The sequence below is a fragment of the Emys orbicularis genome, chromosome 5 (assembly GCF_028017835.1).
Source record: "Emys orbicularis isolate rEmyOrb1 chromosome 5, rEmyOrb1.hap1, whole genome shotgun sequence".
NCBI lineage: Eukaryota > Metazoa > Chordata > Testudines > Emydidae > Emys > Emys orbicularis.
Window position 1 is genome coordinate 111,801,446 of NC_088687.1, and position 288,358 is coordinate 112,089,803.

The window sequence follows — 288,358 nt, forward strand, 5'->3', positions numbered from 1 at the left end:
ACCTTAGTTTCATGATTCTTTATTTTTGAGGTCAATAATTTTAAATAATAAAAGTGGGAGGATTTCCAAATTGTCAAACATAGATAACTTTGGGAGTAAAATGAGTGATGTCCCTCTACATGAAGGATATGAGAGGTATGCAGCTCTGCAATCTTTCGGATGCACAATCCTGGCATTCATAGGGATCTTTAAGGTCAACCTGACCCGCTTCTGTTGCAGATCCTTTGTCCCAGCAACCATTGAATTCTAGTATTGGAGCATCTGAGTTACTCAACCCACCACTCAGAAAAATACAATTAAAGTAAAGTAAGTTTATCTTCAGCCCAGTTCTATACCCCATTCACAACTGTTAAGATAATGGAATAATTCTTTAAGATTAACGGTCAATTTGGGCAGCGACTGCAGTGCCCTGGACTGTTTTGAGCAAATTCCAGGATGGGGTTCAAAAGCAGCAGGAGGACATCTTTGACAGACTGGAAGCCATTAGTCTGAAATGACCTGAATTTGATGACATTTAGGTCATATTCCAAAGCCCATCTATTTGGGCAGGCATCTGGGGTGGAGTCCATCTGAGTGTGTAGACATGCATTTGGTAAATTAGAGTTTTGTGATCTTTTAGGTGAGGAAACTTCAGTTTTGTGAACTGACTTTTTATTGGGCTGCAGAACATCATCTACAGTGTGTGTGTGTGTGTGTGGTGGGGGTGGGTGGGGTGGGAGACATAGTGCCATGCCACTACCTGCCCCACTGGCCTGACCCTCCTCTTCCTCTCTCAGGTGCCCCACCACAACCAGTAGCCTGATGCCCCTGGCCCATGAGCCCCTACTCCCACCCTCTCCCAGAAGCTTCAATGCTTGAGAGAGCCCCCATATCACCCCCCTCAGGTGCCACTCCCAGCCTGCTCCTTACCTTATCCCTCCCTGCTGGCGCATCTCACCCTCAGGTGATGGGTCCATCCCAGCCTGTCCCCCATGCTAGGAGAAGCTACCACAGTTTTGGCAGCCAGTGGATGAGGGGATTCTTTACTGAGAGGAACTTTTAAAAGTGTCATAAACAATGAGCACATGAAAACTAAGGCAAATTGCAGTGTCCCACCTAAAATTTTGACCTAGAATCCCCACTGGGAGGATGGGCTCTCTGCATGTATAAGAATCTTTTCTGCTGTAGCCCCATGCTCATGCTGATGGACATCTGGCTAACATGGAAATCTTCAGAACCCAGCTCCTCCACAAGAACTGTGCTTTGGGAGATTTTCAATTTTCATTTTATAACATTTCTATTTCCAATTCTTGCTTCAGAGAGTTTTTATTGATAAAACCAAAACCTGAGAATTCTAAGTATGTGACTGACATCACTTTCCTTTAAAAGATTTCCAAAATGTTTTCCTTAAGAAAACTCAAAATGTTTTACAAAACTGAATCACTAACCGCTGAGAATCCATTTTGCAGGACAAGGATAGTCTATGCACAATAGCCTCAGTTCTGCAGAACTGTTCTGTATAACACTTGTTTTATCTACCTGTATTTTGACACAGATACAGGTTGATAAAGAACCAGAAATTAGCTGAAACATTTTGTCTACAATATTTAATGTGGATTTACAACTGACAGTCTTAAAGAAATACTTCATCTAGTGATGCAGTTGGCATTCCAGGAGCTCTTTGCCTCTTGAGTGGGACAGATGTGGGACCAGGGAGAATGGCTCTGGGTCTAAGGTTGGCAGCTGTGTTGGTCCTAGGATATTACAGAGATAAGTGGTTGAGGTAATAACTTATTGGACTAACTTCTGTTGAATGCAAAGAAGAGCTCTGTATAGCTCAAAAACTTGTCTCTTTCATCAAGAGAAATTGGTTCAATAATAAAAGATATTACCTCACCCAATGTTGTCTCTCTGGGTCTAAGGAACAACTGCAGGATTTGAGGTGTCCACTGCTGAAAGGAGCCTGCATTTGGAAAAAAGCAGTTGCAAAGTTTGTGTCTGTTCCTTAGGTTGGACCATCTATAGAGTTGGGGGTAGAGTGCTGCAACCTATACTAATGTAAGAAGAAGCTTCAGGGTTTTGGTTGCTATATCTAAGTGACTTTTTCCTCTCCACTCCTATTCAGACATAGTGGTTGCCATTAAAAGATTAGGATGTGCCACCAGTTGCCAGTTATTTCCCTGAACTAATAACAAATAGCTTTAGTAGATTCATAGATTCTAGGACTGGAAGGGACCTCGAGAGGTCATCGAGTCCAGTCCCCTGCCCGCATGGCAGGACCAAATACTGTCTAGACCATCCCTGATAGACATTTATCTAACCAACTCTTAAATATCTCCAGAGATGGAGATTCCACAACCTCCCTAGGCAATTTATTCCAGTGTTTAACCACTCTGACAGTTAGGAACTTTTTCCTGATGTCCAACCTAGACCTCCCTTGCTGCAGTTTAAGCCCATTGCTTCTTGTTCTATCCTTAGAGGCTAAGGTGAACAAATTTTCTCCCTCCTCCTTATGACACCCTTTTAGATACCTGAAAACTGCTATCATGTCCCCTCTCAGTCTTCTCTTTTCCAAACTAAACAAACCCAATTCTTTCAGCCTTCCTTCATAGGTCATGTTCTCAATACCTTTAATCATTCTTGTTGCTCTTCTCTGGACCCTCTCCAATTTCTACACATCTTTCTTGAAATGCAGTGCCCAGAACTGGACACAATACTCCAGCTGAGGCCTAACCAGAGCAGAGTAGAGCGGAAGAATGACTTCTCGTGTCTTGCTCACAACACACCTGTTAATACATCCCAGAATCATGTTTGCTTTTTTTGCAACAGCATCACACTGTTGACTCATATTTAGCTTGTGGTCCACTATAACCCCTAGATCCCTTTCTGACATACTCCTTCCTAGACAGTCTCTTCCCATTCTGTATGTGTGAAACTGATTTTTCCTTCCTAAGTGGAGCACTTTGCATTTGTCTTTGTTAAACTTCATCCTGTTTACCTCAGACCATTTCTCCAATTTGTCCAGATCATTTTGAATTATGACCCTGACCTCCAAAGCAGTTGCAATCCCTCCCAGTTTGGTATCATCCGCAAACTTAATAAGCGTACTTTCTATGCCAATATCTAAGTCGTTAATGAAGATATTGAACAGAGCCGGTCCCAAAACAGACCCCTGCGGAACCCCACTTGTTATGCCTTTCCAGCAGCATTGGGAACCACTAATAACAACTCTCTGAGTACGGTTATCCAGCCAGTTATGCACCCACCTTATAGTAGCCCCATCTAAATTGTATTTGCCTAGTTTATCGATAAAAATATCATGCGAGACCGTATCAAATGCCTTACTAAAGTCTAGGTATACCACATCCACAGCTTCTCCCTTATCCACAAGACTCGTTATCCTATCAAAGAAAGCTATCAGATTGGTTTGACACGATTTGTTCTTTACAAATCCATGCTGGCTATTCCCTATCACCTTACCATCTTCCAAGTATTTGCAGATGATTTCCTTAATTACTTGTTCCATTATCTTCCCTGGCACAGAAGTTAAACTAACTGGTTTGTAGTTTCCTGGGTTGTTTTTATTTCCCTTTTTATAGATGGGCACGATATTTGCCCTTTTCTAGTCTTCTGGAATCTCTCCCATCTCCCATGATTTCCCAAAGATAATAGCTAGAGGCTCAGATACCTCCTCTATTAGCTCCTTGAGTATTCTAGGATGCATTTCATCAGGCCCTGGTGACCTGCACGCATCTAACTTTTCTAAGTGATTTTTAACTTGTTCTTTTTTTATTTTATCTGCTAAACCTACCCCCTTCCCATTAGCATTCACTATGTTAGGCATTCCTTCAGACTTCTCGGTGAAGACCGAAACAAAGAAGTCATTAAGCATCTCTGCCATTTCCAAGTTTCCTGTTACTGTTTCTCCCTCTTCACTGAGCAGTGGGCCTACCCGGTCTTTGGTCTTCCTCTTGCTTCTAATGTATTGATAAAAAGTCTTCTTGTTTCCCTTTATTCCTGTAGCTAGTTTGAGCTCATTTTGTGCCTTTGCCTTTCTAATCTTGCCCCTGCATTCCTGTGTTGTTTGCCTATATTCATCCTTTGTAATCTGTCCTAGTTTCCATTTTTTATATGACTCCTTTTTATTTTTTAGATCATGCAAGATCTCATGGTTAAGCCAAGGTGGTCTTTTGCCACATTTTCTATCTTTCCTAACCAGCGGAATAGCTTGCTTTTGGGCTCTTAATAGTGTCCCTTTGAAAAACTGCCAACTCTCCTCAGTTGTTTTTCCCCTCAGTCTTGATTCCCATGGGACCTTACCTATCAGCTCTCTGAGCTTACCAAAATCCGCCTTCCTGAAATCCATTGTCTCTATTTTGCTGTTCTCCCTTCTACCCTTCCTTAGAATTGCAAACTCTATGATTTCATGATCACTTTCAAATTCTCAACGAGTTTCTCCCTATTTGTTAAAATCAAGTCTAGAACAGCTTCCCCCCCAGTAGCTTTTTCAACCTTCTGAAATAAAAAGTTGTCTGCAATGCAGTCCAAGAATTTGTTGGATAGTCTGTGCCCCGCTGTGTTATTTTCCCAACATATATTTGGATAGTTGAAGTCCCCCATCACCACCAAATCTTGGGCTTTGGATGATTTTGTTAATATTGCAGACATTGCTGAGTTTTAACTATTGCTACATGCTTACTTTTTAACGGCAACTGCTGTAGTAAGCAGAAACATAGTGGGTGATGTTCCATTAACAGAGGGGATGGAATGCTGTAGATGGAAGATTTTATGGCAGTCAAGAGTAAAAGGGAGAAAAATTGAGGGTAGTGACAGCACAGGGATAGAGGAGAGAGCAGAGAACAATCATTAAAGAGAAGGGGACAGAAGCTCAGGAAAAATGTGCAGGGATGTGAGATCCTGAGCTCATGAAAGAAAAGGAGAGGAGTCAGCAAAGTAAAGAATCAGTGAGAATGCAAAACAGACAGAAATTACCAGTGAAGATAAGTGAGCACTTGTTTCTCTCTCTCTATGGTGAGGACATATGAAGGATGTGAAGTGCTGCCAGACCTCTCTTTTGTTTAAACACTGAAACTATTTATTTCAAATAGGGTCTGCTCCCCTCTTGATATCTTGGAGACAAGATTTTAGTAGTTAGTAGAGTTGGAAGAATGGTGCAAAAATAATTAAGAAAAATTGCCAATAGCCATTTAAAATAAGAGTGAAAAATGGACAAACTAGATACAATGGTCTGCAACCTAGAGAGAATAGGAGTCATGGATGACTCATTAGGTTAGATGCCTGAGTGACAATGATAATGATGATTTGTTAACAGTGACAAAGGAGGGGAGTGGGGATTATGTGGAAGGAAAAATAAGGAGTTCAGTTTGGGCCATATTAAGTTTACTATCAGACATACATACACACAGTTCAGGAAAGCACTTAAGCATATGCTTAACTTTAAGCTAGTACTTAAGTAACATTAACTTCCATGGGACTTAAACACGTGCTTAAGTGCTTTCCTAAATCAGTATCTGAGAGGGGAATGAAAAGGTAAATTTGCAAGGGACAGTAGTTGAACCCATTTGCATGAATAAGAGCATTCTAAGAAAGAGTATAGAACAAATAAGAAGAGTAGAAAGAGAAATTAAGAGTAACACAAAATATCTGATAGGTTCCACTTTTAACAGTAAGATACCATACTGTTAACTGAGGGGGAATGTAATAGCGTGCTTACATATATGTGTACACACCATAACTGAATAATTATAATCTTATTTGTCCCACCTTGCCCTAGTCCACATCTCCTAATGTTTGTTACTCTCATACACTGAGTCATATCTAAAATTAGTCTGCAAACTCTGTTTCCTTATTAATTCAAAGAAAGCTTTTACTAAAGAATCTTTTTGTTTTGTTTTACTTTAACTTTACATTCACCCAATAGAACACAAACCAGAGCTTGGTCCTGGCCACAGCTGGCAGCTCTTTTTGTTCTTGTCAGCATTCACAGCTCTGCATTGCTGTGTGCAACAGGAGATTTTGAACTCTCCAGCTGCACCCAGCACTCTTACATAAGAATAGCAGCTGCTCTATAAGACCTCTTGGTTAGGGACCATATCTTTGTATTTGTTATGTAAACACCTGTCACAGTGGGGGGAAGGGGGGGAGGTGTGCATAAATAAGTGCTGCCAACTATTATCATTTTTAAAAATGTCCCATTAGTTCAGGATTTTCTTAAAGCCCCAGCTGCTGAAGGAAAGTGATTAGGTGAAAATCTCAATTTTCATTTAGAATGAAAGTACATTTCTAGTTCTAATGGTTGCAGAGAAAAGTTTGAAAGCATAATCCGAGTACACCCAAAAGGCCCAGAAGCCAGAAGACATAACAAGAAACCAAAATGCACTTTTGAAAAGCCCACTGATTTTTTTTGAATTCCATTTTTATAATGCCTGGGGTTGGCAATATTGACTCTCTGTGCCTCGATTCCCCTATCTGTAAAATAGGGATAATAGTGCTTCTCTACCACACAAGGATGTTGTGAGCATAAATACATTGAAGCTTCTGAGGTAATCCGTTACTGTGGTAATAGAGGCCACATAAGTACCTAACATAGATAATACACTTTGTCTCTGTTGCCATTCAAACAACAAGCACAGTGTTGTGGATGATGCCCCTTCAACAAGAGAGGATGGAAGATCAGAACCAGCATGAGAGTGAGTGATTGAAATGTGGAAAGGCAGTGCGGTAAAAAAAAGGAAGCAGCTGAAAGAGTAGGTAAGAGGAAGAACAGGTCCTGATCACACCATGAGTAGGACTCCCTAGTGATTTCAATGAGGGGACCTGGTTAAAATGTGATTGCACAATATGGCCCAGTGACACAGATCAAGCTGAGCAGATGAAAGGTCTGGAACAAAAAGAAACCAACAGAATGACATACATAGCCCTGGTCTACACTACAAATATATGTTGGTATAACTGTGTTGATCTGGGGTATAGACCCCTGAGGCCAGGTCTACACCATAAACTTACATGGGTATAACCACATTGCTCAGGGGTGTGAAAAATCCACACACCTGAATGACGTAGTTATACAAACCTTAACCCTGGTGTAGACAGTGCTATGTTGATGGGAGGGCTTCTCCAGTTAACAAAGCTATGGCCTCTCACAGAGGTGGATTAACTACTCTCCCTGTCGGCATAGTAGTGTCTTCACTGTAGCGTTGCATCGGTGCAGCTTCACCTTTGTAGCATTTTAAGTGTAGACCTACCCTGAGTGATACAGCTATACCCACCAAACTGCAGATGTACACTGCGCTATGCTGACAGGAAGGTTTCTCCCATTGACATAGTTACCACCTCTCAGGGAGGTAGAGTACCTACACCGACAGGGATAGCGCCTTCACTAAGCGGTACAAACAATGGTGTAGCTGCACTGCTGGAAGCGTAGACAGGGCTGAGAATGAAAATGAATCTCTGCAATCCCCCCTGAAAAGATGAGTGAGCTGATTCTCTCTCACTGCCCTGAGCAGGTGGAAGGGTTTAATTAATGTTACTTTAGTACCCCAGAGACAGTTCATCTTAATCTTAAACAGTAAGGAGTTGACAGGTGCAGGGGGTGATGCCAGGACTGAAGCACCTGGGGAGGAAGCAACAGAGGGTCCTGTGGAAACCTTTAAGACTAACAGAAGTATTGGGAGCATAAGCTTTCGTGGGTAAGAACCTCACTTCTTCAGATGCAAGTAATGGAAATTTCCAGAGGCAGGTATAAATCAGTATGGAGATAACGAGGTTAGTTCAATCAGGGAGGGTGAGGTGCTCTGCTAGCAGTTGAGGTGTGAACACCAAGGGAAGAGAAACTGCTTCTGTAGTTGGATAGCCATTCACAGTCTTTGTTTAATCCTGATCTGATGGTGTCAAATTTGCAAATGAACTGGAGCTCAGCAGTTTCTCTTTGGAGTCTGGTCCTGAAGTTTTTTTGCTGTAAGATGGCTACCTTTACATCTGCTATTGTGTGGCCAGGGAGGTTGAAGTGTTCTCCTACAGGTTTTTGTATATTGCCATTCCTGATATCTGACTTGTGTCCATTTATCCTCTTGCGTAGTGACTGTCCAGTTTGGCCAATGTACATAGCAGAGGGGCATTGCTGGCACATGATGGCATATATAACATTGGTGGACATGCAGGTGAATGAGCCGGTGATGTTGTAGCTGACCTGGTTAGGTCCTGTGATGGTGTTGCTGGTGTAGATATGCCAACTCTGCCCACATATCTACACCAGCAACACCATTTAAGACAATATGCATGTCCACCAATGTTATATATGCCATCATGTGCCAGCAATGCCCCTCTGCTATGTACATTGGCCAAACTGGACAGTCACTACGCAAGAGGATAAATGGACACAAGTCAGATATCAGGAATGGCAATATACAAAAACCTGTAGGAGAACACTTCAACCTCCCTGGCCACACAATAGCAGATGTAAAGGTAGCCATCTTACAGCAAAAAAACTTCAGGACCAGACTCCAAAGAGAAACTGCTGAGCTCCAGTTCATTTGCAAATTTGACACCATCCGATCAGGATTAAACAAAGACTGTGAATGGCTATCCAACTACAGAAGCAGTTTCTCTTCCCTTGGTGTTCACACCTCAACTGCTAGCAGAGCACCTCACCCTCCCTGATTGAACTAACCTCGTTATCTCCATACTGATTTATACCTGCCTCTGGAAATTTCCATTACTTGCATCTGAAGAAGTGAGGTTCTTACCCACGAAAGTTTATGCTCCCAATACTTCTGTTAGTCTTAAAGGTTGCCACAGGACCCTCTGTTGCTTTTTACAGATTCAGACTAACACGGCTACCCCTCTGATACTGGGGAGGAAGTCTTTGCGTTGGAACACAGGATTGGGAATCACAACGTTGGGATCCCCCCCCTTAACTCTGCCCCGCACTGCCTGCAGCTGAGCTCGGGCGAGTCCCGCTCCCTTTGCTCCGAGGCAATGGTGCTCCCCTGCAGAGGGCTCTGAGGGGCTGCGCTGGTCAGCAAGGGCAGAGAGGCAGCATACACCGGGAAGGCGCTGGCACGATGGCCTGGGTGCCCCACTGGGGCCACCGCTCCGAACCACAAATCCGCCGGGTCAACGCCGGCGCCTCCAGCTGCCAGCGACCCCTCAGCTCCTGTCCTGGCCACTCGCTTCCCGTCGCCTCCGCTGGCGCTGCAGCGCCACTCCCCCCCGCCGCGGTTCCCAACGCAGGGAGCGCTCGCGGCTTCCAACCAGCAAGCGCGCCTGCGCGTTGGCCGCGAGAGAGGAACAGTGCTGCTGGACAGTTGGGCTGCAGCGGCGTCGGCTGAGGGCGGCGCTGTAACTCCCGCTCTGGCCCTGGCGCGGTGGGAGCTGCCCGAAGCCTGCCCCGCGCCCCGCAAAGCGAGGGAGGGAAGCGGCGGCCGCGGCTCCAGCTCGCCGCCTTTCAGCAGCACATGGCGGCGGCATTAGCAACACAAACGCCGCCTCCGGTCCCGCCCCCGGGGCGCTCACGGCCTCTCTAGGCCGCGGGGAACAGCGACTCCCGGCCCGGAGACTCCTCCTCCTCCTCCCGCGGCGCCTTCGGAGTCCCCGAACTGGCGCTGCGCTCCCCGCCATGCCGCGCCCGGGCCGCTGCCCCTTGTCCCGGCTGCTGCCCGCGCTGCTCTTCCTCGCCTTGCTCGGCGGCGCCGGTGCCTCGCTGCCGCCGGGATGCAAACAAGACGGCCGCCCCAGGAGCCCCGGCAGGTCCCCGGCCGAGGGGAAGATGGTCTGCAGCAGCCTGGAGCTCGTCCGAGTCCTGCCGCCCGACGCGCTGCCCAACAGGACGGTCACTCTGTAAGTACCGGGGGGGGGCGGGACGGGTCCCCTCCGGGTAGGCGCACCCCGCTCCAGGCAGCTCCTGCCTGCGGGACTTGGGCCCGCCTCCGTCTGCAGGGCTGCGCTGGGATGGGGCTGCCCTGCCTAGTACCGCGTTAGGCGCCTGCCATCGGCCTTAGTGCAACGTGTGCGGGGAGAAGTGGCCAAAGGCGAGTCTGCTCCTGCCCAGCCATTGCCCCCAGCCCCACCGAGCAAGTAGCGGACGGTGCCTGGGGCCAGGAAAACACGCCCACTTGGGAGGTGGTGCAGAGGGGCACCTTTTGTTTTGGGATCCCTCCAGGCTTTGTTGCCTATTTTATTTCTAATATTTATGCGCTTGTTTAGTTTCCTGGCGCTGGTGGTTGTTTTTAAGGAAAATAGAAACCTAGAGCTAATGTAGGTTATGGAGTTTACAAGAGTAGAACATCTCTCCTGGGATGTATCATCATGTCAGGAATAAATCAAAAGGAAAACAGGCTAATCTTACTCACCAGCTAGGAGGGAGTGTGGAGACAGTCTAGACTAGAGCAACTGGATGTGAACTAGCACTTAGGGGCTGGGCTGGAGTTGGGTGTCCTGCCCTCACAAATTTAAAGGGCCAGCTACTAACTAAACACATATGCTGGGAAGTCTTCCTGAAAGAGGGTGTACCCACACTTGGGTGCTTATTAATCCCCATTCCGGTTGTTCTAGTTGAGAACTTGTTTCTGTGGTGGAAGATGTGCAGAAGACTTCCTAATGTTTTCAGTGCTAGAGTTTAATACCAGGAACAAAATTCCTGTGTTTTATCTTTTTTGCTAGAACAAGAATTAGATATTTGCTTTGGGTGTTAGTTTAAAGATTACTGCTAGTACCTTGTATTAAGTCATTTAACATGTTTTTTTTTTAAGTTGTAGTGTGCATGCTAAATAAAACATGTTTAATACTATTAGTGTGTGTTCTTTTCATACTTGGCTTGATTTTTTAATTTAACCGAGATTTACAGCCAATGAAAAAGCATAGCCTAAAAAATGTCAGTTATTGTATTTGAGATTGTTGGAGAAAAAGCACGGAGTGCTAAGTATTTTATTCAACTTTGAACAAAAAACAAAACAAAACTTGAAGGCCCACAACTTCAGATTTATCCTAAATATAAACAAGTCTGCTAGAAGTTTCACAAGTAGATGGCACTACATGCTTACATTTTTTTAACAGTAGAATTTAAATGAAAATGGATCGCCTAATATTAAGCCAGTTTTAAAAAAACAACGAAAAAAAACAACCATTTTTATCACTCTGGTTTCCTTGAGGTCTTAATAAAATCCATCTATGCCAGGATACTGTTGCCTGGAAGCTCTGAATCTGCAGCTGTTGTAGCTTGGATAGGATAACATGGTTTTGGAATTATTAGAATGTAAGGCCCCGCATACACTTTCATGTGCTCTGTGCATGTGAAGTAGTCCCACTGATGTCAGGTGGACAACTCACATTTGTAAGTGTCTGTAGCATTAGGGCGTAGATCGTTCTTGTGTTTGAAGCATAGCCCTTGGAGAATAGGGGAAATGGTCTCATTCCAAGGCAAGTCGGATTTGCTGTAGCAAAAGGATGTGTGTCCCTGCAAGCCTCATGTTGCATTATGTGAGTAAGCTAAAAATGGATGTGATATCAAGAAGTCCATGAAAATATAGTTGGAAATTGATATACTGGTAGTTACATCTTCTGCTAGAACTTTGAAAAATCTACTCTCCAATGGCAAGTGGAAATCTTTCCTAGCAAACGTGGAGTCCTAAACCATCAGATTCTGCAGAATTTAACTTTTAATTTAAAAAAATGAATGTAATGTATTTTCCTCTGAGTGCGGATAGACCACTTCAGTACCAACACTCATAGCTTTGCCCAGTAGTAGGAGCATGAAACTAACAGGAATCTGGTCAGTTTCACCTCTGTTATTCAGAACAGGGTGGACAGCAGTGACATTTTTAAGTATGCTGTCAATGTCACACTGTTACTGCTTCTGGAAAGCTATCAGCAGCAGAGGCATGAACTACAACTATGGGAAAAGGGGGAAGGAAGGAAACAAACAAAAAAGTGGGAGGATGGGAAGGTGAAAAGTATTGGAAACCCCCAGGAAGCTCTGGCGTGGAAGGTAGAGAAGAAACAAAACAGTACTTCTCCTTTCCAGCAGCTAGAGGCTACTGGAGCTACACATTCATCCAGCACCTACTAAGCAGAGACAGATGTGAAAAATAGTTCCAAGCAGGACCCAGGTACAGCACCATGGCAGAGATCCTCAGATCCATCTGCTCGCATTGAGAAGGGGTCGGGCTTCTCGCCAAGTTACTACTCCAGGACTTGAGGGTGGACATATTTCTCTCTTTCATATCTACCTCTGGCAAATAGATGTCAGGTAAATTTTCAAGTACTGTTTACTACTATCACAGTTTTAGGACCTTAAGTAGTTCAGAAGAGAGAAAAACAGAGGAGCATGAAAACATAATCGTCGAACTGATGGACTACACACACACAGTTCAGAAGAATTACTTGATTCATTTTATGGTGCAGAATTTCTTCATTAGTCAATGTATATAAATAGAAAAGTTTGTAAATTGCTTTTGTTTTTAACTGGATTGAGGTTTATAATTCCTGTTGAAAGTTGCTTTTCCTCTCTCATTATATTTTCCCTCTATTTCATGTATACCCTAGTCTTTGTACATTGCATTTTTTAATCACATGATCTTTAAATAGATAAAGTGTAAGGAAAAAAATGGCTTTCCATAACTTGTCTATTTCTAAAATGAGGATAATATCTACTACACAAATATGTTGTGAGGACTAATGTGTAATAGTGCTCTGAAGCTGGAAAAGATAAATATTTAAAAATCTTAGACTTGTTTTTAAATTCAACACATTTTCTATAAGACAGTTGCCACCATATTCTGTTATGGAATATACTTCTTGAAAGATATAGATCATTGTGTTTGTCATTTATGACCCACCATATCTTTTGAGAGGTCTGTTCCTTTATTGAGTTTACCAATTGTGAACATGAAGAATGTTTTAGATAATAAAGGTACTGAAGGCTTCTGAAGTACATTGTTAAGCACCATGGATGCTGGAAATTGTGCCATAGAACCCTCACCTGCAACATTATCACGTTTGATTAGTAATTGCTTAGGACTTGAACATATTTTGCTGGCAAATAGCATATTTTGAAGCTAACATACCACTTAATGGTTCATTGGGTGGATAGGGGAAAACTTAATGGAAGGTTCCTCCTTGTGATTTGGGACAAAACTGTTCATTGATTCTCTTACTGAAAAAATCCCACAGGAATCTAGATGCAAGAGAACTTGTATTATTCTGTAAACTTTAATTCTACTGAAAAGTGACTTGCAAAAAGGGGGTAGGAAGATTTTTCACTTCTTTATTATGTATAGGCTTGGCAGAAATCAGTTTTTATTTTTTTATGATTTTGATGGATAATATCAATGTTAATTTAAGTTGATACAAATAAAAGTTTAAAATATTCACAGTTGCAGGAAATTATGGGATTGTCAGACTAATTATTTAATGACCGCATCTAATTTCTCATGGAACCTTTTTTTTTTACTTTGCCTATCTGTAAATTTTTATTATCGATGGAAATATTTTTTCATCAGATTGGGTGCATATGACGAAACTGGTGTTTACCAACATTTACTGATAAAATCTAACACTTCCAAGCCTAATCATGTTTAATATAAGGCCTGAAAAGAGCTTTACATTTTTTATTAGAAATTGAAGTCTAGTCTGTCAAGTCTTCCAGGAAAAGCAGGATTATGACATCAGATGCACCAAGCCAGTGAGAGAGGAAGCAATATTTTAGGAACATAGGATTTGCCAGACTGGATTAGATCAGTGGTCCGTCTAGTTCAGTATTCTGTTTTAGCCACTACCAGATACTGTCAGAGGAAAGTACACAAGTCGAGAGTTATGGAGTAACCTACCCACAAAGAGAGTTTCTTCCCAACCCCACTAGTTAGGAGCTGGTTTATGTCTTGAAGCATGTGGATTTATCTCTTCCAGACTCTTGATTTTTTAATTTTGCTTGTTTTTTTAATCTTTGCTATTCTATCTCTGTTCTTATCTGTATAGCCAATCCTTCTTTGAATCATGCTAAGCTCTTTGCCTCCGTGATATATGGCATTCCACAGGCTAAGCGTGTGCTGTATAGAAAAAGTACTTCCTTTCTATGTGTGTTAAACTTGCTGCTTTTCAGTTTCTTTGAATTTCCCCTTACTCCTATTATGGGAAAGATCAAATATTTATAGTAATTCTACCTTCTCTATACTATTCATTATTTATTATATACCACATCCTTAAAAATCTTTGAGTTCTCCAGCAAAACCAGAAAATATAACTTGACATTCCTGTTACCTTCAAAATAAAATACAGCAGAAAAAAAATCTTTCTTTGTAGAAACATGACGGCCAAAAATAAGAGAAAAAGTGGGGTGCACACCATATCTTTTTCTTTGTTATGGTTGGGTAGAACTATAAGCTCAGCTGTTGTACCCTGATGATTATAGTGTCTGAGAATCAGTAAACAATTAAAAAAAAAAATCTGGAAACAGGCACTGCTTTGGTATGCATAGCTCTTGTTTTATTTGTTTCCCACTCTCTTACTTATGTTCAGAATTTACTGGGTTTATAATTCTTATCTTCAGTTATCAAGCAACAGGGCTAAGGCATCACGTCCAAATGGGCTTAGAATAAGGAGCATGTCAACTCAGCAGAACCTGTGAAAGTGTGTTTGCATGTGTTATATAATTTAACTTTTTGTCATAAAAAGCAATGGTAAATTAGAGAAAATAACCTCTTCCTTGCTGTTTTCAAGATTAACTTAGAGGGAAAAAATAGTACATTTTAAAATAATAGTTCCCTTTGAAACTTTATACTTGTTGTGAAGAAAAGTAAGATCACTAACAGATTGGAGATTTTTTTTTTGTTCTTTTCAGTTTCTGTGCTTTGTGCATTTGAGAACTGTTTGTGTCTTGTTAGTCGTTTCACTGTTTTCTCAGTATAGTCAATTGCTTTTTCTTCCTGTTTGTGTGGGTCTTTCACATAGCAAGAGAGCATGAAGGATTTTTAAAAAAAAGTTAAATGTTTTTAAAACCACAAAAACTGGCTTGGGGGTTTAAGGGCAGGTGTAGGGCCCCCTGAGGACCCGCAAGCAGGTTTCAGGGGCTCTGCCAAAATAAACCAGAGAGCAGGGGCGGCTTGCTGGGGCCCAGGGAAGATAGCTGAAGCCTGACCCCTGCCACCCAGGGTTGAAATCAAAGCCTGAGCAATTTAGCTTCGCAGAGCCTGTGGTGTCAGGCCCGAGATTGCCCTGCTTGCTATCCCCTAATGCCAGACCTGGCTTTTAATCTACTGAATGTGGAGAAAAACAGTAGATGTGGTACAGGTGGGCCAGGGAATTTTTGTAGCATGGAGGGTGGCGGGGGGGCTCAAAAAGAAAAAGGTTGAAACCCCCTGGATTAGGGGATTGCCAGAGAGATAAGTGATTTGAAAATTGGTCACTGTCATGTAGATGGGCTTCATTTTAACTGGATGAAAAAAGCTGCATAGTAGCTTTTAATTTACTCTAAACTCTTTTTACTGTATGAACTTTACAATCACTGATTGATATGAAAGTAGTATACTTGGTTTATACTGAGAGCTTAATATTCTTGATAACTCCCAGTTTTGACAACAGAATGAGAAGTAATCCTCATAATAGGACATTTGTATGCAGTTCTCAACATATTCAGAGAAGTTAGTCCTGAATTAGAGTAGTGAACTATACAAAAGCATAGTGTGTAACTTGTCACAATTCAATTAATAAACTTTTCTCTTGAAACCATTTACTACAGTTGACTTGGGGACAAGGCAGGCAAAAAAGGGAGGGGAGATTGAAGGAAGGAAAACTCCAAGAACTTTTAGATGAAGTCTATTTGTGGCTATTGATCAGACTCTTTAATATTTCTTCCTTCTCCTTAGACTGGTGGTAGCTGTTGCAGATGTTGGCAGGGTTGGCAAATTCATTCAACTAATCAGTTGCACTGACATCCATTCTTTCTCTTGTGACAATTCCAAAGGGTAGTAAACAATGGTACAGTCTTTCTTAGTTCATAATGGGTTTTTTTCAGGAATATTTAAGTTTAAATTTTTAGTTGGAGTCTAGAAAGACAACTGCCTAGCTAGATGTTTTAAACTGATGGCTATAAAACAAATCTGGTTTCTCTTTTTTCAATTTTGCACTTCCCTCTTAAAAAGATAATCTGGAGAGCAGAAAAAAGTCCAGGAGAGAAGAAAGGGTATGTCTAAACTAGTTTATGGCCTTATTGTAACTTGAGTTGAGTGTCTGGATTAGCATTTAGAAAGGTGCTGGTTAACTCCAGTTGGTTAACTCAAATTACAGTAAAGCCACAAACTGTAATCTAGATCAGTGATTTTCAAACTTTTTTTCTGGGGACCCAGTTGAAGAAAATTGTTGATGCCAGTGATCCAGCGGAGCTGGGGATGAGGGGTTTGGGGTGTGGGAGGGGCTCAGGGCTGGGGCAGAGGGTTAGGGTGCGGGGTGGAGCGGGGAATAAGCGGTTCAGGGTGTGGGAGGGGCTCTGGGCTGGGGCAGGGGGTTGGAGTGTGGGAGGGGATCAGGGCTCTGGGCTGGGGGTATAGGCTCTGGGCCGGGGATGAGGGGTTTGGGGTGCAGGAACGGGGTTGGGGGCGGACTTACCTCCAGCGGCTGCCTGTCAGCGGAGCCCCGGGCCCGACTGCCTAGAAGCCGGACCCACTGGTTGGGGTGCAGCACCCCCCGATCCCTTATCTTTTTATAATGTAGCCCCAGGAATGGCAGAGGGTGCCTGTTAGCAAGGGCCAGAGAGCGGAGCGGGGACCAAGCAGCTGCCCTGCAGGGAGGGGAAGCAGGAGAGCTCCTAGCTGGTGGAGGGATGACCCCCCAACATCTTGGCGGCTGGGAGCCGCCTCCCTCTTGGCTCCATGCTCTGGGCTAGCTTCACTCAGCAGCGAGGAGGAGCCATAGCCATGAGAGGAACAGGAATAGGGAGCGCACTCAACCAGGCAGTAATGACACTTCTGGCCACTGTGCTGTCTGCCTGCAGTGCTGGTCGTCTGGGAGCAGAAACTCTGGGATAAATCTGAAGGACTTCTGGGACCTGAGTCAGCCTGGGGCCGCATGCACACAGGAAAGCAATAGGGCTCAGACCCTAGGTCCCAGATTAACATGGGCTCGGACCTTGCAGGGTCCTGGGACCTTGCAGGGTCCTGGGACCTTGCAGGGTCCTGGGTCTCTGCATCTGAGCCCTAGGTTAGCACATTTTCTATGTGAAAGCAAAGGGTGTTTGGCTTGAGCCTGGGCTCAGACTGTGGCTTAAATTGCTTTGTAGGCATACCCTGTGTGTACTACACACGAGAGAGGGATTAGGCATGCTTTGCCAGTGGGTTTCATGGCTGGTCTTACTGACACAGTAGAGGAATGTTGAGACTCAGGAATAGTGGGTTCATTTCCAGCTTCTGGAGAGGGTTCAGCTTGAGTGGTTATAAACTCTCCTGCTCCTGACCCTCCCTTCTATTCCCACTTCCCTACCAGTTCCTGCTCATGTCTGCTCTTCTGCCTCTTATCTCCCTCTTCATCCATGCTGCCTGGGCACCAGCATTTGGGGAGGCAGAAAATGCATTAGGAGCACAGGAGAGGCAGTCTCTGGGCTCTCATTTCTGGTGCCCCATGCCACAGTGGCTGTTGAGAGGAACAGTTACAGGGAAGAAACATGGATAATGCTTCTAGCCTCTCACAAACCTACTGAACATGTGAGACCTCTGATTTTCAGAGGCTTATAGCTTGGTCCAATCTGGATGATTTTTTAACTGGGATGGTAAAAGGTACATCCTTGAAACTAGGTTAATTCCCACCCCCAACCTCCTGACCCTCTGTCAGATATCAAGTCAAGCTCAAGCATGGGGGCCTTACAGCTTCTCAGCGAAATGTTTATAAGACTTTAACAAAGGCAAAAGAATGGGTTTTCTTCAGAATGTTCTCAGAAACTGCTGCACAATTTTACCTTAAACCTTACATTAAAAAACCAGCCTGAGGTAGTCACCTGGCATAGAAAATTTCAGTCTGACCAGTTAGTTTGGAAGTTATAAGTAACTAAATATGTGGTCTTATGATGGAAAGTGGTAGTTTTTCCCATAGTTAAGGAAGTCTGCTCCACCTATAATAAAGAAGTAGTGTTTGAGTTAGGCCCTGATCCCATAATTGACTTCTTGGACACAAAGCCCCATTGAAGTCCCACATTATAATCAGAAAAAGGGTTGGGGCTTAGTCTGTAAGATATGAGGGGGGGCATGGACCATTACTTTTATGTTTAAATAGTAGTCAGTACACTGGAGCTCAGTTACATATCTGAAGACTGATCCTATGATTGGCTTGGTTTGTATGTTTTAGAGCTCCTTAAATTCAAAACTCAAAATGAGCATGCTTAGTTTGTGGGATATTAACATATATCTGGTTAACAGGGAATTAATTTCACAGCCTAATTAAGATGAGTCTGTGAAACTCCCATGGTGTATTGTTTGTCCAGCTGCAGACTAGAGTTCATTGGTTTTACATTAGTAAGTTTACCAGAAAGAATCTAAACAAAGAGAGGTGCATGTAATTCCTTTAAAAAAAGAACCATATTTTCAAAAAGTTTCTTCACTGGTCTGCTCGCAACTTTCTATATTTAAATACTTGGGTGTGAACTTTTGAGTACTAATATGTGCATGTGCAAATGTTAGAGCTTGAAGCACAGAACTCTTGTTTGAATTTTCACATAAAGTTACACATGCACAAATGGAGACTTCATTGAGTTTAATATCACAAGTGTAATTTTGTCTAACTCCTAAATATAATCATACTCAACTATATCTAATCCATTAAACAGCTGGCAGGCACTTATCTAATCTATCCACCTGGACATTTGAATGGCCCTTCCATCTCTGTGGTATGAGTTCCTCCTGTTTCCAAAGTAAAAGGTCATTTTTATCATAAGATAAATCATTTGCAGGAAAAGGGCTCTTGAGCTTTATAAATAGAGCAAATGGTTATAATTCCTTCTCCCCTTGGGGCATCATCTGATTGCTTGCTAAGCCTGAAGTCCTGAAGGAGCTGGGACATGTCACTTGCTGACCCGAAGCTTTGTTCTTGAGTAATATGCTGCCATCTAGTGAAGCTCCACCCACTTTGAGTTAGCAAGTAGCATGTCCCCCTCCCTTCAGAACAGTCTGATGGTCACAGGGATTTGTCACTTGAGGTGACCCAAGACTTATTTTTTCACATACCGCCAGTCAAAACCCATTTCCTTATTCATATTCTATGTACCATGTGGAAGGGGGTAGGGATGTGACATTTTGCAGCATTTTGCTCAAGAACAAACCTTCAGGTGGCAAAGTGGCATGTTCTGTTTCCTTCAGAACAGTCGGATGCTCATGGGGTCATAACCGTTGTGGTGACCCGAGACACATTTTATCACATACAGTCAGTCAAAACCCAGCTCCTTATTCAAACTCGATATACAAAGTGTGAGTGGCATATGGCAGCATATTATGTAGGAACAAAGCTTTGAGTCATGAGTGGCATATTCCAGCTCCTTAAAAACAGGCTAACGGTTGTGGGGATGTGTCAGTTTGGGTGACCCTAGAGTTATTTCATCATGTGAAGTGAGTCCACCCCCAGTTCCTTACTTGATTTAATTAATAAATAAAAATCTAAATTTTTAATTACTTTTCACATACATTTGATGACATTTCTACAAATTTAATCTTGCATTGAAATTTTTTAAAATAATGTTGGCCTTTGAGTAAGGAATTGCGAACTACATATAAGGAGTGGGTACTACAATATGGTACGCTATTCCATACTAAAATAAGGAACTGAGAACAAGGAACAAACTTCACCCTTGTCAAAAGCCTTCCCTCTTATGCAAGAGGAGGTGCGACAAAGTTCCTCCATTTGCAGCTGTTTATGCATTAATTTCCACCTATAACAATTAACTGCCGAAAGTTACCTGAAATACAGTTTTTTTTCCAAACTATGCATTTTGCAAGATCTACTCAGGAGATATTCTTTGACATTTTGTTCAGATACACAATTTTGTTGAAGAACATAGAACATAAGAACGGCCGTACCGGGTCAGACCAAAGGTCCATCAAGCCCAGTATCCTTTCTACTGACAGTGGCCAATGCCAGGTGCCCCAGAGGGAGTGGACCTAACAGGCAATGATCAAGTGATCTCTCTCCTGCCATCCATCTCCATCCTCTGACAAACAGAGGCTAGGGACACCATTCCTTACCCATCCTGGCTAATAGCCATTAATGGACTTAACCACCAAGAATTTATCCAGTTCTCTTTTTAAATGCTGTCATAGTCCTAGCCTTCACAACCTCCTCAGGTAAGGAGTTCCACAAGTTGACTGTGCGCTGCGTGAAGAAGAACTTCCTTGTATTTGTTTTAAACCTGCTGCCTATTAATTTCATTTGGTGACCCCTAGTTCTTATATTATGGGAATAAGTAAATAACTTTTCCTTATCCACTTTCTCCACATCACTCATGATTTTATATACCTCTATCATATCCCCCCTTAGTCTCCTCTTTTCCAAGCTGAAGAGTCCTAGCCGCTTTAATCTCTCCTCATATGGGACCCGTTCCAAACCCCTAATCATTTTAGTTGCCCTTTTATGAACCTTTTCTAGTGCCAGTATATCTTTTTTGAGATGAATATCAACAATGGATGGTTGGACTGCCAAGGAAAAAATTTAAACAAATTAAATTTCAGAACTTTCCTAGGGAAAATGTATTGGGGGGGAAAAAATACCAAAACTTGATAAAAATTCAAAGGGCCTAAGAACTATTCACCATTGTTGCTTTCTAAAGTGAAGTTTTGGCATTTTGATTAGATGGGCTCATCTGTGTGACTACCCATGGTTCTGAAGACACTGTATCATAATGCATATACACAAGGGGCCAAAATTAAGTTTGCACAGGCAGTCTTAATTCTGGCATTTCTTAACCTTTGAGTGCTTGACTTTGCAAACTTAGTATTCTTTTAACATAGTTTTTGTGTGTGTTTGCTCTCTCTGTCTCTCAAAAAAAAATTGCAGTTAAATCAATACATACAGTATTGACTTCCTTCAACTTCTTAGCTATCTATGTAAATGATGGCTGAATTCTTGTGGCTATTATAACCTTTAAAAAATTTATTTTCAGTAAAACTTTAAAGTTTTCTTTGTAATAAATAGTGAAATTACTTGAACACATGCTTTGTACTTCATAGACACAACTACATACTCTATTATATATAGGGCAAGGATTTTAAACAAACCAGCCATGTTGATTTCAGGTTAATTAAAAATTGAGGAGTGGAATCAATGCTGAATTTCCCCCCCCCCACTTACAACAAAAATGTCAAATTTTTATATTGTAGAGGGTCATATTCAATTTCTAATTGTTGTCTGAAACAGAGTATTTAGGTATACATACTGCCTTTGTTCCACTACGGAACCTGTGTCCAAGGGGCACTTGGTGCCAACTGTTAGAGGGCATAGGGAGTGCATAGGGTTTTCACAAAGATCCCCTGCGTCAGATATATGCCTAATCGTTCATTGAAGGCTGTCATGTGAAGTCTTTACCAAGAACCAGTAGCCCACTGGATGTTATAAATATTGCAAAATGTGTGTATGGATGATATTTAAGGAGTTATGTATCTATACTGAAAATTAGGTTCTTAAGGTCTTGGAGTTAAGACAGGTAACCAGGAGATGACATACCTCAGAAATATTTCTTTCAGTCAGGATGTAACAGATGCTTATCTCCCTGTCTGGTAATTTGTGTGTTGTGTATCCTATGCCTTGCAATGTCTCCCTATTTGTATCGAGAGCTAGAGCAGAATGAAAGATTGTGAAATCTGCACAAGAGGAAACTTACAGGGTGAAACAAACAGCCTGTGTGTGTGTGTGTGTGTGTGTCCTCTTCTATGAATAGAGACAAAGATTGTTATGGTATATCTTGGGGTGCAAAGAAACTCATGGGATCCTTCACCAAGAGGCAAACGGATAGTGTGCTTGTCTCATGAAATGAAGGTCACAGGCAACCTGGCTCTAAAGTGTTGCAAGGATTTTGGATGAGTGATACACTAGAAGACATGAGAGTATTTTGTTAATTAAGTCTAAGGTCTAGAATGCGTGTTATGATTTTATTTTCTGTGTAATTGTTTCGAATACTTGTACTTGTTACTACTCGAATTTCTGTGCTTTGTTAAATAACAAAGCTTTGCTTCTCATTCATTGTCCTGTCTGTTTTCCCTATAGTAATTCCCAATTTGTACTACGCCTCCATTCCATCCATTAAAATGAGCAATTAAATAGTTAAAGCCAACATTTTAAAAAGTGTAACTAGATTTCATGCCCCAGTAATAAAGAACAGAGAAGTTCATACCTCTCTTTTCAGGCTGTCTGCCCTTTGTTCACATTTGAAAGGTTATCTTTGCAGTCATGAGGGCTAGACTCTTTTAATATAATGGAAGCTTAGATTCTGTAAGATCTAAATTTGTCAGATGGGCCACTCAAATGCATCAAATGGGCTAGATCAAATTTGTTGCTTTGTTTTCGCTGCGCCAAAAAAGGGGTGTGTGTGTGTGTGTGTGTGTGTGTGTGTGTGTGTGTGTATGAGTGCTATTTTTACCACAGGATGACTAAAGTACTGTATATTAGCTATCCCATTGTAAAATCCTAATGATATCAAACCACCTGTAGCTTTTACTGTGAGCTAGTTAAGCAAGGTCAATGCTATATGTGCCCCCTCCCCCCCGGTTGACCTCACCTAGCTAATTTCCATAAAAACTACAGTGCTTGTCTCTGATAGGACTTTACAGTGGGATAGCTAATGCACATTAGTTATCCGGTGCTTAAAAAAAAAACACTTTTTTTTTTTTTTTCTTCACTGAAGACATGACCTGAGTTAATCTTTTTCCAGTAGCTTAACATTTAAAGAATATTGCAAACAATGAAAAGAAGAACTTGATTGTTGTTGTTTTTTAATGGATTAGGTACTTGCATGAAGAAAGCAGTGAAACTAGGTGTGGATTAAAAAGTTGCAGCGCATATCAATATACTACTACTTCAAGGCATAAGTAGGATCCTAGGCAACTGAGATCAGAGAGGAGCATTTTCTACCCTACACATGATATTTAACAGCAAGCAGGGTGCTTTTTTTTCCTGAAAAAATGGGGATAGGGTCATTGCCAAAGACAGGATACTGAACTAGGTAGACCAGTGGTCTGTTTTTGGCATAGGAATTTTGTTTCACAAACTACTGAAGAAATAAATATTTCACTTCAAACTTAAAATCAGCATAACGCTGTTTTGCTGATTAAGGTATGCAAACATTAAGATCCTGCAAACCTTTACACACTTGAATATTCCTTAATCAGGATTAATTTAGTTCCACTGAAGTCAAGGGTTCTACCTGGATGAGTGAGGATTTGCAGGATCAGACCCTTAGTTTGTTAAGAGGTGATTTAATAATAATATTAACCACAGGAAAGGCTTTTTCATATTTACTTTGGTCATCTGACTAAATAATTTGATGTAATAGTCTCCTGAACTCCAAGCTCTAGTTTTAAGGAGTGATAAAAACAAAAAAAATAAATTAGCTCGCTCATCTCCACTGTTCTTACTTCACACATTTGTAGCATGTCTGTAGTCTGTACTTTCCTTGTGGGATTTTGAGATCATACTGTAAATTAATTCATTCTTCAGAGAATGGTTTGAATAGTGTGCAGTAAATAAGGCATGTGGACACATACTGAACAGCGAAGAGAAAACAAAAATATAGAATAGTTGGTCATTAAGTGTCAATCCTGTACACTGACTGAATCAGGCGGCCGGTGGAAAAAGATATGTGATCGTGTAATTAAAGATTATCATAATACATATGCACAAGGGGACTAATTAAGGTTGCACAGGAAACCTTGATTCTGGTATTTCTTAACTTCTGGATACTTGACTTTGCAACATTAATAATGTTCTTTTAAGGTAGTTTTTTTTGTATGTATTATTGATTTTGTTTAATTCAAGCTAAATCAGTATCAGCAAGGTTTTGGGCTGCTTAAATTTGTCTACATTAAGAGTTTGGACTTTTTCTGACTAGATGGATTTTAAAATCAATTCAGTTTATCTGCTGCAAACTTCCAGTATAGAAAAGGCCAGTGTCTCTCATTTTCCCCATTTGTAAAAAAGATAGAAAAAAATATCGCCTACCTTTGGAGGGTTGTTGCAAAGATTCAGTAATAACAGCTCTTATGGTGGTTTTCTCTCATATGAAAAAAAGGTCCACAGGTAACCCAGTACTGTAAATGTTCTGCACAGTAACTAATTTACTCTCTTTTGCCTTTGACAGTAATTCATTACAAGACAAAATGCTAGTAGTCTGAAAATATTGGGTTTATATCCTTGTGTAAATCACAGCTTTTCCAAAATAAGCTTTAGAAAGAGTATTTATCTTTTTGCATGTTTACTGTTTTCAGCAGAAAACATTTTTCTTGGTTGTACAGATCAAATAGTAATTTTACTGTTTGTTTTTTGTTTTTTTGTTTTTTTGCTGGTGGCAGACTTCCTAGCCCCCAGAGTATATAGCTTCATCATGAAATGATCTCATTTAATCTCCTTTTCCTTTCCAGCTTTCCACCATTTGGATCTCTTGAGTTGTGTTTTAGTGGATCATTCATTACTGAGCCCAAAGTCTCATCACCTCAATTATTTGCATGTTTATTAAATGAACATGTTCAGAAACTTTTTGCAGCAGTATTGAGGTGTGTATTTTTATGTAGGCTTTTAAGCTACTTGTATATCTCACTTGTACTATAAGAGTTATAATAGCAGAGTTAAAATTTAATTTTAAATTCCTATTTTTGTTACAAGTATGTTTTAATATAATTAAATTATTAAGTATGGCTAAGAGTAGTTGTACAGTATGAATAACATTTTTTTCCCTGGTGCCAGACATTTTATTGTCATCTCCTAAAGTGAAAAATAGTTAAATTTCTATTGCTTTGTCATGAAACAAATTATAGTTGTACTACTTTTACCTTGCATTGTGGAAACAGCCTGTTCTACTCTTGCCTAGTACTACCAAGTCAGCACAAGTATGGGAGAATGAGCCGGATTCTATTCTTGCTAATTCTGTTGAAAATGTATTGTTAGCCAAGTTATAATTGCAGGCCCAGTGGAGTTACCCAGTTATAAGTGTGGGCAGATACTTTATTATTTGTGACAAGTCACATTAAAAGGAAAGAACAAAGCCTGGCTGAGTTTGCAAGCCTGGCGCTTATGGTTTTTTTTCTTTTTCTTTTCCTATTTGTAAATTGAGTAAATGTGTTATGGAAATCCTTGACATCCACATGCAATACAAAATGTTGATTTTTATGGAGTCACTTTTTAGAATAGAACTGTGCTTAAAAGAAGCAAAAATGAGATTTGGTGGGTAAAGAGAGCTGATTACCTGTTTTACCAATATTTCTAAAAATATTTTAATTTTGTATTTGGTGAGTTAGCATATTTTAAACATTACTTTTCTTCTAAAAGCATTAATATTTTAACTTAATAATTTAGCAGAATTATTGATCACAAAGTGATACATTTCATTGTGCATTTATAGTTCATAGATTCTAGGACTGGAAGGGACCTCGAGAGGTCATCGAGTCCAGTCCCCTGCCCGCATGGCAGGACCAAATACTGTCTAGACCATCCCTGATAGACATTTATCTAACCAACTCTTAAATATCTCCAGAGATGGAGATTCCACAACCTCCCTAAGCAATTTATTCCAGTGTTTAACCACCCTGACAGTTAGGAACTTTTTCCTCATGTCCAACCTAAACCTCCCTTGCTGCAGTTTAAGCCATTGCTTCTTGTTCTATCCTTAGAGGCTAAGGTGAACAAGTTTTCTCCCTCCTCCTTATGACACCCTTTTAGATACCTGAAAACTGCTATTATGTCCCCTCTCAGTCTTCTCTTTTCCAAACTAAACAAACCCAATTTTTTCAGCCTTCCTTCATAGGTCATGTTCTCAAGACCTTTAATCATTCTTGTTGCTCTTCTCTGGACCCTCTCCAATTTCTCCACATCTTTCTTGAAATGCGGTGCCCAGAACTGGACACAATACTCCAGTTGAGGCCTAACCAGCGCAGAGTAGAGCGGAAGAATGACTTCTCGTGTCTTGCTCACAACACACCTGTTAATGCATCCCAGAATCACGTTTGCTTTTTTTGCAACAGCATCACACTGTTGACTCATATTTAGCTTGTGGTCAACTATAACCCCTAGATCCCTTTCTGACATACTCCTTCCTAGACAGTCTCTTCCCATTCTGTACGTGTGAAACTGATTTTTCCTTCCTAAGTGGAACACTTTGCATTTGTCTTTGTTAAACTTCATCCTGTTTACCTCAGACCATTTCTCCAATTTGTCCAGATCATTTTGAATTATGACCCTGTCCTCCAAAGCAGTTGCAATCCTTCCCAGTTTGGTATCATCTGCAAACTTAATAAGCGTACTTTCTATGCCAATATCTAAGTCGTTAATGAAGATATTGAACAGAGCCGGTCCCAAAACAGACCCCTGCGGAACCCCACTTGTTATGCCTTTCCAGCAGGATTGGGAACCATTAATAACAACTCTCTGAGTACGGTTATCCAGCCAGTTATGCACCCACTTTATAGTAGCCCCATCTAAATTGTATTTGCCTAGTTTATTGATAAGAATATCATGTGAGACCGTATCAAATGCCTTACTAAAGTCTAGGTATACCACATCCACAGCTTCTCCCTTATCCACAAGGCTCGTTATCCTTATGACTTCTATGAATTCTAAAAGCAAATATAATTTCTGTTTACTTTGAACTGAAGTGTTTATGGTATTCTGTCATCTTATGCCACATCTCTAAATGCTTCAAATAATGTATGGACTGAATATATTAATACCAAGTTGTAAACTGAATTTTTTAAGATTACATTTTTAAGTCTGATGAAGTGCCATCGTTTTCTGATTGTACTAAAACCTTTATGGTTGAGCAACTAACAGACCCTGCAGAGAAAATACTAAATCAGATTGATTGTAATTCATTCATCACACTCCAGAGAGACACTTACCCTGTAACAGGTATTCAGATGCTTTTACATTTGGGCTCTTATTTCATAGGTAATGTCAGCAAACAAAAGGATTTGTAATTTTTATTTAGATTAATTCAAACTCTAGAAAGTAGTTTCATGGTGTCTTCTGCTCTATGTTGAGTGGCTCGTCTTTCTGGAAGAGAGACAAATTAATTCACTAAGGTTTAAGATGATAATCTGAAAGTTACAAATCATGTACAAATGGTTTTTTTTCACCTTTGAGACAAATCATAATATATTTTTTTGCTAGTGTTGACTTGAATATTTTTCCGATTGTTTACTTTTGATTAAAAACCTGTTTGGTTGGCTTTTTTTGTTGGTGCTTGTCTGTCTTCCAGCTGTGTTAGCTATTAACTCATCTAATTAAAGTTGATGAATTTTCCACCCCCAAACCCTTCATTGTCCTGATTTGTGCACATTCTAGTCAAGACAGAATTAAAGTACCAGAGGGTACCTGCTGTGAATATTTTGGGATAGGCAAGATGAAACCCTGGGCCACCACTTTTGTAAATGCAATGAAAGGCTCTCAGTACGTACGTTGGAACCTCTTGTAAACGTAACACTGCTTCATACATGACATTTTGAGGACCTACTAAATTTAAGGCCCAAATTCAATAGTTTTCTGAAGTTGTAAGTACTTGTTAGATGGACTGATTTTTTTGTAACTTTGTTAGCAGGGGTGGGCAAACTTTTTGGCCCGAGGGCCACATCTGGGTATGGAAATTGTATGGCGGGCCATGAATGCTCACAAAATTGGTGGTTAGAGTGCAGCGGGGGGGAGGGGGGGTGTTTGAGGGCTGGGGGTGCGGGCTCTGGGGTGGGACCAGAAATGAGGAGTTCAGGGTGTGGGATGGGGCTCCAGGCTGTACTAGTATTTCCAACTTGCCCAGTCATCGAAAACTAACAGAAAAATAGGCCAGAAGATTTTTTTCCCCCTGTAAAAACAAATTCTTTTGGTTATTTTTTTTTTTTTTTTTTTTTGCGCGGTTTAGGTAGGCTTGGATCTTTCTGTGCACAGTGTACAGTTAAAATCCCTAAGTGGGCTTTAGCCTTGCTTCTGGCAGCACCAAAATTTAGCTTAATCTCAAAGATCTCGATAAAAAACATGCTTAAGTGGTAGTTTTCTTACCCTTCCATGTTCCTGGAGTCATATACACACTTGCTGTTTGATATGCATAAGCAAAACCCAATTTCAGGATTGGTGTTTGGTGCATCTCTCTTTGCTTCTCCACCTCAAATCCTCTCTCCCAGCTATTGGACAGATAACATTCCTTCACTCTGCTTCAACCTGCCAAATTGCAAGGGATGAGGTTTTCTGCTATTCTACCTTTCAGTCATCTTGGCTGCTGCGATGTGCTTGGGAGCGCTTCAGTCACTCTCTTTCAGCTTTCTAGCTGCTGCAGTAGAAGTTTTATGCTACTTGACTCCTCCCTAGCCTGCATTTTTGGATCCTCTTCCCAGTGAATAGGTCCAGATCTTGCCTCCAGTGTCATTCAGATCTGTCCCAACCAGCATCAAAGTGAAACTGATCTGATTTTTATTTTTTTCCCAGTTTCGCTACACACCCAGTGTTCTAAAGAGCAGCAGTGAAACTACAAGACTGGTCAGTTTTCACTCTGCTTCAGTTGGGATAGTTTTGAGAAGCACTATTGAAGCTCTGCAGACTTTGGAAGACAGACCTGCATTACTTTACATTTTGTTCACCTTTGGAAAGTTATCTTTGCCACCAGGGGTGAAAGTGAGCCAGTACGGGCGGGTACTCCGTACCGGTAAGAACCCGCACCGGCCCATACCCAGCCCACAGCGCTTTAATGTCCCTGTCCCTTTTGTCTCCCCTGTCGGCAGCCCTGCCGGTAGGGTCCCTACCGGCAGAGCTGACAACAGGGGAGGCAAAAGGGGCAGGGACATTAAAGCACTGCTGCAGCAGCGCTTTAAGGATGGTCCTTTGCCGCGGCAGTGCTTTAATGCTCCTGCGCCCTGCCCCTCCCCCCCCCAGTCGGTGGGGGGCGCAACAACGTTAAAGAGCTGCCACGGCAAAGGGCCCTGCAGCGCTGACCCCCCAGCCCCACCCTTTCCGTCCGAGGCTCCGCCCCTTCCGGGGGTTGGAGGGCCCCCCCCGGCCCGTACCGGTAAGTGGCCTAACTTTCACCCCGTTTGCAACCACACGAGGTAGAAATTATTTAACTAAAGCTTAGATTCTTTTGAAGGACAAGTTGGCACTCATCCACTTGCTGTGGTTGAGTGGATTTTTCAATCTCTGTATTGATGAGGCTTCTATTTTGGCCTGGCAGGAATATTTACCAACATTATTTAAGCTTGCTTTATGTCAAAGTTTGTGGAAATAACTTAACTTTTAAAAGTAAATATTATAGTAGTTAAAGATAAACACTTTTAAAATTAAACCAGGTAAAGAAAATATACATATCAGGCATAATCATGGTTCTGATAAATTACAGATACTCTACTTAAGAGCTGCAAGAACTGTTTTGAAAACCATTTATTTGGAAAAACAAGAATTTTGTTACAGAACTACAAATTAAGTTAAAATGACTTCCTAACACTTGTAGTTCTATAGCTAATACTATGATTGGCTTTTCACACTGACAAGCAAGATGTTTCCACCCATATAGGCATGCTGTAAATGATTACTTGTTAAGATATTTCTAAATCTACATATATAAAACATTATATAACATATCAAATCTGTCTTTACATAATATAAAATAAAATTGTTAATACAGATGTAGGAAAGTGCCCTTTTTAGTCTCAGTATAAAATACCTTCATGAAGTAAAACCTTTGCAGGTGCATGCAGCAATATACTTTAAAAGGCACTTCCTTGACCCTCCTTCTCAATATGTTGGTTTCAATGCTTTTCCCTACTGGGTGTAATGTCATTAGCACAGTGTCTTCTGGAGTATAGTACAATATAGTTACTTCTGGTGAAACATGAAAAATGCAGCATAAATGGTTTACAGTACAGTATATTTTAAGATTGTGTATTTTTCTTAATGTCATGTTCAGATATTTAACGTTTAGCACAGGTTTAGAGGTTTATTAGTTAAGTTGCTAATTCATCAGGATCCAAACCTTTTATCCATTCCTTCCCTCCTCTTTCTCCCCCATCCAAAAAACCCCCCAACCCTCCAAACCAAACAAACAAAAAACAGGAGCATATCCGTTTGAAACAGTAATACATATTTCTCCAGACATCATCTCATCCTAAAACATCACTTGTCCATTTAACAACTTTTCAGACGTGCTATATTAGGACTTTTAGGTTCTGGAGGAGAACATTTTTTCTATAGTCTTAGATGTTCAGAAACATAAATGTGGAACAGAACAGGTAAAAATTATGGACTAAAAAAGATACCACAGCATAGCTTTAAACACTAAAACTACTGGGGAAAATAATTCAGACAAAGTTTGTTAATTATTCCTTTTGAGGAAAGAGATTCTTGAATTACAGGGAATGCTTTACGTGGAATATTTAAAATGTGTTTTCCCCATAGTATAATGAAACACTTGTCCAACTTCAGATATTGAACAAATGTAAAAATATTATTCTAAATTTCCTTCTGAAAAGTAAGCACAATAGTTCATTGTCTAAAATCTTATTGTACTATAACATGAGGGGGACATGGAGTAGAAATGTAACCATCTAGAAAATCTCTGTTTTGGTGTATGAGTAATAGACGGCAATGGTGGGACCAGTTTCCCCCCCCCCCCCTTATTTCTGTCAGGTGTGTATTGTATCAACACTTACTAATGTGGTATGTAAGCCCTGACTGCATTTATATAGCCACATGAAAAATGTTGGTTAGCTAACAATTAAGGTTCCGAGGTACTAGCCCAAGGAACATATATCAATACATACATCTTTTAAAAAGAAATAACTAGTAAAGTTTACTATATAGTTCTGACACCAGTTTGTGGGTGTGCGTTAAGATTGGAATTTTCTGTCTTAGCAATACTCAAAGGACCGTATCTTTGTCCTATAGCGATACCCTGACAAACTAAGCTCTGTAAAAACCTTATCCATCCACAAGAAACCGTTTAGTCTCATTAGGGACCACAGACACTGAAATATCTTACTATTAATCATACATTTGTTGAGCAAATGCTCCCCTATTTCATAGCCATATACAGTTCACAGAAATAAAGTACCCGGTATGTCTAAATTCTTAGTCGTACAACCTGCTATCAGAAGGGCTTAACGTCCATGTTTACAATCTTTGAATAGTGTGCTCTTCCCCAATACTTCATATTTCACTCTTCTTAACTTGTAAGCGTTTCAGGGCACCTAGCACAGGGGGGACCCCCACTGTTTCTTGGGGCTTATTATAATATAGTTAATAATTATTGTAAAGGTATTATACAGTAAGTTTTTCTTTCTGTATCTTGATAAAAGGACAATCTTTTTAAAAGAAATAATTATTTTCATAGTACTTAGAATAAAATTCAGCAAATGTCGTCAGGGTTGTTCTTCTGACATCTTTTGTTTTTGATTCTATATGCAGGATTCTGAGCAACAATAAAATATCAGAGTTGAAGAATGGTTCCTTTGCTGGATTAAGTCTTCTTGAAAGATTGTAAGTACTTATTTAAAAAATAATTGTAATTCACCACTAAATCTTTTGTTTGTATATTTTAAGTATCACATAAATGTACAAAACATCTCCTTTTAAATAGGATCTTCTGTAGTGGGAAGTATGTAGCCATGTCTGCTTCAGCATAAGAATTATTTGATAGCTGAGTGATCAATGTACTTAATAGTCTTTTTCTCTATGAAGGTTAAACTACAGTAACAGTTATTACAGAGGGAGTTCGGCAAAAGCCATTTTCTGAGACTTAGTTGGGGGAGGGGGAACAATAAGAAAGTGCAGAAAATGATCTCTACAGTACCATAGACATGCCTGGCACTTTAGAGAGAATGACTACATAGCTATAATTTCATTCTGAGGTGGTGCTGGGGCAAACTCCGTGGGAAGTTATTTAGATTACAGTGATGTGACATTGAGATTGCCTTACCTTTCCTCTTGCTGGCAATCCTCATCTGAAAGGGCAAAAAGGCAAGTGTGGCTAACGGCAGGCTAAGAATAATGTGTGTGTGTACTTGTTTGGGTACAGGTGTGGCACTTCAGAACATAAAAGGGGAGGAAAAATCAAGTTCTTTTTGAAGGGGTGGCAAGTCTGAATGGGAGTGTACACTTCTCTGCAGCCTGAAATTTCCCTCTCCCCTATAGGTTTAGTAGTAGCATGTACTTTGGGGGGGTTTATTGCCTTACAAATTCCATATATGTCAACTTGATGGAAAGAAAATCAGGATGATCTGTAGCACCAAAAGTGGTGGTGCCTCCTTTTCTTCCTCTTCCTGCTCTCCTTTGGGTTCCCTCTTCTCCGATTCCCATTGCCTCTCTTCCTTCTAGATCAGTGGTGGGCAGCCTGCGCCCCATCAGGGTAATCTGCTGGCAGGCCACTAGACAGTTTGTTTACATTGACCATCCGCAGGTACGGCTGCCCGCAGCTCCCAGTGGCCACGGTTTGCCGTTCCCAGCCAATGGGAGCTGTGGGAAGCAGCGGCCAGCATGTCCCTGCGGCCCGTGCCGCTTCCCGCAGCTTCCATTGGCCGGGAACGGCAAACCGTGGCCACTGGGAGCTGCGGGCGGCCGTACCTGCGGATGGTCAATGTAAACAAACTGTCTTGCGGCCTTCCAGCGGATTTCCCTGATGGGCTGCAGGTTGCCCACCACTGATCTAGATGTTGCTGTGTCACCTACAGGTTAAGAGGAAGCACTTCAGCTCCTATTTCAGGACGGTGTTTTCTTTTTCTTTTATGGATGATGCTGATGCTGATGAATTCAAGATAGGAAGTGTAGGTGGTGGATGTTCAGGGTTGGCAGAGTATTTTTTATGAGGAAGAGCAACAGAAGAAATGTTGGAAGTGTATGGATCTCTAAGCTGTGCTGACTGATTAGGAAAGTAGCCAGTCCCACCTCCTTATCCTAGCATCAAAGTTCTTTTGGTTTCAAGTCAACTTTAAAATATCCAATTCATCCTCCAAACCTTAAAAATACAGACAATGAAAATATTAGCGAGTGAGCAGATGGAAAATTGAATTTGTGCTATTGCTCACAATAAGCATGTGAGTTGAACATTCTTTATAGCTTGCTAGGTGATGGGATATGAGTAAGCATGACCAGAAGCCAAGAATGATGGGAAGTGTAGTTTATCAAAAATGGTGTATTGAGTTGCCTAAAGTCTTGTGTAAGCAAGAGAAATCTTTCAAAAGAAAAAAAAAAAAAATTCCAGCCATGCTAACTCTGGTTCAGCTCCAAAGGCGTTAGCAATATTGGGAGCTCTGATGTACATAGGCCAATGGCTGCTGACAGTGTTGTAAGCTGTATGTCCTATAACTCTGCTCACTGTTTGATTAACAGTGTTTAAAACATTGAAAGCTGGTGACTTACCTACATTAGGACTCCCTATGTTTTTAATACCAGAGGACTGTGGACGGTTTTGCAAAATGTCCCTAGATTACACTTTAGAAATGTACCAGAGAAGCTGTTCTATTAACCAGACAGTAAGTGGTAGCTCATCAATACCCCTCCCCCTCCCCACCCCCACCCCCCCCCCCCCAAAAAAAGCATGGAGTTGAAAATGTATTGACAGCTGATAGATATAACTTAGCTGTAGACCAGAAAATCCAAATAGAGACTCATAGTGTTGTCTTTGGGGAGCAGAGAACAAAAGAATATCTGGAAAAGTGAAGGTTTACTTCAAAGGACAAAGCATCTGTAACTGCCTAACTGTAATGAAACAGAACAAGTATTTGGCTAAAAGATCCGGAAACAAGGTGAAAGCTTGGTTCCACTGAAGTCAGTGGCAGAACTCCAATTGATTTCAATTGGGCCGGGATTTCACCCCAAAATGTTTTGTCTGCCAGAAACCTGGTGCCGATGCCTGTCAGCTTAAATGAAGAGTGTTGTATTAAATTGAATTAAAAAAATACATATGTGTGCAAAATAGAAATAGGCAGTGGTTATAAAAAATACAGAAACAGGAAAAGCATTAAACTAGAAATAGGCAGTAAGTTATTAAATATTTTTGAAAGATTTGAAATAACCAAGTATGAATTTTGGTAAATTATGTAAATTTGTAATCATATTACTGTTAGCTCATACGCCTCACGTCCCTCCTATTATTTATCACAGTCACTTATTAAATATTTTCTTAGTCCCTGCCTTCAAGAGCCTGCAGGCAAGTTTGTCTTCCCCATGGGATTTGTACAATACTTGGTAGTACAGCTCCGGTCCTGATTGAAGCCTTTGAGTGTTACCCTAACATACATTATAATAATGATGAAGTGGTGGGTACAGAAACAAAATTGCTGTTATGGCAACTTGTCATTTTGTAGAAAGGGGAAAAAAGATCACATTTCTGCTTTATGTAGGTTCTTATACCACACTCATCACTGTAGTATCTTAGTGCCTTCCACTCATGAATTAAGTGTCATGATTAACATCTATCATGTGTAGTTTGTTCTTTCTCTTATCCTCTTCCTGGGGCTGGTAATTGTGTGTGTAGTGGAGTGTGTTTGTGTTGGTAGGATTTTTTTTGGTGGTGGAATTTTGTTTTGTTTTCATCTTTTGGAAATGTTGCTTTGTGTTTGTTAGATAATCATTTATTCATGTATCAGTTTATCAAGACTTAATCTTTCCTTTACAATAAATCTCACTAATATATTATATAATTTTCATTAATAGCTATATGAATCCAGAGTAACCTCTGGAAATATTTCTATCTACAAATTCTTATTATTATTTTTTTGGATCATCGCACCAGAAACCTGTTAGGTTTGTATATTCCTGCAATCTGTGATGCTAACTCAATACGGAAGTTACAGCCATATAAATGAAATGAAATCAGTTTTGTTTAGCAAGTTTAAATTTGTACTTTGCAACTTTGTACTTAAAGCTGCTCTCTGTCTCTCTGGAGATGGTAATAGGAGCTGGCACTATAACAGTACCTTACCCCTGCCTAACCAAACCTGACATTTTCTCTGTTTTTCTGTTCATCATTGTTGATCTGGGAAGTACTTGCTCATGATTGACGGAGGCTGAGAAAAGGGTGAAGTACTACAATCTCCCTGAAAGGGAGCAGGGATGAAACAGGGCAGAGTAAGTTTGTGTGGGAAGTTACACCTTAACTCTGAATTTCTTGTTTTTAGAGGTTTGTTTAGTCATCTTCCATGTTTTGGAATGGTGTAAAACATTACTATGCAAGCTTAACTCTGCATTAACAAAGTTTTTTTTTTTTGGGGGGGGGCAGTAAAATATTTCTGTGAAATAGAATATTTCTGTTTCCATGGAACATTCTAGCTCTGACTCTACATCATTCTGTGATTGTAGTGTATTGTTCCACTATTAAAGTTTAGGGCAAGGCAATTATTTATCTGGCTCATATTCATATATTGTATAGCACTGTGTGTTCATACATTCCTATAGAAATAATGTGTTTGAGGAGAAGCTGCTGTGGATGTTTTCCCTTCTATCGTCTACACACATACACTTTATTTTCATGATTTGATCTTCAATTTGCTTGTGAATTTTTCTTCCACATTTCGGATTAGAGACCCCTGTCCTCCTTTAGCCATGGATCTGAAAAACTGTAACAGTAGCATTTCACCATTACCTTTTATATTGACTCCTTATCATGGTACTTCTAAGACAATTAGCTCTTTTTCACCTCCTGGATAAGAAAGGGTATGTGCTATTTTGATATATTGCTGTGCTTGCTAGTACCACGATAGTAAAGGATGGGTCAGTAGTTCTACTATAAACTGTGCAAATTATGTTTTGGAGGCTTGTAATTTGGCTATAACAATTTTATCTGGGTTGAAACGTGGAGCTACCACTTACTGCCTGGTTAATACAACAGCTTCTCTGGTACATTTCTAAAGTTTAATCACAATTTGCATTTTGCACACCAGCCTGTCTTACCCACAGGTAGAGGAACTTCATTAAAATATTCCCAAACCGGGTCTCTTTTATGGCCTGCGGGCATTATATGTTTTCCTTTCTAGTGAGAGAATGGTATGGTAGATCTCAAATCAATGAAGGCTACACTTAGAAAGACATCAAGACTTCTGGAATATGCTGCTCAAATTGTTTCAGGGAAGGGGTTGGAAAGGGGGCAGGGAAGAGGCGGGGCAGGGGCGGGGCCTCATGGAAGGGGTGGAGTGGGGGCGGGGCCAAGGGCGGCAGGGGGAAGGTGTCAGTAAATGCGGCCCTCGGGCCAATGTACTAGTCCTCATGTGGCCCTCGTGGTCATTTTGAGTTTGAGACCCCTGTGTTAGTGGGACTTTGAGTGTTGTGATTATTAGTGAGCTATAACGATGGGCAGGGTCTTTGTATTTTTTATATTAGGAAGGGGAAAGTGGCCTCATGGAATGTAAGTGGACAGTTATTCGTGGGCATTCTTTTCCCCTATCTTTCTGCATACACATTAACTCACCCTTTTGTAAGGGACAAATGTTCTTTTAATATTTTAGTTCCTCTTGCTGGAGGAGCATTGGAGGTGGTGCGGGGGGAGATAAATTGTGAATGGGCTAATTGTGAGGTACCATCGTGGGGGGAATTTTTTTTTTTTATTTGAGGATATTTTTAGAGTTGGTTGGAAATGGGGTGCCTTAAGGTTTTCTACTTCTGTTTCTTGCCTAAATGCATTTTTTGGGTAGAGGAGCTACTGTTTAAATATTAATAACGTATGTGTCCTGCCCTACTGGCTCATAATTCTGCATCCAATTGCAGAAGCTGTACTCCTTCCGTAGCCAAGGTCAAGGCCAGTGGTCAGGGTTTTGTAGTCACTTTTCTCTAAGGGTATGCCTACACTCCTGGTAGTGCATGTAGAGTATGTGTCGCTACACACCGCAGTGAAAAGCAGGCTGCATCCACACTGGTGTGTAGCTACACATGGCAGAGAGAGGCTCCAGCAGCAGGCAGCTGCTGGAGACTTTCCCCGCTGCTTCCGAGCTGTCGGAATTTTTCCCTGCAGTGTAGACAGGAGAGACTCTGCTTAGGCATGTATAGGGCTGTGTAGGGTATCTATCCTAATGTTTCAGGCGTGTTTTTACTCTTCTCGCCTAAGCTGTACCTCACTGTGTTTATACCTGTTTTAGGGGGGCACATAATGTATGTACTCTACACGATGTCGTAAGGAGTGTGAAGTATAGACATACCCTCAGATTATTTGACTCTTGAGTCTGACCTTTTTCAGGGAGAATGCAGTACATCAATGGGTTAATAGTTAATACATCAGAACCCCGTTTATCTGATCTAATTGGGACTGGGGCCAGACTGGATAATTGAAAATCTGGATAAACCGGAGAATGCTGCAGCACCATCTAGTGGCCACCAGAGAGATTGCCCACTTCTGGACCTGTGTGGGCTGGTTGGCTGGCTCTCCGTGTTAATGGAGAGTCAAATAAATGGGGTTCTACTGTATTCGTCTGTTGTTGATATGGTGACTCCTAAATAACCGCTCTGTTTCCACTATACTTATAGGTCACTTTAATATGTAGATTGCCTGTGATAGATGAACCATAAATGGAGACTAGCCTGTAGTGTGCTGGCAGACAACATGCTCTGAACATTAATAGTTTTGACCATAAAAAAAACTTCTTGAAATCATATACTGTGACTGAAAGAAGCAAAGAGGCTTTTCTCTTCCTTTATCATGGTTTCTCTGAAGTGTTCTATGTGATTCAGTCTGAACCTGGATTACCTACCTTTAAATATTCTTGTTGTTTCTTGGATTAGATTTTTCAAGATGCTTTGATTGCAGTCTCACCCGGGGAATAACTTGATTCACTAATGAACTTTGTCAGATGAAGTATAGGGGTAAGGAGTAGGAGACCAGAAAGCAAGTGACCTAAGTCATACTTGATTGCTTCAGGCACAAGGAGTTCAAGAAAGCCTATACAGTGGCATTGTGAAAGGCCAAGAGAGCCATTTTGGCTTAGCATTGCTAAATCTCTCTGCAGAGCTGACCAGGGTTGCGAGCTGACTAATCGTACCTGGCTGTTTGCCCAGGTGCTGTCTGCTGCAAAGACTTCTCCTTCTGTTCTGTTCTGCTGACAACGTCACTAGAGTCAGTGATGGCTTCAGTTATTGTTTTTAAATAGCTAAATTACTTGGTTTTTCAAAATTCTAGATTTTTCTGTCCATTAATTGTAGGGTATGCTAGAGATACTGAGGTTACTGTGTCTATATCTTAGGGAAAACTGAAGGCTGACCACTGTAAAGTAATTTTTTTATTTGACCCTAGCTTTAGCCTCTCATGAGATAACCACTCTATTTCCTTGAAGCATGTCATAGTCTGTATTCAAGGAACTGCTGTTAGATGCTGCCAGTCTTGCTAAGTACTGTCCTCCCTCCAATTTTCTATTTCTGGATGAGGTTTCTTTGACCATGTCTACACTACCACTCATGTCAGCAAAACTTACATTGCTCAGAGGAGTGAAAAAAACACTCCCCCGAGCAACATGACTTTTGCCGACATAACTGTCAGTGTGCACAGTGCTATGTCAATGGGAGAGCGCTCTCCCATCGGCATAGAGCAGCTACATAAAAGATCTTACAGCAATGCAGCTGCATCAGTACAGCTGTGCCGCTATAAGCTCTCTAGTGTAGACATAGCTTTAAGGTGGTGGTGGACCAACTTCCACAGCACTTGATCTCCACCAGCTTCCCTGACTAATACCAGCACTTCATACCACTGTATGATTCAGGAACTGATGTTTTCTAGTGTGATCATCTCAAGTCCATTGACAATAGACAGACATCCATTGGAATTCTATCAGTTCTTTGTAGGTCACATTTAAAATGTTTTTTCCTTGATAACATTGTTTCTTCAAGTATTGACCCTATGAGTGCTCTATTGTAGGTGTGTCTGCGTCCCTGCATTGCTGATATGAGAACTTTAGTAGCAGTCCATCCCACCTGCACATGCGCTGCTCCTTACTTGCCAGGAGGAGCAGCCAGTGTGTGCAGGCAATCCTCCTCAGTTCCTTCTCAACCGCCCCTGGCTAGAGACTGAGCTAAAGATGTCCGTTCACAGATCAACAACTCCCTTTAGATTTGCTAATTTTAGCTTCCCTTGAAGCCATTTTCTTTCATTACCTGGTTTACATTTTATTTGGCAGTGCCTTAAAAAAGAAAAGAAACTAAAAATGAAAAAAAAAAAGTGTTTTCCTCCCGCCAGCCTTCGTGTAGGGGACCCCTTTGCACAAGGGTATGCCCGGTTCCCCAGGGTTCAAAAAGTGCCTCAATTGCAAGGACTCTAACCCAGCAATTGACGGATACTTGCAGTGTGTTTGCTGCTGGGGGAAAAGCACATTCCACAAAAGTGTGGCTTATGCCAACAATTGAAGCCCAGGTCCAGGAAAGACAGAGTTAAGGCTCAAAATCCTGCCCAGGGAGTCAGCCCTTCAACCCCCAGAATCCTGGTGGGAACTGTCACTGCAACGTTTTACGTCTTAGGGAGGTGAGCCCAGAGAGACGAGCCACTCTCACAAGACCGCTGTGAGAGAGTCTGTGAGCCGAAAACAACCTCCTTGTTGTGACAGGGAGAGCAGATAAGTTGATGGACCAAAGCTGAGGTATTGGCAACATTGCTTTATCATATGAACTGTTTTTAATAGATTGCTACAGGAGTGTTTGACTGTATTTATTTCAAAATGTACTTAGATTAGTAAACAGTTTATATAAACATAATTTCATCATGCTGGCTGAACTTTATTCAAGAGAAGTATTTTTAAAGTGGTGGTAAGTTGCCTCGTTTGTTGTTGCTAAGATTGTAAATGCATGTATCAACAGAATGGCTAGTGGGGGGGGGGGGGGGGAAAGCAACACCTTCTGACAAGACTCTTTATCCTCAGAATGGTTCTAATGTGATTTCTCCATTTGCTCACCACTGTTACATCTTTATTTAGAACCTGCTCTTGAACCTGGAGGCTGTGACAGTTTCACCAACTGTGGGTACATTCAGTATCTTTCAAGAATGCTGAAGAGCTGCCAGAGATAACTTCTGTATGTCTCACTTTTCAAGAGCACAAAATTAACTCAGTACTGACAGCCAATTTATTAGTAATTTTTTTTAGTGAGACATAATTAACTGCTGTGTTGATGCATAAGAGGTTTTAAATTGTTTATTTTAAGACACTCATGTAGTTTAAATCCAAACTTAAGGTTTTGCTTTTTTTAAGTACATACCTAATCAACAGAATTCTAGTCAATATGCATGAATTTAAAAATCTGAAAGGTGTTCTGTTTTTTCAGGGGAATTTAAGCATTCCTCTGCAGTGTTTGCAGCCTAAACGTTGCAGCATTGTAATTGCATCAGAATCACAAAGTAAAGCTGACTATAAACTAAAGTTAGACTAGTCTGTTGCCTAAACTGCGTGTAATGCTAAACCAATTAGCATAAATATGAAAAATAAGTAAAGTAATTTTTTAAATTATTTCAGCGCTAGTAATTATAGCTATTTTTAGTCACTAAGTCAATGGCGTTTAAGCAAATATTTAAAGTTAAGCATGTTCTTAAGTGCAGACTTGAGCAAATGCTTAAATGCTTTCCTGAGTCTAAGCGTGAATGTTTTGTATAGTTTCTGTGAAAGGTCTGGCAAGTGTTAGATTTTCAAGAGCTTTTGGCACTCTTTTTCTTTGAGAAGATAGTTTTAAGTTTGGCACATTATGGTTATTTATAAGTAAAACCAGCTCATTTTCTCTTCCAGCCCCAAATCCCATATCCACTGGCTTCCAGAATTTTTAAACTTAAGTTCTTGTTCCTTGCCACCAGCATGTATGTATAAGTTTTAAGTGATAAAATTCTAAATATCTACCTCTCTCTTTTCATATGGATCTGTGGCAGTTGAGATCTGGTGAGGTTCTTGAACTAGCAGTTCTTCTTCAAGTAGTGTCCCTATGGCCACTCCACTTTAGGTGTGCTTGCGTCCCTGCATCTAGGATTGGAGATCTTTGGTAGTAGTGCCTGTTGGGCTGCATGTGCGCTCTGCCCCATCTTGCCCCGTGAGTGGCAGCAATATAGTGCTGTGAAGTCCAACTGCCCTCTGTTCGTTCTCAACAGCCCTTAGTCCAGGACAGAATTTATAGCACAGCCCTTTATAGAAAAGTCTTTAATGCCTTTAGTAGTGTTAGTGTTCTGTTGAGAGTATATAGTTGATAGTCGCTTCTATTTCTTTATTTTCTTCCCTTCCCTCCTGAGGGGAAAAAAAACTTTTTTTTTTCTTTCCTCCCCGTTACTCCTTAGGTTAGATTAGTATTTTTTTTTCAACATTCTTCCTGTGCAGGGAAAACTTCCCTGTAGAGGGTATGCCTGGATCCCCCGGGTTTAAGAGGTGCCTCTTCATAAGTGACGGGCACTAATGGCACATTCATTGTGTGGGGGAGGGGCACATACCACAGAAATGCACTGATTGCCCAACTTAAAAGTGTGGACCCCATAGAACCATGACCTGAAGTTAAAACTTTTAATGATGGAGAGTGCCTCTCCAGGGCAGCGGTCACTTTCGTCACCATCATCTGCCACCCTGCACTCACACACTGAAAAGAGAAAAGCTAGACTCTCATAAAGATGGCAAGAAACAGACCCTGAGCTTGCCTATCAAGGAGCCATTCCAGAGAAAAGAGTCCCCCACAAAGTTGGTAGCCTCGACATCTTCCGCAACTAGTCTTAGTTCCATTGCCTGCCCAGGGACCTCCAGTACTGCCACTACTAATAAGTCCAAGGACCCTAAGACGGCAGGACCACGTAAGATGGTAACGTCACACAATACTGGCAAAGAGAGGACCAAAGCCTCCAACTAACCATATGGCACCAAGTGCTTCGGCACTGATGAAGCCTTTGGCACCATCTACTGCCATTCAGGAGAATGCAGAGTGAACTCGGCACCGTTGGACCAACAACATCTGCACCAGTGCCTAGACCTTTCATGAAACTGACGCAAGTGCAGCTCACAGTACTGATGTTGATGCTGATGCCACAGGAGTTCAGAAAGATCTGCTTGTCTCTGAAGCCCTGAAGTCGCCCCTCGTCTGTACCGACCTCCCAGCGAGTACACACCTTCCCCCAGAGACGCAACTGATACCCACTGCCCCCCATCGCCATCTAGAACTGCTCCCCTTTTCTAGTGAGGAGAATGAAGAGCCTTGTGCAGTTACACTGTGCACCATCCCCTCATATCTGGGGGCTGCACAACGCGAACAATACACAAGCCCTCGGTACCAGGAGACCAGAACTGATCCAGGACCTTGATACAGGCATCCATGGATGCCACCTCATATGTCTTGCCCACACACTGACCGTATTGGGATCCTTGAGCTGCGTGCAGGCAACAGTTTCCCAAACTGCCCATTACTCAGAGGGATCAACACGGACAGTCTGCATCCTTCTCTGTATTCAGTCTTCCCAAAACTGAGGTAGAATCTTTCGAGGAGCATGAGGAAGGACTGGAGGAGCAAGTCACACCATCAGCCAACATCTCCTCGTCCTTACCGGATGAGGCGATTGTGTCACAACTCCCCACATCTGCTGATAACTTTAAACAATTTCAAGACATGTTTTGAAGGATAGCAGACTTTCTTCAGATCCTGTTGGAGGAAGTGTGAGAACCACAACACAAGCTGCTGGACATAGTGCAGACCTCCATATAAGCTCCCAGTCCACACTCCCAGTCAATGAGGCCTTATTAGTAAGGCTAAGATTTAGTCATGGTTTATTTTTAGTAAAAGTCACGGACAGGTCATAGGCAAAAACCAAAAATTCACGGCCCATGACCTGTCCATGACTTTTGCTATAAATTCTAATGACTAAATCTCTGCTCCTGGGGCCCCGCTGCTCTGGAGGCCCCCGGGGACTGCTCTCATGACAGCCTCCAGCGCTGCTGCTCCAGCCGTCCGTGGGACCGCCCCAGTGACCTATGATTGGGTGCTCCTCAGGGTTGCTGCTCCAGCCTCCCCTGGAACTGCTGCTGCTCGGGCGGTCCCACGACCGCCCCCGGGACCACTGTTGCTCAGGCCACCTCCAGAGTCAGCCGCACCAGACACTCCTTGGGGCTCTCCAGGGCCAGCTGTACCGGCCACTGCTCGGGCGCTTCCTGGGGCCAGCTGCCTGGGCCGCCTGAGCAGTGATTGGTGTGACTGGCACCGGGGCCGCTCCAGCAGTGACTGGTGCGATGGCCCCGGGGCCATCTGCAGGACTGCTGCTGGGGCGCTCCCCAGGACCAGCTGCTGCTGGGGCGCTCCCCAAGCAGCGGCCGGTGTGGCTGGCCCTGGGGCCACTGAAGCTGCGGAAGTCACGAAGATCGTGGAAAGTCACAGAATCTGTAACTTCTGCGACCTCCGTGACAGAATTGCAGCTTTACTTATTGGACCGAGCCAAGGTAGTCTGGAAGCCTGGATACCTTCTACATGTAAGCGGGCTGACAAGAAATACTATGCCGCTGTAAAAGATATGGACTTTTTATTCTCACACCTTACTTCAAATTCCCTTGTGGTTATGCAGTATATGAGAAGGGAAGACCGCATCACTCCAGGACAATATAAGTATTGGAAGAGGCTAGATCTCTTTGGACGTAAGACGTACTTGTCAGCTAACCTCCATTTTAGAAATGCCAACTACGAGGCACTTTTGTCAAAGTACAACGACATAAACTATTCCAAACAAAATGGATTTATTGAACACATCCTGGAAGACAAAGAACAATTCCAGGCACTTGTAGCTGAAGGCCAATTACTGGCACAAACAGCATTGCAAGCCTCTGTAGATGCTGCTGACATAGCAGCCCGGTCCATAGCAACATTGATTGTCATAGAATCATAGGACTGGAAGGGACTAAATATTATCTAGACCATTCCTGACTGGTGTTTGTCTAACCTGCTCTTAAAAATCTCCAATGATGGAGATTCCTCAACCTCCCTATGCAATTTATTCCAGTGCTTAACCAACCTGACAGGAAGTTTTTCCTAATGTCCAGCCTAAACCTCCCTTGTCCTATCCTCAGAGGTTAAGAACAATATTTTTTCTCCCTCCTCCTTGTAACAACCTTTCATGTACTTGAAAACTGTTATCCTGTCCCCTCTGTCTTTTTTTCAGACTAAACAAACCCAGTTTTTTCAATCTTCCCTCATATGTCATGTTTTCTAGACCTTTAATCATTTTTGTTGCTCTTCTCTGGACTTTCTCCAATTTGTCCAAATCTTTCCTGAAATGTGGCACCCAGAACTGGACACAGTACTTCAGTTGAGGCCTAATCAGCGCGGAGTAGAGTGGAAAAATTACTTCTCGTGTCTTGCTTACAACAGTCCTGCTAATACATCCCAGAATGATGTTTGCTTTTTTTTTTTTTTTTTTTGGCAACAGTGTTACACTGTTGACTCATATTTAGCTTATTGTCCACTATCATCCCCAGATTCCCTTCCTCAATACTACTTCCTAGGCAGTCATTTCCCATTTTGTATGTGTGCAACTGATTGTTCCTTCCTAAATGGAGTACTTTGCATTTGTCCTTACTGAATTTCAGCCTATTTACTTCAGACCATTTCTCCAGTTTGTCCAGATAATTTTGAATTTTAATCCTAGCCTCCGAAGCACTTGCAACCCCTCCCAGCTTGGTATCTTCCGCAAACTTTATAAGTGTACTCTGTATGCCATTATCTAAATCATTGATGAAGATATTGAACAGAACCGGACCCAGAACTAATCCCTGCAGGACCCCACTCATTATACCCTTCCAGCATGACTCTGAACCCCTGATAACTACTCTCTGGGAGCAGTTTTCCAACCAGTTTTGCACCCACCTTATAGTAGCTCCATCTAGGTTGCATTTCCCTAGTTTGTTTATGAGAAGATCATTGAAGACAGTATCAAAAGCTTTACCAAAATGCAGATATACCACGTCAACCGCTTCCCCCCTATCCACAAGGCTGTCAAAGAAAGCTATCATAGAATATTAGGGTTGGAAGAGACCTCAGGAGGTCATCTAGTCCAATCCCCTGCTCAAAGCAGGACCAACTCCAACTAAATCATCCCAGCCAGGGCTTTGTCAAGCTGGGCCTTAAAAACCTCTAAGGATGGAGATTCCACCCGCTCCCTAGGTAACCCATTCCAGTGCTTCACCACCCTCCTAGTGAAATAGTGCTTCTTAATATCCAAACTAGACCTCCCCCACTGCAACTTGAGACCATTGCTTCTTGTTCTGTCATCTGCCACCACTGAGAACAGCCTAGCTCCATCCTCTTTGGAACCCCCCCTTCCGGTAGTTGAAGGCTGCTATCAAATCCCCCCCTCACTCTTCTCTTCTGCAGACTAAATAACCCAGTTCCCTCAGCTTCTCCTCATAAGTCATGTGCCCCAGCCACCTAATCATTTTTGTTGCCCTCCGCTGGACTCTCTCCAATTTGTTCACGTCCCTTCTGTAGTGGGGGGACCAAAACTGGACGCAATACTCCAGGTGTGGCCTCACCAGTGCCGAATAGGGGGGAATAATCACTTCCCTCAATGTGCTGGCAATGCTCCTACTAATACACCCCAATATGCCATTGGCCTTCTTGGCAACAAAGGCACACTGCTAACTCATATCCAGCTTCTCGTCCACTGTAATACCCAGGTCCTTTACTGCAGAACTGCTGCTTAGCCAGCCAGTCAGTCCCCAGCCTTTAGCGGTGCATAGGATTCTTCCTTCCTAAGTGCAGGACTCTGCACTTGTCCTTGTTGAACCTCGTCAGATTTCTTTTGGCCCAATCCTCCAATTTGTCTAGGTCACTCTGGACGCTATCCCTATCCTCCAGCTTATCTACCTCTCCCTCCAGCTTAGTGTCATCTGCAAACTTGCTGAGTGTGCAATTCATCCCATCGTCCAGATCATTAATAAAGATGTTGAACAAAACCGGCCCCAAGACGGACACCTAGGGCGCTCCGCTTGATAACGGCTGCCAAGTAGACATCGAGCTGTTGAGCACTACTCGTTGAGCCTGACAATCTAGCCAGCTTTCTATCCACCTTATAGTCCATTCATCCAATCCATACTACTTTAACTTGCTGGCAAGAATACTGTGGGAGACCGTATCAAAACCTTTGCTAAAGTCAAGCTATATCACATCTACCGCTTTCCCCATATCTACAGAGCCAGTTATCTATCATAGAAGGCAATCAGGTTGGTCAGGCATGACTTGCCCTTGGTGAATCCATGTTGACTGTTCCTGATCACCTTCCTCTCCTCCAAGCGCTTCAAAATGGATTCCTTGAGGACCTGCTCCATGATTTTGCCAGGGACTGAAGTGAGGCTGACTGGTCTGTAGTTCCCCGGGTTCTCTTTCTTCCCTTTTTTAAACATGGGCACTATATTTTCCTTTTTCCAGTCGTCCAGGACCTCCCCTGATCACCATGAATTTTCAAAGATAATGGCCAATGGCTCTGCAATCACATCAGCCAATTCCCTCAGCACTCTCAGAAGCATTGCATCCGGCCCCATGGACTTGTGCATGTCCAGCTTTTCTAAATAGTCCTTAACCTGTTCTTTCACCATTGAGGGCTTCTCACCTCCTCCCCATACTGTGCTGCCCAGGGTAGCAGTCTGGGAGCTAATCTTGTCTGTAAAGACTGAGACAAAAAAAGCATTGAGTACTTCAGCTTTTTCCACATCATCTGTCACTAGGTTGCCTCCCCCCCTTCAGTAAGGGTCCCACGCTTTCCCTGACCACCTTCCTGTTGCTAACATACCTGTAGAAACCCTTCCTGTTACCCTTCACATCCCTTGCTAGCTGCAACTCCAATTGTGCCTTGGCCTTCCTGTTTACACCCCTGCATGCTCGAGCAATATTTTTATACTCCTCCCTAGTTATCTGTCCAAATTTCCACTTCTTGTAAGCTTTCTTTTTGAGTTTAAGCTTACCGAAGATTTCACTGTTAAGCCAAGCTGGTCGCCTGCCATATTTGCTATTCTTTCTGCACATCAGGATGGTTTGTTCCTGCACTCTCAATAAGGCTTCTTTAAAATATAGCCAGCTCTCCTGGAATCCTTTCCCCCTCATATTAGCCTATCAGGGGATCCTGCCCATCAGTTCCCTAAGGGAGTCAAAGTCTGCTTTTATGAAGTCCAGAGTCCGTATTTTGCTACTCTCCTTTTTTCCTTTTGTGAGGATCCTGAACTCAACCATCTCATGGTCACTGCAGCCTAGGTTGCCACCCACTTCTCCTTCCTCTACCAATTCTTCCCTGTTTGTAACAGCAGGTCAGGTTGGTTTGACACGATTTGTTCTTGAGGCTGGCTTCTTGGCTACACCTCTTGGGATTCCTGAAAGAAGTCCAGCCTACCGTGGAAGATCTTCCATTTGAAGGCTCCAAACTATTTTCTGAGCAAACTGATGAATCCCTCCATTCATTAAAGGATTCAGGAGGGACATTACATCACACTCGGCATCTATACGCCAACACTGAAGAGAAGACGGGGTAGGTACCAACCTACCCCGAGATCTCGACCTCTATCTTTCCTCCCACAATGACACTACAAAATACAATGCAGCGCAGACAACAGAGGCCTTCCCCCCCCCCCTCCGCCAGCATAGCCAGACCTCAACACAGTTGTGTGTGCCCCACCCACCTACCTCAAAACAAGTTTTGAGAATTTGGTTGAAACCTCGAGATGCCTCCCCTGGGCCATGTGGTGCAGCCATCAAAAATACTGCTTCAGTTTGGCAACCATTTGATCACGTTCCACCCAATGTGATGGAAGATCACCTCCGACAAGTGGGTACTGGGAATCACCAGCAATGAGGTACTTGATTCCATTTCTCTCCCTCCTGCCTACATGCACCCTCTGCCCGTCCCTCTTCAGGGATCCTTCTCATGAGCATCTTCTGCAAGATAAAAGAAATCACCTCCTACGATTGGGTGCCTTAGAACCAGTCCCATTCCAACACACAGGGAAAGGATTTTATTCCAACTACTTCATAATCCAAAAGAAAAACGGTGGGTGGAGGCTGATCCTAGATTTGAGAAACCTCAACAAGTTTGTGAAACTACAACGGTTCAAGATGGTCATGTTATCAACAATAATCTCAGCACTGGAACAGCGGGGGCTGGTTCACTGCCCTCGATCTCCAAGATGCATATTTCCACATCACCATACGCTCTTCTCATGGGAAATTCCTCAGATTTGTCTTGGGGTTGGAGCATTATCCTTACAACGTATTACCCTTTCCACAGCATCCATACCTAGATGATTGTCTGATCAAAGCTCCTTCTTGAGCCGATGCACTTGTAGCCATATGAAAGATGATGGACCTCTTCTCAAAACTAGGCCTCAAAATAAACACGCTAAAATCAACATAGACAATGGTACAACAACTGGAATTTATCGGAGCCCAATTCGATGCAGTAGAGACCAAAGCCTTCCAACCAACCCACAGATTTGCCACGATAGTCAGTCTAATTACCCGCGTTCGAATCAGTCCACAGGTCTTGGTCAGAATTTGTTTACAGTTGCTCCATCATATGGCAGTGGCTGCATTCATGGTAAAACATGCCAGATTACATATATGCTGCCTCCAGGGCTGGCTCCAAACAGTTTGTGCCACACAGACACAGCCTCTACAAATCTTTGTAGATACCACTGAAAGTCAGGGACTCAGACTGATGGACGAAACCCCACAATGTTTGTACTAGAATTCCCTTCCTGCAACTATCACCATCCCTGATACTGACAGCCGACGTCTCCCTACTCAGTGGTGGAGCACCCCTACAGAACCACACAGTACAGGGCAAGCAGTCCCCATCAGAGTCAATGTGCAGTTCACAATGCATGCCAACACTTCTACCAGTACTCAAGAACAAAAATATAAGGGTAACGATGGACAACATCGCCTGCATGTTTTATATCAACAGACGAAGGAGAGAAGTGTCAATTCCTGTGCACTGAAGTGCTAAAAATTGTGGAACTGGTGCATTCAGCATGGCATCAGTATCTTGGCCACATGCATACAGAGTCACCAAAACACCCCAATGGACTCTTGTTAAGCAGGAAAGTCTCACAAGAGAATGAATGGAAGATAGATACAACAACCCTACTAGCAATCTTCAACTGGTGGCGATTCCTGAAAATAGATCTATTCGCTACATCAGGAAACATAAAATGCCCACTATTAGTTCAAGGATGAGCTTGGGTCACCAATCTCTGGGAGATGCCTTCCTTATCAAATGGAATGCACCTCTGCTCTATGCCTTTCCAGCTTTTCCCTTACTATTCAAGGTGCTACACAAGGTAAAAGTAGAAGAGGCCAGAGTAATCCTAATAGCCTCAACATGGCCCTGAAAATGTGATATCCTTACCTATTGAGCATGGTGGTTTGTCCACTGATATCCCTTCAACTGGCTCCACATCTCCTCTCTTAGAACGCACACCAAATTCACCATCTGAATCTGGAGCTTCTCCGTCTGAAGGCATGGTTCTAGGCTCATGAAGTGACCTGTTCTGAAGGGGTAAAGGAGACCCTTTTAAATAGCAGATGCTTCATCACATGCTATATTTACCTTCGCAAATGGCAAAAGTTCCAGACTTGGTGCGACAACAAACATGTCACAGCGCTGAGCTCTCTTTTACCACATGTACTGGATTACATCCTAGAGCTCAAAAAGTCAGGACTATTCACAAACTCCATTAGAGTAGATCTCGCTGCCATTATAGCATTCCATCATATGACTGATGATCATTTGTTATTTACCCATTTGATGATACAAAGATTCCTCAAGGGCCTTCAAAACCTATGCCCAGAAGTCTGAGATCCCATCCCACCTTGGGATCTCAACCTAGTCTTCTACTGCCTCACCAGCTCCCCGTTTGAATCCATGGCGACCTGTTACTACATACATCTATCCATGAAGACAGCCTTTCTCATAGCCATCACATATGCTCGATGGATAGGGGAAATAGGGGCCGTCATGGCATACCCCCGTACACAGTTTTCTTCCAGGATAAGGTCACATTGGGTTGCAACTTTGGGTGTGCTCATAAAGTATCGTCATTGTTTCATCTGAACGAACATAGTCACCGTCAATACTTCTTCCCCAAACCACATGGAAAAACAGCAAGAAGCCACATCACACACCTTAGATATTAGAAGGGCGCTGGCCTTTTTTTCTTGAAAGAACTAAACTGTTCAGAAAATCACCATGATTATGCCTGTCTTTTGCAGAAAGATCAAGAGGGTCTGCCATATCCAAACAAACGCTCTCAATATGGATTTCAGAATGCATTCATCTTTGCTACCAGCAACATAATCTACAACCACCACTAGGAACTCAAACCTATTTTACTCAATTGCTTTCCACTTCGATAACCTTCCTGAAAAGTGTGCAAGTTATGGACATTTGTAAAGCAGCTACCTGGATGTCAACGGATGCATTCATACAATATTACACGATCACCCAGGACTTGGCATCAGATACTGTACTAGGACAGACTGTCCTATCCTCTTAAATCCAACTCCAAAGCCCCAGCCTACTAACTAAGGGCACTGCTCTACAGTCACCTAAATTGGAGCACTCACAGGGGAGACTACTTGAAGAAGAAGGGAAGGTTATTCACCCTGTGTAGCAACTGAGGTTCTTCAAGATGTCCCCCTGTGGGTGCTCCACTACCAGCCCTCTTCCCCCGTCCTTAGGAGTTGAAGCATTGACTCTGCGGTAGAGAAGGAACTGCATGCGGGTGGTTGAACTGCTAAGTGCTATATACCTGCTGCTCATGAGGCGAGATGGGGAGGAGCGCATATGCGGTCCAACAGGCACTGCTACCGAGCTTCAATCCTAGACACAGACGCAAGCGCACCTAAGGTGGAGCACCCAGAGGGGAACACATCTCAAAGAACCTCAGTTACTGCACAGGATGAGTAACTCTCACTTCCCAGGTTTAAACAAGAAAGGGCTGCAGGAAGTATCTTAGGAGTCCTTGATTCTGGAATTCACTCCCCCCACGATGGTCTGTAATAACCCGGATTAATAGACTGTCAGGCATGTTGCCAAGATTTGTTCTCACAGGTTTTTCCATGGGGGAGAGTTTCAATTTAGGTGGATATAGGACAGTGAAGAAAAGGTAATATGGGCCATATCTGCAGTTTTATTTATTTGTATTTTGTGCATCTGTGAATGTACCTAAAGCAAGGTAGAGGTGGTTTTAAAATAATACTAAGAAATAATCCAAAGAATAAATGCCTCCTGTTCTCCATGCGCAAGATATGGGAGATGGGAAGATAGTGTGTAGTCTTCTCATATCTATCATAGCATCAGTAGCTAATTCAGCAGCACCCTTGAGGGAAGCTGGCTGTATAGTCCTCCAGACTCCTGGGTTATTGTATCTTCCCACTGTTGTTCAGAGAGAAAGTGGGCTCCTAGTCATTGCACTGGGAAAGATAGTCCAAATAAGTGAGATGAGAAGGAACACTCCATAGAGTTATACTTCCATGAGACCTTAGATTCAAAGCACCAAGCTACAAAGCTCTCCTTGCCCAAAAAGGTCCCCTCCAGATACCGGAGAATCGTTTAGTAGTGAAATTTACACTTGATGTAAGCATACATGTGTGACAGTAGAGACTTTATCCCCTTGTTTGAGTGATGTGCGCTTTTATCTGGTGGCAGAGTATTCATCAATGTAGTAGATTTAGGAGATACTTCTATTCTCCCCCTCCCCACCTTTAACTAACTGGGGATTTTAGATTTCCCCCTCTCCCCAGCTTTATAATTTTTTGGATTGCAGCAGCAGTTTGGTAGCCCTAATGTGATGAGCAAACATTTAGAAATAAATGCATCAAATCCATGACTAATCAAAATAAATACAAATATGTATTTAGACTTCAAGGATGAAATCCTGGCCCCACCGGAGTCAATGAGAAAACTCCCGATTGATGTCAGTGGGGCCAGAATTTTACCTCAGAGAAATAACATAAGAGAAGTTTGAGATTAAATTGGTAAGCAACCAAGAGTTTGAATAAGGAGTTGGGAACATTTTTTAGAGTTCTTCTGCTATGGCTGTTTGTTCTAAAACTATGTAAATACTGGCCAGACAAATAATTTCTCTGTCTCAAATTAAACTGTAATGTGTATTAAAGATAAGAACCAAAAGCACAAATCAAACTTAGAGTTCATAAAATAACGAGGAGTCCGGTGGCACCTAAAAGACTAACAGATTTATTTGGGCATAAGCTTTCGTGGGTAAAAAACCCATTTCTTCAGATGCATGGAGTGAAAATTACAGATGCAGGCATAAATATACTGGCACATGAAGAGAAGGGAGTTATCTTACAAGTGGAGAACCAGTGTTGACCAGGCCAATTCAGTCAGGGTGGATGTGGTCCACTCCCAATAATTGATGACGTGTCAATACCAAGAGAGGGAAAATTGCTTTTGTAGCGAGCCAGCCACTCCCAGTCCCCTAATCAAGCCCAAATTAATGGTGTTAAGTTTGCAAATGTATTGTAGCTCTGAAGTTTCTCTTTGAAGTCTGTTTTTGAAGGTTTTGTTGTTGTTGAAGGACGGTTACCTTTAAATCAGTTGTTGAATGTCCAGGGAGATTGAAGTGTTCTCCTACTGGCTTTTGTATGTTACCATTCCTGATGCCTTATTTGTGTCCATTTATTCTTTTACGTAGAGTCTGTCCTGTTTAGCCAATGTACATGGCAGAGGGGCATTGCTGGCACATGATGGCATATATCACATTAGTAGATATGCAAGTGAATGAGCCCCTAATGGTGTGCCTGATGTGGTTGGGTCCTCTGATGGTGTCGCTAGAGTAGATATGGGGACAGAGTAGGCAACGGGGTTTGTTACAGGGATTGGTTCCTGGGTTAGAGTTTCTGTGGCGTGGTGTGTAGTTGCTGGTGAATATTTGCTTCAGGTTGGGGAGCTGTCTGTAAGCTTGGACTGGCCTGCCTCCCAAGGTCTGTGAGGGTGAGGGATCGCTTTCCAGGATAGGTTGTAGATCGTTGATGATGTGCTGGAGAGGTTTTAGTTGGGGGCTGTACATGATGGCCAGTAGTATTCTGTTATTTTCCTTGTTGCGCCTGTCCTGTAGTAGGTGACTTCTGGGTACCCGTCTCGCTCTGTCAATCTGTTTCCTCACTTCCCCAGGTGTGTATTGTAATTTTAAAAATGCTTGATAAAGATCTTGTAGGTATTTGTCTCTGTCTGAGGAATTGGAGCAAATACGGTTGTATCTTAGGGCTTGGCTGTAGACAATGGATCGTGTGATGTGTCCTGGATGGAAGTTGGAGGCATTTAGGTAAGTATAGCGGGCAGTAGGTTTCTGGTATAGGGTAGTGTTTATGTGACCATCACTTATTTTCACTGTAGTGTTCAGGAAGTGGATCTCTTGTGTGGACTGGTCCAGGCTGATGTTGATGGTGGGGTGGAAATTGTTGAAATCCAGGTGGAATTCTTCAAGGGCCTCCTTCCCGTGGGTCGATACGATAAAGATGTCATCAATGTAGCGCAAGTAGAGAAGGGGCGCTAGGGGACAAGAGCTGAGGAAGCGTCTTTCTAAGTCAGCCATAAAAATGTGGACATACTGTGGGGCCATGTGGATACCCATAGCAGTGCCGCTTACTTGAAGGTATAAGTTGTCCCCAAATCAGGACACATCACACGATCCATTGTCTACAGCCACCCTAACTCCATCTGGTGTTCTGATCCAAGGCCCTAATCCTACACCATTGAAGTCAGTGGGAGCTTAGACATTGAATTCAATGGGCACAGAGTGTTGACTCACTTTCTTTGCTCCACAGTTCGTCAACACAGAGCAGTAAAACTCAGGTAGCAGAAAAGAAAAATCACATTACATATTGCTCAATGCAGGTTAATATGCACTCTAATGATCATGATGTAAGGGTGGGAATCTGTCAAAGATATATTACAATATGGTAAGAGATACAATTGATGGCATATTTAAATGAAAAGAAGAAATGTTTATATCCCTTATTGTGGAAAAATATCAAAGATAATGAGTAAAATTTGAAAAATGTTAGAAAAGTAAGTATGTATTCTGTGCTTTCTGACAAAGAAGTCAGAAGGAAGCTCATTTGCAATTTAAAGGTGTTCAGTTCTTTATAAAAAGTCAGTTTCTCTGCCATAAATTTTAATATTTGACCTTTCTCTTTTACACATTTTTTTAACAGGGACCTAAAGAACAATCTGATTAGTATTATAGACCCAGGTGCTTTTATGGGGCTTCCATCTCTAAAAAGACTGTAAGTATCTTATTTAGTTACATGATTTTTTTTTTTTTTTTTCAGATTCCAGATTAAGTTTGAGGGGTTGGCAGTTTAAAAGCAAACAAAATCACCATCTCCTGTAATTGAGCACATTTAATATAGAAATCATTGAAAGACCACACACAAAACTTTGTTACCATTTTCAGAGCTGCTTTTCTGAGTCAAACCATGCTTTGGAGAGCTACATGTGGCTTGCCAACCTTTCATAACCAGTTTATTGGATATTTTCTGTCAGTAATTGCGCTATCACTCTCCCTGTGTATTATGTCTTGAGCCACAAGTGGCTTCATATTCATCTAAAGCTTTGATGTCATCAGGAATAACCCTCTGAAGTACAGAGAACTACTTCATGGTGGCTTCCTTAAAAAGGTCATAGAAGAATACCAAGTCCCTAGTTATTAATATCTTAGTGAAAGTTACAGTGCTGTTAATGCCACATTATTAAGGTTGTGCCAACTCTCCTATTATACATATTTCTTGGATTTATGTCTAGGCTGTAAAAACTTGCCCCAGGCTGAAACTTGGAAAACAAGATCCCAGCAGGAGAACCATCCTTTTTTATTCCTTTCTCTGAAAGATTTTCAAAAATCTGTGGGGCAGCTTTTAAGTTATAGAATTTTTAGTGATGTTTAGTATCCATGTACTGTGGTGACCAATGCTCTAGAAATATCTTGGTAGCTCCTAATTAGCTAATGTTATAGGCACTAAATAAATCGGTCAGTCAGGTCTCAGCTCAGGAAAGTACTTAAGCATGTGCTTAAAATTTAAGCATTTTTTAAAAATTAAATGCTTACCTGGCTCATCTAACAGCTTGTTTCTTTGGTACCTCTAACCTGCTCATGTGAAATAGTGGGAGTAGTCAGCACAACACTACAGTGGCTCCAATCATCCATCTCCAACAGAACTCTGAGAGTGGTGACTGGTAACTGCTCCTCTTCCCTAAAGGTCCTCACCCGTGGAGTGCTGTGAAGAGTTATAAAACTGTCAACAGTATGGTGATGATTCAGTTGTATGTCTTGTTCTCCATTGATGCAACCACCACCACTAAGGGCTAGTCTACACTGGCAATGATAAAGCGCTGCCGCGGCAGTGCTTTAACGTGTCTTGTGTAGTTGCAGTAGAGCGCTGGGAGAGAGCTCTCCCAGCACTCTAAAAGAACCACCTCCACGAGGGGCGTAGCTACCAGCACTGGGAGCACGGCTCCCAGCGCTGGTGCACTGTCTTCACTGGTGTTTTACAGCGCTGAAACTTGCTGCGCTCGGGGGGGTGTTTTTTCACACATCTGAGCGAGAAAGTTGCAGTGCTGTAAAGTGCCAGTATAGACAAGCCCTAAGTTGTCCAAATACTGTCAAGACATCAGGTCTGGGATGAAAAGCAGCTGGCTGAAATTCAGCTCAGGCAAGACTGAAATAATGCTGGCTGGAAGGGAGAAATGTTTGGAAGAGCTTGTTGGAAGTGGTGTGAAGCCTCTGGGTCCTGTTTGACTCCTCATAAGGCTTGGATGTTCATATAACATATAAAAATACCATTTTTACCTCCATTGTGTGATGAGCACCTTCCCACAGTGTTCTGTGTATTTATCTTCTCCAGATTGGATTAGTGGGAGATGCTGTATTTGAAGCTTAATTTGAAAACAATACCCAGGCTGCTGCTGATTGAAAACCTCTATGGTTTGGGCTGCTGTGAACTCATCAAGCCCATCAGCTCTTGCCAGTTTAAGAGCTTGGTACTGTCTTCAAAACAACTAATGGACCAAGCCACAGCTATATTAAATCTATTAACTACTGAGACAGTTGTGCGTCTTTGGGGCAGTGCAAATTGCAAAGACCATAATGAAGCACCTGAGAGCTAGAGACCAAGCATTTTTGTTTGCGGGGTTCTGACTATGGAATGAATTTCCAGAGGAGTTTAGGCAAATCTAGAGATCACCTTTAGGAAATGATGTAAAACCTTCTTCTTTGGCAAAGTGTTTCCACCATTTAAAAAAGAATACCCACAGTACTAAAACGCCATCTGCCTGCCCTGCTTCCTATGTAAAAATGCAAACAAATCAATCAGCCAATCAAAAATGTAACATTTTATACTCCAAAATAGGGAAGAGCCAGAGAATCCATATGAGGTTCATTAGGGACTTGATGTTGCTAATTGATTTTATATAGAAGGTGTTGTGATACTTCAGTGATGGGTGCCAGCATAAAACCTTACGATAGATAGATAACACCCTAGGAGCCAAAAGTCCAGCTCCATAAAATTTGGAGGATCTTAAAGAAACTGGTTGATAGTAGTAATTAATTTTTGAACTCCTCAAAACTGTAGTGATTGTAAAATGCATGTGCCTTTCTACGACTTTCGATGGTGAAAGTCCTCACATGGATTCTAGCAGTTTATCTGTCATTGAAAAAAAAAATGTCTAAAGGGAAATTAAATTAGGTAGTCATCTTTTGAAGACTTAAAAAATAAGCAGTTGAGGGACCAAATCTGTGTTCCTTACATTAAGTAGTATTTACATGTACAAATATTCCGATGCAAATTTGGGCCTAGAGGGCTGAATTTTCTTTACTGGGGCCATTTTGCAATTTGAATAAGGTCAGATCTACACTAGAAACTTGCTGGTATAATAGTGTTAGTTAGGGGTGTGATATTTTTGACATTTCTGTACTGGCAAAAGCCTTAGTGTGGACAAAATTTTATAACAGCATAACACATTTATAACACATTTTGACAGTGTCACATATTTTGCTCTGGGAATTTGTATAAACTATATTGGCAAAAGCACTTCTTATTGGTATAAACTGTGTCTATGCTACGAGTGTATGCTGGTATAGTTATGACCGCAAGCCTTTTCTGGTGTTGACCTGGCCTAAATAACAAAAGCCTTTTGAAAGAGTTCAGCACATAGTCAACTAGCCCAACATCTTCTGTTTTCTGTTCATGAAGACTATGTTTAGCATGACCCATTATTCAGTTAAAGTACCTTTTTTGTAGTATATATATTGTATGATGAAATGAAGCTATTAATATTTGTTTTGCTTTCTCCTTGTAGAGACTTAAGTAACAACAAAATAGGCTGCCTGAATGCAGATATATTTAGAGGACTCATAAATCTTGTTAGATTGTAAGTATAATTCTGTTGTACCTGTTTGAGAGAGAATTTATAATTCTCATTTAATTCAACCTTTCTTTTTTATTTCAGTGGGACTACTAATGCTTAAAGTTGAGCACAAGCTTAAATGCTTCACTAGATCAAGGCCATAGTGGTTACTTTGCATTGCCTACAGTCACCCAGTCGGCTAGTCAATGGGAGAATAAAGAATAGAACCAGTCCCATGCCTTGTCTGCTGCTGCCTCCCCTAGTTTTGAATTCTTGGCAAATATAGGAAAGAAGAAAAAGGGGTACTTGTCTATAATACATATTTTCCCTAGAAGACTATTTCAGCATTACATTATCTCTTAACTTTTGTCCTTTATGACAGAGCATCAAGGTGACTATCCTCCTTGCGGAGGACTTGATGAGATGTCCTTTGGACATATTGAAGGTTTGGGGGTTTTTTTTTAGTTGGCAAAAGAGGTTGTATTCCACAGACACAGAACACTCCCTTTGCCCCATGTGTTCCTTGATGTCTCTGCAGCACTTCCAGATGAGCCGCCTATGAGAAAATCTATGATATGAAACCTTTTTTTTTTTTTTTTTTTTTTAATGGTATATCTAAGCAGGTTGTTTTCTTGCACTACCTTTCTGGTAACACTGATTATTTGGCAACTTTGAAATAAAATTTAAATATGCTTTTTTTCTGGTGTATATTTCAACATAATGCTCATTTTAAACAAAAATGAAATATTTGAGTTGAATAATTGATTCTCAAACTCATAATACTTTCAAATAAAAGAGAAGAATGGGGGAACATTTGGCTGTTACGGTTCTCTAGGTGGGCCGTCAGGCTTACATTGTGATGTCTAATGTTTTAAAGACTGCTCCCATGTCCTTTTTCGATGATTGTCATTTCATAAGTTACTTTTAAAAAATAAAAAAACACATTTTGAAAGAGGAAATGTGTTTAATTACATAACTTAGTGTCAAATGCATTTCTTAAGTATAAAACAATTTAATTATTGCCATTTTATGTCCTAGAAATCTTTCAGGGAATTTGTTTTCTGCACTAACGCAAGGAACCCTTGATCATCTTAACTCGCTAAAGTCTTTGTAAGTAAATATTAATTTTAGTTTTAATTTGTATCATTCTTAGATAAGTATTTCAGCAATTTTAAAAACCAGTTTAAAAGGGCAAACATGGTGAGCTTCAGTAGACTTTTTTGAGTGCAAAGCAACTAAATTAAAGCAAACAATATTTTTGATTTTGACAGATGTACACATTCAATGCTATCCCAATTAGACATTGGCAATTTAGATTTTGTTTTGTTTGTTAAACATATTACAACTGTATATTTCTGAGTAGGCTTGGATTGATATAGGTGCAGAATTTTGCATGAGGAAATGGTACAAGGGTTAGACATAGTTTGAAGATGAAAAGTACTCTGGATGTAATTTTCAAAAGTACTCAATCTTTGCCTAGCTCTTCTCAGTGGGATCAGAGTTAGGCCATCATTGAGAACTTTTGAAAATCCCACCCTATATATGCCAATTATTATTTTGTATTAAAGAAAATTTTGGCCTTTTTGTCTTATTTTACAAATGAACAAAGATACTCTCCAAAAGTTTATAGTTCTCCAAGAACAAAAAGTGTGACTGTGGAATATAAAAAGGCATGTATCTCAATCTCATTCTGTTTTTCTCTTCACTCCTTTAGCAGTCCGTAGTTCCTTATTGTGATACTGTGTATGTAGAAAGTGGATGAATTACTTCATCACAACCTGACTGTTACAAGTTTGTATATTCTATGACAGCTATATAGGTTGGGCTGCCATATCAGTAGTCTTGCAGATTCTCAAGGTGCTGGCACTGGTCATGAAGTCAACGCTCTCCTTATTCCAAGGCAGATAGTACCTCCTCCCAAGTCTGATTATTATTCATAGTTTATTTCTTGAGCTCTAACAATACTCTCAGCACTGTACTATTAAAAATGGTCCCTGTACTGAAGAGCATGAGTCTGTTTAAGAACTTAATGAGCCTGCTACAACATCTTGGATATCAATATTAGTATTTAAAATGTGTCTTTAGGAATTCCTGTTAATAAAGACCAAAAGGCTTGTATCAGAACTCCCCAGTTAGGAATATATATTGTTTCAATGTTAAGTGTTTGTGCCTTGGTTTGCATAATCTTTTGGGCACTGTTTGCTGTTACTGGTGAAATAATAAAATACACATGAAGTAGAAATTTTTAACAAAGATGAAAAACAAATCAGTTCAGACTGAGGGGCCCTTTTTTGAGACTGTATTTAGATATATAAATTATTGTTTCCTGCCTGTAGCAGACTTTTTAATGGGGATTTGGATGTCTTTGTACCAGGAAGTGTTATGTTATACATACAATGAGAGGATTTTATGAATCAATTAAAATCAGAAATTATGTGGAAAAGGCCTATTTTAATCATAGCGAAGTTACTGGGGTTTCTTTTAATGGAGGAAAAAAAAAACCCATGGTTGCACGAGTAGTGAGTAGTAGCCTGTAATGAGAGAAACAGGCAACACATTTGAGTGACCACTGCATAGAATTTGTTTTTAATGTGTATCTTAACCTTATACCATTATAGATTTTTTTTTTTTTTTTACTCTTGCTTCTCTACTAAATAAATAAATAAACCTCAGTCAAGTGGATAGTATTATTCAAATAAACTGTTATTGTGGCCATGAATTTGCTCATGTAAGCGCCAGAGTTACTGTACTCCCTCTGCCAAAGAAGTTATTACAAATTCTTTTTTTGTCTACAAGGTCCATATATCTGTTAAACCTGGCTCTGGCTTTGGCTCAAGCAGTGTGCAGCTACTTAGGCAGAACCAGACCCGTCAGTCCCTGATAGGAGAGGGCATGGTCAGCTATACCTGACAGTTGTTCATTGCCTTCATACCTTCAGGAAAGTTTGTGAGACCTTTTTGTGTGTGTGTGTGTGTGTGTGTGTACACAGTACTACATACTTACATCCCCAGGACCAGAAACACAGCTACAGAATGTAAATATATGGCCAAAATAATTCATTTATTTTATATCTATATATAAATAAAAATATTTTGGATATAAATTTGCATTCTGTAGCTGTTTCTGGTCCTGGGGATGTAAGTGTGTAAGAAGGGGAAAACACAGACATGTTGTTTTCTCTACCCCACTTGTGGAATGCCTGGATGGGGATTGCTGTGTCTTCTGTGAGTTAGGAGCCATGCACATCTCAGCGAAGCCAACTCGGGCATGGTCCTTCATGGAATCCCTCTCCCAAGCCAGGAGTGGTATATCTATAGGGGGGAGAGATAGCTCAGTGGTTTGAGCATTGGTCTGCTAAACCCAGGGTTGTGAGTTCAATCCTTGAGGGGGCCGCTTAGGGATCTGGGGCAAAATCAGTACTTGGTCCTGCTAGTGAAGGCAGGGGGCTGGACTCGGTGACCTTTCAGGGTCCCTTCCAGTTCTATGAGATAGGTGTATATATATATATACCAGATCCCTGTGCTTCTACTGGTCTGGGTCTAGACCCAGACCAGTAGAAGCACAGGACCCCGGTACATCTTTCAGTCTATCCTTGGGCAGTGGTATGCAGGAGCACAGCTGCAACCATTGTCCATGCTGATCATTCATTGCCCTTCCTCAATAGTGCCTGAGGCAGAAAAGTACTCAGGTGAGCTCAGGAGAAGAACTTAAGGGGGCAGGCAGCACAGAACTCCCTCCTCCCTTCTTCTTTTTAGGGATTTCCCCAGCAGATTGCTGTGAGCTCAGCTCCAGGGTATTCCTTGCCCTTCTAGGGCAGGAGTGTGATTCCTCCAGCAGATTTTGAGTTACTGCCAGCCCTCAGTAGAGCACTGAGGTCAGATGAGGGCCAAATCCTGAGATTTACCAGATGACCCAGATCTGGCATAGTAATTTTTCTCCAGGGTTGGCCACCTCTGTATAGATTCAGTCAAAGCTTCCCTCTCCGGAGATGCAGGAAAAGCATTCAATTCTGGGCATAAGAAAGATCAGGTACAGGGAATCAGATTGTTGCCCCTCAGTTAGCAGATCCCCATCTGTTCTCCCAGCAAGAATTGTCCCATTAACCCATCAGAATCTGATGGTGAGCATTCATTCAGGCAAACAAGAAATGGAAAATGGGAAGGACGTACAGAAACTAGTCTCCATGGTCATTGGGCACCTTCTCTTCTCCAAGTCCTCACAGAATTAAAAAGGGCATCCCTAAAAAAGGCTGTGGTATGCCACAAAACTAAACTTGGGTGAAGACACAGGAATCCTTCCTCTTGGCTCTTCAGATTCTCCTGATGCCAGTTCTCTAGGGAGGGGCAGATTTAAGAGAAGGAAATACAAAGTGTCCTCCTTAGATTCAGAACAGGAACCACAGGAGGAAGAAAAGCAGGAAAACTCTTCTAGTTAAAAGTTTGTGCCCAGGCAGTATTGGCATGGATCCAATTCATGTCATGAAACCCTCACATTTGGTGAGTTACAGCACAAATAAGTGACTTTAGTTTAAATCACTGCTGAATAATAATCTAGAAACTGTTTTTTAAACACACAGTACAATATAGTGCAATATTCTTAACTTTTGCTTTTATTGACACTTTTTGACTTCCATGGTCTAGGCATACTTAATCCTGCCTCAGCATGGAGGAGGGTGTATTAGATGACTACTTGAAGTCCCTTCTAGTTCTACATTTCTATGATTTTATAGGAAATTTGTAGCAAATTGTGATAGGCATTCTAAAACTAATAGGAGGGTAAACACAAAAAACTGAATATTACATTTATTCTTGTCATTATCTGTCTTTTGCACGTTCCAGAGAATTTCAAACTGATTATCTTCTATGTGACTGTAACATTTTGTGGCTGCATCAGTGGTTAAAGGAAAGAAATATAACAGTGCGTGAAACTAAATGTGCTTACCCCAAGTCATTGCAAGCACAACTAGTAACATCAGTTAAGCAGGAGCTTCTAACATGTGGTAAGAATTCTGGCTAAATGACACTTAATTATTAATGCATACTGGGTTTGTTTAGTGTGAGTAGCTAATCCTTTATTTTTTCTGCTTTCCTTCAATTTGGCACTTCTATATAGTGTTTATAGTGATTCCTTCTACTAAGCTGGTCCACAGATTGACAGTAGTCTTAAGACTGCCTTGCTGCTTCTGGTATCAGAGAGAGAGAGAGTTGTTGTCTAGGCCCCTGATCTTACCCTTGGAGGAGCAATCCTCTCAAAAACAGCAGTTAAACTTGACTTCTTACATGAAAAATAGAGAACTGGTGGGTTTGTCCTCCCTTTCCCAGGTTTTTCTGTCAGACTGCTTAGATCTGAGTTATGCAAAACCCTCCAAGTCTAAAGCCCTAATAGTTAAAAGGAGAGAGAGATTCTCCTATTCACCTCCCTCCTTATCTTTCTTGGAGACCAGTCAATCCATAAAAGAGCCAAATAAGAAATCTGAGATGTCCTGAAATGAAACAGTAAAATCCAAGAGAAGAAAATCAGAAGAAACCTGCTGCTTTGCTGGGCCAGTTGTCTGGTTCAGTACTAGATGCACAGAGAAGGAAACTCAGGAGAAACTTTCTTTAGCAGTTTTTTCAAAGAATATTGAGGAGTTTGTTAGCATTCCTAGGTCTTCCCCCAAATTATCCTTAAAGAGGAAGAACAAGAAGAATCAAGTTGATGGGTCACTGAAACCCCTAGAAGTATTTCCCATCAGGCTCAGAAAAGACCCTTGCATTCCCCTAACATAGCTATGCAGTCACACTCAAAGCTGAGTTGAGTGGGACTGTGCAGCTGAGGTTGATCATGGCCAGCTAAGACACTTTAAAGGTATTTGATTGTGTCTACAATAGGTGTAAAGTCAAGACAGTATTACATTTAGGTAGCATGTTTTTCAACACTACCTATTTTCCTAATCTAGATAGTTCCAGTGGTTATGTGAGACTTGAGAGGGCTACATAAAGAGAGCATAAAGAAGATGATTTAAGTATTAAAATTGTGGTAAATCCCACCTGTTTTTATACAGTTCACTACTCTAATTCAGGACTAACTTCTCTGAATGATATGTTGAGAACTGCATACAAATTACTATTATGAAGATTACTTCTCATTCTGTTGTGTAAACTGGGAGTTATCAAGAATATTAAGCTCTTAGTATAAACCAAGTATACTACTTTCCTATCAATCAGTGATTGTAAAGTTCATGCAGCATGGGACTGGGAGTGAGGGCCTGTGGGTCTCTGTTTGTAGCTGTGATACCAGTTCACTCTGGGATCTTGAGAAAATTCCCTAAATTTACCAATCTGTAAATCTTAAACATATTAACATATATCACTTGTAATTTTGAAGGTTGCTTAATATTTGTAAAACAAATATATAAATACACAGAATTGTTTTATTTGTATTGCCCCCCCCCCCCCCCCCCCCGGAACTAGGCTGGCAAACAGCTTCTGTAATTAATTAAACTGACTGAATACAGTTTTTGAAATATACAGTTAGCCCATTGGAGGTCAATTGAAGATGTGAGTCGTTATGAAATACAGTTTATTTAAATCCTTCCCAGCTCTTTTTTTTAAAAAGCCAGCTAAGAGAGAGATCTGATTATATCAAACTATATTCCAAAGAAAAAAACATTTCTTCTTTTCATGAATATTAAAATTAAGAGGGTTTTTTGTTAGAGTGGGTCTATAAAGCATAGTATCTAACTATATTTTTAAATTTGAAGTTTTGTTGATTTTTTTTTTTTTTTTTTTGGTCTCTCTTGGTTTCTAGAACCTCCTCTTGAATTACCATCTTTCTACATGACTCCATCTCATCGTCAGGTTGTCTTTGAAGGAGACAGTCTGCCTTTCCAATGCATGGCTTCATATATTGATCAAGACATGCAAGTGTTGTGGTACCAGGATGGGAAGATTGTTGAAACTGATGAATCTCAGGGTATTTTTGTTGAAAAGAACATAATTCATAATTGCTCATTGATTGCAAGGTAAATTCCTTGTGAAAAACATCTGTGTAGTGTAGACACCCCCCCCCCCCACACACACACACACACGTGTCTTGGTTCATATTGCTTAGTAAAGTAGTTGGTGGCAAATAGCCTCTTCTCAGTTTGTATTGATGTGAATATATAAACTGCAACAGTGAAGATTTGGAAGAAATGCCCCCGTCAGACAGTATTACATAATGGCAATTCATAGTCATTATGACAGTGAATAATCATTGGGCCAGAGAGAGTGTGAATGACCCTATATAACCTGGTGGTTAGGGCACTGAGTTCAAGTCTCTGCTCCAGTGACCATTTAATTATTTATACAAATTGGAACAGCTTGAACAGGCGAGATTGAGACCCACACCAGAATTTCCCATATACCAGTGTCTATGGCACGCTCTTCTGTAGTAAAGGAAATGCAAGTTCAAATCCCTTCTACACTCGTGGGACGGGGGGAATTGAGCCTGCGTCTCCCACGTCTTAGGCGAGTGCCCTAAACACTGGGCTAAATGTGGGTTTTTTTGTTTTTTTTGTTTTCCCCTCTTTGAGTGGTTGCAGATGTATATTCCACTCAGATATGCTCATACCCAGGGCATCAAAGCCAGAGAACTCTGCCTAGCAGTATTCCTCAGAGCAGTGCTCATGCTCTGTGCCTCCAGCTCCTCCCCAGGCTATTTAAGGGCTGAGAGAACACCCATGGAACCACTTATTAACAATGGACAAGATAAGTTAGGAGTGATGAACTAAATAGTAGGTTGAGCGTAAACAATGCATGCACAGGGCATGCTGCACAGGGATTGGTTCCTTCAAAGTAACCAAACCAATCCCAAAATGTCTGATGCAATGTAATGTGTAGATGTACATAAAGGAAGAGGTTTTCTGTGTAACTTTGGGTGTGTGGTATGCCCCAAACCCACCCCATATACTGGAGTCTGATCAACTAAACATAGCGTTGCTGTATGCCAAATAAAGGAATCTGAGTGACAAAATCTGGAGTTGAATTGTAATTTTTGGATCCCAGAGAACTGGATGAAGTGTTCTCCCAGAACTGGACAAGGTGTTCTGGTTAAGCAGAGTGGAAAAGGTCTCAGAGGAACTCCCAGTAAACTTCCTGTGTTACATCAGCATATGGAGTAGCTCAGATCGTGCCTCCACAGAGACTGCGGGCGCATTCGATGAGGGCCCAAGCAATTTTGATAGCATGCCTCAGTGACATTTCAGTTTTGGACACTTGCAGGGCTGCTACCTGGTCTCTATGCATACTTTTTTTTTTTTTTTTTTTTACCACTCACTATGGAATTTCTGCTGTGTCTAGGTCAGTCATTTTTAAGTAGACTTTGATTCCCAGCTCTTGAGTGCTGCTTGTGAGTCACCTGTGTGGAAATATATTTCTGCAAATCCTCGAAGAAAAGACACTTACCTGCCTGTATTGTAAGTGGTGGTCTTCAAGATGTGACTACAGATGTGTATTCCATGACCCACCTTCCGTCCTCTGCATCGGAGTCTCTATTCTTGACATTCGATACAAAGGAACCGGGGGGAGGACGCGGCAGTCAGGATAGCTCTGCCCTTAAATAGTGAGCACTACCCCATAAGTAACATTAGGCAAAGTTCTCTGGCTTTGGTGCACTGAGTGAACACATATCTGAGTGGAAAACACATCTGCACCCACACCTTGAGGGACAACAGTTACAATACAGGTAAGTAACCATCTTTTATGAGACTACCACCTCCCCTCCTCCTCAGTCAGTTTGTTAGACCCAAAACAGATATTTTCAACTCACTACATTTTTTTTGCAATTTTTGTATTCAGATCGACTCAAACCAAAATTTTCGTTTTGAATTTTTGTATGGCTTCCAACTAACTTAAAAATCAGTTTTGCCTGTCTGTAACTATAGCAAACAGTTCTGCTTTCGTAGGGAGATGGATTACATGACTTATTAGCAGGGCCAGCTCCAGGGTTTTTGCCGCCCCAAGCAGCAAAAAAAAAAAAAAAAAAAAAGCTGCGATCGCGATCTGCTCTACCGCAGCCGCTTCAGTCTTCGGCGGCTGGTCCTTCGCTCCGAGAGGGAGTGAGGGACCTGCCGCCGAATTGCACCAAAGAGCCGGATGTGCTGCCCCTCTCCGTTGGCCGCCCCAAGCACCTACTTACTGGGCTGGTGCCTGGAGCCGGCCCTGCTTATTAGATCTTTGCCACAGTTAATTACTAGTTCTTGGGTTCCTGGGTAGTTGGTCCCCAGTTTTTGTAAGGCCATTCACAGACACATTACTGAGCTGCTGCTTCTTTGGTCTTTCTGAGCACTATTCATCTTTTAATAAATGCTTTTCATACATTTTGCTGAAGTTCAATAATACATTTTTTTGTCTTCATAGCGCCTTGACTATCTCAAATATTCAAGCTGGATCCACTGGCAACTGGGGTTGTCATGTGCAAACCAGACGTGGGAATAATACAAGAACTGTAGACATTGTGGTGTTAGAGAGCTCTGCACAGTATTGCCTTCCAGAGCGGGTTGTCAACAATAAAGGAGATTTCAGGTTGGTGACAGCAAATTTGTTTCATGAAGAAGTGTTGTTTGTTTGATTCTGCTTTTCAATTAGGAGGTTATGCTGAAAGGCACCTTACTGGTGTGTGCTCCTGCATAAGATGTAGTGAGTTCTCACATTTCTAATTATACTAAATTAGAATATGGCCGAAAGAAATGCAAGCAATGATATTGTGAAATATTGGTGCATTTTAACCCATATTGCACAAATCCTTTAGAAAACAAATTGACAGTAAAATATGATATTCTAAATATGTAAATATAGCTGAACAGAGTTTTTGATGTGGCTTGTAACTTAAACTTGGAACACAGGCTAGTACAGGGTTTTTCTTCAATATTAGTATTTTACTTCCAAGTTTTTCATTGTCTCCCATATATGAAATCACTACAACAGTACTATGAAATATCTGGTCCTTTTAAATAGTACAATAATTGTAATGAGTGCCATCTCCTTTTTATAATTGTTTGTACTGCCAGTGGCTGCTCTAGTTTTCCATTGTGTTGGGTATTGTTTTTATTCTTTACTTATTTATTTTTTCACCTGTTTTCCCTTTTCTGATCTCTTTGCTGCTGGTCACTCTAACAACACATTACTTCTGGAGGTGCCAGCTATCACAATTAGATTCCCTATATGTAAGGTAATTTTTCTAACTTCTCTTTTGCGCCTTACTGCAGTAATTCCCAGTGAGAAACAAAATGTTGTTAGCATGTCTCTCTTCTATTGGTGCTAGTTTTCTTACGTTTATAGCCGTTTTTCTTATGAAAAAGAGTGATCACTCTTATGATTCATTTACTTGTGCTGGCTTAGAAGGTACTTCCTGGTATTGTTTTTTTTTTTGGTAAACCTCTTTCCTATTATCCCACCCCCCATCGCTAAGTTGGAGCTCTTTGTAGCTCGTATCTAACTTCTTTATAGGCAATTGATTCAAACAGAGCCATTCAGTTATACAGTTCTGTAAATTTTCAGTGAGATACTGCTTACTTGCATCACACTGTTGTTACTAGAGTAATAGTGCTTTTTGGAGCAGAGCAATTCCATCCTGGGTTGGATGCTTGAGACAGCTATTGATCCCCTTCTATCTTCAATTAAATGTGCACACCACATTGTAGCCAACTGATTAGCGTATAGATGGCAATGACTTTGTATAATGCTATGCAAGCGTAACAGAAATCCATCAAAATGCATGGCGCCATCTAGAGTCAAATGCACCATGCCGTCTGAGGACCTGATATGTCTGGAGGAATCCGCTTTGCTACTTATCCGTTGGTGTGGGTAAAATGTGCACAGTAAGGTTTTGGGTTTTTTTCCTTTTTCCCCTTTCCCCCTAAAGCTTCTCCCCCCCCCCCTTTTCTCTCATTGTTGGTGATGCACTTTCCAAACTTTCTAGGAAAACTCTTTTTATTCTTGTACATAGTTAGGATTTTACTGATTTTGTAGTAATTTTAGTGTTCATGGTCATTTTTATAGGATTAAGGACTTTGTGGTGCTGTTTCGGCAGTTTCCTGCCAACCCTCCCTCCCCCAGCACCCGTGTCTGGGGATGGGAAGGTTGCCGCAACAACTGCAGGATCAACCAGGTTGGCCAGATTGGAGTTGAGGCCCTAATATTCGCCTTCAGAACCATCTCACTCAACCTGGAAGGAATCCTCTGTCTCACTGCCCCATCCTTTGTTGAGTAGATGTCCGGAACCGGGGCTGGATGATACGCCAGTCAGCCCGGCTCCTACAGTACCAGTGGATCTGGAGAGGTTCCCCTCGTTGTCCCCAGACGCAGCTGTGTCATCAATTCCCTCCTCTCCCCCAGATGACTACCGTCAATTTCAGGAGAATAACTAATGTTCTGCAGATCCCATTGGAGGGAGGTGCAGGACAGTCAGCAACAACTACTAGACAACTTGCATGCATCAGTTTCGGCCAGAGTGACCCTTTCGATCAATTATGCCATTCTCCAACTGACATGCACCGTGTAGCCTGGTCACGTTCGCCCCACCCCAAAGGGGGCCGAAAAGAGGTACTATGTACACCCTCCTCCCCCCTCCCCCCGCCACCAAGGAGGTCTGAGTTTCTGTTCTTCTATTCTCTGCCTAATTTCCTGGTGATCTAGCCTGATACAGAGCAGTCCAAACAGCTTCCACGCTCCACCCCCTCTGACAAAGGAGGGCAAGAGGTTAGATCTTTTTGGGTAGAAAGGTCTTTACCTTGGCCAGCCTCCAGTTCCGTATCTCAAACTACCTAGCGCTAATGGCCAAATATGACTTTTTGAGCTTTGGGCAGATGGCAGATTTTTGCAGATAAACTACCTCAGCAGGATTGTGCCTGCTTCCAGGCTATTTTGGAGGAGAGCAAGTTCGTCTCTAGGACCATACTTCAGGCTGCAATTGATTCCGCAGACATGTCCTCATGTACAGTGATGACTGGAATCCTCATGAGGAGGGAATCCTGGTTACATTCCTCAGGCTTGTCTAGAGAGGCACAGAGCACAGTTGAGGATCTCCCTTTTGATGATTCGCACCTCTTCATCCAGAAGACAGATGATTCCTTACACTCACTGAAAGGTTCTAGAGCCACCCTACAATCCCTAGGCATTTATATACCAGCACCTAAATGAAAATTTTACGGCCCGCTGCCTGTGCAGTGCTATAAAACTCCCCAGATCTACCACCAACAGGCGTATTAGCCTCTACAGAAGCGCCTGAAGATCTACAGATCTCATCTGCCTGGTCCGCCAGTGCAATCCTCTGCACAGCACACCCAATTTTTGGGTAAGTGATATTTCTAAGTGCATCTAGAGAGCCTTCAATTTTGTACTCCTACGCTCTTGCCAAACACCCGTTTCGAAGGCCATCTCAAACTCTTTCTACCAGCATGGAGTGTGATAACAATCGACAAATTGGTTTCTGGATGTCATTCGACACAGCTATATGATAAAGTTTGACACCACCTCCTTCATATCCCCCGTTCTGATCCTGTTTCAGGGATCACTCTCACGACAGTATTCTTATCCTAGAGGTGGTCTGTGACGGGTTGGATCACAGACACCCCCTTTGGGACTGCCACCTGATGTGTTGAGACTACCCCTGAGCCTGTTTTCCCTGGCAGCTTGGGACTTCAGCATCTTGCCTGGTTGTGCCAGACACGCTAGCCTGCTACAAACACAGACCCAGGTCTGAACAACGTCCCCCAAAAGCTGCAGGCTTAACTGAAAACAGCTTAAAAAGTGTTCTTGCCTCCAACATTCAAGTACCCAACTCCCAATGGGGTTCAAACCCCAAATAAATCCGTTTTACCCTGTATAAAGCTTATACAGGGTAAATTCCATAAATTGTTCGCCCTCTATATCACTGATAGAGAGAGATGCACAGCTGTTCTCCCCCTAGGTATTAATACATACTCTGGGTTAATTAATAAGTAAAAAGTGATTTTATTAAATACAAAAGTAGGATTTAAGTGGTTCCAAGTAATAACAGACAGAACAAAGTGAATTACCAAGCAAAATAAAATAAAACACGCAAGTCTAAGCCGAATACAGTAAGAAAACTGAATACAGATAAAATCTCACCCTCAGAGTTGTTCCAATAAGCCTCTTTTACACCCCTGTAGTTGCTGTCCTTTGTTCCAGTTTCTTTCAGGTATCCTTTGGGGTGGAGAGGCTCTCTCTTGAGCCAGTTGAAGACAAAGTGGAGGGGGTTCCCAGGGGTTTAAATAGACTTTCTCTTGTGGGTGGTGTCACCTCCCTCCCCCCGTGTAGAATCCCAGCTACAAGATGGAGTTTTGGAGTCACATGGGCAAGTCACGTGTCCATGCATGACTCAGAACTTTACAGGTGGCAGCCATTGTTCACATGCTACCTTGAACATCCCCAAGTAGACTTCTTATGTGGATTGGAGTTTTCCAAGGTCCATTGTTTAAGTGTTTCTTGATTGGGCACTTAACTTGCAAATTCCTTCTTAAGAAGCTGACCAAATGCCTTACTAAAGCTATTAAAAACACTGGTCTACAATTTTTGAGAAGTCATCTGCTTCAGAGATAAAATGTGCTATTTATTATGTATTTTGATGTGCTGAATTCAAATATGACAATTAAAACAACTGATTGGCTACTGTTTCTAAGATATTTAAGATTTTACATTTTATGTCTATGTATATTGTGTAGATAGTAGAGTTTTAATCATAAATTGTAAACCTAGGTCTTTTCATGTGTTTATGGTTGCTTTACATGATAATAGTTCACCTGTCCTGTTTATGTAACACTTTAAAAATCAGCAAAAGGGTTATATAAATAAAATGTATTATAAAACAAAAGGCAAAGGCTTACAAGGCTTGTCTCTTGTATTCATTAAATGGAGCATCTCTTGTCACTGTCCAGCAATAGTCTGCAAGCATTGATGGGCTCCATTTGCCCTGATAGCGTTTCTCCATTGTTGCAATGTCCTGGTGAAATCGCTCGCCGTGCTCGTCGCTCACTGCTCCGCAGTTTGGTGGAAAAAAATCTAGATGAGAGTGCAAAAAATGTATCTTTAGTGACATGTTGCAACCAAGGCTTTTGTATGCCTTGAGGAGGTTTTCCACCAACAACCTGTAGTTGTCTGCCTTGTTGTTTCCGAGAAAATTTATTGCCACTAACTGGAAGGCTTTCCATGCCGTCTTTTCCTTGCCACGCAGTGCATGGTCAAATGCATCATCTCGAAGAAGTTCACGAATCTGAGGACCAACAAAGACACCTTCCTTTATCTTAGCTTCACTTAACCTTGGAAATTTTCCACGGAGGTACTTGAAAGCTGCTTGTGTTTTTTCAATGGCCTTGACAAAGTTCTTCATCAGACCAGCTTGATGTGTAAGGGTGGTAACAAAATCTTCCTTGATTCAACAAGTGGTGGATGCTGAACACTTTTCCTCCCAGGCTCCAATGACTGTCGGAGTGGCCAATCTTTCTTGATGTAGTGGGAATCTCTTGCACGACTATCCCATTCGCAGAGAAAACAGCAGTACTTTGTGTATCCAGTCTGCAGACCAAGCAAGAGAGCAACAACCTTCAAATCGCCACAAAGCTGCCACTGATGTTGGTCATAGTTTATGCACCTCAAAAGTTGTTTCATGTTGTCATAGGTTTCCTTCATATGGACTGCATGACCAACTGGAATTGATGGCAAAACATTGCCATTATGCAGTAAAACAGCTTTAAGACTGGTCTTCGATGAATCAATGAAGAGTCTCCACTCATCTGGATCGTGAACGATGTTGAGGGCTGCCATCACACCATCGATGTTGTTGCAGGCTATAAGATCACCTTCCATGAAGAAGAATGGGACAAGATCCTTTTGACGGTCACGGAACATGGAAACCCTAACATCACCTGCCAGGAGATTCCACTGCTGTAGTCTGGAGCCCAACAGCTCTGCCTTACTCTTGGGTAGTTCCAAATCCCTGACAAGGTCATTCAGTTCACCTTGTGTTATGAGGTGTGGTTCAGAGGAGGAGGATGGGAGAAAATGTGGGTCCTGTGTCATTGATGGTTCAGGACCAGAAGTTTCATCCTCTTCCTCTTCCTCGTCTGACTCAAGTGAGAATGATTCTGGTGCATCAGGAACCGGCAGTCCTTCTCCGTGGGGTACTGGGCGTATAGCTGATGGAATGTTTGGATAATGCACAGTCCACTTTTTCTTCTTTGACACACCTTTCCCAACTGGAGGCACCATGCAGAAGTAACAATTGCTGGTATGATCTGTTGGCTCTCTCCAAAGCATTGGCACTGCAAAAGGCATAGATTTCCTTTTCCTGGTCAATCACTGGCGAAGATTTGTTGCACAAGTGTTGCAGCGTATGTGTGGGGCCCACCTCTTGTCCTGATCTCCAATTTTGCAGCCAAAATAAAGGTGATAGGCTTTCTTAACCATAGTGGTTATACTGCGCTTTTGTGATGCAAAAGTCACTTCACCACAAACATAGCAGAAGTTATCTGCACTGTTCACACAAGTACGAGGCATCTCTGCTCACTTTGGCTAAACAGAAATGTGTCCCTTTGCAAAATCAAACACTGACAAATAAGAGAGCACGACACTGTATGATTTCTAGAGCTGATATAGGGCAATTTGTTCAGCAGAGTGATGTAAGCTTAGTTATGATTGCATCATCCATGACTTCTAGGAATAACATGATGCAATTCATATCATGTATGACGCAATATCAGCTTCAGATTGCATCATTCATTGTTTTGCCTAAAAAGCAAGTACTGTCCAAACCCAGTCATAGATTTATTCGTAGATCCAGTCAAAGATGTATTTTAGTCATTTCTGGTTTAAATTGAGATCCCTTCCCTTTATAACTCACTTATCCTCCGCCATTCCCAAGTCAAGGGTCGTATATAGTGACCCAATAGCATATCTTGAAAACTAGAGCCAATCAACAATTTTAAGCATCATTTTCGTTCTCAGTGACCCAGAATTAGTAAAGTTTAACTACATTTATTTCAGAAGCATTTTGGCTGTAGAGCAGTGAAATCAAACTAGTACACAGCCAATATTCAAAGCTTCGAATACAAAAATGATACACACATACAAATAGGATGAATATATTCAGTAGACCATAACCTTTGCAGAGATATGTTACATGGCATATGTAGCATAAAACATATTCCAGTTATGTCATATATACATTCATAAGCATATTTCCATAAAGCATTATGGGGTGCAATGTCACATGGTCTCCCTCCTGCAGAGAGGAGCAGTGGAACCAGCCCCTGCAGGCTTTCAGGGCACAGGGTTCTATTCCAAATATTTCCTGGTGCTTGAGAAGCAAGGGAGGTGGAGACCAATCTTGGAATTCCGATGCCTTAACCATTCGGTTCTCAAGCCGAAATTCTGTGTGGTCACAGTTATGGTCATCATTCCCTAGCTAGAAAAAGGCATGTGGTTTACGGCTTTCGATTATGCAGGATGCCCACTTCTATGTTGATATCCACTCACCCCACAGACAGTTCCTGAGGTTCACAGTGGTCTGTGAGACTTCTAATACAGGGTCCTCCCATTGAGACATACCACTGTTCCACGAGTCTTCACAAAAGTTTTCTCTGTGATAGCGGCTTGCCTCCGATGGGAAGGAATCCTTATTTTTCCTTGCGGTGCGATCCAGAAAGGAAGTTAATGTATTGACATCCCAGCTCCTTCTACTCCTCTCCTACCTAGGGGTAAGGGTGAATGTTGAGAAATCGACTTTGCACCCTACACGGGTCACTGGAGTTCAGTGGAGCACTCATCGATGCAACCTCTGCATGTACTTATCTGCCAAAAGTCAGGTTCTAGACCTTACTGGACCCGATCCCTTCAGTGACATCCAACCCTCGGTCTCAGCCAGAATTTGCTTTTCCCTTCTCGGCCACATGGCAGCGTGCACGTATGTCACGACCTTTGCTCACCTGTGCTTCTGCTGTCTACAAATATAGCTGTATGGTGTCTACTCCCCCATGCACCAATCCATGGACACCGTTCTCACCATCCCAGAAGATGACCACCAGAAGTCATCTCCTTCCTCTGATTGTGGACAGTCCTGCTCCAAGTTTGATGCAGTCAGCCCTTCCTCCAGTCCTCCCTGAGTGTGACAGTCATAACAGATGCATTGCTCGACAGCTGGGGAGCCCACATGGGCGATCACATGATACAAAGAACTTAGACCACTCAAGGAAGGAAGGATGCATATTAAGATCCTGGAACTTTGGGTGGTACGCAAGGCATGCCGCATATTTTTACCATCCATCCATTCTCATCATGTTCTCGTCATGTCTGACAACTACGATTTACTATATAAATGAGCAAGAAGGCACAAGGTTCCAGTGGTGTGCTTGGAAGCATTGTGCCTCTGGAAATGGTGCATTGCCCACAATATCCTCTTGGTGGCTGGCCTACCTACCAGAGACCCAGAACATGATTGTTGATGGTCTCCACAGGAACTTTGCAATTCACCACGAATGTGAATTGTACAGCATGGTAATGGTGGACATTTTTGGTCAATGGGGAGCTCCTGTCAGGGACCTCTTTGTATCTCAGACCAACACCAAGTGCATTCAGTACTGCTCAAGGGGGGGACTCCAATGCCCACTTGCAGAGCGACACCCTGGTCATTGATTGGTTGGACCGGATCAACTATGCCTTCCCTCCCCTACCACTTTTGCCAGGCGTCCGTCACAAACTCTAGGCGATGGTTATCCTGATCGCTGCATTCTGGCCTCACCAGTTCTGGTTTCCTCTGCTTCTCTGCATGTTGAAACATCCGCTCCCGACATTTCCGGAACTGCTCACACAACACAATGGTAGACTCAGACACCCAGCTCCAGGGACACTTTATCTGACAGCTTGGTTTTTGGATGGACGCTTCCGCTAGCATGAGAATGTTCGTTGGCAGTACAAAATATCCTCTCCAGTAGCAGGAAGGACTCCACGAGGTGATCCTACTAAATGGGTGCATTTCACAGAATGGTCTTGCACCCAAGCTGTTGGCATCCCGATGCTCTTAGACTATTTCCTGTATCTGAAGGCCTCAGGACTCTCTGTCAACTCCATCAAGGTTCATGCAGCAGCTTTTAGCATTTTCCACCCTCTGGTGGAGGGACATTTGGTTTTTACTCGCCTTTTGAATACCTGATTCTGGAAGGGCCTTGTACGTAAATACCCACCCATTCAGCCTATCACGCCTCAGTGGGACCTCAACCTCGTCCTTACGTCATTAATGAACTCTCCCTTTGAACCTCTGGCCTCCTGCCCCCTCTCTCTTTTTTCCATTAATGTTGCTTTCCTGGTTTCTTTCACCTCTGCAAGAAGGATTGGCAAACTGGGAGCCATGATGGCAAACCCCCTTTTCACCATGTTTCATAAGGACAAAGTTTCACTGTTCTTGCATCCCAAATTTCTACCAAACGTGGTTTCCCACTTCCACCTCAACCAACCCATACATTTGCCAACCTTCTTTCCCAAAGCACATGCCTCAAATGAGGAACAGTGGCTTCACACCCTTGATGTCCATAGGGCTCTGGCCTTTTACCTACAAAGCCTTTCTGGAAGTCTCCTAGAATATTTGTTGTCATAGCGGAGAGAATTAAAGGGCAGGCCATCTCCACCCAGAGAATCTCAAAGCGGGCCTTAGGGTGCATTACGCTCTGCTATCAATTATCGAGATGGTCCCATTCCACGAAAGCGCGAGCATCAACTGCCGCCGCACTCCACAACATGCCCCTTGCAGGCATATCTAAGGCGGCCATGTGGAGTTCAATACACACCTTTTCTTCTCATTATGATCTAGTGCATGATTCTTCATGGATGCCTCGTTTGGTGCAGCAGTCCTCTGTTCCATGGTTCCGTCCTCTTCTTCACCCCTCTTCCTAACTAGGATACTGCTTGTTAATCACACTCAATGGAATACAAGAGGGACCACCACTCAAAGAAAAAGGGGAGGTTACTTACCTGTAACTGGAGGTTCTTCAAGATGTGTGGTCCCTATCTGTATTCCAATCCCACTCTCCTTCCCCTCTGCTGGTAGATCTATGGTGGAGAAGAAACCGAAGATGATGTCAATCTGTCCCGCCCTTTATCGCCTTGGGCGAAACCATGAGGCAGTGCAAGAGCGAATGCACACACTGATGGACGCTACTACTTTGAAAAGCTCCAGGTGCATGCTCATAACCCTCTTTGGAATGCACATAGGGACTACACATCTCAAAGAACCTCCAGTTACAAGTAAGTGACCTCCCCTTTCTCACATTTTTTGCAGTATTGTTTGGGTGCATCTCACCCTTTTTGTTGAGTGTTGCTCTGCCATTAGCTCACTTTCGCCTGTCATACTTTTTCCCTTGTCTTCATCCTTCTTGATGAAATACATAATGAAATTTGAGATCTGGGAGCTTTAACTTTTATATTTGGGGGAAGGGACTGTTACCTTACTTTAATATTCCTTGGCCTCTCTTCTTCCCCACTACTCCCTTCAGTTGAGTCACTGTCTTACTTTGCTTCCCTGTTCTGTGCTGAAGTCCTGCAGGGATAGCTCAGTGCTTTGAGCATTGGCCTGCTAAACCCAGGGTTGTGAGTTCAATCCTTGAGGGGGCCGCTTAGGGATCTGAGGCAAAATCAGTACTTGGTCCTGCTAGTGAAGGCAGGGGGCTGGACTTGATGACCTTTCAAGGTCCTTTCCAGTTCTAGGAGATAGGATATCTCCATATATTATTATAAGACTCAGTCAATAAGCCTGTTTATTTCATTGTTAATATTTGCTAGTTAAGGGTTTACACTGACTCCCAAAATAGCTACAGTCATGCAAGCATATAGGAAACTCTTTTGTTGTATTTGTCAATTTAAAAAAAGTAGAGATACATATGAAGGACTAAGTGGCAGACAATTTAAAAAAAAAAATCTTAAAACTAGCTTATGGTTTGACTAGGGGAAAAAGGGATTTATTTGTATTTCTCAAACTAAAACGTCTAATGCATTTTCATAATGTCTAAAAGTACTTTCACTGAGCTAAAATTCATAGTTTGAGACATAAGTATTGGTCTAAAGGATACTTTGTATGATCAAGCTCCATAATGGAATTACTGATAAATTCAATAATAACGGTGTAATGTGAAAATAAAGGAGCACAGTAAAAATCTTCCTCTTACAGTGATTTCTGTTTGTTAGGGAAAATGTATTGTATTGGGGAATAGGAGTTTACTTCCTGTCTTGAGTCTGAAAGGTGAAGAAAATTGAACAGATGCAAGCTGTATTCATTAAAGAACATACACAGTCATTTAAATCACTTATGGTTTTTTTTATGATACAATTGTGAATTTTTCTTTTCTGATTTGCCATTAGAGGTAGAAACAGATGGTAAAGGCTTATTTTAAAGTGTATTCCATTAAATTAACCTGTGCTGCTCAGTGATTGTTCACTGTAATAGGATTTTGCCCCTCTGGAATTCACTGGAAGGAAATAGGGTTTCAGAAAATTCTCATTCTATCGGGGTTCACTATAGCTGGGCTTACTATAGCAGACTTCCATTTGTAGTACTGAAACAGTAATAATAGAGGAATTTTTCACCTTTGAGACTATATGGAAATCAGGCTTTGACTCAAAGAGGAAATTATTCTGAGCAGATGGCTGTAAATGTTCCTAGGTGAATTTACTTTTATAATTTTTAGTTTAGTCAGATAGGATATAGTTGGAAGTGGCTGGTTGTTTCTGCTTAGAATTTGTTTCAACAGTGAAGTAGGCGACCTGAAATGCAGCTCTTGCCCAGTCAAAAAATAGCATATGCAGGATAGGGTAGAGGAATATTTATATTTGGTATATTTGGTTCATTTAGCGGTAGTTTGGTTGACTTGTGAATTTATGAAGACCAGTTCAACATTGTCTTCATAAATACAACTTTTCCATGAGTAGGTGTTGTTTAATATGTCTTATTAAAAAAAAAACCCTTGAATTAAGTTATTACTCATGACTATTAAATGTAAATCATATGTATATCAAAATATATACCAGATTTTCTGTTTCAATAAATCCTTCAGCTATTCATATATCTTGAATATAAAAGATAACTTGGTTTGAAAATTGCCAAAAATAATAAATCTGAAGACTGACTGGCCCACTGGATTTATAAGATGCTAACCTAAATATAACTTTTTTAAAAAGTACCTAAATGTTAGATCATTAAATCAGAATTTATTATTATAAACAAATTTTGAGAGTTGTTTACATTCGGTTTTGTGTGAGGATTGTAGTTTTCAATTGTGAATATTTTAATTTCATTTTGGGGAAAGAAGACACACAAGCTCATAAAATAGAATCCACTTTTCCTATTTTAAATTCTGTTTTGTGACAGTTCATTTTTTAAAAAAATTGTAATTTCGACCTTTAAGCTGTGATCTTTTTAGCAATAAATGACTTTTTTAGGAATCTTATTAAACACAAACAGTGTGCTTGTTAGCTATTGGATAAGTAGAGAAAGATACGCCTACTCCAGGGTCACTAGAAAATTAAAGGTGCAATAAAACCTTCATTTCCACTTACTGGCCTTGCTGGCTTTGCTGCAGTGAGCCCTCCATGACTAGTAGCACATTTTCCACAAAAGAGGCTCAGATCAGAGGGCCTGCATGTCCTGCTTTGGTTTCATCAGAGAGAGAATCAGAAGCTCAGTCTGTTGGCTCTCCTATAACTCAAATTGCAAGTGTAGATGTAAGATGGCTGGGATATCCTATTCTCCCTCTTGTGAGGCTTCCAGTTCTCACACACAATTGGACCATTTTTCTGTTACCCAAGGTTCTCAGAACCCAAAGCAGTGGTAACTTAACTGTTTCTCTCAAGAAGATGTCAGGAATAAATCAATGGGGACACAGCTCTTCTGTCTGATAAATGATTGGTACAAACAAGAGTGCTTTTATTTAAAACTACTTTTTTATTAAGTCTCAAGCACACACATACATATATGCTTTCACAATAGGTTCAGAGCATTCCAGACATTTATATTTACCCAAAGTCTGAGATAGCTTCGAGGAATCAGCAACCAGCCTTCCGTGAACCCTCCTTCCATTCAGCTGCTGGGGAGTTTAGGTGCCAGATCCTTGCCCAATGAAAAGCTTCCTCAGACAGCTCCAAAGTGTATCCTTTTGCCTAATCTTTTATAACTGACAGAACACACAACTCATAGTGACTCCTAGTGGGTCACCATAGTAACCTGGTGGGTCACCAATTCTCCTAATTTCAGCAAACTACTCATTATCTCTTATCATTCAAGCATTTCTATTCATAACAATAAAACGTATATGTTAGGGGCACTTAACCAAGGTTGACTATCCAAACATTCCTTCCATTCTTATGGTCCGTTAACTCTGTCCCATCCTCCCATTCTGATTAGCAGAACTGCAAACATGCAGCTGTTTAACCTTGCCTTTCTGGGCCTAAGATTATTCCTAGTTATGTGGTATTTGATTTTCAGCTAGCAGTGGCTGGACTGCAGTAATGTTAAGTTCTGGGGTTACGCTCCCAGTAAAGGTTTGCTCTGCTAAAAGATTTTAGAGGAGTTCCCCTTTCTCCTTACCTAGTGTGATACAGACAGTAGACTCTGAAATAGAGAGCATAAGGCGGATCTTAGTGCTTGGCTAAGGAACTCCTGGAGTTCCTAGCCTTCTTGCCCATTAGGACCACCTGATGGAAGAAGTATAGGTGTCCCAGATGGGAATCCCCCCTGTCTAAAGAAAGATGTTTGTCTCCTTGTTGGCTTCCACTCCTCTACAGAAGGAAAGGAGAAATAATATGCACTTCTTGCATAAAATATCTTTTTTGGAATGTCATAACATGTTCTGGAATGTTAAAACTATGCTGGGAAAGATCCTTTACCCACTACTCAATCCCTTTAAAGCAGTGTTGCTCCAACTTTTCCAGTCCTGCCCCCCTTACTAGTAGCAGAATCTGCCCATACCTCACACACTCACTCACTCACTCACTCTCTATTACTGCATAGCCAAGGCTTCCTTAGAAGTGGAGCTTGGGTTGAAGGCAGAGCTGGGGGCAGAAGCTGGGGGTCAGAGCTGGGGCTAGAGGTGAAGCTGGTCTGGGGGCGGAGAGGGAATGAGGGTAGAGCGGGGTTGGAGACGGAGCTGGGAGGGGGGCAGAGCGGGACTGGAAGTGTGGTACTTCCTCCCTGCCCCCATTGGGGGCTGTCCCTGCTGCACGCCCCCGTGAATATTCCTCCTTGCCTCTTAAGGAGGCTCACGCCACATTTGGAGAACCACTGCTTTTAAAGTGATTTGTTTTGACATCAATACATGTTTTCCATCCTGATTAAGTCTAAATGATGGCATTTATAGAAATGGAGGTGGGAATGATAAACAACTCTAAACAGCTCCACACATTGCATGAATGTTGATGGACGCCCACGTTTGTGTGGGTGGTTACAGGCCTGCTGTTGGGGAAATGAATTTCTTTAAGATAAATTTCTTCTCTTGTCCCTATGGGCTCTCGGCTACTGTAGCAATGGCCACAATATACAAATATAGTCTTGTTCTCTTTCCCACACTGCATCATGTCACCATAAAATGATGCAGCACTTCATTACCACATAATGTTGAGACCTCTGACTGCCACTGAAATTGAAGAGCCTCCCTCTCCTATTTTGATGTACTCTAACAACTGACACAGTTTTCCCCTTTGGACTTCTTACTTGCTTTGAGGTTCTTTTATGATATCACGGCCAATGGTGGCCCTGTGATACCAACTATCAAGTCTCCATCCATTTATGGGTTGCTCCAGTCAGAGGTCTCCACCTAAACCTGCTATATCTTCTTCAAAATGTGTGAGGGTAGACACTTGCTTTTCAGCTCTTAAATCTGCTTGCCCACCACTGAAAAGCCTGGAAGGTGACCTTTGAAGACAAGTAGGAATTTGATGATACAGAAGACCTTCAATGTGCGACAGAAGCTAATGTTACTCTTCTGTGTTACCAGTGAAAATGAAGACTACAGCTGTAATGATCCTCAAATTCCACCTCCTCTTTTTGTGGAACCCCCTCTAGTGTCTGCATTCTGTTCCTTCTTCAGACACAGAAATGTACCTTTCAAATTTAGACATATTTTGAGATTATTTTAAACTAGATATAGTTGTAATTAAATATGTAATCATTTACTGAACAAAAAGTTCAGGTTTAAAATATTACTTTTTTTACCTGCTTTAGGGGAAAATGGCTGGGTTTCAAACTGTTTGAAAACCAAAACAGTCCCTGTTTATCAGTCTGCTAATTCCTAATTCTGTTCAAGGAAAACTTGCTTTAGTCCTATTTGCTTACTAGGTAGAAAAGTGGAGGTGGCAAGAGAAACTTCAATTGCTCATTCTCAAGAAGGGGACCACGTTTTAATTAAGTTTGTGTTGGGTTGATGGCCTTGAAGTATTTGACATGCCAGATATTTTTCATGGTTTTTAAATCTTCCATTGTTCGTATTGATGGAAATATGCTAATTAGCCTGGCTGCTTAACTGTGTATTTTAATATATCATTTGGACTCCTTTATGACATGCTGAGTGACTAATCAGTGCAATGAAATGTTGCCATTTCATTTTTTCTGTATTATCCTATTTGTTTTATGCTTTAAAAAAGAAAGTAAAGGTTAGAGATAGAGAATTTTGTTTGGGGGGTGCATGGTCACAAACCAAATGTGGGTGTAGAACATCTGTTTCCTTCCAAGGAAACCTTTTTCCCCCACCTTTTCCTTGTCAATGTAGATGAGAGGTTGTTCTCACATGAAAATTAATTTCTATTCACTGTGACAGCAGAAAATGGTGTGATAAGAGAATATCAAAATTGTGTTGTAGATATATGATGCTGCTCCAGTTGCTTTCAGCTCACTTTGAACTGTCTCCTGTTGATATCTGCAGCTGAGAATCAGCAGACAGATGGAGTAAATCTGAGTTACACTGACACATGTGAGCAGAACAAGTAGAAAAGCTGCAGAACATCTCATAGTGTATGTAACATCCAATTATAGAACACTTAATCTGGAAATCTTGCCACAAAAATTGAGTAAATTCCCATTTGAAGCAAAACTGCAATCTTTTCTAATGAGTTTTTATATAACTTTTCTTTCTCTCCAGTGTGCAGACTGATGAAATAATAGAAACAATAGAAGACTGACATTAGAACTCATTTTTGTTAATAAATTCAGATACAAATTGCCTGAAAATGCTGAAGGCTAGCCAATGTGGCCTTTTAAATAGTTTGCAGATATTTCGTTCTGAAGTGTCTTTTATATGGTGTCATAGTGCTTAATTCTTTTATTTACTCAATTTTTTACACTTGTCATGTAAATTTGTTTAATCTTTTGCCTTCAACTCTGTAGGTGGCCTAGAACATTGGCAGGCATTACTGCATACCTACTGTGTACTCGTTACTCTGCTGGCAGTGGGATATATCCTGGCAACTCTCAGGATGAGAGAAGAGCTTGGCGCAGATGTGACAGAGGAGGATTCTGGGCAGAAGAGGACTATTCTCGGTGCCAATATGCAAATGATGTTACTCGAGTCCTGTATATGTTTAATCAGGTAATTTGCACTTCTCTATCTTTTGTGAAACTGTTTTAAAATAACTTCAATCAAGATCTTATTTTCATTGAAGATTTACAAAAATCTGCCTCCCCACTGCAATAGGGCTACAACTTTGTCACAGAAGTCACAGAATCTGTGTCTTGAGCCTCCGGCACCTGGGAGCTGTAGGGTCCCTGCCACACCTGGTGGCTGGGAACTGCAGGAGCCCGAGCTCCCAGCCACAGAGGGCAGCAGGGCTGCCCCGTGGTTGCCGCACACCTCCCAGCCCCGGAGCGCAGGGGTGCCCCGGAGCATGGAGCCAGAGCTGCCGCGACCGGTGGGGGTGCCCCAAGATTGGAGCCACTGGTGGGGGGTGGGAACCTGCAGCTCTGAGCCCTCCACCCCTGGGTGAGATGGGGAGCCTGCAGCTCCCCATTTTGTCATGCATATTTTTAGTAAAAGTTACGGATAGGTCATGGGCTTCCGTGAATTTTTCTTTATTGCCCGTGACCTGTCATAGAATCATAGAGTATCAGGGTTGGAAGGGACCTCCAGGAGGTCATCTAGTCCAACCCCCTGCTCAAAGCAGGACCAATCCCCAGACAGATTTTTACCCCAGTTCCCTAAATGGCCCCCTCAAGGATTGAATTCACAATCCTGGGTTTAGCAGGCCAATGCTCAAACCACTGAGCTATCCTCCCCCAGGTGACCTTTACTAAAAATATGCATGATGAAGTCTTAGCCTTAGTTAAAGTATCTAGTATTCACAGGATCAATGTATACACCATTTGTTATCTGAACATGTCTCTTTATTAGCACTTCACAGCTCAGAGCCTAACATTGGAACCTGCGGGATTACACAAAAATTTGGCTTAGCTTTCCTTTCAGAGGCCATCAGATTTTTTTAGTGAATTGGAGAATTCTGATAACCTCTGTAATGGGGTGCACTCACCTCTCGTGAGCGCCCCCTGGTCATCGAGTATGTGCATTCTGCAGTTTTTTCTCAATTTCCTCCACTAGTTGCCCCCTGTCGGCCACTGCACTCCTCAGGTGGGTCTTCGGTGACTCAGCCCTCCGTCTGAGTCATGCACAGTCCATATGCAAAATTAAACAAACTCCGGGGTACACAATCCAAAATGTCTCCGATGTCCTGCACCCCTCTCTGGGCTCAGTCTTTACCCAGTCCAACAGCGCCTATCACGATACCCTAGTTTGGTCTGGCTAGGTTGCAAGGCTCCTACTCCAGACTTGAGCAGCACTCCGAGGGCATTTTCCCTGGGGACTCATTACCTCTCCTAAAGTCCTCAGTGACCCCAGCTTTCCTGCTGAGCTCGCAGTTCGCTGACCACAGCTCCCCACTGAGTCAGTCTCAGTGCAGCCCCTTTCTTTGGGGTGCCACAGTTCTAATTCTCTTCCTTAAGGCATAGCTACTTCCTCCCAGTGGCTAGTGGGGGGGGAACTGGTCCCACCCCCTGCTCTGTGTCCCTTTACTAATTGCTGCTCTATGTTTCCCTGGCCCACTTCCCATAGCCCATCTTAGTTGAGTCCCAGCAGCAAGCCAGAAGCTCTTTCCTCGCCCCCCCCGGTCCCTGCCGATAACTACTTGTTTAGTCCCAACAGCCAGCCAGGAGCTATTCTTGGGCTCCCCCAGTCCCTGCAACTGATCTGTCCATCCCTTTCAGCCCCTGCAGCCAGCCAAGGAGCACCTCTTGCTTCCCCAGTACCTACCAGCAGACTGAACTCACTCTGGCCCTGCAGCTCCTTTTATATGGGCCTGCTGAGTCCTGATTGGCTGCAGCCACTCTAGCCCGCTTGGAGGACTCTCTACTGCTCCTTTCCTGGGATGGGTGTTAAAGGAACCTGAGGCCTCTGGGCCTAGTCCACCACATCTCAACCTCAAACACCCTCCCCAAAATGTAAAAGGTTACTCTAGCTGTCTAATCTAGTATAGCGCTGGGTCAGACTTATTGAATTCTGAGCTGCTCTTGTCTCCAATTTAATCACACAGACTCTTGGAACATCACTTTGTTGTAGACAGTTTATTGATTCTGTAAATCATTAATATTTATTTACAAATGCAGATACACTTTAAAAATAGAGATGTTAATCATAATTAAAAATATACCGTACATTTTTTACCCTATAGTTTTTTGTGTTGAGACACTTTCAGGCCCTGTCTAGATTGTAGTGTTTTGTTCTTTGATATTTGAGTTGATTTGACAATAACTTTGAGTTAACTAACACCATTGTAAATGTAATTGTAGGCACTCTGCATGACGAACCATAAACGTTTGTGAAGTGTCACTCATGTTAGTTAAATGACAATCATTCACCCAAAAATTGGGGCTCTGGGTTTGAAAAACAGTGCTGAGTAACAGCAGCAATCAGGAATTTGTAACCTCTAATCAGGGCCTAATATGGTTCTCTTTATGCCCACTCTCACTCACTCACCAATGTTTTGTAAGAATGTTGTAACAGATTATGCCTAATACTTGAAAAGAAATATTAAAATTTCAAAATATCACTGCACAGAAAATTGAAATGGACTAATACTGCTTTTTGTGAATTATGAACATTTACAGATGGAAAAACTGGAAATCTGACATAAGTACAGACTACAAGTTTCTGTAGTCCTTCCACTGGAAATTAAATTTTAAGTAATATGAAAATGATCCAGGATGTGGTCAGCCTTAAATCTTACTTTTCACTTAATCCAGTTTATTCTTTGTCCCAGAAATATTCCATTAAAGAAAATGAACAAAAAGTGAAAAAGAAAAAAGAAAAAGCCTTCCTAAAAATATAGAAGGAAACTTTAATTTTTAATTTTGAAACAACTTGCAAATTAATGCTGGATAAAAGAATTACACACACATAACACTGGATCTTCTCAAGTCTAAGTGTGCATTTACTTTTAACAAGTAAATAAACCTGCGAGGTTCCAAATTCCTGGTGCAATTTCTTTGCATGTTTTTCAAACCCAGAATCACTCATAACTGAAACCTCGTCCAAATAAATTATTGAATTTACCCGGGAGTTGCAGTCAGCCATGGGTCTCTTATGTGGGTGTTTATAAATGAAACACTTACCTGAAAATTCTGAATAAATTTCCATTAACTATTAAAAGCAAACAGCAAGGAGAGAGAGCCTTAATTATAATCTTCTACAAATATTACTATGTGATACACATGCAGAATCAGTAACTATGGTTCATTGGTGTTACCAATACGACATGGTATTAGAAAACTAGCACCAAAACACCATCTGGAATTCAGGATATCTAGGTTCAAGTCCTTGCTCTACCTCAGACTTTCTGTGTGTAACTTTGGAAAAAAATCACTTAATAGCTGTGTGCCTTCATTCCTCATCTGTAACATGGGGATGATGATACTCCTTTCTCTCACTCTTTGTGTTATTTGTGATTAGGGAGCCTGGCTTATATTCTACCCTACTACTACTGCTCTTTGGTGAGCAATATTTTTTTCAGGGTTAGGGAGAGTTCTGCAAGTCTCACGTTAGGAAACTGAAACCCAGGGTGAAAATCCTGTCAGGGGTATCTTAAGAGAAGCAGGATTACTGGTCTGATTTTTCCATGTTTAAATGTATAATTATTTCTCTGCTCTGTCAAAATTGTAAGGAATGTTCAAGAATGTTATCTTAATGCTGAGCTCTGTGATTTAATTATTCCTTTAGAAGAAGTAATCTAAGCATTATCGTCTTTTTCTGTGTAACAAAATTTTAGGTAGGTCAGCAAAATTGTTAGTTGGTTTTTTTTGCACAGAAAATATTTGGATCTCCCAAGACGGTTAAGTTTAATAATTAAAACCCAAGTGAAATCTAGAGAAGATTTTCAGTACTAGATTGAATAGTTTTGGGGCCTTGTGCACTATGGAAATTGGGCCTTCCCCACACCTGCACTCAAATTTGGCCCAGCTGCCCCCACCATGACAGAAGAGAGAATGGGGCACACCTGAGCGTCACTGTGACCCTAGTCTAATTCTTCTGCAACTGTTGACCGCCCTGCACAACATGGGCCACTTAGCAAAGCACCCTCTCTCCAGATGTTCACTAGACACAGAAACAAATGCCTCTCACCCCACATATATCCCAGCAATCCTTCACCAGCTCCCACTTACTCTGAGAGTCCCCACACATATCCCAGGAGCCCTGAAATATATCTCACTCACCACAGCCCCGAGTGCCTCCCAACATTCTGGCCACTCACCAGCATCTTCACTCCACTCCCACCCCTGTGGTAGGGCAGCTCGTCCTGCAACCCAAAATGCCAGGTTGCAAAACCACTCACTCAACTTTGGCCCCATCATCATTCCTCCCTTACCCCCTGCCATCATGACAGAGGGACAGCCAAACCAAACCTGAGTGGAATTGCAGGGACTCAGGTTTGGCCCTTCCCCATGCCATCCACGGGGGGCCCCCGACAGGGTAAATCCAGGCCCAAAGATTTGTTTTGCTGGACTGTTTTTGTCTTTATTTAGAGACTAGATATATTATCTTTTTAACATTTGGTAGTTTAAATCAAATATTGGTCTGGCTCCGAAATGGAGGGAAACCCTTACTGAATAAAATGGAACATTCAGATGTGACTGCTACAATTAATTTTGTGTTAAAGGGAATTCTTCATTACCTTAAGAAAAAATTATGGAAATATTGCTTAATCCAGGCAGATGGATATACATTGTACTGTGACTTGCATATCATAGAATATCAGGGTTGGAAGGGACCTCAGGAGGTCATCTAGTCCAATCCCCTGCTCAAAGCAGGACCAATCCCCAACTATTTTTTTGCCCCAGATCCCTAAATGGCCATCTCAAGGATTGAACTCGCAACCCTGGGTTTAGTAGGCCAATGCTCAAACCCCTGAGCTAGCCGTCCCCCATGAATGTGACCTTTTAATGAAAAATGAATTCATTGGTTTAAAAAAAGAAAAGCCCAGAGAGATTATATGAAGTATTTGAACTCTGGAACTTGATTTTTTGAATGATGCATTATCGCTGCTGAACTATTGTACACTAGGGATATCTATCATTGTTTTCTAAAACCATGCTTCCAAATCTACTGGTTCAGGCACTGATGCTGCAAAGAGAACCATGCAGGTGAGACCCTGTGCAGTGCCACAGGAAGTCCATAGGACTCTGGGAGGATGCAGGAGTCTGCCTGCCTGGTTCTTGTTGCAGGAGTCCGACCTTGAACTTTTCTTATATTTTAGGGAGAGCCTCTCATTAATTTCAAGTACATTTTCTATTATTTTAAATATGTCAATAGATATTGTGGCTGTGGTGTGTGTAGCTTTCTCTTAACTTGCCTAGCTATAAAACATATTTTTCATGCTCTAGGAATTTTGGAAAACAATTTTGTCCTATATACACAGGAAATAGATGTGCAAAGGAAGAGAAATGTATTAATTGTACTTTATTTAAAAAATTAAGGTTTTGTTTTTGTTTTACAATAGTCTCAAATTTGAAACCGGCATTCTCCTAAATTGTATTTAGATTTAAATTTTCCTTTTTCAGTGCTCATATTTGTTCTTTATATAGATGCCACTCAACCTTACTAATGCAGTTGCAACAGCAAGACAGCTTTTGGCTTACACTGTTGAAGCAGCAAATTTTTCTGATAAGATGGATGTTATTTTTGTGGCTGAAATGATAGAAAAATTTGGAAGATTTGCTGAAAAGTACAAAGAGGTACCTTTAACGTTTGATACCATTTTCAAGATAAGCGGATGAAATATTTGCCTTATTAAAAATACCTGTTTTAAATAATAAAACCTTCTAAACCTTAGGTTGAGGAGCTTAAATTTCAGGTTCTATTCCATTTTTTTCTTTGTTTAGTAGGTTCCTGAAGTTGCTGACCTAGGGTCAAAGACTTTGTACTCATGCTGAGATCCTCCAGCATTGGAGGACCTGGACCTGTAATGTCTCTGGTCAGCACTGGAGCAGGGAGATAGGTACAGTAAGTCTGGTTTTATTTAGTATAGAGTGGGTCACCCAGGTTTTCATTAGAATGATTTTATATAAAAAGATGAATAATGAAAACCTCAGAAATCCTCTCAGTAATGAATAAAACAAGACTTATCTTCCCCCCCCTCCCAAGATAGCTGGACTTTATTCAATATTGAGCTGTATCTCAGAGGCTAGGTCTACGCTACGGGGGGGGGGGGGGGGAGAGGAAGAGGAGGTCGACCTAAGTTACGCAACTTCACATAGCTGAAGTTGCGTATTTTAAGTCGACTTACCTGGCTGTGAGGACGGCGGCGACTCCGCTCTGCCGTCAACTCCGGAAATCCACCGCGGCAAGAGGCAAAAGCGATCAGGGATCGATTTTATCGCGTCTTCACTAGACGCGATAAGTCGATCCCTGATGGATCGATTGCTACCCGCCGATCCATCAGGGATCCGGCGGGTAGTGAAGACGTGCCCTAAGGTTTTTCAGTCCTCTTATATCTTAAGACAGTAAAATAATATCTTAGAGAGTGCTTATTGTTGAGGGGAAGTGGGTAGAAACTCTGTTTCACTGCTGAACAGTGGTCTGTATCTCACTATTCAGTGCATGTTGGAAAGTTGGAGATCACAGTGCAATAATTTGGAACTTGGCCAAAAAACACCCCCAACCCATGCACGTACTGAACAAATAATGTAGTCTAAAAATTCACAGTAAAACTCTTTGGAGGATTTTCACATTGCAGTTCCCTTTTAAATACATAGCTCCGTTAATTTGTCCTAAATTTAATTTTTCTATATGTTTGTGAAATAATTAAAGTAATTTATTAAATGACTGTTTTTCGTACCTAACCTAAAATATGGATTGTTGCATGATTTATTATATTATAAGGGTATTGTTTTCTCAGCAATGATTTGTCAATCTGGTGTCACTCTGCCACTACTTGAAAGCAATAAAAGCGATAAAACCATCAACGTTAAATTCATAGGTAGTGTTTTTAATAGTAGCTGAAGTTCCTCTGTTAGATGATGTATTGTTCTTTTTTGTTTTTTTAACCATATTTAGTGAAACCTGTTTGATTTGTTGGTATGTTGGAAAGTTGCAAGTGTTAGCCCATTCTCTAGCATGAATAGCCAATACATTTAATAATCTTCCTTTAGTCTAAATAAAAATAAAGTTTTAAATTAATCACTACACATTGCTTACCTGGAATTAATTAAAATGTAGAGCTGAAAATATATGAAATACGTTTTCAAATGGTTCTTCATTGTGCGGTTTGAATAGTCTGAAAGATGTAGAATACATGAATTGTAATCTTAATAGCCTCCTCAGTGTCAGGTGTCCACTAGAAAAAACAAACATTCGGGGGTGGGGGTGTCTGTGTTTGACTATTCCACGTTAGAAAATGAAAAAAAAAAAAAAAAAAATGTCATCAAGGCTTAGAAACATTTTAAGAAAACTCTTGACGATATTGACGAAAGAGTGGGCGAGTGTGACTTTATAATAAGTTCATGATTTATGCAGAGAGAATCGATGAAGTTTGATTCCTATAATTTTAGGAATTTCTTGTTGACTTTTACAATAAATTATCAGTTTAACCAACAGACTTAAAGAAGTGGTATGTTTTATAACGAAATTAATAAGCATTTTATCCATTTGATTTAGTTTTGATTGATTTCAGAAATATTTATTAAATAAGGGCCTGATCCTGCAAAGTATTGAGTGCCGCCCTCTCTCTGTTGACTTCACTGGCAGTTGAGGGTGCTCAGCACCTTGCAGCATCAGTCCCAAGCAGAGCAGTGGAAAAGATGTGGCAAATCTTCACTTTCAGGTATGGACTTTCTTGTTTGAAAAGCTTAAAAACTCACTGCTGTCTTCTTACCTGCCATTGTTAAAAAGTAACACCCCAGATTACAGTAACTGAAAGAGGTCAGGTTTTTGTTTGTTTGTTTGTTTTTTGGTTCATCTGACAGCATTCGTGTATAGTCTGTGTGGCTGTTTCCTCTGTATGAGGCACTGATCCTGTAAAATCTTACAGGTGTCCTTCACTTCACAGAGCTGTTGGCAGTGCTCAAAGTTAAGAATGTCCATATATGTTTGCAGGTTTGGGGTCTAAATTAGTAAATTTCCAGGGCCAGGGGGAAGAGGAGGGCGGGAGGTTGTGGCAAAAGAGAGGGGGAAAAAAGAAAAACTCAAAACTACCAGAATTGACAGTGTCTGGGTATTAGGAGTACCACCGAAAACTACTTTTAATTATTGAATAGATTAAAGTTAAAGTTGATGGTAGCCCTCTTAAATGTCTCGTGCAGTTTTGCTTTTGGAGTATAGTATTGCATTTAACTGACAGAAGGGGAAAACAAAATATATTGTCTTAAAAGTAATGCTACAGTGAGGTAAATATCTGACTCTTAAAAGCCACTCCAGTAACTCATACCTGACAAATAATGGTTGATGTGGGAACAACTGTTTTTTGTTTTTTTTAAGATGCTGACAGTAGTATTGGGTTTCCAATAATTCTGGCTTTAAAAGGATCTTATGCTTCTTATTGATGTGCCAAAAGATGAATTACCAAAGCTGACAGATTTCTTATTTGGTGTTTTCTTATTTGTGTCCCGCACTAGCTTGGTGATGTGATGGTGGACATTGCAAGTAACATTATGCTAGCTGATGAACGTGTTTTGTGGATGTCACAGAGAGAGGCCAAAGCTTGCACTAGAATTGTACAATGTTTACAGAGAATTGCTATGTATCGACTAGCAAATGGGGCTCAAGTTTACTCAACAGTAAGCATAAAGTTCCTTAATTTAAAGTAAACATTTCTGATTTATTTTGAAATGTGGTTTTTTTTCATACTTAATAGATTTTGACATTTGTCTGATTTGTGCTTTGAGGTCTAGAATATTTGGAATTCCTAAAAGGAAAAAAAAAATATTCCGACCAAAGTAACCTGACAGTTATACAGAATGCTTTTCTGGTCTTTGTATAAAATTAATGTGCAGAATCCTTTGAAGATTGTTTTTATGTGGTATAAAGTTATTTAATGTCTATATGATTTTTCTTGTCACAGTACTCTCCAAATATTGCTCTGGAGGCTTATGTAATAAAGGCAACTGGCTTCACTGGGATGACATGCACTGTATTTCAGAAAGTGGCTGCATCAGACCGTACAGGACTTTCTGACTATGGGAGAAGAGATCCAGATGGAAACCTAGATAAGCAATTAAGCTTTAAGTGCAATGTTTCAAATACACTGTCAAGTTTGGCATTAAAGGTCTGACGCTCATTGTTTCTATATTGACTTATAAGACTTAATTAGAGATTAATTGCTTGGAAAGCGGGCTTAAATTAAGTTTCCAATGTTAAAATATTCTTACTGCATTGTAATACAGAACAGTTATTTAAGAACCAGGGCAGAGAAGCTACGAGAGGAATAAAGAAGTTGGTTTTGTGTTGCTTTTGGCTTAATTACTCAAAACAATTCTTAACGGACTGGTGTCTACATTTAAAAAAAAGTATCTCTGCCACCATACTCTCAGGCTATATCTACACTATAGAGTTTTGTCGACAAAAGTTATGCCTCTGTTGTATGTCCAAATTATGTTCTTTGTGTCGGCAGAGTACATCTACACTGGAAGCTCTTGTATCAACATAGAGAGCAGTGCACTGTGGGTATCTATCCCAATGTGCAACTGGCTGCAGGGTGCTTTGGGAAGAGTTTGCAATGCCTCATGTCTCTTTTGCTGACAGAACTGTGTAGTGTAGACAAGGCATTAGACACTACAGTATTTCAGCAGCATGGAAATTGAATTACCTCCTGACCTCTCTTTAATTTTCAGTACATTTATTTTGTTATGCTATCTGCATGTTACACTTAACTTTCAAGTTAAAATAAGTATCAGAGGGGTAGCCGTGTTAGTCTGGATCTGTAAAAAGCAACAAAGAGTCCTGTGGCACCTTATAGACTAACAGACGTATTGGAACATAAGCTTTCGTGGGTGAATACTTCTGCTCCAATACGTCTGTTAGTCTATAAGGTGCCACAGGACTCTTTGTTGCAAGTTACCTTTTAAGATACATTGACTTAACTCAAATTTTTTACTTTGACACACAGTCTAAACAAGTGTGTCTCATATGGTGATTGAGGACATATACATATCTAGATAAATACTGACAGTGTGAAGGAGTACAAACTAGAAAACAACTCTGACAGATTCATTTGTCTATATATAGGGGAAAGTACTTAACTCTGACTCCATGGAAAATCCATTTGTGATTAAATGCCAGTGTAGCTTATCAATTTGCCATTACTGCTTAATATATTGGACCTTTACTGCAGATATGTACTGTACCAATAACTTGTGTACAAAATTGTAGATAATGCCCAGTGCTTGAATTATGAGGGGAAAAAAGTAGGACCCCCCCCTACGAGCAGTCCTGCAGGCAACATGGAACGAGGTGCCAGGGTATCCTCTGGCTGACTCTTATGCTGCTATTCTCTGCTCTGCCAGGGAAGAAATAAGGGAGCCAAACATGTCCCCCGGTGCCTTTGAATAAGAACGGTGTAGCTCCTAAAAGTAGTAAGGGGGCCCGGCCCCCTTAAGTCCCTCTTGTAATTCAAGCACTGATAATACCGCTCCAAATGAAACAATTACAGCATTTACCTTTACATCTGCCTGTGTGCATGTCTGGCATTTGGCCTTACCTGTCATGTCTAGCTCCCAAGAGATCTCCCAAAACATTAGGCATAGGCGCTGACTGGCATAGCCCTGGAGCACCCAAAGAAAAAATTAGTGGGTGCTTAGCACCCACCGGCAGCCAAGCTTCCCACCCCTCCCCTCAGTGCCTCGTCCGCCAGTGGCCCCGCTGATCAATTCCTCCCAGCGCCTCCCACTAGCCGCATTTCAGGTTTGCAGGAGGTGCTGGGAGAGGGGTGGGGGCAGAACAGGATGGGGAAGAGGCAGGGGTTTGGGGGAAGGGGTGGAATGGGGGTGGGGCCTGGGTCGGAGTGGGAGGGGGTCAAGCACCCCTACCCTCCTCCCCCCCCACCCCCCATATAGAGAGGAAGTCGGCGCCTTCAACTGTAGGAACTTTTTATTAACAATTTGAGCTTTACTGGCTACCAGAAAGGTAACTATGTACAAAATCTCCCACCATCTTAAGAATATAAGAACGGCCATACTGAGTCAGACCAAAGGTTCATCTAGCCCAGTATCCTGTCTTCCGACAGTGGCCAACATCAGGTGCCCCAGAAGGAATGAACAGAACAGGTAATCCTCAAGTGATCCATTCCCTGTCACTCATTCCCAGCTTCTGGCAATGATTAACAAATAATTCCATATTAAAGGTATGTTAAGGTTTTTAGTTAAAGCATGTTTTGGTGGATTATTTGAAGCACTTCTCCGTCCAAAAAATAATTAGAGTTTACAGTCCTGAGCTCTGTATAAACTTTGTTTCCTTCAGACACTGTTGCGAGGAAGGAAGTCCAACACTGATGAATTGGAGGAGCTGCTAAATAAGACCAAAAAATCCCTTTTTTGTTCAGAGATTAATACTTCTTAAAATCTGTTTGGTTATAGAACACTATTGTAGAGGCTTCTATTCAACTGCCACCCTCCCTTTTTACACAAAAGCGGAAAAGAGAAATTAGGCCAGCAAATGAGTCCATCTACAAGCTTCAACTTATTGCATTTCGCAATGGAAAACTTTTCCCAGCAACAGGAAATTCAACAAATCTGGCAGATGATGGGAAACGACGTACCGTAGTAACACCAGTTATTCTCACCAAGATAGGTTTGTTTTTGGTTATTACTACATTTGTATGACCTTAGAAAAATACCAAAGCTTTAGAAGCCTTGACATTGATCCTTGACATTTATATTCAAGAGGTGTGCTAATGTTGTTTCAATTAGTGCACCTCTAAGAATCCGATATTATCCAACATTAATATTTACAGTGTGTGTTGAAAATTAAACATTTAAACATTTTTATATAAAATCAATTCCATAATTTTTTATTTTTTTTTTCAAACAGATGGTTTAAGCCTCGCCAGTCACCACATTGCTATTAACGTGACACTGCGACGTATTGCTCATGGCGCAGATGCTGTTGCGGCACAATGGGACTTTGATTTGCTCAATGGACAGGGAGGATGGAAGTCTGATGGATGTCACATTATCTCTTCAGATGAAAACATTACCACCATTCAGTGCTACTCCCTCAGTAACTATGCAGTCTTGATGGTATGGTATTTATTAAGGTTTTTTAATTTAATCAGAAATAAAAAAATGTTCAGGAAAAATAGAGAAGTAAATGTTTTGCGTTTAGTATAATAAAATACCGTGGAAGTGGGGGGTATCCTCACACAAACGAACTTCAGAACAATTTTCACGTGTTGTTTGTATTGGTTTAGATGTTGGCATAAAGTTTGGCTGAAAATGGTAGACTGTCAACACTAAATTTTACTGCAGAATATTTTAAAGACACAATAGGTTTTTCTTATGAAACTTTTCAGTATGGTACTATGGTATATAAATCTATTCTAATGAACTAATAATTGCCAGTCTGCTTTTGTGAACTTTAGATTCCAGGTCTAACAATGACAGCCTCAAATGAAGAATAGTAGGCAGGAGAAAAAATAATAGGAAATAACTTCTAGGCAACAATAGAACTTGTCAGCTTAGTTTTAGTGTCTATGGATATGAGGTTTTTGTCAGTTTCTACACCCTGGCTTAGAGCCACTGAATGAAGATTGGTATAAAATGCCTATTCATCCGGTATTCATGATAATAATTCCTGGAAAAGTGAATGAATATATGAATATAAGAAAAAAGATTATGGTGTTTAGTTACTGCACAAGTCAAAGTACAGTATTTGTTAAAGACATTCCTACAAATATTTTGATTTGAATGTCTCCCATGTATTGAGCTCAGTAAAATGATTACACCAATTCTGAAATACAGTGGCAGGAATGAAATAGTGAATTGAGGGAAGTGCCTTCCTCATAGTAGATTATCTTTTTGTGACTGCTTGTTCCCAGAAGGCCCCTTCTCCCTAACTTAGCAAACAGTTGCTATTCTTCCTAAATGTACGTCTCCCAAGATATCACCTTATGGGGGGAAAGGCAAGGTGGAACAGTACATTTTGTTTCTGACAGGTAAAGCAACAGGGACTCTGCTTGTCTGCTTCCTTGTGCTGCTCTGATGGTTCCTATCACAGAGTTATAAGAGCAGACCTCTAACAATCGAAAGTATAGATTGGGATACAAAATTGAGAACATCAGTATAAGAGGAAATCAGGTGAAATACTAATAATAAATAACATTTAGAAGTTACATTTGCAAAATTAAATTGCATAGTGGTATCATTATCAGTATTTATTACATTTGAGATGCTACATATGGTCTTAAAAATAAGTCAAACATTCTCTCCAAATCATGTTTTGAAGGAAAAATAATAATTTGGGATAAGTAATGCATGAAAAATGTGGTGGCTTTTTATTACTATTTAGCAGAACAAACAGTTAAACTTTAAAAAAAAATTTAATAATAGAGAAGATTAAATGGTAGAATACCAAAAAGCAGTTGTTTTTTTTTAAGGGGGGGGACTTTGTAAGATTTGGCATGATGCCATAGTATATGGAGCCTTTTAAATGGGAGACAGCTTAAATGAAAAGTTGCTATTTTTGAATGGTTGAAGGTACTTTCATCATTACAATCCTAGAATTGGATACTCCTATTATTTTATCTTACTTTTTTACATTTAATCCTCTAAAATGTAATAGACTTTTTAAAACCTGAAATATGTTACCTACGCTTGTTCAACTTACGTTCAAGGAGGGATTTTACTTCAAGTTAAATATAATTCTGCCACCTGGAGGAAAGAACATTTAAGGAGATACACAATCTATATGTTTGCATAGACCATTAATCTGATTAGATTTCTATATTCACACATAAAGATTATATGGAACATTGTTGCTATGAGTGCATACGCAACATTAAGTTTCCACAGGAAAAAAAATATTTTGAAAAGGTTTAAGGTGACAAAGCTACAAAATGACACTTAAGGATTTGAGCCTCAGTGCCTGAACACAACTTAATGAAGACAAATTACAAGTGGGCTTTGTTGTCATTCTGTATTTTGACAGCGGAGCTGGGAGAAAGTGGTGTTTCTCAATAATGAACGTGCTTGTTCAGAGACTTCTCCTGCAACTCTAACTTTCCCTTATAGGAAGGGTGATTGCGTGATTTTTCTTCTCTTAAATTAATTGTTTATTATAGTGCCATTATTTAAGGCTTTGATGTTGATGGACAAATATCAAAAGATTTGATTTAGATAAGCATCAGAATTTATGGTAGTTTTTCAGAACTGCCACACTATTTGAGCAATTACCTTCTCCAAGCAGGCATTGATCTCGCTTTACCTTTTGATACAGTTGCTCCATTTTACAACCTTTAGAGATTGTAGACAGTTTACCTTCTGTTTTTCGATTAATGGTTTTTGTTTAACTGCTTTCTAGTTGTGAAGACTGTAAGACACGCAAGTAATATTTGTGCCGATATCTGAATCCCAGTACTTTGCATTTGTACATGCAAGATTATGATATGTGGTGAGACCACTGTGCTAGAGATGTATAGGGAAATATTATCTCTTATTTTCTCCTGTAGTCTACCTCTCTGTATGCATTTCAGAACATTACACTACATCTTCTCTATATCTACACTAATAATGAGGAGACACATAGTGCATACCCAATTCTAGCTGTTTAATAAACTGGAGCATAAGTATGATTTTTATATAAGTAATGTGTATAACAAATGTTCAGTTAATTCATTAATCTGAACTAATAGTACAGGAAGCTTCATGTGGCTTGGTGAGTTCTGTGGGCTATGAAGTGCTTGCAGTGGGAGGAGCCCATAACCACTGGCAGGTTACAAGTGCCCTTCAGTTTCATCTAGTTAATTCTAGTTGTACATGTCCAGAAACACCCAGACACAAGAAGAGTCTCACAGATTTGCCAATAGAAACAAAACTGCTGAGAACCACGATCTGCTGAACTTAAGACAAGATAGTACTGGCCAAGCAATAAATCCTGCCAATGCTGTAATGCTGGAGAATCAAAGTTGCAATGAAGTTCTTCATCTGAAATGAGGTAGTTTTACAGCCAAGGTTAAGACAAGAATTGGATTCTGGGCTATTAGAATACTTTGGAGCACAGGGAGGCTGATAAAGATTATCACAGAAATGTAAATCTTTGATGTAAGTATACTTGGACTGAGTGAGATGAGATGGACTAGATGAGGCAAATTATAAAACCATCATATCTTCCTATGATAATCTGGAAGAGAAGATGACACACCAGGAAGGCACAGTCTTCTTACAAATCAAGGAAGCTGCTAAAGCACTGAAGAATGGGAACCTGTAACTCTAGAATATTGACTGCATGCTTTGTGATGAACCATGCAAAAAGTCAGAGAGGTTGTGTTATGCGCCAACAAATTATACCGATGAACAGATCAGGCTGTTTCTATGTAAGCTTGCAGAGCATCCTTGACAAGATCAATACTTACGACATTGTTAACCTCATGGGAGAGCTAAATCCACAGGTTGGTGGCATTAATATTGGATATGAGCGCATTATGGACAGACATGGCATCCCAGGGCAGATTGACAATGGAGAACATTTTGTCTAGCTCTGCAGCGTAAACAGTCTTTGTACTGGGGATACACTGTTTCCATGTGAGGAAAGAGACAAACTGACATGGACATCAAATTATGGCTTCACCCAGAAACAGCTTGATCATATTGCCATCAATATGCTCTGGAGATCAATATTGGATGCCAGGGTATACACGAGTGCTGAGTTCTTGTTATTGGAACAATCAAAACTAAAGCAGGTAACACCGTGTGAGGTAGAGGATATGTACGATACTAGAAAGTTAGTGGATCCAGAAGTGAAGACACATTTAAGCTGCAGCTTAGCAATAGATCTGAATAGCTAAAGACATGGGTGGTCATAGAAGAACAGTGACAGTTTTTCAAAGAAGTAATTATGAATGCTACCAGGATCACAGTAGAGGTAAGAAGATCTAAGAAAAGAATGGCTCCAACCAAATAAACACAGAGGCTTGTTGTAGAGAGGAAAGAATTAAGAGAATTCAGTAAGAATGAGACCGCAGCAAAAGAGCTATTCTGCAACAAGAGTATGCGGACAAAAACAGGGAAGCTAAAAAATCAGCCAGAAGAGGTGAGAGAATGGATGGAAAGTAAAGTAATAGAAGCCAAGGAGCCATACAAGAGAAGAGATTCTTAAAAGCTTTTTCTAGTCTCCAGACAACTGTCATCACAACGCTTAAACTGTTGTGGCATTGTGAAGGCTCAAGATGGTACAATTTTAACCACAGAGGAAGGACCGAAAGCCCATTGGATGGAACGTTCTAGCTGGTTGAGTACAGCCTGGTAATCTTTAACACGTTGAGGGATCCAAAGAAATAGCAGACTTACCTATATCAGTAGAAGTAATAGCATTTGAGGAAGTAACTGAAGAGTGGTAAAGGGTAAGACAGGATATCTCCATTCATTTTTTTTTAATATTTGTCTCCTAGAACTGGAAGGGACCTTGAAAGGTCATCGAGTCCAGCCCCCTGCCTTCACTAGCAGGACCAAGTACTGATTTTGCCCCAGATCCCTAAGTGGCCCCCTCAAGGATTGAACTCACAACCCTGGGTTTAGCAGGCCAATGCTCAAACCACTGAGTTATCCCTCCTCCAGCGTATGATAAGATAGATGCTGAAATGTTAAAAGCTGGAGAAGCAGTGATGGTGAATTATTATGTGCAGGTTGTACAGAATGTTTGGGGAAAAGAGAGCTGCCCTAAAGACTGGAGAAGTTGTCATCTGTAGAAATCCCTAAAAAGGGTGACCAGCTAATTTGTGTTAACGGGACCTGTTTGTACCTGGAAAGTGTTTTGCATTATTATTTTGAGTAGGATGAAAATAGCTGGTAAGTACTCTGGGAAGAACAGACTAGATTTTGATCTTGTTGTAGGTAGTGTTCAGACCAGATTTACACCTTGAGAAGACTTACAGAAAAAGGTTTTAAATACCAGCAGAAGATGTTTTTTAACGTCCTTGATTTTACAAAAGCATTTGATAGTGGCCCCAGAGAAGCCGTCTGGAAGATCCTGAGATGCTATGGAATTCCAGCAAAGATTCTTTCTTAAGGTCTGATCCAAACCTCATTGAAGTCAATGGAAATCTTTACATTGACTTCAGTGGGTTTTGGATCATGATTGTATCCTGTTGCAATATGCATATTTAGAATATTTCCTCAGAAGACAGTTCTTGCTGCCTCTAATAAATGTTATTCTCTTCTGAGTTCCCCTAACATGTCACTGTCTTTCTTATAATGTGTTCATTCCAGAGGCTAAATTGCTGGGGCTCTTGGGTCTTTTTTGTTTTTTGATGCCTTATTGCACTGTAAATTCCTGTCTGATTTTTTTCTGGCAAGGCTCTTAGTGTTATTGCTTGCCAGATTTGTACCTCCCATTTGGGTCAGATTATTTTCTTCAGATATATTAGCTTGAGTTGTTCCAAGTGGTCTCATTCCATCTGATGGAATTTTTACTATTTTTTTTATTAAAGTATTTTATATGTAATGCTGTATTAAAATAACATTTTGGTTGCAAATTCAAGCAATTCAAAATTAGAAAATACCAGAATTAATATTGCTCATACAACCTTAATTATGTCCCTGTGCATGTATGCAGTATGATAGTCTTTAATTACATGATCATAAACTATTTATACTATAGGATCCCTGCCTCAATTATTAGACAGGATTGACAGCGAAAGAGGCAGAGGATTACAAGAGGGGAGAGAATATCTCCTGTGACTAGGATGTTGGATTCAATCCCAGGAGAGTCTAATCCTATTCATGGCTCTGCCACAAACTTTCTATTTAATGGCTGGAAAGACTGTCATAGTGCATATGCACAGAAGGACCAAATTAAGGTTGCATAATGCATGAACCAGAGGTTCCATTTAGAGGGACTGGATCAGGTTCCTAGGCAGGTCAGCTGATACCCACCAGACATTCCCAGTGGTTATGTCCCAAGTTACTTATTGAAAAACATGTGATGCATTATCCATTTTATAAATGTATTAAAGTTGTTAAAGATAAATTCAAGAAAGCATATTGCTAAAACAAAGCTACTACAAATGCCACTAAACTGTTAAATAATATTATCATCATATTAAAGTCAGGTCAATGAGTTAACAGTGATAATGGATTGAATCAATGAGTCAGATCATCAGATTAATAGAACAAAAGCCAATCCTTGTAAATCCCAAAACAGGAATCTAAGGAGGTAGCTGTGTGTTTAGTTGTAAACCCCAGTTGAAGAACTCAAGGCAGTGAAATCAACAGAGCTGGTTAAATGTTTTAGTATTAGTTTTACTATTTAAAACAAAACTGTTTACATCAAAGTCATGTCTCTGAGCCAACTGAGGTTTCCTCCTTAGATTTCACTATTTTTTTTCGAGTGCTGGTTCCTATGTGTATTCCCTGTGGGTACGCGTGCATTCCATGTGCTTGGAGCCAGAGAATTTTGAAAGCAGTGTTCATTGGTTCACACATGTGACCTTGCTCACCTTGTGCCTCCGACTGAGGAGATAAAGGACGGGGCATACAGACCACCTCTCCAGTTGCTTCTCACCGCCACATGGCCTGGGTCGGAACCTCCAGTGTCTGAAGCTTCAGCTTTCTCCTTTATCTGTGAATATATTTAGATATATGTAAATAATTTTTACAGTTCAAGTTTTAAAGTTTTTGTCTGATAGTTTGTATTTTAGAGTGAGTCTCTGTTCCATACCCCTACAAGATCCATCTCCGGAGCAAGGGAGTCTGCCCCCATAGTTTCCCTCAATGGGGCCTTGTCAGGAGAGCAGGGAGCATTCTCATAAGCATGAGGCTGCATCTTCCTCCAGATCCACTTTGAAGACGTCCGATTCAGACCTGCCTAAACTGATCAAGTCTATAGGCTCAGCCTAAGAGAACTTAGTATGTTCTAAGACTCAGAGACATGATAAGAATACCCACAAGTCTAGGGCTCCATCGGCACCGGATTGCGATCCGGCAGCACCAGTACCCCAGGTCAGTTGCACTGTAGATTTTACACCAAAGACACAACACTTGTAGACAATTCTATAATTAACTAAAGATTTCTTAACTATGAAAAAGAAATGAGTTATTTACAAGTTTAAATCAGATAAACATACACACACAAATGAGTTACAGTCTTAAGTTTCAAAAGGTAATATACAGCTTTCTTATTATAGAAGTTTCTATGACCTTTGGGGCTAACCCAGGCCAAGCATTGGGTATCTTTTGCTTATGCTTAGTAATCCTTGCCCTTCTTAGTCCATAAAGATATAGTTTTTTCTTGTCAGGGATTTTTATTCCCTTTCCCCAGAATTCAAGCTGATGGGATGAGTCCATATGCACATCTCCTCATGGATGTGGCAGGAAGCACTCAACAAAGTCTGTCTTTTGTTCTCTGATATTTCACAATGGTTTGTCTCTGTATGGGCCTTCCTTTGCTGGGCAAGAGATAACACCTCCTGTGTCAAACTAGTATTTCATATTTGGTAGTGCTTCTCTCCTGAATAATGGTTTACAGTTTCAGAGCAAATACTTTTAGGTACAGAACAAACACTTAAATATTACCTTATAACATGGGATGCAGCTATCATAAGTGAGATTAATGCACACAGCAACTTACAAGCATTTCATAAAGTCTAAACATATTCTTATAAACCGAACACCTATTTTAATAATTCTAACACAGACCTGAGAGAGACTGTTTTCCAGCTATGAATTTGTCAATGCTCAGTTGAGGCCTAAGGGGCTTGACATGAGCTGGAACCTAGTCTGCCAGAGTCACAGGTGTCTACTTGAGATTTCCATCCACACATTTGCGAGACTCTATGCCTTGGTACAGGACTCCTCAGCTAATGCATTTTTTTGAATGTCAGTCCTTCATTCGGCTCTTGCATGTACAGTCTCTCGCCCTCCTCTTTGAGTACTGCGTATCAGTCACCCACAGTGGAGTAGACATAGGAACCAGCACTCAAAGAAGAGTTACTTACCTTATAGTAATTGGAAGCTCTTTGAGATGTGGGGTCCTTATCTGTATTCCACTACCCACTCTCCTTCCCCTCTGCTTTGGATCTTCTCTGATTTGAGATAAAAAAGGAACTGGAGAGGTGGTTGGTCCACCCAGCCTTTTATCTCCTCAGTCAGAGGCATGAGGTGAGCCATTGTCCGGCTCTGGGCACATGGCATGAGTGTATACCAACACTGGAATACAGATAGGGGACCATGCATCTCAAATCTCCAGGTACTATAAGGTAAGTAACTTTCTCTCATTTATAATGGCTAATGTATTCTCCCCACCCCAAAAACAAAACCCACAAATACAGACTTTAACAAAATACTCTGAAAAGTGGATGTTTAGCAGCTCTCACTTAAACTGTAGCGGACAGCTTGCCTTCTCTGGACATTTTCACATAACACCATATTCAAAGATTTTACAACACAGCATTTTAGGGCTATTTAAATTTGGGGACTGTTCTTTCTGGTGCTTCCTCATGAGATCTTTACATGCAGTAATACATACATGCACTCAGCCACACATTCACACCCTAAAATAATAAAAAGACTGGGCCATCTCCCAGCTACTAAATACAAGAGAAAAAAGTAAAAAGAGGAAAAAAAGAGAAAAAGGAATTAGAACCCTTCAGCTCTCATGGCTGTGAAACTCATACGATATAGGAGTTGTAAATGCAGTCAAGGAATCAGGCAATGAAGTAGCTGTCATGGTACTTCATGCTTCCAGGGTCTTTGGGTACTGGGAGACTGATCAGGCTGGAATAGCCCATGGTTTTGACTTCCAGGGAGCTAAGAATGTCAGTCTCTGATCAGGTGTCTTGCTGGTCTGAAAGACTACAAGTCCTTTTGCATTTACCTTGCTGTATATCATTGTGGTTCTAGCTTGCTGACCCTTACAGTACCTCCCACGAGGTCTCTGGGCCTTGGGTGTGAAATGGGCCTTGAAGCCCTAAAACCTGGTCCCTTCACATCGAAGTGGCAAGTTTTGGTCAAATGTGAGTCTAAGAAAGTCACACTTGAGACAGCAGTTTCCTTAAAATATCCATTGTTGTGACCATATGCAGTGTGAATCCCGAAATATCAAAAATGAAGCCAGCTTTGAGGGAGTTGCCCTAGTTCAGTCCTCCAGGTAAACAGTTCAGTTACACATGGTAACAGCATCCAAAAGAAGGCCTCAAAAAGGTCCATTTAAAAATTGCCTAACGGAAACAACCATTTCATCATGCATTCCTCAGCATTTCTTTATTGTAAATTTAGATGCGCCTTGACAGCTGTCACATCTTTTCCTTTGCAACAAGAGAATTGGGGACTTGACCATTGAGCTTTAACTGGGTAAAAGTGCACAACTACCCTTTAGTGCAGTGGCTCTCAAAGCCGGTCCGCCGCTTGTTCATGGAAAGCCCCTGGTGGGCTGGTTTGTTTATCTGCTGCGTCCGCAGGTTCGGCTGATCGCGGCTCCCACTGGCCAACGTTCAACGTCCCAGGCCAATGGGGGCTGCAGGAAGGGCGGCCAGCACATCCCTCGGCCCGCGCCGCTTCCCGCAGCCCCCATTGGCCTGGAGCAGCGAACCGCGGCCAGTGGGAGCTGCGATCGGCCGAACCTGCGGACGCAGCAAATAAACAAACCGGCCCGGCCCGCCAGGGGCTTTCCGTGAATAAGTGGCGGACTGGCTTTGAGAACCACTGCTTTAGTGTAGTTTCCCTTTAAGTTTATACTTGCTCTGTATTCTCATATACACTATTTCTCACAATAAGCAACTTTAATTCTAACAGTTCCTGAAAAGTTTTGAATACTTAACTGTGCAACCTCAACATCCTTTTAATGTAACTTTTATTATTTATTAATATACATACACAAACTCATCTACCCATTTTGTCACGATCAGTACTAAAAAAGGACATACATACAGCAATTTAGTGGGGTTTTGGAATATTATCATACTTAAATTTCAGGTCTCCATATCTGTACCCTAAAGAGTTGTTTTTTAGTAATCTTAACCATTTTACAAAAAAGTGTATATTATTAATGTCAGTTACTGAAATCTAATAGTAATTCAAATGACTTTTTTACTGCTTGTACAAACCAAACACACAAAAGTACTATGTGTGTTGAATGTATTTTAACTATAAAGTGGGTGAATTCCTAATAGCTCCATTGTAAATTGCTTACTTAATTAAACTTGAATACATGAAGTTAAAATGTTGTGTTAAAGCTTTTATGATTCAGTCGCACTGAATTGCAGTGACTTGCAGACTTTACTATATGTTTACTATATGACTTGAAATATATTCCCAGTATGTTCTTTTGGATTTTAAAATGAAAGTCCCAGTTACTTATTTTGCCCATCACCAAAGTGGGAGAAAAAAGCTGACTAATGCCACTTTTTTTTTCTGTCAGGATTTGGCAGGAGGTGAATTGTATACCCAGCCAGCTGCTCTCTTGCATCCAGTTATTTATGCTACTTCTGTAGTTCTGCTAATGTGCCTCTTGATGATCATAGTCAGCTATATATACCACCATCGGTAAGAAATAAAAATAATGGAGATTTATGTAATGCAGACCTCAAGTTACACTTACTTAGACTTATTGGATGAAATCAAGCAAACATTAATATAAAGAGGCTTGGAAGGATTCTTTTTTTTTTACCCCTAGTAAATGTCAGTTTTATCGCACACGTACAAACGAACAAAAAATATTTCCATTAATGATGATCAAATTTTACAGATAGGCAAAGTAAGAAAAATACTGCTTGAGACGTTCAGAATTTTATTTAAGGCTGTCTTTAAATAGTTACTTTGTATATTTTGACATGTACTGTTGACAATTTGTTTTAATGGTTATAAAGCTTTAACTAATTGAATCTGTGTCTCTTGTCACTGAATAGTCTGACAACCACCATAATTTCCCCAAATGTGAACATGAAAATGGAAGAAAATTGAAAAAATGCTTAAAAATAAACATAAATATAAAAAACAATTGAATTCTGTGAAGCCTAAATGTACATCAGTGTTAAGAATTACTAGCCCAGGCATATATGGTATTGAGCCGTGTCAAAATCTAAGTTTTAAAAGTCCAGCTTCAGACTTGTACACAGTTCAGAATGTTGTCACGTATTATTCTTTAAATTATGAAATCCTACAGAAAAGTTGTCTCATACATGCCTCTCATACATACCTTATCACAAATAGTGTTTTATATACTAAAGCCCAAATCTTCAGCCAAACCTCCTTTTTGACTGGCACATTTTGTTCCACAGAATTGTATCTGAATATTTTGCTCCTGCAAACAAATGGTTGGTGCAAATATCAGTGATTAAATGGAAATGGATTTGACAACTAAGCCTTAATACTATATATGCCTACATTTCTTTCCTCCTTGTACCTGAAGTAAGAAACCCCTCTTTAGAATTAAGGACCAGTTTTTAAAGGTATTGCTGAGCACAGCAATGCCTAAGTCTCATGTTCAAAAAGGATTAGGTACTTAGAAGCCAAGACTGTGTTTCTGAAAGATAAGCATGCAATGATATGTTATATAGACTAAAATATTTTTCTTTAACAGTGTGATCAGGATCAGCGTTAAAAGCTGGCATATGTTAGTTAACCTGAGCTTCCATATTTTCCTGACATGTGTGATGTTTATTGGAGGTATAACTCAGACCAAAAGCACCAGCGTCTGCCAAGCAGTAAGTAAACATAGAAGTAAGATTAGAAATGTAAGAAATTGTAATCAAATATAAATACATGATTCATGGCTATTTAAAAAATAATGAATTACGGTCATGTTTAAGCAAATATTCGCTCAATTATTTTACCCTGATTTCTGCTGAGAAAGCTAAGGCAAAGCCAAAATTTGCTGAGCAACAGTATATGGAAATTATTTAAATTTAGTATGTAACCAGAGCATGGATTTTTTTACAATCATACCTGATTCTATTTGAGGAAAGAAGTTACCAGCTTCATCACTCCTCTATATGATTTGCAGAACAACAGTAACTTTTGGCTTCAGATGGAGGTTTCATATATCTTCATCCACTCATGAGGGAAAGAATTGGAGCCAATCTGAAAACTGGAAGATTAATAGGACTGGGTGGTGGGAAAGGGAATACATGTTTGTTTTTCTAAAGTTTTGGAGGTACTATCTCAAGTTCCTTTATGTAGTAGTTTTATTTCTAAAGGCTATCAATTCTAAAATCAATTGTTTCAAGAACTATACATGGTTTTGTATGCCATATGAAAAGAAAGTAGTAGAATATTTACTTTTTCCTACTACATGATCTCTTCAGGTTCCTTCCAGCCCTACAGTTCTATTATTCTACTTAGAATGAGAAAGTGACTTCTCATTCCTTCCCTTTTTAGGATTTGTTTCCGCTCCAAAGACCAGTGGTTTTTATAAATAAAAGCCACCAGTTTTATCTGTTCTGTGATTTTCTGTAATTTCAGAGTGTTCATTTTATATAGAGTTTGAGTGTTCGTAGCTCTACTGAGACTGATGTTTGACCTCAGAAGGTCATATCTAAGCCAGTTTCAGGGTTTCAGCTGTAATAGCAGGTGCAATCTTGTATCAATGTCAATGAAATGTTTCTGGAATTTTTTTATGATTTCTGTTTCTTACATCCATTTTAAAACTCACTCTGAATATTAGGACACCCCCTGATGACTCCTGGAGTGGCTAAAGAAAATACTTACTTTTCATGACACATTCATTTTCCTTTTAATTCCTGTATATAAGGCTAACAGTTCAATAGGGCAGCATAGGTTCAATAAAAAAATGCTCAGCCTTTTCCTGCTGCTGCTCCACTGCCGGAGCCTTGCCCCGCTGCTGGAGTCTCTCTCTCTGGAAGGGGAAGGCCTCTAGCATCAGAAAACTGCTGAAGCCTTTCCCCACTGCCTCCCATCTACTGGAGCCTTTCCCTACTTCCAGAGTCTTTTCCTGTGGTAGGGAAAGGCTCCAGCAGTAGGGAGGCAGTGTGACACTTTTTTTTAAACAGTAAAGCAGTGTAGGAGGAGGAGGTACATCTTAGACAAATAGAGAGCCATGTAGGGTATATACTCAGGTACATACCCACACCCTTTATGTGTGTCTTTACTCGGCTAAGCCATGCCTCATTGTCTGCACTGCTATTTATACCTGTGCTAGGGGAACTACATGTGTATGTACACAAAAAAAGGGTGCAGTGTAGGTGCATGCACACTCTCGCACTCCAGTTCTCTGGCAAACGATGCATATCATTTCTGCCTTTTTTGTTGCTGTCACTAAAGTGATGTGTGAACTCTGCTCCCCTGCACTCTGTTCATTTCAATAAAAGTGTGAAATTCAAAGTTTCAGTGGGCACAGGCAGTTTTTTCTTTTTCTTAAACACTACCCAAGAAATTTGAATTTTAGAAAACCAAATGGTCAATGCACCTTTAATGTTACATATGTAAGCACAAAAAGTCTGAATTCAGCTACTGTTTTCCTAATAATAATTCATACTCATTCTATGAATATATTAATTTGAATTACTAAGACCATTAAATTTGTATCCAAATATATGTAGTGTGGCTCCTGGTTGCCTTACATTAAAGTCAGTGGTTTACCACTTTCTGGCCCACTACATGCAGTGTCTACAAGATAGTTACCATGAGAACCTTACTTTTACTGTTCCATCACTTCTTGGTATTTAAATGTCTAGCCGTAACATTATATTGACATTTTAAAAAACGTGTGTATTTCATAAGATATAAATATATTTGGTTTATAACAAATGTTATTACATTTGTGAATGATCTACCTGTTTTTCGGTTTATTTTTAAATGCCTAATTCATTCATGTAAGAAACAGTAATTTTAGGTGGTTTGTCATTTAAAACTAAGCCAAAATAAAACAAAAATATTCTGTAGAAGAGCTGAACTTTTAAAAAATTAAAGTGCATTAGGTCAGTGGTTCTCAAAGCCGGTCCGCTGTTTGTTCAGGGAAAGCCCCTGGTGGGCCGGGCCGGTTTGTTTAGCTGCTGCATCTGCAGATTTGGCTGATCGCAGCTCCCACTGGCCGCGGTTCGCTGCTCCAGGCCAATGGGGGCTGTGGGAAGAGGTGCGGGCCAAGGGATGTGCTGGCCGCCTTTCCCGCAGCCCCCATTGGCCTGGGACGTCGAACCACGGCCAGTGGGAGCCACGATCGGCTGAACCTGCAGACACGGCAGGTAAACAAACAGGCCCGGCCCGCCAGGTGCTTTCCCTGAACAAGCGGCGGACCGGCTTTGAGAACCCCACTGCATTAGATGCTGTATAAATAATTATAAAAAGATTCTTTTGTCGGAACTAGTAAAACTTGTGTTTTTAACATTTATTTTCAAGGTTGGGATAATTCTGCATTATTCTACTCTTGCCACAGTACTGTGGCTGGGAGTGACATCTCGTAACATCTACAAACAAGTTACTAAAAAAGCGAAGAGGTGTCAAGATCCTGATGAGCCGCCTCCTCCACCTAGACCAATGCTCAGGTGAGAGCACTGTTTTGTTTAATGTCTGCTTTATCGTTTGTCTTTCAGTTAGAATTTCTGAAGTAGACTAAACATAATTTTGGATGCTTTGAATGAAATGGGAAATATCATGGGAAACATCCGGTAACACAGTGCTATAATATTTGGCATTCTTACAAATACTTTGTTGCAAGGCTTTCAAAGCTGTTTCCAAATTATTAATATAGGCCCCAAAACAATCATGAAGTTGAAAAAGAGGATCATTCTTATTAGGGGAGGGTGGTATTCCTATTTCACAGATTAAGAAACTGAGGCACAGAGTCATGAAATTATTTACCCAAGATACTACATGATAGCAGTAGCAGAGTTTGGATTGGGATTTTGGGGTGGAATTATCAAAAGTGCTCAGCTTTGGCCTCACACTGTTCCCATTTAATTTGAAAATCTCACCATACATCTCCTGACTCCTAGTCCTGTGTTTTAAACACTGGAATTAAAAAAAAAAAAAAAAAATTACTTCAGTTCAAGACGAGCAAGCAAATTATCTGATTAGAGAAAGAAAATTAGAGAAAAGATTAGAGAAGAAAAATGTGTTAGACATGCTACTAGTACTTGGTAAATAGGAAAATTACAGGAATGCATTTCAGTTAAGATTTTCTTCATGCCTTCTAAAATTACTGAAATATAATTATTTTTTCTTCAAGTAAATTGTAGTGTCTTGTTTACTTGAAAATACGATTTTAATCTAGCATTAAAAGTTTTTATTCCAGAGCTATGCTGAACTCATATCAATATCAATTAAACCTTGCTAACCCAGAATTCTCCACAAGGTGGCAGAAGTTGATTGGCTTTTGTTTCCATTTAAAGCCAAATGGAACACTTTTATTTCAGAAATTTGATAAGTCAATAGCTAATATCCAAGTGCTTTTCTTATTGAATTATATTATGTTTAACAATTATAATATATAGAGATATACCTATCTTGTAGAACTGGAAGGGACCCTGAAAGGTCATCAAGTCCAGCCCCCTGCCTTCACTAGCAGGACCACGTACTGATTTTGCTCCAGATCCCTAAGTGGCCCCCTCAAGGATTGAACCCACAACCCTGGGTTTAGCAGGCCAATGCTCAAACCACTGAGCTATCCCTCCCCCCTATTTCTCCCCTGAGAGCAGAAATACCTAGTTTATACATTTAGTCAGAGAAAGTAGGAGGTAATTACTAAATAACTAATGCAAGAGTTAGCAAGTGTTCGTTTTGCTTTCCTTGAGTAACTTTTAAGCAAATTTCCTTTAAATAAATAAATCTATTCTAAATAGGTTCCTGTACCATACTCATCACTATAGTATGTGAGCACCTTCCAGTACATCATTAAGCAACGTGACTAACATCTGTCATGTTTCTTCGCTCATCCTCTCACCAAGGGAAGAAGTGTGTGCAGTAGAGTATCTCTTTTTGGAAGGTTTTTAAATATATATACTGCTGCTCACAAACAGGGAAGAATTGGTAGGGGAAGTAGAAGTGGGTGGCAACCTGGGCAGCAGTGACTATGAGATGGTTGTGTTCAGGATCCTCACAAAAGGAAGAAAGGAGAGCAGCAGAATACAGACCCTGGACTTCAGAAAAACAGACTGTGATTCCCTTAGGGAACTGATGGGCAGGATCCCCTGGGAGGCTGATATGAGGGGGAAAGGCGTCCAGGAGAGCTGGCTGTATTTTAAAGAAGCCTTATTGAGGGAGCAGGAACAAGCCATCTTGATGTACAGAAAGAATAGCAAATATGGCAGGCGCCTAGCTTGGCTTACCAGAGAAATCTTTGGTGATCTTAAACACAAAAAAGAAGCTTACAAGAAGTGGAAACTTGGACAGATGACTAGGGAGGAGTATAAAAATATTGCTCAAGCATGCAGGGGTGTAATCGGGAAGGCCAAAGCACAATTGGAGTTGCAGCCAGCAAGGGTTTCTACAGGTATATTAGCAACAAGAAGAAGTAAAGTGTAGGACCCTTACTGAATGGGGGAGGCAACCAAGTGACAGATGATGTGGAAAAAGCTGAAGTACTCAATGCCTTTTTTTGCCTGGGTCTTCACAGACAAGGTCAGCTCCCAGAATGCTGCACTGGGCAGCACAGTATGGGGAGGAGGTGAGCAGCGCTCAGTGGTGAAAGAACAGGTTATGGACTATTTAGAAAAGCTGGACATGCACAAGTCCATGGGGCCAGATGCAGTGCATCTGACTGTGCTGAGGGAGTTGGCTGATGTGATTACAGAGCCATTGGCCATTATCTTTTAAAACTTGTGATTGGGGGATGTCCCGGATGATTGGAAAAAGGCAAATAATAGTGCCCATCTTTAAAAAAGGGAAGAAGGAGAATCCAGGGAACTACAGACTGGTCAGCCTCACCTCAGTCCCTGGAAAAATCATGGAGCAGGTCCTCAAGGAATCCATTTTGAAGCACTTGGCAGAGAGGAAGGTGATCAGGAACTGTAAACATGCATTCACCAAGGGCAAGTCGTGCCTGACCAACCTGATTACCTTCTATGATGAGATAACTGGCTCTGTGGATATGGGGAAAGCGGTGGACGTGATATACCTTGACTTTAACAAAGCTTTTGATACGGTCTCCCACAGTATTCTTGCCAGCAAGTTAAAGTAGTATGGATTGGATGAATGGACTATAAGGTGGATAGAAAGCTGGCTAGATAGTCGGGCTCAACGGGTAGTGTTCAATGGCTCGATGTCTAGTTGGCAGCCAGTATCAAGCGGAGGTGCCCCAGGGGTCAGTCCTGGGGCCGGTTTTTCAACATCTTCATTAATGATCTGAATGATGGGGTGGATTGAACCCTCAGCAAGTTCACGGATGACACTAAGCTTGGGGGAGAGGTAAGTACGCTGGAGGGTAAGGGATAGGGTCCAAAGTGACCTAGACAAATTGGAGGATTGGGCCAAAAGAAATCTGATGAGGTTCAACAAGGACAAGTGCAGAGTCCTGCACTTAGGACGGAAGAATCCCATGCACTGCTACAGGCTGGGGACCAACTTGCTAAGCTGCAGTTCTGCAGAAAAGGACCTGGGGATTACAGTGGACGAGAAGCTGGATAGAAGACAACAGTGTGCCCTTGTTGCCAAGAAGGCTAACAGCATATTGGGCTGCATTAGTAGGAGCATTGCCAGCAGATTGAGGGAAGTGATTATTCCCCTCTATTCAGCACTGGTGAGCCACATCTGGAGTATTGCATCCAGTTTTGGGACCCCCATACAGAAAGGATGAGGACCAACTGGAGAGAGTCCAGCGGAGGACAACGAAAATGATCAGGGGGCTGGGACACATGACTTCTGAGGAGAGGCTGAGGGAACTGGTCTTATTTAGTCTGCAGAAGAGAAGAGTGAGGGTGGATTTGATAGCAGCCTTCAACTACCTGAAGGGGGGTTCCAAAGCTAGGCTGTTCTCAGTGGTGGCAGATGACAGAACAAGAAGCAATGGTCTCAAGTTGCAGTGGGGGAGGTCTAGATTGGTTATTAGGAAAAAACTATTTCACTAGGAGGGTGGTGAAGCACTGGAATGGGTTACCTAGGGACGGGGTGGAATCTCCATCCTTAGAGGTTTTTAAGGCCCAGCTTGACAAAGCCCTGGCTGGGATGATTTAGTTGGGGTTGGTCCTGCTTTGAGCAGGGGGTGGACTAGATGACCTCCTGAGGTCTCTTCCAACCCTAATCTTCTATGATTCTGTGTTTAAGAAGGCAAGGCCAAAAAAATGCATGTTGAATGTAGAGCGGAAAGTGGAGGTTTGTGATGGTCCTTAATTCCTGGGGGATTTCATTCCACAGTCTCGGGCTGGCCTCTGAGAAAGCTTTGTCTCCCACACAGGCAAACTTTTACTCTTATTGTGGAGAGTTTGATTGTACCTCAGGATCAAAATTGTCAACCATGCTTTCCGTTCTGGAGCTTTAGGTGATGTTTTAGATATCCCGGCCCAGGCCATTGAACACTTTGAAGATAAGGACTGAGATCCTGAACTTGATTTGAAGTTCTGTGGAAAGCCAGTGTAGAAAGTGGAGGGCAGGTTTGATATAGTCATGGCAGCCTATGTTGTTGAGGAGATGTGCTTCAGAGTTCTGTATCAGTTGGAGTTTCCTAAGGGCTGAAGGCTTCATGTGCATATATACTGCATTACTGTGATCTAGCCAAGAGGTGACAAAGGCATGCATAACTGAGTCCAGGTCACCATCCATCAGGATGAGACAGAGTCTCCTTGTCAACCAGAAATGGTAGAAAGCATTACTCTTAGGTGCTGCTAGGTGAGAGCATAGTGTCAGTGAAGAATTCAGGTTCAAATCTAAACAATGGACTGACAGGAGATCATCCGTCAGTGCCACTAAAGTTCTTTCCATCCCATGCACTGGCCTAAATCCAGATAGCGCCAGATCTAGGATATTCACTTCAGTTAGTTGAGCTTGTGGTTGGCCTTTGGGCTAACTTCTCTGAGATTGCTCAGGAATAGATAATTTGACACAGGGTTCTAGTTGGCTAGAGCCAATGTATCCAGGGTGGGTGGATTTTTTTCAGTGTTGATCAGACTGTTGCATATTTGAAGGAGGAAGGAAAGATTCCTTCCCTGAATGAGTTGTTAGCTACTTTGGTCAGGAGTGATACCAGTTCATGACTCTTTCAGAAGCCAGGAAAAGCAAGAGTTGGATTCACAGGGCTTGAGTCATGATTTCTTTAGGGTGTCCAGAACATCTTGATGAGTGAATGTACTGAACTTTGGGAGACAGTCTATTGGTTGGTGGGTGCAGGCAGGTTGTATGTAGCTTGCTTGGGAAGACTTTCCAAATGTGTGTACTCATCAGCAGAGTAGGATGATAGTTCTTCGCGTGATTGTTCATGTGTATTCCACAGTAGGTGTGTGAGCTCGCCACATGCACCGGTGCTGGAAGTTTTTCCCCTAGCAGTACCCGTAGGGGAGCACCCCAACGACCCCTGGAGTGGCACCTCAGTGGCGCGGTATAAGGGGCTCTGCACGCTCCCCCCACCCTCAGTTCCTTCTTGCCGCCAGTGAAGGGTGCTTCGGAACTGCTCTGCTCCAGCTTTGCTGTAGCTCGTCCCCAAAACTGCTTGTTCGTTCAGTGTATGGTACCTGTAGTTAGTTGTTTAGATAGCTTAGTTTAGCTAGAGCGCCCGGGCAGGGGAATGCCCCGTGCCCCGGGTTTTAAGTCGTGTGACACTTGTAGGTGATCTGTGCCACTGAGTGATTTGCACATGGACTGTCTACGCTGTTTGAGGGAAACCCATCTCAGCGATTGTTGCAAGATTTGCAAGTTGTTTAAGCCTCGGACAAAGAGAAAGGGACATTAGGCCCCAGGCTATCCTGATGGAGTCGGCGCTGACCCCAGCTCCGGTGCGCCGCTCGGAGTCGGCACCGCTGTGTCGGTGCGCAGCGACCCTCTGGCGCCATCAACTAGTCGGCACTGTTCCCCGTCCATGGAGCACGCCAAGAAGGCTAGGAAGAGGCCTTCTTCGCCATGGCACCGGAGTAAACCCGGGACAGAGGCTAGACCCACATCGGGTGGTTCTTGATCCCCACCGGCCTCGAGGCCTCCGACTCAAATCGAGCGGCGTAGCCCGGCCCATTCGGAGCAGGCCTCCCTGGAAGTCCGGATGCCCGCCACACCGGAAGCCCTGCAGGCAGCCCAGGACGTTATGTCCATGCCAGTACCAGGAGCACCGCTGATGACCCCGCACTCCAGAGGCAAGCTGCCACTGGGATCTCCGCAGTTGCCCTGGCTCGGTACCGGTCTTGGTTGAGGGAATGTTCCTGACGCCGTTCGCTGCCCAGCGACCGTTCAGGGCAAAGTCTACATGGATCAGCCTCGACGCTCACCAGGCTGTCTGGTTGGGTTCCGTCTGACCGAGACTCTTGGCACTGCTCCACCTCGAGGAGCGAACGCTGACAGGACCAAGGCAGACGTCGCCAAAGGTCCTCGTCTCGAAGGGGCTATTGCATCCGATCATGGCACGAACTTTGACGTCGTTCCCGTTCAGTGTCCCACTCAAAACCCCACCACTGCATGCATCCGATGAAGTGGGTTTTAGCCCACGAAAGCTTATGCTCAAATAAATTTGTTAGTCTCTAAGGTGCCACAAGTACTACTCGTTCTTTTTGCTGATACAGACTAACACGGCTACCACTCTGATTCCTCCAACAGAAAGCGTAGCTTATATTTTTATGATTATTACAGTGGAAAGTAAAGAAGGTCTCATGGTTAAGCATTGGTTATGAGAAGGACTTGGTTGTGATCCTAAAGTTTAAGGGAATTTGGGTGAAAGTGATCATGAATAGATAGATTGATCATGATAGACTTCATGATCCTTAGGAAAGGAAGGAAATGAGTGAGAGTAGCAAAATGACAATGGACTTCAAAAAAAGCAAACTTAAACAGATTCAGAGAACTGGTAGGTCAAGCCCCATGAGAAGAAAATATAAGGGAAAAGGGAGAGCTGGTAGTTTCTCAGAGACATTATTAAAGGCACAACAGCATACTATCCTGGTGTGAAGGAATAGTAAGAGGCCAATATGGCTCCATCAGGAACTCTTTAATTACCTGAAAATCAAAACTATAAAAAGTGGAAACATGAACAAATTGCTAAAGATGAGTACAAAAGAATAGCACAAGCTTGTAGGAATAAAATCAGAAAGGCTAAGGCATAGAATGAGTCACACCTAGCAAGGGACATAAAAGTTAGGAAAAAGAGGTTATAGAAATACATTAGGAGCAAAAGAAAGACAAAGGAAAGTATAGGTCCTCTACTTAGTGGGGAGTGGGAGAAGGAGAGCTCATAGTGGATGACATCAAGAAGACTGAGGTGTTTAATGCCTGTTTTGCTTCAGTCTTCACTAAAAAGGTTAATTTTGACCAGATAACTAACACAATTAATTAAGGTCAGGCTGGGATGATTTAGTTGGGGATTGGTCCTGCTTTGAGCAGGGGGTCAGACTAGATGACCTCCTGAGGTCCCTTCCAACCCTGATATTCTATGACCGTTAATATTAACAACAAAGAAGAAGGAACATGAACCAGAATACAGAAAGAGCAAGTTAAATAATATTTACATAAGTTAGATGTATTCAAGTCAGCAAGGCCTGATTAAATTAATCTTAGGATAGTTAAGGAACTAGCTGAAGCACTCTCAGAATCATTAGTGATTATCTTTGAGAACTCATGGAGGATGGGTGAGGACTCATACAACTGGAGAAGGGCAAGCTTACTACCTATATTTCTTAATAAAAAGGGGGGGAGGGGACAAAGATGACACAGGGAATTAGTCTAGTCAGACTAACTTCAGTTACCGGAAAGATACTGGAACAAATTATCAAATAATCAATTTGTAAGCACCTAGAGGATAGTAGGGTAATAAGTAATAGCTAACATGTCAAGAACAAATCATGCCAAACCAACCTAATTTCCTTCTTTGACAGATTTATTGGCCTAATGGATAGCAGGGAAGCAGTAGATGTGATATGTCTTGATTTTTAGTAAGGTTTTTGATGTCGTCTCACCAGACATACTCATAAGTAAACTAGGGAAATGTGGTCTAGGTTAAATTACTATAAAGTGGGTTCAACTATGGTCATCAATGGTTCATTGTCGAACTGGAAGGACATATTTATTGGAGTCCTGGAGAGGTCAGTCCTGGGTTTGGTACTATTCTGCATTTTTGTTAATTCTTTGAGTGGAGAGTATGCTTATAAAATTTGTGGGTCGCATCAAGGTAGAAGGGGTTGCAGCATTTTGAAGATTAGGTTTAAAATTCAAAACAAACAAATTGGAGAATTGGTCTGAAATCAACAAGATGAAATTCAATAAGGACAAATGTGAAGTAATATACTTAGGAAGGAAAAATCAAATGCACAAGTACAAAATGCAGAATACCTGGCTAGGCAGTACTACTGCTGAAAAGGATCTTGGGGTTCTAGTGGATCACAGCTTAAACGTGAGTCAGCAGTTGGTGACGTTGGGAAGAAAAGCTAATATTCTGGGGTATATTAACACGAGAGCAGTATGCAAGACACAGGAACTAATTGCCTAATGAGGCCTCCTCTGGAGTACTGTGTTAAGTTCTGGGCACCACACTTTAAGAAAGATGAGGAGAAATTGGAGAGGGTCCAGAGGAAAGCTACACAAGTGATTAAAGGTTTAGAAAATATGATATATGTGGAAAGGTTTAAAAATGGGGCATGTTACGTCGTGAGAAAGAAGATTGGGGGGGGGGCATGTTAAATGCTGTTATAAAGAGGACCGTGGTCAGTTGTTCTCCATGTCCACAAAGGTAGGACAAGAAGTAATCAGTTTGATCTTCAGCAAGAGAGCTTTAGGTTAGCTATTAGGGAAAACTTTCTAACTATAAGGATAGATAAGCACTGGAATAGGCTTCCAAGGGAGGTTGTGGAATCCCCATCATTGGAGGTTTTTAAGAACAGGTTAGACAAACACCTGTCAGGGATGGTCTAGATTTACTTGGTCCTGCCTCAGCTCAGGAAGGCTGGACTAGATGATCTCTTGAGTTTTCTTTCAACCCTACATTTATGTGATACTATATGTACCAATAACCATCTGGCCCCCCTACTTGTTGTTTGTTCCTTTTCCATATCACTCCATCTTTCTGCTTTAGATTGCAGGCTCTTCAGGTTAGGAACTATGCCTTCTTTTCTATGCCTTCTTTTCTGATTTTTTTTTTTTTTTTTTTTTTTAACATATTTAGGGTGCAACTAGTGTGGCATGGGACTGGGAGTCGGTCCTAAATATAATCCTCTCTCTGCTGCTGGCTTAGTATGACGTGAGGTGACTTAACCTCTCTGTCCATACCACCAAGAGTCCTCATCACTTAAAGACTAGTGATTGGATATCTGAAGTTAGGTACTTAAATCCATACTTAGGCAACTAAATAAGTGGCCCGATTTTTAGAAATGCTGAGCACCCAAAACTTCTGTTGACTTCAGTCAGAGCTATAGGCATTCAACACCTTTGAAAATCAGGTTGCTAATTTACATCCTGAAAAATAAACTTAAGGAGCTAATTTTGAAAATTTTAGCCATAATGTCTTTTCAGTTTCCCTGTCTATAAATTGGGAATAATACCTAATTCCCAGGAATGTTGTGAGGAACAATTAGCTAATGTTTGTGAAGCCTCTAGCATCATAATATCTAAAAGCTGTGCTTATCAACTCACTTAGCACTCAGAATATCCCCATTTGATCTAATTGGTCTCCTGGTTCAGGAATTTTCATGCTTTTTCCCTTTTATCACCTCTTCCTCTCCTTTCTATCTTTTTTTTATTATGCCTCTGATGACTCCTTCTTCATCTTACTCTGTATCCCTGTGAGATTCTTACTATCGTGGTGTTTTGGGGTGTGTTGGAAGAGGTGGGTCTCACTTCTTGAGCTTAATATACTCAGAGTTGGGTTCGTTCTGATGTCCCCTTGCAAGCTATTCGATGACCCACTGTTACGGACACTCTGTTCCCAGCAAGTCAGTCAGTAAGACCCTTTTGTCGTGCATCTGCCTTAGAGGCTACAGGTGGTGAGGCAGTCACTGAAATAACAAGGAACACCAACCCATTTACGGTCATGTAAGATAGAAACAGGACTTTGCTTTGGGCCGAATTCAAACAGGGAGCCAGTGGATTATGCTTAGCAGTAGAGTTGCCCTTTGTTGCTTAAGAGTTGGTGTTAATATAGGCTATGAGCCCTTGTCTGAGCCTGTTCCCTTGTCAGCTGCCCTAGTTCCCCCCCATCCTCTGTTCCGTCCTGCTTCTTTGAGACCCTCCAACTCCTTTCTCCTTCCAGAGAGCTCCTCCAAGTCCCCCCTGCACACACAATACACGCATGCTGTCCCCGGAGGTAGCTGAACACTTTCTAAAAATTTTGTTTTGTGAAAGAAGCTGCTCCTGTGTCTGAGATCCTCCTCCTTTTCTGAAGAACAAGACTTTTCCAAAACTGCAAACGCTTGACAATTCATACACAATAATATCTCTTTCCTTGTCAGATATGGGTGATCTGCCAGTAACAAACTTAACACAGCACCAAAGCAAAAGGATGAAAGATTAACAACCTTCCCCAGGTTGATAGCTTAGAATAATAGAATCATAGAATTCTGCCTTGGCTCTCTGCACTGTGCTGCTGGCTTCTGTGACAACTCCTTCTGGGCCTGACTCACTGAAGTGACTTACCCTTTCTCTTCCCAGTCTGAGGGAGAAGCCATCAATTGTTAGCAGGTGAAGGCCGGTTATATCATGAGGGAAACCTCAAGATTGAGGGGAATGATTTTACCAAAGCCCCATCCTGCCAGCCAGTTACCTGTGACTGACCGTGCTTTTCTCAATAAAGCACTGTCTAAAGTCTCCAAAATCCTGGGAATGTATCTGATTTTCAGGTGGATGATACCTGGATATTAGCCTTTTCTTAGGGGCCTTTTAGCTCATGTGGCTAAATAAAGTCTCTAAACTGTTGGAAGAACCATTAACAACTTTGCCCTATTTTTAGATTCTACCTTATTGGCGGAGGAATCCCTATCATAGTTTGTGGGATAACAGCAGCAGCTAACATCAGGAACTACGGCAGCAGGCCTAATGCCCCATAGTGAGTATTGGATATTGACAGCTTTGTAATAAATTGTTATATGATTTTTGGTTGGCATTTGGGCAAACAAAATATAGATTCTGATTCTTTTGGAAGATATGCGACATAGCCAAGACTTATTTCAACAATTCAAAATGGTGCTTAAAAATTGTGACTTCTGAGAGGGCATCTGTCTTGATGTGCTATCTTTTTTTGTTGTTTTTTTCCAGTTGCTGGATGACGTGGGAACCTAGCTTAGGAGCCTTTTATGGACCAGCTAGCTTCATAATTTTCATAAACTGCATGTATTTTCTCAGCATCTTTATACAATTGAAACGACACCCTGAACGCAAATTTGAACTTAAAGAGCCAGCTGAGGAACAGCAGCGTTTAGCAACCAGTGAACATGGGGACCTGAATCATCAGGATTCAGTGTCAGTCTCACTGGTTTCCACATCAGCTTTGGAGAATGAGCACAGTTTTCAAGCTCAGCTTCTGGGAGCAAGCCTCACTTTGTTTTTGTACGTTGCTTTGTGGATTTTCGGGGCCTTGGCAGTTTCTCTGTATTATCCCATGGACTTGATTCTTAGTTGCTTTTTTGGGGTCACATGTTTAAGCCTTAGTGCCTTTCTTATGACGCATCATTGTGTTAATAGGGAAGATGTCAGGCATGCTTGGATAACAGCCTGCTGTCCTGGAAGGAGCACATACTCAGTGCAAGTTAATGTTCAGCCCTCCAATTCTAGTGGGACTAATGGAGAGACTCCTAAGTGTACCAACAGCAGTGCGGAATCTTCGTGCACTAATAAAAGTGCATCGAGCCTAAAAAATTCTTCTCAAGGTTGTAAACTAACCAACATACAGGCTGCAGCAGCTCAATGCCATCCTAATTCTTTACCACTGAACACAGGTCCTCAGCTTGATAACAGTCTGACTGAGCATTCAGTAGACAATGACATCAAAATGCACGTGGCTCCATTAGAGATTCAGTTTCGGACAAATGGACATCAAAGCCGGCACCATAAAAACAGAAGTAAGGGACATCGCGCAAGCAGGCTTACAGTGTTGAGGGAGTATGCATACGATGTCCCCACCAGCGTGGAAGGAAGTGTACAAAATGGCTTATCTAAAAATCGACAAAGCAACAGTGAAGGACATTCAAGGAGTCGAAGAGCCTATTTAGCATACAGAGAACGCCAGTATAACCAGTCCCAACAAGATAGTAGCGATGCTTGCAGTACACTTCCAAAAAGCAATAAAAATAGTGAAAAACCCATTGCTACAAACAACAAAAAGGATGTTCTGAGGAAACCAATAGTAGTTGAACTTGAAAGCCAGCAAAAATCATATGGCTTAAATTTAGCCATTCAGAATGGACAACTTAAAGGCAGTGGACAGGATGGACCCTTGCTCACTGCAGACAGCACTGGCAATATTAGGACTGGGTTATGGAAACATGAAACTACTGTGTAGCAATATTGTACTTCATCATGGGAGAAACTCATGTGAACTGTGATTCACACATTCCTTTAAGCTATTAACGCTTTTAAAAACTGTTTACAAACAATTGGTACTTCATTAGATAGGAGGAGAAGAGAATCTGCCATGCAAAATATTTTATACATTTTGGGAGTATCTTGGGTGTTTTTTACAAAGAAACTTCTTCTCTTCTGTGAATTTTTTTTTTTTTTTTTTTTTTTTTTTTTTTTTTTTTTTTTTAAAGCATCAGGTCCGGTTTTGAGATGCAGACCAGAACTTTTAAAAAAATTCTTACAGATCGCCCCCCACATGTGTCCACAACACATTTCAAGTTTGTATTAAAATGTGTATTAAAGAGTATTTTCCCAGCAAGCATTATGTAATGTGCAAGTTTGTCAAGATTATTAGCTGTAGTATGTCTTTTTGGATTTACTACTTAATTTCAATGTCTGGGAATTTTACCACAGCTTTTAGTTGCTTAAAAAAAACCTGTTTCTAAATGTGCCGATATTTCACATGTAATGCAGCTGGTTTGGTTGCATTAATCCTGAAGTTTGAATGAAACAGAGAAACGACATTTTTAAAAATAAAAGGTTTGTGACTTAAAGACAACTCTGTTGAAATTCCAAGCTCAATTTTGTAAGTGATACATAAATTAGTCATGTTTTCATGTAGTAAAAGTGAAATATGTAGTAAATGCATAATTATGTTTCCTTAATGTTTCTGGCTGATATTGGCCAGCTGACATCGGTACATAACACAGTCCCTAATTCATTGGCCTTCCATCTCCTCAAGCTATTTTCTTCATTTGTAAATTGCAGTAATTCTAGATGTTATTTCTATAATCTGAACCAGAAGTGCTCATCACCCACGACTGGGGCTAGATTTCAAAAGAGCTCAGCATCTCCTGTTGAAAACACATTCTATTGCCATCTTGTGAAAGAGTGATAGCAATATCTTAGTAAAGAGTTACCATTTAGATGCTCCAATTTTGATTTTTACACCAGTGGGAGAGCAGAATCGGGGCCTTTGAGTTCACCTGTCCCTCAAATGTCGACTACTAGTCACCTGCAATTCAGTTGATGTCACTGAAATATCCAGTCACTAGTTTCCCTTCAGAGCATTTTAATTTAATCTTAAGCAGCAGCTGTGTAAGAAAATAGTTGCTTCTTTATTTGACATTACTCACTTACATGAAAGTTAGTAAACCAGGAAGTGCCCTTTATAGTGTCATCAAATTGACAGGAACTAAGAACAAAGTGGGGATGAAAATGCCATTTTTAATTCAATTATACTAATCTGGGCAGCAATTTCAAAAATATTTGAATCAGCACAATGATGCACAATTAATTTTAAAAAGTTAAACTGCGTATTTTTAAGAATATGGTGCAAAGTGGAATATGAAAGAAAGGCCAGATAGTGTTAATCGGTATTTATTTAGTTTCCTGTATTTCACTTTGTTTATATTGATTATATCTCAACAATCATTCTACATTTTGGTAGTTTGTGGGGACTAGAAGACAGTATAATGTTTCAGTCTGTGAAGCTTATTCTTTTGCTGCTTTGAGGATTTTGTAGCTGTATATGCAAAGTGTCATTTGTGATTTATTACTTGTTGGTTGATGTTCCTGTATCTAAAACTATTCGTATTCATATGTTAGCAGATTATTATTTTTTTTTTTTTTTGCTGTTGTATAGTACTAGCATATAATTGGGGAAGACACTCATCTCTTGAGCACCTTCTGCTGCTGCATGTGGTACTGCAGGCCTCCTCCTGCTTTTGGTGCCATCTGAAGGTTGTCAGCCTCGCTGGGTGGGTCTCCAGCGCTCTGGCCAAGTCACTAAGTCCAAAAGAACCCCTTCCAAGGTAGTAAAGAGGCCAATAAAGTGTCTCTGCCCTCACTAGGTCTTTGGTCCTGCTGTGGGCCATTTAAATTCAACCCTTCACTCAGGCTTCCAAACAAGCCTGTCCCTTTTTTGGGATTTACACCATTTCACCTTTGACCAGTGGTGGAGCCCAGGCCTGCCCGCTATTGTGCGTTCCAACCCAGGTACCCTATAAATAGCAGCCATTCACTTCAATTCGTTGCTGTTACTTCCCTGGGCCTCTTCCCACCTCACCTATTTATCTTCATCCCTTACCTTAAGGTTAAAGTTCTCATGTTCTCACTCTCCCAACCAAACTCTGGTTGCCCCTTGAGCTCCTTTGGCCAGAGAGGAGCACCCTTCCTTGCTCCTCTAGTCCAGTCCAGGAACTGACTTGCTAAGTCCTTGAAGCATCTCCTTTTATCTAAGCCTGCTTGGTTGCTTCTGTACAGCCTCTCTCGGCAGGCTTGGAGGACCCACCTTCACAGCTCTTTTCCGGGGGCAGGGTGTAGCAGGACCATGGGGCCTCCAGCAGGGGGTCACAAAGGGCCTGGTACACCTAAGTCACATCACATCATAACTACTCCTTTCAAGTTGCAATGTAAATATGCTCTCTGACTGGTGAACTGCAATTCATAACCTGTCAGAATCCCTTTCTTTATTTAATTTTAACATTTCAAAGTTGTCCCTGGAGGAGTGACAAATTAATTGGTGTGAAATTTCTAAGGTATTATACATGCTTCTCCATTAATATCCTATATGCTTCTCCATTAATCCTGAGACAATAGCAATATTAAAATGGAATTATAGTTGAGAATATATGTTGAGAATATATATAGTAATTTAGTGTAAAATATATTTTGGAAATATTAACATTATCCCAAAAGCAAGCATTTTAAACCCAGGAAATTCAGAGTTGGGGTTAATCTTAAAAGAACTCTAAACCTGTTACATATAGAAGTGCGTGGCTAGTGCTGCCAAACCATATTAATTCTACACTGTAGTGACACCATATAATAACCCATTATTATAATTATGAACCGTGATTTTAGTAATTGTGGTCCCAGATTAGGTTAATCTGTTTTATTTTTTACCCTACTACACTATCACTACAAGGCAGCGTTAAAATTATGTGGGCTCCCTAACTGTGCATTCCCAAACTTCAGTGTGTTAGGATTTCTTTTAAGTAACTTAAACTCTGAATTTGGTGGGTTATAACACTTGACTTGGCCATAATAATAACATTTTTCTAATGTATTTTACTCTAAATTGCTGATGTGTACTTCAGCCTTAACTCATTCTTAATGTAGTTTTTGTCTGAGAATTCCTGTAGGGTTTTTTTTTTAATTACAAAATGGATACATGAACACTAAATAAGAAATGGAGAAAAAATGTTACCATGTGATATTTAATATTTTTGAATTATTAGAAATATCAACCTTTTTTTTTTTAATTTAAACTTTTTATAGCCAGATTCACTGGTATACTCTAACTGCCACCTGACTCCTGATCAGCATACACCATCCAAAGCATAATGGTCAATTCAGCTAGATTTACAGCTGCTTTGTTTCACCAGAGCAATGCAAAGCAGCTAGAGTGTAAACTCCTGCTTTTTGCACCCCCTACATTCCTTTGCACACAACCTTCCCTGCTCCTGGGGGAATTCTGCACCAAAAAATCCAAAATTCTGCATATTTTATTTGTCAAAATAATGCAATATAATCACACCAGTTTCACTTATTTTGGTAATTTATTTAAACTACCATACAGAAAAAATATCACAATAACTGTTCAGCATTTCCTAAACACATGAAAGTTAAGTTACAAATACTTGGTAACCAATACCCTGCATTCCAGTTATAATCCTGGATTTTCATTTAAATTACAGGACTTTTATTTTGGTGTTCTGTAAAGTAGAATGTTGCTTTAAATGGCTCAGACTTTCACACATAAAAGTCGTACAGTTTTGCTAATCATTGTCCTGCATTTTTTGTAATGGGTAAATAAAATAGATCCTGAGTTGTAATCTAACCCAATTATGCCTCTCTGTCACAGGGAAAAAAGCAAGAAAGCACATAGACCTTCCTAGCTAAGGATTCCGTTACTGTCATTTAGGCCTTGGCTACACTTGCGAGTTACAGCGCTGTAAAGCCTCCCCCAGCGCTGTAACTCACTCCCCGTCCACACTGGCAGGGCACTTACAGCGCTGTATCTCCCTGGGTACACCGCTGCAGGTACTCCACCTCCCCGAGAAGCATAAGAGATACAGCGAAGTGGCTGTGACTCACGGGTGTGAGTGTAAACGCTTGCAGCGCTGTACTAATCACCTTGTCAAGTGGCCAATCCTCTCCATCGTTGTGACCAGCTGCAGGAATGCGGAAGTGCCGGTTTCAAAGCTCGTACCACAGAGAAAAGGCAAACAGTTTGCTATTTGCTTTGAGTGAGTGAATGAATGAGCAGGGGGCCGGGAGTTCGGAACTTGCAAAATAGAGTGCCGACACGCTCCAAAAAGCACTCTCTCTCCCCCCACACTCCCTGTCACACTCCACTCCACCCCACCCCGTTTTGAAAAGCACGTTGCAGCCACATGAATGCTGGGATAGCTGCCCATAATGCACCGCTCCCAACACAGCTGCAAATGTTGCAAGTGTGGCCACGCCACTGCGCTGGTGTGGACAGTGTGGACAGACTGCAGCGCTTTTCCCTACTCAGCTGTACGAAGACAGGTTTACCTCACAGTGCTGTACAGCTGCAAGTGTAGCCAAGACCTCACAAGAAGGATCCTTTACACCAGTGGTTCTCAAAGCCGGTCCACCACTTGTTCAGGGAAAGCCCCTGGCGGGCCAGGCCGGTTTGTTTATCTGCTACGTCCGCAGGTTCGGCCGATCGCAGCTCCCACTGGCCGCGGTTTGCCGCTCCAGGCCAATGGGGCTGCAGGAAGCGGCACAGGCCAAGGGATGTGCTGGCCGCCCTTCCTGCAGCCCCCATTGGCCTGGAGCAGCGAACCGCGGCCAGTGGGAGCCGCGATCGGCCGAACCTGCGGACGCGGCAGGTAGACAAACCGGCCCAGCCCTCCAGGGTTTTCCCTGAACAAGCGGCGGACCTGCTTTGAGAACCACTGCTTTACACCACTCTGGCAAGGTAAAGGAGCTTTAATTGACTAAGAATGGGAATAATTAAGTAACAATGAGAACATTAGCAGCCTGCCTACTTAGTTGTTACATTTCTGCTCTGCCTCAGGGACACAGCCTGCTTCACACACCCCTATGCCTCCAAGGCTGGGATGCAGCAACAGTGACTGAGAGGGACAGAGTGAGTCGTTCTCATGCAGGCAGGCATCCAGCCCCACCCCCTTAACGTCCCTCCACGCACGCCCAGCCTCCCTCCTGCCCCCCCACGGTGATACGCTCTCTGCTGGCGGCTGCTCCCAGCAGACACGCCCGAGCTGCTGGGAAAGAGGTGTGTGTTCCCCACAGATTTCTTGCTCCCCCATATTTCTGTAGGGGAGCAAGAAATCTGCGGAAGGTATTACCCCGGGAGTAATTCCCTTGTGCACACACCCAACTTCCTCCCCTCTGTATCTATTGCACCCTGAATGACCTTGCACTCCTTCCCTCCCACAAGGGTATAAAATGCAGAGCAGCCCCAGTTGCCAAGCAGTTCCTTCTTACGGTCTGTGGCAGCAAGATGGAGTTACACAGTGTACTTCTGCATCCCCATAGCTACTTAGATGAGGGTTTTTGTAGTTAGTTTTCTTATTTCTTAGTTAGGTGTCTCTTTAAGCCCACTGGGGGGGAAAAAGAAATAGGTATATAGACGTGGAAACAAAAAAAGGTTATCTTGGTACTGGGGTGTAAGTCTGATGGACTTTAAAACCTTGCCCTGCCTGTGAGACAGCTATGCGTGTAAATAAGGGGCATACTAAATATCTCTTGTATAGAGGAATCTCATCCCAGTCAAATATTCAATGTGTATATCCTTTTTCTAAGTACATGCAAAAACCTTGTGACATCCATTGGAAAATGTTTTTTTTTTATGGAAAGATCAATGAAAAAGCATCTCTGACTCCTCCAAAACAATCTACTGCTGCCGCCTCAAAGCCTATCTCCTTTCAGTACTCTAGCTATAAGAGATGCTACTCTGGGAGCTCAGTGGTCTTGTGACACCAAGACATGCATCTGAGAAATGTTCTAAGCCTTCACTTCAGATCTCTTTGGGTTAGTAATTGACCCTTATTGTGCAAGCTTGGAAGCAGCAGAGACCTTTAGATGGAGCTCAGAATTGGTCACCGTCCTCAGTATCAGCCAAGAAGTCTACTCTTCTGACTTGTCCAAGCCTGTTCCTCTGAAACCTGACTAGCATGAAGAGTCTTCAGATGCTGCAGTCACATTCCCCTGCTACAGTACCGCATGGTTACTCCGTGGCCATTGGTGATTACATCGCTACCAATTACATTGATACTGCCTCACAATCTTCAGTACCACATCTTGATAGGAAGGTTTTATCTGCTGAGAAATCTGCATCAGTATCATCATGCACAGGATTGTCTTTGTCAGTACCACTGTTGTATGAATTTAGATGGAATGTATGGGTTCAAGGTATTAACGTAACTTAGTCATTGTCCAATATTCAGCAGTGTTAAACAAGGTCTGGGCCTGGTATAGAGAGACCTTAACCTGTATAGTAGCATGGCAAACACAGTATAAAATTAATGCAAAGGTTAGAAATGTGTTGATTGAAACACACAAAAGGAAAAGAATCAAAATGAGATAAAGAGCATTGAAACTGAAATTGGTTGTTTATGCAAAAGTCCCTTTAGATACCACGATGCTTACTACCATGTGTCAATCCATCCAGGTTACAGGAAGCACCTGAGTTTTTTTGTCAATGCCTTCAACTCCGTCCTACCATTTGGTGTGTCTATGGCGTCACAAGTATTTACCAAATGCTTATTTGTGGTAACAGCGAACCTGAGGATACAAGGCCTTCACACATATACTTCACTTTTGGTTGATTCAAGGTCACTCATCATTAGGGATTAGGGGGCGGAGCTTGACTGATTAGGGGGCCTATAAAAGAGGCCTCCCAGCCAAGCAGCGAGCAGCTAGCAGCGAGCAGCGGTCGGCAAACAGGGGAGTTTAAGTGGGAGTTTACAGGGGGAGGTGGAAGGGGAGGCAGGAGGGCGCGGTGGGCGGTGTGCTCTGTTTCCCCAGAGGCTGAAGGCAGAGACCATAGCAGCCATGAGCCAGGCAGCAGGGGACACAATGCAGATGAAAGCATGTAGCAGCTGCGGTATGTATATAGTCCTAGCAGGTGCACCTGATCAGAGGTATGTCTGTATGAAATGCCGCCTACTTGCCCTGTTAGAGGAAAAGGTTCGGGGGTTCGAGATGCAGGTAGAGACCCTGGTAGAGTTTAGAAGGGGGTTCGAGCAGCTGATGGAGCAAAGGCAAGGGGTGACTGAAGGGGAATGCTCGGGGGTGCAGGTGGAAGCTGGGGCTATGGTCTGTGAGGGGGGAATGTCGGGGGGAGAACAAGAGCAGTGGAAGCATGTGACCGTGAGAAGCAGGCCAAGGAAAAGGAGGGCTAGTGAGGGGGAAATAGAACTCAGGAACAGGTTTGGGTGTTTGGCTAACGAGGAGGGGACGCAGCAGGTGGTAACTGATGGTGGGAGGCAGAGGAAGAAAAGAAGGGCAGCTAGTCCAATAGACAGGGGGGAGGAGTTGATGGAGACAGCATCAATACTCAGCCCCGGGAGGATACAGGATGGCAATAGGGGGACTATAAGGGAAAATGGAGACAGACAGGAGTTACGGCCGCAGGGAACAGGGGATAGATTGGTAGATTGCGGTGCCCCTAGGCAAAGGCAGGTTTATGTGATTGGGGACTCCTTACTGAGGAGGTTAGACAGGCCTGTGACCAGGGCGGACCCAGAAAACAGAAGGGTGTGCTGTCTGCCGGGCGCTAAGATACGGGATGTGGACCTGCGGTTGAAAAGGATCCTAAAAGGAGCAGGTAAGAACCCCTTGATCGTCCTTCACGTAGGAACAAATGACATGGCTAGGTTCTCGCTAGAGAGAATCAAGGGAGATTATGCCAGGCTGGGGAAGACGCTTAAGGAAGTTGAGGCTCAGATTATCTTCAGTGGGATTCTGCCTGTTCCTAGAGAAGGACAGCAAAGGGCAGACAGAATTGTGAGGATAAATAGCTGGCTGAGGGAGTGGTGCTATAAGGAGGGCTTTGGGATGTATGGCCACTGGGAGGCTTTCGGGGACAGACAGCTGTTCTCGCGGGATGGACTTCACCTGAGTAGGGAAGGGAATAGACTTCTGGGAGGGAGGCTTGCTCATCTCATCAAAAGGGCTTTAAACTAGGAACTTGGGGGAGACGGTTGGGAGATGTCCAGTTAATCTCCACGCCAGATTCCAACACTGAAAAAGAGGGCAAAGAGATAAGCACAGATATAGATAGGGGTAGGGAATTGGACATTAGAAGGAGGGGGCGGATGGACGCTACAGGGTCCGTACCAAAGTGCATAACTAATGGGAGAAAGGATAGACAGCATACGGTAAGATGTTTATACACCAATGCGAGAAGCCTAGGTAACAAAATGGAGGAATTGGAGCTCCTGGTCCAAGAAATGAAACCTGATATCATAGGAATAACCGAAACGTGGTGGAACTGTAGTCATGACTGGAGTACAGGTATCGAAGGGTATGTGCTGTTTAGGAATGACCGGAAAAAAGGTAAAGGTGGGGGTGTGGCACTGTATGTGAATAATGAGCTAAAATGTAAAGAAATAATAAGTGATGGAATGGATAAGACGGAGTCTGTCTGGGCAATGATTACACTGGGTAAAAGAACTACTAGAGCCTCCCCTGAGATACTGCTTGGGGTGTGCTATAGACCGCCGGGATCTAGCCTGGATGCGGACAGGGAACTATTTAATGTTTTTAAGGAAGTAAAAACTAATAAGAGCTGTGTAATCATGGGGGACTTTAACTTCCCGGACATAGATTGGGGAACAAATGCTAGTAACAATAATAGGGCTCAGATGTTCCTAGACGTGCTAGCAGATGAATTCCTTCATCAAGTAGTAGCTGAACCGACGAGGGGGGATGCCATTTTAGATTTGGTGCTGGTGAGTAGTGAGGACCTAGTTGAGGAAATGGTAGTAGGGGACAACCTTGGCTCGAGGGACCATGAGCTAATTCGGTTTAAACTAAATGGAAGGATTAACAGAAATGAAACTGTGACTAAGGTTTACGATTTCAAAAAGGCCAACTTTAATAAATTAAGGCAACTACTTAGGGAAGTGGATTGGGCTAACATACTTAGAGAGCTAAAGGCAGATGAGGCCTGGGATTATTTCAAGCTGAAGTTGCACGAGCTGTCCGAGGCCTGTATCCCGAGAAAGGGGAAACGGTTAGTAGGCAGGAGAATTAGACCTAGCTGGATGAGCGGGCGTCTCAAAGGGGCGATTAAGAAAAAACAGAAAGCGTACAAAGAATGGAAGAGGGGACAGATCGGCAAGGAAACCTACCTTATTGAGGTCAGAGCATGTAGGGATGCGGTGAGAAAGGCCAAAAGCCGTGTAGAGTTGGACCTCGCGAGGGGAATTAAATCCAATAGTAAGAGGTTTTATAGCCATATAAATAGGAAGAGAACAAAGAAAGAGGAAGTGGGACCGCTGAAGCATGTAAATGGAGTGGAGATTAAGGATAATCTAGGCATGGCACAATATCTAAATGAATATTTTGCGTCGGTGTTTAATAAGGCTAATGAAGGGCTTAGGAATAGAGGGAGCGGGACAGAGGGAAATAAAGGAGGGGCGATTGCAATTACAGTATCAGAGGTGGAAGCCAAACTTGACCAGCTAAATGGGACTAAATCGGGCGGACCGGATGATCTCCATCCTAGAATATTGAAGGAGCTGGCGCGAGAAATTGCAAGCCCCTTGGCGATAATTTTTAATAAATCTGTAAACTCGGGGGTGGTACCGATGGACTGGAAAATAGCTAATGTGGTTCCTATTTTTAAGAAGGGGAAAAAAAGTGACCCGGGTAACTACAGGCCTGTTAGTTTAACTTCTGTAGTATGCAAGGTCTTGGAAAAAATTTTGAAGGAAAAAGTAGTTAAGGACCTTGAGGTGAATGGCAATTGGGACAAATTACAACATGGGTTTACGAAAGGCAGATCGTGCCAAACCAACTTGATCTCCTTCTTTGAGAAAGGAACAGACCTTCTAGATAAAGGAAATGCGGTGGATCTAATTTACCTCGATTTTAGTAAAGCGTTTGATACTGTGCCACACGAGGAATTATTGGTTAAATTGGAAAAGATGGGGATCGATATGAAATTCCAGAGGTGGATAAAGAACTGGTTAAAAGGGAGACTGCAGCGGGTAGTACTGAAAGGTGAACTGTCGGGTTGGACGGAGGTCACCAGTGGGGTTCCTCAAGGTTTGGTTTTGGGTCCGATTTTATTCAATCTATTCGTTGCTGACCTCGGAACCGAATGTAGGAGTGGGCTGATAAAGTTTGCGGATGACACAAAGTTGGGAGGTATTGCCAATTCGGAGAAGGATCGGGATATTCTGCAGGGAGACTTGGATGACCTTGTAAATTGGAGTAACAATAATAGGATGAGATTTAATAGTGAGAAGTGTAAGGTGATGCATTTAGGGATGACTAATAAGAATTTTAGTTATAAGTTAGGGACGCATAGGTTGGAAGTGACGGAGGAGGAGAAGGACCTCGGAGTCCTGGTTGATCGCAGGATGACTATGAGTCGGCAATGTGATGTGGCTGTGAAAAAAGCTAATGCGATTTTGGGATGCGTTAGGCGAGGTATTTCTAGTAGGGACAGGGAGGTGCTGCTTCCGTTATACAAGGCGCTGGTGAGACCTCATTTGGAGTACTGTGTGCAGTTCTGGTCTCCTATGTTTATAAAGGAAGAACTCAAACTGGAACGGGTACAGAGAAGGGCCACTAGGATGATCCGAGGAATGGAAAACCTTTCCTATGAAAGGAGACTCGAGGAGCTCGGTTTGTTTAGCCTAACCAAAAGAAGGCTGAGGGGGGATATGATTGCTCTCTTTAAATATATTAAAGGGATTAATACCAAGGAGGGAGAGGAATTATTTCAGCTCAGTAGTAATGTGGACACGAGAACGAATGGATATAAACTGGCCGTGGGGAAGTTTAGGCTTGAAATTAGAAGAAGGTTTCTAACCGTCAGAGGGGTGAAATTTTGGAACAGCCTTCCGAGGGAAACGGTGGGGGCGAAAGACCTTTCTGGCTTCAAGATTAGGCTTGATAAGTTTATGGAGGGAATGGTTTGAAGGGATAACGTGATTTTAGTCAATTATGCATTAACGTGCCATCGCGGGTAAAATGAGGGTCCGGCTGTAGAATCTTGCCTGTATGCTCGGGGTTCTGCTGATCGCCATATTTGGGGTCGGGAAGGAATTTTCCTCCAGGGTAGATTGGCAGAGGCCCTGGAGGTTTTTCGCCTTCCTCCGCAGCATAGGGCAGGGGTCGCAGGCTGGAAGATTCTGTTGTGGGTGGGTCAGCTTTTGTGGCCTGCATCATGCGGGAGGTCAGACTAGATGACCATATTGGTCCCTTCTGACCTTAAAGTCTATGAGTCTATGAGTCTATCATGGCAGGTCTTAAAAGATGTTCACATAATTCTCCAGCAGTTTTCCTGGCTAAGCCTCAGAATCAGTCACAACAAATACACTTTCACCTCTATTTTACTGATAGAGTTTATAGGAGTGATGTTGGAGACTCGGTCAGCAAGAGCGTACCTTCCTCAAGGAATCATCACATTTGAGATCTTTCAGAATGAAGAACCTCTGTGAAAATCTGCCTCAGCTTGCTGGGTCACACGACAGGTTGCACTCATATGACTTTGTCCTATTCAGGAATAGTTGAGATCAGTTTACACAGCATGTACCTGCCTGTAGAAGTTCCTTTCAAAGTACTGCCTTCCCTGGTTTGGTGTACACACCCTTGAAATATCTGCCAAGGTATTGTTTCACTCGCCACTCTTTTCAAAGACTTTTGTGGCAGATGCATCCAAACCAAGCTGGGGTGTACATTTAGACAATCTTCACATTCAGGACCTGTGATCCTAGGCAGAATCTGGTGCGTGTCACACCTCCAGGTTGTTTCTTCTCATCGTGGGCATTTCCACCCACTCCTACAGCAGTGCTATACCACAGACAATACTACAGCAATGCACTATATAAAGAGATGAGGGAGAGAGATCTTTCCCTTTATGTCAGGAAGCAATATATCTATAGGACAGGTGCTTCCTTTATCAAATCAATCTCCTAGCCTTTCACTTACTGGGTTCCTAGAATATCTTGGCAGATCAGCTTATCGGGAAGGGCTTCACCCATGAAGAACTCAGAGACTAGATCAGATATTTCTAAAATAAGGGGTCTTTGCCATGGACCTGTTTGCTGCCAATGTAAACACTGTCCTATGGTTTGCTCCAGAGGAGAAGTGAGGCCACACTGTCTTACAGATGTTTTTCTGATCTGGTGGGGAAAGGATCTGCTATATGCTTCCCCCCTGCCCATTCCACTAATTCCCAGAGTCCTTAGAAAGATGTGTCAGAACAAGGCCCAGAAGATGATGCTGATGGTACCAGCCTGGACATGTCAATTTTGGTATTCCAACCTCATGCACACATTAGCCTGACCACCTCTTTCACTTCCAGACATTTTTCAGAACAAGGCTTAATATTGCATCCAGACCTGATGTATTTACATCCACTGATGTGAAGGCTAGTTAGTTATGTTGACAGGAGCTGTTTGGTAGCAGTACAAGAGGTTTTCATTCGAAGTACAACAGCTTCTACAAGACTGGCATATAAAGTCAAATCGAAGCAATTTTTTTGTGATCCATTCAAAGGCACCTTTAGCCATTGGAATCTTCTGTTCCAATTATCTTGGACTATTTATTGCCTTTGAACACTCAGGACTTCCAATCAGTTCTAGACAGTATCTCTGCATATTGTCAGTTGAAGATCATGCCCTCACCCATCCCATTTTATCTAGATTTCTGAAAACTGGCTCATGCATATCCACTGGCTAAGGAGCCCTTTCCTACCTGGGACTTGAATGTGGTAGTTTTCTCTTTGGTGGATCCTCCTTTTAAATCTATGAAGTCATATTTAATCGATCACCTCTCTGTTAAAAAAGCATTTCCTTGGATTGTAGAGTGAGTGATATTCAGACCTTGATAGCCCAGCCCTCACGCACTAGTCCACAAGGACAGTTACTCTCGGACCACACCTAAAATTTTTACTGAAAGTGGTTTTGGATTTTGACATAAATCAATTTTATATATTTACCAGTATTTTTTCCCAGGCCTCATGACTCTCCAAGGGAGACTAAACTTCATTCACTTGTTCTTAGAGCTGTGTCCTTTTATCTTTCTAGAATGAAGCCATTTCATAAATCACCCAAGGTTTTTTTGGTTTAGGGTTTTCGTTTTATTTTGCAGCGATGTTGTTGTTCTTGGGGTTTTGTGGCTTTTGGTGATAAATCTTAGGGACAGGCTTCAAAAAGATTATGAAAGTGGGTTTCAAACTGTATTACGGTCTCCTATGCATCAAACTACCTCTTCTGTCTCAGATAAAGGTGCATTCTACAACTGCTCAGGAAACATCTGTAGCTTGTCTTAAAGAGACTCCTTTTTTGGGGGGGGGTAATTTGTAGGGCAGCTACTTTGGAGTTCAGTTCATATGTTTATCAGTCACTACTCCATTGTGGCAGCCTTGAGGTCAGATATTCAGTTTGACAGGACTATCCTACATTCATTATTATCTAGGTGAGAGTCTGCCTCAGCTTTGAGTCGCATGACAGTTGTACATATGAGAATCCACATGCAAGACTGCATCTTCATCCTCATGTTACCCCGAAAACATAATTTGGGTACCCCCAGAATATCTAACCTGTTTGGTTATAACAAGTAATCTGTTCTCATTAGGTATGGATGTCCAGAATGGTTAAGGAAATACTTGTAGGGCACGGATACAGCCTTCCGATAAATGATTGACACAAGCAGTGTTTCAAAACAAGGCACCTTTTATTGAACAATTTCTTGACACAACAACAATCTGAACACAAATCCCTTATAACATGTTAAAGAGTATCTCAAGCCACATTGCCTTATAGTTTGAAATTGTACTAAGTGGATGCTCCCTGTTTCAGATGTCCAGTCTGTCACAGGTAGCTGACAGCAATTTTTAGATGTTCATTAGGTTTTACAAATATAAATCCCTTTCACAATCTTTATTAACCCCCATATGCACATATATATGAACACTATACTATGGTATGCTATAACTATGATCATGGGTGGATTTTGGCAGTCTTAGTGTGCAATATAAGGAGTTCTGCAGAGGAGACAGGAGGTTGCTCCCAGCTTGGGCCCCTGAGGCGTGGAGTCAGAATTTTATATATAAACAAAGTGATTAACAAGCGACAAAGAGTCCTGTGGCACCTTATAGACTAACAGACGTATTGGAGCATAGCTTTCGTGGGTGAATACTGTGACAAAGTACCTCCTCTATCTTGGTGGGTCCTGCGCTTATTGGCGGATTTTCTTGCCTCAGAGATTCACCATGTGGGTTGGGGAACAGCCCAGAGACCTTTCCCTCTGGAAGAATCCACAGTCCAGGTCAATTGGGAGGTTTGGGGGGAACCCGGGCCCGCCCTCTACTCCGGGTTCCAGCCCAGGGCCCTGTGGACTGCAGCTGTCTATAGTGCCTCCTGTAACAGCTGCATGACAGCTACAACTCCCTGGGCTACTTCCCCATGGCCTCCTCCAAACACTTTCCTTATTCTCACCACAGGACCTTCCTTCTGGTGTCTGATAACGCTTGTGCTCCTCAGTCCTCCAGCAGCACACCCTCTCACTCTCAGCTCCGTGCGCCTCTTGCTCCCAGCTCCTCACACTCGCACCACAAACTGAAGTGAGCTCCTTTTTAAAACCCAGGTGTCCTAATTAGCCTGCCTGCCTTAACTGGTTCTAGCAGGTTCCTGATTACTCTAGTGCAGCCCCTGCTTTGGTCACTCAGGGAACAGAAAACTACTCATCCAGTGACCAGTATATTTGCCCTCTACCAGACTCCTGTACCCCACTGGTCTGGGTCTGTCACAATACCCACTTCGTCAGATGCATGTAGTGAAAATTTCCAGAGGCAGGTATAAATATGCAGGCAAGAATCAGTCTAGAGATAACGAGGTTAGTTCAATCAGGGAGGATGAGGCCCTCTTCTAGCAGTTGAGGTGTGAACACTAAGGGAGGAGAAACAGCTTGCACCCCACCATCAACCTCAGCCTGGACCAATCTACACAGGAGGTCCACTTCCTAGACACCACGGTACAAATAAGTGACGGTCATGTCAACACTACCCTATACCGAAAACTCACCAACCTCTATGCCTACCTTCATGCCTCCAGCTTCCATCCCAGACCCACCACACAAAAGCAGTTTCTCCTCCCTTGGTGTTCACACCTCTCCTGCTTGGCTGTCCGTAGTCTTCTCTAGTCTTCTCCAGTCTTCTCCTTCTCTCTTCTCCTCCTCCCACCACACACTCCAGCTTGCCAGCTGTCTCCTTATATTCCATTTTCTGACCTTTTCTGATTGGTTGACCTTTCAAGCTGCCTGCTCCCTGTGTGGGTGACAACTCATTCAGCCAATCAGCTTTGCCCTTACATCATAGCTACTCCTCCTCCTGTCCCCTCCGTGCAGGTGTTTTGAGTCATTCTCCTGAACTTTGTTCAACCCTTCCTATTGGTTAATTTAGTCTATATCCTCCATCTTGGGAATTCCTAATAGAAAATAATAGCAGCAGCCATATTGTATTTTTAACTACAAACTGTCATTAATTATAACTTCCCTAAAGCATCTAGCCTGAAACTACCTACTGTTCCCTGCAAACTAAAGCATTCTAATGCTAACACTAGACCAATACTAATGCTAATTGGGAGAGGTGTATTGTTACAATGTTTCTCACTCTTCCCCCCCGCCCCATCCCAGCTATCAGTATCTCTCTCCAGGGTGCTGCAATCTACACAGAGGCCAAGCAAGTGAAAAGAAAAGAAAACCTCTGGTAACAATTCCCTTATATGACTGATGGACAGATTTTTGTTTTCCAATTGTTTTTAGTCCCTTATGGTGGGCCTGGGGATGTTAAGCCCGGGACTTTGATTGAGGAATATAGTTTTATGATTGAGCCTTGGGGCACTGTCAGATAATTAATACATATGAATAATATGGAAATAATGTATGTATTTGTAATGTATATGGGTATAGATGTATAGTATATATGTGTACATATGACACCACCTTATATGCAAGCATAACAATATTTTTCCAGTATAGTATTGTAGTCTGGCCCTTTTACTTTGGTGCCGCAGATAGCAACACACTCCTATTAGGGCAATTACAGTTATCACATGTATCATTATTGGTAGTAGGCTGAGTGTTTTGAAATACTGGGATAGGCACTGCTATAGTGTGTCCCACTGTGCTGAGTATATGAGAATTAAAACAGAAATTTGGAGTAGTGACATTACAAATAGGGTGACCAGATGTCCCTATTTTATAGGGACAGTCCCGATATTTGGGGCTTTTTCTTCTATAGGCGCCTATTACCCCCCACCCCCATCCTGATTTTTCACACTTGCTGTCTGGTCACCCTAATTACAAATGAGGTCTTCATATATAATTTTTTTTGTGTTTAGTTAGCACACAGTACTGTCCATCCATGTTATAGATTACCCTTACTGCTGGTTGTCACCCTTGGGTAAGCTTTGCTGGGCAGGAAACAGGAACTGCTAGCTTTTCTGTTCCATTTGTTGCATTGCTCTGTGATACACCAGTAGCTGATGTAGATCCATTTATTTTTTATGGATGCTGTCTTCCAGATAACCTACTGAATGGACAGTAACCAATTTATCCAATATTGGTATCCAGACACTGAACAAGATTGTTTTGCATAACATGTGCCTTGCTTAGGATGCAGTGACACAGACCCCAAAGTGTGACTGGTACTACCAGGGAATTTGTTTACCCAATCTGTAGTTACTATGTAACTTAATTTTTTTTGACCAATTTGTTTTTTCTTGCCTTCATGTTGTTTGCTGCCATTCGCCTGTTGATTTTTACCTGTGTGTTGGTTAAACAGTTCAGCAATGTTATGCACATTGTAAATGATGTACAGCAATAATATAACAATACAGCAATAATACAGTAATACAGCAATAATACAGTTGCTTTTACATCGTAGCTAAGTTTAAATTAACTGACATGGTTTTTAACTGATTGCCAGCTTAGTTATCCATATATGGTAGATTGAGGTATATTTGACCAGTCTCTTATTTATAAAGCACATCATTTTTCTTTTCTTGATGCTTGGGGATTCCTTCACTGTATACTGATATCTTCTGATGTTTTTGTGGTGTGATATCTTCTGGTGTATTTGGTCTGTGGGATGCAACCTTAAACAGCTAGTTAGTTAACATCATAAAGTTTTTTTTGTTTTACATTTTTTTGTTTTCAGTAACCCAAATTTAATACATAGATTAACTTAATGTGTTTACGATATAATAGGGACCAAGTCTTTTATAACACAAGTTGCAATTATTGTATAGACATTTATTTTTACCTGAAATGCATTACTAATGTTTTATACTAAATATAATATTTAATTGCTAAAATAGATGCTCACAATCTTCTGAGAATTTGTATTGCTTTCCCTTGCTGAACACCCTGTTTTAGCAAAAGAGTAACATAATTGTTACCAAGCTTTTTAGAGTTAATTTGCTTGTGATACCAATTCCACTTTTAACTGTTTAGAAGCCCACATGTTAACAACACGGCTTCCGTTTAACATAACAAAAGAAAAGTGTATAAAATTAAACCCAGATGAATTTTAAATGCAAGTTTATGCAAACACTTTGAGGATATTAACGTTTTATAATACTTTGTCATGTTTAGGAGCCAAAGGTGGAAACCTGTTGAAATTGTTTGGTTATATTTATGCACAAGTTGTTATTTTTAAACATTTTGCTATGATATTCTTATAACTATATTTAAAAGTGCAAACAAGTGTATAAAACCCCCAACAAGAAATTGACATTTTGTTAATGTTACCTTTACATTAATGTTGAGGATTCCCCTTAAATGTTTTTCTTTGAATAAAATATTTTTTAAAATGTAGAAAAAAACTCTGATTAATAAGAGAATTTTTTTTGTGGTCACAGGGGTTACTCCCCTGACCCCCATCTTCTCCCCCTCCCCCAAAAAAACATTTCCCCACCAGTTGCTGTTCTGGCCCGTCAGGGTAAGCAGCTGGCGTGCTGGGACACTTTGTTTACTTACGTTTACCTGCGTGCCTGTGGACACTTGAGGTAAACAAACCATCTCGGCCCACCAGCGGCTTATCCTGATGGCCCGGGAGCCAAAGTTTGCTGACCCCTGAATTATAGGGTTGGCTTATGAATGGGTCATAAAAATTTTCCATTTTTACTTCTCCATCTTGGGGGCGGGGTAGTCGGCTTACAAACGACCCAGCTTATGATCGAGTACGGTCAAACCTCGCAATAACGCGCCCCGCCATAACGTGAAATCGCATACAGGTCTGTCGCATCTTACGCGCATTTAACATGCGTGATTTCAACTTTATGTGGTTGGCCAAAAAAAAAAAAAAGAGAGAGAGAGAGAGAGAGAGAGAGAAAAACAACAATTTTAATAATATACCTGTAGTGCGGGTGATTTCGCCCACCATTGAACTCAATGGGGTTTTGGCTATACGCGGTTTTCGCTTTACGCGCTAACCGCGGAACGGAACCCCCACGTAAGATGAAACAGACCTGTATAACGTGATCATAAGTTGGCTCCCCTTTAAGGCCTAATACCAGTGGTCCCCAACGCCATGGTGCCCGCCGGGACATTGATGTGCCCCTGCCTAGTGCCCAGCAGGGGAGAGAAGCTGCGGCCCCGTGCCTGCCGGGGACAGGGAACTCCGAGGCTGCGGGCGCCGGTGCTCACTGTCCCTGGCAGGCGCGGGGCCGTGGCTTCTCTCCGGCTTGGAGAGAAGCCGTGGCCCCGCGCCTGCCGGGGACAGAGAACTCCAGAGCTGCGGCCATGGCTTCTCTCCGGCTTCTCCGGGGCTGCAGCCCCGGAGCTCTCTGTCCCTGGCAGGCCGGAGAGAAGCCGCAGCCTCGCGCCTGCCAGTGACAGAGAACTCCAAAATAAGTCTTGAAAAATTGTTGGCGCCTGCCACACACTTCTCAAAACATGAATGTGCTACTGGCCACAAAAAGTTTGGGGACCACTGGTTTAAGTCTTGTAAAAAAAACAACGATTATCCCAGCCTGTTTTAAACACAAAAGTAGTAATTTAATTAAATGTACATGAAAGAAATGTGAAATCAACTACAGTACTGTATACTAATCATTGCGCAGTGTGCAAAGTCAATCTTGTTGCATGACTTCTTAATTTTAAATGTCATCGCTTCTTAAAAAAGCTATCTAGTGTGGTCTGCTTATTTGCCGCGGACTGTTGGCTTCTAGCAAAGTCAAGTATGCTTCTGAGTTGGAGGATTTTGATGCTCTCTACGTCTTGAGTTTCCAGCCACCTCAAACTGGCTTCTAGGTGCTTTACTGCCTCAGACGCTTTTGGTGAGGGAGTTGAGGTGCCATCATCGTCGTCGTCATCATTATCGCCACTGGTTTCGGGCTCTGGTGGTGCAGTTTCATTCTTCCCGCTGACATTTGCAACAATTTCGTCATCTGAGATGTGTTCATATATGGGGCAGATGTAACATGCGGAGATAGCACCCCAGGCTTTCCCGCCGAGGTGACAGACTTCTTTCAAGTTGAGTGATGCCAGTGATGTGTGGACAGAGGAGTTGTTACCCGCTACCATCCACTTGATCATTTCCCGACGATAGTTTTGTTTAAATACCGATATGATGCCTTGGTCCAGTGGCTGGATTTCTGATGATGTGTTCTTCGGGAGATAAGAGACTTTAATCTTGCCGTCATGACTGACAAGATTTTCCGCTGGCGGGTGGGCAGGGCAATTATCCAGCAGGAGGAGAGCTTTTTCCTCCTGCTTCAGTTTTCGCAAATGAGCCCGAACGGCTGGCACAAAAGTTTTATGGAACCAGTCTTTAAATATGGAGCTATTCATCCATGCATTCTTGCTGTTGGTGTATTCAAAGGGAAGGGTTTTCATATTAACATGATGAAAACATCTGGGAGACCTCGCTTTTCCGATCATCAGAGGTCTGAGTTTGTGGCTGCCAGACTTGTTGACGCAAAACAAGAGAGTGACTCTGTCCTTTCTCTGCTTAAAGCCTTCTCGTTTGTGACTGTCAGTCTTGGTTGCGAGGGTGCGATCGGGTAACATTTTAAAGCATAAACCAGTCTCGTCGCAGTTGTAAACTTGATCGGCTGTGTAGCAACCTTCCTTTAGCAACTTTTTAAGCTCAATTGGGTAGGAATCAGCAGCCTCTTTATCAGCTGAGCGGATTTCCCCAGACACAAGAACTTGGCTTATCGCGTGCCTTTTCTTGAATCTGTCCAGCCAGCTGTTACTCGCCTTAAATTTGGATTCATTTCCATTGATAAGGCGATCAAATTTCTCTGCTTGAGCTTTCAGAATAGGGCCAGAAATAGGAACTCCTTCTGAGTGAGCCTGGACAAACCATTGATACAAGGCTGAATCTAGGCTTTCGTCATTAGCAAACTTGACCTTTTTGCGCTGTAAACCAGTTTCCTCTTCAAGAATGCAGGGTAGGCTACGGAGCTTTTCTTCTTCTTTTTTCCACCCTCGCAGAGTGGACTCGCTAATTCCTAGATATCTAGCAAGCTGAGTTTGTTGTTTGCCCTTCTTTAGTTGATCCAGGGCATACAATTTCTCTCGTGCAGAAAACGACTTGCATTTGCGAACTGGCGTATCCATAAAGGTAAAATATTTTTTAAAATATAGGAAATTAATAACAACTTCATAGACAAACACCATACACATGTACAACCTGAGAACTACAGTAAGTGCAATGGCCACAAGTCACTTTATCCTATAAGACTGGAAAAACGTGGTTTATTTATAAATGTCGTAAAAAAAGTATAGTATTCCGGCAAAACGTGAACAGTATTACGGCAGTGGTCCCCAACCTTTTTGTGGCCAGTAGCACATTCATGTTTTGAGAAGAGTGTGGCGGGAGCCAACAATTTTTCAAGACTTATTTTGGAGTTCTCTGTCACTGGCAGGCGCAGGGCCGCAGCTTCTCTCCGGCCTGCCAGGGACAGAGAGCACTGGCGCCTGCAGCCCCGGAGAAGCCAGAGAGAAGCCGCGGCCCTGCGCCTGCCGGGGACAGTGAGCACCAGTGCCCGCAGCCTCGGAGTTCTCTGTCCCTGGCAGGCGCGGGGCCGCGGCTCCTCTTGAAGCCAGAGAGAAGCCGCGGCCCCGAGCCTGCCGGGACAGTGAGCACCGGTGCCCGCAGCCCTGAAGTTCTCTGTCCCCGGCAGGCGCGGGGCCGCGGCTTCTCTCTGGCTTCAACAGGAGCCGCGGCCCCGAGCCTGCCGGGGACAGAGTGCATCGGTGCCCGCAGCCTCGGAGTTCTCTGTCCCTGGCAGGCGCGGGGCCGCGGCTCCTGTTGAAGCCAGAGAGAAGCCGCGGCCCCGCGCCTGCCGGGGACAGTGAGCACCGGTGCCCGCAGCCCTGAAGTTCTCTGTCCCCGGCAGGCGTGGGGCTGCGGTTTCTCTCCAAGCCGGAGAGGAGCCGCGGCCCCGCGCCTGCCGGGGACAGAGTGCATCGGTGCCCGCAGCCCGGGAGTTCTCTGTCCCCGGCAGGCGCTAGGCACTAGGCGGCGCACATCAATGCACCGCGTTGGGGACCACTGACTTAAACTGACCAGCTTGAAACCCCGCTATACCGCGACCCCGCATTTATCGCAGTGGAATTTTTTGGACCCCAAACATCGCGTTATAGCGGGTTTTCACTGTATATATGGTAATTTAGTAACTTAAGGCATTTTATGTTACTTTATATTAACTTAATTTTAAAACTCTGTTGTGTGATAATAAGGAAAGTCCATGTTTCAAATATTAGTTAGTGGTTAGGATTAGAAGCAGAGTCTGCATTTCTGTTGCTTGGCAGGAGTAATTCCAGCTGCTGCATTCCTAAAGGCTTAAAATTATTAATTTACTGGATTTATTTAAAGTAAAAATTTTATCTTGTTTTCTATTTGTTTGATTGTTGTTTTATTCTGTTTTCAATTGCTTTATCTTTTGGAGGTTTCTGTAAAAACTATAACTTTTAAAACAAAGAGAGCACAAGTTAGGAGAGGCCGGGGAAAACGGGGGGTGAAGAGCAACCTAGGAAGATAGGGAGATCTGAGCCAAGAGAGATTAACTTTATCAAGGTATCTTAAGGTAAAGGTAACAGCAGCGAGTTTAGCAAATTGAGAGAGGATATAGAGGAAAACTTAACCAGTATGTAAAAATATTTGAGAAAGAAGGTTACATTTTTAACTCTGAGTGAGGAGTGTAGTTCCATGGGTCAAAGCAGTTGGGAACCCGAACCCTGGGTTTTTATAGGGCTCTAAGAGGAAAGTCGGGGTAGTTACCTGCTCTTATAAAACCTGAGTTTGTTCCCCCAGTGTATGTTGCTTTTGTGTGTGTGCCAAATGGATTGCGGGAATGCCCTTCCATGCTGCAGTTAACTGTTTTTGGGCAACTCTATTTGTTAATGCATTAATTTTATATGTTAACCTGCTCAATTTTGGTTTTTCACTTTGAAATTCTTTTTTATTGACTTCCCTGCAATCGAGTCGCAACTCCTGTCCCTAATATGCTCTGTGAACCATTCCATTTTTCCCCTCATTTGATTTATCAATTTAGTGAAAGTATTGTTTGCTACTTTTCCCTCTGGTGCACTTACTTCTTTCATTCTCACAGGCACCAGTCTACGTCCCGGTTAGGTTTTACTAGAACCTAGCTTTTTATCATATTGTGGTGGTTGCAATGCAGTGGACCCTGTTTCATCTTTTTTAATTTTGCTAGGGCCACCTTTTTCCATTTCTGTCCCCATCAGGCACAGGATAGCTACCTTTTTGTTTCTCATACTTGCCCCACCAGTTTTGTGGCGTGTTGTCTTAACCATTTAACAGCCATGGTTATAGTTGGCAATATTCTACATTTCAAGGCTACAGTTTTTGCCCTAGCCTTACAGATTTCATTGCATATTTCTTCCCCATTATATTTTTTTAATTTCATATGGACCTCTTTTGCTAGCAATCCAGCACATGCATACCTTATTAAAGTTTGTGGAGATTAGCAGGGAAGGGTTAATGTTGTTCCTTAGCTTGTGGTTTTCTGTCATGTTAGATCGCGATTCCTACAGAGGACAGCTTGCTTACTTACCAGATCAGTGGTCGGGGTCACCAGTGTGGTTAGATGTTGATAGATGTTTGGCTGCATGTGTGTGTTCCCTCTGTGTGCCGCCCCAGCCCTGCGCAGACAGCTGGCATGGCAGACCTCGAGCACACCACCCAATGACCACAAGATTCGTTAAGGGACAAAGGCACCCAGCCAGGTTTATTGTCAACGAAGCACAGTACTAGTATCCCACAGACTCTACCGGACCGCTAATATGTGTATGCCCGTAACAATGGACCAGCTCAGTGAATGGCGGGACTTTCCATTCCTCCTAACCTGACAAAGATACTCCCTCTGAGATACATCTTTATACCCTGATACAGACAAGTTAGTACTGCCCCCTGACATAGTTACTGTCGTTACTGCCCACTGACGTGGCTAGTTATCACCCATTACCTTGTACGTGTTGGTTCAATCAAAACATCTCTATTACGTACTGTCATCCTGACTTTATCTTTTAGGAGTGATCAGTGTGTTCCTGTTATCCTTGGGGAATATTTTTGTACCATCCTTGATATCAGGATGTGTTTGCGTGAGCACTCTGTAACTAGTACTTCTTAGGAATGTGTATTTCTGCAATATCAGCCCTGTTCTTGCCAGGTTCTGTGAGCAGGTCCTGCCTCATACCAGGCCTCTGATACAAGTGCTTATGTCTCAGGCTCTCTTCCTACTACAGTTACTAGTGGAGTTCCTCAGGGATCAGTCTTGGGACCAATCTTATTTAACATTTTTATTGCTGACCTTGGCACAAAAAGTGGGTGTGTGCTAATAAAATTTGCAGATGACACACAGTTGGGAGGTATTACCAATATGGAGTAGAACCGCAGTATCATACAAGAAGATCTGGATGACCTTGTAAACTGGAATAATAGAAAAGGAATGACATTTAATAGTGCAAAGTGCAAGGTCATACATTTAGGGACTAACAACATGAATCTTTGCTGTAAGCTTGGGACTTATCAGTTGGAAGTGACAGAGGAGGAGAAAAACCTGGGTGTATTGGTTGATCACAGGATGACTATGAACTATCAATGTGATGCGGCCGTGAAAAAGGCTAACGTGGTCCTGGGGTACATCAGGTGAGGTATTTCCAGTAGAGAGAGGGAAGTGTTAGTACCATTATACAAGGCACTGGTGATACCTCATTTGGAATATTTTGTGCAATTCTGGTCTCCCATTTTTAAGAAAGATGAATTAAAATTGGAACAGGTGCAGAGAAGGGCTACTAGGATGATCTGAGGAATGGAAAACCTATCTTATGAGAGGAGACTCAAAGAGCTTGGCTTGTTTAGCCTAACCAAAAGAAGGCTGAGGGGAGATATGATTGCCTCCAATTAAATACATCAGAGGGATAAATATCAGGGAGACAGGGAGAGGAGTTATTTAAGTTAAGCAGTAATGTGGACCCCAGAACAAATGGCTATAAACTGACCATCAACAAGTTTAGGCTTGAAATTAGGTGACGGTTTGTAACCATCAGAGGAGTGAAGATCTGGAGCAGCTTCCCAAGAGGAGCAGCAGGGCAAAAAACCTAACTGGCTTCAAAACTGAGCTTGATAAATTTATATTATGACAGGACTGCTTACAAAGGAGTGTGGTCCATCGTTTACTGCCCGCAGGAAAAATCCCCAGTGGCTGGAGACAGGATATAGATGGAGAGGGCTCTGAGTTACTACAGAGAATTCTTTCCCAGGTATCTTCCTGGTGGATCTTGCCCACTTGCTCAGGGTCTAACTGATCACCATATTTGGGGTCGGGAAGGAATTTTTCCCCAGGTCAGATTGGCAGAGACCCTGGGGTGGCGGGGGTTGCCTTCCTCTGCAGCATGGGACATAGGTAACTTGCAGGTTTAAACTAGTGTAAATGCTGAATTCTCTGTAACTTGCAGTCTTTAAACCATGATGTGAGGACTTCAGTAATTCAGCCAGAGCTTAGGGGTCTATTACAGGCGTGAGTGGGTGAGGTTCTGTGGCCTGCAAAGTGCAGGAGGTCAGACTATATGATCATGATGGTCACTTCTGACTTCAGTAAGCGTATCTCAGTAAGAATATACATTACAATTTTAAACCTAACCTGTGCCCCTTAAGTAACTTGTCACGAGATGTCAGAACATGGTAGTATTAGTGCTGAGTGGGTCTAATATTAAATTTTCTTTCTTGATATAGGAATTAGATACAGTGCTCCTGTCAGATAATGTCTAAGTTATTATCTGTGGGGGAAAAAAAGTAGAGTTTTCAGTTGCCTAGGTAGCCCGTGGAATCATAGTTAAAGTTGTCCCCCCAAAAAATCTGTGGGCAGGCACAGAATTCCCCCCTCCCCCCTCCCCATGTGCATGGGCCCCGTTGGCATGACTGGAGACTCTCACACCCCAAATATAGAAGTCAAACTATGCCTCTGACTTAATTAACTTACTCTGTCTGACAGACTTACTCAGCTGACTGCACAGTATCTTTTTCTGTTTTCTCTCCCTCTCTCTCTCTCTCTCCTCTGCTGCGTCCTTCTCTTCTTCCTCTGCTTGCTTGCTTCTCCTTTGTCTCACCCTTGCCTCTTACGCGCCTCCCTCTGCCTTATTAGTTCTCTGCTCAGCTGCCTTCTCAACCTCTCAACTGTCAGCTGCTGCTGACTTTTATATCCTACTTTGTTAACGGTCACATGTCAATTGACAATTTTACTGTTATTTCTGTTGTTTACCTCAGTGTTGTAATCTGTCAGTCGTTGTTTACCACCTTCTTTTTCCTCCCAATTTGTTTTTCCCGCTAATTCCTAGTGCTACATGACCTGCAGCTGTCAGCCAATGGCAGAGTGACTCTTGCTTGTTCAAAATGGAAGCCAGGAATCTAGGGACTTCAAAATGGGAGTTTCTCTGGTATCAATCAGGGGTGGCGGAGACCTGTTTCGCATCCAACCAGACAGCATAAACTTAGCAGTAGAAGTTTTTCTAAGAGAGCCGACGTCTCTACATTAGTGGATGGACCACCTTCAAACCTGTCAGGATGTCTTATTTCACTCACCGTCTTTGTAGGCTATTCAAAGGCACACAGTCTTTTGTATCAGACACATCCAAGAAGGGCTGGGGCGCTGTTAGACTTCCTCCAGATTTCAGGGCCTGTGGTCTCAGACAGTGTCTCGGTTGCACATAAACATAGAACTCAGAACAGTTCGTTTATCCTGCAAGGCTTTCCTACCCCTTCTTTGAGGCATCGTTGCCTAGATTCTAACAGGCAATATGGCAACAATCCACTATGGAAAGAGACGAGTGTATGTGCGTGTGCATGCAAAATCTTCCCCCTTTGTTAGGAAGCCGTTCTTTTGTGGGACTGGTACATTCTTCATCAAATCAACCCGATAGTCGTTCCAGGGGCCCAGAACAATTTTGCAGATCAGCTTAGCAGGTAGAGCTCTGTGACCCAAGAGTGACTGACTTCTGTTCCCTTCTAGATCAAGTGTTCAGGCCTGGCAGGGAGGGGGAGAAGGAGTCACCTCAATAGATCGGTTTACCATCAATGTGAACAATTAATTTCCCGTATTTTGCTCCAAGAAGAAGTAAGTTCTTTGACAGATGTGCATCTGATTCAATGTGAAAAGGAGCTGCTATATGCTTCCCTGTCCACCCCATCTGGCTAATTGCCAAAGTGCTTGGGAAGATATGACAAGACAAGGCCCGGGTGATAACTCCAGCCTGGGTACATCAGTTTTAGCTCTTTAACCTGTCTTATGTATCAGTCCACTCACCTGTTCCACTTACATGCTTTCTGGACATCATTTCACTGAATCATGGCCTAGTGTTACATCTGGACCTAATGTTTATACGTTTGATGTCATGGAGATTATGTGGTTTATAGAAGCTGTTTGGTGGCGATTGAAGAGGTTTTGACTCAGAGCTGAAAGTCTTATTGCAGGACTGATATATAAAGCTAAATGGAAGCACACTTCGCTGTAGGCTATTCAAAGGCACATTCAGTCTTTGGAGTCTTTTATCTCACTTACCTTGAATTCTGAAACACTAGGGAGTCTCAGTCAGTTCTATTAGAGCTTATTTGGCCACTTTCTGAATACCATCTGCAAGGTGGGGGCCATTCTGTTCCCTCCCACCACCACCACCCCACACAAACACAATATCCAGATTTCTATTAAAGGTGGCTCATATTTCTACTAGTATAAGAGCCTTTTCCTACCTGGTGCTGCTGCTGTTAGTGGGCCGTCCCTTTGAACTTATGTTGTCATGTTCATTATATCTCTCCAAAGACAGCACTTTTAATTGGCTATGACTTCAGCTTGCAGACTGAGTGAAACGCAGGCTTTGAGAGCGGGCTTCCCATATGCTGTATTCCATAAGGACAATTACCCTAGGCCACACCTGAAATTTTTACTGAAAATTGTTTTACGTTTCATTTAAATCAATTTATACACTTACCAGGATCTATTTCCAAGCTTTATGACTCTCCTGCAGAGACTAAAATGTTCTTAGAGCTATGTCCTTTTACCTTTCTGGAACAAATCACCTGTGATGGTGGGTTTTGTTTTCTCCTCTTCTCCCCCACCCCCCATTGTTTTGCTTTTTAGCATTTAGTAATGTATCCAATGGAAGGGCTGTTTGTTCCAAAAGCTCTCAAAGTGAGTTTCTAAGGGCAGGTCTACACTACAGCGGGGATCGACGCTCTGAGATCGATCCACCAGCGGTCAATTTTGCGGGTCTAGTAAAGACCCGCCAGATCAACTGCAGATCACTCTCCAGTCAACCCCTGTACTTTACCTCTGAGAGAAGAGTAAAGTAAGTGGACAGGAGATTTTCTGCTGTCTACCCCCCATGGTGTAGACCCCGGGGTAACTCAATCTAAGGTACGTCGACTCCAGCTACGTTATTCACGACTTACCCCAGTAGTGTAGACATAACCTAACATATTAAAGCGTCTTATGCATTGAACAAACTATCCCTCCCCTCTTGAGTTAGAGCACATTCTGTTAGGGCTCAGGTAACATCTGTAGCTTGTTGTAGTGGAGTCCTTGTTTCTTAGATTTGTGGAGCAGCTATTTGGAGTTCTGTTCATATGTTGACCAATCACTACTCCATTTGCATCTAGATTGGATGCCCAGATTGACTGGGCTGTCCTACAATTATTTAGAGAGGACTCCTATCACTTACCTTCTTGAGAGGTAGCTGCTAGCCAGCCACCTACACTGCCATCCATGTGGACGCATGCTCAAAAAAAGAGAGGTTACTTACCTTACATTAACTAACTGGAGTTCTTCAAAATGCTTTGTCCACATGGATCCTGTGACTCACCCTCCTTCCCCACTAATGGAGTCCTTTATCTGGATGTCTGAAAACTATATGGTAAGTTTGAATGGTTTGAGTTATTCTATTAGTAAGATCATTTCAGACTCCTCCTCCCCCAAAAGTCTAACACGGGCTGCTAAAAATTTTAACTTCTAACGTAATGTATTTAGTTGTAAATTATCAGAAAATTCATTCATTTACTCAAAGTGCTGTAATTGTGGGGAGGATAATATATTTTGCATACATAACAGATTGAATCCCTCCTTGAGAGAGAGAACTCAGATTTGATGGTGGAGTTGCAAGTGATGCCTGCCTACTGTTTTGCTCCCACTGCCATGGGATTTTTACTAAATGAATTCAAATAAGATTTCAGTTTCAGGCAGCCATACAAGCAAAGATGTTCTGAGTTAAAACTTGAAAAGCAGTATTTATCTTTTCATTAAACTGTTCTGCAGCACATATTAACTTCTATCAAATGATCCTACAACCCTGGGTAGCAGCAATAAATACTATGTGGTTATTTATACATAGATTGTAGCCCAAAATACATCCTCCCAGGTGCATAGAATATTTTACGTCTTCCACGTGTGATGTGAAAGACCTTGGTTCAGGTCCTCTCTCTGCCTGATTTGCAGTAGGGACTTGAACCTGAGTCTTCCACTGCCCCAGGCATGTACTTGACTATAACAGGATTCAAAAAAGAATTAGCTAAATTCAAGGAGGATAGGTCCATCAATGGCTATTAGACAGGATGGGCAGGGATGGTGTCCCTAGCCTGTGTTTGCCAGAAGCTGGGAATGGGCAACAGGGCATGGATCACTTGATGATTACCTGTTCTGTTCATTCCTTCTGGGGCACCTGGCATTGGCCACTGTCGGAAGACAGGCTACTGGGCTAGATGAGCCTTTGATCTGACCCATTCTTGTGTTCTGTTCTTATGTACTTTTAACCACTGGGCTATAGCGTCAGTCTTGCACTGCTTCTTTTGTTGGTGCTGTTTCACTCTGTATAAATAATTAAATATTAAGTAGGCCAGCAAGAGAGACTGATTCTATGGCCCATTGGATAGGACAAACACCTGGGACATGAGAGACCCAGGTTCTAATCTGTGCTCTGGATCAGGTACAGCAGAACTTGAACTTGGGTCTCCACTATTCCAAGTAAGTGCTCTAACCACCTGGCTGTTCTGGTGTAGGTCTTGCTCTCATGTCTTTTTGTGTAGTTCCATTTTCATTCTGCATTGGATTAAAAACAAATGGCATAATCTCAATTTTTTCCCAAAACAGAGTTGTTGTTTTTCCAGCAGACCTACTCAGTGCTTTGTAGTTCCAACCAGAAGAGGAATTGCCTCAAGAGGCTTCTCTGACAGTGTTTTCCATACAGCCTCAAACCAGGATGTGTTTGAAACCTTGAAGTATTTCTGGCCTGCTTTCCAAGCCTAAGCTTTGCAATGTACGAACTTCTGGATGCTTAATGGAAATTTTTGAAGTTCCATGTATTACCGAACATAAGGAATTATATGCCAAGTGAATTGCACAATGTGTCATAGTGATTCAGTGCTTCACTTAGGACTAGAACCTAAAGACCCTCCAGGCTCACCTAATCCTTTGCTCTGACTACATGTTCTTCTCAAATTATACACACACAAACCAAATGAAAAGCTATACACATTTGTGTTTACTCTTCTTTGGCAGTATTTTAAGGGCACTTCTATTTTCATTGGTGTTACCATCTTGGCCCTGAACCTGCATTATCTTTGTTTTGGGCCACCTGTATTCACTTTGGGTATTCTTTACTCCATAAATAGCCCCATAAATTTCAGTGGGACTACTTGTGGAATAAAGTACTACTCAAACTAAGGTGACCCTTTATTTATAAAATGTTATATATAGATTAGTATTGAGATACATATTAATAGATCTTATTAAGTACTAACGTGTTCTTTTATTTTTTAAATGTACGCCTCTTTTGCTAAAACAAATCCAGGGTTGTAAACTAGGTCCCATATATATTTTTGGTTTGTTTATTACAATAAAACACACTACCCAATAAAACCATGTTTAGTTTAGGAAACAAACCTGGCTGATCTGTAGAATACCACATTTCATTCCCAGATAAATAAGTGTTTTTGTTTATACTCTAATATATTTCTACTTTATAGTATATTTACTTTAACATATCTTTTGGTCAAAAACAAAGAAGTTTTGAATGAACTGCTTCAGAATACCATACCCAATATACATAAAGGTCTTAAAAATATATTTAAACTGAAATGCACAGTCCCATTGTACTGAAGACTGCAGGAATAGCTCTCCCTCAAAAAATCCTCTTGAGATAGTATTGGACACATAGTTCTGATTTAATGTTTATTTGGCTTTTAATCTGTGACTCTGAAGTAATATGTCTGGAAAGTCGTAATGGACATGCTAATATTCCTTTCTCTCACTCTGTCTTGCCTATTTAGATTGTAAGTTCTTTGGAGCAGGGACTGTGTGTTTATAAAGTGCCTAGTAAGATGGGGCCCTGACCTTGTTTGAAGCCTGTGTGTGCTACCTTAATATAAACAATAATACTTTAAAAAAAATTAAATAACATTGAATCTGAACTCAATAGCTTTGCTTAATATGCCTGTGAATTCTTGCCATATGATAGCTATCTTAGTCCTTTCTGAGGACTAAAGTAACACACATGCTATAATTTATGTATTTGCATGGTATCCCCAAGGAGTTCTTTCTTGGCCTTTATAAAATACTAATGAACTCAGAGGTACCAAGTGCTGTGAATGAATGGTGAGTAGTTCTTGGTATCTCCATACAGAGTGTGTCCACATTAAAATAATAGCAGACAGATTAAGGAGCAAAATTGCTCGTGCTTTAAGATATTTTAAAATGTACATCCATATTTATAGAGTGCCAGTTACCATGGTATCAAGACGCTAATCCATTTGCACGTGGATCATTAAAAATCAGCTGAACATAGACAATTTCAATTTTCCAGTTAGTCCTACCTCAGGACTGATCCTGAGAAGCTCAATTGCCACATGGGAGGAAGTAGATACTACAGAGATCGAACTAGGTGACAAGAGACCTAGGTTCAGTTCCTCTTCCTAGCTCTGCCATTGTCTTGTTATATGATCTCTGCCTTTGCTCTTTGTTTTGAGATGTATGGATGAAAATTGCTTTATAATTGGTAAAATTTATGAATTAGTTATTTCTTTTTATCTCTCATTTGGGACTTTAGTGGAAGTGGCACGTACCCAGCGTCTTTTGGGATCAAGTTATTTTTAACCAGAGAGCAATCATTTCAAGTTTTATGTATGACAGAAATATAAAGATTACTAGTGTTTCATCTATAACTCCTCTCTCTCTCATCCTGTGGAAGACGTGTATTGGCAAGGATGTAGTAGGTTCTTCATTTGTATTTTCTATTAATAAATAAGATCCCAGGAAAAAAATTATTATATTCATAAACTCTGGCCCTAAACCATTTCTGAGAGATTCTCATCCTGCCTGTGTTGTAGTGGTACATTTATTACTAAACTACTATCTGGAGTCATGGAGAACACTATCTTGCTTACTAGTAAGGAAATATAAAATCAAAAATTAGAGAAAGAAACCATCTATTTGAGACACTTGGTCTATCTTTTTCTTAATGCAAGATTGTTTCTAATTTTTTTTTTTTTTTTTTTTTTTTAGAGCTTTTGTCATGTTTTGAATGACCCAGGCATCTGAGTTTCCACAACTACATGTGATGGAAGGAAAATAAATCACTGAAAGTGAGCTAATGCATGCCACCACCCTACAGATGATAGCCCATTTTTTATTTGGGATTTAAAAAAATCACAGCCTGGAACCACAGCCTGGTGTTAGAAAAATCTCTAAATCCCTCAGACTCCTTCAATTGGCTTCATACACTTACAAAAAGACAAAAGGAAGACAAAGATGACGATGATGATGATGATGATCTAAACCTTGGCCAGATTGCTCGGACAATTTGACAAAGTTGAGCCGGCATCAAGTCCATGTGAGAAATCGTACTGAAACTGAGGAATGCACTAACTTATGCTGTGTGGGAATGAAACCAAAAACATTTTTGCAGCTGGAAGGCTTTTTTTTTTTTTTTTTTTAAGTGGAATATGAGCCTTTGAAAAAGACATTTACTTTATCTTAAGAAACGAAAAAGTTGTGTGTGAAATTCTACCAGAATGTTGAGAGTCTGCAGGATGGAGCCAGCACAGAAAAATAAACAGAAAATTATTCAAGTTCTATTTGGGACATATGGAGAGAGAGAGAATCCCATTAGGATAGAACCATAGATAATGTTTGGTCAAACTTTATTCAAGAGTTGATTAACTTTACTTGCTAAAATGGGACAATGAGAAAGCAGCCACAATTAACAATCAGAGGTACAGACCAGGAGAAAAAAATACTGTCTAGATATAGAAGTTTTTGTTTTTACTGAAGTTTTCAATTTTTATTTATTTACTTATTTTGAAAGCAGCTCTAGTTTTAGGACCCTGTCACTTCCTGAAGCCACTTCTGCCTTGTAGCATCTTTTCACGCAGTGATCAGTGGGCAAATTGGACAATCCGCTAGGCCCATATCCTGTATTGGGATCCACTAGCACTGACCCTCGCGCTCATATAGAATCCAGTTAAGCGGATAGGATTCCTCACATTTGCAGGGATCCATGTGAGTGAGTCCCAATGCAGGATTCAGGCCTTAAAATAAAAAAGAAGTGTCATTTTTTACAGGCAACACAAGATTTGAGCCCAAATAACATTGTAGGTTGCTCCTTAATGATGCTGCTTTTTTAATTTGCTGAGCCTTAGATCTGCCTTTGATTTATGTGTTTGGATGTGAAGATTGCAGAAAACAGCGGTGAATGTGGAGAGAAGTAAACAAATTAAAATGTGGGGATCATTTTAATATTTGAATATCCTGTTAGCTGGAAAATTCCCCCTCACGCGTGCATGCACACATTCCCATGATAAATGGCTGCCTTTTAAATGAAAAATTGAAATAACCTCAGAGGAGCTGAGAAGTAACCCCAGGAATAAAAACACCTTTATTTTGTGTTTGCCTTGGGACTGTGACTTTGGACTCTTCTTCCACAGAAGGTGAAGGGTTGAACTTCTGTTGTGACTTGGTCAGAGGGTTGAGTCATAAGCTACCAGAGTGGCCTGGAACCCCACAGCAAGAACAAGACAGAGAATTGCCCATCTGAGTGCAGTGTTTATTCAGAGCAATAACACAGCTGAAGACTAAGGGTATGTCTACACTACGAAATTAGGTCGAATTTATAGAAGCCGGTTTTATAGATATCGGTTTTATACAGTTGATTGTGTGTGTCCCCACATAAAATGCTCTAAGTGCATGAAGCCGGCGGACCGCGTCCACAGTACCGAGGCTAGCGTCGACTTCCGGAGCGTTGCACTGTGGGTAGCTATCCCACAGTTCCCGCAGTCTCCGCCGCCCATTGGAATTCTGGGTTGAGATCCCAATGCCTGATGATGCAAAACAGTGTCACGGGGGGTTCTGGGTACATACCGTCAGGCCCCTCCCCCTCCGTCAGAGCAACGGCAGACAATCGATTCCCGCCTTTTTACCTGGGTTACCTGTGCAGACAACATACCACGGCAAGCATGGAGCCCGCTCAGCTCACCGTCACCATATGTCATCTGGGTGCCGGCAGACGTGGTACTGCATTGCTACACAGCAGCAGCTAATTGCCTTTTGGCAGTAGACGGTGCAGTATGACTGGTAGCCTTCATCGGCTATCTGGGTGCTGGCAGACGTGGGGCTGCATTGCTACACAGCAGCAGCCCCTTGCCTTTTGGCAGTAGATGGTGTATTACGACTGGTATCCGTCGTCGTCGTACTCCAGTTCAATCATAGGCACCTGGGCAGACATGCTTTGTCTCCTGGAGACTCAGTCCTGTCGGCAGTCCTATTGAACCGTCTTGACGATGATGGCTAGCAGTCGTAGTACAGTATCTTCTGCCAAGCACCCAGAAGATGCCGAGGGCTATCAGTCATGCTGCACCGTCTGCTGCCAGCTTAAGATGTAAAAATAGATGGACCAGATTTGTTCTGTATTCATTTGCTTCCCCCTCCCTCCGTGGTCACCTGTGCTCTCCACGCTGGGCAAACAGGAAATGAAATTCAAAAGTTCGCGGGGCTTTTCCTGTCTACCTGGTCAGTGCATCTGAGTTGAGAGTGCTGTCCAGAGCGGTCACAATGAAGCACTGTGGGATAGCTCCCGGAGGCCAATAACGTCGAATTCCGTCCACACTACCCCAAATCCGACCCACAAAGGCCGATTTTAGCGCTAATCCCCTCGTCGGAGGTGGAGTAAAGAAACCGGTTTAAAAGGCCCTTTAAGTTGAAAGAAAGGGCTTTGTCGTGTGGACGTGTCCAGGCTTAATTCGATTTAACCCTGCTAAAGTCTACCTAAACTCGTAGTGTAGGCCAGGGCTAACTCTTCCTGATAAAGTTGTAAACATCTTTACAAGGTGAACTGTAAGGTGAACTTGCCTCAAGCATTCCATGAAGACATTAAAGCAAGGACAGATTGCTGAGACATTTGCAGCTAGTAGATGAATATCTTTGAAGTTTTATATTGTACTGATTAGGCAGATACAGGAAAAAGAGAGATGTAAAAATGAACAGTCCAAAAGTCTTCCTAAAACCTTGTGTACAAAGGCCTCTAGGCCACCTTGATATGACTTGGCTTAACTGAAGAAAACATTTTGTGGTAGATGTTCCTAGACTTGTGTTATTTTATTTGATTGTTTTAAATGGCTACAGGTGGATGTGTCACTGAACAATTGGGTTCCATGACTTCAATACATCCTGCCAGGTGAGTGGTAATGTGGTAGTTATTTGTATCAGCTCTGTAACCAAGAAGGAAGCAGATAAAGAAACTGGATAATGTCACTCCAGTTTGTTCCTACTGTAGAACGTCCACAAATCATTCTTTATTTTTCAGCATCTCAAAATGTGCCAGGCTCTTTACATAAAAGGAACAAGGACCTACCTCCAAGAGTTTCCAATCCAAAAGTCAAGATAAGGGAGGGAAGACCAAGGACATACTAACCATATGTAATAGTTACCTAGCTATGTTCTGCCCATTTCTCAATATATCATGCATGTGTATGCATATACGTTTTTTTCCTTGTCCACACTTACCCTGTCCTGTTTCCCCCCAGAGCATTATCTAAACTTTGTTTATAAGAATCATCGTATTGCTCAAAACCCTTTGTTAATTGTCTTTTTCTTTTCCCCCAGGACCAATTGTTCCCCCAGGACATTTAGTGCTCCTGCCTAACCCTTGCCTAATCTCCATTGTTTTACAACTTGTCTCTGTAATATTATTATTATTTGTGTGTATTATATAACTACATCCCCCTTCTACCATCCTCCCCAATCATTCTCGGTCTGTATAGCTATCTCCGGCATCCTTTCCAGTGTCTTTCCTTCTAACAGTCACAAATGAGCAGCTCATCATTCAGATCAGAGTCCAAGGCTCGGAGGGATTGCAGGGTGCAGTATCCAGAGACTTGCCTTTGCTCTGCCTCATGGTTGATGACCACATGGTTGATGGGGTGGAGGCCTCTGTGTCTAAGGACTTGGGGGCTCTGGCAACATTTAGGAGTATTGGGCAAGCGCAGTGTCCAAATCGGACATACAGCACACCATAGCTACTGTTATTTTAGTCACTAATGACATAACATTTAGAAATGCTAGGCATATATGCAGTTTCTATTGACTGAAACAAGAAAGATGAATGCTCAGCATCCTCTGACATTCAAACCACAAGTGCATGTTGTAAGCATGTATAATGGTTAATAGGATCAAGCCATTATGATATATATGCTTTAATCCACGCAGATAAGAAGGTGCTACTTTTCTAAGTTTTAGAGTAGAACCATATTTTATGTGTAACTGATGGGCTAGAACAGCATTGAAATTACTGCTCACACAATTGAATAGTTAAAAGGTCATCTCTGCCCAGTATGGAAGCAAAAACCTATCTAGTTTCAAAGAGACAAGGTCTGACCGGAGAAAGGAAGAGTGTTCTAGTCTCTATATTTGATGACAGCAGAAAATGGACAAAATCACTGACAAAACAAATTCAGCAAAGAAAATTAAGACTTGAACCCATCATTTTGGGCTAGCCCTATTCACACTGTAAGACAATGGGACTATGTGTAGTAGGTTACTAAATGGAAATAAAGGTTTCAAAAATTGACTCTGTGTGTGTGTGTGTGTGTGTGTGTGTGTGTGTGTGTGTGTGTGTGTGTGTGTAAGTAGTATACATGAACACTTAGAACTGAAAGAGACTTCTTGAACATTGTCGCCTCTGCACTAAGGGCCCAATTCTCATTTACACTAAGGCTTCTTTACACTGCTTTGGTGGGGCAGAGGGGCCCGAAAGTGGATGTAAAATGTACCTTACACCTAATCTCCTTACACTACCAGAGCAGCATAAAGGGGTCTTAGTGTAAATGAGAATCTGGTCCTAAGACTCATGAGTCCACAGCAGGACTCTCTTCAGTTTCCTACGTTATTCCCAAAAGCTTGTTGTCTATTCTTGCCTTGAGTGATCACTAAGATTCAACATAATGTGAAATAAATAGAAAACAGTAAACAGCTACCTTATCATTTTCTGTGGATTTAAATAATTTATATAGATCAAATGATCATTTTTAGCTAACACTTGTTTTAAAATACAGATCAGTTTACAAGTCTTTAATTATTAATATTATACATTTTGGCATTGTAGACACTACTCAAACTTGTCACTAAGAGACAGATTTTTCAAAGGTATTTAGGCATCTAAAGATAAAAATAGGTGCCTAACCTTTTGAAAATCCCACTAGGCACCTATCTGTATCTTTACATACCTACCTGCTGCTGAAAATCTCATAAGTTTTTGTTCTGATTCTATGTATAATTCAGTATAGCACTCTTTAAACCAAATGGTTTGAGACACCCCAGATCTTCAGAAAATAGACTTTTGGATAACCAGGGAATAATGCTGGATGCACATTGCAGATGGGAAGAAATATGTCCAACCTTTGACTAATTGGCTCTTTTTAACCTAAAAATCCATTAAATTGAGCTATCCTCTGCTTGAAATTTTGAAGGGAAATGCTTACTTTCAGATTGGATAAAGAAATCTGGCAGTCTAAAATAGGGCAAACCGGGTAACTCTGCGGCTGGAATATGTTTTCTAATGAATTTCTGACACTGTGTGGTTCGGTAGTTTTCAGGTCACTCATCAACATCTCTAATTTAACTAAAAAAAGAATAAAGTGAACTTGGCATTTCTATTTTGACAAGTGTTTTGTTCTTAAGATTTTCTGATCTTTTATGTAAATTGTTTTCATCAAGTGACTTTCAGCATTGTGTACCACTTCAACATGGCATGTTTCATTCGTTAAAGTTCATGGCAATGCAAGGAAGAGGTGTGGGGGAATTGCACAGAATTAGCTGCCTTAGCTTCCACAGCTTTGATGGAGAGGCTTTTTTCCATCCCCCATATCAGCCTTTTATGCCTTCTTGATGTCCCCTTCATCACAGCTATTGAACTCCTGCTGCTTCAGTGGCCTTTTTTGTGGTTGCCCATAAAGGTCTATGTGAAGTTCTTGATCATTAGATTAGTATTTATTGCAAAATATCTACCTTTGGTGTAATATTATTGCATAAAGAATTCTCCTATAAGGAAAGCACAAGAAACACCAGAGGTAAATTGTATGTTCATTGGATGGATGTAAAGAACTATGTTTCCATCAAACAGGCAGCAAACCCAACCAAAAATATAGGGGGAAACCTGGTGGGATCCTGCCTTGAACAACCTAGCTGTATTGTGGAGAGGGAGAAATTCTAATGTCCTTCAGTGATAAGAAAGATGTTAAAATGACAAAGATACAGCTGCTTTGAGCTCTGGTGTCCTCAGAACATCCAGACTTGTAAAGAAATTTTGACAATGCTAGGTTTTTAATTGTTAAAAGTTTGCTGGGGATAATTCAGTCCTTAGTGGCCTGGTTTTGAAGTTCTTGTCTGGAAGCTGAAGAGAGCAGCCTCAGTGCTGTCACTGAGAAATAAGATGAAAGATGCGAAATAATATTATTTAATGACTGAAGCTATCCAAAGGGATATCCATGTTTCCAAAAATCTAGTCTTAGAATACCATAATTAACATGATCCTAATGCTGATGGAGTTTTTTTCTCCCTCTCATCATACAGGCTTATCTTCAACTTGGAGAGGCCTCTGTTTTGTTTTTCCCATAAAGTTTACAGACAGCAGCTGTTAACTCAGCAAGTTTGTCAATACATATGTCAAGTATCTCGCCTGTCTTAACAGCACAAATCCAAGTTGTTTGCTTCCCAAGATGCTGCTTTTCAGGCTTTTCTAACATATGAATCTGTTCCTTCAGCTGCACTCATTAAGCCAAACAAAAAAATAAACACCTGGTGCAGGATGTTTCATTTCATCAAGACAGCACAAGTCAAATAATTTTCATAGACATTACCAAAATGAGTGCAGCTATCTCAATTTTAAACTGTTCTGAAAGGCCAAGAGATTGCATGGGATATAGAAGCAGCTGTTCCCTAGAGTGAGGATAATGGAATCCTACTAAACAGAGGTGAGCGATATCATAATCCGTTTATCAGAAATTTGAAGGGTTGTCTAAGAGGCCTCCATAAACTTCCCATGTATTTCCAGCTAATTTTCATTTCTTTCCCACAACTGTCAACTTGAGCCTTGCCTTCCTACTCCAGTGTCAAGGGAATGGCAGGGTAACTTCACTGACAGATAGTAAGAAGAAAATGAAAAAATCCTATTAAATCATATTGTCCATCCTTCTCGAGAACTAAAAATTAATGGTAGTTTAGGTACAAGTGTTCATGACTTGATCACATCTATAATGTGCAAGCAGAATAAAGTCCAGACCAGTAACATACTTGGTGTTTTAATAGTGCCAATTTCAGAATGCTGAAAACAATTATGAGCCAAATCAGTTGGGAGGAAGAATTTAATCAGAAAAATGTGAATAATGATTGTGAGTTGTTTAAGAACACTTTACTAGATGCCCAAAAAGCCACAGTTCCATAATTGAGGGGGGAAATAGTTTAAAAAATGACTGGTTTAGAGGGGAAGTAAAGGCAGCTATGAAAAATAAAAATAGTATATAACATGGAAAAATGAGAAGTTGATAATAATGAATATAAATCAGAAGTTAGGAACTGTAGAAAATTGATAGGGAAAGCAAAGGGATACAAGGAGAAATCTATGGCCAGCAGCGTTAAGGACACCAACGTGTTTTTTAAAATATATTAGGTACAAAAGGATTTCCGACAATGATATTGGTCCATTACTAAATGGAAATGGTAGAGTTATCAATGATAATTCAGAAAAGGCAGAATGTTCAATAAATATTTCTGACTGTATCTAGGGAAAAAACAGATGTTTATCATATAATATGACTACATCTCTTTCCATCCTACTAGTATCTCTGGAGGATGTTAAACAGTAAATGAGATATTTTTAAATAATTGGGTCCAGATTTACATCCAAGAGTTTTAGAAAAGCTGTCTGAGGAGCTCACTGGATTGTTAATGCTGATTTTCAGTATGTCTTGCAGCATTGGGGATGTTCCAGAAGACTGGAAGAAAGCTAATGTGTCCATTTTTAAAAAGGGTTAGCAGAATGACCTGGCTATAGGTCAGTCAGCCTAACATGGATCCTGGGCAAGATAATGGAATGGCTGATGTATAGGATTCAATTAATAAAGAACTAAAATATGGTAATATAAATAATGCAAATCAACATGGGTTTATGGGAAGTAGATCCTACCAAACTCACTTGATATCTTTTTTAAATGAGATTACAAGTTTGGTTGATAAAGGTAATAGTGTTGATGTAATATATTTAGACTTCTGCAAGGCATTAGATTTGGTACCACATGACATTTTGATTTAAAAAAAAAACTAGAATGATATAAAATTAATGTGGCGCAGATGGATTAAAAGATGGCTAACTATAGGTCTAAACATTTAATTGTAAAGGGAGAATTGTCAATAAGAGAATCTCCAGTGGGGTCCTGCAGGGATTGGTTCTTGGCCCAATGCTATTTAACATTTTTATTAAATGTTTATAAAATCACCGATTAAGTTTGCAGATGACACAAATTTGGGGGGAGTGGTAAATAATGAAGAGGACAGGTCACTGATTCAGAGTGATCTGGATCACTTGGTAAACTGAGCACAAGCAAAGAGTATTTGGCTAACTATAAATGTATATATATCTAGGAGCAATGTAGGCCATACTTACAGAATGGGGGACTATACCTTGGGAAGCAGTGACTCTGAAAAAGATTTGGGGGTCATGGTGGATAATTGGCTGAACATGAGCCTGTCCCTGCCAGCAGGTATATGGGATCTTGGGGAGCAATTACCACACAGGTGGGGTGCCAATTAATTTCTTTATTAAGAAAATGCAAAAACAGGGAAAATTCAATAGTGAGGGGTATGGGGTTTGTTAAAGTAGACAATTGGGGAGGGGTTTCTTTTAGTAAATGGGATAGGGGGTTTCAATAGTGGGGTACAATACAGTGGGGTACAATACAGTTGGTAACCAATTAACACTGAAGTATAAATGTAACAGGTAGCTAACAATTTCTATGTAAAGAGTGTGTCACAGCAGCATATAACCAACTAACAGTATGGGTAAAATGGGTTAAATAACCAACAACTTTAGGTAAAAATGTGTCACAGTGGTGTAAATGTAAAATGTGAGGTGTGTTAGAGAGAAAAGGGGTGACCAATGGGGTTTTACGCTAGAAAGAGAGAGAGAGAGAGAAAGAAAGTGGTAGAGAAGTGAGGTTGGGGGATGGGGGAAGAGGAGCACGTGGTGGAGGGAGATTTAAACTCAGGGAGACACAGAGAGCAGACAGGCTGCAAGTTGAAACAGCAGAGAGACAATTATACAAAACACAGCAAAATCTTATCTATGATTTAACTTAACCAAAACTACACAAATTAGCAAGTAACAAAACACAATGCAACAGTTCTTTAAGCCTAACTTACAGGGTACAATGCAAGCAATTTTCTAAACCTAACTTAACTACAGCTATGCAAAATGAAATTACAACTTATCTAGACTAAAGGACAAAATCTAACCTAATGGGTGCACCTTATACTAGGGGTAGTTCCAGAGGGCAGAGTGGTGTGTGCCCAGGTTAAAGCTCCAAGGGGGGAGGGGGATTTAATTAGTGGTGGCTGCAAGCTGGCAGCCCAGGATACAGTCCAGGAAGGCACAGGCTTATTTCTAGCAGCAAAGGCGCTGCAAAGCAAGAAACAGATTCCAGATACAGACCAAGGAGTTTAAGAGAGGTTTTAAGACACAGACCAAGGTTTAGCTTTAGTCTGTGTGCTGGGGAAGCAGAGCCAGCAGCTAAAGTAATAAAAGTATAGAAAGTTTCACAGAGGAATTCTTACCAGTCCCCAAGGCAGCAGCAAAGGCAGAAGCAGCAACAACATCAGAAGAAGCAAGGAGGGCTCGGCACGGTCTTGATAATCAGGAGGTCTCTCAGGCAGCAATTCGTTCTTCGTGGGGGGGGGTGTTAAAAACGGGGGTACGCTCAAAAATAAAACGAGAGCGGAGAAAGGACCCCCCAGAACTCCTGGCTGATCAGACCAGGTAGCAATGCAGGAACCTTTCTGATGTTTGTTTCAAAAATGCCTGTTCTTAAAGGCAATCTCAGGCAGTTTCCCCACCAGTAATCCTGATAGGCTCCTTCTGTCACAGGGGAGGAGATACAGGGAAAAACTGCAGGTGAGCATAGAGACATGCCTGGGCAGAGTCCTGGACCATAGGCGTGAGTTCCCACCTCAGGACTCAAAAGCACATGAGGCCTATGACTCATGCCCAGGATCTCAAAAACACATTAGGTCTTGCAGCTCTGGACATTGCCTACCCTACACCGAGCCCAGGTTTAACAAGGTGATAACAGGACCAACCCTTTGAACAGGGCAGTAGTCCCACTTAGCACGTAGCACAAGTGGCCATCCCTTTGAGAAGGGCAATGGCTCTTGGTAAACAACTTAAGGGGCCCTCCCTTTGAGAAGGGCAGTGGCCCTGGTAAACAACTTAACAGCCAGGGAGGGGCGGCCACAGGAGGAGAACAAAAACAAAATGGAGTAAGGGGACAGCTGTAAGAAACAAAATGGAATAGGGGGAAAGCTGTAACAGACAGAGCCCATTGTGATGCTGTGGCCAAAAGATATAATGCGATCCTGGGATGCATAAACAGGGGAATCTTTTGGAGGTGTTGAGAGGTTATTTTACTTCTGTATTTGGGACTGGTGTGACTGCTACTGGAATCCTTTATCCAGTTCTGGTGCCCAAAATTCAAGAAGGATGTTGATAAATTGGAGAGGGTTCAAAGAAGAGCCATGGGAATGATTAAAGGATTAGAAAACATGTCTTATAATGACCAACTCCAAGTTCAATCTAGTTAGCTTAACAAAAAAGAAGGTTAAGGGGTGACTTTCTTACATTCTATAAGTATCTACATGGAGAAAATATTTAATTATGGGCTCTCTCTGCAGAGAAAGGTATAACATGATCCAATGCTGTAAATTGAAGCTAGATAAATTCAGACTGGAAATAGGGCATAAACTTTTGACAGTGAGGGTAATTAAGCAATGGAACGATTTACCAAGGGTCATGGTGGATACTCCTTCACTGACCATTTTTAACTCAAGATTGGATGATTTTCTAAAATATATGCTCTAGGAACTGAGAAAGTTCTATGACCGGTCTTATACAAGACGTTAGATTAGATGATCACAGTGGTCCCTTCTGGCTATGGAATCTATAAATCTAATTGCAGAATTGCTCCCCATGTTGTTGTTCATTGTGTTTATTATGGTAGTGCCTATGGGCCAACCAAGGGCCCCACTGTGCTGGGCACTGTACAAACAGAATAGTTCACAGTTCTTCGAGTGATTGCTCGTGTTTATTCCACAGTAGGTGTGCGTGCTCACCACGTGCAACGGTGCCAGAAGTTTTTCCCCTAGCAGTACCTGTAGGGGGGGAGTGACCCCTGGAGTGGCGCCTGCCTGGCACGGTATAAGGGGAGCTGCGCGCTCCCCCCACCCTCAGTTCCTTCCTGTCGCCAGTGAAGGTGCGTCGGAACTGCTCAGCTCCAGCCTTGCTGCAGCTTGTCCCCAGAACTGTTCGTTCAGTAGTACCTGTAGTCAGTTTAGCTTTCAGTGAAGTTTAGTTAGTGAGCCCGGGCCAGGGCATGCCCCGTGCCCTGGGATTTAAGTCATGGCTCCTGTAGGCATTCTATGCCAAGGAGTGACTTGCACACAGACTGTCAGCGCTGTTTGGGAGAAACCCATATCAGCGAAAGGTGTAAGATTTGCAAGTCATTCAAGCCCTGGACTAAAAAAGAAAGGGACATTAGACTCCGGGCCATCCTGATGGAGTCGGTGCTGGCTTCGACCCTGGCACGCCACTCCGATCTGGTACCCGGCACTGCGGTGTCACTGCGCGGAGACCCTCCAGTACCTTCGAGTAGTCTGCACCGCTCCCCTTCCACGGAGCAGGCCAAGAGGACTGGAAAGACTCCCTCTTCGCAACGGCATCAAGGGAAGTCTGGGACTTCCGGTGACGACAGCCAGGTCCTGCCTGCAGCTGCTAGGTCACATGTCGGCATGCACGTATGTGGTCCACCACGCCAGACTCAGGATGAGTAACTACAACTTATTGATACATAAAGGTAACTACAACTCTGGCTGGCCTCGCGGTTCTCCCAAGCCATGGACAGGTTGGACAAGGTCCTCACTGTGCCGAACTTGGTGGCTGCCTCCCAACGGTGGTGGTCCACACTGAGCAACGTGCTCCGAGGGGTCCAGTTCAGGGACGGCCCCGTCCATGGAGCTGGTGTCCGATGCATCCATGTGGGGAATTTTCAGACCCAAGGCCTGTGATCTCCGCAAGACCTGACCCTTCACATAAACATCAAGGAACTCAGGGTGGTGCGGCTGGCGTGTACGGCCTTCCGTTCGCACCTGAAGGGCAAGGTAGTCAAGGTTCTCACAGACAACACAGCCTAAAAGCCTTTCACCTATCGGGCACCAAGAATGTGAGGGCGGATCACTTGAGTAGGGATTTTCCTCTCGGCACAAGTGGTCCCTACACCCGGAAGTGGCCCTCTAGCTTTTCCGGAGGTGGGGAACTCCCGAGGTGGACCTATTCGCCACCCGACAGAACTGACGATGCCCCCGGTTCTGCTGCAGGGGGGGCCTGGGGAGGGGTGCTATCTCCGATGCCTTTATCCTGCCCTGGTCAGGCCACCTCCTAAACGCCTTTCCCCCTTCACGCTGATCAGCAGGGTCCTAGAGAAAATAAAGACGGACAAGGCCAAGGTCCTCCTCATTGCCCCGGTGTGGCCCAGGCAGCACTGGTACGGGACCCTCTTGGGCCTGGCAGTGGCTCTGCCATGGCCGTTGCCGCTCTGCCCAGATCTGCTATCGCAGGACCGGGGCCATCTCCTCCACCCCAACCTGGCAGCTCTTCACCTCACGGTGTGGCTGCTCAGTGGCTAGGTGGCGAGGAGAGGACATGTTCAGCTCTGGTTCAGCACGTCCTCCTTGAGAGCAGACGGTCCTCCACTCGCCACTCCTACATGGCGAAGTGGTCTTGTTTTGCTAGGTGGGCGACGGACCAAGGTGTATCCCCAACGGCTGCCCCGATCCAACTTATCCTCAATTACTTAATCCACCTGAGGGCCCAGGACCTGGCACTCTCGTCGGTCAGGGTGCATCTGGCAGCCATATCGGCTTTCCATCCCCCGGTGCAAGGCCACACGGTGTTCTCCCATGCTATGACCAGCCAGTTCCTTAAGGGTTTGGACCAGCTTTACCCATATTCTAAGCCCCTGGTCCCGCAGTGGGACCTGAATCTGGTGCTGGCTCGGCTTACGGGGCCCCCGTTTGAGCCGCTGGCCACGTGCTCCTGGTCTCACCTCTCATGGAAGGTGGCCTTCCTGGTTGCTATCACGTCAGCCAGACGGGTCTCGGAGCTCAGGGCCCTGACCTCCAAGCCACCGTATACTGTGTTTCATAAGGGAAAGGTCCAGCTCCGCCCACACCCCGCGTTCCTCCCGAAGGTGGTTTCCGCCTACCACATGGGTCAGGACATTTTTCTACCAGTCCTTTGCCCCAAACCTCATGCAACTAATGAGGAACGTTGCCTCCACATGCTCGATGTGAGGCGGGCTCTGGCTTTCTACCTCAAGCGAACCAAGCTGTTCAGAAAGTCCTCGCAGCTGTCTGTTGCCTCAGCGCGAGAGGCCAGCCGATTTCCACTCAGCGGCTGTCCACCTGGATCACTTTGTGCATCCGCTCCTGTTATGAGCTGGTGGGTGTTCCCCCACCGCCTATTGTTAAGGCACACTTGACGTGGGCGCAGGCCTCATCGGCTGCCTTTGTGGCCCACGTCCCTATTCAGGACATTTGTAGGGCCGCCACGTGGTCTTCGGTTCACACATTCACCTCGCACTATGCGATAGTCTCCCAAACCAGGGATGACACTGTGTTCGGCAGGGTGGTACTCTGTCCCACGAACTTGTGAACTCCTACCTACCTCCAGCAGATACAGCTTGTAATCACCTACTGTGGAATACACATGAGCAATCATTCGAAGAAGAAGAAAGTTACCTTTTCCATAACTGGTGTTCTTCGAGATGTGTTGCTCATGTCTATTCCGCATCCCGCCCTCCTTCCCCGCTGCCGGAGTTGTCTAGCAAGGAGGAACTGAGGGTGGGGGGAGTGCGCAGCTTCCCTTATACCGCGCCAGGCAGGCGCCACTCCAGGGTTCGCAGGGGGTGCTTCCCCCCTACAGGTACTGCTAGGGGAAAAACTTCCGGCACCGGTGCACATGGCAAGCACACACACCTACTGTGGAATAGCCATGAGCAACACATCTCGAAGAACACCTGTTACGGAAAAGATAACTGTCTTTCCTACCCCCAAAGGATTTACAATCTGAATATAGACTCACATGCTCTGTTCATGCTCTGGAACCTTTATGCAAAAAATGACAAAACCCATTGAGGGATCATTTCAGCTTCCAGGCCTGCCCTGGGCATGGGGGCTCTGGGAATGCACTGCTACTAGAGATTTCCTGTAGTTGTCAAAACAGCTGTGAATTTCACTTGCTGTGAAGTGTACGGACTGCCATCAGGCCATGTTCTTGGTATGTAGATAATACTTATTGATGCAAACACAACTGTTGAGATGTTGTTCCTGTCTTCCCACCTCCCAGTTTATCATCTGTTGTGTATCATCAATATCTTAGACTGTCAGCTCCCTAGAGCAAAAGCTGTCTTTGGGGAAATTGATTGTACAGTATCCAGTACAGTAGGGCCCTGGTTCCTTACTGGAGTCTTTGGATGCTAACACTGTAGAAATAATAAAAAGACCTCATCTCATGATTTGATGGAAAGAATGACTTGTTCCTCAGAATGGGTAGTAAATAATTTTTAGGGCTGTCGATTAATTGCAGTTAACTCATGCGATTAACTAAAAAAACTAATCGTGATTAAAAAAAATTAACCGCTATTAATCACAGTTTTAATCACATTGTTAAACAGTAGAATACCAGCTGAAATTTATTAAATATGTTTGGATGTTTTTCTACATTTTTAAATATATCGATTTCAATTGTAACAGAATACAAAGTGTACTGTGCTCACTTTATATTATTTTTATTACAAATATTTGCACTGTAAAAATGATAAAAGAAATTGTATTTTTCAATTCACCTCATACAAGTACTGTAGTGCAATCTCTTCATTGTGAAAGTGCAATTTACAAATGTAGATTTTTTTCATTACATAACTGCACTCAAAAACCAAAACAATGTAAAACTGTAGAGCCTACAAGTCCATTCAGTCCTACTTTTTATTCAACCAATTGCTAAGATAAACAAGTTTGTTTACATTTATGGGACATAATGCTGCCCGCTTCTTATTTACAATGTCAGCTGAAAGTGAGAACAGGCGGTTGCATGGTACTTTTATAGCCGGCATTACAAGGTATTTACGTGCCAGATATGCTGAACATTCATATGCCCCTTCATTCTTCGGCCACCATTCCAGAGGACATGCTTCCATGCTGATGTTGCTCGTTAAAAAAAATGCATTAATTAGATTTGTGACTTAACTCCTTACGGGAGAATTGTATGTCTTCTGCTCTGTTTTACCCACATTCTGCCATATATTCCATGTTATAGCAATCTCAGATGATGACCCAGCACATGTTCGTTTTAAGAACACTTTCACTGCAGATTTGACAAAATGCAAAGAAGGGACCAATGTGAGATTTCTAAAGATAGCTACAGCACTCAACCCAAGGTTCAAGAATCTGAAGTACCTTCCAAAATCTGGGAAGAATGAAGTGTCGAGCATGCTTTCAAAATTTTTAAAAGAGCAACACTCCAATGTGGAGACTACAGAACCTGAACCACCAAAAAGGAAAATCAATCTTCTGTTGGTGGCATCTGACTCAGATGATGAAAATGAACATGCGTCTGTCCGCACTGTTTTGAATAGTTATTGAGCAGAACCCATCATCAGCATGGCTGCATGTCCTCTGGAATGGTGGTTGAAGCATGAAGGAATATGCGAATCTTTAGCTTACAAATCTACATTTGTAAGTTGCACTTTCACAATAAAGAGATTGCACCACAGTATTTGTATGAGGTGAATTGAAAAATATTATTTCTTATCATTTTTACAGTGCAAATATTTGTAATAAAAATAATATAAAGTGAGTACGGTATACTTTGTATTCTGTGTTGTAATTGAAATCGATATATTTAAAAATGTAGAAAAACATCCAAATATATTTAAATAAATGGTATTTTGTTATTAACACTGCGATTAATCATGATTAATTTTTTTAACCGCTTGACAGCCCTAATAATTTTGTATTGTAAGTTATTCTTACCCACACATAACATTGTAGCAAAAGACTGTACATAAAACCCAACACAAAGAAATATAAAAATAATCCCGCCTCCTCACTCTCTCTTTCTTTCCAAAACCATACACAATTGAAATTTTCAGGTTAAATAGTTATACATCATGCACTGCTATGGCAAGCCACAACAAATGTTCTAAAAGTATTTTTAGATGTTGGTGCCCAAGAGAGGCTCCTAAATGAAAACACCTGTCAGTGCCAAACATAGAGGAATTAAGGAGAGATGCTTGTATAGAGTTCTTGCGACTTCAGTCAGTAAAGGTGGGGAAAAGAATCAGATAAACTATGCAGGCAGAATTGCTAACTGAACTATCTGAGGAAATATGAACAAGAAGAATGAAAACCAAATCACTGATATGGCTTTTATAATAATGGCATATATATAGAAATGGGTCCACATCAACAAAGATATGTAGGCTCCTAATGTACACTGATTTCTTTGATGGAGCCTAAATACTTTTGTGGATGTGAGCCATAGCATAATCCAGGATCCATGTGGCCTCAGGTCTTCTGTTTTTCCTTTAGGACCATATACACCAATGGCATGTGTAGAGAGAAATATAGCAATTCTATGCACAGGCATCTATTGGGTTTGGCTGCCATACCAACTAACCACACAAAAAAATGGACCTATGGAGAATATCTGTGATCTCCAAAAAGGGAAAGTGGCTTGAGAAATGTAAGAAGAGTCAGGGGAAACAAGGTTCTACATATACTACCTTGGAAGAATGAAGTAAGTTACTGGAGAAAGCTGAGGGTAATAGAATCTGGCTTTCCACTCTCCATGAGCCATATTATGTCACTGATTTTTAAGCAGAACTCTCCATTAAATTCAGTGCTTTTTTTTTTTTTTTTGGTAACAAAATAACTACTAAGACAAATTGCAAGAGTGGGTCAACATATTCCAGTTGTCCCTTAATATTAGAGGGTTCCCTCCACAGGTGCCGACTTTTCAAAGTGCTGGGGGGTGTTCGAACCCCCAGCTCTGCCCCAGGCCCTTCCCCCACTCCACCCCTTCCCCCAAGGCCCTACCGCTGCCCCAGCTCTTCCCACCCCGCCTCTTCCCGCCCAGTTCTGCCCCCTCCCCCAAGCGTGCTTTGTCCTCACTCCTTCCCCCTCCCTCTCAGCCTCCTGCATGCCGCAAAACAGCATTGGGGCCCGCTGGTGGGGGGGGGGGAGAGGCACTAGTAGATGGGGGGAGCCGATAGGGGGACTGCCGATGTGTGCTCCAGCACTTATGGTTCCGTCCATGCCAGCGTGGTCATCTGTCCACCTCTCCTGAGCTCCTATGTGTGATCTTTGTACTGGTGGATCAGTGGACTTAGAATCAAAGCAATGTAGGACTGAAAAAAGGTCCTTAATAGGTTATCTAGTCCAGTCTCCTGCACTGAGGCAGGACTAAATATTATCACCAACCCTGACAGCTGTTTGCCTAATCTGTTCTTAAAAATCTCCAATGATAGCAATTCCACAACCTTCCTAGATAATTTGTTCCATTGCTTAACTACCCTGACAGGAAGTTTTTCCTAATGTCTAACCTCAATCTCCCTTGCTGCAATTTACAGTAAAGCTAAGTCACACGGTGCTGGGAGACAATAAAACAAAAGGTCAATTTTGAGAGAGATGATACTGCATTGATGGATGACTATAAATGTGTTCTTTTCCATTATGTGTTAAGGACACTGTAGTGGGTAACAACTGTTTTTCTAATCACTGCAGTCTGTGTAGAGTATAAGGAGGAAACAGTAGATAAAAATAAATCCTGTTCCAATAGAATAATTGGATACTCTTGTTCCCAAGTTTGTTTTTACTTTGTTTAGTTACTTTGATTTTTTTCCCCAATAGCCTCCATCTCAAGCCTAATAGCCAATGGTTACTCTCATTGACTTCAATGGGGCCAGGATTTCACACTGGGTCTCTTGCAAAGCTGCACTGAGGTAACAGCAGAATAATAGATACTCTCATTTTTAATTCATCTAAGTTTTGAGCTTCATTATCTAGGATGCTTCAGCCAAACACATGAAAATACACGAGTGAACAAGAATGCAATGCAAACCAGTCTTTACATTTTTAATCACTCTGGAATTTTGCCTCTCCCGTTTTTCCATCTATTGTTCCCAGCTGTACATCTCATGAGCCTGCCACTGGAGAAAACTAAACATCTCTCTGAATCAGAAAGCAGAAGATATTTGAAAGATTTCAGGTGTCTTAGAAATCTGAATAGACCCTCTGAAATATGTTTGTATTCCCCGGTCAACCCTTCTAAAAGGGAGATTTGTATTAGTTTATTATAAGATATTAAATTAGAAGATCCATGAACGCAGTGGATCATTACAAGAGTGAATGAGGAATTTTGAGAATGGTTGAAGAGCTGAGTTATAGAACGCTAACTAAGCAAAAGACTATGTGAAAATATACTGACACAGGAGGCCTAATCTTGCTTATCTTACTCTCTCATGACTAGATTCATCAAAGGCAGTGGATTCTTGATTAAGGTGAGCAGTGTTTGGCCCTGAGTTTGTATTCTGTGTCCTGATCACTGAACAGAAAGGTAAATAAGTTAGGGTAACTCAGACCTACTAAGAGTCAGCATTCTCGAGAAGCATATGAAAAGTGACTTAATGGACTAAATAGGCAGGTACTTTTGATGCCGGTCATAGTTAATCTTTAAACTGAAGTGCTGTTCCAGTGTTGCTACTGTGCTCCCAAAGCCATGAGGCTTCTCAATCTTACCACTTATGCTCCCATCCTGATGATCTCACTGCATGATATTGAAAAAACTGATGTGTTTGCTCATACTCATGGTCTGTGAATATCTTGTGGTATTTTCAGAGAACACTTTCAAGAATCAATTTGCATTGCCACTGCATTGGGGAGCCAGTCTGAGGTTGACCATAGTATACGACAAGCTAATCAGGGAGATGGATGGTGGCAGCCTCTGATGTACACTCAGCAACATTTTATGACTCTTTAGTGCTTGGTAAGCATAATTCTGAAATCATGGTAGATGTTAATGTACAAACTGGTCCCTGTGTATAGTTTGTACACCAGCTCACTGTAAATTGTAAATAGTTTGGCAGCTTTGGAGATGAAAATCACAAGATAATCCACCCCCTGGTACGTTGGCCTCTGAGTGAGCATAATGCCCTGTCGACCTTTGTACCCTGCTCATCCACAAGATCTTCGTGGGATAAAAACACAGAAGGTATCAATAGGGCTTCTAAGAAGAGAGAGGCATACCAGATCTCCTCAGAGAGAGCCTGATTCAAAAAAAGTCTGTCACCTCAGAAACCAACTGTTTCAGAGACAGCAGAAAGGGTACTGCTAAGGCTCCAGGCTTCCCAATACCAGGAGTTCATTCTCAAAGACTTCAAGTTCTTTGAAGACCCATGATACCAAGCATGTTGTCCTCAGTACCGTCTAAGCATGATTGCATTAGCAGAGATTCTAGAGACTCTACCATCCAAGAAGTTGGTGCCATCTACTGAGCTTCGGTCACAGCTACCCTTGGTATCTAAGTTGGCGTCACAGACTATTAGACTGGTCCTACCAAAGCAAGCAGCATCCCTGGTACAGCTGCCAAACACTGTACAGTCTCATATAGTTTCAGCACAAATTCACCCTGTACTCCAGGAATGTAGATTCTCTATAGTTTGCCTCAGACAAGCCAGAGTCATCTTTATTAATTGGAACCAAAAGACTCTTGGTACCAGGATCCGCTCAGTCACAGAGAGCTTATCCTTTCCTGGTAGCCCCTCGTTCTCTGGTACATTCAGGATGAGGCAGACAACTGTCATCACCTCAACTGTCTGCTCCTCCCTTGGACTATGCTGAAGACACCTCTTCAGACTCACAGATTTCTGTGCAGGGATACCTTATCATAGAGACACCTCTTCTGATACCTACACCAAGAAAGATGCTCTGAAGGTGAGGCAATATAAAGTTCCCTCTCACGACCTAGTATGAGTGGCACTGGATGCCCTCTCCACTCCCCCTTATGGTCCTCCTCAGTTGTCATACTGGAAGTCATGGGCTGCCTACGACCAACAATTTTGTTTACACTTGGGGACATCCTGGAAAACAGTCTTCTGCCCCATCTTTCCCTCCTTAATAACCTTAAGCCCAAGAGAAATCTTTGAGGAGCAAGAGGCTAATGCTGGTAAGGTGGTGACACCATTAACATCTCCTCATCCTCTCCAAATTAGGCTGTGATGTCTCCCCTACTTTCTTATACTGATTTTAAAGTTTCATAAGCTTATGAAACTAATTGCATACTCACTCCATATCCCCAGGGAGGAGGTTGAAGAGTCTCAGAATAAACTTTTAGACAGTCTCCCCACAACATCCAGTCGAGTGACCTTACCAATGTACGAGGCTCTCATGAACCCACCAAGACCATTTCATAGAATCATAGAAGATTTGGGTTGGAAGAGACCTCAGGAGGTCATCTAGTCCAACCCCCCTGATCAAAGCAGGACCAACACCAACTAAATTTAGCAAACTCTGACCTCTGTACTGCATGCAGAGCTTACCTTCCAGCAGACAGGTTTATGGCACTGGCAAACCTCATTTCCAAGATTCAAACAAGTCCTCAAATGACAGCAAGAAATTGTTTCCAACTGCTAGGTCATATGGCATCTTCATTGCTTTTATGGATGGCTCAGAATAGTCTACACTCCAAACAGTCTCAACAAACTGGTGTCTGTTCCTCATGGGGTGCTGGGCTTCCCTCAATTGGTGTAAGGACCCATCCAAAGTTTGTGCAGGCTTTCCTTTACTTGGCCTTTCCCTACCATCACAATAACTTCAGATGCATCCTTCATGGGATGGGGAGCACACCTTGGGACAGACACCCTTCAAAGCAAATCGTCCGTTCAGGAGTCTCTTCTCCACATCAATTGCCTGTATCCCCTTCCTTTCCTTAATCAGAGGTCAATCCATCAGTCATGACAGACAACATTGCCTGCATGTTTTATATAAATCACCAAGGGAGGCAAGATGCCCTTCTCTTTGTGCCGAAGCAATAATGCTATGGAACAGACACATCCTCATCTCAGCCTCTTACCTTCCAAGTACTTAAAACACTGACAATTTGAGCAGGAACTTCTCCCAAGATTATGTGTGGGAACTGGGACAGTCTGCTTCTCAAACATATTTTACTAGCCTGGGGTTTTCCAGAAGTGAAAATTTTTGCCACCATCCTCAACAGAAAGTGCAAAAAATTCTGCTTGAGAGAGGAGGGTTCGATCAGTCCCTTGGATAAAGGGATTCTGAGTGTTTTCCCACTCCACAACTTCCAGATTCAGTAAGGGGTTGATTAACCTTTTTTCACAGATGAGAGTCCATCTCTGTGTGGGATTTGAGCTCGAGCCTCAATTTTTTAATGAAGCTTCCTGTTGAGCCATTAGCCAAGTGTTCTTTGCTACACTTGTCTATGAAAATTGCCTTTTTAGCGATCATCATCTCTGCCCAAAGAGTCAGAGAGCTAGGGGTGTTAATGACCGATCTCTCCCCTTTCCCCCATTTTACATTTTTCTTTTAGGAAAAAAGTATCTTTGCAGCCATATTCCAAGTTTCTACCTAAAGTATTCTCCAATTTCCACATCAACCAGATCATCCACCTTCCAGTCTTTTCCCCAAAAGCACACCAGACCAGGGAGGACGCTTCCGTCCATACTTTGGATGTTAAAAGTGTCCGAAACCAATATAGGTTCGAATGAGTATTTGAGTGAAGGAGGAAAATTGAAGCAAAAACAGATTGCAATTCAAAACAGGTGGTTGTTTATTAATGGGGAATGAATTACAACTTGGGCTGGGTCAGAGTACTTTTACCAACTAACAATACTATCAGAACAAAATATTCACACAACTCTAATTAAAATAGGAACAAGTGATCAACCAAAAGTATCAGCAGAACAGCAATATATATGTGACTTGAAACAGTCTATTTACATCCAACAACGAAGAACCGAATGATCTATAATCAACTGTTCACTAAAAACCAGAACAGACATACAAAACTGAGTAAACTGTACATGCATTAATTGAATCCCATAAAACACACCAACTGACCTCAACAGCAATTAATACAACAATTCGTCCCCTATATACTATACACGAGATGTGGTACCAAGTAAGGGAGGAGAAAAAGGGAAGAGGCCAAGCAAACAGAATATTTACAAAAATTAAAATGCACATACCACACTCCAGGCACAGCTGACCAGCAGTACAGACACCAGGGGCATGACGGGATGTAATCCGAAACGACACGACACGAGCCGGCAAAATCCGGAGGAGACCCTGGCCAAAAGAGTGATCAGACCTTTCAGCTAACATGCGGACACTCCTACTGATTTTGGCGAGGGACATAGTTTTATTCGAAGACCCTTACTCGTGCCAGCATTTGATTGGTCCCCAACTCCTACACCAACCGGGTTCCGAGCTGGTGCCCTCTACGTCAACAGATACTGCACCCGGCACACTAAGTTTATGCACACGACACGCCGGTATTGTAGCACACGGTACCAATGTGACCTACAATTGACCAGGCAGAAGGTTCGAGAATAGGCACACGGCACCACGATGGTGCACATGACACCAACGTGACCTTTTGACCGACATTGGCCATCCAGACGCCATGTCTGAGCATAGGGTTGCGACAAAAAGGATGTTATCCTTCTATCTGGACAGAACCAAACCCCTTAGAAATTTCCCAGACTGTTTTGTTTGCAGACACATCCAAAGGATCCACAATTTTCACCCTAAGACTCTCAAAGTGGATTTCTACAAGATCTCAGTGTATTTCCTTGGTACTGTTCTAAAAATGTACCAACCACAGAACTTTGCAGCACTTCAGCTTGGACTTCAATTCCTACTTTTTTTCAAACACTATGCTCTGGTTTCCATGTCAGATGCTGCTGTTGGCACCACAATTCTTTCATCAGGCTTAGATCGGGCTCCAAAGCTCCCATCTCCTTCAAGGAGTGCTGCTCAAGAATCACCCGAAGTAGAGCTTCCATAGAAACATTACTCAAGGAAGAAGAGATTAATTACCTGATACAGTAACTGGAATTCTTTAAGATGTTTGTCCCTATGGGTGCTCCACTACCTGCCCTCCTTCCCCTCTGCTTCGGAGTCTCATCTCACAGGAGTTTGCAGTGGAGAAGGAACTGAGTATGGTTTGCCTGTGCAGCTCTATATAAACCTGTATTGTTAGAAAATTAGAGGTGATACTAATTGTATGTGTTTACTTATTTTGTTAGATGTTAGCCATGTAAACACAGTTCCTGTCTATTACTATAGCTAGTATAGAGATCAAAAGGGAATATTAACATTTAGATGAATCTTGGGTGCCATCATGTCATTGTCTATATGTCTCTTTAAAGTTTGTGATAAGGTAATTTATCCATTAAACAGTTTATGTTAATCCATGTAGTTAATTACCAGTGATGTTTGGGAAACAGAAGGTTATATCAAAAGCCTATTGTTCACCCTGGACTGTATGGTCAAGAGGCTGTTAGAAAACTGTATAAAAGACTCTTGGGACCTGATCCTTTTATCTCAGATCTGTTTGATGCTTCATGCAGGGGAAGCTTAAGTTGTAAGACTGAGATGTCCAGTCCCATCTGGATCACCCTGAATATGGACATTGGACTATAACCTATGGACTAATTCTGAAAGAACTCTTTGCAACTACAAAGCTCACCATGATTCACTATGAATCTGATCTCAGAACAGTACTCATGTCTGTATGAATATTGATCTTTTAACCAATACACTCTCTTCTTTTTAAATAAATTTTAGTTTAGTTAATGAGGATAGGCTGTAAGCGTGTATTTGGGTAAGATCTGAAATATTCATTAACCTAGGAGGTAATGTGTCCGATACTTTGGGATTAGTAGAACTTTCTTATATGATCAATAAGATTTTCAGTAATCCTCATCATATTTGACTTGGGTGTCTGGGTGGAGGCCTAAGGCTGAATTGCTTTAAGGGAACTGTGGTGTTGGCTTCTAGGTAACCAGAAAGGTATTATAGAAGCTGTTTTGTGCTGGCTTGGTAAATCTAAGTATTGGAATATCCACCAGCTTTGAGGATTGCCTGCCCCATTCTTTGCAGTTTACCCTAATTGAGTAACCTGAGGGTGGCTCCCTGAGACCGCCCGGTCACAGTGGTGTAGTCTCCAGGATCCAGAGAACCAGGTCAATTAAGCTTTGGATCAGATTCCCATGCTATCCAAAATTGGAATTTTGATATTGAGAGTTTTGGTGATTAAAGAGCAGTTACAATGAGTGATGTATTTACCTGGGTGTGTGGCTGGTCCTTTGGGATCAGAAAAATCCTTTGTTTGATTAAACTGGTTTTAAGGAGCCATTCATCAGTAAGTCTAGTGTTTTCATGGTGATACAAAGACTGGAATACCTAAGGAAACTGCTTTTCTGACTTCTTGTTAGCCAGTGTGGTGAAACAGAAGTTTGCTTTTGTTGCTGGTTTGGTATATCTTATGGGAGATTAACCACCAGTTTTGGGGTGTATCTGCCCTATTTCTCAGCAGTTTGTCCTGAATTTGGCATTCTCAGTTGTGACCCTCTGAGGCATGGTTACACTTCCATATACTCCCTGCACAATGAGTGATATCACTGCAGTGAAAATGTAAGACAGTGAGACCTGACTTGCCTAATGCATGTGAACAAATGAGCTCAAACGTTCACTGCATACACAGTTCTGGTACTTCAGCTTGATATGCAAAAAACAAATACGTATCTGTGTCCGGCAAACAGATGCGACTATATCATAGTTAGAAACAAATACTCACTGTTTTTCATCAATGGTGATTAGCCTAAATGGGTTTCAAATTTCTGTTCTTCGTTTATATCAGCGGAAAGCTGAATTGGTTCCAGATAGCTAGGCACATTTCTGCTTTTGAGATCATCCTGAACATGTTGGGTTTTTGCTGCTGTTTTAGCATTTGTTCAAAGTAAAATCAAATGATTTTTTTTATGCATTTACATTTGTGGATAGACTTCTCTGCAGCTGGTAAAGGAAAGTGGAATTCTCCTGGTGAGATTTTCATAAGTGCCCAAGTGAATTAGGAGCATGAGTCCTGTTGATTTCCAAGGAACTTGTGTTCCTAACTCACAAAGGCACATTTGAAAGTCCCACCCTGCATTCTTATTTTTATTTTAGCCATCACTCTTTTATTTGCTTATCTTTCCTCTTGATCAATTTTAATTTTTTTAGCAAAATGTCCTCTGAAAAGTTAGCTTCCAAGGCAATATTGCAAAGTATACACTTCCCTTTCTGCAATGCAAAATTCTTTCATATGTGATGCATTGCAAGCAATTCAGCTATGAGCTTTATGACCAATGTACAAATAATTCCCAGAGTACAGTTTGTTTCTTTTGTCCTTTGTGGCACTGTTGCATAAACAACATTTTGATTCTTTGCATAACATGTGAGTAACCTTTGTGGAAGGTCCAGCGAAGTGCTGAGCTCTACTCTCTCCAGTATTAGTTAATTGGTTCTCCTGCCAGTCAACTGGTCTACACCAGTTGAATGCTCTATATAGCATTCTTACATATTATCTCTACCAGAGTCTGTTGAATAAACCACTGTAAATCCCCAAATCCCTGTCTTGGTGAAAGAAGGAATAAAATCCATCTGAAATTAGACTCTTTGTTAAATTAAAATCTTCCTAGGCCTCTGTCTTGCACCACATACAGTTCACAAAATGTAAATCCTTTTGTTAGGCAGGAGTGAGAGTAATACCAATAATAAGGGGTGAGAACTTGATTAGTTTTCTTTGACAGGGCTGTATTTTGTTTATCTCCAAACTATGCACAAGGACAAGAAGGAGAAAAATATTCTCCGCTTCTGTGATTTCCCAACCTCCATCTCTGAGAGATGCTAAATGGTGAACGAGTTGAACTACCACAACACCAGGAGACAGTGATGAATTAAGGCACTCAATATTAACTCAATATTCTCAATAGTTTGCCTCAGACTTATTAGTTATTCATGTTTTGGATTTTAAATTTATTTTCCTTTTTAATGGCAATTCTAGGATTTATTGCCATCATAAGAATTTTTAAAAGAAATTTTATGATGGATACTCTCATTAAAACCATTGCTGCAGTTTTACCATTTTAATAGAAAGCAGGCAGTGATAGGGTTTGTTACAAGGTCTGTGGCAATATTAAGTCCTAGAAATACAAATTTATGCCTCCTAGCCATTTAATTTGACATTTCTTATTCCAATGTAAATCTTATGTAGATTGATCAGACAACTCAAATGAATGAGACCTCCACTCTATTTGTTTCAGTAGGTCCTTATGAAACTGGTTAAAGTGGACCTTGCATTATCACCAATTTGTAGTTATGAACTCCCTTTACGAGGACTTAGGCAGCATAGTTGCTTTTCGCTAGTTGCTTGTCGACTTGATGATTAAAGAGATGGGGCATCACTGCCACTTGGGGATTTGGGTGTCCAGTAGAGAACCAATTCTGGGATCAGGGTTTCTGTTATTTTTCCCAATACCTATTGTCATTGGAAAGCTGGGAGACCATGCAGGAGTCTTGATGCTAAAGGTTGGGTCATAGACAGATAGTGATTCTGGATCATGATGTTTAATATGATCTTGGTACTCACCCAGGGTGGTCTTGGATGAGGTTGCCTAACCTTGCAATGTTGAGACCTGTCTGGATGACTCATACTGGCTCTGTAAGGGCCCAGAATGAGCCTAGAGGAGTGGCCATTTCCTTCCTATAACCTCAAATGCATGATTTGCCCCACTCTTAAGATGGCTTCATTTGAGCATGTTCACTTAGCATTAGAGTTATTTATTTGAATTTTGATAGCATTGAGAAGCCCCACTAACGAACCAGGGGACACATTGTGCTAGGTGCTGTACAAACATAGATTAAAAAAAGATGTTCCCCAAAGAATTTAGTCAAAGGAGATTTATAATCTAGTAGACTTTCATGAAAAGGTACTGTAGAAATTCTGTTAATGTGCAGGCTACTCTTCTACCCTACACATTTTTTACCAGTACCAAAGCTAAATGAGCCTCTGTTGACTGGTGCTGGAGTCATCCAGCCACAGTATCTGTATGGACTTCAATGTCTAAGCAGACAATGAGTCCAGTATATTGGATCTAAATCTTAGTCTTTACGACAATGGGTGTCTTTTTTTTCCAAGGTGGTCCCTGGCCCCATTCACGTAGCTAGACAAGCTTTGGATCTCGCGTTTAGCATGGGAAGTTGTGAGTACAGCTTTATCTTTCTCCAGACTAAGCTCAGGGCTACCTTGTTTGTGGTCTATTTGCAGACTCCACAATGCTACTGGATGCTAGAACTTTATGGGAGAGAATGCTGTACACCCATCAGACCAGTGCATTCATGAGTGGTTAGGACATTACAACTATCTGCTGCCAACAATGCATTTACCCCAGCTGTGCTTCTGTCTCCATACTGTCCTCATCAGATACCCAGGCTTCTTTGATCTTTGGAGAAGGAATGTCATTAAATTCAGGCATTTATGGCATAGGCACTTCTTGTAATCCTACACAGGGAGATCTATTCTCTCTTTTTTCCTGCTACAGATTAAGTTCTCAACTAGTAGAACTATTCTACCTATAAACCTGGACATCCTTCATCTGGTTTTCAGCTCAGTGGTTTTCACTGCAAAGTGCTGCAGACAAGGATGTTCAGATTAAGTTTCTTTGGTGCCCTAGAAGCAGCATCAGAACAGTTTGAAACAAAACCCATTGCCGTCTCTGGTTGAATTCACAATGACACTTATTCCTGTCACACAAGAAAAGAAATCATTCCCTTCCAAATTGGTGGAAGCCAGTGGGGAGTGCCTTCCATTCATTGTTGCTGGAGTTTTAGTGATTCTATTAGAAAGCTTAAACTGCTGGCAAACTTCAAACTCCTTGTGATCCAGCCCATGTTCAAGATACATTGACTAATCATTAACTACCTTGCTCAATGCTGAGATGATTAGTCCAGTATAAATGTTTAGCTAGATCACTAATCTCTGCTTCCTGGATAAGGATATTGAGAAAAGTAGTGTAGGGGGTGTAATAGGCTGGCAGTGTTTGCCTGAAATACCCCATCCTATTAATGGGTGTCCGACACTGATGGGAAAAGGTTAAGCAGGTTCAGTGGACACTGAGCAGGAGTATGGTAGGCCTTGTAGCCCACTTGGATATAAAAGAGGTAGGTGTGTCTCAAGAGCAAGAGGATGAATATGTGGCCTGAATTGAGCAATCCAGTGGCAGTATCTTTAGGAGGCCTCTCCTTCAAGCCTGTTGAGAAGGTTTGGATTGAACTTTACAGTCTTGTTAATGACTTTATTTAATAAAGCTAAATCCCAGGAAGGGGCCTTTGTTTGAGACTACACTGGGAAAGGCACATGATAACATGGACCAACTACATCATTAATTTGAGTTTTAAGATGTCTCTGTCAAATGTTAACAGAATAGTTACTATCTTGAAGTATTTTGTTGGCCCAAAATGGGAGTCATTTGTTTTTATTGTCTGGGAGTTTGCTCTGCAGTCTTGCCAGAGCAGTGAGGATCCCTGCCCACTGTCATATTTTTACAGAGGGAGGACAAGACATCCTTGTCAATGCCAGTTCTTAACAGCAGTAAGGACGGGCAGTCCTGTGGTTAGGGTGCTGCCCTCAGACTAGGGAGCCCTATGTTCAATTCCCTGTTCTGTCACACACAGAGAGAGAGAGAGAGTGTGTGTGTGTGTGTGAGAGAGAGAGAGAGAGACACACACACCTTGGACAAGTAAGTCAGCTTCTCTGTTTTTTGGTTCCCCATCTGTAAAATGGGGATGATAGAACTTTCCCACCTCACAAGGGGGTGTGAGGATACATAAAAGTTGTGAGGTGCTCAGATACTGTGATGATGGGGGCATGCAAGTACCTAAGATAGATAGATGTTATAGTGAAATGATGCTCACAATTCCTTTGACCCATGGCTTAGTTTCTACCAGTGCAGGGAGTGGGAGTTGAACACCTGACAGCAATATAAAGCATCACCACTAGGCCAATGTCTCAGATCTGGATTCTCCTCTATTTTATCTTTTTTATCTTTACTCTATATTGAGGATCAGCAATCTAAATATAAAACTTTATTTTAACTCCAGTTTGAAACCGCTGAAATACTAAACTATATAAAGTTTATAATTGAAATAATAATGATGCATAATGATTAACAACTCAAGGTTGTTGTTTTTTATTATTTCTGATCAATCTGCCTGACATCTGGTTTGCCTTGCTGGAAGCAGTTGTTTTCAAGCAACAGTGAAATTCATGAGGATTCTTAATGTAGGGAACTTTTTAAATCAAAATTTACAGTGTCAGGTCGACTTTGAGCAGTGCATGGAACATGCATTTGTCAACATTTTCCATCAGATATTTTGATGTGGATGTGATTTGACCTAATATCATCATGTAAAGAAAAATTGTAAGACCTTCTGGAAACAAAGCCTGTTAATTTAATTACTCAAATGGGAAGAGTTCAGTAGAAGCAAAATGAGAAGATTTGGATTTGCACCACTCTTATAAAAGTGGGCATGATAATAAAACTGGCGAGACTGAATATTTTTATAGAATTTTCCCCCCTCATGGCTATAAACTGAAAATGTAACTTTATGCTGGTAGCAAATTGTAAATCATAAATGATGAAATGCGAAAGAGGAGCAGATTGCAAAGCTTACCAATAAACATTTTTTTTAAAAATTAGGTTCTGTGTGGCTTTCAGTTTTTTTAAAAAATTGAGTAAATGGTTCCATGACAATTTTGTTTAAATTTCAATGGAAAGTTTCTTCTTAAGTAAAGAAAACTTCCCCCAAAGTTTTTCTCAATCTAAACATTGCAGCACTGTGCTAATCCAGTGACTCTCAACTTCTTGTATGGCAGAACTCACTGGAACATTCCTCCCACATACCTGGGAACCCGACATGTTTAGCACTTGGGTCAACACGCTAGGGATTGAGCTGGGGACCTCCAGAGTTAAAAGCATGACCTGCTACTGCTTGAGCTAAAGAGAGAGTTGTACTAATGTAGCCCATTCTTCTGTGTCTGTTACATGAGAATCTGAAAGAGACTAGAAACTGACTACAACTTGGTTTTTTCATTGTCCAGACTGAGTAAAACATACCATCTTAGGTCTGGATCCTGCAAAGACTTATGTACTTAATTTTTACACACTGAGCAAAGCTGTCCCATTAGTGTCCCTTTAAGGAAGTGGAGACGAGAGGAAAAATTTTCAAAAGTGCCCAAGTTACTTTTGAAAATGGGACTTGAGTACATTTTTCAAAAGTGCCTAAGTTTTCTGAATGTTCTACAGTAGAACTATAAGGACTAATTAATGACTTGATTAATGAATGCTCATCACCTCTGAAAATCATTCTGTTAGGTCCTGAAGGTTGACCATTTCATCAATTGTACACAGAACTCCTTTTTAAGTCCATTGGAACTGTGCACATACAAGAAAAGGGATAATTAGCTCCCTGATTTTTCTAATGTGGCTATTGTTAAACATGTAGGATAATCTCTAATGTCCTTTGCATTAAGTTCAGGGTCTACAGTGATTGGACTGCATGTCAACTTTTTAAAAAATCCTCCCGGGGGGGGGGGGAATATTAGATAATAAGTTTATAAATATGTAAAGCCTTCATACCACAGGTGAATGGTGTCTAGGTATTCAAAGTGGCTTGCAAGGGAGGGCTTTTACAATGTGTTTCTTAGTTTTTCCCTTCTGTTCAATTCCCCATGTAGGCCACTTTTACTTGAGCACATGTCACAGACTTAGCACTTCACAGAACCTTTCAAACTCCTGTGTTTTGAAAACAAGGCCTGGTCTACACTAGGAGGTTATGTCGAATTTAGCAGTGTTAAATCGAATTAACCCTGCACCCGTCCACACAACGAAGCTATTTAGTTCGACATAGAGGTCTCTTTAAATCGATTTCTGTACTCCTCCCCGACGAGGGGAGTAGCGCTAAATTCGACATGGCCATGTCGAATTAGGGTAGGTGTGGATGGAATTCGATGCTAATAGCTCTGGGAGCTATCCCACAGTGCACCACTCTGCGGACGCTCTGGACAGCAGTCCGAGCTCGGATGCTCTGACCAGCCACACAGGAAAAGCCCCGGGAAAATTTGAATTCCTTTTCCTGTCTGGGCAGTTTGAATCTCATTTCCTGTTTGGACATTGTGGCGAGCTCAGCAGCACTGGCAACGATGCAGAGCTCTCCAGCAGAGGTGACCATGCAATCGCAGAATAGAAAGAGGGCCCCAGCATGGACTGATCGGGAAGTCTTGGATCTGATCGCTGTGTGGGGCGATGAGTCCGTGCTTTCGGAGCTGCGATAGAAAAAACGGAATGCGAAGATCTACGAGAAGATCTCCAAAGCCATGACGGAGAGAGGATACAGCCGGGATGCAATGCAGTGCCGCGTGAAAATCAAGGACCTGAGAGAAGGCCATCAGAAGCCCAAAGCGGCAAAGGGACGCTCCGGATCCCAGCCCCAGACATGTCGTTTCTACGAGGCACTGCATTCCATTCTAGGTGCGGCCGCCACCACTACCCCGCCACTGACCGTGGACTCTGACGATGGGGTATTGTCGACGGCTGCTTCCTCGGAGATGTTCACGGACGGGGAAGATGAGGAAGGAGATGAGGAGGACGAGGCAGTCGACAGCGCATACAACGCTGATTTCCCCGACAGCCAGGATCTCTTCATCACCCTCACGGAGATCCCTTACCAACCCTCCCAAGGCGTTAACCCTGACCCTGAATCAGGGGAAGGATCAGTCGGTAAGTGTTTTAAACATGTAAACATTTATTTTGATTAGAACAGGAATGGAATATTAACAATGAGTTTTTCATGATTACTTTGCCCTAGGCGCTTTACTTTTTAGTCCTTGCCAGTGCAACTACTGCAAAAGTATCTCAAAATGTCCGGTTTTGCATGATTACTTTGCCCTAGGCGCTCTACTTTTTAGTCCTTGCCAGTGCAGCTACTGGAAAATTGTGTCAATATGTCTGGGGATAGAGCAGAAAACTTCCTGGGACATCTCCATGAAGCTCTCCTGGAGGTAATTTGAAAGCCTTTGCATTAGGTTCCTGGGGAGAGCGGCCTTATTGCGTCCTCCATGGTAGGAAACTTTTCCGCGCCAGGCTAGCAGCAAGTACTCCGGGATCAGTGCCTCGCACAGCATGGCCGCATACGGCCCTGGTTTTTGCTGGCATTCACGCAGCATGCGGTCTTTCTCTGTGTCCGAGATCCTCATCAGAGTGATATCACTCATGGTGACCTGCTTTAAATTAGGGGAATGTTAGTATTGGGACTGATTGCCTGTTCCTTTACATAAGTGTGACCGGCGGTTTACAGCCACACGGTGGAGGCGGGACAGGGGCAGCATACAGCGATCTTTCCCTGGGACAGCTGCGAGGGGGGTGGGACAGGGGCAGAGTTCATGCTGGCCGGATTGCCGGCAGCAGGAACTGGCCAACGCTAGGGGCATTGCTTTGAACGTGAAAGGAGGGCACTGCTATAAATTAAGCTTTCAGCAGCCAAAAGTCTACAGCTTACCATGTCTGCCTGCTACCCGAATTCCGCTGTCCTGCCCCGCTTGTGTGATCTGTACTCCAAGACCCCAGGCACTGAATGGGAAGGCCGAAAATTCGACCTTGTCCTGAGTGCGCATGTGATAGGTGCTGTGCATGGTCTTGTTCACAGAGAAAGACTATGTTCATTGTTCACAAAAATGTATCTTTGTGAGGAATTCACTCCCTTTTTCCCATCCCACAGCTGCGAGTGTCTCCCGACCTACCCCGGCATCCCCCTCCCAGAGGCTGGCGCAGATTAGGCGCCGAAAGAGAAGGACACGGGACGAGATGTTCTCCGAACTTATGGGCTGCTCCTGAGCCGAGGCGGCACAGCAGACCCAATGGAGGGAGAACATGTCGCAATACCAGCGATCACACAGCGAACGGGAGGACAGGTGGCGGCAGGAAGACCAGCAGACGACTCAAATGCTGCTTGGACTAATGAGGGAGCAAACGGACACGCTCCGGTGCCTTGTAGATGTTCTGCAGGACCGGAGGCAGGAGGACAGAGCCCCGCTGCAGTCTCTCTCTAACTGCCCTCCCCCGCCACAAAGTCCCATCCCCCCCTCTCCCAAAGTCCCAAGAAGGAGGGATGGCAGGGGCCATGAAAACAGTCACTCCACCCCTGCAGACTGCTCAAGTACCAGACGGCTCTCATTCCCAAAGTTTTGATAAGTCCTTTCCTTCACTCCAAAAGCACCTCACCCAAGCCCCCGTTCCAGTGTCATCCCCTAACTGTGCAGTTGTTAATAAAAAATATGTTTCTGTTAAATACTGTTTCCGTCAGGTTCTTTTAGAGGAGAGTGTGTTTGAAGGGGGGAAAGAGGGTTGGTAATTGGAAGGACAGTCACCTTTACCAGGGTACAGACACGGGGGCAGTTTCAGCAGCAGGTCACACACACATTGCAGTCACTAGGCACCCTGGTCAGTCTGGGAGGTGGTTTTCATGTTCTGTGTGGGGGGGCTATGTGAGTTGGGGGGGGAGAGCGGTTACAGATCTTATGCAGCGGTCCTTAGCCTGGATGACAGAGCCACGCAGCAGGGGATCTGTAACCGTCCTCCCCGCAACAAAGTCACATAGCCCCCACACACAGAGTCCCGAAAAGGAGGGGTGGCAGGCTCCGTTGAAACAACCAGTCCACCACTGCGGACCGCTCTAGGAGCAGGAGCCTGTCATTCCTCAAGTTTAGAAGCATCCTTTCCATCACTACACCCGCTCCCCACAACAGTCTGCGTCCCAGTTTCAACCCTTTACCACGAAACCCTTAATAAAGAAAATGGTGTTAATGAACAAAGTTCCATTTATTTTATTTTTAAAGGTGTGTTGGAAGGGGGGGAACGGGGTGAACGGGGTATGTAACTGGAGAGGATAGTCAACATTAAGTGGGTAAAGAAACGGGGGCAGGTTCAGCTTCTCTTTAAACAAACTTAATAGTCACAGGTTACCCTGCTCACTGTGGAGCCTAGCTTTCAAAGCCTCCCGGATGCACAGTGCGTCCCACTGGGCTCTTCTAATCGCCCGGCTGTCTGGCTGGGCGTAATCAGCAGCCAGGCGATGTGCCTCAACCTCCCACCCCGCCATAAACATCTCCCCCTTGCTCCCACAGAGATTGTGGCGCACACAGCAAGCTGCAATAACAATGGGGATATTGGTTTCGCTGAGATCAGAGCGAGTCAGTAAGCTTCTCCATCTCCCCTTGAGACGTCCAAAAGCACACTCCACCACCATTCTGCACTTGCTCAGCCGGTAGTTGAAGAGTTCTTTTTCACTGTCCAGGGCGCCTGTATAGGGCTTCATGAGCCAGGGCATTAGCGGGTAGGCTGGGTCCCCGATTATCACTATAGGCATCTCCACATCCCCAACAGTTATTTTGTGGTCCGGGAAGTAAATACCTTCCTGCAGCCGTCTAAACAGACCAGAATTCCTGAAAACACGAGTGTCATGAACCTTGCCCGGCCATCCGACGTTGATGTTGGTAAAATGTCCCCTATGGTCCACCAGTGCTTGCAGCACCATTGAAAAGTAGCCCTTTCTGTTAATGTACTGGCTGGCCTGGTGCTCCGGTCCCAGGATAAGGATGTGAGTTCCATCTATAGCCCCACCGCAGTTTGGGAATCCCATCGCGGCGAAGCCATCTATGATGACCTGCACGTTTCCCAGGGTCACTACCTTTGAGAGCAGTAGCTCAACGATTGCGTTGGCTACTTGCATCACAGCAACCCCCACGGTAGATTTGCCCACGCCAAAGTGGTTCGCGACTGACTGGTAGCTGTCTGGCGTTGCAAGATTCCAGAGGGCTATGGCTACTCGCTTCTGGACAGTCAGGGCTGCTCGCATCCGGGTGTCCTTGCGCTTCAGGGCAGGGGACAGCAACTCACAAAGTTCAAGGAAAGTTCCCTTACGCATGCAAAAGTTTCGCAGCCACTGTGATTCATCCCAGACCTGCAGCACTATGCGTCCCACCAGTCCGTGCTTGTTTCCCGGGCCCAGAATCGCCGTTCCACAGCATCAACATGACCCATTGCCACCATGATGTCCACGGCGCGGGGTCCCGTGCTTTGCGAGAGGTCTGTGCCACTCTCAGACTTAATGTCCTCACCGCGCTGCCGTAGCCTCCTCGCCCGATTTCTCAGCATCTGCCTCTGAAAAAGGTGGATGATAAGGTGCGAGGTGTTGACAACGGCCATAACTGCAGCGATGGTTGCAGCGGGCTCCATGCTCGTAGTGCTGTGGCGTCCGCGCTATCACTCACCAGAAAAGTGCGCAAACTGATTACCCGCCGGCGCTTTCAGGGAGGGAGGGCGGGAGTGACGGTTGAATGACGACAGTTACCCAAAACCACCCTTGACACATTTTTTTCCCCAGCAGGCATTGGGGGCTCGACCCAGAATTCCAATGGGCAGCGGGGACTGCGGGGACTGTGGGATAGCTGCCCACAGTGCACCGCTTCCAATGTCGACGCTTGCCCCGTTAGTGTGGACTCACAAAGTCGAATTACTGTTCTTAGTGTGGATACACACGTTCGACTTTGTAATATCGGTTCCACTAATTCGATTTAAGTAAAATCGAACTACTCTCATAGTGTAGACATACCCCAAGACTAAAATAACCAGCCAGTGGAAATGGATGCTATTTGAGATGTGCCTGGGTGTGACCAAAAGCACCCTGTATTCACGTTCTACACATCATAGTAATCTTTGTACAAAATATGCCTTGTGATGTATCATTTGAAAATTAAGAACTCACTTGTCAATAATACCATTGTGAAATGTATGTAGCAACGTTATATGTAAAGTTACAAAATCCCGCTGTGTGATATTCTTAGCAGATGTTCAAAACCACACAGCCCTGCCCAAGCAGAAGTATCCTGAATGAAGAAATGTGTGTGTACCTCAATTTACATATAAGTTGTAAACAGGGTCCTTGAGACAGTAGGGAGAGGAGATAGCAGGAGGCAACGCAAGTTTGTATTTCAGCAAACACAGATGAGAAAAAAGAATATGGAACTTCCTTCACCAGCAGACCCCATGTCACCTGGTAAGACAGTAAGATAGGGGTGTGTAAATTGTTTGCTGTTTTAAAGTCATTTTTCTCTAAAGGCTTTGTTCCTACTGTAAAATAAAAAACTTTTTTGTGTTTTAAGAGGGCTGTTTTGTCACTGAATCCCACTGGTCACAGATTCCCAAAGAGAATACAGGTGCCTGGATTCAGTCCGATGTGCAGGTTAAGAACAGCTGATACACAGGATACGGTAGCCCAGGGCTGGGTCCAAGGTTGTGAGAATAGCAGAATTCTACTCCAGGATTAGAAAAGGCACAGGGCTCTCAGAGAGACCAGAATGGGGGAAGAGGTACAGCTAGCCCAGTAATCATGGCAGAAATTAAATCTCTTATTTTTTTATCCACACAGATATTATCAAGGGTCAATACAGAAGAAGGTCATTGCCTAACTAATCATTAGAGATTTATTGTCTGTATTCAAACACACATGGTCTGATTGTGTGTACAAAGTCTTTGTTCTTTTCCCTGGAATCCCTAAATAAAAGCATGAAACATTTCTATACAGATGTAAAAGTGAATGACTCTGGTCTTAAGTTACCCAAATATATAAGCTCATGTTTTACAATGCCTCACCTCCACTACAGCCAGTTTAGTTGGGTACATAGAGTTATATCCATGTAATAAACAACACATGGCAGGCATATTGTTTTAATTCAAAAATATTACACAGCCAACTCAATGCAGTCTCTGTCCAAACCAATGGCCCAATCCTATAAGGTGTCCAATGCCTCATGGGAGTTATGGAGCACCAACTCTCACAAAAGTCAACAGGAGTTAGAGTGCTCATCAGAATCTCTTATCACTCCTACTCACAAGTCTTCGTTTCATTTTGTTTGACTCCATGCAAGCAGCCATTCTATATCCTGGACTCTCTCACAAGACTGATTGTATTCTATACACATTCTATGTGTATTCTATACACACTGTGCTTTCAGTGATGGATGGACCATTCTCTACTATGGTGCCTTCAGTAAGCTGCTAGTCAGGGACACTGCTCCTTATGATTCTGTCTGGTCTTTGGGGCTGGCAATAGCCCTATATAAATAACTCCAACAATATTCTGGAGTATTCTCCCAAACTGATGCCATAGGGTTATTCTAAGATGTAATGTTTTGGACCATTGCTATAGAATATTGCAATACTTTTTACATGGGGAATTAGCATTTTCTAGAATAGAGTCATCCACAATAGCTGCAACTACCAGAGCAGATATTGGTCACATTGTTAAACTTCCCAAGAGGTTAAGAGTCTGCCAGTTGTTCTTTTGTTTGGCAGTAACCTGAGCTAGGAATTTTCTCTTTTTGCAACCCTTTTTCATGGTGAGTGGCACTTTATGAAAATAGCTCCATGTACTTTTATGGAATTGCTGACATGAGCTAATACCATTCATTGTGACCATGGGTTGCAGAATCTGGTGCTAAAAAGACTTGATTTGGTCTAGATAAAATGTGGTAAAACAGCAGCCATTGGAGTCATTAGATATTGAATCCTGCTGTATGAAAGGCTCATTAGCTTTTGGAACTGTAACTGGGTGGCCCTCACCTATCACAAGTGCCCCCTTCACATGTGCATGTGCCTGCACTTTCTCTCTGCCTTCTGGTGAGTCTTCAGCCACGTAGCCCTCCGGCCAAGTCACACACAGTCTGTATGTGAAACAACAAATAGATAAACCCCTTCCGGGGTACAAGGCCAACAGGGGACCTACCTCCTCAGTTGGTCAGTGTCTTCCTGCAACCCTCCCCAGTCTCAGTCTTTAAATGTTCCTGCAGCCCCTTTTGGGCTAGCCTTCAAATAGTCCCTACATTGTGATCTGGGTCCGTGCACCCAGGGCTCCCTGCCCAGAGACTCTTCACCCCTCTGGGCCTTTCTGGCCCCAATTCTCCAGCTGGGCCACTAAACAGGTCCATTCCCATTGTAGGGGGGAATCCAGGCCCACCCACTACTCCAGGTCCCAGCCCAGGGACCCTGTAGATCAGGGGTGGGCAAACTTTTTGGCCCTAGGCCACATTGGGTACAGAAATTGTATGGAGGGCTGGGTAGGGAGGCTGGGAGAGGCTATGCCTCCCCAAACAGCAAAGCGTGGCCTGGCCCCCACCCTCTATCCAGCCCCCCAGAACCTCCACCCAATCCAACCCCCCCTGACTGCCCCCTGTGACTCCTGCATCCTATCTAATCTCCCCTCCTCCCCACCCCCTGACCGTCCCCCTGGGACCCCACCATTCCCTATCCAACCCTTCCTGCTCTCTCCGCCCCACGTTCCCTGTGCATTTCCCCTGCTCGTTTGGCTGCTCTCCCTGGCAGTCGGGCAGGGCTGGCTCCCTGTCTGGGCTGGGGGTGGATGGGGGCCCTTGCTTGCTCTGCCTCTGTCCCCGGCAGCAGGGCCCAGGCCCCTTGACCACCCCCCTGCAACCCTCCCGCTCTTCGCCCCCAGAACTCCCCCTGCTCCCTGACCGCACTGCCTTGGAGCACCGGGTCTGGCGGTGCTATAGCCGTGCCGCGCAGCCGGACCTGCAGCCACGCTGCCCAGGCAGTGGGGGAATTGTGACAGGGAGGGAGGGGAACAGAAGGGAAGGGACCAGGGGCTAGCCTCCACTCCAGTCACCGCACTGCCAGGGAGTTGGGCTGGCTCCTCCACAAGCCTGTCCTGACCCCGCTCCCTGGCAGGAGCTCGGGGGCCAGAGGGAAGGGTCCTGTAGGCCAGATGTGGCCCGCAAGCCATAGTTTTCCCCCCTCTGCTATAGATAGCAGTCGTCCGCCACATCCCTTTAACTAAACTGCATCACTGCAACAATTCCCTGGGCCACTTCCCCATGGCCCCAGCACATTCTTCACCCTTACTTCAGGGCCTTGTCCTGGTTGATTTCCAGCAGCAAGCCAGGAGAACCTTCTTCTCACCCAGTCCCTGCCAGCAACTTCTTTGTCCAAGGTCCTGGAAGTCCTTCTGCCAGCCAGGAGTACCACTTCACTCCTCTGACTCCAGGCAGCAACTGCTCTCTGATCTGCATTGCAGCTCCTTTTACATGGGCCTGCTGGGCCTGGATTGGTTGCTCCCTGCAGTCCCTCTCTAGGCTGCTTGGAGGACTCATTTCTGCTGTTCCTTTCTGGAATGGGTTGTGATAGGACCCTGAGGCTTCCAGAAGTGGGCCTCAAAGGGCTGGTACACCCTGTCACAGGAAACCTGATATAGGTCATATGAATGGGGTCAGGAAATAAAGTTTCTGTTTCTTGTTAGCATTCTTATAATTCATACCCTAATTAGATGGAGAGAGCTTCTGTGGTAAAATCCTGGACATTAACTTCCACTCTATCATACAATTATAGAAATGTGAGACCGCTCTGAAAGACTATTGACTGACATATGCTAAAGATGACTTCTTCACACAAAGAATTTCACTGCGTAGGAGTCTTGTGAAAAACTAACGAACAGAACAAGTACTCATTCCAGACCTTTTTCAATATTTTTGGCATCAGATTTTCTGCATTTTCCCTGAAATTATCAAATTGTTGGAGACTGCAGATTTATCCACTACTTAGTGGTACATCATAATGACAGGTCTTTGAGATCAACTAAGTTGACTTCAGGAGAGGTGCGCAATAGAGAGTGACTTAGGAAGACACCAGATGGACAGGCTTCTAAATGATAAGAGACACATTCTAATACTGAGGTGCTCAGAGTCAGGGACATGAGGAAGTGACATCAGAAGACTTCCAAAAGAATTTCCTTTATTTTTCACATCAGTGGGCATTGGGAAAGAGTGGGGTAGATGCCCACCTTAGATACTTCTCTGACCCCTGTTACTATAGTATCTGAGTGCCTCACAAGCTTTCATGTATTATCCTCACAACACTCCATAAGTAGAGAAGTGCTATTATCCCCATTTTACAAATGGGCGGGCGGGGGCTGAGGCACAAATTAAATGACTCTCCGTTTTAAGTCTGAGATAGGGCAGGGAACTGAAACCTAGCTTCTCAAGTTCCAGGCTAGTGCCCTAACCACTGGACCATCCTTCTCTAGCCCTTCAGCTATATTAGAGCTAGGCATAACTTGGGGGTTTGGTTTGCTGGGGTTTGAGCAGACATTCTTCTAGTTTTCATTAGTATGTCCCACCCCCCAGGGGTTTTATTGAAAGCAGAACTCACTGGAAATTTCAGTTTCGCTTGATCTTGCATCAAGACCTTGAAAAAACAAATTGGCCAGTTCCTGAGCTGGATTGAATAGCATATTGCCAATGACTTCCATAAGCATGCAGAAACTGTTGAAATCAATGGAGATGTGCCAATTTATACCAACCAAAGCTTAAACCCAACATGTTTTGCAAGATTTCAACAACAAAAACGTCATTTGTTCCAAATCCATGCCAGGCTTACTTGAAAAGGGTTGCAAACCTTTTCAACAAACCTGGACTGAATTTTAACTATGCGATGAAATAAAACCTCAAAGAGTTTCTGGTGGGTTTGAATTTCATTCTGAACATTTTGCACAGCTTTAATGTATCTCCCTTGATAATACATGTGATTATTCTGGAATATGCTTTTAGTGTGGTCTGTAATGATTAGGCAACAAATACCATAAGTCTGTGCTTGTTGAAATGCAGCATATTGCTCTTAAAAATAAATAAATAAATAAAGGTAAAAGCACTTCTCTGTGGACTTTTGAAGTGATTCAGCAGACTTAGTGAAACTAACATCAACCACTATGTCCCTGTGGGACAATTCAAAGTCCTCTAGCATCTCCTTGGATTTTGTCTTGAGTGTTTTTCCAGTTTGTCCATTGTTATCAGTTTTTTCAATGTGCACTGCCAACAGAATGCTGTCAAGCACATGCCTTGCTAAACACCAGCACAGAGCTCTTATTAGTTCTTAAACCCCTTAGGTTTGAATGATTACTTCAGAATCCCAGCGCTCACAGCAGGCGGTGGGAGAAGTAAATTGAATTCAAGCAGCAAGTGCCAACATATATGGACAATACCATCTTTTACCAGTGGTAAAACAAAATAAAACCAATTAGTCCATTTAGCCTAGACACAGTTAGGCCAGATGGGTAGAGCTGTATGTGTACGAACTAACTGTACATCCGTTCATAGAGAAGATAAAGAAGCCACAGACCACAGAAGAATTTTTTTTCTTCCATCCCTTTCCCTATGACAGGATTAGCCACAATGGATCAGACAACTGATCTACAAAGGACAGAATCTTGCCTACACATTTTGGAGGAAGGTAAACTTCCTTGGAGCTGTAGAATGTAGTATATTGTGGGGTGGGAGAGAGAGTCCCTTTTGAATACTATGGCAACCAGCTTAAGTCCTAAAGTACCCAATTAGGTGACCTCTACTTACACACATGTATGTGTGAATGTTCTAGATTTTGCCAGAGTTATTTTGCTCTTCTCTCTTCATGGCCCCTTTTGTAGGTTGTCTGGAGAGGAGGCAAAACTATCACGGCTAATAGTGCTGCCATTGTCTCTTAACAATCCTTAAGTGTTTGTGGCTTATCTTGAGCCATTCTTTTCCTTCCTGCCTGCTTTTCCAAACAGGCTGCTATTGAGTTAACCCAATATATTAATGCAGCAAACATCCCAATAACTAGGCCAATATACAGTAGTCATAAATTATTACAGAGCAGCTCCCAATCCATCACAATTTCAATTGGGGAAAAAACAGATTCAAATTGCAGCTTTTGCTGAGCAGCTATCGGAAAGGATGTGAAATGGCACACATTGCTATCATGAGGGCCTCATCCTACAAAGCTTTATGCACACATAGTGCTTACTCACACAAACAATTCCCTTTTCATTGTTGGGACTACTAGTGTGAGTGAGAGTTTAAGATCACATTAAGGTTTCCAGAGTTAATTGGGGTAAAGCTCTTTATTCTTTGATGAAAATACAATGCTGCCCCAGCATGCCATAAACTTAACATTTGTATATAGAGGGTGGGGATTTTAAAAGCACTCAGCTGTGACCTAACTCTGCTCTTACTGAAGCTATTGGCAATTTTACCCATGACTTCAATGGCAATAGAGTTAAGGCAAACTAAGCATCTTTGAAAACCCCCACCTAAATATTGTAAATGATTTTGATGTGTGTAATTACAAAACGAAGTTTGATTGTTACAACTGTGATATAAATAATGTCTTGGCATCTAGCATAAAAGTTCTTGCTATATAAATCTTGGCGAGCTCACTAGGGAGTCCCAACTAATTGTGTTCATGGCTGATGCTGTTGTGATGAGCATGACTGAGTCAAATATATAAAACAATACTAGTACTACTTTTATAGTCTACTTAGATAGTTCAGTATGATACATAGGCTGTACTCAGAAAATACCTAATATTTGCACAGTGTTGGAAATATATTTGGCTAATTGTCAAAATACCCCTTGAGATTATCCCATTTTTACAGCTAGAGAAACAGAGAGGCAGAGATTTCAAATCAATGTTGCCTGAAGATAGACGCCTACAATCTTCATGTAGTAGGCACTTAAACACGTGGCATAATATTGAGGTCCTATGCTAATATCCTTTCATCAAAGTGTCATGTGATGGTATTTTTCCATGAGGCTTATGGGGAAAGAGGCTTCAAGTTACTAATGACTGGCAAAGCCCTTTTCAGTTGTTATAAGAATATAAAACAAATGAAGACTTATGTTAGTGTAGGATATTTGGTGGATGAATATATTTACTTCTAAAATATGGTTTATTTATATAGTTTTTAAAAATATATTTTCCCCCCTCTGGTATCTTTTTATTATCACAAGTTATACATTTTTTTATTTTTACCTTATTGAAAACCACAATATTAAGTGTCAACATTCAAGGTAAGTCTCAGTTTTTATGATGGGAAACAAATATTGAACTCTGATTCTCAAATCAAATATATCCAATACAGTACTTTATTTTACCAAGCTGCAGAGGTAAATACTGAATATTCAATACAGCATATTTAAAATTAGATCCATTACTATTGCTTCAGAAACAAGAATGATTACACCAAATGACTAACCAAAATGTTAAGAATATACAACTGGGTAACAAGTGTTATGTTGTCTGAATTCCAAACATATACAGCAACTTCATCCTGTGCTTTAAATGCCCCATAACAACTATGTTGGTGAAACCAGACAATCACTGGGCTCTCATACAGAAAAGTGATCAAAGACAAAAACACCATATCACCCATGAGTGAACACTTTTCACAAAATGATCACTTGATATCTGACCTCGTGGTGTTAATAAAGAAACTGGTTTTATGGCTTATTACAACAATCTGTTACCCACTAACCCCCTTTTTTGTCTTATGACTGCAAAGGTGTTAACAGGCTACTTCACTTTGAATGGTCTCTTACAATATATGAGTACCTTTCCGAGATCTGAAGAAGAGCTCTGTGTAGCTCAAAAGTTTTTCTTTCACCAACAGAAGTTGATGTAACAGAAGTAATAGTCAATAAAAGATATTACCTCCCTTGCATCTTTCATATCCTGGGACCGGCACAGCTACAACAACACGGCAAAAAACATATACAGCCTGGTTTTCAGATGAGCCTTTTATTTTGTGGGTGCAATTAGCTGTGTCCACAATTTTTATTTGTGCAATTAATGGTTAGAAAAAACACACATGTACTACAGATTTGAAATTGTGGGCAAATTCACACTGGATGTAAAACTGCCCCACAAAATAGGGAGGCAAAACACAAATATGGCACCTGTAACTTTGTTCCAGATGCTCACACTCCACTCCCAGCCACATTTAGATCTTCCTGTGAGAGGAAGTATCTTTATTTGCTCATCAGTGTGGTATCATAGGCATCAAAAATCCATTTCCTACTACTGATTTCAACTTGATTGGTTATTCAATTGAGAAAAATATTATAGTTTTGTTAGCAAGCATCCACCCTATTGCCAACTTTAACACTGTTGTGTGCTAGTATGTAGTAGACCATAACCTCTGATGGAATGAGGGCATCCATGATGCAAGCTGATTGGTGTATGCCACTAGCAGCCCTGTCATTCACTGCTGGTGACCACCAAACTTCACTCAGATTTGTCTTTGCAGAAAAGTTTACAATTTTGTTCCCATCAGCATCCTTCCAGTGAGGCCCAACAACACTACTGACTCTATCCAGAAAGTAACACTGACCTTTATAATATCCAGAGTAGAGTGCCTCAAAATTGAAGAGAAAAAACTTATTTTGGGGAAAAGGGCATTTCAATAGATTGCTGTGATACAGCCATTACAGTGAACTTTGTTGCTTTCTCAAAGGAAAAAAGCATGAATACCAAACGCAGGGCAGACTGTTAAAATCCAGGGCCCAAACCCCAAATTGGTTGTGAGTTCTAAACTTAGATTTCAACCATCAACGGCAACAAATGTCACAGACAGTCCCCTTGGGTACTCCAGTCTGTCTTGCAATCCAACTGCACATATCTCTGTGATAGATGGCCCCTTACACCAACAATCAGAGCAATAATCAGGCTACTTCTAATCCCATGGGGCAGTCAATTGCGCTTTAGGTCTCACACCAAAGACATATGTTGCCAATCCTATAGTAAACTATATGAAGATTTATTAACTAGAAAAAGGAAATTAGAGAGTTATTTACAACGTTAAAGCAAGCAAACAGACATGAATGAGTTAGAGTCTTAGGTTTCAAAAGGTAATAAAGGCTTCTATAATCAACAAGCTCTATTTGTCTTTTAGGGCTAAACTTGCTTATGGCTAGACACACCTTGTCCCCCCCAGAGTCCAGGCACCATAGAGATCCTTAGTTCCTTTGGTTTGGGGTTTTTATCCCCCTCCTGCCCTGTATTCTGAGCTGCAAACTCAGCTAATGGGAGGAGTCCACTTATATGACTCATTTCCATGGGGAGGAGAGCAGAATGACAAGAGTCTTTAGTTCTTTTGCTGACAATTTCTCAATCCAGATGTTTCCATTATAAGATCCAACCATAGCCTGTCTGGTATCACTGGGTTTCCTCTTCTGGGAGGGGCGTAACAATTTCTGTATAAGAGCAGCTCATCTCTCTAATTAATGTCCCTCTTCTGTATGGCAATTCATACGATCACAGAGGGTCGCAATACAACTACTCATATTTCTTTACAGTATAGAATAAAGATTAGAATAAAGACAAGTAAGATTAATGCAACTCACAAACATTAAATAGAATCTAAACACTAAATACTTTCTTAAATTTCTAATACCTATTTTATCAATATTAACCACAAGTGAGACAGACAGATTCCAGCTATGTATTCATCAGTATTGCACTGTTAAACAATAATAGAATACCATTTATTTAAATATTTTTGGATGTTTTCTACGTTTTCAAATATGTTGATTTCAATTACAACACAGAATACAAAGTGTACACTGTTCCGTTTATATTATTTTTATTACAAATATTTGCATTGTAAATACCAAAAGAAATAGTATTTTTCAATTCACTTAATACAAGTGATGTAGTGTAATCTCTTTATCATGAAAGTTGAACTTACAAATGTAAAATTATGTACAAAAATAATTGCATTCAAAAACAAAACAATGTAGAACTTTAGAGCCTACAAGTCCACTCAGTCCTATTTCTTGTTCAGGCAATCACTCAGACAAACAAGTTTGTTTACATTTGCAGGAGATAATGCTGCCAGCTTCTTGTTCACAGTGTCACCTGAAAGTGAGAATAGGTGTTCGCATGGCACTGTTGCAGCCGGCATTGCAAGATATTTACATGTCAGATGCGCTAAAGATTCATATGTCCCTTCATGCTTCAACCACCATTCCAGAGGACAGGAGTCCATGCTGATGGCAGATGCTGCTCGATAACAATCCAAAGCAGTGCGGACCACATTCATTTTCATAATCTGAGTAGGAGACCACCAGCAGAAGGTTGATTTTCTTTTTTGGTGGTTCGGCTTCTATAGTTTCTGCATTGGATTGTTGCTCTTTTAAGGCTAGGTCTACACTACAGCGGGGGTCCGACCTAAGATACGCAACTTCAGCTACGTGAATACCGTAGCTGAAGTTGCGTATTTTAGGTCGGCTTACCTGGCGGTGAGGACGCGGGAAAGTCGACCGCTGCCGCGCTGCCGCCGACTCCGCTGCCGCCTCTTGCCGAGGTGGATTTCCGGAGTCGACGGCAGAGCGATCAGGGATCGATTTTACCGCGTCTTCACTAGACGCGGTAAGTCGATCCCCGATAGACCGATTGCTACCCGCCGGATCGGCGGGTAGTGAAGACAAAGCCTAAGACTTCTGAAAGCATGCTCCACACTTCATTCCTCTTGCAATGCTGGCTACAAAAGTCCCATGCGAACACCTGTTCTCACTTTTTGCTGACATTGTAAATAAGATGTGGGCAGCATTATCTCCTGTAAATGTAAAGAAACTTGTTAGTCTTAGCGATTTGCTGAACAAGAAGTAGAAATGAGTGGACTTGTAGGCTGTAAAGTTCTACATTGTTTTGTTTTTGAGTGCAGTCACATAACAAAAAAAGGTTGCATTTTCACAATAAAGAGATTGCACTACAGTACTTGTATGAGGTGAACTGAAAAATACAATTTCTTTTGTTTATCACTTTTATAGTGCAAATATTTGTGATAAAAATAATATAAATTGAGCAGTGTACGCTTTGTAATCTGTATTGTAATTGAAATCAATATATTTGAAAATGTAGAAAAACATCCCAAATACTTAATAAATTTCAATTGGTATTCTATTGTTTAACTGAACGATTAAAACTACGATTAATCACAATTAATTTTTTTAAGTGCGATTAATTTTTTTGAGTTAATCATGTGAGTTAACTGCGATTAATCAGCAGCCGTAGTATCCAGTTGACACATGGGAACCTTACGTGAGCTGGCACCTAACCTGCCAGTGTCATAGTATTATTAGTCCAGCATGTTCAGTATGCACTTTCACTTTCTGCATAAATGATGTTGATATGGAATTAAATTACCAAAGGAGGGCAGCCCTGTCAGTTCTTGACAGAGAGCACTCAGCAGTTTTTGTAAGTCTCTGGAGAGAGTCAAAAGATATTTCTCTACTGGAAGCTGATTAAAAGTTATATATAAATTGTCTTTTTGGATTCTAAATAATATTTGGGATTGTGGACAGGAAAGTATGTTTGAATGGGAAAATGATTGAATAGTATAATTTTAACATTTGTTAGTTATTAAATGAAGTGTAAGAGTTAGGCTGTTCCTATATTTGCACTTTATAGTGGAAGAACTACTAGAAGAGCTGGAAGAGACACGTTTTAATATGGCTAAATGTAAATGTATACATCCAGGAACAAAAATGTAGGCCATATTTAACAGGATGTAGTATTCTATCCTGGAAAGCATGACTCAATCCATCATGACCTGCAAGTTTTTTCAATCAGCTTAACATGATGTCACAGTGTGGCAATCCTTGGATGCATAAACAGGAGTTTTCAGGTAGAAGTAGAGAGGTTATTTTACATCTCTATCATTGCTGGGATACTATGTCCAGTTCCGGTTTCCACAATTTAAGAAGGATGTTGATAAATTGGAGAGAGTTCAGAGAAGAGCCACAAGAATAATTAGAGGATTGGAAAACATGCTTTATAGAGAGAGACTTAAGAAGCTCAATCTATTTAGCTTAACAAAGAGAAGGTTAAGGGTGACTTGATCACAGTGTATAAGTAGCTACTTGGAGAACATTTAATAATAGGCTCTTCACTGTAGCAGACAAAGGTATAATAAAATCAAAGGGCTGGAAATTGAAACTAGAAAAATTCAGACAGGAAATAAGACAATTTTTTAACAGGGTTATTAATTACTGGAACTTTTACCAAGGGTCATGGTGGATTCTCAGTCAACTTTTAAATCACAATTGGATGTTTTTCTAAAACAAATGCTCTAGTTCAAACAGGAATTATTTTGGGAAAAATCTATGGCTTATGTTACATAGAAAGTCAGACCAGATCAGTGGTGGGCAACCTGCATCCCGCGGGTTGCATGCGGCCCATCAGGGTAATCTGATTGCGTGCCATGAGACATTTTGCTGACGTTGACTGTCCGCAGGCACGGCTCCCTGCAGTTCCCAGTGGCCGCGGTTTGCTGTTCCTGGCCAATGGGAGCTGCGGGAAGCGGCGGCCAGCATGTCCCTGTGGCCCACCGCTTCCCACAGCTCCCATGGGCTGGAAACGACAAACCACAGCCACTGGGAGCTGCGCAGGGCCGTGCCTGCGTATGGTCAATGGCAGCAAAATGTCTCTCGGCCCGCAATCAGGTTACCCTGATGGGCCGCAGGTTGCCCACCACTGCTTTGTTTCTTCCCCTGTTGTAGGAAATTTTGCTGTGCCAGTCGGCAATTACTTCCAGAGGAACCAAAGCAGCACACAGGCGAGCAGCATATAGACCCGATCTGAAGCCGCACACATGGAGGAAATGCAGCCTGGCATCTTTGGTTACCCTCAGTTGTGTGATTTCAGCTTCAATAACCCCTGCGTGTGGAAAACGGTGCCAGTATTCAAAATAGTGTTCCCAGGCGCATGTACTGATCCCCTTCTGAAACCACCCAGACCCTTTGACACATTCTGCACCACCATCCCCCCCCAGACTGAACTCACCACGCTTAATGCTGTGACCGTGCTGCATGCTTGCCAAGGGAAAGTGAGAAAGAGGCGTATGTAACTTTTATGACTCAAGAGTGTGAGTGCACACACAGCACTGACTCTGTGTATTGTTTCTTTTGCTTGTGCAGTTGTGATCTTGAGGGTCAGCTCCTACACATCAGTGGAGCACTTCTGTCAGATAAGGAGGCGAATGAGGAGGGAAGAATAAGGATGACATGTTTCTGGAATTGCTGCAATTGTCAGATCGGGTTGATAGTGAGCACAGCGTATGAAGAGACACAATAAATGAGAAACTACAAATGGATAGCCAGGAGAGAAGACAGGGCCAGAAGCAGATAATTAAGTGCATGAAGGACCAAACAGAGATGCTGAGGTCCCTGATTGCACTGCAGGCATGAGTGCTCGATTCCCCCTGAACCACATTCAGAACTGCATTCCTTGCCCTCCCCAAACTCCCCACACACATTCCTCTCATGTTCCTAGCCTGTCGCAGTACCCCTTGCACTCCACCGCCAGGGACATTTTCTATAATGACAGCTGGACTTACATGCAGCTGTGAGAGACTCACTTCAGAGAGTGCTGTTCACTGTCATGTCCCTTGTAAGAAATGTTAATTTGTGTATTGCTGTTTAATAAAAATTGAGTCTTACAAAGATAGTGATTCTTTATTTGTGCAACACAGGCTGGTTGCAACAGAAATTCAAACACAGTGGCAATCACCACATTCACAAACTACAATTAACGTCAGGCAGGAATTGTTACAGGGATCGTTCAAGGTGGCAAATAAACAATGCCTGGCTCAATTCATTTCTGAAAAACCCAATACTGGGGCTTATTGTCAAAATGCTGCTTCAAAGCCTCCCTGATTTGAATAGCCCCCGTTGAGTCCCTCTAATAGCCCTGGTGCCTGGCTGCTCAAAATCAGCAGCCAGGCAATCCACCTCAACGCTCCACCCCAGGAAATTTTCCTCCCTTGGTTTCACAAATGTTATGCAGAGCACAGCAGAGTGCTGTGCCCATGGAAATATTTTTCTCATTGAGGTCTGACCTGCCAAAAAGGCAGCACCAGAGACCATTTAATCTGCCAAATGCACATTCTATGGTTGTTCTGCACCTGCTGAGCTTGTTGTTGAAGTGCTCCTTGCTGCTGTCAAGGTTTACAGTATAGAGCTTCATGAGTCACGGGAGTAATGGGTAGGCTGGGTCTCCCGGGATCGCTATGGGCATTTCCATATTCCCTAGTGCAATCTTCTGGTCTGGAAAGAAAGTCCCTGCATGCAGCTTTCTCTATAGGCCAGTGTGCAGTGCGATCCATTCCCAGAACTTCTAGCAGGAGAAGGTGGTGATTTGCACAGTGGGATAGCTACCCACAGTGCACTGCTCTCTCTGTCAGTACTAGAGTATCAACTGTGGACACGCTCCGCTGACAAAGGAGCGTTGTGCGAACATGCACAAGTGATGCAATTAGAGCGGTTTATGAGCGCCGATGTAACTTAAGTAGACTTAACTCTGTAGTGTAGACATGACCTAAATGTCACTTTTATTAAATGACTGAACAGAGAGAGATCAATGTCACCAGTACAACCAGGGCACCTAGGTTTTCGGGTGAGTTCTCTGCTTGCAGAGCTCAGGTTGATCCTGTGAGCAGCTGAGCATCTCCTGACGGGCAGAGTGGCTTCAGTTCCAAATGACAACTGTGGGAGGTGAGGGTGCTCAGCCCTTTCCAAAATTACATGACCTTTGCCACGGAAATTTTGTATAGCTGCTATCCAGTTTCTGATGTTAAGTCAGTCTGAATCAGTTACATCAGCAGGTTGATTAATCCTGGTTAATCATAAGGTATTTTATACTTCACAGCCTAGTCACTTTCCTTAGCAGATAATCATTGTCCAGGGGAAAAGAGCATAATTTTGCCCCTTGGTCTGAGCAGTTAACCAATATTTGGGGCCTTGCTGGTTGTTTCCATTAAGAGGAGAAATTGATGATGGAATAAGGTATTTCTTTGGTGCAATCCTGTTTATTTACATAGAATGTACAGAAAGCCCTATTTCCCTGAACACGGTAGGCAATCCCAGCCTGCATTCCAGCAAGTCCTGTGTCTCAAGGAGCTCTTTCTCAGGATTATGCTACTAGCTGATTCTGTGATTTTCTCTTGGCTTTCTGCCTCTGACACACACACAACTCCATGCTTCAGCCCCTGCATTTGCAATCAGTCTCAAAACCTCTTATTCTCCCTGAGTTAGTTCTTGCTCAGACCTTCCTATGTGGTCCAGTGCCTCGGGTGCTGGCTTCAGTTGTTTCTGCTACTTTACTTCATAAGTGCTTAATTGTTTCTTCCATTTAGCCTGTGAAAGGTGGCTAGCATGCCCATCAGTATCTGCAATTGCCCATAAATCAAAGGCATGCTTGCTGGCAGCCACCAACACGCTACAGCACAACAATAACCTTTGACTGCTGCAAGGACAGAGGGAGGTTTGGGAGGAGCAAGTACCAGTCTGCTCCTAGCCCTTCTCTCAGGCCAAAAACCAGCACAGAGGAGAGGTTTATGCATGTGGACAGCAGAGGCCAAGAGAATCTGCAATACAACTTAGAGCAGCAATAGGCTAAGAGGTAGGTTGGTACTAGAGAAAAGGCAGGTCCCACTACAAGGGATGGAGCTTCTCTTCTAGTACACAGCAAAGAGGGAAGGTTTCACTAGGTAGGCAGGTTAAGGAGAAGGGAGGGAGCAAGACAGGGAAGGAAACAGAACTACTGTTGTGGAGGGAGAGGAAGGGAAGGAGACAGGAGCAAGGTTTATTATTTATTTCACTATTTATATCTAAAGGAACACAAGGTACTTTATAGACAACTAGAAAACATGTCTCTCAAGAAGCTCTCAATTTAAGGACCCACTGTTTCCCTGGAAATCATTGGTGGTAGATGGTAGGTTAAACATAGCCTGGATATAGATTAGACAAGGGATGGGAAAGGTCTCATCAATCAAAGATCATGTGAGATGCTTTGTCGTGCACCTCTCTTGTTGTCTTATCTTTTTGACTTCTTCAGAAGATCAAATGAGGAAGGGCAGCAGAAGGTCATATTTTAAGCTCATTGGTATAGAGGAGGCAATATTCCTGAGCAACTAGCATTGTGACCCTTTAGCTATTACGTATTGATCAGAGACCATGATCTGGACTGTATGTTGCTTGATTTGGTTTATCTGACTCTTTCTTTATGACATTAGCTACTCTGCCTGTTCCTACTGAATGACCTCTCAGAATGCTACTTTCTGCTCTGCTGGCTTTTGGGAAGACACTGAGAGACTTCCAGAGTTCCAAGGGCATGTTGTCAGGATGGCTCAAGCAAATCTCAAAGTCAAACAAGAAGTCCAAGTCAAGGAGGAAGAAGGAGGAAGCAGAGCAGCTGAGAGTGAGTAAGTATCCCAAAGACTAATTTTAAAATCAGACATGAACGAGGTGAGCTACATATGAAAGGAGAACTATAAATCAAATAAGGGGGAATCATCTTGGAGGAGCAGTAAACCTTTGAAAAAGCAGCTTCGGTTATAGGAACTAATCAAAAGGGCAGAGCTACAGCCATCCCTCTAGCTCATAAAAGATGTCTAATTTCCCCCCCTAAAATTTCCCACCATGCATGGAGATGAGCCAGTAGTAGATCTGCAGCCAGTGTTTAACTACTAGGTCATTTAATCCTGCTCAGACCAGGTCTGGACAACATGGAGGTTAAAATGCTGCCAGCCACTTGCACCTAGTTTGCTTTTTGGCACCTTGTCTGCCACCAGTGGTGGAGCTGAACCAGTGGTAGCAAGGATAGGAAATTATAAAGGAAAAAGTCAGTGTAGACAAAGTTGTAGCCATCTATCCATCCCAGTGGTAGCCATCCATCCATTGAAGAGAGAACTACTCAAACATGAGACTGGTAAGCTTCAGGCAGACAAGCAGGGCATGAGGAAACAGAACTACATCAACAGGCTTCAGAGCTAGAAGTTTTACAGGGAAGTTTTATTGTTATTTGACTGAAGTAACATCCATGTATAAAAAGATAAAAGGGAAGGCAGCTGACATCTCAGGAGGCACTAGTGGTGACAAACTACTATAGCTTCACTCATCTATTCATCTTTTTTGGAACAATAATTTATTTATGAAGTTCTTAGATAGAGAAGAAACCAGAGACAAGACTCAAAGCTCTGGGTTGAGGTAAATAGTGTGTCATAATTTATTTAACAAATGACAATGCAAAACTAAAAAACAGAGATAAGCAGAAACATGCATGTCTTAGTTGGGATATGATTGACTATTTAAAGCTAGGGAACACTTAGATTGGAGAGAAGGAAGGGGACTTTGCTAGAAATAGTTTATATATAGTGAGATCAAATAGGTCTTAATCCTCCTCCCATTGAGTCAATGTCAAAATCCCAGACAGGACAATGTGAATAGGATCAGATACTTAGGGACTTATTTGACTAAATCACTATATCAGACCTTTATTAATGCTTTTGCAATTTACTTTGGCCTCAGTCCTGCAACTGACAATGTTTGGGCTGAAATCAATAGGGTTCCATGCAGGAGTCTGTCTGTGGATTATATATTGCAGGAATAAGCCCTTACTCTATACTGTATTTGATCTAAATATGTATTTGGCTTAGTCCCTGTTTATTTAATAATAATTCTACTTTTCTCTCTTACAAATAATAATAATAATGTGTAAGTGTCAGAATTATTTTGGAAAAGATAAAAGTTTTTATAAATTGACCCAACAGGAAAAATTTGTACAGGCAAAGTTTAAAGAAAGAGAACATGATAGAGGAATACAAAATAATGTATGGTATGGAGAAGGCAAAATGGGTGCTCCAATAGTAGCAAGGAGACATACGGGAAATTTAAAACTGATAAAAGAAAATCTTTTTTTAATGCAATCCATAATTAACCTGAGGCATTCTTTGCTGCTAGATATCAAGGCTTAGTAAGAGTCAAAAAAGGATTAGATATTTAAATAGATAATGAAAACAGCCAGTTACATTAAGCTCGTTAAACAAAAAACATACAGTACATAGACCCTCATGATTAGGGGAGGAAGAAAAAACTTGTACGTAAGGGCAGGTTATTCCATAATTATCCACTAAGGGGTGTTTTGTACCTTTCTCTGAAGCAGCTGGTCACAGAAGATACTGGACTAGATGGCCACTAGTCTGATCCAGTATGGCAATTCCTATGGTCTGTGTTAGAAAAACATACCCTACATGTAACTGCAAGAAATGTGAATGGCGCTACAGAGCAACAAATACAACTAGGAGTGATATACACACCACATCTAATGGGAAATCCTTGCAATAGATTTTTTTAAAGTAACTATAAAGACTTTGCCTGCTGGCTTAGGTGTCATCTGTCCATTCTTGTTTGTCTTGCCTTTTTTAGATTGCAAGCTCTTTGAGACAGGAACGTTGTCTTTCAATGTGTTTGGACATCACCCAGCACAACAAGGCCCAGATCCCGACCTGGGGCTTTGGGCACTCCTGCAATATAGTTCATATTTAATAATCACAATCCTCAACACAAGGGCTGCATTCAAAGATCTAATCTTCACTATTGACAAAATTGCTGAGGTTAGACTAGAAAATGAGAGATGCACAAGGCCCCCATGCATTCGTTTTAATTAAAATTGATTTACTCGTAAAAGCACAACTGATGGCTTATCAAAGTGTAATTTATTATTTTCACATCAGTCAGTTTCTACAACAAAGTAAATGATGGAAACAAAAGAGATTACAGTGCAAATGAAAAATCTTTTTATAAAAAAACTGACATTCAAAAAGCAGTGTTTAATACTGTATATACAAAGAAGGCCTAAATAAACTCATCAAATGCATTTAAAAGAACTAGACATGAAATAAGTTGCCCCCAGTGCTTTTCAAAAGGAGAAAGCGGCATTAGTGGATTTGCTAAAACAGGTTAAGAAGGCCATTAGATCTGCAAATGGAAACCTCAAAATAGATATGCAAATACGAGTCAAAAGGGCCTCCGCTGTAATGAAACAAAAAGAAGTCGAGGAGACCGTGGGCAAAAATTGGAATTGAGATCAAAGTGGATGGCAGAAGAAATGATGGGAACATTAGTTGAATACCTCCAGGCTGCAAAAATAAAGAGAATTCTTTATTTTAGCTCTTTTGTTACAAAGGAAACATTCTGCTTTTATTCCATAATTTATGGGGTTATTTTCACTTATTTACAGAGGAAAATCCAACCATTTGAGCCCCTGATTCCCCTTCCTTACATTGTTTGTTTTAGACTAGCTAAGCGTAGATACCTCCAAGACAAGAACTGTCCCACAATAACAACTATTTGATTACCACAGCTGTCAAAGTGGACAGTTAATAGTCTTTGCATTGTCAGTCTGTTTCCTCATGGATTTCATTTGATCCTTCACTTGCCTTTAAGCTGCATGCAGTATACTGTACCTAGCCTATGTGATTGCTAAATTTGGTTGCACTGATCTCTTATATCATTTAAAGGATGAACAGGTAGAGAGCAACAAAAGGAATCTGCAGATCTTCTCTGTAATGTTTGACTAAGCCCAAATTACTCTTTTCCTTATTTAAGTCTTGAGCAATCAGAAGGTGGCACAAGTTAAGCAGCTGCCAAATATAATATGTGCATGGTGTTTGCTTCTGATCCAACATGCCGTAGAAAAGCCACAGCAGCAACTGTGAATTGATATGCAATTTATAGCAGTGCTATTGAAGTGGTAGGAAGCTTAATTTAAGTGTTCCTTTAGTAGCATTCCAATGAGTTATTCACTGAATATGTTAGCAGGGGATGTTTTTAGTTTTAAACAATAGTCCCATATGTATCAGCTCTCCACACTGTGACAGCACCTGCACATATTGCAGGCATTCTGATTGTGATGTGCGAGGAAAGTTAAAAGAAAACAAAACACTGAATCTTTTTAGTAATCTGCTGCATAGTGACATTTCAGCAGCCAGACCTTGATTACTGTTAAAAGACACCGAATCAGAGACTCACACACTGGCTATTGGAACACCCTGCAGGAAACATGTATATCCTCTCCTGTAAATTCAGACACTCACAGTGAAAAATATCTTCAAGCTCTCTTCAAGCATGTGCAATCACAACAGAGAATAATTTGTGATTTATAAAAACAGCAAGTTACGGTGGGCTAATGTAGGTATCTTGAACCAGGCTTGCACCCAGCCAAGCCAATAAGATAAGGCTGTGAGAAATTTTGGGGTGGTACTTAATCCTCCCAGGAAAGTGTTGCAATATGTACATTGTTAGAAAATTTTAAACCATTTCAAAACAGAAGATTTATGCCAAAAAATGTAAGTGCCCAGCTGGTGTTCGTCTGCACTCCTGCAGTCGGAGAACTTGCCAGGATGTTCTGCTGGAGCAAAAATACGCCCAAATGCACCTTCATGTAGCTCCTATCAGATGGCTATGGAAACACGGACTGTAAAAACAGCCAAAATCAATGTTGTAGAACAACATAAAAGCAAAGCAGATGCTGCCTCCTCCCTTTACAAAGGGATGCTGGGTTCCCATTAGCAACCTCCTATCCACGTCTGACAGAATCTCATCTTTTGAGACAGTAAATCTCAACCAGCTAGACCAGATGGCCTATTTTTGTAATGTTTTAGAACCTAGATTCTTATAAAACCAATAAAAGAAAAAAAAACGTTGTCTCCTTTGGTCTGGCTCCTCCCTCTTCCAACCCACAACTCTAGACTACTTCCTCCATCCACACCTTTCTCCATCTGCCCTTATCTATGTCCAGCTGCCCATCGGCACACACCTAGCATACTCAGAGTCCTTCAGCTCATCTGGAACCTCAACTTCCTCTAGAGTCTCCCACCTCACCCAGCCCACCTGGGTCTGTCTCCCTCTCCTCGCTAGGAGGTCCCTTCCATAACTGAGGGGGTGATCCTCTTGTGTCACTTCTCTGCTTTATAGTGAGGCTGTAGCTGTCATGGGCAGAGGCTGAGGGGAGGCTGCTACCTGCTGGTGTGAACAGAGCTATAGTAGTCTCTGTTGCCTGGAAGCCAGCAGGATTCCATTTTAAATCCTCAGAGCTGTCAGCTAGGTATGGGGGAGGCCGTGGGACTGATCTGGGGGCACCCTTTAATGCCTCTCCGTAGCAACAGGCCTGCCTCAAGATAACACTCATATTAGTTTCTCAGGCAAGCGCAATTGCTCGCTTCACTAGCACAGGGTGTTTTTGCTGGGTCAGAGGCAGTGCCGACACCCCCCCTTCTGGATAGAACGAGGAGATGCCAAAGGAGAGTGGCTGGGGCAGTACTAAACACACACACTCTGGCTCACCCTCCCTGCAGTGTGTGTGTATGGGGGAGGGTGCTGTTTGTCTCATTCCCTCCCTCTAATGGCGGGGTGGGCTCGCTGACATGGCAGCCAAGTAACAGAGCTTGGCCCGCTCACTCCTGCTGCCATTGGACAGTGGGACCATAAAGGGCCAGCTGACTGACTCTCACCTGCCAAGGGGTGGGGATAGGGGGAGTAGCTTCTGCTTGCTCTTGCTGATGGTGAGTAGCCATTTTGGGCTCTGTTTGCTATTACGCTTGGTGAGTTGCCAGGTTGGTTCTGGTGACACTGGGAGACTGCTGAGAGGGATTTTTGTTTCACTTTCCATCTGGCATTGCTTGAGGTCTGGGTTTGGGTGGGGGGTTACATTACACTGTTGCAACTTTGGTAGGTTAAAGAGGAACTGAGGTGAGGTCCCTGTAACTCAATGGGCTGCTGGGTCCTGGGGAGCATGGCACTGCATGCAGAGAGACTACGTCTCCATGCCTCATGCAGTATGGGGCGTCCCGCATCTTCTCTCTCCTTATTCCAGCATGACGGAGGGGGTGCACTTTGGGACTCTGCCTGCCAGCCTGTGACCCTAAGAGCTTCTTTATGCCAACTGGCAAAGGGTTCACCCAACATGCTTGTGTCAAACTCTTGTAAAGTATTATATAAAAACTGTTGCTATGTTGGTCATGAATGTCATTGTGTGAGGTATGTATAGGTTGTGTTTAAAGAGTTATGTACGTGTGCTGGTAATATGTTTTAAAATACTTTGTGCAGGCAGTCTCTGGGAAACTCAGGAACTGGGATTCACTGAACGTTTCTTGCAAGGCAGAGTCTCGAGGAGTTGGCTGGTGAGGTGGACAACCTGGTGTGGTAGGAAACTGACTCTCACAAGTGAAGCTCCAGCAAAGCTCTCTCTTGCTGAGGCACAGGGGTAACACAGTGGCTTACCGTTCTGGGCACTCCAGGGGAGTGTTACAAAGGCAGGGTCCCCTGAGGACATAGAGGAAGCATTGCCCTCATACCCATCCTTAGGCTTGTAGAACCTGGGCCATTGGTGCCCAGTTAAAATCCACCCTGGAAGTGGGTAGGTTGGAGAGTGGTTAAGGGTTTGTTTAAGTTGTGGCCTCCACATTTAACCACACTATGGCTCACATAGTTCATTGTTTTCATGTCCTTATGAAATAAGTGTCACACTTACTGTCTAACTATATCTAAAGTGCTTCTACAATGCCCATCACAGCCATAGCTAAATGCTGGGTCCCATTAATCACTTGCATGCCACATTCTATAGCTTGTTCTTCAGTATTCAACTAGCCAATTATTGTATTTAATTGTCTATTTCAAAATCTGCATCAGTGAATGCAATCCTGTACTGTGACCTACTGACTTGTAAAAAAATATGCTCTGCTATTAAGCTGGAACACAAGGAAAGATGAGAAGTTGTATCCCCTAGTTGAGACACAGTTTGCTAGGCTTGTGAGGCTGTTAGTCAGTTTGATGGCATTGTGCAGTTTGGATGTAAACCAATAACCCCCCAAAATGTCAGGGAATGCTCTAGATATCAGTGGGCAGGGCAGAACCCTACTGATTTTTGGTGTAAATTGCAAAAACCAAAAGGGAGAAATGGGGGACATATGGTATCCCTGTCTCTGATTAGCACAGCCAAAGCTTTGGTAGAGCCAAGAACTGCTTGATGGTAGAAATTAGCACATTCCAGCATAACACACCCCATCTCATCTCTCCCCATATCCCAACTGAGTTTAGAATGTTGACCCCTTGAAAGAGAGAAAGAATGGGAGGACTGGAGGTACACAAGACCCCCTTCCAGGGGTGTTAATAGGGGTCATTGAGACCCCCCCAACAGGTGAGAGAATGGAGGACCCTGGTATGGTGTGAGAGGGAAATGGAGGGGCACACAGAGCCCCTGGCATTAGAGAGAAAGTGAGAAGAGGTTCCATTATGTCCCTGAAATAGAAGGGGATATGAAGGTGGTGCACGGGGAGCTCATTAGGGAAGTGTAACAGGAAAGGGGCGAATAGAACATTCTGTGTGATTACTTCCCCTTTCTTTCACTTCAGCCTACTCTTCTGCTGAAGCACGGGCCAGAGCTCACTGTTTTCAGGACACAGATGTAACATTATACCAAGTTACACTTCTGAAAGAAAAAGAGTGACACACAATTTCTTAAAAAACAACATTTAATAAGTACAAACCATCCACAAGCGATATTTGAATTGGTTGTGAATATTTCTCAAACAACTATTCTGTGATAGCTCTCTGGTGTTTCTCACTCAAAGTTCCACACTTATTGCTATTACAAAATATTTAGGACATGTAAAGCTTGTATGTATGCACATACATAAACTTCCCTCCTATTTTCTCACGGGGTCATTCCTCAGCCTATCTTGAAATGTATGCAATTCAAAGTGTGTGTCTTTGTGTGTATAAAGATGTCCCTTGAGCTTCTTACAGCTAGAGTGGGTTGGCAGTTCTACAGTCTCCTCTCACCTTCTCTGCATCTCTTCAACAACAAGTCTTAAACTCTCACCATCAGCAGTAACTTCCAGTCTCCTTCTCTGGCTCCCCATAGGATAAGGGATTGGCACAGCATTTGAGACACAGACCTCACATGATTCCTGCATGATTCAGTTGCTAAGTTCCCCCAGGCTATCTCCAGCTTCTCCTATTTATTACTTTCTCCTCAGTGAGCTCCAATTGGCTCAGCCTTCAGATGGTGAAATGGTTTGTGTCTACATAGCATCAAAATAGCTAATGAGTATGCTCAGTAACTGCCACACTCCAGAGTCTGGATGTTTCTTGTTCTACCCATGGAGTCACCGCACCTGGCTCTGGCAAGTTAGTGGACATGTATTGCTGGCAGACTAAGTGCCAGCTCATACCAAGGTCCCTAGGCCTCAATGAACACTGACAGATGCATAGCTGGAAACCAATCTGGCTCACCTGTGTGTTAGTATTGTTAAAATAGATAGTAGAGTTATAAGGATGTGTTTAGTGTTTAGACTTTAGAAATGCTTGTAGGAGGCTGCATGTATTAATCTTGCATATCATATCTGTATCCCATGGTACAAGGTAATATTTAAGTGTTTGCTCTGTAACTATAAAAATGTTTGCTAAGACTGTAAACCCCACAGTCAGGAGAGAAGCATTACCAAATGTGAGATGCTAGTTTATCACAAGAGGTGTCATCTCGTGCCCAATAAAAGAATGCCTATAGACACCAGACAAACCATTGGGGAATGTCAGTGGACAAAAGACTGTGCTCCTCCCACACCCATGAACAGGAACTTGCGTTAACTCTCGTCCCATCACGGTTTGAACTCTCGGGAAAGGGAATAAAAATCCCTGCTCAGAAGCAACCGTGTCACTATGTTGCTTGGAATTTGGAGAGGACAATATTTCGAAGCATAAGGAAGGGATACCTAAGCTGCAGTATGGGTTAGCCCTAAAGGTCATATACAACTTGCACATTACAGCAGATTCTACTGCTTTTTGAAACCTAAGACTGTAACTCATTTGTGTATGTATGTTTACCTGCTTTACCCTCGTCAATAACTCTTGTTTCTTTTCCTTAGCTAACAAATCTTTAGTTAGTTTATTATAGGATTGGCTACAAGCATTGTCTTTAGTAAGAGATAAGGTACAATTGACCTGGAGTAAGTGACTGGTCCTTTGGGACTGGAAGTAACCTGAATATTATTGTGATTTTTGGTGCAAGGGACTATCTATTATGGCTTGCCTGGGTGCCAAGATAGACCAGAGTTCCCAAGAGACTCTCTGTGACTCCATGATAAGGCTGTTATAGTGCTTGGGGAGTTCACATCTGATACTTGGTTGGTGAAATCTAAGTATAGAACTCACAACCAATTTGGGGATTGTGGCCTGCTTCTTGACAGTGTGCCCTGAGGTTGGCACTCATGCTCATGAGTCATTCCAGACAGCTTGACAGCACACAATGACACAAACAATGAACAAGTAACTATGTAACCTCCCCACTGTTTCTTTCCTTATTTATACCACCAAATGCTGCAATGCATGTTTGTGCATTACATACAGAGCCCTTGGTATGCGCAATAAGGTTGGCCTACAGAAGCAAGAAGGCATACAGCCCCCTAATTTATAGCCCATCTCTATCATTTCCTCTGCTAATGTGCAGCTAAACTTCTGGTTTATCTTAAAATGCATAGGCAAAATAGTAACAGCTACTTCTAATGGTAACAGATACAAATAAATAAGGAAAATAGGCAGAAAAGAGACTAGGGAGCCCAGGCAGAACAGTCATGAATTGAGTCATTGCACATAGCAATTTATAAACTAGCACAATGCTTGACATTAGGCCATCAGTAAGAGGAGGCTGTAATTTAGACCTCATACAAAACAAATCATACTTAACTCATACTCAAGCAAATTAAGAGAGGGGATGCAGTGGCCTAAAAATCTAGGATGTGGAGAAATGTTAAATACCTGCTACCCACTTTGGCTGGTGAGTTTTAAAAATGTATGTACAGTGACATGACTTCTAGTGAATTACCCAACTCAATAAATACATGCAAACATTTTAATAAGGGAGTTGGAGTCAAATTTTCAGGTCACTTGTCTCCCTTTTGGGCTTTTCATATTTTTAGGTCTATGCAGCTTGCAGAGTTCCTTTGTACTTCTCCAATTGCCGATGTAGAGTCCACCTCTTAGTTCAAAAATATTCCTCAAATTTAAAAAGTCAAATATCACTTGTACAGCATGAAATATGTATACCAAGCTACATCCATTCAATCATTCATTCACCATGAGGGCATGTAACAGTGATGGAGGGGACTTGAAAAGGTTTTGACCTTTATTAACAAGGACTCAAGTGACAAGTAGGTTTTGATTAAATGAGAATTTTTTTATAAAGTTGTCAATGATATGTCCTGGGGCAGAAAGTCAATTATATTTCTGGTGGCAATGGGTTTACATCATCCAGAGTGGAAGGAGGTCTTGTAGTTTAAGACATTAGACTGGGACCCAGGAGATCTGGTTTCAATTTGTGGGACTGCCACAGATTTCCCGTTTTTATCCCTAGGCAAGACATTTGGGGCCTCATCCAAGGCCCACTGAAGGTAATGAAGCCTTTCCACTGGCATCAATGGCCTTTGGAACAAGGCCATACTCTATCTGTACCAGGGTGGTGGAAGCTGGCTTTGAGTGGGGTGTAGAGATATACACTCAAACCTAAATGTACTAAGCACTGTACAAAGCATGGGGAGCAGGGGAAAGTCAGGATGCTTTGTATGGGGAGCAAGGCCTGGGGGGTAGGGTATATTTGGGATGTGAGGGATAGGAAGGGGAGCAGCATGGGTGGTGTGAATGGGGAATGAGAGGAAGCTACTAAGGCTACGTCCTCACTACGGGGGTGGGGTGGTCGATTTAAGATACGCAAATTCAGCTACGCGAATAGCGTAGCTGAATTCGACGTATCGGAGACGACTTACCCCGCTGTGAGGACGGTGGCAAATCGACCTCTGCGGCTCCCCCGTCGACGGCGCTTACTCCTACCTCCGCTGGTGGAGTAGAAGCGTCGATTCGGGGATCGATTGTCGCGTCCCAACGAGACGCGATAATTCGATCCCCGAGAGATCAATTTCTACCCGCCGATTCAGGCGGGTAGTGTAGACCTGCCCTAAGACTCAGCAGGGGGGTAGTTGGATTCAGGCAGGGAATGTGGGTCCTGGTGGTTCATGTCTCTCTTGCTGGGGTTAGCTGCTCCAGGCCCTGGCCTGATCACCTCTTCTCCTAGCTGCTCCCTGGCACAATCGTTGGTGCTGCGGTGGCTGCTCCTGCCCTCCAGGTCCCACTCTAACCTCCAGCTTCACCCCCAGAACCTGCAGAGCCCTGGCATGAGTCAGCCAAACAAGTTGCTTAAGAACAATGTACAGGGGCTGAAACATAGATCAGCCCCACAATATGTCTGTGGATGGGGCACTAGCCCTCCCTCCTGCTCCCCAGTTCCACTGACCGTAACCTGTGCCTCAGATCCTAATATGTAAAATGGAGATATGGCTTCCCAGGGCTGTCATGAATATAGATTTATTACTGTTTGGAGATGCTCAGATATCATAGTGATGGGGCCATACAAATAAGGTTATGATTAATATAACAAGAAGCTGTCACTGCATGCCAATAGCAAAGCAGCTGGTAAGCTGTAACCACTGCTTATTACACTGATTATAATCATCTCACAGTTACCTTGTGCCCCCCCATCTATCTGTGTCCACCTGTTGATTCATATATACATAGATTATAAGGATTTTGGGACACGAATCATCATAATTGTGTGTGTGTATGTACATAGTGCCTAGCACAATGGGCCCCCAATATCTGACTGGAGCCTCTAAGCACTACTGTAATAATAATAATAGTATAATATAATAAAGTACCTAGATAGGCAGGGATAGCAAAAGCAACAGCAAAATCAGTTATAGTGGTATTTAGCTCACCTTAAATTTAAAAAAAGAAGAAAAAACATGAAATTACACAAATTTCATGGTTCCAGTGTGTTTTTCTTTCTGTAATATCTGTTTTCGCTCTTCCTGCATTTCACCTTTCTAGTATTTTTACAGGAGTGGATTCTAAATTCCCATAAATTGGCAGAGCATGTTTGCTTACGTATCCACTACTAGCTACTAACTACATCTAAAAGCTGATTAACATACCTATGTTCCCACACAAAAAACATATCCATATGGTAATTCCTAGCCTGTTACTAGCTGGTATCTTTTTCCCAACTGTATAGCAGCTACTTTTATAATGGAAAGTAAATATTCTAACAAATTACATGTCAAATAAATATGCAAGCACTATTTCACCTTTTTTGTCATTCTGTGTCATCTGAGCACCCTTAAAGTTCCCTAGAAAGCATCCATTCTGAAAGGCTTCCACTGGATTCCCGTTAGTAGTGCAAGGGTTTGTTTTCTGGATGGCTTTGCCCATATTCCTTACTGGCTTTACTTTGAAAGTGTCTTGATAAAATGGCACCTTTTTACCCAACAGATCTGTTTCCTTTGCATATTCAGAGTCAACACATTTTTACTGCTTTTTTGAATCCAATTAGCCCTGAAGAACCAACACAACTAAGAGAAAGAGAACTGGAGTTTTCTTGTGCATTATCAACACAATTGTTTACTAAGTTTCACCCACATCTATGCAAGCCAACTAAAGGCACAGGTGTTACCAAGGACAGAATTTGGCCTGCAGAATCTTTATTCCTGATGGTGAGTGAGAAGAAAAGGTCACAGCTTGACTCTTAGGTCCTAGGTTGAGCCCTGCAGACTCGACCTATGAGTTTACTCTGATCTGGAATTCACTGAGACACAATGACTATGGGACTCTTATGATGCCATTTTTCAGAGTCAGTGTTCAAAATAAAACCACACTTTAAATGGTGGGTTTGTTCATTCACTGCAGAGATGAACTTGAGCTGCACTATTCAGATCTGAATATTGAACATGCCCCCCACTAACCCTTCAAAAAAAGTGCAGAGAGGTTATATGTTCAGAGAATGCAGGAGTTTAATTTAGCACAGTACAGTGATTTGAAGCTGTTCTCTAGTTTTCTGCTTTATCAAACAGGGCCCCTGACAATGATTGCCCCTGGCAGTGTGCTTCCTTTGTACTTCAGCCCCCTTCCCTTACTCTGTCTAGTGCATGGCATTGCAGCTTGTCCCACGCTAAAGATTCACTTTTGATGAGCCAGGTTTTTTAGACGCAAATTTTCACCCCTTCTTTCTTAACACATAACCAGCTCATCTCCTTTTCCCAGGTTCCAATGCACTTGCTACTCCCTTTCCATGTACACAAGAGAAAGGAAAGGCTATCAGCTGGTGTTCCTGAACCATTCAGATAACTCTTTCCCAGTAATGCAGCTCTTGCTGGAACATGGAAACAATAAAAACAAGTATGCAAGTTCAGATTGGAATGGTCCTTCGAGCATTTAAAAAATATCTTCATTTTATTACGTTTGTCTCCTTCATAGAGAGAAAAAAGCATTGCACATGGCAAGCCAAAACTGAAAAATATAGGCATGATATTGTAAATCCCCGCTCAGTGTGTGTTACAACATCAGTCTAGCAGAACTACACCTTCTCTTCTCTATCTACATGCTTAGGTGTCCCTCATAATCATCACAGTGTCTGAGAGCCTTATATCTCCCCGGGCCTCTTCCCTTTGGTTTCAGCTCCCATCTCTTCTCGCCAGGCTCATAAGCAGCTCCCTTTGACTGCAGTTTTCCATCACTATTGATACTTAAATTTGGGTCAGCAAAGACCTGACATCCCTTCTCATTCTCTCTCCCCATTCTAGCTGTGCTGACGCCTATAGAAGCACCACTAGTTAATATAATCACTTTCCATATTTTCCTCTTCCCAGAAGCAACTTTTTGGAGCAAAATTTGTCTTTAGCATAAATAATTGTGTGTGTGTGTGTGTGTGTGTGTGTGTGTGTGTGTGTGTGTGTGTGTGTGTGTGTGTGTGTGTGTGTGTGTGTGTGAGAGAGAGAGAGAGAGAGAGAGAATTTAATGTTGGCATGTGGAGATCCTTCTACAGAATCATGAGGGATCCCTCAACTTCAGGAGTCCTTGAATTCGACCAAGGACAGTCAAAGTACAGGTCATAAAAATTGAACATATTTATCATGGACAAAAGTTATTGAAGAATGCTTTCATCATTAAAATCTTATACAGGAGGAGAGTTTTGCTGATGCTGTACTGCCTTCAAAACTACCAAAGTTTCAGAAATAATTTTAGTGCATATTTTGCCATTAATATAATTACTCTCAGTCATATATTTCTTGGATACATTTTGTATTTGACAGGAAGAAGTGAGGGAATTGTGCCAATTCATTTGATGTAAGCAATGAACCTGATGAACTATATCAATTATGTGATAGCCTCGGGAGATGTGTGCCATAGGACAAGTGGCTCATACAGAACAGTTTTATCTGAAATGCATTATTGAACGTGAATGATAAAATGTTAACATTAATCTTTGCTATGGTGGGTAGTGCTGCCAATATTTACTGCATGTCCCATTGTGCTAGGTACTGTACAAACACATAGAGACATTCTTCACCCCAAAGAGCTAAAAATATGCCATGCACTTTGGCATTCTTCACTCAGTGTATTAATTTCTGCAGGCATATCTTTAAGAATATTTTTGTATAGCTGAGGAAGTTCTAGATTCCAGTGTGCACTGGCAGTAGCCTCTAGATTGGGAACATATATGATGTGTCCAGTTAGGCAGTCCTATAGCAGGTCCTGCTGTAATAGGAACATGTTTTAGCAAGGGTTGATACTTCCAGGGATGGCAGCATCTGGCGCTTGTAACTAGGGAAACTGGTTTAGATAAAACATAATTCCCTTTAATTCCCTATGCCCTAAAACTGTGCCAAACTTTGTACCAAAATCAAACCAATCCTTCTCTTCAGATGTTTGGATAAGTGTGTTTTCACTTCTGCTGCTGACCAGACAATCTATTCTTGCAAAATTTACTGCACACAAATATTTGACTAGACTTTGCATGATCATACTGATTCTGCATGCTTATCTGAACCAATCCCAAACTCAAATCGTCACGTGCAGCACAGCTTGTGCTGTACTTTCGAGACATACACACAGGGAAAGAATTCCAAACCTTTGTATATATGTGTTACAACAAAGAGAGAAAATGCAACCAAGCAGAACTACAGTCCATTACCAGGTTTGTCTGGGCTGTAAGTTTTATTATTGAGCTGTGTATTCTTCAGAAGCCTACTTATATGTATGTGCATCATAATTTATCCTTCTGTCATAGTATCTCTCACTATTACCTAGGGCGTAGACCATCAGGAAAGTAAATAAATTATTTTTCTATGAGGCCAGTACAATATGTACATTTTAAAAGGTACTCTAGTCATTTGTTACACATGTGAGATTGATGGAGGGGAGAGGGCTTGAGCAGCTAGCAGAGCACCACAAGCAGACAGCACTGGTTGGAGGAAGGGGTACAGCAAGGATAGCTAGGACTGAGCTGATCTAGCACATCCCTCAACAGCAGGGCTCCTATGGATCCTCCAATAGAGATTGAAGCTTTTGGTTCAATATGTTAGCACTTCACTTGGACTTGAGCTCCACTATGTTTAAGGAAAAGCTCATCAACACTGAGAAGGGAAAGAGAATCCAAAAATATTAAAAACATGGCTACCCTTGTTGTGAGGCTTCCAGTTTATCTCTTGGAGCAATACTATTTGGGGAAGGCTCATAAGCCCTTTGTGCCCCTAATCCCAACCACCTATACGTGTTTAGGGAGGGAAGACTTACTAGGGGGCAATCACTGGTCTTCCTTCCCCTGTTAGGAGCATGTCTCCACTGACATGCATGTGAACCCACAGAGCATTCAAGTTTTAGCCCAATTAAATTAAATCTGCTTGGAAACTGATTTATTTGGAGCCCAAAAGTCTACACCACAATTAAACAGACCCTTAGCCTGAGCCCCGGGAGCCCGAGTCAGATGACGCAGGCCAGTTGCGGGTTTTCAGTTGCAGTGTAGACATACCCAAAGACACCTCACAAGATATGGGCTCTCTCAGGTGAGCTACTATTGAAGTCCCAGAATGGTGGAGGAGCAGCAGCAGTAACAGCTTAAATCCTAGCTCAGATGGTAAGGAATGACATTAACCAAATTGGCTCTGAACGTCAAATTACACTTGAAAGGGATGGTAAAAAAAAGTTTTGCAACAGAACTCTTGCTACAATCCTAGCTATGAAGTTGTTATTGCAACTCCACAGTCACTTGAGTCTGTTTCTGTTCCAAGCTTCCAAATTCAAGCTGTTCTTCAAGCTTCCTGTTCTACATCCTCAACCTTTTAAAGAGGTTTGTTTTCCATACTGGTGGACAGAAAGCAATATTCCTGGCCACCTCCTCCTCCTAATTATTTTGATGACTGCTGGAAGCAACCCCACCTTCTGCCTCTAAGTGCTTCAGGAATCTATGCTGTCAGTATTTCCCAGGTGACCTGTTTTGGCAAAATGGAGCACAGGCAAGTGCAATTCATGCTAAAAATCTGAGAGCTGGTGTAGTAAGGATAGGAGTTCTTTTAAAAAGCAATTTCCTCTGTAAGATGGAATGTCAGCATCCCGGAACTAAATGTGTCACAGTTTTTAAGATCTTACAAGATTTATATTTGATCTTCCAAAGTCTCTATGGAACAGTCCCAAGAAAATGACTTCTGTTAGGGGTAGGGATTGTGGGTATTTGGAGCAGTATTACCATTACAGACATTTGATATATGCTTTTGTCTGGGCAGGCCTCATTTTATCAGCTCAGGAGCCAGAGGACCACAACTAAGAAAGCTGGGAGAAAGAATTTAATCAGAAAAATGCAAATGATAAAAGGGAATCATTTAAGAACACTTTACTAAATGCTGAAAAAGCCAAAATCAGGGAAGAAGGCCATATTGTTTAAGAAACTGACCTGGGTTAGAGGGAAAATGAAGGCAACTATAAAAATGGGGGGGAGGGGGGAGGAAGGTATATAACAAATGGAAGAAAGGGGAACTTGGTAGTAATGAATATAAATCAGAAGCTAGGGAATGTAGAAAATTGATAGGGGAATTCCAAGGAGGAATCTATACCTAACAGAATTAAGGACAATAAGAAGTAGTTTTTAAAGAATATTAGGAACAATAATAATCCTAACAATATCAGTCCATTCTTATTCAAGTGATAGCATATTTGCATTCCACTCTAGATCTGTGCATGCCCCAAGCACAGTCACTGGAAATTTTTCCCTCAGTGGTACCTGTTGGAGCGCTTTATACTGGTGCTATAAGCACGCAGCACCAAAGGGCACTCGGGCTGCCCCAATGGGTACCTCTGAGGGAAAAATTTCTGGTGACTGTTCTTGGGGCATGCACACACCTAGAGTGAAATGGACATGCACAACACATCTCGAAGCACAACAGTTTCAGAAGGTTAGTAACCATTTTTAGTAGATGGAAATGGTAGAAATAATAATGCAGAAAAGACAGAATTTTCTATAAATATATCTGTTTTGTATTTGGGAAAAAAGATGATGTATGCTTATTAAATGACACTTGTTCCATTCCACTAGTAGCTCAGGAGGCTGTTAAAAAGCAGCTACTGAAGATATAAATTTTTAAATCAGCAGGTCATGATAACTGGCATCTAAGAGTTTTAAAAGAGCTGGCAGAGGAGCTCAATGGACCATTAATGTTGATTTACATTAACCAGGGAAGTTCCAGAAGACTGGAAGAAAGCTAATATTATGCAAATATTTTAAAAGGGTAAACAGGATGAACTGGATAATTATAGGCCTGTCAGTCTGACATTGATCCCAGGCAAGATAATGAAGCAGCTGATATGGGATTCAATTAATAAAGAATTAAAGGAGGATAATATAATTAATGCAATTCAACATAGGTTTATGGAAAATAGATTCTATCAAACTCACTTGATTTTTTTTTATGAGATTACAAGTTTGGTTGATAAAGGTAATAGTGTTGATGTAATATTTTTAGACTTCTGTAAAGCCTTTGACCTAGTACCACATGACATTTTGATTAAAAAACTAGAAAGACATAAAATTAACATGACACATATTATATGGATTGAAAGCCAGTTTACTGCTAGGTCTTAAAATGTAATTGTAAATGTGGAATCATCATTCAATGGGTGTGTTTCTTGTAGGGTCCCTCAGGGATCAGTTCTTGGGCCTCCGCTATTTAACATTTTTATTAATGACCTGGAAAGAAACATAAAATAATGACTGATAAAGTTTGCAGATGACACAAAAATCAGGGGAGCGATAAATAATGAAAAAGACAGGTCACTTATATAAAGGAATGTGGATAGCTTGGTAAGGTGGTTGCAAGTAAACAAAAGGTGTTTTAGTATGGCTAAATGTAAATTAACAGAGAAGGTAGGCCATATTTACATGGTAAGGGACTCTATCCTGGAAAGCAGAGACTCTGAAAAAGGTTTGAGGGGTCATGGTGAATAATCAGCTGAACATGAGTTCTGAGTGTGATGCTGAGGCCAAAAGGACTACAATCTTTGGCTGCATAAACAGGGGAATCTCTAGTAGGAGTAGAAAAGTTATTTTACAACTGTATTTGTTACTGGTGTGACCACTCCTAGAATACTGTGTCCAGTTCTGGTGTCAGCAATTCAAGAAGGATATTGATAAATTGGAGAAGGTTTAGAGAAGAGCCACAGGAATGATTAAAGGATTAGAAAACAGGAGTTATACTGATAGACTCAAGGAGCTCAATCTATGCCAGAAGTCTAAATAATAAGATGGGTGAACTAGAGTGCCTTGTGATAAAGGAGGATATAGATATAATAGGCATCACAGAAACCTGGTGGACTGAGAGCAATCAATGGGACACAATCATTCCGGGGTACAAAATATATCGGAAGGACAGAACAGGCCGTGCAGGGGGAGGAGTGGCACTATATGTTAAAGAAAGTGTAGATTCAAATGAAGTAAAAATCTTAAGCAAATCCACAGGTTCCATAGAGTCTCTATGGATAGAAATTTCATGCTCTAGTAAAAATATAACATTAGGGATCTATTATCGACCACCTGACCAGGACAGTAATAGTGATGATGAAATGCTAAGGGAAATTAGAGAGGCTATCAAAATTAAGAACCCAATAATAGTGGGGGATTTCAATTATCCCCATATTGACTGGGAACATTTCACTTCAGGACGAAATGCAGAGATAAAATTTCTCGATACTTTAAATGACTGCTTCATGGAGCAGCTGGTACGGGAACCCACAAGGGGAGAGGCGACTCTAGATTTAATCCTGAGTGGAGCGCAGGAGCTGGTCCAAGAGGTAACTATAGCGGGACCGCTTGGAAATAGTGACCATAATACAATAGCATTCAACATCCCTGTGGTGGGAAGAACACCTCAACTGCCCAACACTGTGGCCTTTAATTTCAAAAGGGGGAACTATACAAAAATGAGGGGGTTAGTTAGACAAAAGTTAAAAGGTTCAGTGACTAAAGTGAAATCCCTGCAAGTTGCGTGGGCCCTTTTTAAAGACACCATAATAGAGGCTCAACTTCAATGTATACCCCAAATTAAGAAAAACAGTAAAAGAACTAAAAAAGAGCCACCGTGGCTTAACAACCATGTAAAAGAAGCAGTGAGAGATAAAAAGACTTCCTTTAAAAAGTGGAAGTCAAATCCTAGTGAGGCAAATAGAAAGGAGCACAAACACTGCCAACTTAAGTGCAAGAGTGTAATAAGAAAAGCCAAAGAGGAGTTTGAAGAACGGCTAGCCAAAAACTCCAAAGGTAATAACAAAATGTTTTTTAAGTACATCAGAAGCAGGAAGCCTGCTAAACAACCAGTGGGGCCCCTTGACGATGAAAATACAAAAGGAGCGCTTAAAGATGATAAAGTCATTGCGGAGAAACTAAATGGATTCTTTGCTTCAGTCTTCACGGCTGAGGATGTTAGGGAGATTCCCAAACCTGAGCTGGCTTTTGTAGGTGACAAATCTGAGGAACTGTCACAGATTGAAGTATCACTAGAGGAGGTTTTGGAATTAATTGATAAACTCAACATTAACAAGTCACCGGGACCAGATGGCATTCACCCAAGAGTTCTGAAAGAACTCAGATGTGAAGTTGCGGAACTATTAACTAAGGTTTGTAACCTGTCCTTTAAATCGGCTTCGGTACCCAATGACTGGAAGTTAGCTAATGTAACGCCAATATTTAAAAAGGGCTCTAGGGGTGATCCCGGCAATTACAGACCGGTAAGTCTAACGTCGGTACCGGGCAAATTAGTTGAAACAATAGTAAAGAACAAAATTGTCAGACACATAGAAAAACATAAACTCTTGAGCAATAGTCAACATGGTTTCTGTAAAGGGAAATCGTGTCTTACTAATCTATTAGAGTTCTTTGAAGGGGTCAACAAACATGTGGACAAGGGGGATCCGGTGGACATAGTGTACTTAGATTTCCAGAAAGCCTTTGATAAGGTCCCTCACCAAAGGCTCTTACGTAAATTAAGCTGTCATGGGATAAAAGGGAAGGTCCTTTCATGGATTGAGAACTGGTTAAAGGACAGGGAACAAAGGGTAGGAATTAATGGTAAATTCTCAGAATGGAGAGGGGTAACTAGTGGTGTTCCCCAAGGGTCAGTCCTAGGACCTATCCTATTCAATTTATTCATAAATGATCTGGAGAAAGAGGTAAACAGTGAGGTGGCAAAGTTTGCAGATGATACTAAACTACTCAAGATAGTTAAGACCAAAGCAGATTGTGAAGAACTTCAAAAAGATCTCACAAAACTAAGTGATTGGGCAACAAAATGGCAAATGAAATTTAATGTGGATAAATGTAAAGTAATGCACATTGGAAAAAATAACCCCAACTATACATACAACATGATGGGGGCTAATTTAGCTACAACGAGTCAGGAAAAAGATCTTGGCGTCATCGTGGATAGTTCTCTAAAGATGTCCACGCAGTGTGCAGAGGCGGTCAAAAAAGCAAACAGGATGTTAGGAATCATTAAAAAGGGGATAGAGAATAAGACTGAGAATATATTATTGCCCTTATATAAATCCATGGTTCGCCCACATCTCGAATACTGTGTACAGATGTGGTCTCCTCACCTCAAAAAAGATATTCTAGCACTAGAAAAGGTTCAGAAAAGAGCAACTAAAATGATTAAGGGTTTAGAGAGGGTCCCATATGAGGAAAGATTAAAGAGGCTAGGACTCTTCAGTTTGGAAAAGAGAAGACTAAGGGGGGACATGATAGAGGTATATAAAATCATGAGTGATGTTGAGAAAGTGGATAAGGAAAAGTTATTTACTTATTCCCATAATACAAGAACTAGGGGTCACCAAAAGAAATTAATAGGCAGCAGGTTTAAAACAAATAAAAGGAAGTTCTTCTTCACGCAGCGCACAGTCAACTTGTGGAACTCCTTACCTGAGGAGGTTGTGAAGGCTAGGACTATAACAATGTTTAAAAGGGGACTGGATAAATTCATGGTGGCTAAGTCCATAAATGGCTATTAGCCAGGATGGGTAAGAATGGTGTCCCTAGCCTCTGTTCGTCAGAGGATGGAGATGGATGGCAGGAGAGAGATCACTTGATCATTGCCTGTTAGGTTCACTCCCTCTGGGGCACCTGGCATTGGCCACTGTCGGTAGACAGATACTGGGCTAGATGGACCTTTGGTCTGACCCAGTACGGCCTTTCTTATGTTCTTATGTTCTTATGTAGCTTAACAAAGAGAAAGGGGTGACTTGATTACAATGTATAAGTACCTACATGGGTAGGAGTTTTTCAATCTAGAAGAGAAAGATATAACACAATTCAATGGTTGGAAGCTGAAGATAGATGAATTCAGACTGGAAATATGGCATAATTTTTTTTAACGGTGAGAGTAATTAGCCATTGGAACAACTTACCAAGGGTCATGGTGGTTTCTCCATTACTAACAATTTTTAAATCAAAATTGGATATTTTCTAAAATATATGTTCTTGGAATTATTTTGGAGAAGTTCCATAGCCTGTGTTATGCAGTAGGTTAGACTAAATGATCACAATGGTCCCTTTTGGCCTTGGAATCTATGAATCTATAATTTGCATAGAATGGACCAGGTTACAGCTTCCTTCATCTTTAGCAGAGAGGTGAAGGTTGTGGCTTGTAATGCTCCCTTTTGATCCAGTAATTCGATTTGGGGTGTTTCCACTGAATAGCCTTACGCTCTTCCAAGGCCACATTGTAAATGCTAAGAATTACCATCAAATCATTTATAAATGAGGTTCTTACCTTCTGATATGCCTAAAGTGCTTTTTTCTATGTCCTGTTTTTTATCTCTTTGGGAAGACTTTAAATAATGTACAATGCACATGAAGGCTGAGGTTGTCACACTATTTTCTTTATTTATATTGCCTGGTGCCTTTACAGGAATCCAGACAGCCCAGTTCGCCACATTTAAACAAGAAGCCGATCCCTGCTATTACCCTCCCAACTGCTCATCCTAAAAGCAAAAAGCCATATTGATTGTAGACCAACACATGAAACACCAACAGCCAAGTCACAAGGAAGAACAAATCAAAAACAGTAACAGCTGGGCCACTACAGATCTCTGCATTAAACATCGCACTAACAACTACCTCGCTACAGAGAAATGCGCAGAATTAAGGCAGATTCTCACTGCATGCAGAACCGATGACCGCATGTTAGAAGCAGAAACTGGCATGTGCAAAATACAGTCTAAGCTTCATGTGGAGAGAACTTGCAACCAATGTGAGGAAGAAGAGACTGAGAGATACTTTATAGTCTGTCTAAATTACAAGAAAGCACAAAAAATGTATTTCCACAACCTCTTAGGAATTATAAAATGCATCTGTTAGAGAAAATGAGGGAAAAAATGTACCTGGACTTGGGAGAAAGGAAAGAGACAGTAGAGATGGCATAGTGCTACACAGCAACCTGCTAGTGGATCAGGAATGGAGAGTAATGACAATTGGACACAGGATGAAACCCCATGAACAGTGCATAACCCTACCCTCAGTGGACCATACCCATCTCTGGTGTCTGTCTTTTTCTTACATCTTGGCAACACTTGTTGATTTGCTATGCATATAGATATGCCTCACCCTGCCTCGTATGGGTACAAAATTCATACTTTGAGGTTCTGCAAGAGGGAGCTAATCTAAGCGTGGAAGGATGCCAACTCTAGAAAGTGCTCAATAGTTTGTCTTTAGGAGTACTCCCTGTGTACAGAGAAAATAAATATTCTATTACAGGGCGAGAAGCAGTCTCTAAGATACCAAGCTCCAGGCCATTCAAGGGCTTTAAAAACAATGACCTACACATGGAAATGCAAATGCACCTGGGAGCCTTTGTGGAGCACAGTGCACAGATTATGTGCTCTTGCTGAAGGTTTCCAGTGATCTTCAAGTAGAGATCTAAATACCAGTTCTATAGTGGCTGCGGATGAGCTAATGATTTTCTTCGTACTTGCAGAGATTTTAATATATGTTTGCAGAGTTCTGTTTGACAATCAGAATTGTCTAAACAGCTATTTGGAGACCCCTTGCCCTTAAACTTGTGCACAGCTACATATTGTATGAATCCTCAGGCTTCTTTTTATTTTTACCATCTAAGTAAACTTTTCTTAAAACATTATGTGCTTAGGGCCAATCTAAGTTCTGTTCTGTGATTTGTAATGACTCTAGAAAAAATGAGATGTGACTTCCCACTATAAATGTCTGACGGATTTTATTATATTGAATCAAATTTTCTACAATTTCTAGCCAACATAAGAGCAGTTCCAAGTTTTAGTATTTTAAAAAAAGAGCATAAATTGGCTTTATGCATAGGGTACAAAAGCAGATTGAGGAGAAATTAATCATTGCTGGTTTTTTCATTTCTTCTCTCCCTCTGTACAGACAAATATATTGTTACTGCCCTTCTTAACACTGAATACCTCCTTACTCAAATGAATTCAATACCACTGCTTGTGGAGTGAGGGGATCGGAATCTGCCCTTAGAGTAGAGTCAAATTGTACAAAGCTAACACCAAATTATTATTTATTAGTTTATTACAGTAGCACCTAGATGCCGCAGTCTTTGATTAGGGCTGCATTGTTCTAGACACTGTACAAACACTATACCAGATGGTCCCTGCCCCAAAGAGCTTACATTCTAAATAGGCAAGACAGATAAACAGTAAATATTTTAAAATCCCAGTATTTTTTTCTTTAAATCTTTCCATGTCTCCTAGGCACATTCATGTACCGTGGGGGACAGATCCACAGCTGGTATAATCAAAGTAGCCCCATTATTGACTAACGGAGTTACATTAATTTATATCAGCTGATGAACTGGCCCTAAATATTTTATTCTCTACTTGTATTCAGTATATTTAGTTTGATTTTTCAGAAAAAATAATTATAGCAAAATTATCTTACACACTGTCCTTCAGTATCTTGCAAATGTGGACAGAACAGCAACATTTTCAAGCTACAGTCTGTCAATTGCAGTTGTTCCAAAATGCACTGCACAGCCACCAGCTGCCATTCATCACGCATGTTAGGACAGGTAAAGCACTTGATGAATTAACAAATGTAAAAGAAAACAAATTCACATGAAAATACCAATGTAGGTTGATCAGAGGAGTTTAGTAGAGTTGGAAATAAATATTCCCTGTGTTTGCATTGGTTGAAATCCTCTATACAATATGTTTCAATAAGAAGTAAATAAACTGGTTTAGAACTTAGTATAAGAACAAGTCAATAATGTCATTGCTTAATGAAATTAAAGTTCTGATTCTGATTCTTTTGTGTCTTGTTTTACAAAAATACACACATTTTAGGAAATCATGAGACTTGTTCAGCATTTTGATAATTGAAGCAACTGAAAACAGAGAAAGTTCCAGGACTGTAAGTCCTATCATTTAAAATTCTAAACGTGATGAGACAAATTAAAAGGAGGAGACCACTTTAATTCCTCACTGCCAACCAGAGATGTAGGTAACGTGACTCCCATAATGAGGAAGGAACCAAAGGACAAAAGAAGAAAGGACAGATTTGTAAGTCTAATCTTTGTATTGGGAAAGATTCCAGTCTCTGATTTAGAGTGGAATAATTCTGCAGGTAAAGTTTGCTTAAAGAGAGTCAGGATAGATTTATAGAACTCAACCATTCCCCACCCTGAAGAGCCACTTTGTCAGCATGAGTCAGAGAGCGCCACAAACAGTCGGGTTATCACTTTGCTCTTTGTATTTGTCAGGCACTAGATAACAATGTAGCTGTAGGACAACAGAGCTCTTCTAACTCTGAATACACCATGGTATGGGTTCCTGAAGAGCTACATATAGCCTGTGTTACTGATAGGGATGATGATATTTACCAAATCTTATAGATCAATTTGAGTATGTAACCATGAGAGTTGTAAAGCAGGAGATATATGGCCTGCAAGCAAGCTTTCCATAGTCATTCACAAACACTAAACCACCAGTATGTACAGTCAGGCTAATAAGTAAAATATCACAGGGGTAATGTTTAGTAAGCGCACAAGAGGCCTAATCACTGGAGAGAAGGCACAGCACTTTTATTATCTGCATGAACAATCAACTTAGACTGGGAATGCTCAGCCTTCTGAAATCAATTCATTTACATTAGGCATGCTCAGAGGCTTAACAGTCAGTAGCATAGTAGGACCCACTCAACTATTGCATCTCTCATTAGCATAGTCACTTCACTGTTAGTAAGTCGCTGCACACCTGTACAAATCCATTTTAGCTACTTTAATTCCACTTGTAACTTCAAAATAACATAATTTGTAACTGGCCAATAGATCCTACACAGGGAACAAGTATTTGCTAATGGGCTCTTTAATCTAACAAACAGAGATATAACAAGAACCAATACCCGGAGGTTGAATATAGACAAACTCAGACTGGAAGTAAGGTATCAATTTTTACCAGTAAGGGTAATTACTCATTGGAACAATTTATCAAAGGTCGTGGTGGATTCTCCATCACTGACCATTTTTAAATCAAGATTTGATGTTTTTCTAAACGATATGATCCAGTGGAAGCAGGAATTATTTCAGGGAAGTTCTGCCAGTGTTATGCAGGAGGTCAGACTAGATGACCACAGTGGTCCCTTCTGGACTTAAACCCCATTAATCTTGCAGCTAGATAATCATTCTTTCAGGATGTGTAAAATGCCTCCAAACAAAGGACCTCACAGATTTTTCCCCATCTTTGACCAGTGGATACTTCCATCGGAGAAGACAATCTAGCCCAGACAACTGTCATCTGACTTTGCATTATAACTTTCCCATAGCTACAGTACAATTTTAAAGATTTTCCCTTATATGATGTAATGGCTTCTGTTTTCTGTTCAACGCATGGTGGCAATATACTACTAGAACTATTTCTTCCTTGCAACAACTTTTCTTACCCCAATATAAAAGCTGCCTTTTTCCCAGTGTAAAAATTAATGTACAGTTGTTTCCCATCAGTATTTTATAAGGAACATACAAACATTAATATTTTCAACCACCAGTACAATTCAATTTACAAGTGTAACTTCCTTATATTTCCTAGAACTTCATGTTTATTTTACATTTCCCTAATTAATATTGGACTAGTCTACCCCTTATGGGAGTGCCCTGTGCAATAGGTAGTCTTTCTACTCCTGATTTCTTTATCAACAGCTATAATTTATGCTTCCATTCTAAGGACTCTCTTTTAAAGGGTCCTGTAATTTTGGTCTTACTCAGGGAAAAGTGTATTTTAAAGGCTAGATATTAAAAAGGCTAAGTCTCAATTCTAGTTGTAGTTTTATATATCACAGATTTAAAAAAACTGCTTGAGTCTAATCTTTTAATCTTATACTTGTACCATATTAAATAAAATCAAATATTTATACTTTGGAAAGTGCTAGTCTTCTTCTCTTACCATTGGAATTAAGGAATTAACATGATCAAATATTTTCCTAACTCTGATCTACATGTTTCCCTGAGTCTCCTGTCTGAAATGTTTCCAGATTGGCTAAGAGTTAGGGCTGCTTGGGTATTTTTGTAGATAGATAGATAGATTAGATAGATATCAAAGTACGTTCACATGAACAATAAGCAAGAACTTTGGACAGTCAGATGAGATCTGAGCCATTGTTCCTTCTTTACTGATATTCCTTCTTCATTTTCTGTATTCACCTAATTTCCACAGTTCACTGATAAAGCATCAGAAAGCAAACTGCAATCTGCCAATGGTCTTGAACCTGTATCATAAACATAATTCACTGACAAACTAAATCATTTTAAGTACTTGTTTTACATCTAGAAGCATAATCTTATTTTGTGTCTGATGCACTAGAATGTCAGACACTTACACTTTGTATTGTGTGCAAGAGTGCAATGCCGTGCAATGAATAAATGAAAACCCTAATATAAAGTCAGAGTGTTTACAACATTAGAACTAAATTTCTAGATAAAAAAAATCCACAACCTGGAATTAAGATTGAGACAGTATCAATAAATTAAAGGAAAATAAAACTATCATATTTTATTTATAGTTTGAAAAACGCAAATAGTAAAATCCAGTTATGGATTACAGTTAGGGTTACAAATTTAAAAATAGGAAAGAATGGAAATTCTTAGCTATGGTAACATAAGAACATAAGAATGGCGGCCATATTGGGTGAGACCAAAGGTCCATCTAACCCAGTAGCCTGTCTTCCAACAGTGGCCAATGCCAGGTGCCCCAGAGGGAATGAACAGTACAGGTAATCATCAAGCGATCCATCCCCTGTCGCCCATTCCCAGCTTCTGACAAACAGAAGCTAGGTATACCATCCCTGCCCATCCTGGCTAATAGCCATTGATGGACCTATTCTCCATGAATTTATCTAGGTTTTTTTTTTTGAACCCTGTTATAGTGTTGGCCTTCACAACATTCTCTGGCAAAGAGTTCCACAGGTTGACTGTGCGTTGTGAGAAGAAATACGTCCTTTTGTTTGTTTTAAACCTGCTGCCTATTAATTTCATTTGGTGACCCCTACTTCTTGTGTGATGAGAAGGAATAAATAACATTTCCTGATTCCTGTCCTCTACATCAGTCATGATTTTATAGACCTCTATCATATCCCCCCCACCTTAGTCGTCTCCTTTCCAAGCAGAGAAGTCCCACTCTTATTAATCTCTCCTCATATGGAAGCCATTCCATACCCCTAATCATTTTTGTTGCCCTTTTCTGAACCTTTTCCAATTCCAATATATCTGCATGCAGTATTCAAGATGTGGGCGTACCATGGATTTATATAGAGGCAATATGATATTTTCTCTTTTAATTTCTATCCCTTTCTTAATGATTCCCAAAATTCTGTTAGCTTAGGCACCTACAGGATTAGGCAGTACCCGAGCAGGAGTTTTGTGGATCATAGTGGAGCCTAAAACCAGGGTTTGAGTGCCTAAATACCCATGTGGATCTGGGCCTTAATCTATGTCTCTCCATTTTCCAATCTGTAAAACAGGTGTAATAATACCTATTGTCTCTCACAGAGGTATTGTAAAGCGTCGTTAAGTGGTCTGAGGCTCAACTGAGCTAAGCACTCAGCGCAGCTGAGGAGAATGGGGCTGACTCTAGAGGCTGCTCTGGGTTACATTTGTTACAGCATTCCTGTAGAGACAGCTGTGCCAACTGAGAACCAGGAGGAGTAGCATATGTTCTGTGCGACCCCCTCTTGCCTTCTGAAGCCCTGATCCTGATGTGCCCCAAATGTGGAGGGGCAGCTACCTTTTAGAGCAGCTTTGCTTTGAAAGCAGAACAATGTAGCCAGGGCTGGGACTGAGACCAGGTTTTGTAAAGTGCTTTTAGATTTGCCTTTTAAAAATAAAACCTCCTTAAAAATAGAGTCCCAGAAGAGATTAGGTGAGAAAAGTTAATTCCATGACATTCAATCCATATTATAATTTATGGTTGTTAATACAAATATTTCATATAGTGCTATAAATTACAAAGCCCTTTACAAACAGAGAGAAAGATACTTTTCCTTTCCTCTAGAACTTACAATCTATTAGACTGATCATGGAAACACCTCCCATTAGGTGTATCCCAATTAGTAATAGGTACTATGCCCAGTAGGAAGTGTTTGGAAGGTCAGGGCTTAAGATAGCTAGATAAGACTCTCAACACAAAATGAGAGCAGACTAATGGGGAATAAAGACAGGAATATAGACATCTAAGATACTATATTTTCACAGACATTCAACTACCATGGTCATATGTTCTGAAGTCACAGTCTCAATAGTTATTAGTTGCACCACTATAGCTCCTATCATATGATCCAAATCCATGGGATTTAGGGCTGCTCTTTGTTTCCTGTAAATGGCATTCATCTGGCAGGTTGCTGTGCTCCCACCATCCATTCCCTAACCTGCCATTTTTTAGGGCAAGGCCTTTTGTTTTACTCACAGAAAAATAATCTGCAAATCTCAGCAACTGAACTGGCTGAAGGACTGCCTATCCATGTGAGCAGGAATACATACCAGTATCAATCACAGCTGTGCCAATGAGAAGGGAAGGAGGCAGGTAGGTTTTTGCTTTTTTTATTTATTTATTGCACTGAAGATTCATCTTATTCTTTGTGCTTCAGTAGTCAAGATCAAAGCATACTCATCTCTATTTCTCTCAGTAGTCCCTTTATGCCATGCTTTTAGATAACATTTCCTGCCGAATTTGAAAGTCCAAGCACTGAACTACAAGAGATCCCTTAGCAGAGTTTTTGAGTCCTGAAGTTTTTGTGTGCATGCTCTGTGGGCTCTCTCTGTTTACAGGTCTTCTATTTGGATCGCTATCTGACTCTAAAAAGAGCAATACTTCTGATCCTTTGCCATGAGTATTTTCTAAGGTCAAGATTTGCTAGCTTTGTGGCCCTTATCTACACACACAGTCAGCATATGTGGGCCACAAGAAAGCCTCTAAATGGGGCCAGAGACTTTAGTGGAGCCTTAATATTAGATTGTGTAATTCGTCTGATTCCACCATTGGGGCAGTCAGGAGATCTGGAGTTATGCTGCTTTCTCTCTTGGTGATCTCACCAGAAGCCCTATTCAGTCCTGTTTCTGCAATTTTGGCTCCTATTCCTTGGAGTGCACACACTCTGTTATTAGTTTTATGTAAATTTCCCACAAGCAATTGTAATCTGCCTACCTGGTTCCACTGTCATTTTGCCTCTGAGACAGTCCAGTAATTATAGCCATGGACGTAACTAAAATAAGGAATGATTAGGCTAAGTCCACCTAGGTCCATCTGGTCTAATATCCTGCCTCCAAAAGTGGCTAGTAAGAGCCCTATGCAGGACCTGCTGCCATAATAGCAGGAGCAGGTGGGAGTGGGATTTTAAAAAGTCCTATGCAGGCTCTACTGGGCAGCACCAACCAGCTGTTTCAGAGGATGGTATAAGAAACTTTGCAGTAGGCAATTATGGAATAAGCTATCTACAGGGAAACTTTTGTCTTAACCCGTGTAAGTTATAGGTTGGCTTATGCCTGAAGCATGAGGGTGAAAGTCTTTGTATTGCTTGGCCCAATGGGAAAAGTATTTCCAAACACCTGTACAAATTCCTTTATTATCTTGGCGCCAAATCCTAAGAGATGCCGTTATTTATACAATGCTGTAAGTACATGTGATTTGGAACATTAGGTATCAAGTTCCTGCCTTACAGAGTTTAAAGTCTAAAAAATAAAGGCACAAATGGGTTCAATTCAATATAGAACAAACACGCTATACTATAGAGGCTTACAGTTACTAGAGGGCAAACCCTAGCTCTGTTCTCCATAGGCAGAAAGTCCTGGCTGCCCTGGAACCAATACAGTTCCCCTATGCAGAGGATGTGCAGGATGTAGGGATTCATGCTGGAAGTCTGCAATGGCACCCATCCTCCTGGAGGCTCCCTGAATGCTTCTGTTAAGAAGCACTGGGGACTGGGTTGGTGGATCCAGGCATACATGGAGTTCCTGGTCAAACCCTTGCTGCGGCGGCTGCAGGTGAAGTGGATGCTAGTATAGCTATAACATTGGCAGTGCTATTGAGTTGAGGGGTGGGGAAGGGAAAGACTAGGGCTTTGTCTTCACTACCCGCCGATCTGGCGGGTAGCAATCGGTTTTTCGGGGATCGACTTACCGCGTCTAGTGAAGACGCGGTAAAATCGATCCCTGATCGCTCTGCCGTCGACTCCGGAAATCCACCTCGGCAGGAGGCGGCAGCGGAGTCGGCGGCAGCGCGGCAGCGGTCGACTTTCCCGCGTCCTCACCGCTAGGTAAGCCGACCTAAAATACGCAACTTCAGCTACGGTATTCACGTAGCTGAAGTTGCGTATCTTAGGTCGGACCCCCGCTGCAGTGTAGACCTAGCCTAGGTCCTTTCTTTCCCCATGGAATCTCCCTGTGCCAGCCAGGTGTACTTGGACTGAAGATTTGGCTCTATAAGATCTGTACATAGATAATGGTGGGGTGTTACTTTAGCTCTAGTGTAGAAGTTGTTTAGAAAATAATCAGTAAATATGAAATAAAAACATTTTTTTAAATGGCTGTGGTACAAGAGCTCAGACGTCTATACTGTTAATTATTTGCTCTCATAATGTTCTGGTAACATTTACCTGAACTTTTCCCCCTACTCTAGTTTTTTGGATTGTGCTTCATATTTTAAATTTTGTGGTGTGCAGTCAGACTTCACTTTCCCCTCATGAGAGATTCTGTATTTCTTTCCTGGTCAGTGAACAGTTCACAACTATTAATTTGTTGGACTTCCCAGCCACCCACAATTAGCAACAATTTCATTTTCTGCCAGTTGCTTTCTTTGTCACATCCAATCACTGTGAAAAATACAGAAGCATAGTTTGAAAAATCTTCCAGTTTTCATAAATGCATCTTGACAATTTTAGTTGGGTTTCTAATTTGTGTCCATTTTCTCCACCTACTGGCAATGAATACTAACTCCTCTTACCATATACACCCCTGGTGTGTCTAATTTAACTTTATTCACAGACATAATCAACCATTTACTTGCTCTCTGACACTACTACTAGAAGTTAAGGTGGGATTTTCAAAGGCTCTCAGCACTGATCTATTGCTACAATGGTAGCAAAGTTAGGCCAAAGCCCAGGGCCTTTGAAAATCCCACCCTAAGTAGTTAAGTGTTCAGAAGACAAATGGATTCACTTACAAAGAAGTTTTTGTCTGAAAAGAAATGCAGCATGGGTTTTCTAGGAATCAGGAGGACCAGGAAAAGTTTTATGAGTCTAAGCACAGGACTCAAAATAGCCAGCTTAGGGTTTTGTTTTGTTTGTTTTTTATTGGTTGGTTTTTATTATATCTGTCATGTGTGAGAAATCAGACTTGACAAGCCGAAATGTGAGTAATTCAATAAGAGTTACAGAACCTTATAACCTTACTCTAAACTCAAGATAATAGATTTTTGGTTTGTTCAGAATGGCTGGAAAGCTGGGTACATAAAGCAGACTTGATGATGATGGATTTTCTGATGGACACTTCTATATTATGTATGGTGGGAAGAGCTTGTTGCTATGATGTGTAATCTAGGAACCTCATGGCAAACTGACAACTGACCAGGGAAACTGGAAAGCTACATGGTGAGCTGAGAGCAGAGTATAACAGGGAAGCTGGAGAGATGCCAGAGTAGCTGCCTGGCAAGTTGGGAGCAGCATAGTCTTGGCTGTATGACATGCTGGGAGCAAAGCATGGAAACAGATTGCAGAGAAGAGTTGCATACACAGCAGGAGGTGGAGTAAGGGAGTGGAAACAGAAGAATGTCATGAGTAACAGGCTGTGATTGGCTGACCTTACATCTGCACATTGGTCTATGAAGAACTTGTAGGAGGCAGCAGAGCCAGAACAGAGAGGGCCAGTTGCTGGAAACTCTCTGGGCCATAGAGCCAGCAGCCAGTTCAAACTCTTAAAGGAACAGGACCCTGAAGACGGCTATTGCAGACAAAGGGCCCTGACACAGGTTTAGTCTGGGAAGTGAGCAGTGTGCTCTGACTGGTGCGGGACCCAAGACGAGGGGCTGTGTCCTTGTAAGGGACAAATATATACAGCAACTGACTGTGAAGGGCCTTCTAACATAGAGCTGTCACTGTGTCTGGAGCAGCCACTCTCAGGAGCTATGCAGCAGGGAGACCATGCAGAGGGGCCCCTGCAAGACTGGTCCTGGCCTGGGACCCTGCAGCTTCCCTACTTGTCTTTAAAAGAGGACTGGATTTCAGAGAGCATCCCAGGCACTAGGAGCCTGAATCCTCTACTGGACTGTCCCCAGGGGGAGAGTTTTACCCTGAATTGTGACTAGATAAGCCACTAGGCATAGAGCATTCACAACCTTTCCCTTTCCTGCCTGCCTTAGTAACATATCCCTTCACTCTAGCTAGGTGTCTGAGGGACCAACTAAGGCTAGTGCCTTTTGGGTTTGCATCTGAAGTACCTTCAACATATGCCACTGATTTGCAGTACACCTGGCTACAGAGTCCCTTTAGAGGTCTAGCATACCACAGCACTGAGCAGCTCTAGTACAGTACAAAAGACAATGTTTATTGTCAGTTACTAAGCTTTTTGGGTCGTTCTTCCACAGACTCAAAATTATCCCTAAATTCAACAAATTTACAGGCACGATGATAACCTTCCTGAGGCTTACATGATTTTAATCTCGGGTGTGTGGTTACAGGATTTTGATCTCAGGTGTGTGGTTACAGTGTATAGTTCCTCTTGAGAAACTTAAGTGAGTAAAAGGGCAGGAGTAGAGAGACAACTATATGTTATAGAGATCAGCTTAAGTCAGGAAGTTGTAATCCAAATTTGGATCTGGATCCCAATGTCTTTAAAATGCAGTGGGGTTGGGACCCGATGTTCTAGTTCTGGCCCATATATACAGCTGAAATTTTTCTATTAGGGAAATATCAACAATGAGTTTTTTTTTTTTTTTAGTAGTATATTCAAAAGAGTTGAAAGGAGAAGTCACAGGACTGGACTCTCTCTGATACACAAATACATGAGATCCAGTTAGACATGAAATCAAATCAGCAGGAGAAAGATTGCATTTTCCCATGAAGAAATCAAGAATGAGGTGAAATAGTCCAAAAGGATGGGTAATGAAATGACATAAACAACTGACAATAATTTAGAGGGCTCAGGTGGTTTTTATATTGAACTTGATGTTCTTAATACAGCAAATATGAACACATTTATAAATAGTTTCAAAGCTTCACCAGCACCAGACAGATAAACAAATAAAAATAGCACAGTCACTTATGCTTATGTCACGTTTTTTAAAATGCAGAACTTAAGTAGTAGGACACCAGAACTATCCCTGCTGTCTGTACCAGATTAAGCATCTTTTCCATACTTTTGGTTATCTTGTTAAAGGAGCCCTCCCAGCCTCACCTCTGCATGTCCCCCTATACTGGCTGTTGCTCCAGCACTCGGGCTTGTTGCTTTACCAGTACTGCCCTATACTCCGCTAGAGCAGTGCATAGGGGATGTGGTGGGAGCGAGAGCCTCCCTAGGGATCCACCATCAAAAATTGGCTATTTCCAATCATGTCTACTTTATTTTCCAGGTGCAGGTTATTTTAATTATATTTTGGGTAAATTCTGTATATTTTCGTACCTGGAATATGTGCCTAATATACAGTAGTAGTCATTAGGAAGACAGCTATTGCCAACTGGTACCACGTGTATCTCCTAAGTATAAGGAGAAATGATGGTACTTGGAGCAACCTTTTGTACTTCTGTAAATGCTGACTTTTTTTGTTTGTTTTACTGGTGACCACTATATCCTAAAGAGTGGTGTGTATCTGGGAGCGTATTCTTATGTTTCTCTGGCTGAGTCTTGGGAGACAGGAATATCTCTGGAACAGAGATGGGTGAATAACTGATTTTTCAGTTCTCTGGCAGTGTCGGAAAAAAAAATTTTTGGTCAACCTGAAACAAAAGATTTTCAAAAACCTTTTGGCAAACTAAAAAATTGGAGGGGCGGGAGGGAATTGTTTTGGGTTGGATGAAATGGTTTATTTTGATTTTGGGACTTTTTAAGCAAAGTCATTTTGAATAAAAAAAATTGAAACATTTTGTTTAAAAAATGTTGAGATGAAATACTTTTTCTTAATATTTTTTTTCAAACAAAACATTCAGTTTATGTGACACAAATTCACAAAATGTTCATCAACCTGAACCAGCATTTTGTTGTTGTTGAAAAAAGGTTTCAGTCGAAAAGCTACAGCGCTCTACTCTGGAATACCAGGTCTACCTGATTTCCATGGGTCAAGAGGAAAACAGGTTACAGTTGGGTAGGAAGTGGATATATTCCTCCCACAGTCACACTTCCACACATGCTAATACCTAGAGCAGTCAAGTATCAGGGGGTAGCCGTGTTAGTCTGTATCTACAAATAAATCTGTTAGTCTTTAAGGTGCCACCAGACACCTAGAGCAGTGTACTTTCCATGCCAACAACCTGCAGATTTTATTCAGCTCAGGCACCTGTTGGTCATCACTTTAATTAAACCAGAGACAAAAAGGCAGCATGAGCTGTGATAGTTGGGATGTTCATGCTGTGATGGAATCCTCCTATTTCAGAGGTCCCTGCTGCTCTCAGCAGCATAGAGATGGGCAAAACAGGCATATTCCTGATCTGTCCTCAGCATAATCAACACATGCTGGGAATCTGCCATACAGCAGCCAGAATGAACTGTTCACATTGTGTTCTGCCAGGTATCTCACTGACCTGTGCATTGGTATGTATCAACAGAGCTTTGGGCCTTAACTTTCTGTAGATAGAGACCCTGTCCATCTGGGACATTAGTCTCAATATCTTGATATTTCTAGTCAATCATCATTACGGTAAAAACATAATTCTATCTCTGCTTAGTCAGGCTCCTCTGATACTTACTAATCCATATCTGACTAATATCTTATGTCTGACATGAGACCAGGAAAGTAAAATAAACTTACAGCTCTTTTTTAGTAGCTTGTACAAAGCCATCCCTCCCCCAGTTACAGATTTGCATTAGCACGGTGTATTGGGTCCCTTGCAATGCACACAGAAATACTCCTACATACCAAAGAAACTTGGCAGTGAGATGATCCCAGTCAGTGGGCAAGATCCTCAGCTGGTGTGAATCAACATAGTTCTATTGAATTAAATGAAGATTCGCTCATTTACATCAACTGAAGATCTGACTCCAGTATGTTTAGCAATTGCCAGAAACATTAGCAGGCAAATAACATTGAAGCTATGTATTTTTGTTTTAGAAAAATTATGACTCTCTTGGAAGCTGCAGTAATTTGATTTATTTTGATTAGAACAGCACATTTGTTGGTTGTTTTGCTGAACCATTCTAGTGTGTGTATCGGGGTGAAAGTAATATAAAAGACTTACCGGTATGGGGGCTGGGCTCCAGGCCCCTGGAAGGGGCGGGGCCTCGGGCAGAAGGGGGTGGGCTGGGGGTCAGCCTCTCCCAACCAGCCATTCCATGCTGCCTGGCCCATGCCACCTGGGGCTCCGGCGGCGATTTAAAGGGCCAGGGGCTCTGGTCGCTGCTGCGGTAGCGGCAGCCAGGAGCCCCAGGCCCTTTTAAATCACTGGGCCCCAGGGCAGCTGCCCCTTTATTCCCCCCTGTCGGTGGCCGGGCGGGGCAAAAAGGGCAGCGACATTAAAGCACTGCCGTGGCAACGCTTTAACATCGGCTGTGTATGGGCCAGTACTGGCGGCCACTTCTTACCGGTATGCCGTACCGGCCCACTTTCACCTCTGGTGTGTGTGTATATGTATATGTTTGTGTGTGTATATATAATACATATAATCCTTTGGCTGCCTGTTGGTTGTGACTTCACAGTCTTTCCCAAAGAATAGTTCACCCGAGCAGAGGTAAGCATAATTTTTTACCAAGAAAAGGAAGCAGCTTATAAATACAATAAGCCCATTAGGACACTAGCATTCCTTTACTATGAACACTTGTTTATTTATTTATTTATTTATTTATTTACTTATTTATTTAAAAGACTTGCAAAGCACAGAATTTTCCTTTGCACTGAAGATTAAATTGGAAAAAGAAAACCCCACCACATTTGAAAGTTGAAATGGTTGCACCATAAAACCAATGAAGCAAACTTAACAATAAATAGCAAAGTTATAAAGTGAATGCAAGGTTAGGAATTTCTTTATGGCTGTTGCTAATCAACTGATTGGGGTTGTTTTATAAAACTGCACTGCAGATCAGGCGAGTGAAATTCTGCACATATGCAAGAAGTAGAGCTTTGTAGATAACAAAATATTACAAAAAGCCTGTCCTCCTAGGGTGAAATCTGGCCCTGTAGAGTCAATGGAAATTTTGCCATTGACTTCAGTCGGGTTAGGATTTCACCCTTAATAACTACCTCATCAGTTTCCTAAAATAATTTTGTAAATATCACATCCTACATATTTTTCTCCAAAATAAATCAGTGTTGCCAAGGACATGCTGTACTCTAATGCAGAAGAAAACAGCCAGTATTTGTGTTGTTTTGATGTCCATATGCAAATATCTACAAATATCATATGATTAAATTACACATATTCAACAAGGGCACTAGTAATTGCTGGTTTCACTCTGCAGTATGAATTATATAAATGAGAAATTAGCAAGAGAAGCATAAAATCCAAGCTAAGCCGATTTACTCCAGCTGAGGATGTGGGCCAACGGGTATTTTGTTAGACACCTAAAGACAGTTGTCAGGTATTTAATATAGTAGAGCTATTACTAATTATGAAACAGGGAATTACCGATAAGTCAGCTTAACTTCTGTACCCAGAAAGATAATGGAGCAAATAATTAAGCAATCAATTTGCAAACATCTAGAAGATTATAAGGTGATCAGTAACAGTCAGCATGGATTTATCAAAAACAAATTGTGTCAAATCAACCCGATAGCTTTCTTTGACAGGGTAACAAGCCTTGTGAATGGCGGGGAGGGAAGCAGTAGACGTGGTATATCTTGACTTTAGTAAAGCTTTTGATACTGTCTCGCATGACCTTCTCGTAAATAAACTAGGGAAATGCAACCTAGATGGAGCTACTATAAGGTGGGCGCAAAACTGGTTGGAAAATCATTCTCCGAGAGCAGTTATCAGTGGTTCACGGTCATGCTAGAAGGGCATAACGAGTGGGGTCCCACAGGGATTGGTTCTGGGTCTGGTTTTGTTCAATATCTTCAATGATTTAGATAATGGCATACAGAGTACACTTATAAAGTTTGCAGACGATAGCAAGCTGGGAGGGGTTGCAAGTGCTTTGGAGGATAGGATTAAAATTCAAAATGATCTCGACAAACTGGAGAAATGGTCTGAAGTAAATAGGATGAAATTCAATAAGGACAAACGCAAAGTACTCCATTTAGGAAGGAACAATCAGTTGCACACATACAAAATGGGAAATGACTGCCTAGGAAGGAGTTCTGCGGAAAGGGATCTGGGGGTCATAGTGGATCACAAGCTAAATATGAGTCAACAGTGTAACGCTGTTGCAGAAAAAGCAAACATCCTTCTGGGATGTATTAGCAGGAGTGTTTTAAGCAAGACACGAGAAGTAATTCTTCCACTCTACTCCACTCTGATTAGGCCTCAACCGGAATATTGTGTCCAGTTCTGGGCACCACATTTCAGGAAGGATGTGTACAGATTGGAGAGAGTCCAGAGAAGAACAACAAAAATGATTAAAGGTCTAGAAAACATGACCTATGAGGGAAGATTGAAAAAATTGGGTTTGTTTAGTCCAGAAAAGAGAAGACTGAGAGGGGACGTGATAACAGTTTTCAAGTACATAAAAGGTTGTTACAAGGAGGAGGAAGAAAAATTGTTTTTCTTAACCTCTGAGGATAGGACAAGAAGCAATGGGCTTAAATTGCAGCAAGGGAGGTTTAGGTTGGACATTAGGAAAAACTTCCTAACTGTTAGGGTGGTTAAGCACTGGAATAAATTGCCTAGGGAGGTTGTGGAATCTCCATCATTGGAGATTTTTAAGAACAGGTTAGACCAACACCTGTCAGGAATGGTCTAGGTAAAGTCCTGCCACAAATGCAGGGGACTGGACTAGATGACCTCTCGAGGTCCCTTCCAGTTCTATGATTCTATGATTATTACTGATTATTTGTAGTATGATAGTTCTGAAAGCATACTCAGTGCCATGAAGAGTTGGCAATCTAAAGCCCCAATCCTGAAACACTTGACGTTTGGGGCCTGATCCAAAGCCCACTGAGAGACTCCCATTGACTTAACTGAGTATTGGATCAGACCCTTCTGTAACTTCATGCATGCAACTAATCTTATTGAGCTTATGACAATAAATAGTCATTACAAAATTATACATTGTGTGTGTGTGTATGTGTGTGTGTGTGTGTGTGTGTATATAACAAATCATCAAATAAATCATATGCTATAATCCAACTGTTGTCAAAGGTTCAATGAAGATTAACTAAAGTCAAGGAAATACTTTTTTTCCCTTTTTTTTTGAGGGGGGAGCTATCATATCCATTATAACCACAACACATCATCTTGGTCCCTGCGTGACTGAGCCCTAACATTCAAATAGTATTTTGATTCATCTAATCGATGGCAACATGCTTTTTTCAAACAATAATACATCATAATTTGGCAGTGAAAAACATTGCTACTTCCTCCCCATAATCTTACAATAAACTCTGATTTTTAAGAATACTTTTAGTAGGGTCACAAGTAAAAATAAAAAAATATATATATGGAGATATCCTATCTCATAGAGCTGGAAGGGACCCTGAAAGGTCATTGAGTCTAGCCCCCTGCCTTCACTAGCAGGACCAAATACTGATTTTTGCCCTAGATCCCTAAGTGGCCCTCTCAAGGATTGAACATACAACCCTGGGTTTAGCAAATCAATGTTCAAACCACTGAGCTATCCCTCCCTCCTAAAATGCTGATTTTAAATCCTCATCTTTTCAATTGTGTTACAGCTACCTTGATTTTAATTTAAAGTAATAAAACGATCAGTTCATGGAGTAGTTATAAATCATCAAATGAAGTAAAATAAGGCTGCCAGCATCAAAGAATTCCTGTTTATCAATCATGAAAACTGTCATCTCTCAGAAATTGTGAGGAAGATTAGGCCCCAAGCCAACAAAGCACTTAAGCACATACTTAACTTTCATATGGTTTGGGCCCTGATTTGAAGAAATTGAACTATTCACACATTTAAAGTGCTTTGCTGCATAGTGACTCCAGTATCTCAAACACTTATAATGCAAATATCACAGGTTCTTCATATTGTGTCAACATTTTCTGCTCTTTGAAGCTTTAGGCAACTGTTATGTGGCCATCTGCTTGGAGTCCTCATGTCAGAACACAAGGGGAGGGATTCACAAGAGGGACTTAGGCACTGCAGCAGTTAGTGTTGCAGTGCCTAACTTTTAGGTGCCCTGCCACTTAGTGGAATTTGCAGCCCTGAGTTAGGTGCCCAGGCTCCCCATACAGTGCATGGGGAGAATTAGGCATCTAAGAAAGGGATTAAAAAAAACCTGATTCTCTAGGCTAGGCACTAGGGAATAAAAGAGAAGAGAGATGTGGCCAAAGCCATGAACCCTTTTCTGGAGTTCGTTTTCAAGAGAAGCCGAGATCATGATGTAGATGCGGTCCCCCCAAATCTTTAGCCCAGTGGTTAGGGCACTCCTCCAGCATGTAGGAGACCTGACTTCAAATCCCCCTCTGCCTGACGTGGGGTAGGGTCTTGAACTTGGGTCTCTCTCACACTCTCCTGTTGGAGCTGTTCCACTGTGTATAAAAAATAAATATTTATTGGGTCAGAAAGAGAGAATGAAAATAACTCTGTTGCCCAGTGGTTAGGGCACCCACCTGCAAGATGGAAGACACTGGTTCTGGTCTCCCTGCTCCAGTAAATGCTTATTTATTTATACACAGTGGAACAGTTCCAGCAGGAGAGTTTGAGAGAGACCCACCCCAGTGGTTAGGGCACACTCCTGGGGGGTGGGAAATCCAAGCTCAAGTCATGAGGTGGAGGGGGGATTTGAACCTAGGTCTCCACTATCATGGGTAAGTGGGCCAATCACTGGGTCTAAGGTGACAAGGCAGGAGGGTGGCATCACCACCTTCCCCTTTGTGAGTTTAGGTGTGCTCAGAGCCTATCTCCCAGATTGAACATTGAAGGGAACAGAGGTGAGGAAACACCTAATTTGTGAATCCTACTGGGGCTTGGGCATGAGTTAAGCACCAAGCTGCTGGGCAGTGTCAGGACTGAGTTAGCTATGCACAGCTGCAATCTGTGGAAATTTAGACACCTTGTGGACTTTTATGCTCGATACTTAGGTGCTTAGGGACTTTAAGTGCTTACAGGGTTAAATAGCAGCTGGGGAGGTGCAGTTTGTGAAGATCAGTGGTGCCTGAAGTTGGAGTTGGGCTCATAAACCCCTCTTGTGAATCCCACCTACTGAAGCCAGCACAATGAGGGTCCTGGCTGTAGCATTGCTATCACTGAAGGCATTGAAAGCAAGATTAGATGGAACCAAGAGGTACTTTCTTGCTATAACATCTGAGAGTTTAGGACTTTTATTTATTTATTTATTTATTTTAAGATGCAGAATGCAGCATGTGCCATATATGGTAAGTATATTGTTCTCTAGCATGGAGTGTTCTGCTCAGAGAATGTGAAGCGTGAAGAAAAGCAAAGTGGCTTTATAGGCCTTTTTGATAAATAGGGATTTATAAGGATTGTCATGGCTTGGCCCAAAAAACAGCTCAGTTAACTCATTTGAGCTGTCCTGTCAAAGATAGACAGATGCATTAAATTATTACCTAAGTGATTCTAACTCTGTGCACAGATATGACAGAAAATAGGTATAAACACACTGACTCTCTAATTGACTGCCAGGCTTCAGAGATGCAGACAGATCAAAATAGATCTCTCAATCCTAAATTATTAGTTCAAATATCCTAAATACAGATATTAACTAGAATTCTCTGATCTGATTATAGAGACACAACAGAAAGATAGGTAACAAACATCCATGATCAAAGAATCAAGATAATATTCCTTTTATAAAGAGCAAACTAATTTAGCTCTTCTCTTTTTTCCTTTCAAACTATCTTTTTGCTCCCACTTGTGTGTCTTTATAGCCTATTTTTAAGATCCCTAAGCCCAATTTATCACTGTCCATAACCTATTTCAAAACATGTCACCCAGGATTAGGAATGGACAAACTCACCCATAATTTAAAACGAAGAAACCCAAACCTTAGCCCTTTTTGAATATATTTATTTAGGTCAATTTGAATAAGTTACACCCATTCCAAAAACAATCAATCATGCAAACTCCATATTTGGGTAGCAGGTCAACAGCACTGGTCAGAGTATTCCTGTACTCAACAATGTCACCGAGGCTTTTGAAGCTGGCCCTTGCCAGTTTTTCTGTATCACCTAGGGAAATGCCTGGTTATGCACAAAAGTCAAGCATGCTTTCAGTGCATCAGCTGATGGTCCACTAGATTTACATCCTATGCAGATACACGCTAAGAGCCAGATTTTCAAAGGTATTTAAGCACCTAACGATGTAGGTAGCACCTAGAAGGATTTTCAAAAGAGTTAGGTGCCTAACCCATTTAGGTGCTTTTGAAAATCTCACTAGGGCCCAGATCCTCAAATATAAATGTGTTACCATTTGTAGAGCTGAGAGAACCTTTGAACAATCACCTTCTGAAAGAAAAGAAAATTCACCAGATTCACTGGGCTTGTAAGTCTGAAAAGGCTTCACTTGCTGATAAAATGAAGTGGCATATTATTCTTAAGTATGTTAATGATGATGATCTTACATTTATATAGCACCTCTCATCCAGAAGCATCAAAAAGCACTTTACTAGTTGATTTATCTTCTATATGTAGTAATCAATTTATACCCCAATGAATTTTAACCACCATTAGGGTAAAACACGGTGACATTGCAACATTACATAAGGATTTGAGAGAGAAATTAGCATATTTCCATGATATTGAATATTCCTATTCACCATATGTGCTCTCATTCCTAGCTTCAACATTGTACCACAGTCCACAGATAATAGACTGACTTAAATTGACATTAAATAGCTTCCCTTTTCTCCCAGAACACAGCCACCTATATTTTTGATGACAAAGGCTGAAGACAAAGCACGTGACCCCAATGTTTCAGGCCCTTCATTGGCTCCTAAGTAAATATTTGGTCAAATGCAAAGTTTTAGTATTCAGCATTAAAGTGGAGCTCAGGATTGGCCCAAGTTACCTAAAAGACTGCTTCATCATGCATAATTACAATGTCAAGCTACATTTGTGAAACTTGTATGTGCAGAAGATAGAGCTGTCTTAGCAATTGGCCCATGGTTGGAATTCTCTGTCAGAAGATAACCAGGGCCTGGTTTTCAGAAGTGCAGCAGCTCCTATTGACTTTAGCTCAGCATTTCTGAATATCAGGCCCCAAATATCAGCATCTTGATTGTAAACTACAATACCCCCCTTTTTTCAGGCTAGCCCTCTCACAAACGCACCGTTACCAATGAATACATAAATTCCAGCCTGTGCAGAGTTGAAGGAACAGAGAAAGAGAAATATATTTTAATGCATATACTTCATCAGGTGAAATCCAAGCCCCATGAATTCAATGGCAAAATTCCCATTGATTTCAGTAAGGCCAGGATTTTATTTTGACAGGGAATTGGCTACCACAATGAACTGAGACCACTTGAGCACCTAAAATACACACATTTGCTTAGAGATTTCATTATCCTGACTGGAGGTAGAGATCACACTATATATTTAGGATTGTTTTATGTTGATGAACCAAAATTGAATACTTAATAATATAGGATAGGGATAGGAGATAGGAAACTGTTTGTTGCTGATTAGATGTTTTTTTTTTTTTAAAGAATAGATACAATGGGCCTAATCCTCAACTCCATTCCACTAGTTTTATGTTACTGTAGCCCCACTGAAATCAATGAAGTTATATCAGCGTAGAACTGAAGTGAAGAATCAGATCAGCTAGGTCAAAGCAGTCATCAATTCTATATGGAGCAATATAACTTCCTTCACCGGTGTAGACATATAGACTGTACTATGCATTTCATTTGATTATTTGAAAAAAATGCTTTCTCTTTTATCTCTTATATCTGGCAGATTCTCTTGTTTTCATTATACAAATTGTCTTGAATTAAAGCCATACACTGAAGAAAGGAAAAAGCTGAATCAATAATATTGATATTTTATATTGCAATTGTAGCCAAGTGTTTTAATAGAATTAAAAATAGGCTTGGTAAGGTTACTGCAAAAGGGACAGCTTGGATGATTTTTTTTTTTCAGCAGAACAATCTGTAAAGGGCACTGCAAAGAGGACAGTAAAACATCTTCACAGAAAGCAGGTTAGAAAAATTCCAGCTAAGTAGTTATTTAACTATGTAGAATAAGCGTTGACTAGTCTGTCTACTTTTTGGTAATGAGTAATACATTTCTACAGCCAGAAGGGACATTAGATCATCTAGTCTGACCTCCATATATAATGGGCCCTAGAATTTCCCCCAATTACCCTTGTGTTTGATTAAATTACATCTTCCAGAAAGACATCCAGACAAGCCCTATATCTAAACTTTTGTCAATGTCATGAGGCTAAATTTTTACTTTAGGCACAGCTAGGGTGACCAGATGAGAGGAAGAAAATATCAGGACACATGGGGGCTGGAGGGTGTCCGCCGGCGGAGCAAAAAAAACCAGCTGGCGGAGCAAAATATCGGGACAAATTGCGTCCCGACCAAAGATCGGTCGGGAAGCAGGACAAACACCTAAATATCGGGATGTCTGGTCACCATAGGCACAGCCTTGAACAAGGTATAAGCTTAACTGCTCCAGAAGCAGCTCTAGGAGGTGCTGTGACTCAGACAGCCACCACTGCTTTTTCCTTGCTCCAGGGAGTAGGAGTTTGCTGCTGACCTATGCAACAGCCCCTGCGCTGGCCAGCAAACAGGAGAGATGGAGTCAAGGCTTCACCCATTCCCCACCCTTCTCTGCCCACTCCCTGCTCCAAGAGCATGTGGATGCCGGTCTGGATAGGCAGTGTAGTGCTATAAGGGGGGTTCTTACTTCCCCTTATCTCCTGAACCGGCATGCAGTCCAAGTCACAGTCTAGCCCATAGTTTAAAAATCTTTGGCACTGGCATCCCAAGGCATTGAATGTATTCTGATCTACAAACCAGAATATACAAAGCAGCTTTTAAAGTATTCAGCTGTGGAATTGGTCTATACTGTTTTACTTTCTAAAAATTAATTATCACATCTGTGATACAGGAGGGCCAGGGAGCAGTGGGAGAGAGGTAGAGGGGAAGTATATAAGCCCTAGGCTAATTAAGGTGTGGTTCCCTGTAGATTAGGGAGGGTTGCTACAGGTTAATTGGAGCAACTGTAGTCAATTAAGGCCCTGTTAGCAACCTAATAAAACCCCCTGCTTCAGGCAGTCAGGGGAGAAGGAGGAAGGAGAGAGGCCTAGAGCTTGGAGATGTGTTGTGAGACTTGAAAGATCAGAAAACTGGAGTAAGGGAGACCCTGCCCCAACAGGAGAGGGAGATTCCCTCCCCCAGTGTTTAAGGACCGAAGGTACCCCACTCAAGGGGGAAGAGGGTAAGAACCCGCAGGGGTTGAGAGGGGCTGGGACTCAGAGTAAGGAGCAAACCCCGATCCCGCTTCCCTCCTTTACCATGGTCCCGGGCTACTAGCAGTGCCCTCGGTGCCCCAAGAGCAGGGGCAAGGGGTGGCATCTTAGCCCCCCACCAAGAAAAGCGCAGGACTCACCATACTACATTGGCCATCTTGTCACACATCTTACTCAAGAATGTTTGGAAATAAAAGAAAGCATCTTACATTTCACATTTGATTATAGAATAGTTTTACACCATGTGCTGCGGAGTAGGGTGGAATAGTCGTGTTTTAGAAGACTAATTACACCTTATAGGAGATATTTTGACACAGATCTCATAGCTTGTTCATGTTCCATCTTGAGTAATTATATAGGCCTTGTTCCATCCAGCTAAAAAGACAGTTGTGATGCAGGAGCATCACCGAATACATTGGAAGACCTCTGTGGGCCAAGGGAGGTATTGGGTCCAGCTGAGAATAGGGAGCACAGTCCAACTTAGTCAACACAGAGCATCAGAGTGTGGGCAAGAGTGGGATCCTCCTGGCAATGCTCTAGCCCTATTCTGTTTTGATGTCTCTGAGCAGCACTTGTTTTAAAATACAGGGAAGAACCAATATTAAAATGCATACAGCTCACCTACAATAATTTCTACTTTTGACTCCGCGTATGCTTCTATTGTAGTCAAAGGCAAAAGTCTCATTGACTCTAGTGGTACCGGATTGATATTTATAAAGAAAGATTATGTGTAATATGTATGATAAAAAATTTATAAATGTCCAAAGCTTTCTTTTGGAAGAGAAAACAAAGCAATGGTGCTCACTGCTCCTTGAGTATCTATAGGGGCATGTAGCACAGAAAGTACTATAGGAAAATGTTCCCCAGATAAGCAAAGGGATACTCTGCCTAACACAATAGGACCCTAGGCATTACCATAATAAAAATAATCAATAATAAGAAATAGATCTTCCATTTTTGAATGTTAAATACGTCTCTCCTATTCATTCTTTACCCAGTCATTCAGTAGTTTTAGAGATGATTACTAACGTCTGCTATGTAATTGCACTATAGAATACCAGCAATAGAAGTGGGGCATTATCCTGAAGAGACCTTGAAATTATGCTCCGTCCAAATTCAGCTGAAATACTGCATTTCCATGGTAGTGGTGAGCCAGACAGCAGGGAGCCTGTTCATACTCTACACTCCACTGTTTGCTATGGAATAAAACCCTATAACTCTTAATATGGAACAGTGAGGTAGAGGGTGGGAGGCAAGGAAGTGGGCATGTTGGGTTCATGTGTGGTGTGACTCCACAAAACTAATTGCACACTGATGTCAGTGGGGTTCTGCATATTCACAGGAGTTGGTTCATGGGGATCTTATTGCAGGGCCTTGGAACGTAAGCTCTATGAGGTACTGACTTTGCCTTCCTCTCTGTGTAGAGATTGTGAGTCCTTTCAGACTACAAATTACTAATAATAATGGTACTGAAATGTTTCTGATGGCAGTTCAGTGGTCTAGGTGGGGAAAAAATTGTGGTGTTGCTCCTACTCTGTATGGGCATCTAAAACTAGCACCATAGTCAATAGTCTCAGCACAGAGGCAAAGAAATTAATGGCTAAACTACCCTTGTACTCCTAGAGGTGGTCTCTCTTCATCAGGACTGAGACTCATTTGGAAAGGGAAGATAGAAAAGCTTCCACTTTCTTGTGCCTCCAGTCTGACACTAATCCAAAGAAAAAAATTAAGTTTTAAAAAGTAGAATGAAACATTTCTGTAAACAAAATAAAATGATGGCAAGTGATAGCGGGAATGTTCATACACCATTTCAGCTCTTGAATGCTATGTTAGAGGGAGAGCTGCTGACTGTCTATCACCAGAGTGTCCGAGAGATTTCTTGAATTACTGTAACTGAAGTAACAGTGCATTGTGGACTACAGCTGATATCTGTTCCGTCTTTCACAGTAAGCATGCCATTCTACTAATTTATAAATTAAGATGGTGTGACTTGAGGAAAGACTCTTGACTGGGAAATAGGACCACTTGTGTTCTAATATTGGCTCTGCTGTGAACTTGATTTGGGCAAGTTACTTAATATTGCTGTGTCTCCGTATCCCTGTATGATGCGGGGATTTTATTAATATGGATGTTACTTATTACTTTGATATAATAATTGATATTATTGAAGGTAATATTGCCCATATTTTATGAATGAAATGAACTAACAAGATGTGTATGCAACATAAGCATCTCCTGATCTTTCATTTTTCCACCCCATAGGTCCCCACATCTGGTTAACTGTTGTTATCCCTTGCTATGTCATGTCTGAATGAAGCCCCAGTACTGCAACTTGCATGTGCATGGGTGGACTTTTGTGTCCCTACAGAACCCAGTGAAGTCAATGGGGGGTGGTCTGTGTGAGTACTAAATTCTATCTGCATACATGAATTTACAGGATTAGAACCTTTGCAAGATTTGCTGGGGAGGGACCCTTCTTTCTCACTTGTCTGTAAAGGACCCTGATTACTTGGGCCCTATATAAATAAATAATTGTAATTATCACAAGGGTGTCTCGAGGGTTAATTATAACATTTGTATAGCACATTTAAGGTCTGAAGTACTATCTATTCTACCAAATGAATGGTTTCTTCTTTCTTGCCCCTTCAAATTAAATAAAGTTTAGATTATTTCATGGACTTTTCTCTTATACTTTATTCCTGCTAAAACTGAAACAGGACAGAGTACACTAACTACTTTGAAGCATCAATAACTCAGCCTGGATTTGTTCAAATGGGCTTTGTCCATGAGTCCTTTCATACGATTTTCATTGTCCCTTCATTTTTCATAGGTTTAAAAGTTGACATTTATATCAATGATCATTAAACATGTTCGTGTTTTTGTTTTATTTTGTCGGTTCCCTCAAAGTCCACTGAACTTTTTTTCAGTTAAGATCTCTTAAGTTTAAATAGCCCATATTTTATTTAATCTGCAATCTTTGATTGGTTTGTCCCTGTTCCTCCGGGGTATTTCTTCTATTAATTAACCCCATGAGCAGTGACTCCCCTGCTCTTTTTTGCCCGTGTCTGAATGCAGATTTGGCAGTGTGTGTGCATGCCCTTCATACAGCTGCTAAACACCTCCTCACAACTAATTTTTTTTCAGCAGGAGTAACCATTGAACAAATTCTCCTGTTTGTTCCAATGAATTCTATCCCACCTTGTTTCTGATAACTAGTAAACTCATCCTTTGCATTTCTCTCAAGACATGCATTTGTGGTTCTCATTTGTCACGTATTATTTGGTTCTGCATGAGAAACTAACTTGCTGGGCCTCACTGTAGGTGGAAAAAATGGGTTGGTTCTGTATTCCTCAGAGTGCAAGGAGTTCCCCGAAGTATGAAAAAATTAATGTTGCAGCCCAGTACAGAAACTTTCAGAGCTACTTAGCACAGAAACCAGGTTATCAGGTAATACAGTAGGAGAGAGGAGAGAAGTGGCATTGACAACACCCTACAATAAAACCACTATTTGTGCCTTTCCCCAAGGAAAGTCAAGGATTAGGGGTGGTTACAAATTTTCTGTCAAAACTTTTTCAATGGGAAATTGGGTTTTTGACTGAATATTTTTTGCAAGAAGTATCTGCTTTCCATGGAAAATGTCAAGTTTTCATCAAAAACTGGATACCAAACACAGAAAGTTTTGGAGTTGTCACTGAAAAGTTGAAATTTTCTGCAGAAAATTTCAGTGAAAACTATCTTTTTCATGGACCTTTTCAGTGGAGAAAGATCTCCAGCTCTAGTCAGGGAGAGAGAACATTTAAAAATTTTAAGTACTGGTATCTTGTTTCAGTTTATATCATGGACAGAAGTTTGGTTTACTTCTCATTTTACCCAAACTTGTTCACTAGGCCCTGTCAAGAACGTGTGCTGGGGCTAGAATTGATAACTGAACTAATTTATTTTCAGCCCTGGTGGAAGTCAATGGAATCTACTGGGGATATACAAAAGATGAATTTGGCCCAGTCATATGTAATTTCATAGTATTCATATAATTTCAATACTCCTCAAAGGCCAGATCTGTCATATAGGCTGGTTTCCACTGATTAAGTACAATTATTCAGCTTTAAACAAAGGAAAGTTAATTGCAGTTGCTGTATTAGTTCTCTGGTATAAGTCTGGTCTTGTATAAATCTGCTGAAATACATTGCTTGTGATTGTGAATAATCATTTAGTTTGTTTCACAGAAAAAATATTACAAAATGCTATAAGACCTTATTAATGCCAGAAATGTCACCAACATTATTTTTCTCCTATAAATAAAGGAGACGAATATGTAACTAGATGCAGTAAAAATAGCTGCTCTTTTTGCCTATTTTTGAACTGATGAGCTCATAACACATTGTCACTTTTTGTAGTACTATTGTGAAGAATGACCTAGTTCTGTCTCCTTTCTGGTATTATCTTTTTGTAACACGGACAAAAAATCATGAGTTATTGTATTAAGTTACATTACATATTTTCCCAGTGTGTACTTTTGTGATTGACAGAAAAAAAAAAACTTTTGTTAACTTTGAAGGAATTGGTCATTTTTTGTTGTTGTTAAAAATTCCTTCAGCATTTACACTGAAAAAAATCTGTTCAAAGCTACACTTGCAAAAATTGTATCTCCCTTAATCGTTGGTGCTTCCAGCATTCCATAGCTACAGCATCTGCTGCTAATGAGGGTATGAATGGAAATTTTCCAACAACAGAACTCATACAGAAAGACAACATATGTCCAGACTCTCTTCCTTTCCTTGAGAATGTGGGTGTGCAGTGTTGGGGCTGGCTTGCCATAAGTGGTGCAGAGTAGCCTTAAAACAGCCAGAGAAGGCCACTGAAAAATGCTTGTACAGAGAAACTCCACTGACATAAGTCTGGTGGAAGCTGCTTTAGTGCCAACTACACCAGCCACCCCCAATGTATAGGGAATGAGGGGACTTGGGGGAACAAAGAGGACCTTGGGAATTATAAACCAGTCAGTTTAACTTCTATACCTGGAAAGACACTGGAAGAAATTATTAAATAATCGATTTGTAAGCACCTAGAGGATAATAGGATTATAAGGAATTAGCCAGCATGGTTTTGTCAAGAACAAATCATGCTATACAACCTTATTTCCTTCTTTGACTGGTTACTGGCCTAGTGGATAGGGGAAAGCATTAGACATGATATATCTTGATTTTAGCAAGGCTTTTGATAGTCCCATATGACATTCTTATAAACAAACTAGGGAAATGTGGTCTAGATGAATTTACTACAAGGAGTGTGCACAACTAGTTGAAAGATCAGATCAGTCATACTAAAACACGTATTATTTGCTTTCACCCCTCTTACCAAACTATCCAAGTTACTCTCTGTATCAGTGACCTGTTCTCTTCATTATTTACCACTCCCACAATTTTTGTGACATCAGCAGACTTTATCAGTGACAAATAAAGATCAATCCTTAAGTGTGTAGGTTGCCCTACAGTGGTTGGCCCTCAGAAAATAAGACCCCTGGAAACTCAGATAGCCAGTTGAATGCCTATAAAAGAGACCTATGTTTCTGGAGCCAGAGATCATGGGTACACTCTGAGCTGGTGACTCATCTGTGTTCTGCAAAATGAAGTAGGAACATTTGGATGAAATGAGCAGAAGAATCCAGTGAAAGGGGTAGAAGAAAGTCTGTCAGACCAGTCAGGAGAAATTGGGTGACGAGGAAGGGTGAAATTAGGATAGAAAAATCAGCAAAATCTTTCCTCCTGGTGAGGATAATCTCCTGAGTATGATGGTGGCAGATCCAGGCCTTGGGATATTTAAATTAGACTATACAAAATGTCAAAGAATATACAGTAGTAAACAATCCTGCAGTGGCCATAGTGAATAGACAAAATCCCTCTAATTTCCATTACATATACTGGGATTGGATAAATGGATTAGCTGTATGTTTCAGCTAACCTCATGCATAATTAAAGAGTTAACAGGGTTTCTATGTATATGATCATCCATAGGCTTCAGAGAGAGCAGTCCTCTAAGGTGGACTGGGAGAAGTTCACCGCTCTCCTAGAATTGTTTCTCGCTGTCTGTATGCAGAATCCAGAAGACATCATTCAATTCGTACATGTTCAGTAGGGTGACCAGACGTCCCGATAAAATCGGGACTGTCCTGCTATTTAGGCGTTTGTCCCGTGTCCCGACCGATGTTTGGTCGGGACGCAATTTGCCCTCATATTTCGCACTCCGGTTTTTTTGGGGGGGGCGGGTTTGCTCCGCCGGCAACCCCCTCATGTCTCCCGATATTTTCTTCCTCTCATCTGGTCATTCGAATGTTCCGTACCCATTTGGATGCTTATCTTCATGAGGGCTAGAAACTTACTAAAAAAAAAAAAGTAATCTGCAGAAAGTGATGGAGCCAGTTGAGGAATGCTGGAATGATAAACTGTCATAGACTCATAGAAGATTAGGGTTGGAAGAGACCCTACCCCCTACCCCCTGCTCAAAACAGGACCAACACCAACTAAATCATCCCAGCCAGGGCTTTGTCAAGGTTTGTTAAAAACCTCTAAGGATGGAGATTCCACCACCTCCCTAGGTAACCCATTCCGGTTCTTTACCACCCTCCTAGTGAAATAGTGTTTCCTAATATCCAACCTAGACCTCCCCCACTGTAACTTGAGACCATTGCTCCTTGTTCTGTCATCTGCCACCACTGAGAACAGCCAAACTCCATCCTCTTTGGAACCCCCCTTCAGGTAGTTGAAGACTGCTATCAAATCCCCCCTCACACTTTTCTTCTACAGACTAAACAAGTGCAGTTCCCTCAGCCTCTCCTTGTAAGTCATGTACCCCAGCCCCCTGAACATTTTTGTTGCCCTCCACTGGACTCTCTCCAATTTGTCCACATCCTTTCTGTAGTGGGGGGGGGAGGGCAAAACTGGATGCAATACTCCAGATGTGGCCTCACCAGTGCTGAATAGAGGGGAATAATCACTTCCCTCAATCTGCTGGCAATGCTCTTACTAATTCAGCCCAATATGCCATTAGCCTTCTTGGCAACAAGGGCACACTGCTGACTCATATCCATCTTCTCATCCACTGTAATCCCCAGGTCCTTTTCTGCAGAACTGCTGCTTAGCCAGTCGGTCCCCAGCCTATAGCGGTGCATGGGATTTCTTCCATCCTAAGTGCAGGACTCTGCACTTGTCCTTGTTGAACCTCATCAGATTTCTTTTGGCCCAATCCTCCAATTTGTCTACGTCACTCTGGACCCTATCCCTTCCCTCCAGCGTATCTACCTCTCCCCCCAGCTTAGTGTCATTTGCGAACTTGCTGAGGGTGCAATCCATCCCATCATCCAGATCATTAATAAAGATGTTGAACAAAACCGGCCCCAGGACCGACCCCTGGGGTACTCCACTTGATACTGGCTGCCAACTAGACATGGAGCTGTTGATCATACCCATTGAGCCCGACAATCTAGCCAGCTTTCTATCCACCTTATGTCCTGTTCTCTGAGTCCTTGATTTTTCTAGAGTAATCTAAACCACCCTATTAAGTGCTGTTTTAGGAATACAAAAATGATTTGGTTGGAAATTAATAGGTTTTAATGCCATTTAGAAAATTGACCAAAATTTATCATGCTGCAGTGGGCAGACTGAGGCTTGTGGTAAACAATTTACCATTTGTATGCAAATACTTTGCCATTTCATTTTCTATCCTAATATAATTTATACACATTATTACCCTGTAGTGTATGTTCTAATATGCTCTGAAATAATTGTTAATGATTTTGGGTCTGGGAACCTAGTATTCTGGAATTAAATGGCTTCCTGGGTTACTGTTACTTAGGAATATTGATTTATGTTTTCCTGCAGAGTCTGGTGGTTGCTAAGGAACCCAATTGCATTATTTCTGTGACTGTAGTGTTGAATCAATCTACAAAAAGAAAACAAAAGACAAATGTTTAATTATCATGTTGTCACTTGGAAAGAAGGGAACTGACAAATCTCAATAGGAAAATATCCCTAATCTGTATTAATCTCTCTAATTATTTTTAACTCAACATACATTCTTGTCATAAGTACTTTTCAGGAGGTTATATGGATAGTAAATATTTTCTTGCATTTGAGAGTGTGACTCTATACTCTCATCTTTCATAAATGAAGCAGGGTCAGGCTGGTTCAGTGTTTGGGTGGGATGCCTAGGGGATGCTAGAAGTGGTGTAGGTGATCTAATAGTTGGCACTTTTCCATTTGAGTCTTTGTTAAACCAATTGTCCAGTTAAGTATTACAGAGCACTGTATTGCTAGATATATCATATTTTGGAGGAGAGATAAAACCAAGGTCCTTAACATTGGATCCCTTGGCACTCTTTGTAAGATTAACTCTGGGGTCCTGGACAAATTTCAATCCTGATTAATTACAGTCTGTCTACCTAAAATTCTTCTAATGGTCTTCTTCACTTTGTGTTCTAAACTGTTGTATAGAATGGCTCTGTACTGTGAGGGCCTGATCCAAAGCCCATTGAAGTCATGTGAGCCTTTCCACTGACTAAGATGAACTTTGGATCAGACTCTTGAACAGCTGCTGCGATTCATCCTAGAGGTGGCTGCACTTATGTGGTGAGCAAAGTGATTGAGTATAGATATTCTGTGCAATCAATTAGTAAAAGTTTGAAAAAGGCTTGGATGTACCATTTGGATAAAAGATGCTAACTCAATATAAGATCATTTTTATTATAATTAAACAGTTTGCAATTCTAAAATTAGGGTTGAAGTGGCGTTTGTAACCTAACTGCTGATCTGATGGCAATCCAATAGTACAGTTCACCTTCTGGTGGCTCACCTAACTGCATGCAGTCTATACTTAAAACAGAACTCTCATGAACCAAATGCAGCTGCCCTTCTAATTAAGTGAAAAGGAAACCTCTCTGATATGTGGCTTGCATTAAACTCAAGTTATTTGGTCCCTTTAGTGGTCATAGTGGACAAGCACTCACATGAGCTTCAAGTGGGATGCTCTGGCAAAAAAGGGCGAATGTGATCCTTGGATGTACAAACACAGGATTTGCAAATAGGAGTAGGAAGGTGATTTTACCTCTACATATGGCATTGGTGAGACCAATACTAGAATACTCTCACCTATGCTGGTGCTTGAAAAGGATGTTGGAAAAACTGGAGAGAGTGCAGAAAAGAGACACAAAAATGATTCAAGGCCTTTCTAGAAGATATGCTTTAAACACATTATTCGCTCAATGCAGTGGTAACTAGGTGAAATTGCATGGCCTGTGTTATACAGGAGATCAGACTAGATGATCTAATGGTTCCTTCTGGCCTTAAAAATCTATGATATCCTTCAACCACAATGACTGTGCTTACTTATGTCCAACCCCTAGACAAGCTGACATATACAGTATGCAATAGGAGCTCCCTCATATGTAACTTATATTCAACAGATATCTCCCTCATCCTTCATCCCCATCTTCTGCTCCCCAGCTAATCTTTCTTGTTCATTTAATGTCAGAAAATATATAAAATGTGGGATTTTCTAATTTTTCAGTACTGCTTATGTGGTGCTGATAGACCCCAGTCAGTGGTGGCCAGTATTAAACCAGCAGCCTCTGGAGCTTAATGCATGAGCCTCTACTGCCTGAGCTAAAAGACACATGTCTCTTAGACAAGGCTGTAGCAGGCTCATCAATCTCTAGCTAATCTATCTGCCACTAGAGGGGGACAAAGGGCAAAACCAAGCAAGCATAGGTTGCAATACACTTATAACTGAGTTTCTCTGGCAGTGGTTCTCAAATTTTTGTACTGGTGACCCCTTTCACATAGCAAGCCTCTGAGTGCGACACCCCCCCTTATAAATTAAAAACACTTTTTAATATATTTAACACTATTATAAATGCTGGATGCAAAGCAGGGCTTAGGATGGAGGCTGACAGCTCACAACCCCCCATGTAATAATCTCACAACTCCCTGAGGGGTCCTGACCCCCAGTCTGAGAACCCCTGCTGTATAGCATCATTTGGAATAGGCTCAGAAGAAGGGAACATGTGGATGTTTTCATTTCAGATGCTATAGCAAGGATTAGCAAGCATGGTGGTAAAATAGAATCTACCTTCAGATACTGCACATCACTTCATCTATCTAGGTTAAGTACTTATCTGGCTCCTATTACCATAGTATCTGAGCATTTCACATTCTTTAATGTATTTTATCCTCTCAACACACCTGTGAGGTGTGGCAGTGCTTTTATCCCCATTTTACAGAAGGGGAAGTGAGGCACAGGAGGGCTAAGTGGTTTCCCCAATGTTACAAAAGGAGGGCCTTGAACCCAGCTCTCCCAGGTTCTAGGCCACTGAAACATCCTTCCTTTTGGTGCTATTGTAAATTAACTTCAGTCTTTGGAGCGTTTACTCTCTTTAGGGAGGGGATTTGTGTGTGTTGATGCAGGATATCCCACACCTCTTTCAGCGACCATTTCAGTAATATTTTCTGTTGTGTGTTTAACTTTGGTCAATGGAAAACTCCTCAACCTCTCTGGGATAATTTGCAGTCCCAGTATCCCTTTCAGGCACAGTGACAGTGACTGTCCTGGGAGATGAAGGGTGGTCCAGTGGTCAGACCACTAGCCTGGGCCTTGGGAAACTAAAGTTCAGTTCCTAGCTCTGCCTCAGACTTCCTGTGTGATCTTAGGCAAATCATTTAGTCTCTCTATGCCTCAGATCCCTAGTGTAAAATGGGGAGAATAGTAAGTACTTCCCCACCTCACAAGAGTGTTGTGAGGATAAATATATTAGACTCTGGTGCACTCAGATATCCTGGTAATGGGGGCCATGAAAACCTAAGATAGCTCTTATAATGTGGCATGTGGCTGGGAGGGTCCATTGGCCCACCCCCAGTGCATTTCAGGCCCGAAGAGAAACTGGCTCCCCCGCTATGATTTACTTGAAACCAAAATGAGCAAAATGCAACCTATCAATTTGAAATAATTGTGAATGGAGCTTAAGTATGTAAATTTCAACACAAGAGGGGAAGAATTAATACTACTCATGCAGCCATTTGCTGGATGCACTGTGGAAGCCAGGCTCTTCTGCCCAGCAAACCTGGGAGATCATCACAGCAGGAAGATTTATTCAAAATCTGCTGAGAGTTTACTGCATCGAAAAGGCGCCTTAACAACTTGGAAGATGCTGAATAACAGGATTATGTGGTAGCTTCATGCTTTTCTTCCATGCCACCAATTATACATGAGAGATGTTCCTCGTAAAAATCCTTAAAGCCATTATCCCTCTAATGATTCCTTAACATTGATATAGCTCACTGGATTGTGAGCATTGCTGCTTACTGTATCAAATATATTTGTTTCACCATTAGCTTGTATTCCCTCCACCTTGCTTATGTGTTCCTGTAGTCTCATCATATGTTAAGACTGTAAAGGCTTTGGAGCAAGGCTGTCTTTTTTTGTATTGTATTGTGTGTGTACAGTGCCTAGCACAATAGAGGCCTTATCCCTGTCTGGGGTCTCTAGGTAGTACTACCATACAAATAAATTAAAATAAAATTTCTGATATATAACATGTGGCACAGCATGTATGTGCTACTATCCACCTTGCTCAATGGTCTATATCAGGGGTAGGCAACCTATGGCACACGTGCCGAAGGCGGCACACAAGCTGATTTTCAGTGGCACTCACACTGCCCGGGTCCTGGCCACCAGTCCGGGGGCTCTGCATTTTAATTTAATTTTAAATGAAGTTTCTTAAACATTTTAAAAACCTTATTTACTTTACATACAACAATAGTTTAGTTATATATTATAGACTTATATAGACTTTCCAGTTGCTCCCTCTGCTTTCCACAGTTCCCCCTGCTCACTCCCCTCTTCTTCCTGCAGAAACAAAAGAAAACCTTTCCTTTTAAAAAGCCTGCCTGTGGAGCTGAGGGCACTGACTACATGGTAAAATGTGGGCAGGACAGTATTCTACAAAAATCTGCTAGTACATGGTGTACTGTACACCCAAGGCATGACTCTATATATACAGTAGTTGTTTCTATTTCAAATACGGCACCTTGGTTCCCTTTTGTTAAAGAGGCTCACGGGTATGCTAGATAGCTAGCTTTTGTGGTAAGGAGGGCCTTTACAGCTCTCTGCTTTCAATTCAGGCACTCATCTTACCTAGAAGCCTTTATACTGACAGACTAGTGTAACCACCTCTGTCCATGCAGCTTTGGGCAGACATATCCTATATTTATTACATTGAAATTTGTATGGCCACATGAGGTCAAAATGGCTGTCTTTGTTCCAGATGCTTCTTCTTATGATCTCTCAGAAAATAAAATATTTGTTAGGAACTGACAGTGTTTCTATGATCTGAGCCATTGCCCTGTTTGCATGGTCAGCTGCTAAAATAAGGAAAAGGCAAGTGGCACGGTGATCAAATAAGGTGTAGGACCTTTCTTATTTAAAAGTATTTTAACATTGGATTTAGTTTTTTATTGTAGTGCTTTTCATTTTTGTGTGCATTGCTCAAGGCTATTGTTATTAATAAACCATTGATTGATTGACTTGATATTAGCCCAGTCCTAGAAGAGCTTCCATTCTCATTATTTTGGGTAGTATTCTCACTCTTAGCATCCTGTGTCAAAGCAATAAAAGGGTTTTTCCTTAGCCACATAGGTATAATCCAGTGAAACCAAGACTTCTGAATGCCATTCAGCTGTGCAAGATTCTATAGAGCTAAGACACAAAAATGCCATGGGTACAGTTGAACTTCATTATTAGTAGCTGATCCTGTGCCACTGAAGTCAATAGAAGTTTTTCCATTGGCTTCAATGAATCCAGGCTCAAGCCCTAAGTGCCAAGCTAATGAGCTAGCTAACATATACTCTTATTATTCTTACCTTTGAGATGTCTGGTTCCACTGTGACTCTTCCAGTTTGTAGCCTGTCCAAATCATTCTAGTAGCACTCAGTGAATACTAGATTTACAGATCAGTATAGTCTAACATAACTTTCATACAGAGTAATGTAACTCATCCCCTCAAAAAGGGACAACTAAAAAAGGCCTCTTGTAGACTTTTTTTTTAACCCTTGAGCCATTGCTTTGTCCTCATTGATTGAGAATAATTGATCCTTATTTATATCACTCCTTTACGTAGCTGTAGATAAAGCTTCTCCAGTGCTCAGAAAACCAGTGGTCAGACTAGCAATGATTTGTGTCTAATTTTGGAAGTATTGCACTTTCACTACTTTTAAAGACTAGATGTGTAGTGTGTTTGCAATGAGACATTGTTTAGATCAGGGATTGGCAACCTTTGGCACGTGGCTCGTCAGGGAAATCCGCTGGCAGGCCGGGACAGTTTGTTTACCTGCAGCGTCCGCAGGTTTGGCCGATCGCAGCTCCCACTGGCCACAGTTTGCCATTCCAGGCCAACGGGGGCAGCGAGAAGCCAAATGGAGTTGCAGATGCCCAGCAGCTCTGGCAGTCAGGCATTAGTTAATGCGAGTGGAACACCCAAAATTAGTGGATGATTTTGAAAATTTGAGTATTAGTTTCTCTAAGCCTCAGTTTTCCCCTCTGCAAAATGAGAATACAAGGGGTATTACAAGGCTTAAGGAATTAATGTGTAGCCCATTGAGATGCATGGATGAAAGATGCTATATAAACACAAGTCACAGTATTCTTGCTTGTTATAACATGGATGGAGCATTTTTAGTCTATGTATTGCACTTTGCTTAGGAAAAAAAATTGAACCATTCACTACAGCAACATGGATTTCTGCACTAGGATAGAAGATAACCTTCATAGCTGCCAATCCAAGATTTCTTCCATGTAGAGCTGCATAAAGTGACTAAGACACAAGCATGCCACATCAATGATGTACAGAATGATTATGGCCCGATGCAACAAGGTATACTTAAGCATTTGCCTCGATTTAAGCATGTGCGTAATTCCATCAACTTCAATGACAGCAACTTGTAGTATTGGACTAAGTCAATCTGAGACAACTAAACAGTCTCAGGTGATCTGAAAAAACAGGATAACTACAGTTTAAATGAAGTGAGCATTGAAATGGTGTAGTTCACAATCAGTTTAATGAATAAGGACTGAATGCTCTGAAACTTAATAGGGAAATGCAGAGTCTTACAGCAAGAAGATTGTTTGGCAGGTAGTACTATAGTGAGTAGTGAGGTAATATAAGTCACTTTAGAGCAAATGGAATACAATCAAAGATTAACAGCAAATTTATGATCCCTTTAAGAACAGGAGCCAAATCAAGTCAAACTGAATCATAAATTTAGAGGTTATGTGGGATCAGAACATGTAAAAGTAGCTTTTATTGGTAAAATCAATTTGGTAACGTGACAGAGCAGAATCAGAGCAGAGAGCATTCTGACAGGACATGGACTAATTTCTGACCAGTGCCAGTGAGGGGAGAGGGTGCAAGAAGCATGCACACACAAACACACATACCCCTCGTGCATTTACACAGGCGCCAGTCATGATCCATCTGGTTCCTGAGCACCAGTACTGCTCTGGGCCAGCTTCTCTAGCCTCCCCAAAGGGGCTGAAGGAAATGGGCCCAGCACAGGCAGTAGTCTTTCAAAGTCCATAGGACTGACCTGTGAGACACAATACCTCTAGAAACTCCAGCTGTAATGTAGAACCTCCACATCTTCCTATCATGAAACTGTAGCTTTACATTCACAATGTAACTCTGGGCATATATTTGCAGAAAGGCATGAATGAGCTGGGGGTGGCAGAGAGTGTGTGTGTGGGGGGGTTCTGATCACAACTTGAAGAAAAAGGAAGACCTGATTTATTCTTTTCTTTTGCTGCAAAAGATCTTGTTCTAGAGCTGTAAATCTAGCACCTTTCAGATCTAAGGTCACAATTCTGCAAATCATTTTACACGAGTAATCCTTTTGCAAATGGTTTACCAACTGACTTCACTATGACTATTGTGAGTAAGGATCACTCATGAGCAAGAGATGCAGGATAGAAACTAATTCAGTCTAATCTAATTCTATACTCAGGCTATGGCTAAACTAGAGAGCTCTGCCGCTGTAAGCTCTCTAGTGTAGCCGCTCCAAGCCAATGGGTGAGAGCTCTCCCATCAACTTAATTAACCCCCCTCCAACGAGCGGGCGACAGCTCTGTTGGTGGGAAAGCTCTCCAACCAGCATAGCACTGTTCACATTGGCACGTAGGTTGGTGGAACATCTGTTGCTCATAGGGGGTTTATTCACACCCCTGAGCGACATAAGTGGTAGTGTAGACATAGCCATTAATTTTCTAGAGTGAAGCGCTGTTGGCTTCTGTGTAAAGAACAGCTTCAATTTTTTGTAATCTGGGTGGCATAATTCAGCTGATACTGGCATTTTCTTCATCAGCAGTATTATAAGGACATAAAGGGCTCTGATGAGTCTACCAAACATGACAGACCGTAAGGCTTGAAGGTTTTTCCTTCAGATTCTTTAGCAAAAGTTCCAGTTAATTAGGGAACTGGAAGAGATCATTTACTCAGTCATAACATTAATGTAGGTTTGGTTTTCCTTCATAGTATCCCTTCTGCTCCTGCTTCATTGGCAAACTCACTACAAAATGGTTTCATGCAAAGTACACCAAGCCTAGCAGATATGTTCAAAGATCTCATTTACACGTTGAATTGAAACAGTCCAAAAGTTCAACCTTTTATCACTACTGATGTTAGTAATTTATTAAATAGTGCAGTATTTCAATGCACATACAGTATTACCAGACTGATTACTAAATCTACAATTTCCACACTTTTGGGAAGCACTCTAGTGTAACCAAAGGATCTCAAAGTGATTTACAAATTACAGAGTAGCACCAGGTGGAGATGCACATTCCAACTAGGCTTTGTGGTGGCAGAGTCCTAAGCCAATCACTATGTCATGATCAGTGGAATGGGAGCCAGAGGGCCCAGGTTCCCTACAGGGGCTGCTATTGAGGGAACACCAGGGGAACAGAAAATGGGAGAAGTCAAGCTGGATGTGACAGAGCAGTGCACAGGGTTTAATAAAGTTCCACTTGTTTAGCTTAATGTGCATTCAGCTTCACTCTTTGTTAATGAAACATGGTGGCAGTGTCTGCAGTGTGAGTTCTCTGCAGTGCAGCAATTGGTAGCATGAGCCATGGAATATGATCTGAAACCCCCTAAAGCCCTGGATTTTGCAGACACAAACCTAGCCCAGCAATGGACATGGTGGAAGGAGGAGCACCTGTAGAGGCCAGTGCATCCTGGGTAATCAGCCTGGTGGTGATAAAGAAACCATCAGGCAAATTACATATTTGCATAGACTCAAAGCTACTGAACTGGGCATTGAAAAGATTCCACTATCCAAAACTGATGACTTCTTGCCAAAGGAACAGGTTTTGGCACATAAGCCTGGATAAAGAGTCTAGCAACACCATTTGGTCACTACAATGGATGCGTGTGCTGATGGAAAAACCCCCAGCACCAGAGGTGTTCCAGAGATGATTCACACAAGCACTGGAAGGACTGCCTGGGGTGCAACAAGATAATTGCAGATGATGTCCTCATTGTAGGTGAAGGGAACAGTGACAGAGAAGCTGAACAAGACCATGACAGAAAGCAACAAGCTTTTCTACAGCAATGCAGTGACAAGAACATAAAACTCAACATAGAAAAAATATAACTCAAACAATATAAGGTAAGATAAACTGGACATCTGATCACCACAGTGGGACTGAAAGCAGAGCCCAACAAGATCAAGGCAGTCAGAGACATGCCCACTCCAATAGATGTGAACAGGGCACAGCACACTAAAGGAATGACACATTTTATGTTCTACCCATCGTTGCCAATGTAGGGTCTCTCTGCCCCATCACACCTTCATTTGGGATAGTTACAATTTGAGACAAGTAACAAAATCTCTTAAATCAATATTATATGTTGTAGAATAGCTCTGGGGTGGGGGGAAATCCTAGGAAAGTTTGCACATGCTGGTTTGTACACAGTATTTGTTTGTGCCAAGCCTTCACTGGTGGCTTTTGGGTTTCATGTGGAGAAAATGTGAGCACTGCTGGTTTAGAAGATGCTCATCTATACATAGTTGTTGAAGTGCTGTGATAGCAGCTGCTGCAGGCTGCAGTTGTGTTGCTCTGCCCAGAAGGTTATTGCTGAAGACTTCTTTCAATCTTTTGTTTGCTTTGAAATTTCCATCCTTGGCAATTATGATTTTCCTATTAATGAAAAATACATTTTTCTGCTTTTAATTTTGATTTACTGGATTTAGTCAACTTGTCTCTTCTTATTTCCACAGTTTAATCAATCAAGTTTTCAAAATTCCCTTTCTCTGCTTACTCTGACACGTTGTCAACTACTCTAATTCAGTTACTTTTTCTTATATTGTTCTCTTCCTTCTTTCTCTCTTGTTATTCTGTTTCTCCTCATCCTGTAAATTTCTTTCTTCTAACCCCCAGCCCAAACTCTGAAAAGACTGAAACCTAAGATCTCATTGCCCATCAGTAAAGTAGACAGTTTACCACAAGTAAAATCAATTCAAATTCATTTGAATAAGGAGAGCAATCACCTCAAGGTTCCAGCAGAATGCATAAGGTATCTTTTCTATCTCTGTAACTGACAGCTCCCAGGCCAAGCTAGGATTTTCTTCTCTGCCTAGCCAGAGAAATAGGACTTCCTTCTCCTTGACCCCATTCCGATCAGGGTCTTTTCTGGGGATCTGTGGCTCCCTACTTATACCCAGCCTTTAAAAGTAATGAAGGAAAATGAGCAGTGAGCTACAACAATTTTAATTTACTCCTGTTATCTGATGGAGAAACTGGCCACAGGTAGGTCAGGAATAAAGAGAATGTCAAAACCAGACCATATCTCAGGAGGCAATGTTAAGTTTAGGTGGGTAGTGTACTTCAGGGGGCATGATAGTGACTGATAGGGATTACACAGAGCCGGCTCCAGGCACCAGCGGAGGAAGCACATGCCTGGGGCGGCACACGCTAAGGGGCGGCATTCCATCCATTCTTGGGACGGCACAGGCTACGTCTTCACTACGGGGGGGGATCGATTTAAGATACGCAAATTTGCATAGCTGAATTCGACGTATCCGAGCCGACTTACCCCGCTGTGAGGACGGCGGCAAATCGACCTCCGTGGCTCCCCCGTCGACGGCGCTTACTCCTACCTGCGCTGGTGGAGTACAAGCGTCGATTCGGGGATTGATTGTCGCGTCCCGACGAGACGCAATAATTCGATCCCCGAGAGATCGATTTCTACCCGCCGATTCAGGAGGGTAGTGAAGACGTAGCCACAGTCCGGGCAGCTTTTTTTTTTTTTTTTTTTTTTTTGCTTCGGCAGTTCAGGCGGTAGTCCGAGGGTTGTTTTTTTCTTTTTTTTTTTTTTGCTTGGGGCAGCAAAAATGGTGGAGCCGGCCCTGGGATTACATAGATCTTTTACTTTTTCATTTCCAAGGGAAGGGACTGATTTTTGTTGTGTCCCTCTGTATCTAGAGCAATAGAATCTTGATCTTGATTGGAGGTTCTGGGTTCTACCACAGTACAAATAATACATAATTTCTAATAAAAATTGTTAACATGGAGTTAAGATGGAGAGAATGTATCTGTAATTTATGGGTATAAACATGAGAGGGATGTTGCAATTATCCCTCAAACAAGCATTAAAAACTTGGTAAATTCAGATTTAAGATAAAAATTAAAAGAAATCATTAAAATATTATTTTTGGCAATCCACAGTTAAGGTACCTGGACAAGCTGAACTCCACCCTGTAGTGATGCCATGCAACAAGCATACAATTATGATTCGTGCATAATAGTGTTTATACCTAGCTTAGGTGAAATTGAATTTTAAAGATGTTTGATTTTTTTTTCATTTGTATTCCCTCCTGGTCACTACAGGGTTCTATTCCCTGCTCTGTCATTGATCTCTGTGTGACCTTTTCCTCTGTGCAGCTGTTTTTCCTCCCACATTTTGTCAGTCATCTTTATTTAGCATACTAACCCACAGAATCCCCCCTACCAGCACTACCAAAAAAAAGGATTCTGCGTGGACTCCTCCAGACGGTCGAAACAACAGACTGGACTTCTACATAGATTGCTTCCGTCAACGTGCAAAGGCTGAAATAGTGGAAAAGCAACAACACTTGCCCCATAACCTCAGCCATGCTGAACACAACGCCATCTACAGCCTCAGAAACAACTCTGACATCATAATCAAAAAGGCTGACAAAGGAGGTGCTGTCGTCATCATGAATAAACTGGAATATGACCAAGAGGCTGCTAGACAGCTCTCTAACACCACATTCTACAGGCCATTATCCTCTGATCCCACTGAGGATTACCTAAAGAAACTACACCATCTGCTAAAAAAACTCCCTGACAAAGCACAGGAACAAATCTGTACAGACACATGCCTAGAACCCCGACCAGGGGTATTCTATTTGCTACCCAAGATCCATAAACCTGGAAATCCTGGACGCCCCATCATCTCAGGCATTGGCACCCTAACATCAGGCTTGTCTGGTTATGTGGACTCTCTCCTCAGGCCCTTCGCTACCAGCACTCCCAGCTATCTTCGAGACACCACTGACTTCCTGAGGAAACTACAATCCATCGGTGATCTTCCAGAAAACACCATCCTGGTCACTATGGACACAGAAGCCCTCTACACCAATATTCCACAAATATGGACTACAAGCTATCAGGAACAGTATCCCCGATAATGTCACAGCTAACCTGGTGGCTGAACTTTGTGACTTTGTCCTCACCCACAACTATTTCACATTTGGGGACAATATATACCTTCAAGTCAGTGGCACTGCTATGGGTACCCGCATGGCCCCACAGTATGCCAACATTTTTATGGCTGACTTAGAACAACGCTTCCTTAGCTCTCGTCCCCTAACGCCCGTACTCTACTTGTGCTGCATTGATGACATCTTCATCATCTGGACCCATGGAAAAGAAGCCCTTGAGGAATTCCGCCATGATTTCAATAATTTCCATCCCACCATCAACCTCAGCCTAGATCAATCCACACAAGCGGTCCATTTCCTGGACACTATTGTGCTAATAAGCGATGGTCACATAAATACCACCCTATACCGGAAACCTACTGACCACTACACTTACCTACATGCCTCCTGCTTCCATCCAGGACACACCACACGATCCATTGTCTACAGCCAAGCTCTAAGATATAACCGCATTTGCTCCAATCCCTCAGACAGAGACAAGCACCTACAAGATCTCTATCAAGCATTCTTAAAACTACAATACCCACCTGCAGAAGTGAAAAAACAGATTGACAGAGCCGGATGAGTACCCAGAAGTCACCTCCTACAAGACAGGCCCAACAAAGAAAATAACAGAACACCACTAGCTGTCACCTTCAGCCCCCAACTAAAACCTCTCCAGCGCATCATCAAAGATCTACAACCTATCCTGAAAGATGATCCCTCACTCTCACAGATCTTGGGAGACAGACCTGTCCTCGCTTACAGACAACCCCCCAACCTAAAGCAAATACTCACCAGCACATCACTGAACAAAAACACTGACCCAGGAACCTATCCTTGTAACAAAGCCCGATGCCAACTCTGTCCACATATCTATTCAAGTGACATCACCATAGGACCTAATCACATCAGCCATACCATCAGGGGCTCGTTCACCTGCACATCTACCAATGTGATATATGCCATCATGTGCCAGCAATGCCCCTCTGCCATGTACATTGGCCAAACCGGACAGTCTCTACGCAAAAGAATTAATGGACACAAATCTGACATCAGGAATCATAATACTCAAAAACCAGTGGGAGAACACTTTAACCTGTCTGGTCATTCAATGACAGACCTACGGGTAGCTATTTTACAACAGAAAAACTTCAAAAACAGACTCCAACGAGAGACTGCTGAGCTGGAATTGATATGCAAACTAGATATAATCAATTTAGGATTGAATAAGGACTGGGAATGGCTGAGCCATTACAAACATTGAATCTATCTCCCCTTGTAAGTATTCTCACACTTCTTATCAAACTGTCTGTACTGAGCTATCTTGATTATCACTTCAAAAGTTTTTTTTCACTTACTTAATTGGCCTCTCAGAGTTGGTAAGACAACTCCCACCTGTTCATGCTCTCTGTATGTGTGTATATATATCTCCTCAATATATGTTCCATTCTATGCATCCGAAGAAGTGGGCTGTAGCCCACGAAAGCTTATGCTCTAATAAATTTGTTAGTCTCTAAGGTGCCACAAGTACTCCTGTTCTTTTTGCGGATACAGACTAACACGGCTGCTACTCTGAAACCTTTATTTAGCTTGTAAGCTCTTCAGTGCAGAGACTCTCTCTTTTACTAAATGTTTGCACCGTGTCTAGCACAATGAGGCCCATGTGTCCTTTGGAGCCTCTAGCTTTTCTGTAATAATTAAACGTAATTAATTAGAGAAGAACAGTGGGCTGAATAGAGTGAATACAGAGTCAAAGCAAATGCATATAAAGTCATACACCTCAACAGGAAATAAACAACATGCCTACAAAGGGGGACAATTATATGAAAAGCAAGGAGTCTGGCACAGGTACAATGCCGGACTTTCTTTTTTATTTTTAAAAGGAAAAGTCCTGCTGTCCCCTCTGTGGGTGTGGAGGGCTTTGCATGCAGCAGAACCAGTGTGATTCTGTTATGTAGGAGCCTCAGGCATTGTCAAGTCCCCAGTGGAGTCTACACACCCTATACTCTACAGAGCCTAGCTGAGCAGCAGGATTTAAGCACAGAGTATGGCTCAGCTGATAGGGTTGATGGATCCACAGCCATTGCCTCCTACCGAGCACGCTGCACAGACACAGCAGGGTCTGTGATACTCCCATACTGCAGTTGCAGCCACAGAGGGGTTCCACTGGGAGTTGAATTAATTCTATGACTGTTTAAATTATGGCTGATTTTCCCCCTCTCAGTTTTGTGGCCTGTGGGCTGCTTCTGCTGCTGGATGGCCACCCTCTTTATATGCTAACTAATTATTAGGACACCTACAGATGGGGACAAGCTTTGTTTGTTTGTTTGTTTTGTTTTGTTCTTAACATGAATTCAAACCATCACTGGTCAGACACCAGACAGTATTTTATAGGAAATACCCCCAAGCTCATTCTCAGCCTCTTCTCAGTATTTTCAAAACATTCTGGGAACAGTTAGAGGAGGTTGTGCTCAGAAGCCCTAGCAAACAGATGACCTGGGCAGAGTACTCTGAAGATCTAGATTAGAACTAGTTGGAAATTTTCCAACAAAACAGTTGTGTTGGCTAATGATGATTCATTGAACCTGAGATGTTTCACGGAGCATCTGGGGTTTGATTAACTTTTGTTGAATCACAGGCATGGTTTCTAGTGGGTTACCAGGGTCCATGGCTCCACCATGCAGATGGCACCCAGGGCCAGAGACCCCGAGCTCCCAGGCTCCTTGTCACAGAGCTGGGAGCCTGGAAGCCCTGTGAGTCCTGGCTCTGATTGGGGATCAGCTCCCAGCTCTGCAGCCAGGAGCCTGGAACCGCTGAGAACCCCAGCTGCAGCCAGAGCTCTCAAGGCATTCAGGGTCCCGGCTGTGAAGCCAGGAACCTAGAAACCCTTTGGTGCCTCAGGGCTTCCATGCTCCTTGCACAGATCTTTAAGCCCTGGAATCTACTGAGGCTTGGCTCTGGGCTCAGTGTCAGGGGGGCCTGGAAGCCCTGAGAACCCACAGGGTTTTCAGGCTCCACAGCAGGAGGGGGAGGGTCTCAGGGCTTCTAGGTTCCCTGCTGTGGAGGCTGGAACTTGGAAGACTTGGGATAGGTTTCCAAGGTCTGCAGCTCTGGGGCAACCCTCCAGTGCAGACTGCCCCAGGCTGGGGACCCCTGAGCTTCCAGCATCCTGGACCAGCTGGCTCTCCAGGCTGCTCAACTCCCTCAGCCTGCTGAGCCAGCTGTCCTGAGAGTTTGGCAGGCCAGGGAACTGACTGGTCTAGGAGTCTAGAAGGCCCAAGATCCCCCGGGAGAGCCAGCGTGGCAGGGCTGCCCATAGCCAGAGATCCTAGAAGTCCAAGCAGCTGCATGATTCTTGTCAGTTTTACCGCTGCTCTTCAGCAGCAGTAAAACTGGCAAGAATCATGTCATCACTCCGCAGCTGCCAGGGATCCGGGAAGCATTTTTTGTTTTAGAAACACGATAAACAAAAGGTTTTTTTGCATTTCTAATTCATGGGAAATTTCGAAATGTTGAAATTTCTCATGAACTGGAAATTTCAAGTTTAGGCCAGCTCTAGTCTAGATGAGCTAAGTGGCCTTTTCTTGTCTTAATATCTATGATACCCTGCTAACTATTCTACGAAATCAGCATTAGCCCATTAATTAGTTATGTGTATTAAAGTGTTTGTATTTCCTTAGCAATTCTATTGCTGATTGTAAAATGATGTTAATGAACTCGAATTCAAACCATCAGTTATTTTCTGTGTGCAATAGCACCATTATGCAGAATCCTGTCTCCCAATGGTGCATCAAATTAATGTATTTACATGGTTATTGGATTTTCTTCATTATTTTCCTTCTTCACATTAGATTCCTGATTATTATCATTATTGTTATTGTCTTCATTATTGTATGTATCATTATAAATATCAGGCAATCAACTTCTCTCTCCATTCAGCTACATTGCTTGTATTGCTAAGTGGTTCCTAATTGTCTGATAATTTGCCCTCATAATAGTTCACTATTCTGTTTTAGGATTTTCTATGTCTGAAGATCTTGGACTTGGTCTGACTTCTTAAGAAGCCTTACTCTGTGTCAATGATGTGTGTGACCTATGTCAAATGATTCTCTTTGTTCTAGATCAGATTCGTTCAATCTTTCTATATAAGATTATCTTTTTCATATCTTCCACTTCTCTATGCAGATTCTCTATTCACAGTATGAGAATATCTATGATGAGACTTTGAAAGTGCATAGTTTCTTCACAAAAGTGGAGACTGGACTTGCCCCGAGCATTTTGCTGCCCTAGACAAACTTCAGCATATGATCCCCATCCATTGATCTCTCATCCCATAGTCCTACTGTTTATTGTATCGTTTAACTTAACAGGTAGGGCCGGCTCCAGGGTTTTTGCCGCACCAAGCAGTCAAAAAAAAAAAAAAAAGGCACTTCGGCGGCAGCAGCTCTACCGTCTCGGAGGCAATTCGGCAGCAAGTTCTTCACTCCGAGAGGCAGTGAGGGACCTGCCACCGAAGAGCCGGACGTGCCGCCCCTCTCCGTTGGCCGCCCCAAGCACCTGCTTGCTGAGCTGGTGCCTGGAGCCAGCCCTGCTAACAGGGTTGTCATTAACCTATTAAACAATGAAAGTGTTTAATTGAACTGAATTGTTCTCTCTTTTCCTCAATCCCACTTCTTCCCCGTCTTTTGTGTTGTATTCTCTCTTCCTTTTCCCCATCCCATCAATTTCAAGGTAGTTCTTCCCTCCTCAGTATTTCTCTCCACCCCACATAGTCTCATCATTCACTCTGCAACCCTCTCCCCATTCCATCTAAACATAGTTGATAAGTCTAATTGTAGACCTCCCACCATTACTAGTGTCTCTAGAGATCTACCATCATTCAACACATACTTTCACATGTATTCAGGGAACAACCCAACTTTGTAATGATCAAAACAATTAAAACTATGGCTAACAGTTAAATTTACATTACATTAATTTTATCACGTTTTAATCTTTCTGAGCACATTTAATTCAAGCACCATATATCATGTTGCCTTGTTTGTTGGTTCTCAATCCTCAGGGCTGATCTACACTCAAAAATTAGATTTACCCAGCTATGTCACTCAGGGGTGTGAAAAATCCAGATACCTGAGTGAAGTAATTAAGCTGACCTAAATGCCCGTGTACACAGCGCTAGATCGCCGGAAGAATTCTTTCACTAATCTACCTACCACGTCTCAGGGAGGTGGATTAACTACAGCAATAGAACAAGGCCTCAGACTATTCTAGTGAGACAAGGCCCATACACAGGCGGACTTGTGATTTTGATTCTTTGTTTTATACCTCTATAACCAGCTAAGTGAACAATCAGTTGTATGATCAGGATGGTCTGACATGATCTACCTTTTGTAAAAACATGTTATATTTTATCCCAATTACTATTAACTTCTATGTCCTTAATTACTTTCTCTTTCAAAGTTTGTTCCAAACGTTTTTCTGTTGCAAAATAATGCCATCCTATAATTCTGATTAATCAGAATCACTGCACAATAAATATTATGCAAATACCTTATCAGTCCAAGCATCTTGAAAATATATTTACAAGAATAATAAACATTATTATGGTTAAAGAAGCAGAGTCTCATAATATTTTGTCTAGGCTTTAGGAGATGAAAAGGACTGACTTTGACAGCAGCCCCCATAAGTATTACCAATTGAGGGCTATGGTAAATTAAAGGATGTGGCAGTATCTGCTGTGCCTTCATGTTTTGGACTTTTGATTTACATCATCATCATCACTTATGATGATTTGTAAGAAGTACTGTACATATATTTGTCATAGAAACCTTTAACTTCTGCAAACAACATTTTTTTGCTGAAAATCTAAGAATTATAGGTTTGCAGTGAATTTTTACAGCTACAGAGAACTACAGCAATAAAGAACTGTAACTAAGGTTGCAGAGAAGTTTCATTAATAACCTCCTGTTTTCACAGGTTGTTAACTTTCTGAAACATTCACCTTTGGGCTTAAATTGTCCATGGTCTAATGTTTATTTATTTATATTTAATTTTGAGCAGAATTCCACCAATCTTGCAAGATTGTCATGAAATTTAATCAGACCAGGTACAAAATCTGCTCTCCTTCCCTATCATCAATAATCACAGTAATGAATTAATAAGACTAATGATATTTTACTTGACGATCCGAAATAACTCATCCTGGGCAAGTAGAATTTTACAAGGCCACTTCTGAGTTCTCTGATGGGGTTAAAGACACCGAGGGCCAGACTGCTTCCTTCTGGGAGAAAATCTGCAATTAAGGCAGAGGAATCCTACTCCATTGTCTCCACATGGAGATCACTCCACAATTGTTCCATTTTGAGGAGGAAAAAATTTGCCCTTCCCCCAAGAAACAGTCCAGGAGTGAAGGTCCACTGATTCACTGGGATCTGGGAGATCAGTGGGAGGTCTTCTGGAACTCTCTGCCTCCACACCTGCTTTGGTTCCCTGTGGATTGGCTCCGTTCCTTGGAAGCATGGCTTTAATGGATTCTTCAGGCCCTGGCTTCCCTACTGCCCCCTTTTTAAAGGAGGATCCCTATGATGGTATAGGAGTTGTGGAAAAGTAACATAGCCCCAGCTTTTTTAATCTTCTGCCCCGAGTTCTGCAGGGCTAGGGGAGGTTGAAGCCAACTTAAAAACTTCCCTGAAGTTTCTGCATTTAATTATAAAGAAAGATAGTGGAGACTGCCAAAAGACCGTTGTATCTAATCTTGGAATCATCATTATGATATTGCTACTATTTATTATCCATACAAAGAAAATGTGGTACAAAATGATAATGTTTACAGTAGGCCACAGCTGTTTGTATCCATGAAATCCTTGCCATTTAAATCAAGTAATTGAATCATCTGAAAAAAGTATTTGTAATAGAGTCACTGGCCCTTGTCTTGAAGTTGGGATCACCAAACCTGTAAGCAAGGATGGAAGGGAAACATAAAAACAAGCTCACCTCTCAGATACGTTCCCTCCTGCTTTTCTTATCAGGCCTAATCCAGGCCTCTATTTCCTTTTGGTCATAATGACCTAACTACAAACAATAAAATTCTGCTGCTGGTTTAGTGGCTAAACAGCCCCATTCTACTCTTGTGTATGGGGAAAGGAGAATGAGAGAGAGAGGAGACCTTCTTCTTTTCCCAAGCACCACCCGCTCCTCTCATTTTGAGTGGAAATTGTCCAGTGAAGAGGTTTAACCCTTCCATGTCTCAGCCAAGGATGGGTTCATACACTCCATCTCAGTATTGTTCTTCTATCAAAAGTATGTAGCAAAAGCTTTCTTTTCTGTGTTCTTGCTTTAAGCCATGTAAAAGAAGGCAAGCTAGTAGAGTCCTGACAAGAAGATTATAACTTTGATCTGCCAAACAGTTTCACCGCTACACCCCCATTATTAATTGTTGTTATTTCTGCTACATTATGGCTCTATCTTCAAAAGTGTTATTCCACAAAAAGAGGGGCGGGGTGAGAGGAATAAGATTTATATAAATATTTTTCTGTTTTTAAGATATTCGACCACAAAAGCTAGTTTCCCAACATGGACATCTAAAATATATAACCTAAAAATAGCTAAAGCCCGAGAAAAAATAAAACACTATTTTCATAGAAATTAGATTATTCTCATCCAATAAAATGTTCACAGTTTGAAATATGTACTGACGTAATGCAGTACAATGGTGAAAACAGTAGTAGCATTCTTTACTGCACTGCTTACTCCTATTTCAATAAACAATGCCTTCTTAGCAAAGCTAATAATATACTGGAACACTGTAGAAACATACAAGTAGAAACACTGTAAATGCTGCAGAATTTTCAAATAAACAGTTATTTTATAAATTAATCCTATTTTTTTTTTCAAATTACTTCCTTCCTCTCTGAATGTCTGCAAGCATGGATCACTTAATGTCAGTGAAGTAAATGGACTGATGCACTCTTAATTAAAAAAAAATCAATCAGGAGAAAGTATTTGTAGAGGAGAGAACTGGATTCGTTTTTAAAGGGATTGCTTTAAGTGTAAGGCCCTGATTCTGCAATCACTTCTGGCTGGGGTTTTCAAAAGAGCCTGAGAGAGTTAGGGTCCTGCTCCTGTTCCCATTGAAATCATTGGCAAAACCCCTATCAGCTTCAATGGTGCAGGATCAGGCAAATGGGTAAAAGTTTCAAAGGTGCCTAAGGACCAGATTTTTAATAGGTATTTAGGCACCTAAAGAAGCAGATAGATGTTTTAATAGGTATTTAGGCACCTAAAGAAGCAGATAGATGTTTTTGAAAATCCCACTAGATGCCTAGTCTTCTGTCAACCTAACATTGTTTACACTGGGGGTTAGATTGGCATCTGGGGTACAGATTTTTCACACAGCAAGAGACGTAGCTATGCCAATGAAAGTTCTCAGTGTAAACCAGTCCACAAGCTTTTGAGCTTACATAGAACTTTTTTTCTTTAGATCAAAGACTCACTTGGTGGCAGTTATTAACATTTTTCAGTGTAACAGCACCAAACATACCCTGCTGAAGTTAACTACCTAGTCAAACACTTCCTAGCTGTTCTTTGCCTACATTTCCCATGATTCATTTTCCCATCATTTTACAAACCTTGATTTTCAGTATCGACTAGACAGTTTCAGAAAAACAGACTGACTTTTAGAAATTGTCAAAGAAAGTTTGAGTTGTATAAAATCTGTCAATTGCTCTAAGCCACTATAACCATGATAAAAATATTTTAAAACCATGACACATTGGCGTATTATATGTCTTCAGGAAAGCATCAGATATCTAGTTTGTCAGCTATTTTGGGTGGGGTACCTGTCTTCCTACGGGTCTGTAAAGCCATTGGTGCTATATAAATAATGTGTAATAATTCTTAAATGGTGCACAACAACTTTAGAACACAACTGAGGGCAGGAAGTGAAGACTATTCTATCCAGTTGAAATTGGAGGAGAATTTAGTTCCTGTAGACAGAAGGCAATTACACAAATTAGAATCTGGGTCATTAAATTGGGGCAAATTCTCTCTATTCTTGCAAATAATGTCATGAGAATGTTATAGTCAAATTGCAAAGGCACCTTATCCTGTTCTCCATTTATATATGCACAACTTTGCATGTGCCTTGAACATGTTAGTAGAGTTTGCTTGTGCAAACCCTGTCAATTGCAGGCATGTAAAACAAAATAAACAGAAATATCATGTACAAGAGACTGCACATGTTATGAAAACTTTATCTCAAATTACAAATAGACAAGACCTCCGTTTTACATCTCATTCCAAAAAGGCACCTGAATCCGCATAATCCCCTCCTAACACCAGGCTAGATCATTGGTAGGGCCATTTAAAAATCTGAGCCATCTCCCATAACAGATTTCAAATCTTCCCATAGGAAATGCGAACTGGACAGTTTTTCTGAAGAACCAGATGGCATCTTGAAATACATCAGTAGTCTTGCCACTCTCAATACTAACTCAGGCCTCATCTGCACTAAAAAGTTATGCCGGTGTAGCTATGTTGGCTTGAAGTGTGAATCACACCCCGTAGCTGACATAGCTATGCCAACAAAATCCCTAGTGTAGATGCAACTATGCTGACAGAAGAATGCTTCTATCAACATAGCTAATATTACTGGAGAGGTGGCATAGGCTCTGTAGTGTAGACATAGCCTTAGAGAAAAGTGTGTGACAACCACTGAGTGAGCAGGACTATTTCCAGTAGCCCAGAGTTTTCCATACCTGACTTTCATCCACCTGGTCCTGACCTTGTTTACTCTATGAGATGTAATGAAATGACAGCTTGAGCTGGTATGGCTGCATATGAAATGGCTGAGTAAAATATGCCTATACAACCATAGTACTGTATTGAGTCACACATCTTCCTTGATTCATCTTAGCAGGATGCCTCACTTTTATGCAATTGTGCAATTTCATGAACCTTCTTGTATCTGTTTAAAAAGATCCCTTCTTGAGATGTTCATCTCTGTGCTGCCTAAATAAGTAAAACTTCTTATGAAGGGAGGCAAGTTTCTTGGTTAATTACAAATAAGCCTCATTTATGTTGAAACAGTCCAGACAATGGTCTTTGTGCTTGTTCCTGCATAAATTATGTCCAAGTTGTATTATAGAAATTGAACTTTTCTTGGTGGAATGAGTCCTCTATTGAAAAACTACTGATATTGGAGGGTGGTAATTAATATTTTCTCCCACTGAATGTTAAGTGGCATACTTTATTAGGATAAACATAATAAACAAACTTATTGCCTGTTCCCAGATCCAAGATATGTACAATGAAATGATGTGGAATTCAGGAAGTTGCGTTATATTTCCATATTTGGAAGCTATCCATTCTTAATTGCTAAACTCAGATTTGTAGAGGAAGCAAAAAATGTGTAGAGGATATGTGAAAATGCAAAAACTCTTAACATTCTAACTAGTAAAATATATACCTTCGTTATAACTCGAATTTTACTTTTTACAAAACTTTCACTTTTGATTAAATCTAGCCCAGTGAATAACGGCACCTTTTCTAGTCCAAAGCATAATAAGAATATATCAAAATATCTGTTGGTCTAGGTTCTTATAGCATCTATCACCAAACTGTTGAAGGCTAGGACTATAACAGGGTTTAAAAGAGAGCTAGATAAACTCATGGAGGTTAAGTCCATTAATGGCTATTAGCCAAGGTGGATAAGGAATGGTGTCCCTAGCCCCTGTTTGTCAGAGGGTGGAGATGGATGGCAGGAGAGAGATCACTTGAGCATTACCTGTTAGGTTCACTCCCTCTGGGGCACCTGGCATTGGCCGCTGTCGGCAGACAAGATACTGGGCTGGATGGACCTTTGGTCTGACCCAGTATGGCCATTCTTATGTTCTTATCTTCTTCTCATACATTTTAAGCTATGTCAGCTGAACCAACTGAAGAGTCCAATATCACAGCAATAGCTGAAATACTAAAGAAATAGGAGAGAAGACATCCTGTCATCCCAGATTTTCTTTAAGGCCGTGTGATGAGGTGTTTACCCCATATTTGCTCAGAAAGGGTTAATGCAGAGTGAGCAGGGGGCTAATTAATCCAATGGGGCACATCTGAGGGGAATTAGGTGGCCAGGTAATCTCCTGACTGAGTGAGGGAGGCTAGCTGAGAAAGAGTGGGCTGGGCTGGGACTAAAAAGACAGGAAATTGGAAGCAGAAGGGTCAGCTTGGAAAATCTGCAGCCACGCCCTGGGTGTATGTGGGCTAGCAAACCCTGAGGGGGGCGGGAGTCAGGAAGGTAGGAAAGGGCTCAGGAAAAGGTAGTAAGGTCTAAGAGGGAACAGCGCTTGCCTGCTGGTTAGAGGGTCCCTGATATGGAACCCATAGTAGAGGGCTGGCCTGGGTTCCCCTGCCAGCCACTGAGGGAGTGGCACTATGAGGCAGGGAATAGAAAGACTGCCTGAGCCTGTTTGTGGTAAGAGACTTTCCAACCCCAGAAGTGGAAACCATTTGGTGATCTGGCTGGAGGGCCAAGTCACAAAGAGGCAGCAACAGCTTGTGGAGCGAGAAAGGGGCTGCAGATTGGCAGAGAGTGATGGCGTGCAACCACGGAAAAGGGTGTTGACCTGGCAAGCTAATCCCCAGAGCGCCTAGAAGAAGGTGCCTAGCAGTGAGTGGAGCACCCCATCACAGTCCGTGGTTCTCTGCCTTCCTTTGACTGGGGGTTAACTTTGAACTACTTATTAATTTTAAGTCTTATTGTTCCAATTTTTAAAATCTCCATCCTTATGCATTTGTGTGAGAGATGAAACTATCTTGTTGAACAGAGCCATTTGAGTCAGGGTTTGATGGTGGATAGCACAATTCTAAGTTCCTTTTATATTGACTTCAGATGGTCTCTCCTATTTTACTTTATTAAGAGCTTAGGCTGTACTGAGGAAAGAATGTTCTTTCAGGTCTTCCTCCCCCCACTCCGACCTTAAATCTAATGTCACTCCTTTGAACTTTGATGGCAACACATGGTACACTCAGCATATGTAGATGTCTAAGATTTATATAACAGTCTGCACATTGTTTGAAAATTGAGAACCAATACAGAGCTTAGTTATTCTCTATTATCATGGAGCTTCTACAGATCAAATGAATAAACTCATCACAGGAAATTTAACTTCCACTTGGTGGGCCAAATTCCTGCCAGAAGCATATATAGTTTGTGCAGAGGTCTGAGCAAAACGGGGGCATAATGGTATAAATAGGCACCTAATGCCTTCTTTCTGTTAAGTACCACCCCACAGCACCCCTCTGCAGCACATGTCACAAAAAGTCTGTAAAGAAGACTGCCTGGATTTGGGGAGAGGCAGAATAGGGATGTCCAATCTGCCCAATACTCTGTTTTTGGAGGGATTATCATGGAGCTCAGGCCAGAATTTGCCTCAGTGTGTCTATAACATCTCAATAAACTTAGCCTCTGGGAACAATAAACGTAGTATATTATTACAATGTGCCTAAAAATGAAAGGAAAACTCCAAGTGCTAATTGTAATATATCAGTATAACATTAACTACTGCTACTTTAACAATTACATTCAGCTACCCTCTTATGTGGCACTGTCCTAACATTCATTCTTCCTTTAGACTCGTCATAGTGGAGGAAAAGGCTTTGAATTCTGAAGCCATACGATGTCCTCAATTAGCTATGGAAATCCCATACTGGAATGGGGAACTTGACTTATGACTGCGTTTGTCTGATGCTCCTGAGATACTGTTGCTGTCACTTCTAACTCCTGCAAAAACCTTGTTGAATTTACCATATGCCAGGTTTTGAAGTATGAAGATAAAACAGAAGCACTGTGAAATGCTGGTGTGAAGAGAAAAGTGCCGTTGAAAATAAGCCATACAATGAAATACAGTTTTTTCCTTATCTCTGTATCAGCACATTACAAAAGATCCAATAGCCAACAATTCTATATAGTTATTCAATGCACAACTCCAGTGGTCTCCGTGAAGAGATTGACAATTGCTTTAGATAATTAAACAAACTACCTCAAATCCTGAGATACCACTATTTATTTAAGGCCAAACTGACAAGTTTCTAAGGAGACCACTGCAACAGGCCAGTTTTCAGTAAGAATTTATTTCATTCTTGTATGATATCTAGCTAAAAGAAGTATTGTTCTGCTTTATTGATCACTCTAATAAAGTGGTTCTAGTTTGAGTATACTGTGATAATCAAAATAGCAGCCTGAGGGACACGTATATTATCTTTAAACATCATAAAGCTAACAAAACCACAGTGTCAACTGATTATGTTCAGCACTGAAGAGTTTATATGAAAACACTCTGGAAAACATTGTGCGGCAATTATTTATCCTGATCCTGCAGTCCTGATTCAGGCAAAAGACCAATTGAAGTCAATAGTTTTATCTGGTTTAGGACTGCAGGATTGGCAGCACATAAGTTATAAAGTAGCATAAAAATACACACAGAAGGATAATGTCCAATATTAATATCCAAAAAAATGGAGTATTTTACTAAATGGAATACCATGTTCACTCTGAGATCCTGGGTTTAATTCCAACACAATTGTGCTGTGAAATAAGCTTAAAAATTGCATTTGCCTCAAACTGAGTAAGTATTTACAGTTAGGTACCTGGATTACTGCAGATGGAAAGGTTATTTGCAAAAAGTGTATTAAAGCACAAGGGACTGCAGCAGAAAGCAAGGTAACCATCTTTATTTATAATGGTTTAAACAGGCAATTTTTAAGGAGATGGCTGGATAGAAATGATAGGTAAAAGTGAAGAATGGGAAATAACTGTTAACTTTTTTAGAATAACTGGAATAACTCTACCCATTGACTAGCCTGACCACATGGCTGTAAAATGCAGACCAGAAGTACATTCACAAAGAGCAGAGCCTATTTTTAAAAACTGTCAAATACTTTTCTTGAAACACTACTCATTTCTAGTAATCTCACACATTCACTTGGCTGCAAATCAGGAACTCCAAATGCAAGATTACCCCTATTGTTGCACTGACTCCATCTCTTTGTCAAATGAATGCTACTTCTATTCTGAACAACTTGAAAGACCCTGATCATGAAAAAATGTAGGCACATGCATAATTTACTCATGTGAGCAGTCCCACTGAAGTCCTCTCTCTTGTACTTCTTCTTACTTTAGCAATTGCCTGTACTATTGAATATATTCAAGGTTATCTAACCGCAAAGTGAAGTCAATGGGACTATGCGTGAGTGAAGTTATGCACATGTCTAAGGGTTTACAGGACTAAGGCAAAGTGTGCATGTGCATGGGTGTTTTAATAATAGATTAAGCAGTAGGTTAAAGTGCACTATGGAGTTTTATTGCACAGTAGCAGGATCCACATGGCCAGTTAGCGCATGGCACACTAGTGTGCTGTAGACTTACACCAGCTTGCTGCAAACTAATGCTACATATAGACATGTCCTAAAGTCCTCTGTGGATAAGGACTTCCCCCTAATGTCTGATTGCGGAATGTGGCAATACTTTCAGCAAACACAAAGCAAACCATCTGCAGATATTGGGTTTCATACATGATCTGCTCACCCACAAAAGCATTCAGGTTCCTAAAATATGTCCTGAATCTTTCTGCACTGGGATAAAGGAGTAGGGTCACATTTTTCTAGTGGAGATGTGATTTCAGTATGACAAGTTGTCTTCGTTCATTTTCTTTGCTTGGGTTGAGTTAATGCACTAAAAGTGATTTCATTTTTATTTAACTTTTTAAAACACTGAGCCAAATCTTGCAGTTGTCATGTGGACAAAATACTCACTGAAGTCAATAGAAGTTTTCCTTTCATAAGGCCAAGTAAGGACTGCAGGATTGGACTAACTAAACTGAGTGTATTTTAAAGTTCTTCATTTTATACCAGTAAGTCAGGGTTTTTGTTTGTTTGTTTGTTTGTTTTTTTGTTGTTGTTGTTTTTTGTAGCTATACATTTTCTTATGGTACCCACTGTACTGCATTTTAAAACCTTAACCACAATCCCTTGTTCTTATATATAGCTCTTGGCATGTTCAAAGTTTATAACACCCACTGTGGTAATCATGTTAAGAATTATTGGATTCCGATTCTGCTCCGACTTATACCAATATAGCTCCATTGAGTTTAGCAGAGTTTCATTTATTGCAAGAGAGAGTTTTTTAAGGGATGGGAGAATAGATCCAAGTAAAAAGGTAATGTTCAAATAAAAAATAAGGCAATTTGGATATTACTGTTTCAAAGATGTAACTTTCTAATGCATTTAAACCTGAACATTATTTTTCACTACTGCAGCTATTACTGATTCATCTGACAAAAATGGAGATTTTACAGCATCCTTTGTTATGTAGTGCTGTAAACGTTGCGTCCTTAGCTTGTCAAACTTCCACACCTATTCCAGAATTCATTTTCTTCAAAAAATAGAAGCAAATGCACAATTATAATGACTTCTCCATTTGAATCAGCATGTTGCAGGTAGTTATCACATTGCATTGCCTGTCAGGGAAACTGCACTCCTATTGATGCTTCTTTCTAGTTACTATGTAGAATGCCTAAGGAGCATTATGTACACTGAAACCAATGTTTTTTGAATTCCTTTCTCAAAGAGACAGCCCTAGATGAAATATACAAGGTGGAACTACAGTTGCTTTTGTAAAAGTCTATCATCAATAGAATTTTAAAAATAAACCCAAAACAAATAAGCGAAAACACAAGATACATTTAGCCTCTTAATCCTTGGGCCTAGTTTCTGAAGTTAATAAGCATAAATGACAACTAGAAATGCAACATACATTTTCACTCTAAATCCTTTTTTTTTTTTGAGAAATACAGAGGAACAGTACGTGTACTTTTATTTATTATATTGATTGATACAGAATCTATTTCCAGGGCACCTAGGTGATGTAGAAAATTAGAGAAAACCTACTCCAGTTTTTACTCCTATGGGCAGGGAAGAAAAAGAGAATTTATTTTGTAATTGTTACCTTATGGTAATGAGGGGAAGATAAATATTTAGAAATGTTCACAGAATTAGGACTTGTATTTTGGCATCTTCAGTTGATCCATTTTTTCTAAATAGAAAATGTTAGGAAAGTTGGTTTGTTTATTTTTTGTTTTGTTACTTCATACAGCTAACCATCCTCTATCTTGAGGTTTGGCTGGATTTGGTTGGTGGGATGTAGATTACACCCAACAATTTCTTCATCCAGTTTATCTGGATGTGTACAAGGGCTCTACGGGTGGATGCTCTTAGAGTGGTTTGTCAGCCAATCAATAGTCTGTATTGAGAAAGTGGCCCCTAAACATCCTCTTTCCCAACTTCAAGCACACAGGTCACCCTGGTTTATAGATGACTTGCAACAGTGGAGTGAGAAGGAAGACAGCTAGAGTCTCTGTTTGAATCATCAGCAGAATTCTTATGCAAAGTCTACCCAAATGCTTTAGAAAGATTTGCTGATGCCTTTCCCCATGACTGTGAAGGAGTGGAAGAAAGGTTTTCAGAGTTCCCAACAGCAACCCTGTTCTGCATGACAGAGAGGCTGGTTAATCTAGGATGTTTCCACTCAGTTACAGAATTGAGTTTTTCTCTCTGGAATTTTCATGTTTACAGGTAAAATTGTTATGATCTGGACTCAGCTGTCTGCTTCTGGGGTGGGAGAGAAATGTCTTGAGTGGACAAATGCTAAGTCTTCTTTGCCTGAGTTTCAGCCAGGGTCACTCACTGTT

The 288,358-nt window shown here is 41.8% G+C and overlaps 2 protein-coding genes across 2 annotated transcripts; one reads left to right on the forward strand and one right to left on the reverse strand.

The window, feature by feature from the left end:
- The first annotated feature begins 9,616 nt into the window (after positions 1 to 9,616).
- ADGRA3 (adhesion G protein-coupled receptor A3) lies at positions 9,617 to 121,757 on the forward strand. The gene is made up of 19 exons (XM_065405107.1): positions 9,617 to 9,837; positions 31,603 to 31,674; positions 54,322 to 54,393; positions 57,461 to 57,532; positions 58,547 to 58,618; positions 62,347 to 62,507; positions 64,298 to 64,511; positions 66,889 to 67,053; positions 82,904 to 83,105; positions 88,640 to 88,789; positions 91,667 to 91,828; positions 92,113 to 92,316; positions 94,622 to 94,835; positions 95,076 to 95,284; positions 105,612 to 105,736; positions 106,773 to 106,896; positions 109,547 to 109,692; positions 120,210 to 120,305; positions 120,515 to 121,757. The coding sequence occupies exons 1-19, from the start codon at positions 9,617 to 9,619 to the stop codon at positions 121,755 to 121,757; spliced, it is 3,924 nt and encodes a 1,307-aa protein (XP_065261179.1).
- A 19,409-nt stretch (positions 121,758 to 141,166) lies between these two features.
- LOC135879686 (tigger transposable element derived 5-like) lies at positions 141,167 to 142,627 on the reverse strand. Its single transcript, XM_065405735.1, has one exon. It carries the CDS (start codon positions 142,625 to 142,627, stop codon positions 141,167 to 141,169), a length of 1,461 nt encoding a protein of 486 aa, XP_065261807.1.
- Positions 142,628 to 288,358: the final 145,731 nt, after the last annotated feature.

Excerpts from the sequence above, each read along its gene's own strand:
- LOC135879686 (XM_065405735.1), bottom strand. The coding sequence starts at position 142,627 with ATGGATACGCCAGTTCGCAAATGCAAGTCGTTTTCTGCACGAGAGAAA.
- ADGRA3 (XM_065405107.1), top strand. The coding sequence starts at position 9,617 with ATGCCGCGCCCGGGCCGCTGCCCCTTGTCCCGGCTGCTGCCCGCGCTG. Across the intron at positions 54,394-57,460 it reads CTTCCATCTCTAAAAAGACT|AGACTTAAGTAACAACAAAA; the intron begins GTAAGTATCTTA and ends TTCTCCTTGTAG. Across the intron at positions 57,533-58,546 it reads CTCATAAATCTTGTTAGATT|AAATCTTTCAGGGAATTTGT; the intron begins GTAAGTATAATT and ends TTTATGTCCTAG.